The following is a 283236-nucleotide window of genomic DNA, read 5'->3' on the forward strand; positions in this document are numbered from 1 at the left end:
TTTATATGCTTATTGTCATGGCAAGATCCTGGTACGAACAAGATTTCGCCATGGCCGAGTTACTGGTTTGCACAGCATTAGACATTGATAACGTGTCCAAATTTTGATTGATATATATAAAGTTTTATAATCCAAGATCTCAGTCAAAGGATATCAGTATATTGGCAGAAATTTCCCAATCTTTTTTAACTATCTTCAATTTTTTTTGAATGAATAAAGCTATGATTAGTATCGAGCTGTTAACAAATAGAGCTATGATCTATATCTAAGAGAAGTAATAAAAATCAAATTTAATTTGCTTTGTTGATGAATACTTTGATGTTTTGATTCTTATTTATCCCCAAGAATTTTGAACATTTCAGCTTTCTCAATATTCCCCCATCTTCCACCTTCACTATAATCAAGATCTTGGTTTATTTTGCTACCGGTCGCCTGGGATTCAAGCAAGTACTGTTCTTATTATTTTTCAGTAACGTAAAAAACCAAGCAGCGTGCATGCCAAGAAGCTGAGCAATGACGTACGGCATAACCCGAAAAGAATGATCTGCTATTAAAAAAGCGGTGATGTTAAGTGTCTCGTTAAAAAAGAAAATAAAAAAAAGGAGCGGTGATGTTGCGGAGAGCCAAGGAGTATCTAAAGTAATATTAGCATCATCGATGTTTGAAAAATAAGTTATGACCAAAATTGCTGTTAACAACAAGCCTACCAACTTGGTACCAGGTTTTTCGCCTTTAAAAGCAATTGTTAATAGAGCAGAAATGATCCTACCAACATCATTTATTGAGTTTTTGTTAATCTAGCATTAATTTCTTTCTCGGCATATTTCTTGGATAGTGCCACGTGAACCTATAATTTTTTGTTGGATCAAGTCCACCGCTAAGCTGGTAGACAAGTCCAACCACCAAACAACACGTATAGAAGAACATGTATTGTACTGCTTTTTTGCTCTGTAGTTGAACTGGTCCACTGGTTTAATGTTGGACCTAATCCAACCAATAGCCACTCGATATGAATTATAGGCATCAACACCTGAGTAAATCTTTTAGGCTTAGCCTTCTTTGAAACCTTTATAGATTCTTAAATTAGAAAATAACCTCTAAATATCATTTATTAAAATCTAAACTTGTGATAGAGATTGATAAGGCTAAGAAGCATGTCAATATCACAACCAAGATATCTTAATTGTTGGTACGGTAAACTAGAGGATAGATATAGCCAATTTTTTTTTACATGTCAATCTTTAGCTCTATGGGGTAGGCAGACTTTTTAGATGCGTCTTATATTAAAATTAAAAATTTCTAGATGCTATAGAATCCATGTCCTAGGTCTATTACTAAATAATAGAAGTAATAGCTCATAAAATAATTATAAGCTCTGATGATAAAACATAAAAGAAAAAGTAATGGTAATTTAATAAATTAAATAAAGATTTCATTTAGCAAAGAGATTTAGAGTCGAAAGAAGATCCCTGTATTTGGATGATGCAATATAGTAAAGAATTTAAATACCTGCTACTACTACTATTATTATTACAACGTAATAGTCAGCATATATGACGGATCAATACTTAAATATCTGCGACTAAAAATCCTTAAATTGGCGATTCCAATTTCCAACGTAACACTGCGTCGTTGTTTTGAGACCTGGTTTCGTTCGTCCGGGGGGAGAAATTAATGGTCACCATGGACGGGAGACTGGAAAAGGACACGTCTCCCATTATAGGAAAAGACAATAAGATGTAGCCCTCTGCACCCCCTCTCATTTTCCTTTCATGAAAGGGTGGACGGCCTCTCCAGCCGATATGCGTGCAGCCGCTGGCGTCTCCGAGCCCCTCCTTTTTTTTTCTTTTTTTTTTTCTCAGTTCATGGAGCCCCCTCCTTTTGGATCTTCTCCTCCAACAAGATCACGAGCCCTCTCCCTCTGTCTGTGTCGGCCCCCCCACTAAACTTTAAAAGCGCTCAAAATTACTCATCCACAAGAGCATAAACCACACAAATAATTAGAAGTGAGAGAGAATGTCCAAACAAAACCCTCAAAACAAATCAAAGTAATCTTCAAGAAGTTGTGGTTGACATCCAACCTCCCCCAACTCAAATACTCCAAGACCCCAATCAAACCATTCTAACACATGAAAGTCCCCCACTAGCCCTCTCCCCCACCCCTCTCTTCCAGACTCTCCAGCTACCCACCCCACTTTTCGGAGAAACCAGCTTCATAACCGCACACAGGTATAATTTAGGAGAAGCTCTTCCTTAAATCCGATTCCCATGCAGTTCGTATCACAACGACCACATGACAACTATCCTTCTTGTGTGTCGGCCAGCTAAGTAGCTTGCTAGAGCTAGATTCCTGGCCTCTGTCTGTGCCTATATATCCTTCTTTTGTTCTTCTCTCTGCCTTTTCTTCTATCGGGATGCTTGCAGTCTCACCGCCGAGAGGCTCCAATGGTGAGGAGAGAGATGGGGAGGTCGGGGGATTGGCCGGCAACTTCTCCGATGACACCTTGCTGGAGGATATCAACTTTGATGACCTCTTCATGGGGTTTGATGACCGGGACACACTGCCGGACCTCGAGGTGGATCCTGCTGAGTTTTTTTCAGATGGACCTCGAGGTGGAGAGGCCTCATCGGGGATGGTTATGGCAGTGGAGTCGGCGGTGGGTTCGGATGGTGGGGGTCAAGAGAATGGATTGATGGAAGGGGAGATGAAGGTAGAGAAGGATCTGAGTCGACGAGAGGAGGTCACGAGTGCGACGACAAAGGAGGACACAGTGGCCGTGGCGGCGGAGGTCAGGTCGCCGTCATCGGAGGCCGATAGAGGCCGGAAGTCAACGGCAACGGCAACGAAGAATTCGCAAGGGAAGCGGAAAGTGAAGGTAGGCGTTGCGAAGGGGTATTGGCCGCAGTGCAACCATGGCTGAAACTCTCTCTCTCTCTCTCTCTCTCTTCCCTCTCTACTCCTCTCTCTCTCTTCCCTCTCTACTCCTCTCTCTCTCCCTCCTCTCCTCTCTAGATAATAAAAATTCACATAGATCCTGGGAGGAAGATATCACGAGAACCACGACTCCATTAGTAGATCTGATCCAATGGGAGGTGTTAGATGGTCCTTTAACGTGAAAGGAATAAATAGATATAGTTTTAGAGCAAAGGTAGTGACTGTTTCTTGCCGATTGCTTCATCCTAGGAATACTTGTTTGAGATCATCACCATCAAAAAAAAAAAACACCTACGTTTCAGGATTTTCATTTTTTCCAAGTACAAGCTATGGATCTGTGTGTTTATATTTCCTAGTATTCTTGCTTCTTATATCCAATCATAAGGTGCAAATTATAGCTAAAGAGAATGCCACTAACACATTACGAAAATTCGCATAGATCTGGGGAAGAACGGTATCACGAGAAGCATGTCTCTTTTTGTTTTTTTGTTCAGGAGAAAGGGGACTAATGGGCAGTCAGCCGCATTAGTCACCTGAAACTTTTATTAATGAAGAAGAAAAGGTTAATGGATCTTATCCTTTATGGATAATATTTTCTATCATTTTCTTAGCTTACTTTTCTACTAATCAATGGCTGACGTCTCAGGTGGACTGGACGCCGGAGTTGCATCGAAGATTTGTTCAGGCAGTGGAGCAGCTTGGAGTAGATAAAGCAGTGCCATCGAGGATTTTAGAGCTCATGGGGATCGACTGCCTCACTCGACACAACGTCGCAAGCCATCTGCAGGTACCATTCTTATTTCTCCTTTTTGCACATCTCTCATCTAAATGATCTACTCTCTTTCATCCCCCTTTTGGATGAAAGTGTCGGTACTGTTGAGAGGTCTATTTAGCTCCAGCGTCCAGTATACGCAGATATGATGAGAGAAGGGAAAACCAGCATTAATTTCTTTAAGTTATTAGGACGCAATAAAGGTTTGGTTCAGTTGAGGAATTATACTGTAAATGCTGAAGATGAATACATAAATCTGACCCCAAACATGTGAAACATGATATTCTGCTGTAGTCATGCATTTTCAGCAGTGGAGTTCTGAAATATAGTGGAAATCCAATTCGAGCTGGTTTCATGGTTAGTTTTCTAATATGAAATGTGTAAAACTTGTGTCACTGATTATTTCTCTTCGTCTTATTTGATGTTTCTAAACAAGGGAAAGGTGCTTTTCTTTTCTTCATTCTTCCTCCATTTTTCCTCACTAGTACTCCATTATAGGGCAGCACGCCATGATTGCTCGCTCGTATGACTATTCAAGCACGAGAACCAAAAATATGAAAACATAATTGGAATCTCTGCCAAGATTGGATAAATTTACTTCTTCGCTGGATTCCTTGCACATAGTGAAATTAAAAGAATTCAAACATTTCGGGAAAAAAAAAAACACAAAAGCCTTTGGTCCCATTTAGAGAAGCTTTTGGCGTGCCAAAAAATACTTTCTAGCTCTCCAAAAGTACTTTTAGATAAAATAAAAATATTTGATGAAATTTTTGGAGAGCTGTTTTAACTTTTTGAGAGAAGCTCCATTTTGGAGCTTCTTCAAAAAAGCAAAATGGAGCTTCTCCAAAAAAATACTTTTAGGAATCATTAGGAAGCTGTTTTGAGTTATAATATTTTTTTCTTTTTGGACCAAAATACTATAACTAGAGAATTTATTAGAGAGATAAATGGTCATCGGAAGGGTGAAAAATTAATTTACGCTAATACTTATAATATTTTATACCTTTAGCATTATATTATAATATAAATATAATATAATATAATAATATATTATAATACATTAATATGTTATGTTAAATAATTTAATATTATGTTATATTATCTCTGAAAGAATGAAAAATTAATTTACGCTAATAATTATAATATTTTATACCTTTATTATTGTATTATACTATAAATATAATATAATATTATATTATATCATAATATATTGATATATTATGTTAAAATTTAATATTATATTAAATTATTATGCTATAGTATATAATATTATATTACTAGATTATAATAATATTATATTACATTATATTAATATTATACTATATCATATAAGTATGTATTTATATATTATATATTTTATTATGCTCTGTTGTAAATACCATATGATGTCTTTTATGGTTATTTTATCATACTAAAAATACTTTCTCAGTTTGTTCATCAAATACATGTTAAAGTTCCACAGCATTTTAAAAATGTAATTACTAAACAGCAATCAGTTTTTTATAAAAATTTTACTTTCAAAAGTTCTATCTTCAAAAATTTTACTGTCACCCGCTCTCCCAAACGCAGTCTTTATCCTTTTCTTTCTTCCTTTTTTTTTCATTGTCTTTTAAAGGCCTAAAAAGTAAAAACTTTAGGTGAATTCACCTATCCAACTGACAATTTACTGTGCACAGAAATATAGATCTCACCGTAAGCATCTGCTCGCGAGGGAGAAAGAAGCTGCAAGCTGGAGCCAGAGACGGCAAATATATTCACCCTGCGGTGCCAGTGCAAAAAGGGACATGAACCCTTGGGTTGCCCCCACCATTGGATTCCCTCCACGTCCTCCTCCTCCTCCTCCTCCAATGCAGTCTTTTAGACCCTTACATGTTTGGGGGCACCCCACAGCAGACCCACCATTAGTGCACATGTGGCCGAGACATCTAGCCCTGCGGACTCCCACTCCGCCGTGGGCTCCTCAGCCACCTCTTCCTCCACCATCAAACCCTTCTTATTGGCACCACCATTACCATAAGGTACCTCCTCTTCTCACTCTCTCCCTCTCTCTCCCCATCTCTCTCTCTCTAAACTGTTTTTTTTTGTTGCAGGGCCCTCGAGAAGGTTGGGTACCACATACCCTAACACAAGGAACTCCTTGCTTCCCTCAGGCATTCCCAACGGTATATATTCACCTTCTCTTCATGATCATCCTATGAAATGTATGTGAAGAGGTTGGTACCTTACTTTGTGGAACAAATTAAATGCAGAGGTTTCCAGCTCCACCAGTCCCGGGTGTTCTTCCCTACCCCTTCTATAGGGCACTTCTTCCTCCCGCCACAAAGCACTCTGTTCCGCAGCTTCAGCTCGATGCTTATCCTGTAAGTTTCGTATCATTCGTCTCACTTTGAATCGGTGCTGCACAACTTATTCACTCATATATTAGTTCAAAGTTAAAACATTATGATTCAATTATTTTCTGACAACTTGTGTAGACTACCAGGTGAAATATAGAGTAATCTAGTCTTCTGGAGGGAAAAAAAAAACATCTAGTAATTTATTGGAGTCAAATAAAGGCGGTTAAAACAAGTACAGGAAGATGCTACTTATGCATGGACAGTCCGCAAGACACGTTGTCTGAGTTTGTCCAAGTCCATGTGGTTGATCAGGGTACGATAGATTCCACGCCCATCTCTGTGGAACATCAGAATAGTGGGGTTATTCTGCCTTGTCAACTTGCTACGTATCATGTAGGCCCCTCAGCTTTGGGCTAGTTGATTTCGTGAACTAAAACCAAGGTAACAGAAATAAAAATTTATGAAAAAAAGCCGAAAGATGGGCATTTGTTATAGAAGGCTCAAGAGGCGTTACCCATAAAATTAAAGATGTTCAAGAGGAAAAGAAAGGGGGGGCTAAGCAAAAAGCACTACTGATTTATACGGGTGAATGTCATGCAGGACGGTCTTTGTGAGTTGTGTTTGGTTCATGCACCAAAGATGATTTTAAGTATTAAGAATGTAAAAATTGATAGAATGGAGAATGTAGAGTCACATATTAAGAAACACGATCAGAAATTCTAACTTGTCTTAGCTGAAGTATTTGTAGATCCAACATAGAAGTAGAAAAATTGATGTCAAATATGATGAAGTACAAGTATTCAAAAATTGCAGGAAACTAGAATTGACTTCTGAGTTCACAAACAAAAAGAACCTCGTTGAGTCTTCAATTAGATGGCATGTCTATTAGAACAAGAATAAGGAAAAGGCGTTTGCAGAAGCTACTAATGCTATCGATAGGGCATTGTGTTGTATGGAATAGATACATGAACGCACCTTGATATATTCATTTTGTAATGTTTTTTGAGGAAAAATTTCATTCTATAACGTTATCCCCACAATATAGTTATTTCAATATTCTAATATAGTGCAGCTCATGCATATGTGATTTTTGATCCACTAATAATATTCGTAAACCTATCTCTTTATTCCTCATCGTTTCTCCAGTCAAAGGAAAGTATAGATGCAGCTATTGGAGATGCTTTAGCGAAGCCATGGTCGCCATTACCTCTTGGGTTGAAGCCTCCCTCATTGGAAAGCGTACTGGTGGAACTACAGAGGCAAGGTGTGTCAAAAGTACCGCCAATGTGTGGTTGATATCATGTCAACAACACCTTGGTTTCATGGCCAAGGCCAACCCATCAAGATTTCGTCGACATGTCTATCTCTAGATCTTAGAGTTAGTGGAAACTCCTTTCAATCTTTTCGTGAGTAGGCCCACTTTACTCATTTGTACTTGTGTGAGACTCTCAGGCTGCACGAAGATGGATGAAAGAACAAGCAGGCAACTCCTTACTTTTTGTAAGCCTATGCGTGTTGTACTATAATGAGAGCAATTTTATTTGCATTTAATGATTGTAGTAGGACTGTTGTTATTATGCTCGCTTAAGGATATGACTACTAACTTGAAAGAGCAGAAATTGTCCTACATTGTAACACCATAAATGATACAATAAGGATTGGGTTGTAAACTACTCTCGTCCTCTCTTTACTGTACCAGGAGAGAGTCATATATATGCATGGTGATGACAATAACGAGCTCACGAACGTGGCTACATGCATATAATGTACATTATATACAATAAAAAATATTCTTTAACACACGAGACTCATAAAATCTCTCTTCTCTCTCAAAAAAAAAAACTTGCAAATACGTGCATGTTAAACAAAAGGTGCAGAGGAATAACCTCCACCGTGTACTTCACAAGCGAAACATCAAGGAGGCCAAGACCTGTATCTGATAGGTTATCCGAGATCGTGTCTCCTTATTGGCCCAACCCCTTACGAAGCTTGACAAGCGCACTGTAAATCGATCCCACAAAACACCAGACCTCAACTGATTTGAGCCACCCGCAATTCTCATCCATAAGGACGAATTAAGGCGTCTCTGGTGTTTCTTCTGATTAAGGAGAAGCCTAGCAAGCAGAATTTTAGCTTCTTTCAAACTTTTTATCCTCATTGAAGCACTTTTTAAAATATTACCATCAAAACCCTTTTTTTTTAATAAAAAAAAACTTTTTCATTTCAGATGTCACGAAAGTACTTCCCTTGAGCAACACCAAACACACAGAGTCACATCAGTAAAATGCCGGAATTAAAGCACAGAAGCAAACAACATCAGAAGACATCAGAAATATTAAGCTAGTGATATTGCTGTAGTTAGACCTCCCACAAGCTAGCTGGACACTCATACTTGTCAAAGCTTCTATTCTCAAGGTCATTGTAAGCCACCCTTCCACGAGAATCCTACGTTACAATCTTCCCATCCCTCGGTGCTGTCGGCTCGACCTCAATCAACAACTTTAGAACCCATTTATGCATTCCCGGTTCTGACGGCTTCTCACGCAACTCAACCACCCTTTTCAACTCTATGGCTACAAAAGATACTTGGTCTTGAGAAATTGCTCCAAAAGTGTCAACTTTGATGCTGAAAGATAGTTGTCTGATATATATATATATATATATATATGACTCCAACAATGATATGCGGTTGGGTGCTCTCGCTCCTTGGTCATCTCAAGGTGAATATCGATGGCAGCATGGCAATGGATGGGAGGTCCGAAAGTATTGGATTTGTGATTAGAGACAACTTCGGTAGGTTGGTCACAGCAGAGGGGCCGTTGTACGCCAGGACTTACTGTAGTTGGGGCAGAGCTTCGGGCAGCCTGGGAGCGCATATCCTATGCGAGGCGGGTGCACCTCGAGGGGATTCATCTATAGTACTCGATTGGATCCAGAATACGGACAAGTATGGAGATGGTCATCCTTTTATTCGTAAAACTCGCAGGTTGGCTATGAAGATGAACGAGTTCCAGGCAGTACATGTCTTTTGGAAGGCGAACAGGGCAGCAGACTGGGTCGCCTCCTACGTTGCACGGCATTCCGGAGAACTTCTTTGGAAATCTATAGTAGAGTTTCTGTTCTCATTCTACTTTTTACTTTATTCTGATTTGACAGGATGTGCTCATGTTACAGCCATATAAATTGACGTTTCAAAAAAAAAAAAAAAACCAATGATATGCGGTGCGAACCAACGGACCAGAATGGGGGAATCCCTGGCATATCTCCAAGAAGAGGAACCAAGAGTAAAGAGCAATTCACATCCGACCAAAAAGCTTAGACTACATGGGAACGTCCCTTTATTTGTAGACCCCACGTAGCAGCCTCTGTATCAGCCAACATGAGACCGTAACAATCCCTCAACCTCGTGACATGCTTATCACAAATTGGCGCCCACTTGAGAGGGAGCCCAACTATGCCCAAGTCTTATCTGTTCTCGTATTCCAAAATAATACTGACATGACTGATAAGCTCGCAATACGAAGCTTAGGTTTTGATACCACCGGTCACGGACTTTGTCCAAAAATTTTAAACCATCCGGAGGACGGCCAACCCATACATGCAAACCCAAGACTTTTTGCGATGGGGCAACCGTACCATCCGGAAGGGGCTCAGAGATGAGCCGAGCTTGCGTCGATGTTCGCCAAAACTTTCTTGGGAAGCAAGTCGGAGAGTCCTGAGATTTCTTGCAGGCCGAGCAGCGTGTTTAAAGTCACCTGCTCGAGCTGTGACAACTTGGGCAGTCTATTATTAACGGCGACCCGCGGCGAACCCCAGGTCGAATCAACCCTCCATGACCGCTCAGAGAAAACAAAGAAAAATTTGCGCTTCCATCCAAGAATGGAGGAAGGCGCACATCGAAAGAGTGAGCAGCCTCCCCGAGAAAAGAAGTACCACTACTTTTTATCCACGGAGTTAGCTTTCAACATAAAGCATCTCCAGAAAACATTGACCGAGAGGGCCAGATTATGTGTAAGGCACAGGGACGAGGAAGCCCACTATCATCCTCCATAAATTCGAGACGAGCTAGGGCTGCAAATGGGTCGGGTTGGGTCGGGTCCTAGGTGACCCCGATCCGACCCGGTTGCATGTTCGGGTCCTAATTTTGGACCCAGACCCGACCCAGTTGAAAAACGGATCGGGTCGGGTCGGGTCCATACCTACCCCGATGGGTCATTCGGGTCGGGTCGGGTCCGGATCTGGTCGGGTCCGGATCGGGTTCGGGTCGGGTCCGGATCGGGTCCGGGTCCAAATTATGCGAAAGTTCAGTGCACGAGCCGTTTTCAAATCTGAATCGACCATTAGATGCAGTTCTTAGTGGAGTTCGATCTGACGCGATCAAAAACAGAGGCCCGTGGGATCAAAAACATTTTTTTTGTTTTAAGAATCAAAAAAAAAATCTAAACCAAATCTACAGGACGGTTCTGCAGGTCAGCAGCTGTCAGTCATGATGTATTTTTTTAATATTTTTGATGAAAATGGCAATAGTACAATTTGTCAAATCAAGAAAAAGTAAAAAAAAAAAAGATCGGCCGTGGCGCTTGCTTCCAACTAATGCTTAAAAAAAAGAAAAACGTCTCCTCTAATCGTTGTCATTACGTATCAAAAGTTATTGCTTATAGGAGCAGAAGATCAGCATTGGAGCTTCGTCCATCCTGCCATGGCCACTTATCCCCCTCGCTCTTGTGCCCCCATTCCGTTCAAGGTTATAGAAGAACAGGAGGGCCACCCTTCTCCACGGCGTATTGAAGATTACGATGACTTCATCTCAACTCTCCCTCTGGAGAAAGGATGGGTTCCTTCCAGAAAATACCAAGGCTTCTGGTACCCGGAGGGCTTTCTCCTGGGCGCCATGGCTATCCAGCAGCGCTTGAAGGCACAGCCGCTGCGCCGCACGGGAGAGAAAAAGGGAGGAAGGGGTCCAACAGGTGAAGGCGTGAAGCGGATGATTTATATATCATCCGTTGCGGGCTGCGGGCAAAGCACAGTAGTCAGTAGCACTGCGGGCCTGCGGCCCAATGGGCTGCATGTCTTTAAAAAATGATCCAAAAAATTGGGTCGGGTCGGGTCGGGGTGTGGGTCGAAATTGGGCAGACCCGACCCGACCCGAAAAATAGAACGGGTCCAAATTTAGGACCCGACCCGGCCCCGCGGGTCCTAAAATGCGGGTCGGGTCGGGTCTTAAGCGGGTTGGGTCGGGTCGGGTCACGGGTCGACCCAACCCATTTGCAGCCCTAAGACGAGCTGCGCTGGGACTAGGTGGTAAGCCGTTAGGAGCTCGTTCATGAACCCATGCATGAGGAACCTCAGCCTCGCTCGGAGTGTATTTACGTTACCCCAATCCGACTCTCAGGAGCATCATCAACTCGAGCCCTGGGCCCTAGAGCTCCAGGGTGAACCCGGAGGGAATAAAGAACTGAACCTGAATTTAGACCAGTTCCTCTTCACCCATGGTTGAGTCAATCTCGTACAGGTCATGACTCCCATCGAGCTCGGCTTCCTCCGATGACGAAGAAACTCGGGCTCGAGATAGGTCCACACCAAGTACAAGGGCTCTCGAGGGCGACCCCATCGCCTTGCTCACAATAAAGCAAAAGAAGACTAAAGAAGAGCCCCTCCAAGCAACCGAAAAAGGGTGAAAGCACCTAACTAGAGGTTTCAACGGAGAAAACGAGAAGAGGAAGGTCACCAAGAGGAACGCCGAAAATCTCCGAAATGCTCCAAAGGCTTCCCACAGCCGCTTCCTCTTCAACTGATGTGGCGACTCAACTCATTCAAGCTCACCTTACAAAGTACTACCAGAAGCAATGAGTCCTTGATAAGCCGCTTGGCTGATGTGTAGGACGATCAATAGTCCAGCTACTACCTTCGCCCGAGCTGAAAAGCAACTCAACCTCGGAAGTCGGGGAGCAAATGATAGAGGGCGAAATGGATCGTCCAGTCCACAACAAAAGGGCTACCCAATTTCGGCCCAACAGACACCAACACCAATCGGACGTGTCCTCGGTCTGACCCAGAATCAGCCCGACCTCGGACTCCATCGAAAGCTCCTCCGACCTTAGACATTCGCCGATCCGCCCAGGCCAAGCTCGGGGCACCTTCCTCATTCGCCGACCTGCCCCGATCAAGCCTGGGACGCTTTCTTTATTCGCCGACGTGCCCCAGCCAAGTTCGAATCGCCTTCTCTAATTATACGCCCCGACTTCCAAGCTCGAGGCGCTTCGTCGGGCATACCTCGACACCCGTCAAGCCGACCTCACCAAAAACACAATGCAACCTCTCAACGAGTTCAGCCTTACCGACGGCCGTACCCATGTGCATGCCCACACCCTACTATGTGGCATTGCAACGCCACCATGAAATACTACTCTGGCCATACCCTGCCAACGCCTTTCCGTTCCCAAGAATGGACTCCACCGTGCACCACAATCAAATCCTGGCTGCGCGCCACCCCCACTCACGATGGAAACGGGTCATGCCCTGCCATGACTGTCAACGCGTTACCATTCCCAAGAACAGGCCATACCTTGCTACCTAAGCACCCCTACCGGGACTATAAATGAAAACCAATATGTAATACCTGGGGGGACTTTTTGGCTGGATATAGTAAGCTCCACTCTAATTTGATCGTCAGAAGGTCCTCATCGGAAACACCGGTGAGGCTTTGTGCAGGTACACCGTCGGTCGTAGGAGGTAGTTCTCCCATCTTCTTTCACACTCCGGCAACTCCCCCGACTCCTCCGGCAGGCCAGATTTGAACCACAACAGGTTGGGTATATAAGTTTGGATGTAGCATTGAGGTAAAAGGGCATCAAAAATAGCTGAGTGAAAGATAATGTTGTTATGGAATCTACGGAAATCCAAATTAATAGGCGCCACATAATATCAGTAGCCAACTAATGCCCAAAGTTATTCTTTTTCTGGACTTGTATGGAAAAATAAAAGAAGACATGAAGAGAATAATTGAAGTGAGTTTGGCGACATAATTACTTGAAGTGCAAATCAAATTGATGCCCCAAGATTGATTGCAACGGCATATTCAATATTTTTTTCCTCCTTAAGTGACTTGCATTGAGAGCTTCCTTTAGGCCTTATAGCTCAGTGGCATGATTAAGATCTTCATCTGGAAAGGGATTTTGCTGCAATTTGGCAGGAACACCCACCAAGATCGCAACAGTGGCTATTTGTGGTGGTGTATCATGCTAGCCTATCATCTCTGGTGCCCATGTCTGTCTTGCATGATTGAATGTACAACTAATTCTTGATGAAAATATGATCTATCATTCTCCTGTGTGGACTGTCATCATTTATGTTGAAATTCACTGGGATTTGCAATCAATTCCAAGAATAACACCCGAGGCTCCATTTGTGAGGCACACATCCATTTTCAGAATAATCAGTAAATTTCTTATTGTAAATGGAAATCTCTGCCTGCATAGCACTTTTTCTGTTAAAATTATTTTTAAACCATTAGCAGTTTAGTGTTCTAGCTGATTTCGAGGAAAATAGGATAGCAACCTGTAGGTCGAGGATGCGGTCGCCCTCCCACTGCTGCACGCATATAAATCTTACACTTCATTCTTTGTAGGAGAAGAACCCTCGTTTTCAAGCGGGTGGTGACTCTGATGACCATGAAGATTGTTAGAGTAAGTGGCTCATATTGAGCGGTCCACTAGTATTCTAATAGAACGGAGCAAAGCAACGGAATATGCTTATCTTTGGGATAATTATATAGTATTTTATTTTATCAGAGATGCTGATAAGGATTGGAAAATTATAACTCTAGTTATTTTGAGACAGAGTGGAAATTACAGCCGTTTCACTCCCGTGAACGCAGGCACATTGCCGAATCACGTAAATCCTTGTGTTTGATGTTTTCTTTTTCTTTCTCTCTCAATTCTTCGCATTGTTCTGCATCATTGTACCCTGTGATTTGCGCAACAAAGATGATGATAGGAAACATCATCATTAATATTTATAAAAGATATCTCTTCATTTTTTTTCATTTTTACTTGTAATGATTTCCTAAGATTCTAAGGACAACTGAATTCTTTTTTTATTTTTATTAGAACCTTCAAATTTCTTAAATTTATTTGAAAGTTAAACCTGGTTTTGTACCGTGGCAGTTAATAATAAGCTAAGTTGGCTTCTAAATATGTCTTAATCAAATAAGTTGGTGCCTGCAGCCCTGAGTAAAGGTAAATCATAGTTGAGATGTATGGTGGATGGCAAGCGGCATGCATATATCATGGTGAGGATGCTCCCACAAGATAATGAAAATGCTTATTTTCTGGTGTGCTAGTTGTAAAGACCAGAAATTGGGCCCGTTCTTGGGCCCAATGAACTGAAGTCGGCAATGGATGCCGACTTCAGTCTATTCATCGTGGTCTTCCCACGATGAACCCGCCGGCCGAACGGCCAGCGAGATCTCCGCACACCCCCCCCCCCCCCCTCTTCCCTCTTCCCCTCTCTCCCTCTCCCTCTCTCTCTCTCTCTCCCTTTCTCTCTTCCCTGAGAGCCCACCCCTCAAAAAAAAAAAAAATTGGGTTTTTCCCTTCCTTCATCTTCTTCCCTCTTCTTGAGAGGATTACCGGAGCCGCCGCCGCCGCCGGAGCCGCCAACGCCGCCTGGGATTCATCCGTTGACGACCGGAGGTGAGGAAGATATTTTTTTGTCATCACTTTTTATGGATTTAAGGGGAGAAATGAGGGATATCAACCGGTTTACCTTCCCCTGTTTTTGAAGATTTTTTTTTTATGAAGTTGGCCGGCCGACGGTGGCCGGCCGGGGTCAAATCCGGCCGAAACGGGTTCGGCCGGAGGTGGGCGAACGGGGGCCGGGCTTTCCAGCCCCGGTCCCTCTCTTTCCTCCCTCTTTTTCCTCCCTTTCTTCTTCTCCTTCTTCTCTTCTTCTTCCCGTCCGGCGCCGCCTGTGAAGGTGGGATGGCCGACGGCGGCTGGCCGAGCGCCACCGCCGAGGGCCACGGTCGACCGCCGAGGGCCGACCGGAACCACCAGCCACCCCCCCCTTCTTCCTTTCTTCTTCTTCTTCTCCTTCTTCTTCCTCTTCTCCTTCTTTTTCTTCTTCTTCTTCTTCTTCCGGCTGGGTGCTTTCCTTGCATCGTTTTCCGTGCCCTGTTGTTGTCTCAAACCAGACAAATGAACTTTGGGTGTTTCCCCTTGCATCGAATTCCGTGCCTGAATTGTGAACCGGACTTGGACCGGGTTCAAACTGTGAACCGGTTTCATCTATGCCGTGAATGAGGTTTGATCCGAGTTGAATGAATGGGTTTTGTTATGGTCTGATTGAACCAGTGATCAGTAGGATGGATTGAGTTTGAGTTGAATCCGATTGGATCTGTGGGCTAGTTTGGTTTGGGCCTGAGATCTGATCTGGACCTGTAATCTGGTTTGGTTCAATTGGGCCCAATCTGTTTTGGGCCACAATTGGCTGTGGGTTTAAAGGGTTCTGATTTTGGGGTTTTGGTTTACCTATTCATAGGGTCTATGTCTGATCTTAGGGGCCCATTCTTGGATCTATGAACTTAAGGGTTTAAGAGATTAGAAATAGTTTAAATTATATTTCTTAGTTAATTAAATAATTAAAGTTTGTGTTTTAATCAGGAGTTCGTGATATCTGTGACAGAAATTTTTAAGCGAGCCCAGGTAGGTGACCTATTGCTTTAAAGTAGAATTTTAACATGTACATTGCATATGTTGATGTTATGATTTATTATTGGCATTATTGTTAGAATTAGTATTAAGCATTTAATTTCATAAACTATTAAATTATTATGAGCATTATGTGTTAGAATTAGAAATTAATATTTAATTTCATGAACTGTTATGTACTGTACTATTGGGAGTTTGTTCATGACTTGAGTTGGAAAGTTGATTTGTTGATTTTTAAAATCCGCGTGACTATAGTCTAGGCCCCGCCAATAGGATGATACGTTGGCCCTGTCGACTTGTACTGAGGAACTAGTTCCGACACCGCGACCACCGGTGATAGAATAGTGGCGGCACAGGGGTGCATTTTGCTCTTCGGAGCGGCTCAGTGGAGCGTGAGTTTGGCACCAGGGGGTGCGGCACAGTGGTGCGTTGGCTCAGTGGAGCGGCTCTTCGGAGAGTTGTATTGGCACTTCGGTGTAACCATGCCACTGGGTGATGTGGCCGTAGTTTACGGATTATCGTGTGGATTTTTGGATTCATGAGTTTAGTTGCTTTTTATATGCATGACGACATGTTATATGATGACTTTACTGCATTATGTTGCCTACTGAGCTGTTAGCTCACTCCTACTATTTACATTTTTTTTCAGGTGATGACATATAATTATGGGGATTACGGGATGGAGTGATCATGATGTATTTAGCCAGTAGTTATGGACTTTCTTTTGACTTATGTATATATATGGACATTTGAATTGAAAGTTGGAATTTATCTTTGTTTAGCTATTGATGTGGAATCTGATTTATCTGCCTTGCGTGCCTGCGGGGTCCGCCCTGCAGGTGTGCGGCGTCTGCTCGCGCCCCGGGCCCCGGGTTCGGGGCGTGACAGATTATTGGTATCAGAGCATAGGTTAAAGATCACTAGGGACATTAAAACAGAATCATAATAAATATAATAATAAATAATAATAATTAAAAAAATAAATAAAAAAATAAATAAAAAAAACTTAGGAATATAGGGACACATGTGAAGAAATGAGAGTGGGGTAGAAAATTTTATAGGTGGGTGGATCTAACACTAATGATGTGTTATTCGTAAAAAAAAAAAAAAAAAAAAAAAACTTAGGAATATAGGGACACATGTGAAGAAATGATAGTAGGGTAGAAAATCTTACAGTGGATGGATCTAACCCTGATGTTGTGTTATTTGATTCTGGTGCTACGCATTCTTTTATCTCATCTTCATATGTGCATAAGTGCGATTTACACTACTCTTTCTTAGAGAGGGAACTATGCATTAGTACTCCAGCTGGGGGTACGATGACAGTTAGTCAGATCTGCATTTCCTGTCCAGTACTAGTTGAGGGTAGAGATTTGAGAGCTAATTTGATTGTTATGAATCTGCATGACTTTGATGTAATTTTGGGTATGGATTGGTTGGCTGTATACCACGCTACCATAGACTGTTTTCTGAAGAGGGTGACCTTCCGGATCCCGGGTATTGATGAGTTCAGTTTTATGGGTGATGACTGGGGTGTCTCTTCTCAGGTAGTGTCGGCTATGCAGGGCATAAGATCTCTTAGAAAGGAGTTTCCCATCTTTATGGCCGCAATTGCAGATTCTGGACAGTCTGAACAGAGAATTGAGGATATACCAGTAGTCAGTGAGTATCCTGATGTCTTTCCTGATGATCTGCCTGGCTTACCTCCTGATAGAGATGTCGAGTTTGCTATTGATATAATCCCTGGTACTGCACCTTTGTCTAAAGCTCCTTATAGAATGGCCCCTGCTGAACTAAAGGAGCTGAAGGACCAATTACAGGAGCTATTGGATCTGGGTTTCATTCGACCTAGTGTCTCTCCTTGGGGTGCCCCAGTATTATTTGTGAGAAAGAAAGATGGTAGCATGAGACTGTGTATTGATTACCAGAAAATTAATAAAGTGACTATTAAGAATAGGTACCCTCTACCCCGGATTGATGATTTATTTGACCAGCTTCAGGGTGCTCAGGTATTTTCCAAGATTGATCTTCGATCTGGATATCATCAGCTGAGGATAAAAGAGTCTGACATAGCCAAGACTGCCTTCCGTACCAGATATGGACACTATGAGTTTCTTGTGATGCCTTTTGGTTTGACTAATGCACCAGCAGCATTTATGGACCTGATGAACAGAGTGTTTAAGCCTTTTCTGGATAAATTTGTGATAGTATTTATTGATGATATTCTGATATATTCAAGGAGTCAGGCAGAGCATGAGCATCACTTGAAGATTGCTTTGGAGACTCTGAGGCAGAATTAGTTGTATGGTAAATTAAAGAAATGTGAATTTTGGTTGGACAGGGTGATGTTTTTGGGGCATGTTATCTCTAAGGAAGGAATTATGGTTGACCCAAAGAAGATTGAAGCTGTGGTTGATTGGAGCAGACCGAGTAATGTGTCTGAGATTCGCAGCTTCCTTGGACTAGCCGGTTATTACAGAAGGTTTGTGGAGGGCTTCTCTAGTATTGCCGGACCCCTGACTCGACTCACTCGCAAAGGAGTGAAGTTTGAATGGTCGGATCAGTGTGAGAAGAGCTTCAAGGAATTGAAACACCGTCTAGTATCAGCACCTATTCTGACCCTACCAGTTACCGGTACTGATTTTACCATTTACAGTGATGCTTCCAAGAAGGATTTGGGTTGTGTGTTAATGCAAAATGGGAAGGTTATTGCTTATGCCTCCCGACAGCTTAAGCCCTATGAAGAGAATTATCCCACTCATGATCTTGAGCTTGCAGCTGTGGTTTTTGCCTTAAAGATCTGGAGACATTATCTTTATGGAGAGACTTGCCAGGTATTCACTGATCATAAAAGTCTGAAATATCTTTTCACTCAGAAGGAGCTAAACATGAGACAGAGAAGGTGGCTGGAATTACTGAAGGATTATGATTTATCTATACATTATCACCCTGGGAAGGCAAATGTGGTAGCAGATGCTCTAAGTAGAAAATCTTCAGGAAATGTTGCAGCCTTGATTACTACTCAGAGAAATATCCTGGAGGATCCGAGGAGGGCAGAAATAGAGGTATATCTGCAGGATGCTACCCTGAAGTTGGCAAACTTGCGAGTCCAGCCTACACTCATTGACAGAATTAAGGCAGCGCAAGTGGATGACTCTCGGCTTCAAAAGATCAAGAAAGATGTTGAGTCTAGATCTCAGCCTGATTTTCATATACATGAGGATGGCTCATTGAGGTTCATGGGCAGAGTTTGTGTTCCAGATGATCCTAGACTGAAGAAGGAAATTTTGGAGGAGGCTCACAGTACGGGATATACAGTGCATCCTGGTAGTACAAAAATGTATAGGGATCTGAAAGTTGTGTTCTGGTGGAACAATATGAAGAGAGAGATTGCCCAATTTGTATCTCAATGCTTAACTTGTCAGCAAGTTAAGATTGAGCATCAGAGACCAGCTGGTATGCTTCAGCCCCTACCGATCCCAGAGTGGAAGTGGAAGCATATTACTATGGATTTTGTGTCAGGGTTACCTCGTACCCTCAGAGGTAATGATTCAGTCTGGGTGATTGTAGACAGATTGACCAAATCAGCACATTTCCTAGCATTTAAGACTGGGATGACACTAGAGAGACTTGCAGAGTTGTACATTGAGCAGATCGTGCGACTGCATGGAGTTCCAGTATCTATAGTGTCTGACAGAGACTCCCGATTTGTGGCTCATTTCTGGGGCAGTTTGCACAAAGCTTTGGGAACCACTCTTAGCTTCAGTACAGCTTTTCATCCACAAACAGATGGGCAGTCTGAGAGGACCATTCAGATTCTAGAGGATATGCTGAGAGCCTGTTCTATTGACATGAGGGGTTCTTGGGATCATCATCTGTCGTTGGTAGAGTTTGCCTATAACAATAGCTACCGGGCAAGTATTCAGATGGCCCCTTATGAGGCGTTGTATGGTAGGAAGTGTAGATCACCTATCTGTTGGGATGATGTGGGGGAGAGGAAAATTCTGGGTCCAGAGATTATTCAGCAGACAGTGGAGAAGGTTCAGCTGATCAGAGAGCGACTTCGGGCAGCTCAAAGCAGACAGAAGAGTTATGCTGATATTAGGAGGCGGGATCTGAAATTCCAAATCGGAGATCATGTTTTTCTCAGAGTGTCCCCTTCTAAAGGGGTAATGCGATTTGGAGTTCGGGGTAAGCTCAGCCCGAGATATGTAGGACCATTCGAGATTCTCGAGAGAGTTGGAGCTGTTGCATATAAGCTGGCACTTCCACCTGCCTTATCGGGGGTCCATTCTGTTTTTCATGTCTCTATGTTGAGGAGGTACATTGCTGATCCCAGTCATGTGATTGAAGTGGCACCTTTGCAGCTCCGCGCAGATCTTTCTTATGTTGAGCAGCCTATCCGTATAGTGGATAGGAAGGACCAAGTTTTGAGGAGGCGCACGATTCCTTATGTAAAGGTGCAGTGGAGCAATCACAGTGAGAGAGAAGCTACTTGGGAGCTGGAGGAGGAGATGAGAGAGAAGTTTCCTGCCTTGTTCTCGGATTGAGGTATGTTTTAATTTCGATGACGAAATTTTTTTTAGTTGGTTAGAGTGTAAAGACCAGAAATTGGGCCCGTTCTTGGGCCCAATGAACTGAAGTCGGCAATGGATGCCGACTTCAGTCTATTCATCGTGGTCTTCCCACGATGAACCCGCCGGCCGAACGGCCAGCGGGATCTCCGCACACCCCCCCCCCCCCCCCCCTCTTCCCTCTTCCCCTCTCTCCCTCCCTCTCTCTCTCTCTCTCTCTCTCCCTTTCTCTCTTCCCTGAGAGCCCACCCCTCAAAAAAAAAAAAATTGGGTTTTTCCCTTCCTTCATCTTCTTCCCTCTTCTTGAGAGGATTACCGGAGCCACCGCCGCCGCTGGAGCCGCCAACGCCGCCTGGGATTCATCCGTTGACGACCGGAGGTGAGGAAGATATTTTTTTGTCATCACTTTTTATGGATTTAAGGGGAGAAATGAGGGATATCAACCGGTTTACCTTCCCCTGTTTTTGAAGATTTTTTTTTATGAAGTTGGCCGGCCGACGGTGGCCGGCCGGGGTCAAATCCGGCCGAAACGGGTTCGGCCGGAGGTGGGCGAACGGGGGCCGGGCTTCCCAGCCCCGGTCCCTCTCTTTCCTCCCTCTCTTTCCTCCCTTTCTTCTTCTCCTTCTTCTCTTCTTCTTCCCGTCCGGCGCCGCCTGTGAAGGTGGGATGGCCGACGGCGGCTGGCCGAGCGCCGCCGCCGAGGGCCACGGTCGACCGCCGAGGGCCGACCGGAACCACCAGCCACCCCCCCCCCCTCTTCCTTTCTTCTTCTTCTTCTCCTTCTTCTTCCTCTTCTCCTTCTTTTTCTTCTTCTTCTTCTTCTTCTTCTTCCGGCTGGGTGCTTTCCTTGCATCGTTTTCCGTGCCCTGTTGTTGTCTCAAACCAGACACAAATGAACTTTGGGTGTTTCCCCTTGCATCGAATTCCGTGCCTGAATTGTGAACCGGATTTGGACCGGGTTCAAACTGTGAACCGGTTTCATCTATGCCGTGAATGAGGTTTGATCCGAGTTGAATGAATGGGTTTTGTTATGGTCTGATTGAACCAGTGATCAGTAGGATGGATTGAGTTTGAGTTGAATCCGATTGGATCTGTGGGCTAGTTTGGTTTGGGCCTGAGATCTGATCTGGACCTGTAATCTGGTTTGGTTCAATTGGGCCCAATCTGTTTTGGGCCACAATTGGCTGTGGGTTTAAAGGGTTCTGATTTTGGGGTTTTGGTTTACCTATTCTTAGGGTCTATGTCTGATCTTAGGGGCCCATTCTTGGATCTATGAATTTAAGGGTTTAAGGGATTAGAAATAGTTTAAATTATATTTCTTAGTTAATAAAATAATTAAAGTTTGTGTTTTAATCAGGGGTTCGTGATATCTGTGGCAGAAATTTTTAAGCGAGCCCAGTAGGTGACCTATTGCTTTAAAGTAGAATTTTAACATGTACATTGCATATGTTGATGTTATGATTTATTATTGGCATTATTGTTAGAATTAGTATTAAGCATTTAATTTCATAAACTATTAAATTATTATGAGCATTATGTGTTAGAATTAGAAATTAATATTTAATTTCATGAACTGTTATGTACTGTACTATTGGGAGTTTGTTCATGACTTGAGTTGGAAAGTTGATTTGTTGATTTTTAAAATCCGCGTGACTATAGTCTAGGCCCCGCCAATGGGATGATACGTTGGCCCTGTCGACTTGTACTGAGGAACTAGTTCCGACACCGCGACCACCGGTGATAGAATAGTGGCGGCACAGGGGTGCATTTTGCTCTTCGGAGCGGCTCAGTGGAGCGTGAGTTTGGCACCAGGGGGTGCGGCACAGTGGTGCGTTGGCTCAGTGGAGCGGCTCTTCGGAGAGTTGTATTGGCACTTCGGTGTAACCATGCCACTGGGTGATGTGGCCGTAGTCATGCGGTTGAGTTATTTTGAGTCTCGGATCGGGTTTACGGATTATCGTGTGGATTTTTGGATTCATGAGTTTAGTTGCTTTTTATATGCATGACGACATGTTATATGATGACTTTACTGCATTATGTTGCCTACTGAGCTGTTAGCTCACTCCTACTATTTACATTTTTTTTCAGGTGATGACATATAATTATGGGGATTACGGGATGGAGTGATCATGATGTATTTAGCCAGTAGTTATGGACTTTCTTTTGACTTATGTATATATATGGACATTTGAATTGAAAGTTGGAATTTATCTTTGTTTAGCTATTGATGTGGAATCTGATTTATCTGCCTTGCGTGCCTGCGGGGTCCGCCCTGCAGGTGCGCGGCGTCTGCTCGCGCCCCGGGCCCCGGGTTCGGGGCATGACACTAGTACATCATCAATCCGGCAAATTGAAGACTTGCCATGCATCATCAGAAATTTGCACCATCCAAGTCTTCTTTCCTCCTTGCATTATAAATATCCACAAGAGTCATGATCGCTGTTTTTTTTTTTTTTTTTGGTAAAAACGGCAGTTCATATTACTCTAACTTGAGTACATCCAGCCATATCAAAAGAAAGTAAAGATAACAACGGAGTGGGACTATCAGCTGCTGAAGTTCAAAGAAACTCTCCGGAATGCCTAGCTACGTAAGAGGCGACCCAGTCAGCAGCTTTGTTCGCCTCCCGATACACATGTGTAACATGAAAATCACCCATCTCCTGAGCCAACCTCCTAGTCTCACGAATGAGTGGATGACCATCACCGAACCTATCCACACCCTGGATCCAATCGATCACCACCGAAGAATCACCCTCTAGATGCACCCGGGCGGCGCCGAGGATCCTCCTCGCATAAGATAAGCCCTCCCAAGCAGCTCTCAGCTCTGCTCCAACAATAGTAAGCCCTGGGATGCGACGACCACCGGCGGCTACCAGTCTGCCCCTCTCGTCTCTGATCACAAAACCCACACCTCCAGAGACACCATCCACCGAGCAACTACCATCAAAATTCATCTTGAAATGACCAAGGGGTGGGGGTACCCAAGAAACAAGAACGAACCTGGGCGCTCATGATCGCTGTTTGAAGAGCTCTCTTTCTGACAGGTTCCCCTAGAACTTGCCTTCTCAAACATCTATCCTACGGTATTCCGATGATGAGCATTCGTGAAGCTATCAGATTATTGTGTTTCCATATTGCGAATACCATGCCCGTTACCTCAGTCTTCTGTAATCTGAAATTTCTTTGGTTGTGTTAGGTGATCTGTGGTACCGGTATCGTCACATCTCTCATTCCTATTGAATCTGGTCTCTTCGTAATAGTTCTATAGTTTAGCTGATTATTTAAGAATGAAGACCCCTGGGGATAGTCTAGGGGAATCCATCCATGTGAGCTTTGAAATCTCTGGAAAGCCTCTCGTGTAAACCATAGCAAATTTGCAATGTCCTGGCCAAAAACTCCACTGTCAGACCAAAGAAGAACAACATATTTTCCTGCCAAAAGATGTCACAGAACGAGTCAAGGGATGACAAGCAACCTGAATTTCTCATGGCAATGTCTTTTGATGCAAGGCAATAACCAGAGCACCTCAGCTACTCAAAATGGTGTCGACCTTTTCTTAAAAAGATCAACCTCCTGACAGCCTGACATAGATAGCAACCTCCTGCCATCAGCCTTTTTGTTCCTCAAAAGTTCTGATGGGTTGAGAATCTGAGATAGCAAGACAAGCCAGTTCAGACTCAACCGTGGACATCTTCTCCATCCGTCTTAATCAATGTTGTTACTCCGACTAGACCTCTGAAATCAAATTTTTAATACCATGGCAGCTCTCCGACCACGAATTGCATATATGCACCTATCCTTGAATCGAAAGCAACACACCTTGCGTCTGATGAATTTTATACATAAAAAATTGCATGGTTTCGTGCAAAGGTTAAAATGCTTGTTTACCAAATTCATCTAAGAATCACAATCAAGGATGACCCTCTTTATAACTTCTCAAATACATGTTGGTAACAAGTAGAAATCAGACTGATGAAGATGACAAGCCGAAATTGCGATGGAGAATGCAGATGAGCCCATTTCCCAACCAAACTAGGTCTACCAGGACAACATTGGGGTTTATTCACCCACAGCTGCAGGAGCTATGCTCCACTTGCATCAGAATGGTTCAGTGAAACCATCAGTATCTCCTTAATCTGATCATTTATCTTCTTCAAGAAACCATGATATTTTGATAATTGATTCTCACACTTCGCTACCTTCTTCTTGGCAATTGCACTTCTGGAGAAGCACAGAGCAGGTCACTCGTGACTGAATTTCAGTAATCGGTGGCCATGGTGCAGTTTCATTTCAATAGTCTAAATTTTTATACATTTTCATATAAATTATGTAGCTCGAGGACCTTTTTTCTTTATTTACCAGACACTATAGTTGATGTATATGATAAACAGCATACCTATAACTAGCTTCTCTGACTCGCTTCAATAGGAACTGTAACTAAATCTCATGACTCTTTTGTGCAGAGCAGTTGAGCAGCACGTAGATCAACTTGAAGCTTGATAATATTGTTGAGTTGTGCTGTAGTACACCAAGTTTGCATGTACAATCACGAAAAGGATTTGTAGATAGGAAAAAACGCAAACACAATAACATGCAAAATGAGAACCTTTTCATATTGTTTCACCAAAACTTGAATGCTCTCCCCAAATAAACCACATATCGAAATGGATACACACAGAAATCGCTTGCGTAAAGGTTTTTAGTTTTTTACAGCATAACAGGCAATACTCATCCACAAATTACGTGTGGCAAGAAATCTCCTGAAACCTATCAGTAATTCCCGAATGTTTCAGAAGATTTTGAAATTGTTATAAATTTCAAACGATGGTTTTGGAAATTGATTAGTCAATTGACGTGAAACGTGGTTTCATCATATAGCATGCACAAAGCAACCTGGGTGTTTAAGTGACATCAAATCAATGCAATCTTGGTTAAAGCTCATCATGAATTTTGCTAGTACAATACTTGGCGTCATTTATATGCCTGAGTGAAAGATGCATCAAAATGCAGCGAAGGAATTTCAGCCTTCCAAACTGCACCAAACAAATCGATTCTAAATACGACATGGTCCTGGTTAAAGCACATAGAAAAATTCTTATATTCAGTGATACACCAATTCCCATGGACCAACAGTCCACAACAACCGTGATTAAGAAATACCAACATCGGTAGTTTGGAGCCTGGGGAGATTCCTTCATGCAAGGACCATCATTACGCTCTCTTGCTTTTATAAAATACAATATAATCTAACTACATCAGACAGCATTCATGGAAATTATAAAACACTGGGTGTTTTCATATGAGGAGTGCATTAAACTTGAACTGGTGAACCTAGAACTTTGGCCAAGAACGATGGAACAACATTTAGATGCAAAATTAACTAAGTTAATGTAATAGCATATTCTAAGCATTTAAATGAACTACTCAATAAAAGACTCTTCTAGGTGTATTCGTACCCGTACAGTATGAAACACCGGTTTTAGCAAAAAAAAAAAAAATTAAATAAAATAAAAGTTAGGATTCAAGCAAATAGAAAATAGACTATGGACACAATTATTGTTACATTGAGAAGTCACCGGAAAATGGTAAGGTGGCACATCTAGAACGTAGCAATCAAGTGTAATTAGATTTTCCATTAAAGCAAGTAAAACTATCATTAAAGCCAGCATGGATACCCAGATTTCACTCCAAATAAAAAATTAGACTGAATCTAAATTATTATCAACTTCCAAGTGTCACTAGAAACATCAAGACCACTTAATGTATTTAGAAGAGTTATACTGCATATGGCAACTCATGCCAACGGTAGAGCAGACTGAATAATAAAGATTGATGGTAACATTGTTTAACCTCAATAATCGAAAAGATCTAAAGAAGAACCAGATAAGAAACCAACGACTGTTATTAAAACTAGATTCTTTAGTCAAGTTTGGTAGATATCTGTCCGCATATTAAAAGACAGCATCTGCTGATCCATTTACAGCCCCGTCCATAATCCATACTGAAACTACTAGGAATGATAAACTATGACAACATGTTAACAAAAGGCAAAAGCATCATAACCTCCAGTGAGATTTTGTATGACTTCAACTGTTCCTAATGAGACTTTATACCTTGATATCTATGACCATAGAGACCGAATGAAACTAGCTAGAAAAAAACAGAGCTTTGAAAGCTCAAAGCCTTCTGCATCAGAAAAATTATCTGGCAAAAGATCAAACTCACTCTTCCACCACATTCACCAGTTCATACTCTACTAAAGATAAATTATTGTCCTCCTTTACCGTAAAAGTCGCTGGTTCGCTAACCTCAACACGACCCCACTTGTCAACTGCCAGCCTCATTGACCCCTTGAACATATCAATTTTTGCATTCCGCAGGATCACCGTCGTGCCAGCTTTCATCAGATCAACTGTCAATTAATATAAGCAAAGATTATTCCAGTGACAAAAGAAGATTGCATGCTTTCAAGGACTAAATCTTACATAAATGCATGAATTGATGTTGCATTCTAGATTTTTAGATGTTCTTGTTTCACCATATTATAAGTACCATAAGATAGTAATTGTAACATTATGAACTGCCAGCACCAAACCAAAGAACAATGAAACCAACCTAAACACATCTCTAATGCTTCAAACAGGAAAAATAACTCTGAATGATGCCTCATGACTTAATGGTTCTCGTAAGCAAAATTGCAGGTGGCGATTGGTCAAGTCAGGTTACACTGCCTCATTATACATGTGCCCATATACAAGCACACAGGTACATATATCTACATTCATATGGAGGTGCAGTTATAATATAAAAATAGTGTAAAGAGAGGAATGTAAACCTAGCATCGAATTTAGTACTGGTGATCAAAATTGAAAATCTAAAATATTGGGTATGATCTATAAGCATAAGACCTACTTCCCAAAAAAAATTAAAAAATGTTTTGGAGACACATAAAGTATGCATCAAATTGCCCAAAAAATAAACACACTGTGTCACCCTATTGTAACTATACATTCAGGGCAACCTAAACCCAGGCTATGGTATCCAAAAAGCGTGATCTTTTAAACAGACATTTTAGGCTTTCTCAATCACCAATATTGAATTTGTCAATGGCTGCAAAATGTGAAATCCTCATTTTAAAACTTTATATTAAAACCGCAACTTGAAGCCAACCCACTTATAATCAAGTTGAGAAGGCAGACATAAACCTGACTAGCGTATTTCATAAGAAACCCATCAATGCAGCGATAAATAAATTTAAAAGAAAAAGAACATGAATGGGCCAAGCCATTGTTGAGGTGTTCGCTTATAAGAGAGGCTTGCGGAGGCCTTTGTCATAGCCTTGCAGCGTTTACAGAATTACAGTGGCCCATGCTTAAATGCAGTAGCATCAAGCCATAAAAGCTAGTCAGGAGGATTAGGAAGGGCAGAGACGGGTTTTGTGGGTGTGTGGAAGGGGGAGCAGTGGGCTTCAACCCTGTTGGAAGAGAGAAGTGTGACGTATGCCTCCCAGACTACCGACTCTTGAACTAATTTAATGCCTCAGCTGCCCACTCTAACCATATAAATTCAGTTGGCAAAACCAACGTGATAATGAAAACCTTTATCTAAACCTGATTATTTTAGGCTCGTTAGTGTAAGTTGTTAGGTCCGGTTTAAAAAATTGCCATTCCTAGAAAAGTGCTTTCATTGACCAAGAAGTACAAGTTTTAGCAACAATTTAAATTGACAAACAACTAGCTTCAAATTTCACCTGCTCAAACAATTTGTTTTTCATATCAATGAATTGAAACTAGCTGCTTAAACTCAATTAAACATTTATTTTAGAGGCTTGAGCATATCAAAACTAAAATTGTTCGCGCGGCCATGTGCATATGTGCCTCCTGTATGTATGCAAGTGTATATATATAACATTAGAATATTCGGGATGTGAAAAAATGGGAGGTAATGTAATTTGTATAGATAATTAATATCTTAAGCATTAACAGAGTCTTTATGCAGAATAAAAAAGATTTTCATGATTGACCTTAATGAACTACGATATATTAGTGAATACCCATCACAAGTGTTCCTTGCAGTTTAACTGCTGCTTCCTGTAGCTACTTAGACACCAATGGCTGAAAGCTGTCAAATGATATGTCCAAAAAAAATATATGCAAAATCCACTTATTTGTTGTTTGCATTTCAACAGTCATGCAAGAATATCAATTTTTTTGTTTTTCCTTGTGAGAAAAGCTACAAGAACCATATCCCTCAGAAGCATATAAACAAAAGTTATCAGGAATCATGCATTGCTCATAGACATAACACAAAACAACACGAACAAGTTGCGCCATTTTACTGAGTTCACCAGAGTTAAAGCCTAAATGTAGGTGGCATTTTTTACAAGTTGTGTACATGCACGCCCATATACGAATCAAAGAAAACCAATTTATGGGGCATTTAGAAATTTTCAAATAGGGCCCAGTACTATAAATTATTAAGTTGTGACTTAAGCACTCAACCAGGACCACATACCACAGGATGAAACTAAATATCAAATTTAGCAAACTAAGAATGTTAAAAAAAACCATCTCACACCTATAGATTTATAGTAGAAGTCAATTTGTTAAGAAATTTTTATGAAGTTCTGATTGAAGAAAAGCAGAAGTACACCAGTTCATGATCTACTAAATAGTCAGACTCCACCCAAATTTCTAGATAACTTCGATCAATTAGTTTTGTTTTTTTCCTTTCCCCTCTTCCAACAATTTTTCTCCCAAAATTGTCTGACTTTCCAAATTTCCAAGAATTCAATCCTACATGGAACCAAAACTTACTCTAATCCTGCAAATAAGCAATGCTGCAGAAAGAGGCATTCTATATTTTTTTAATGTTTCCTTTTGTTTTAGAGGATCAAGATGGTCGAGCATTTATTGAAAACAACGGCATAACATCCACATCAACTCCATCCATTCGATTTTCTTCTCACTCTACGGGGCATTCCAGTAAACTCGAAAGTTTATAGGTCTCCAACGTTCGTAAGAATAACCAGATTAAAGGCAATAATGACCTTTTGATAATGCAAGGTGACACCTTTCTGCCTGCCAACGGTCATGCAGATCCCGTGTAACAAGAATACGTATTCGATCAACATCAATATAAGAACGTAGAGGGCTTTCTGTGCTGTTCCAGAAGTAGAGCTTCCCTTACGCATAAAAAGACAATAATCGAAGGAATCTCTCTATAAACCCTAAACAGAAACAAACTAAGAGATCAAATGCAAACCTAGCGGTTACACACGAGTTCTTTCCGATCTTGAGACCAAGAGACCACCTTTACGGCGTCCCATGATTCTCCGAGGCAAGATCTAAGGTTCGGATCTAAAAATCTAGATTATAAACTCCATGAAGAATATTTCAATGCAAACAATGGCTTGGAATGGGAAAAGGAAAGGAAAGGACGACAATCAAACCCTGGTCGTTGCGGGCGGTGAAGACGATGGTGCCGGTCTCGTCGCCGACGACGCATTCGGCGATCCGTGTCTGGCGGAGGTAGGCGGAGGCGGCGCGGCCCTTCTGGAGCACCGTGTTGGAGCTGATCACCTTGACCGTCAGCGTGTGACCGCCCGTCCCGGGCTTCAGCTGGTCCACCTTCGTGAACACCGGCTTCCTCATCGCCGGCTTCGCCGCCCCTCCTTCCTGCTGCTGCTGCTGCCGCCCCCCCACCGTCGCCATTCCTGCACCCTCCGAAATCCTAACCCTTAAAAATTTCCAAGAACCAAATCAAAACCCAAACCCTAACCCTCACCTGGAGAGACGAGGCAATGGATTAAATAGACGTCTCTCTCTCTCTCCCTCTCTCGCCTTTTGGGAATTTGGGACCGCATTGGGAAAGAGGAAAGGGCCAGGGCGAGCTTTGGTCCAGGACTGCGGTTACCATTCCCCTCGGAACAGTTAAAATTGAGTCGTGTCTTCACCGATGGATGGTTATGATCAATTTCTTTTCCCGATGGATCGTGCTGAGGTGAAGGAAAAGTTCTTATTTATCCTACGCCGAGGTATAACTTAATCGGTCTCGTGAATGGTTAACGGGCTGGCTGTGTTTATGTTTGGTAGTGTGAGCAGCAGTTACAAAAAGAAAAAAAAAAAAAAGAAAAAAAAAAGAAAAAGAAGAAGAAGAAGAAGAAGAAGAAGAAGGAAGGAAGGTTAACGGGCCATACTACGGAGCCCAACTACGATTCCTAACCATCCTTACGTGGCACATGGAAATTGGCAAATCTGACGATGTCAAACGGATAACTTGAGTCCCTTTCGATATTTGGTGCAAATATCCATTCAGCTCGTGCCACGTAGTTGTAGATAGCATGGGCGATGGTTTCTCATCCGGTACGTTTACGAGAGCGCTCTTGGCTTGGGTCTGGTGGGTGCGGTGCATCAATTAGAGCAATCCAGTAAATTTCGTGGTCATTGACCAGCCATTGACGACTTTTCGTGTCGGATTCCTAGTGGTGGGTCCACGTTTATAAAGTAATACTTGAGGGTTAGTAAGTCAATCTGGTCCATTAATTTATCATATCGGAGGGGGTGAGTGAATATCGAAAGATATATCAGAATGGATTTCTTTTTCCCGGTACAAGATTACAAGGGTCTTTATCAAAAGTTTTGAGAGCTTTTGTTGACCGTTGTCTAACCTTCATCATGTTTCAGTGATGGTGGTGTAATGAAAATAACAGTTAATATTTGATTTTTTAAATAAAAGATTTGCAAACTTAGTTGTAGCTTAGTGGCAGCCACAGTCTTGCTCATATGCAAAAGGTCTTTGAAAATGCCTGGCCTTCCCATGCCTTTGAAAAAAAAATATTTGACACCTTCACTGTCAATCTGATTCAACAAGCATGTGAACATTGGCCCTGATATTTGGAGAGGGGAAGGTTCATTTCTTTTAATTTCTTATCTAAGGAGAAGGAAGAGGGATACTCCGTTGCATCATTATGATGCAAGTCCAGACTCCCAGAAAAACACCATCTAATTGAATCCTAAAATTATTATTTTTTTTTGCTAAAAGCGGACGTAAGTACAACCATCTAGATCACAGAAAAGTAAAAAGTACAAAAATGGAGGAACATCTGATACGAACATCATAGGATTTATAGCTAGCCTGTTTGCAGCTATGCATTTGATTCCTCCTTAATTTTGATGATGAATATTCACAATGTAAATAGTTGATTGCCTACATGTCTCAATATCGCTAGACAAGATCATGACCATTCATCAAATACTTCTCTCACTTGAATCATAAATATGTATTGTAGGCCTATTACAATCATTAAATGCAGCAGCTTGTGAATGAATTTTATCATCGAGCAACCTCTTGATGCCATTTATGAAATTTTTACCTGGAATACTTAATTGCTATCACAATAGAGATGATGGTCCTCGTTTCTTCCTTCTAATTGCCATGCAAGAAAATCACAGATATTAATATTTGCGAGTTAGTAATGTTTTTTTTTGAAAACTAGGACTAGACAAAATTGATTTGAAAAATGAATGAGGGCAGGAATCGAATCCAATTCATTGACTACTAACCCTAATAATTTTAGGTTTTTTCACATTAATATCTTCCTAAATATCGAATTTTGCATGAACATTCTTTCAAAATTAATATTTATATGTATACCCTTGTAAAATACTTGCTTTGCTATTCTACACTTTTTTATCATTATTTTTGCATATGTACCCATAATGCCGTTTAAAAATTAATGGTTTTAAATTAAAATGACTAAAATATTCTTAATGGGTAGATGTGTAAAAAGAAACATTTACAAGCCAATCGCGATGGAGGACAAAAAAATAATTTCAAAATTCTATTCTATTTTTAGTTAAAATAAATATGATTTTTATTAACGGTGTTAGAAGAATCGTTATATTAGGACTTTTGTGCAAAAACAATGTTTTATAAGGGTATAGAAATAAATATAAACTTTAAGAGAGTATTCATGCAAAAAAAACTCATAATTTTATATAGTATCATAATCTGCAATCTCTTATTAGTAGTAATTTTTCAAATTATTTAAAAACAAACAAAATGCTTTATCATCCAATTGAGCAACGTATACACCAAGCAACCTTGCATTACATTTCCAATAAAAAATAACCATCGTCTTAAGTAGCCATTGTTATAGCATGGTGTTATAGGGCGCATTTTTCCTGACTTGTTAGGCTTTGGAATCCACGACCTATGCATCTTCGAGAACTGAAAGCGACATTCCAATACTCGGGTCTTCAAATCTTCGACTGGTAAAACAATGATCACTTATAGACAATCCCTTCTGTAGAGGATCAAGATGAGCTCCACGGTACCAAATTGACTGAAAGGGACAAATGACCCTTAAATTATGCTAGTCAGCAAAGGCGGACCAGTTCTTGACTCTTCTTCGCACGAACGGCTCAAGTCTTCCGGCCGGTAGGAGGTTCTCGCACCGAAAGGCACGTGCCTCACAAACGGACAGAGTTGCACAGCCTGGCGTGCAATTGCAGGCGCACCTTTATCTCGAATATTATATCATTAAAAAGTCATTTTATATCCTTTAAAATATTATTTCTTTAGTTATTCAGAAGTTTCCCGGAGTTGCACCCACCAGTGGGCTCCACGTCTTTGTTATTCTGGTCTCACTTTGGGTCCGACAGGAATGTTGCCTTTTCCGTTACAGAGTATGTTTTTTACAGCAAAACCTTGTCTTATTTCTACCGTCGATGCCACGTCAGCTTGCGGACACGATAAGCGGAAAACCAATGGAAACCCTATTGTTTTGCCCTCGACATCTTCAACGCTGGATTGGAAGAAAAAATCCAGAAAAAAGGTTGAAGAACTACCAGAAAAAAAAGAAAACAAAATTGGAGGAGGGGGAGGTGAGAAGAAGGAGAAACGGGGAAGGATCCCTTCTTTGGGTGAGGATTTGAGGAATCGAAATCTCTGCAATCCGATCCTTCTCCGCCTTTGTGCTTTGATATTCGGTCAATGGATTCGGATCTCTGGATTTCTCGCCTCGCCGCCGCCAAGAGGCACTACTCGCGCCAGCACCACCAGAACTCCCAATCAGGTCTCCAATTTTGCTCCCTTTCCTTCGATTTTACCTTTTGGTTTGGGAGTTCTCGTAAAAATCGCTCCTTTGGTACGGTTTCTTGTTCATGTTTCGAAAAAATCTCTTTTCTATGAGTGCTTTTGTTTTAAATAATGTAGATCGTTTCTTGCTCGATGATTTTGAGATGGAAGAGGAGGTCCGGCCGGATTTCCCGTGCCCGTACTGCTACGAGGATCACGACATCACGTCTCTGTGTGCCCATTTGGAAGACGAGCATCTTTTTGAGTCCAAAATCGCCGTGAGCATCCAATTCCTGTTCTTGTGTCATCAGATTTCCATGTTGTTCCATACTTTTTAGCTGAAAGATGCCTAAATTTGGATTGATTTGATATTAATTGTAAAAATGCAATCTTTTGGCAGGCTTATAATTAACATTTACAGGTTTTAAAATGGATGAAGGAATTCATGCTACAGCAATAACTCTTATAGTGGTTAAAAAGAACTATATAAATAAGGTGACAGAAAGGTCTAATTATGATAAAATGATAAGCGTCACAGTGCTGAAATCATGCTATTGAATGATGTGTATGTTGCGCACCTTCATGCCTTATTTTCCTTTTGTTCTCTTTATATTTTCTGTGCTGTGTGGGAGTCTAAGGTTTTGATGGTTTCGTTTCATCAAAAAGGTAGGGATAGTTAATGAGTAAAGTTGATGGTATTCTAGTTCAACTACTTCTTCCTTAATTTTTCCTATCATATCTTTGTATTTGCTTCATCGATTTGTTGGAATGGTGATTCAGTCAATGCTCCATGAATGCAGATACAAGAGTTGCGAAAATTCTATTAAAATGTTCCATTAAAGTTAGTGCTGAACTCCACTAGCCTTAGACAACCTAGATTTCATTTGTATTAAAATTTTTGCAGAAAGGTTAGGTTTAGATATTCGATCAATTTTTGTCATAAACAAAGTAAAACTTATGATTGAGCATCACTTCTTCTTAGTTGTTACGCTATACAAGAATGGACAGGATCATCTCACATGAGCAATGCATACGCCAAGTTAGGTGCATGTTAAAGATTTCACATAGGTTTTGGAGAGAGTCAAGATATCCTCGACTTCCGAAGGTCTTTGAACTTTCCAAATTATTAGCAAAGGTTTGCATCAAGTTCGCAGCATCACAGCACTCTACCAATTGGGTTTTCTGGAAGAATGGAATATCTATCATTAGATCTTGAATGATATGTCACCATTTCCAGTTTTATACGTGATCCTTCATTCAGTTAACACCCTGACTTCTTTATCATGCTTGATTCTCACTGTATCGCCGTTGGCCTGTACGAAGGACTGCTATTTTACACTTTCTCTAATTTACTTCTTCTCTGCTATTTTTCTGCTCTGCCGACTGAACTGGTTCTCTGCAAATGTTCAAAGGTCTCAACATAATATATGATGATGGTTTAGGACCATGTCTGTATTTATCTGATACCACGGCAGCATTACTTACTGAAGGAGTGTCCTGCATCTAGAAACATTATTTTGCAGCCTGTGTGTTCACTCTTGTTCGTATGTATCACATCCATAAAGAATATAAGCAAAGAAGAAACCAAAAGAGAATAAAGACAATACTCAATGTCTTGTTAAAATCATTATAGTGGCACAATATAGTAATTAACGAGAAGTAAACTAAATGGACAGTGCTTTTGTAGAAGTATTAATGAACTGAATGTTTTTGAACTGTTTCTGGCAAAATTACTAGTGATGCTAATGCCTTGTGAGTATTACCTACTCTACCTGGTGAATGTATGAACTTGAAAACAGGATAATAGGGCAGACAGGATGGTTTCTGATTGCGCCATATATAGTCCATCAACTGTTTCACTCCAATAAAGCATAATATCGAACTATATGGATTAACATAAGCTAGTACTTCATCAAGAACTTTCAATGATCTCTCGGAGTTTTGCCATGCTATCCTTGTACTTTTGTCTGCCAGGTTTTGCTTATTCCAGTCACTTTGTATATGAGGATCCAACTAAACTGTAACCAAATCAGTTGGGCAACCTGATAGAGGAATTTGCAAATCATTATTTTTAGTTAATCTTTGTACCTTTTTATACATGGTCAATGAGACTGATTGTTTAGGTAGCCCTGTAATGCCAAACAGCAATATTAATCAGAACTTTTATTTTTTCAGCCCTGCCCCATTTGCTCTGCTAAGGTTTCAAGGGACATGCTGAATCATATCACCCTGCAACATGGTCATCTGTTCAAGATATCCTTTTCCATTCACAAATTCTACTATCAATTGTCATGATCCTCCAATGCGCATATAGTGTTTTGTTAAACAGTAAGTCCAATAAACATTTTCTTTAATGAAGAATTACTTGCAGAGACGTCGAAGATTACGTAGAGTTGCTATTCCTAACAGCCAGGCACTTTCTTTGCTGGGGAGAGATCTACGAGAGGCTCACTTACAGGTGCTTTTTGGAACTGGGGGCCACTGTTCTGGCAGCACGAATGCATCGACCGCAGTTACTGATTCACTTATTTCTTCGCTTGTTTTGAATTTCCCTACTACTGAAGTAGAGGAAGCTGTAAAATCTTCTGTTCCCACTGCAGAGGATACTTATATCAAAAAAGTTACACCTTCACAAACATGGAAATCAAGGTAAAATGAGAAGTTTTTTTTTTTCTCTTACAAATGGAAGTGCTGCTCACAAAACTTCCTGATATGTCCATTTCAAAGCTTTTAACATTCTGCAGCTTGATATGTTGCCTACTTGTTAAGGACATGAGCTTTTCGAAGGAGGTGTGTCTTTTATCGATCTGTGTGTGAAAGGGGAAAATTCTTCTGCAATCTTTTTTACATAGGATTTGGTAGACAGAAAAATAAGTGTTGCTTACACTCTATTTTTGTGCCTATCAGCACTGTGAGAGTGCTTATAGCCATACAATAGCTGTTTGATAGTCTTGACCTGAATCCTTTGTATAAGTACTTTTTCTTGCACGCTCTTTGGGAATTTCTTGCTTTCTGGTGATCAACAAAATTTACTCCAGCAAGTACTCTTATCTTGAAGAATGTGTTTTTATTTTGTTCTTTTGCATATACTGAACCACTCCTTTGTTACCTATTTGTCTAGCTAGAATTTTTCCAAGTTAGAGGTACTTGGGGAGTTGCTTCTCAGTTGAATGAGCTCCAATTGTTTGACTAGTAAGGATGGCCCCCCTAGTCCGCAATTGGTCTTTTTGGTACCGTGGCAAGATCCTCTCTTGCCAAAGTTGCTTTTACCCTAGAATTCTTATACCAATTCATATAGGGTTAACGCGAGACTGAAAGCAGACCTAGCATGTTCTTAAACTTAAGTGGAGCATACCTTGACTGATGCAGCCAGCCCAATATAGATGAGATAGGGCTTCTTAGCTAATACCAAGATTATTATGAATCTTTCTGGTTGAAAAGGATAGATGCTCTGATTACTTGGTTTTCTTAGGATAATATTCATATTGTCTGTTCAAGTACTAGATCAGCGAATCACTCTTTTACATTGAAAATTTTGAATGTTGATATCTATTCAGTAATCAGCATGTCTTTTTGATGTAAAGAATAAGTAACATTGCTTCATATGCTTTTTCCTTTTTCTTTTTTCTTTTTTTTGAGTTATGCTGGTGACAGGAGTCAAACATGCGTATCAAAGTTGATGTTCCATTTTACATGTAGATTCCATTATTTTGGTATAGGCTTTTGAGCTTTAGTTAAAGGGTTTTATTACTAATGGTGAGCTAAAATAGCATCTTCAAACCAATGTATTAAAAAAACTTGGGACCTGTATGGTTAGCTTTTTCTCTCATCATAATATCAAAAATAAATTGATTTATCATGCTATAAACCAGCCAAACACATTAAAAGGTACAATCACTGATGTGAACAGGCTACAATTATTCTTTTTTAGACTGTGTTGTGTCCTGATATACATGTGATGCTATTAAAGATATAGCATATTCAGTAATTTGGATCTAGAGAAATGCTGCCTAGGGTGACAATAATTTTTACAATTTATATCATTTGCTTGCAAGTGTATCCTGTGCATGTCATGCAAATGCTAATTGTATTGAACTCTTAATCATCTTTCTGATGTTACAAGATGTAGAAAGCAGAATACTCAGGGAAATAATTATCAAATGGTGCAGTTATAACCTGTTCTGCTTATTATTTGTTCCGGTGCATAATTCTTCCTTTAGTTGGAAAAGCAATTCATTCCTCAAATCACTCAATAAAAAAATCTTTCTTTTTTTTTGTCATGCATGCGTTGAACATGGAAATAAGATTTATCTTATACATAAATACACTTGGTCTGGACTTTGACCATGTCCCTTAAACCTCCTCACAGCTCATGTTTTTGTCATAATATTAATCTTAAACCCTAGTTCTCTAATCCACGATTTTTCTTTTGGCAGTTTCGATTCTTCTCTGAGTTATGAGGAGAGGGAAAGAAGGCGGAAACAGGCAAATGCTAGGGCATTTTTTGTGCAGGACCTGCTTCTTTCAACTCTTTTCGGTGATTAATTGAAGCAGGGATGGATCGACTGTTGGCAAATGGATCATCGGTGATTCCAATTGCCTTCAAATGCATAAACTATGAACAAATGTTTCTTGGTAAATCTATTTTTATCATAGGCAGTTCTGGGGTCCCAACGGCTTAGGAGTTTCTATTGATGTTTAAGGGACAGCCCAGTTCAGCCCTTTCCTATGTTTATCTTGAGGCAGTTCCCTTTTTTTTTCTTTTTCTGAGGTTGTTATCTCAAGGCAGTGTTGGTGGAGTCTTCCATGGATGCTGCCTCATGAGATGTACCAAAGTGGATGCTCAGCGAGTAATCTGGCCATCATAAATATTGTTGGTTTTAACTTTCTGAGGGGAATCCCCTTTTTTTATTGTTGGTGTCCGCTTTTCTCTTCTTTTCTTTTCCTTTTTCCCCTTTATGTTGTGGTTTGGTGGGTGGTGGTTGGGGGCTGCTGTTGGGTGGTGGTGGTGGTTTCCTTTAGCATCTGTTCAAGCATTCTCTGCATTCTTCCTCATTTGGACCACAATTTGCTTATAGAAGTTAAGAAGAAACGATTGGGTGAGTCATCAGATGAGAAAAGCTAGATAGAAATTATGTACGGAAATAGATTTCCTGTGACTCTCTCTATTTCCAAGGATTTTTGCTATAACATTCTTCTATCTTGGGTGCTCGGATTAGAGAATTTATTTTATCTTTGGCTCTCCAGGATGATATACTCAAAAAATTTATTATTATTGTTATTGTTATTGCTATTTTTAGTATTATTACTATAATTAATGTTATTACTATTACTATTATTATTAGTGTTATTAGTACTATTACTTCTTGCTGCTATTATTATTATTTAAATTAATATAAATAAAGGGTTTTGATATTGTAACTTATCTACTCTCTTTCTACTAATGTACAAATTGGAAGAGGCTTTGAGACTGACCTCCAAAGATGAGGCTCCGGCTACTATGGATGGTGGTTTACCTAAGACATGCTCTTTATAGGCATCACAATGGAGGGGCTTTGTCTCTGCATCAAGACCCTCCCTCTATATGCATAAAATTAAAAAGAGAGAGAGAGAGAGAGAGAGCGCAATTAAATGATAGGTTAGCTGGTCAGTTATCTCGAGTTCTCCAGGGGCTCGTTTGGTTCGCGGGAAGGATTTTTCCTCCTAGGAATATGATTCCTGGGAATCATATTCCTAGGAAGAGAATACCTAGAAAAGTATTTTTGGCATGTTTGGTTAACCATTGGAAAATGACAAATTTCCAAAGTGCTTATGTTTGGTTGACCATCCACTTTCCTAGGAAAGTTATGTATAATTCCTATTATGCCCCTAATAAAAATTAGTTCTTTAATGCCTCTTTAATGCTTCTTTAATGTTGAAGGGTCTTTTTGGGAAAAGATAAAAAAGGAGTGATTCCCACCTCATGGGAAAGTAACTTTCCCATGTTTCTCATGGGAAAGACTTTCCCATGAAATGTGGGAATCATATTCCCATGGGAATACAACTTTCCCATCTCTCTCCTTTGAAAACTCCAACCAAACAAGAGGTATTTCATTACTTTTCCGTTGACCACACTTTCCCCCCTCCTTTTCCTGCGAACCAAACGAGCCCCAAATGAAAAAGGAGAGAGATTAAGAAAGCAATTAAATGATAGGTTAGCTGGTCGGTTATCTCATGTTCTCCAAATGAAAACTTTACAAACGACGAATGCTAGTCACTGACAATGCGCTGAAGTAGCTATTGCGCACTTTTTACGCATGCACGTCTCTAGTTTCAAAGAGAAAGATAATCTCCTTTCCTTAATTATCCACTTCAAAGGAAGGCTAATGTTGCCAAAACCCATATCCAAGTATAAGGTTTATCTTGTAACAAGAAACTATTTAAATTCTCAAAATCCAAACATTTTTAGCTTTTTGAAAACCTAAGCAACTCATAGACAACATGGAGTGCTAGGATGCACTCTTTAACTGCTGCAACATGGCACCACACCCTCTTCAAAATTTAGCTTCTGCCAAGTCTCAAAGCTTCCAATTATGGCCAAACTTAACGTCCACCACAATTTTTTTTTCCCCTGGAGGCTGGAAACGTGCATAAGATCACTAACATTTCTCTGATCTCTGAAAAACTGAAATGATGCAAGGGAGGGAAAAAAGACTGCTGTGAGTTGAAATCTGGGTACCCTTCACAGTGTAGATCTTTTAAGTTTCGCCCTTAAAACACCTAGATGGACCAGCTTATTCGTGCAAACTAACTTTACAGCGTCCACCTCAACAAATTACAGTTTACATTAGGAGCCTCTGTAGTTTCCAGAGGTAGATAAATGTCATTATGCCTTTAAAAATCTCTTTCCTTCTATTTTACTTCATCCAGTATATAGGTTCAGAGTCCAAAACTATGAAATGAAGAGTCTTCTATGGCAGCATATTTGTCCATAACCTGGCTAAGAGAGTGGAGGAGCCCTTCCCTGCTTCCATTGTTCTCTAACATCCGAACAGAGGAGATGTGCTCTGTTTCAGAGGAAGGCCGCTGACCTGAGAATGGGATGATTCCATCCCCGTCCCATCGTTTATCCTTCATCTTCTCTTCCTTGGTTCCTTGTACATAGCTCTCTGTACTCTACTCTCTTGTCAATCTTAATAAACTTATGGGAGGAAGTGCTTTACCTCCTCTTCCACTCAAAACAAAAAAAAGAAGAAGAGAGAGTATTACGCAGATTCACTGGCCTTGAAACGTGCACTAACAGCAAAAATAAATGAAATAAAATAGGCACATTTGGCTTCCAAGTAGATATACTTAAAAGGCTTACTGGATCAACAAATATATGAGTCACACATTAGAATCACCTCCCTCCACACTACATGAACAAACAGAAGCATAAAGTGACCAAAAGAAATAAGAGAGACTGCTTAAGTAACCCAACTTTCAGTCATTCCAGATGCCTTGAAGCAGGAGAGCTGAGAACAACACATGAGAGGGCACAAAGCCTTCTGAAAAAGAGCAAGACATGCTGATCAAATTCTTTAAGCTGCACAGACTTGCTCATATGGAACGCGGACCCTTTCTGGACCCACGATCATATCCTCCCAAAGCAGATCAGAGAGCGCAAGCGTTAGTTCTCCAACTTGTCCTGCCAAAAACAAGGAAACATTAGATCATTGAAACAGCAAGTTAGTATATTTATTAATTTCATTATATTTTGGTGACGAGCAGTTCAATATGTCAGAATAATAGTCATTACCATCTCCAATGGGGTGATCATCCCATTCAGTGATAGGTAATATGGGAAGCCCACTTCCCACATACATCATTTCAGCTGAATCTTTCGCTTCATTAATTGTTATTTCTCCGGTATTCACACTTTTAAGAAGTCCCTTCTCCACCAATTTGGGTGCCAGTGCTAGAAGCCTCTTGGCAGTGCACCCACTAAGGATCTTATCAAATGAGGGAAGAAGCAGCTCTTTGCACTTGCTTATGAATGCAACATTAACATTAGGGCCCTCTGCAATATACCCTCGCTCGTCGACCCATATCGAGGCAAAGGCACCCTTGTCTTCTGCTTCCATTTTGGAGAGAACATTGGGAAGATAGTTCACATTCTTCATGGTAGCAAACAAAGGAGGTTTCATTGGTACAGTGGATGTAATAACTTTCACGCCTTCCTTGCACTGAGAGTAGTCGTCATCAATGACTACAGCATAGAATGCAGGTCCTGGACAGCCTTCTGATGATAGCAAGAAATCTCCAGGACCTGCTGTCAACCAGTATCTGATCGAGCCCTTTTGACACTTTGATGCTGCTGTCATCTGAATAAGTATGCTCCGCAAAGTTTCACGAGGGAAAGGAGAAGTAATCTTTGCTTCTGATGCAGACCTCAAGAATCGGTCCAAATGGGTATCTAGTTCATATAAGTATCTGCAAAGGGTAAGCAAATTTAATATTCAGAAAGAAGAACATCTTTAAAACATTCTTGACCATTAGAATTTGCAAGAAAGGCTTGTATATTATTTATCAATAAAAGCCATGGGCTATTTCACCTGTCCATGAAATCCTGCTGCTTCTGTATCTTCTATAAATGATAAACCTAAATTGAATCCATGTCGTTATTGAGCAACAACTAAATGACCTAAGGGAAGAAATCCATGAATGTGAATATTTATCTCCACCAGCTATCAAGAAAGAAAGTAGTAACATTGTTTAATCATTCACTTTATGAAAGGACCTACATTCATCATGTCCTATTTCAATACATCTCGTTGAGAAGTTATATTGACCACTTATTTGTGATTTTTACTAATTTAATGACAAGAAGATTAAATAATAGTGAGAATCTGTAGGAAAGGTGTGAGGATCCCTGTGAGCATATATTTAGTCTTATATTGGTTGAAAACTAGATAGATTTTGGGTACTTATACAGACTGATCATAATATTTATGACTAGATTTAGACTCTTAGAACGAATAAACCGAATTATACACAAGTATAACTTTGTTATCATATTATCAAATATTGTGCCCAACCCATGCATCCATAAGCATAGTAGTATGCTGGGTAGATCTTGGGTATTGTAGAGAACCAAGAAATCCTGTTAAAATATTTGCAAAAGAAGAGAAAAACAAAAGAAAAAGAGAGATAGAAAAGTGATTTTACTTTTCTATTCTATTACATTTGGTACATCTCAGGAGTTATATATACCCATGTACAGACTCCATATAAGAAAAATAATATAGACTGATACAGGATCACACCAATAAAAAAAAATTCTATGGGTGATACAGGTTGTTACGTAATCGCTAAAATCACTAGCAAGATCATGCTAACAAAGAAAAATAGTATAAGTCCATACAGGAACACACTAACAAAAAAAAAAAAAAATTATGGGCCGATACAGATTGTTACGTGATTCCTAAAATTACACCAACAAATTCCAATAAGACCTTCCAGATAGCCTTTTTGTAAGATCTTCAGTTGTTATAAAAGGCATACCTAAAAGTAGTTTAATTATTGTAACTATTAGAAGTAATAAACCTGATTATACACTAGCTTAGTTATCATATTATCAAATGTTGTGCCTACCCATCCATAAGCATAGCAGTATCGAAGACTCCATGTCCTCTATGAACCATGTGATCATCAATCGGAATAACCATCGTGGCCGGATCAAGAGTAATTCCACCAAAAATGCTAGAATACATTGCAGGGTATGGTTGCTTTTCCACAGACTTCCATTTCTCTTGCAGCTTCGCCAACACCTAGCAAACAGACAACCAAGAACAACAAAGAAACAGTAACTTCTTATGGAAGATGTGATCTGCGAAAGAACAAAGAAAATCTCTGCAGTAAATCCTGGAAATCAAAATGCAATAAGAAAAGGTTCGCACATAAGCTAGCATGCCCTCCCATTTTATGCAACCAAAGGCCTCAAGGCTGAATTCCTTGGAAATGAACCCGAATATGGTTTGTTACCACCCTACAACTTACATCAAGAATGTAATTTTACACTCTGCGCATAACTAAAACCATGATTTTCTTTTTTCTTTTTTGATGAGGCAACTCGATCTAACCATCAAAGTCATCAAACAAAACCAGATTCTAATGTTTTCTTTTCCCCACCACAATCACTTCAAACTTGAGGAATATGGACAGAAGAAAAGTGATAGGCGACTACACCGAAACAAGTTAAACGAAATCAACTCAATTTTCAGAAATTTGGAGATTTCGGTTTGACCCAAGGCAGCGTGGAATTATAACAGTGCAAAAAGATTCAATTAGTTGACAAGTAGTGGGATCAAGAAGCAATCAAATGACATTCCGCAACCATGAAAACCTCACACACAAACGAACCACATATATATGAAAGCTATAGAATGTAAAGGATTGTATTTTATCAACCTCGGAACCCGACGAGTAAACCGGAAGGCGGAAATCGGCCCCCCCCTCGTCTTCCGCTGCTGCATGAAAAGACGCATAATAATTAACAACAGCTCAGCTCGTGTTCGAAGGAATGAGTCAAAGAAGAGGAGAGACAGCATGCCTGGTTTCTGGTCGGAAGAGGAGTTGGAGGAGCTGCCCATGGCGAAGACTTTAGTCGGGAGTGATGGAGAAGAAGAGACTTTGGGGCGGAGGAAAGGGGTATCGGTTTTAAGTCAAGGGAGATGGCTTCGCGTTTCACTAGTCCGGTAGTAGATGAAAGAGAATTTGACGTCAAACGTAGCACACCGTTTGTTTTGTTTGCTTGTTTGTTAGGTTCCGTTCGCTTTCGCTCTTTTTATATTTTCTCAAGTAATCTTTCAAAACCAACGTACGTTAGCGGAAAGGACGGGAAACGAGACAACCAAGCCGGCCAGACACGCTAACGAATGCTCTCTCGATATTCTGTGGGACAAAAGGCCAATAATGCATTACACGGGCATGATTGGCCCATTGATCCGGTAGTGATATCCTGCTGAGGAGGGCAGAAGAGATTAAGATTCGGAATCCTCTGTGATGCATGTTTTGCACCGCAATTGACAACCATCTTGCATATCTTGGAAATAGAGAGCATGGTTGGCATCCCAACCCTCCGAAGATGGATGATGTGGCAACGATCCAAACATTCAGAAATCCCTGCATTGTTGCAAAAGATGCACTATAGAGTATTTGGATTTGGAAGGGTTAGACCGCATCGAATAACAAATGAACAGACGACAAGATTCATCTGAGGTTTTTCATATCCAATCACTCTGAGTTGATTCACGAGAATCATCTTGAGTGGGGTGTGAAAAACTGAAGCGCTTACCAATAAGTGTATGGAAAGGAGCAAATTCAAAGCTCCCATATATACATACATATATATATATATATATATATATATATATGAAGTGGTAGACGTTTCAAGCTAGGCTTAGCTACTTGGCTTCTTGGTTCACTTGAAAGAGATAGAAGATTTTAATGCTGGTGGTGGCACCCTTGTCATATTTCCCAAAAATAACATATAAGGATCTTGTATTGTTTTAGAGGGTATTTCGAATCAATGAAATGACAAAAAATAACATATTTCTCAAAAAAATGAAACAAAGTACTAATCCTGAAGCAAAAAAAAAGTGGGTGTGTGTGTGTGGGGGGGGGGGGGGGGGGGGATGGTGATGTGGAATTCTAACATCAATGAGAGCCCCTCAAGCTATAAGCATGGCATCTTGTTTTAAATCTCTACAGCGCAACCATTTGCTCATAAGGAACAAGCACTCTCCTTGTTTCTGGGCCTGAAATTATGTCCTCCCAGAGTAGAGAAGAAATGGCTAGCGTCAGTTCTCCCACCAGTCCTGCCACAAACAGCAAAGATTTCAACTCAGTTGGCTCGATCTAACAATAATTTAATATACAGAAACAATAATTAAATTACCATCTCCAATAGGCTGCTCATCCCATTCAACAATGGGCAGTATAGGAAGCAAACTGCTCACAAACATCATTTCAGCTGAACCCTTGGCTTCTGCTACTGTGACATCTCTAGTGCTCACACTCTTCAACAGACCCTTTTCAACCAATTTGCTCGCCAGCACTAGAAGCCTCTTAGCAGTGCAACCGATAAGGATTTTATGAGACAAGGGAAGTAGGAGCTCCTTTCTCTTGCTTATGAATGCAACATTTGCATTAGGACCCTCGGCAATGTAGCCCTGGTCATCAACCCAGATGGAGGCAAAGGCACCCTTCTTTTCTGCTTCCATTTTCGAGTGAACGTTGGGGAGATAGTTCACATTTTTCATTGCAGCAAACAGAGGAGGCTTCATGGGAACGGTTGATGTTATAACTTTCACACCTTTGGTGCACTCGGAGAAGTTTTGGCTGATGACTACTGCATAGAATTGGGAATTTCGACAGCCTGATGGTGATAGCAAGAAGTCCCCAGGACCAGCACTCAGCCAGTACCTTAGTGCGCCTGCCGTGCACTTTGATGCTCCTGCAAGCTGGATAAGAATGCTTCGGAGTGTTTTGCGAGGGAAAGGGGAAGAGATCTTTGCTTTTGAGGCAGAATCCAAGAACCGAACCAGATGGGAGTCCAAATCATACAAGTATCTGGAAAGCATTTGCAGAAGATACATGCAATCATAATATTTTAAGGAACAGTCTCTCTCTCTCTCTCTCTCTCTCTCTCTCTCTCTCTCTCTCTGTGTGTGTGTGTGAGTGTGTGTGTGTGTGTGTGACAGAGAGAGAGAGAGAGGGAATTTGGACTGTGAGATCAACTCTTGCTAACTATTCATTTTGAAGTTTTCATGGCCATATGCTAGAAATTTTTTGGGTTTTTGAACGGAATGTGATATTTCGTGACTTGCAATATAATTCTAGTTCACATCATCTTAACAGATATGCAGAAGCTAATAGTAAATTTTGTTTACCATTTGATGGTTTACACAGGTGAGCGACTAAGGTTTGAGTACAGTGATTCAGCCTTCAGTTGAAGAAAAGCAGTTCAGCTTAACAAGAAACATGGAATGAACTGTACATCGTGATATCCTATGGAAGGAGGATTGGATGAATCATGAGATAATCGATATTGAGTCACTAAGGAAAAATTCAGTCAGAGGAATATAATCTGGATAGTCAGATGGTTGGGACATTAAACTAACAAGTATAGTGAAAGAAAGCAGGTTCAAATTTACATTTTGACAAAAGAATGGTAAGAAATTGATTTAACAAAAAGAAGCAGCAGCAGCAGCAGGCTGAACCCTCCCTAATTGTTTAGCATTATTCTTCCTTTAGGGTCTGTTTGGATATTCCTATATGATTGGGCTGAAAAATCTATAGGAATTAGCCTGTTGGCCCATCTAGCTTGTATTTTTTAAGAGCCTATTCAAACACGGCCCAGATCCTAGCCTTTAGGTTGCAGAAAGGTAAAAAGACCCATGGAGGTCTTGTTTTTTTTCCCACAGGACTGGAGTGAGTAGAGTTTGGTTGATACATGACCATACTTAAATGGATGGCCAATCCATGAATCCTACAGGATTTTCAGCTTTATCTCATAGGAATATCCAAATAAACCCTTATGCGGTTGGCATAAGAAATCATAGCATGAGTGTTGAATTGGAAGAACCATTTATGACACTCTAAACTTGATGTCAAACCCCCTGTACTGGAGCAAACATTTTGGAAAACTGAGATGATATTAGCCAAGATAAGGACTTGCCTGAAATCTGGAAGAACAGTTTGCAGGAAGGTTGAATGACCTAACTGACTACACAACTTCCTATGATTAAGTAGTCTGCACAATCTCATCTCATCAAGGAAAAAACCAAACATTTGGAAAGAGTCTAAGTGGGAGGAGATGGCTCTAAATATACAGATTACATGATGAATAAAAATGCCCAAATGTAGAGGCATAGGATTCTTCTGATAACATTTTCCATAACTATCTTTAGATCTATTGTACAGTGCCTAATGATTCTCTTAGATCATGCCTCACACACTCTCAAAAGAAAACATGTTTCATGCTTGTCAGTACATTAACAGAGCAGTTTATCATTTGGAGCATTCACATCCTGTGGTCTCATATTATGCACATTCCGTTAAGCTAGTGATAAACAACCAGGACATATTCCAAGAACATGGGTTCAGAAATTATTATAGCAGAATTAACTTTGGAGAATATGCTAGACTAATAGAATATTGGTAAAGTTTTTTATATTAGCCGTTACACTTACCCATTAAAAAGCATAGTAGTATCAAAAACGCCATGCCCTCTGTGAACCATGTGATCATCAATTGGAATCATCATGAGTGCAGGATCAAGAGTGATTCCATCGAAAAAGCTAGAATACATTGCTCGATATGGATGCCCTTTCTCTGGTCTTATTTTTCCTTGCAATTTCTCGACCAGCTGAAAAACCAAGAAAAGAACAAATAGCTGAAATAACACAGAAGGTATACGTGCTCACCAAGAACATGACAACTACGTATCTCTCTTTCAAAGAAGCATGTATCCCTCTTTTATCCAATTTGAATGTGATGCTACAAAAAACAGCAGGATCCAGAGCCTTGGATGCTCCCTTCTCAAACGTGATGAACTAAGTGATTTTTCGATCAAATGGAATAAAAAAAGAATTTGTATTCAAAAGATGCTTTTTTAGCACACAACAGTCAATTTTTGGAGAGCTCCATATAAAAGATTGAACATGAAGGAAAACAACTAAACATCTTTGAATTTGAGGGACCCTGTGTAATCAAGAAGTTAGTGTTCAGCAACAAGTTCAGGTATATAACGAAAGCATAGGAATCCAACAAGAAAGAAAAAAAAAAAGTTTCCAAGCGCATGGCAATTATAACTACTGAATGTGAGATCCAACATTGCTGGCCTCTAAGTTCATAGTTCTTCTAAAGCATGCCAATCATTGCGACTTTTATGTCACTGCTGATTTTTGCATATCTATCTACCTATCTATCAATATATATATATTGATATGTATGTATGTATTGATTGATTGATAGATAGAGTGAGCGAGTGAGAGACTGAGAGAGGACATTTTCCTAGTAATTTTTGTGCCAGGGCAATGCTACCAGTGGGTTGCTTTCATGTTGAAGTTCTCTTACACAGTGTACAGAAAAATGTGGCGTGGTAGACCATAAAATAGAGTCACTAGATGAACAAAAATTATTAGGATGAGCAATAGGGTCATGTCAACCTCAGATGAGGAGTAGACCGGAACGCGGAGATCAACTGTCCCTTTGTCTTCCCCTGCTCCAGAATAACAGAATGTAAGATGCTTCACTTGAGAGCCACGAGCTAGATTAACAGCATCAGAAGCAAAGTAAGAGACACAGAGGTGAGGGGAGCTTGCCTGGTTGCTGGTGAGAAATGAAGTTGGAGAAGCCATTCATAGTGGCGGCAGCAGCACAAGCTGTAAATGGGAGACAGGAAGAAGAGGAGGAGATCCTTAGCCGAGGAGGAGGTGGTAGTTGTGAAGCAAGTTTGCTGCATAGGAGGAAAGGTGGGGAAAAGAAGGGTTTGTTTACTAGGGAGAGAGACATTGCGGTGGGCTTTGGCTGGAGAGCTCTCCCCATCCACAGAGCTCTGAAGGCGACGGACGGAGTCCATGCTCGGCTGAGGATTTATTATTAACAGCATTCGCTTACACTCGGCGTGAAACTCATTTCCCCGGGCAGAAACGTGGTGGCCTTCTGCCAATTATTTTTATGCCCCCGCCCTAAGACCAACACCCACAGGTACATATCCCATGAATTGATGTATCTCATGACTAAACTGTTAAAACACTCAAATAAAGAGATGAAGCATATTTGCTAGTAATCATGTATGAAAAAATATAGTGGTGCATAAAATTTGGGATGACATTTGCTGAGAGTCAGACTAAGATTCAATAAGCATCAGAATGAATTTCCGCAGCTCTCAACTAGAACCTTAGTCACCCTCCATGAGTTTGCATTCTTACCAGTCTAAGCCTAATCCGATTTAATACATGTTTGCCCAACGATAACCAGGGCTATTATTAGGATTGGGGAGGTCAAGCCAGGCCATGCTGAAAGAAGCTTGTCATGTTTTAGGGCTCTGTGTTTACCTTAAGCAATGATCGTGTGCGAAAGCTGTATCACATTGCCTTTCACTATGTTTTAGGGCTTTCTGTTTACCTTAAGTGATGATTGCAATGGAGCCTCCATCACAGGGTAGGCGACCGTTAATGGCCGGTAACAACATTTGAGGTTGTCATGTGAGTCCTCTAAGAAGGAAGAAACAAAATGAATAGCATGGATGAAGACTGCCTGCCCTAGTGCACAAGGCAGGGATTTCTTTTACTTGGGAACATACCAAATCCAAAGTACATATAGATTACCTAAAATGTCTCATATAGCAACATGCACAACTACATTATATTTGTGAATGATTTAATGAGAGAGATCCAACACAGAGTTGCTGATCACCACTTTATTAGCCTGCTGAACAATTTTACTGAGAAAGATCCAACGAGCAGTTGCTGATCACCACCTTATTAGCCTGCTGAATCACCCCTGCTTCACTTGATCTGCTTTGCATGCCTCTGGCAGAAGGATTTCAGCCTATCAAGACCATCTTCGAGAGAAGATGGGTCTATGGCAAAAGTAATGCGGAGCCAATTTTTCATCCCTAGGGCGCTACCTGTAAGGAAACTTATGCTAGTCACTGTCAAGTAGCAACCATGGTAGCAACATTTATTAGTTCATAGTAGCCAATTCTTTCAGAAATCAACAAATCCAAGTACAATAGGTACAGATTGATATATTCTGTTGAGCAAATCAATTTTGTAATGGATAATGCAAAAGGTTTCTATATTCCTGAAAGAAAGGACAATGAGGAAAACAAATTTTAAAACAATGAATATGGATAAAAAGTTTGCTGTTGCTCTAACATCAACACAAGAGCACTAGCATCAGTCAGAAAAATGAGTGAGTTACTTTCTTTAGTTGCATAACCTAAATGAAATCTTAATCACCAACAAAGATCTTTGGCCTAATTGGATGTCTTAGTTTGCAGATCAAATTCAAGTGATATTTATGGGTAAGCACATCAATCAGCAGTTTTATAGCCTGCTGACTTTACTCCTGGGTAGATTTCAAGATGCCAATCCCATGCCAAGTTCATGCCAATCTGGCTGACAGTTGCAGAAGCCCTATGTATTGCCGATGTGGCAAATCAAAGCAGATAGGATGTTCAAGAAGTTGGTTGATATCATATATTTGTAAAAAAATTTCCCTGATTATTTTTTTTTTTTTTGAAAAGGATAGGATGGATAAAAGCCCTGACAAAGGGTGGGATAGAAGTTTAGAACCCAAGTTGCGAATTGAAAAGAATCAGAGGTCACATGCTAAACCAGCAATGCTTTGAATGACTTGACATCTACAACCACTTCTTTTACCACTGAATTATGCAATGAAATAACACAAAATGATAGCTATCACATGACAAAATGACGACTACCACATGCTACTTATCCATATAAATCATGTCATAGGAGCTCCAACTGTTGATCAACAATAAGGTGGCCACTAACAAAAGCAGCATAGCTCACCTGGTGCTATTATCACCGATTCCTCTTTGGCCAGCTTATTGCAGAGGTCAACATCATCATTGATGTCCTCCAAATGAGACAAATTCAGCTTTACCTGCAAGGAATATCATCAGCCTGCAAAACTATCTTTTTGAAGGAAATCAGCCTACAAAACTTTCAAGTACAATAACAGTGTCCTAGAATTTGCCTCACCATCACAAACATGGAGCCCTCTGGTTTATGGGGACAAGTAATGCACCCAATCTCCTTTATTTTCTCGTAGCATATGTCTGCTGTTTGCCTTAATATATCAATGATCTTATTAAAGAAATCATCCTTTGTGAACTCAAGGATATGAGGAATCGCCCCCTGATAGAGTCAAATGGTAACCCAGGTCAAATCACATAACACCAAAATCAAAGAACAAAGAAACCAAAGAAGTGGAATCATTTTCAGCAAACAGTAATCATCCTGGAACTTTTTTTTTGAAGGAAAACCATCCTGGGACTTGATGAATTCATATTGTAACTTGAACATATTGCGTATGGAGTATCATATATGATGTCAGCAGGAGAAAAATATTTGCACAGTTGATAAGAATCTTAATCATTTAACATCCAATACACCCATTATGAGAATATATAATTGGAGTTCCTCTTACCTTATATTAACAGGAAAAATTAGCCAAGAAAAGCATGTTTTGTGGGTATTGTGAAGCTGACTCAACTAGTTCACTGTCAAACTAAATCACACGAAGATGCAAAATAAATCGATACAAAATTAACCTTATTACAGCTACATACTGCATGAATGAGTAAGAAAAAATAAAACTTTTTTCTTTCCTTGCAACAGCTGCGACCTCTGGAATACCAAAACAGGAACAAGATTTTCAAACAGGTAGTGCATGTAATTGATCATTTTTTTCTCAAGTAGTGCACCAAGTCGTTGATTAGAATCGGATATGCTCAACCATTTGCATCTATTAAGAAGATGTCTGGTACTGACCTGGATAAAGGTTGCAGGATCTGATGAAATATTCAGAAAGTTCAAAATACCGTCGACAATCTGTCAGAAGAAAGAAGCATGTAAGCCTTGAAAATACTAGATAGTAAAAGAGGACAACAGAGCCTGTCAAAATTGTTAATTGTTAGAGCAACTTATTGAGCTTGTCTAGAAAACAAGGCCTTTTTTTCCTTTGGTAGGGGGAGGGAGGCGGGTGTTGAGATGCTCTGCTAGTGAGTTTAAGTATAGGTTACATTATTTCCAACATCTTTGGGTACATTGAAATGATAGATCTTACTTAGAATGAATCCATGGAGATGTCTAAAAAGCACATACACGTGATAAATACATGTGAAAAATACAAAAAGCTTGAATTTGGGTGTTATAGGTATAACTCAAGTTTATAGCCATCTAATATGAGCAATTAGTTTCCATTCCATTATTGCATTATATAATGATTGCCATCATAGGCATAACTCAAGTTTACAGCCATCTGATATGAGCAATTTGACTTTCTGTCCTCTTAAAGCACATGTAACATCCCTTTCTTATCTCCATCTTCAATACAGCACATATGCAGACATAGCAACCTTCCCAAGAACACACCATTCAATCTAGGCAAACTGGCTGGGATCCTCAATAGATATTGTTAAATCTTCCCCTTAAAAAGGTGTGAAATCTGGCCATATGGACTGCTGTAGATGGCATTTGATGTTTCCTGTTTTCAGCATTTCAGCAGAATTAATTAAAGCAGATTGCAATATTTTAGTCGACAATTCCTACATCTCCATTTCAACTCGGTTTTAAACCATGCATATATGAGTGTTTATCAATATGGATATATCACAGTTCTTAGAAACCTTATCATGACAAATCAAAAGGAGAAACAATCGGTGTCTGTCACCTACCGTTGACAAGATAGTTAGCAGAGTGTTCATTACAGAAGCACCCATGAGGAATTTGCCTCAAGTTGGTCATCAAGAGTTGCAAAGGATCACAAAGAACGGAATCTCTCTTTTTTTTAAGGATTAGTATCAAGATTTTATTTTGAATTTGACTCTTTGTGCTACATACATAAAAATATAGTCCATGTGAAATATAGTTAATGGCCATGAAAGATATATGCATGTCTAATGAATTTAATATATAAAGACCTTCAGAAGAAACTATCAGAAGAGGCTCTATCTACCAAAAGTGAGACATGCAAGAAAGGGCAACACTGTGAATCACCTTTGTTTCTTTTAGAACACCATTGGGATCACTCGTTGCAATCCAGCCAAGTCGCCAGCCAGGCACTACCCATCTCTTTGATATAGACCCTAAGGTAAGGACCGGAACAATCTCCCCGAACACTCCCATTGGCACAAAAGGATTTTTTCCAAAGGCTGAATGGTCATAAACCTCATCGGCGATAACCATTATACCAAGTTTACTAGCAGTTTCTGCAACCTGAAGAATGCAATTTAACCAAATTTTGATTTGTAAAATTTAATAAAAGAAAACCAACCAAAAAGAAATGGAAAAGACCAAGCCTTGATTGCAATTTGCTAACCTTAGCCAAATGCTGATATGTAAACACATTACCACAAGGATTACCAGGGTTAATGACAACCATAGCAACAGTATTCTCATCCGCAAGAGCTTCCACAGATTCAAGATCGACTTCCCAGCTCCTTTGTGGGACAAGGTTAAAATGCCGGACCTCTAATCCACTAAAGGCACAACGTGACTCATAAAATGGGAACCCAGGTCTTGGGAGCAAGATGTTTGCACCAGGGCGTGCAAGAACAGAGATTATGACCTCAATTGCTTGGGTGCAACCCTCGGTGAGGAAGATGTCGTCTGGAGACAGCTTGTAAGGAAGATCGCGGGACAGGTATTCAGCAATCGCACTACGATTCCATCCACAAAGTTAAAACATAAGTAATTCCTGAATATACGAGCTATATTCTCATTTCCATCCACGAAACATAGTTAAAGATGAAAAGGCATGTACATGATCTTTCTTATCCAATTATCATAAAAAGCCAAGATTTTCATCATAAATAAAGACTATATTTCCCCACCTGGATACTAACCATATAATCAATGATTTGGTAAAACGCTCTAAAAATTAAGCAAGAGAAACGATTAAAAGAGAGCGATTCACACCATCTGGCAGGAAGTACGCCGACAGTGGGACAGTAGCAGTTGTACTTGGCGGAACGGACGGCGGAGACGATGGCGTCCTCGGCGACCGGGGTGGTCCGGAAGCAGGGGAACACCGAGGGATCGCCGTGGCCGAGCGGGATGACCGGCCTCGGCCCGCCCTCCTGGATGTTGGCCATGACCCTGGTGAGGACACCGCGGATGCTCACGTTGGCGGAGCTCGCGAGGACTTCGTTGGGCCCGAACCGCCATCGCTGGCCCCCGGCTCCTCCCCCGCCGCCGTTGTCCATGAGTGCGTGAGGAAGAGCTTAGGGTTAGGGCGTTTTTACAGTGGCGGTTCAGGGCCACTGATTGGCCTCGAGCTTGGATGGAACCGAATCTTTGAATGGAACAAAAATCCAGAGCCCGTATTTGTTTCTTCGTTTGGGACGAAGGCGACGCGAGCAGGGGCCGGCGGTGGAAACGTGCTCAGCAAAGATAACGGCCGTTAGAATATCATTTCATACCTGCGTACTTTGCCAAGTTATTGTAGCATTCTTTAATGCAATGACCAGTTTCACATGACGCCGTTACGTTCCCGTTTTGTGATCCGTTTTGGTACCTATAGTAGTATTTATTTTCAAAGAGATTCAGTTCGAGTTGAACTCCAGAACCATTTTTATTTTATTAATAATATTCAAAGAGATACAGTCCGAGTTGAACTTCATGGACATCTTTGTTGAAAAACAACATTCTGAATGAGAATATAAAGATCAAAATGAAAGGGAATCCCAAAATCCCCTTTTTCTTAATAATTAACTACTCTCTTTCATGTCCTGGGGAAGGTGGGACTTATTGTCAAAAGTAGGAAAAATCTAGAGATACCAGTTGGCTTGCTAGTAATATTTAAGGCCTTTGCAAACTATATATAGACCTAAAATTATATTCTATTGTTGTCCAGATCGGAGAATTAGAGGTATTTAGGATGTATGAAAGATTTGGGCCAAAGGCATATCATTCGTGCCAAAGAAGAGTTCGCCTTTCTTTATGCAAATCTATTATTGTATCGCATACCACACAGATCTGAATGTACTCAGAGCTCTATCTTCCATCTTATGATTGAATTCTTGCTAACTGATTGAAAAAACAAAAGTAAACAAATTCTTAACTCTTCATGGATGGAAGTTTTGTTAGGCTGAATGGACCAGATCTTTTCCTTTAAAAAATTAATTAAAAATAATTAATTAGCAAGCTTAATTTAACTGGCTATGGTTATAGTAAATTAATTAAATACTAATAAGCTTTATGTTTCTATGGTATTCGGTAAATTAGAAATCTGACACCTCCACTTTTATAATTTGTCCGGTTGCCAGGAGCTAGCTGGTGCATGGAGATTTTTTTTAAGACTAGTATGTTTAATCTAGTATGTTTAATGAACTCCAGTTTAATTGATCATTGTCCTTCGACCTAGCTAATAACCCATTTATTTATAAGATAGCATTAATAAAAATCTTAGAATCTATATTTCAAAGAAGCAACAAAACCCAAGACAGAGATGAAATAGAAATTCAGGAGTTTACAGGACAAAAAACAAATAATTCCTAAAAAATTGGACGTATGCACAAAAGATCGAGTAAAAGAATTTTAATATTGTGGCTAGACTCTTGACTTCAGCAAATCGTCTAAACAGCGTCATGCGGTGGGCCGGCTGCACCGCAAAAGATCCTGGTTTCAAAGGAAGCTGGTCAACAAAACAAACTAATGAACAGTAACTTCTTCTTTTTTATTATTATTATTACAGCAGCTGCTCATACTGTGTGAGTACAACCCACGGAGTCGAGAAAAAAAAATGGTATAAGAGTAGAGGGATGGCTTCAAGGCATGTCTAAAGAATCTCTTTCGAGTGGTGAGCGGTGAAAAAAACGATCCAGTATGCAGCCTTTTTTGTCTTCCGATAGATATGAACAATCTGAAATGAGTCAAAGTCTCTCGCTATTTTGTGGATATTCTTGAGCAGTGGGTAGTCATTGCCCCTATACTCCTCATTTCGGATCCACTCGACCACCGTCGTGAAGTCTTCTTTTAGGAAGATGTTATCAGCCCTTGAATACTCGCGAAGATGATGCTCTTCTAAGCTACTCTGAGCTGCGCCCCAAATGGCAATCATATTACAAGTGTGACGCTCTCTCGCGGCAACCAATCTGGAGTTATGATCTCTGATCATAAAACTCATGCCTCTTCCGTTTCCATCTGCCAACATAGTTAAATAAAATATTACCATCAAAATTTATCTTGAGATTGCCGGGAGGCGGGCTTCAAAACCACTCAAATAAATAAAACGACTCAGTCTTACAGACGTGAGAGAAAAAGCAAACACCAAACCAAAAAAATGGAAAATTACTTTTGCATCCCTCTAAAGACCCCACTGTAACATTAGGCCCATGTTGATCCAAAAAAAAACTTCCGGTCTACCACTAAATGATTCTTTAATTCTCGATCCCTGAGTAATTGTTTTATTTACATTATAGTACCCAAAGTGCCCCCAGGTTACAGTAAGTACCCCAATGTTGTCGGAAGCGGAAAAAAAAATTGAAAAATTACTTTTGCATCCCTCTAAATACCCCACTGTAACAGAAGGTCCCCGTTGATCCAAAAAAAAAGCTTCCGGTCCATCACTATTAGTATTGTTTGATGGTTTTTAAATTTATTGTCATTATCTCTTTTTTATCCATATATAAATTATAATAACTTAGGACCTCACAAAAAAATATAATAGTTCAGATCTAATCAAATTTAATAATAAATATTACCATTATCTCTTTTATCTATATATAAATTTAATTATATATATATATATAATATAGATCAAATCATAAATACCATATAGAGGGATTGAGATCACTCATATTTTTCGGATAGTTTTTCAATTTGTTACCATTATCTCATTTTCTTTACTCTATATGCAAATTATAATAATCGGGTTCACCAAAAAGGTATAACAAATACTGCAGGAGGGATTGAAAATATTGGTATTGTTTGATGGTTTTAAATTTATTATTATTATCTTAAATTTTTATCTATATATAAATTATAAGAACGAAGACCTCACCAAAAAGATCTAATAGTTCAGATCTAATCAAATTTAATAATAAATATTACGTTCGGTCTAAAATCGATATCAAATAGGCTAGGATTGTGTTATCTTCTAGTTCACATAAATCATTTGCTAGATTTTTTCTGATACCATTTATAATAACTTTGAATCTCATATAAAAAGAACAAACAGAAGGTGCTACTTAGATTTTTGGTCCTCCATACATATCCAAGATCTAAGCAATACATAATCAATGGGAGCTAAATACACGTTTATATGGGTCTTCATATAAATATTTTCACCGGTACTCTTAAACCATGATTTTCGTGTGTAGGGGAGACATTTGCCCATAATTTTAGGCCAAATCTCCGTCGACAGCATCACTCCAGACTCGAGGGTTCGACCACTGAACCATCTCTCGGGTTATAACTTTCATCACTTTAAAGAGAGAAGAAGATTTATCAGTAATTTTATTACAATATATCTGTTGCGGGGACGACCTTCGGCCGGAGCCTCGTGCAACAGCATAGCCCACATTAAGCTAGCAGAGAAAGAGGACCGCGTTCCTCCCGAGGTATTGTCCGCTTTGGGGGTCGAGCGTACCCGGAGCCCTCCTCACGGTTTTGCCCTTCAAAAGGCGCCTCGAGAGGAAAGGGTTTCCACCCCCCATTTAAGGCACGGAACCTTTCCGCTACTAGCCGATATGGGACTAAATTCAAGGCCCCCTCCCCTCTCCACAACAATATCCTCAACGAAGCTGCTAGTTTGTTTGCTCGTAAATACTCTCGAGAATCACTATGATAATTTCCAACTGCTCGAGTACTAAAGGCACACTTCTACAAGATCTAGGTCAACCAACCAACCATGCATTCCAGTTATTTTGATAACCATGCCGCATGCGAGTGCATCCAAAACTCTCTCATGTCACCATGGCTGCTCATATATACATAGCCATGATTTGTTTTGAGGGGTAGAATTTTTTTTATAGAGACAATGCGATTCTAAGGATGATGCAATATGCAGCCCCAGTGCTCTCCCCTCCTGACTGCCACAAATGCCATTGAACCTTTGATGAGCTTAAACAACAGAATCAAACTTTTTGCAATCTAGCACCCATTTATGAAATAGAATTCAGGTCTTGTGCATCATGCATCTAAGTACTTAGTCATGTTCTGCTACAGAACAAAGAAAAGGGAGAAAAATCTGTACTCTCACCTGGCAAAATTATCACAAGTTCCTCTTTGGCCAGCTTGGAGCAAAAGTCGACATCATCATATATGTCCCCAGTCCCCTAAATAAGACATTTAGATAACATCTAATAAGAGCCAAAATATGCCTCACCATTACCAACATGGAGCCCTCAGGTTTACTTGGAGAAGTGATGCATTCAATTTCCTTCGGTTTATCATGACATAAATCTGCTGCTTGCCTCAGGATAACAATGGTTTTGTTAAAGAAGTCTTTCTTTGTGTTCTCAATGAATTGAGGTATTGCTCCCTTAGACGTTATACACAGAGAACAAAGATAAAATCTAATATATTGAAAAAATTGAGAAGATAAAAGTAACAAAGAGAAGACAGGTAACAAGTTCCACGAACAAATTCTTACATCCAAATGTGCAGTGAGCTTAAACTTAACCCTCAATAGATCAACATAGAGAAAATTATAGGCGTATCCATGATATAGGCAAATCAATCTTAGAAAAAGGGGATTGTTCCGCTGACTGAAAACAACATTTCCAAAACTAAAGAACCAGACTGTCACGCCCCGGATCCGGATCCGTGATACGGCCGTGCTATTGCCGACTACTGCCCACAATAGCACGCAGCCTCGTACATGGTCAACAGGTAGTCAAAAGCAGTCAAACTTGCATATATCAAAAGAAGGTATTACAACATACTGGTTCATATAAAGTACAGAGCTTCTACATAGTTTATATACGCAAAAGTTTATTCATATCATCCCAAAAATAAGGAAGCTCTGTTGCAAAAGAAAAATGCTTCTAGCAGCTGTCACTGGTGGTGATCTGAAAAAAAACGTAAATGAACAGGCATGAGCTACACGGCTCAGTAAGTAATCCTGCATAATCTTGTCGAATCAACTAAAAATGCTAACCATGCTTATCAGGGTTTGAGAAGCTGACATGTATGCTATCTAATAAATCATCATAATAAAATATCCATGCTGAGTAAATAAAACAGTATCCTACAATATCAAGAAATCATGTAATATGCACATGTAGGAAAAATCGTGCCACCGGCATGCCGTGGTCATGCTCTTAAATGCTACTGCGAAGTCATTCTTGGCCACTGGCGGGACCGGCTCAGTTATTAGGCGGCCACTGGCAGGGCTGGCTCAGTCATTCTCGGCCACTGGCAAGGCCGGCTCAGTTACATTGGGTCAGTAGCTCTTAAGAGTTCGTAAATAATGCTTCGTATAGGTAGTACCTCATAGATGCTACGGCGAATTCATTATTGGTCACTGGCGGGGCCTGCTCAGTTATTAGTCGGCCACTGGCGGGGCTGGCTCAGTCATTATCGGCCACTGGCAAGGCCGGCTCAGTTGCATTCGGCCCGTAGCATTAGGAGTTCTTAGGTACCCCCTTACAAGCAATATGCAGCTAGAGCAAATCATTATCATTCTTTACACTCATGCTAATAAAAATCATAATATGGAATTCAATTCATTTTGCATGTATCACAAGAGCTATGAAAACATAATATGTGCACAACTATGAATTATGTGACTGACATGTACCACTCATGTTCATATTTCATAACTCATATCTTAGCATGTAATGTAATCCCAGTATTTTGTAGGCATAACGGAATATAAAGCATATTTCATCATATCTTGTGTAACTAGAGCATGTCAGATACACATATCGTTCTTAGCCTACAGTACATGCATAACATGTTAAATTTCATGTATGATCCATAAAAGATTAGGACAGGCCACTTACATACATGATTCACAACAAGATTAAAACAAGTTACTTACCGTGATTCGCTTTCTCCCAAATTTCTCACGTCCTGGTGACGGATTCTGAGTCACCTAAAATCACATCATAATAAGCATATTATTTCCTTTTTACTTGTTTGGATCCTACCCAAACTATAGCCCAAGTCTAATGCATCTGTATTGGAACCTTAATTGGGTCCATATGGGTTAATTGGCCTGCTAATTGGTCAATAAGCTTAATCCCCAACTTAATTGGGTTTAATTTCGGGTTTAGGGTCACCGTGGTTTATTTGGGCCTGAGTTAGGATTAATCTGGGGTCAATTTGGCCCCAAATTAGTCACATTGGGCTTGAATTGGGCTTATTTCCACTAATTTGGTCTGTTAGGACCAATCCCAGCCGAATTGGGTTTGGGCCTCATTCCATTTGGGCTTAATTTTGGTTAACTTTATAGTCTGGCTTGTCCAGGCTTAGCCCAATTTGATTGGGTTCGGGTTTAGTCAAATTTGGCTAAACCCTTTTCCTTTTTCTTTTTCTTTTTCTTTTTCTTTGGGCTTAACGGGTTGCGGGTTCGGATTCGGATCCGACCCGCAAACCCGTTATCAGGGTTTTTCTCCCCCCCCTTCCAGAGGCTTCCGCCTCTTCACCTTCCTTCCCCCCCTCTCTCCTCCGTTTCCTCCTCTCTCTCTCTCGTTCTCTCCTTCAACCTCCCACCGAAGCCCATGCCTCCGGCCCTCTCCTTCTCCTCCGGCTAGATCTACGACCTCCTCCCTCTCCGTCACTCCCTCTTCTCTCCTTCGTCTCCACCGAAAGCCCTAGCCCTTTCGGCCTTTCGTCCCCACCGAACCCTCCGTCTCCTCCCTTTCTTCTCTCGCAGGCGACCGGGGAGACGAGGCTCCCCTCCGATCCACCGACCGAGGCGGAGCTTCCCCCCGGAGCACCGGCGGAGAAAGGCCGGCCCCCCCTTCCTCTTCTCCGAAGCGATGCCGGAGAAGAGGAGGAGTGCCGGGAAGTAGGGTCGCGGCTGGATCTCCTCCGGGAGATCTCCCCCTGCTCCGACCACGGTGAGGTAAGGCCGGGGTCCAAGGATGAAGCCTCTTTGGTCCGGTGAGTTCATTCTAATTTTTTTTTTCTTGGTTCTTCCTTCCGGCACCACCACCCCTTGCCGGAGAAGAGGTGGTGGTCCGGCCGGGGCTGGCGGCCCTGTGGCCGCCTCTGTTGTCGTCCCGGCCAGATCTGGCGGCCCGAGTTGCCCCCCGAACCCTAAGGTACCCGCGGCCGAGGCCGCGGTGTCCAGTTCGTCAACAGGCCGAGCCCGGTTAGGTTCGGTCCGGATGGTCGCGGCCTGTGAGTCCGGCCCGACCCAGAGTTTGTGGGTTTTTCTCCCTCTTTTGTGCCGGCCTCCTCCCCTCTATTTCACTGTTGACAGTTGACACAGAGGGGAAGAGCACCCCACAGAGGGGTTTCCTTACTTCTGTAAAACCCTAACCCAAAAAAAAACTCCTTACCTTGGTCGGTTGTAGTTGGCAGTGCTTCCTCCCTAGTAGTCCCTCCTTTCCCAGAGCTTCAGGGCTTCGGCTCTCTCTCTCGTTCAAAGTTTAGGGGGGGTCTGTGACTTGGGGTTGCCGGCAGAGGCTTAAATAATTTGTTTAGAGGATGAGACCCCCCTCTGAGAGGTCCCATCCTCTCCTTTCCTCCCTGCTCCGGGACTGGCAGCCGCCCCCCTGTCTCAGGCGCGCCGGAATCGGCTGCCAGCAGGGGGTGAGGTCACCGTCCCAGGGTTTGCATGGCTGGAGATTTCCTTCTGTGAAGTCCCATCCCCCCTACCCTCTGGCTCCGGGACTAACAGCTGCCCCTTGCTCTGCCATGGTGCCTGGCTTACCACTTGGGGCGTGAGGTGACCCTAGCCGCCTCTCCCTGCTCTGCCATGGTGCCTGGCTTACCACTTGGGGCGTGAGGTGATGTTCTGCCATGGTGCCTGGCTTACCACTTGGGGCGTGAGGTGACCCTAGCTACCTCTCCCCTGTCGGTCTTATCCTTTCGTTTCTTAACAGGAGGTGGCAACCTCTTCCTGGTTGCCATTATAATAATACTGCCCACAGTAAAAATTTGGGCCCAAACCCCTGACTGGGCCTATTTCTTATTGGGCCTAGTAGGTTGTGGGCCCGGACATTACAGCCTGGTGAATATAATGTTTCTAATCGAAGTTTTCGTAAATAAGCCAGCAACACCACTAATGAGACAGGCCACAAGTAAACCAATACAAATTGTTGATCAATATATTTGTCAACAAAAAACAAAAGCTTATATTGATCAACAAAAAACAAAAGCCATGTACTATGTGTTAGGCTGCATCATCACGAGGCTTTCTTTTAAGCAACAGATCATTTTTATTCCCCAAAGAAAGAGCACAGTACTCGGCAGAAAAGGGCATACAAACTGATTTTTTATCGACTAATCAAAGAATAGAAAGCATGCCATTTTTTAACTTCTAGTACAATCATTTTAACTTGAAAGATTAACTTCGCACACACGCACAAAAAAGATTCATTGGTTGATCTGTGTTTGCAGAAGTCAATGTCTTGATTACCACCTAGACATATTGCGTTGCAGATGAAAGCACTCATCCTTCGATCTTACTATTCCCTTTCCTAGATCCAAACTGCGGAAAGACGAATCGAGAAGAAGAAGTAGTAGAGGATAAAATCAAACAATCATAAAGACAACAATTTTACGTGGTTCACCCCAATACGGGTTACGTCCACGGAGGCCACACACACATATTCAATATTCAGCAAGGATTACAACGATCTCTCTTCTCCGTTGAAGATTGCACAACTAGAGCTTACAAGAGAGATCAAAACCATCTAGGGTTTACAAGAGAGATGAGACTCAAAAGGAATGCTCTATCGCACCTAAGGTTCACAAAATATCCCTATTTATAGGTTTCTAAAATATAAGGATACTTTCCTAACGAAACCCTAAGTCAAAAGCTCATTTTGCCACCGTTTGAATCAATCTCGTGATCAGAAGTCGACTCTTCACTTTCAGGGATCAACTTCTAATAAGTTCGAGTCGACTCGGACATCTTCAGGTCGACTCCAAGTATTAGCACCGAAAACTGGCACGCTCTGTCTTCCTGAGAGAGTCGCCTCCTTCAATCTTGGAGTGGGCTCGAGCAGACTTGCAGGAGTCGACTCCTGTAAGCAACCCAAAAAATAGCTCTCTGTTTCTTCACTGTGGCACATAGCGAGTAGACTCAAGCTTTACATGAGTCGACTCCTAAATATTAAGGGTCGACTCCATTCAACTGGCATGGATTTTTTTCATGCAAGTTTGAGCCAAAATTCAACTACAGTTATTTCGAGTTTCGAGGCACCTTTTCTCAACATATTGTGTTCTCCACATAATAAGATTCCTCTGTTATGAATGAGAAATTATCGAGTACTGGGTTATAAAAGAATAAAGAGCAAAAAGGGAGATGAAAAGCATGCCAAGCCCAAATACTAAAAAACACAAACAGTAGCTCGTTTGCACCATAAAGAAGGCTGTTGACCGAAAAAACATGTCATGTAGATAAACACATGATTGAAAGCCATTCACCAAAGAGACTGGATACTGAATGACAAAAAGAATAGGATGATGACTTATTTTTGAACAGACTATCCTATCCTCCTAATGAGAGCAGAAGTTAGATTTCTTGCAACTCTGACAGTGCCTTCTCTTGAGACACTTGGGAATCTTTGGTTGAAGGATCATAAAATATGATAGCATGGCAAGACACATTCAATATTGGCTTCCTAAACATTTTGGATACTGGTTTTCATCATGACCTTAGAACATAATTACAATTTACCCCAGATAAGGCAACAAGTTGATACCATCTGAGAATCCATTACCCAGTGAAGGGAAATTAAGACAGCTTTTCTATGTAATCTCATCTCTCTTAATGCATAAATTAAATCACAGAGAGATAATTGACTATTGCCGATGATTTTCCATTACAACTAACCACAACCACATCAAGATGCAATTTCCAGTTGAAGCTCTTGGCTCAATACAAGCATATAGGCTGTCGGAAACACAGAAAACAGTAAACAGATATTTTTCTCCTCTATCTCAAGTCAGTTGATGAGTTCCACAAAATCAACTAATGGGCTAAATTCCCACTCAGAGTAAGTTTACTCAAAACTTGATAAATCCGATTTAGGTTTTCCATGTCTTTGCTACTTTCATCAGCAATCCTTCGTCCAATTCTGCCACACATAGACACACCCACCTAGGTCCCCTTGATTTTCATTTCTTGCGCGAATAAAGACATGAATGTAGCCCAATCCAAGTGATCTACAGACAAATGTAGATATAGTATGTACTGAATATATGCATTGAGGCAGAAAAAGTCAATAAGGATTGAAGATGAGGCAAGATCTGAAATATAGAATATCTCCAAGCTATCCTCTATTATCTTGGAAGCACCAAAAAAAGATACAATTTGTAAAAGTCACAAGTCAAACAACTCATAGAAACATTGTTGCAATAATACAACAGGTAATGCTAAACTGAACAAAGGTTGTTGGATCTGGCGAGATATCAAAATAAGTCTTAAGGCACTCCACAATCTACAGTTGGAATATTCAGGACTAACAAGAATCAAACATGAAAGGCACTTGAAATGTATATGGATCTTTTCATTTTATCCCAGAACATATGGAAACAACAAGAGACTAGTGAAGGAACGAGAGGCAGTAGATGATGCAGGATAACTAGAGGGATGATATCTACAACAGAGCAAAAAAGTGCATATATATATGTCTTTTTTACAAAAGTAACTAAAATATAAAATGGATGACTAGAGCATTATTTATATTTTCTTGAACAAGAACAGTATTGCAGCATGCATCTTACTAAATATTTGTTGTGCTATTTACCACTATTTGAGTCCTTTATTATACATGTCCTTAGCTCACTTATGGGAAACCTTTTTCTGCTAAGAGGCTTTTGACCTCATGATTTCTCCAACATTATTTGAATCAAGTGCTCATATGGAATCACAAAATGAGAAGAACATAAAAGCACCCTAGTCTGTCTAAGTACATCAGTAGGATCATTTGCCGGTATCCAGTCAAGTCGCCAGCCAGGCACAACCCATTTCTTTGATATGGCCCCTAGGGTAATGACTGCAACAATTGGGCCAAATACTCCCATTGGCACAAAAGAATTAGACCCAAAAGTGAAATGTGCATAAACCTCGTCAATAATGACCATTATGCCAAGCTTCATTGCAGTATTACCAACCTGGAGAGATGTGATACAGTCAATCCCTGAAAAATATTTCTGATAGAAGTGAAAGAATGTACCACTATGTGTTCATTTGGCATTAGGCTCATCTGGGACGACTTGCCTAAGCCAGATGTTGATAGGTGAAGACATTTCCACATGGATTCCCTTGGTTGACAATAACAATAGCAATGGTATTTTTATCAGATTTGGAGGGGTCTGTGTTAGCAAGTTTGGAGATTTTAGTGACAGGATTTTAGTTTATTAGTTCCTGGGACGTGATCTTCAAGCGAGATGCGCAGTTACCGAAAATAGCCAGTGCATGTACCTAGTTTGCTCGGCAATGGGTGCTAGCCCTCATCTGTAGAAACCACACCTAGAGGATCCTCCAAGTTAGTTTTCTAATCTACTCTCTCTCTCTCTCTCTATCTATCTGGACTCCATTACATTCCCTTTTTGTCTGTCTTATAATAGCTTTGTTGTTTCCTAAGAATTGAGTTTGACTTAGCCATCGAAGGATCCTTTATATAATTATTTGTATTGTTTTAAATCGGATTCGATGTCGGAGCTACCATCTGAGCACAGCCTTCTCCATCCCTTTCGTCTCGTAGATGCGCAATGATCTTTAAGCCGACTCCTCCGACTGGGACAAAAAACAAGCCGACCTCTCTAGCAACCTTGTTAACTTGGCATCTGAGTTGGGCCGGATCTCACCGGCAACATTCTCTATGTAGTCTCAACATCAAATGCTTATGCAAAGATAATGGTATATTCCAATTGTTCTTGGCTAGAAGGGTGGCTACTCAAGTGGCTGGAGTTTTAAAATTTTCGGGTTAGAAATTATTGTGCATATGTGCATTCTGAACTAAATTTTATATATATCAATATGTAAATCTTATAAATTTATTTTTATTTGTTATCTTTTTATTTACAATACAATATATTTTACGTTACTTCAATTTGTTTCTGATCTTTATTTTCATATTAATTTGCAAATTGCCCCTCCCGAGACACCAATCCTCCTGTCTAATTAGCTTCAGGACACGACATTGGATTAACCAGATTCCGTAGAATCACTGTGGCAAGAGCACGGCAGAAATTTATCACACTCTTTTGATTGAATAATTTTAACAGAACCTGAGAAAACCTTTAGAAGGAGGATTCTGGCTTTCTGAAAATTACTCTAAAATGCCCAATTCATTCCTCTATTCCATGAACCAAATGAAGCTTCCATCTGATCCGGTTCTTGATCCAATATCTAAGCCTCAGTAGACACAAATACAGGGATCCGTCGGTGCGTGTGCACGAGCACGTGTGAATGTAAAATACAGGATATATACCTCCACTTAATTTGTAACAATTAATATCGATCTGTTGTTATAATGTCATTTTGAACCTTGCCTCGACGCATGCGAATCGGCAAACTTCAAAAGAGTTCCCTCCAGAAAGCCGCTCGCATGACGGCTCCGGGCTCGTGAGGGAGACGGCTGGCACGAGTTCATTGGAATTGGAAGGCGACGAGAACCGGCTTCTTGGAAGGATAAGCCCCCGGCGTCGTGCATGGTTTCTCCTCCTACGTCCTCTCGAACAAGACTGGACGAATTCCACAATCATTAAGTAGAACAAACGATAATACGTGTCAAGTGGCAATTAATCCATGATCTCAAAATAAAAGATGGAAGCAGGAGATGAGACAAGAGAAGAAGGTGAGCGATGGGATGTTGGCTGTTGGATGTGAGGGACAGGGACAAGACAAGACATTGTGGGCGGTTCAAATCAGATCGAATCAGGAGACTATTAAGAACAGATAATAATCCAGAGCAGCGAGAGTCGGCATCATCACCCGCCGTCCGCCGCTGTTCTCGTCAAATGATTTCATCATCACAGCCAATCCCACCTTCAGCTTTTATGGTTGTTCCTTGTGTTGTTTTGTCTCCTATTGACTGCTGCTTGTTACTGCTGCTGAAAGCCAGCAACCACATCTTCGCTTGCATTTTTTCAAAAAAAATAAAAAAATAAAAAATAATAAAGCGCAACATTTTTTTTAGTTGGTAGAGGATTAATATTTCACCATTGTTCAAAATGGCAGCCTAATACCATGTCAAAAGCAGCACAAATATTACTATTCAAAGCGTATCTTTAGGTTGTAAAAGTTATTTATAATATTTTATAATTTATTATTTTTTAATTTTATTGAATGCATTCAAAATAGATTGGTATGAATCATTAAAAAAAAACAAACAAACACATAAACGTACGTGTCTTTAGGTTTCCTCAAAAGATTAAAAAAATTATATGTTGCCTTTCTTGTTTTTTAGGTTGCCGTTGTCTTAATAGGCGATGGGAGTCGCAGTAATATCACAACTTCGAACTCACGATGCGGGCATTAATTAATTCAAGTCCTGCTCTCTTATCAAATGGTCCGTTTCATCTGGAGACAACCAAGTTAACGTGTGAGGGGCCGAGATGGTGTTTTGGTAAAGCGTGCAATGCACCGCAAAACGAGGAGAAGCGTTCGTTAGTGTGAAGTCGGCGGATGACGTTCCTCCGTGCTCATGCCAGATCTCTTCTTCTCTCGGAGCTCTCGCTTCTCCCACCCCCCCTCTCTCTTTTATTGATGGCACTACCAGGTCAACTCGTAGTGCCATCATAGAAGAAGCCGGTTTAATTAAATCACCCAGGTTTGGCTCAAAGAACCCGGTTTAGATCTTGAAATACCGGGATGAGCACCATGGCAACAATGCTGTCCACGAATCGACAGGCACGACAAAAGATTTCATGAATCGCAATCGGAAACAAGTGACAGTCACAACAAATGTTTGATCCAATTCTCTAGTCTCATGCCGCTCATCTATCTAAAGAAAACATCCTTCTTATCATTTAAACCTTTTCTTTCAGTCAACCTTTAGACCACCCACCTTTTCCTGTGTCAGAATAAACCAATGTTTCTTCTTAAGCAGTCCCTAATTGATGCATGCTTAACCTAAGCAATCCCTAGGAAGTATCTGTTTCTGATCTCCAAATAATCTAGCAAATAGTTTGAGTTTAAGCTGGGGACAAGTTTGGCTTATGAATGGCTTGCCTATTCAACAGCTCCACATGAAACATGGCTGCAATTACCTGCATGCATGCACTGTAACACCAGTAAGATCGTGTTTTGGAACCGTGCATGCCAAGCGGCGTAGGGAAATTTTTTGCTCGGCAAAGCAATCGGATTCACATTCTTTTGTCATCATTCAACAAAAGCGAGGGAAGACGAAGTTGAAAGAGGAAGATGGAGACAAAAAAAATGCATGCAGACGAGGTGTGGAAAGGGGAAGGGAGGGGGGCTGCTGCTGATTTGATGTTAAAGCTGGCCAATCCCCATCATACATCTCACAGTCTGAGCATGACATGTCAAGATCTCATCACCATCAATGCCATGATGGTGATGGACGGATAGATGCATGCAATGCAACGGAAACAAATCATATCGTGACAGCAAAAGCAGAGGAAATCCTAACTAATCCTGGTGGGTGCTTACCTCTAACATCAACTCAATCTCCACCCGATCTTTATCTATCGGAGCGATGGACGGAAGTGAACGGCTATATCTTCATTTGCAGGCATAGTTGCTTTTAAGATGCTTTTTAGGTCCCTTATTTTGATATTTAGCCGTCGCAGATGGCAACGAGAAGGACCGTGGGCAATAATTCTTCTGGTTTTGTTCCCAAATAAACGTAAAATGAATAAAAGACTCGGAAAATTTATAAGGGAGATGAGCCATGTAAGTGCTTCCACTCAAAGTGAGATTACGATTATTATATGGGAATCATAACAAATATACTTCCTCTCATATAACTATTACTTCATGCTTTCCTCATTGGAGGCACATATGGATGTGATGACTCCATCATCTCGGCAAAGATAATTTTATTAATTCCATTGCTTGTAGATGAACTCTTACTTTAAACTGATTCATTTCTGTTGTTCCTCTTCGCTAGAGTAAATATTGAACAAAATAAAGTGCTTATTATTTTGACAGTAAGCGTAGATATAGAGTTGTGGAGAGTGAAGACATGAAGATATATACATGCATCGACATGCATTGTACGTATGAAGGCTTTCACATCTTATAATGGCAAAGAAAGATACAGGAATAGTACAGTGTACATGCATCCATTTCATTTTGCACTCCTAATGCTTCGTCTCCTCGGTGCCTTGATACATGCCTAATATTATTGCACTAAATGCAAGTTTATCAACACCTATCTTCTGCAATATATGGCCGTGTGGTCATACAATGAATTCTAGTTTTCATGTTACTTTCACTGCCTCCCTTAAGTCCATGCATGAAGTTTTGCTAATTCTCCATTTGTTTTTAAGAGAAAAGGGCAGATTATGTGCAATCGAAGTCATCAAGAAGATGATTTGAGAACCAAGTATACCAGCTCCTAAAATCAGAAAACAGGATACAAGAACATGGTTACAAGGCTACCGACGACACCCTAACCCAAGTTAGATGATGAACTAGACGTTCCTCTTCTTAGTACTTCTTAACTTTTTCTAGTTGGCTCCAATAAATATTAGATACTACACTGGACGTCCCTCTAAAGATTCTATTATTTCTTTCCTACCAGATACTAGACTGCGGGTCTCACTGCCTCCCTTAGCCCAGCTATTTGTTTATAACCTGATACGTAGAAATTTTTGTTCTACAAGCTATCTCATGGTTTGGTCGAGTACAACTTTTTGTTGGTCATGCAGTACATGTCATGTGACAGTAAACTTTTCTTCTTCTTCCTTTTTTTCTTTTTGAATTCAATAGGCACTAGGTGCCTATAGGAATTTTATCCAAAAAAAAGGGATAGAGTTACAAATGAGAAAGATATTAGAATAGCTAGCAAAGTCGAGCATTTATATGATTAGATGTTGTAGAGTTGTTCATGGAATTGCATAAAATATGCAGTATTTATAATGCATGAATTGTTGTAACGGTTTCAAATTTGATATGCATTTAAGATATAAAAATCTGCATACCAAGCAAGGAATTTACAGCAAGAAAACTAGTAACTTAAAGATTCGACAGATTAAACAAGGAATATAAACTACTTATAGTCAAATAATACAAAAACTTTGGAGCAGTGCCAGTAATGCTTGAAATCTAGGCTAGGCGGTAAGAACTTTTGCTAAGACGAAGCAATGCAAATCACATATAGTTCAGATAGATTTGGATGCTGATCTGATTAAAGCACCATTGTTCTTCTTTTCTCATGTTGATGCAGCAATCTGCTAGCCCAATATTAGACACTTCCAACCAAATGTCAATTACTCGCAATGCCATCGACTTCAATTCAGAAGCTGAAATATTTGTGTGGACCTACACGAATATGTATCTAATCCCACATTGGTTATATATTAGGTACATTTAATGTTATCTTTCACCTCATCTTTTTAGCTGAGATCTTGATTTATCACAAATGGTATCAAAGCAAATCTAGCCTTTAATCTATATAGACTATGGAACACTATAGCGGATCCATTTAAGTCGACCATACGTTGACCATGATGTTTTTGATCACATTATGGTATTTCTAATTTTATTTAAATAGATTTAGATCTTCAGTATGTGAGGACACAAAGCTTATATGGAGTGTGTGTTTAGTCCCTTAATTCTCTCCGGCCATCTTCTATACTTAGTTCTCAGTAGGAAAATCCCTCTTAGTAGTTATTACACTTTTGTTTTTTTGTGACTGAGGCCCTAAAAAATTTAGCATGCTTAGATGGTTGTAAATGACCTCGCCAACATGAACTATTCACAATAGTTTACATTCATAGAGTTTGTATTGACAACAATCTAAATAAGAATGATCTCAAAATCAGATTTTTTTATGTCTTGAAACAAGTGAAATCCAGGTGTAACAATCCGATTCTTTAGATATTTTCATATTTATAGGGGATCCTTATAGCTGATGCAGAGCTATGGACTTATCCAATTTAATCAATGTAATTATGGTAGCAAATGAGAAAAAGTTGGTGGGAGATCAGAACACGGAGGAAAGTACCACCCAAATAGGTATTTTTTTTGGTCTGAGCAAGCTGCAACAATAAAACCTAGTTAAAGTTTTCATCCCCATAGCAAAAAAGCAAAAAAACCATAGGAGAGACAGGTGATTGCTAATTTTAACCATGGCAGTCATCGGACAGCCATAAATACACTGGGAGATAGAAAAAAGAATAAAGAGACATATAATATCCCTCCAGTCTGTTTTATTTTTTTTTTTAACCCCTAGCAAGAAAACAAACAGAAGAGCAAAAAAGAAGCCCAGAAAAAGAGAGAAGTGAAAGGAGTGATGTGATGGAATCTGTCGCATGATTTATTTAATCTTGTACTGTTTGTATCTGACAGATTGAGATATGAAGCAGCTTTTCCCTGACGGAAGATCACCTCAAATCCCTTCTCTCTCTCTCTTTCTCTCTCACACACCTCTTTTCTCTTAAAACTACTTTCTGCTCCCCTCCCTCTCGCTTTCTTCACTGACAGAGAAAATACCTGCACAATTTCTCACGCACGCACGCATTCGCTCTCACATCTCTCGGCCAGCCCAGCGAGCCGGCCAGCCCAACGAGCCGGCCAGCCCAGCCATGGCTATCATAAGAGCCACTGCAGCAGAGCAGAACAGAGCAGAGCATGGCAGAGGAGAGAGAAGACAGAGAGTGAGAGGGGGCTCTTTGGTTTTCTTTGGAGGGAGAGCTATCCAGGATATCATACACGGCTACCTCACCCCGGCCTCCCCCTCGCCTGACACCCCCTGATTCGTCGAATCCCAATTAATTCACAAGGTCCCCAATATAAACAGGCCCCAGAGGCCACCCAAGGGGACAGAACCCCAGCTCCTCCTTTGCTCCCCGTTTCCCCGTTCCTCTCCTTCTCTTGACTCACTCCAGTGGTTAGGAAGGGGGCCTCTTATTTTGTTTGCTACTGCGAAGCGTTTGGTCCCCTGCTCTGGTACTGCTGATGCTTCTATTCTTTGTTCTTGCTGTGTGGTTTGCATTAAAACTTGACAAGCCTCCTCTGTTGTCATCTGTTGCGTAGCGTTGTTCTTTCTGGCTCTATAGTAATTTATCCTTTGCTTCTGCTTCTGGGTTTCTAGTAGGTTGTTTAAGTTTTACGCTCGGTAACTTACTGTTTGGCTTTCGGTTTCCCCCCCGGGCTTCGAGAAAATCTTATAAGGGTCTTGCTTCTCAGTTGTTTACATTGCTGCCTTTTTTTTTCTGCGGAGGTGTTTTTCTTCCTACTCTCTCAGCATTCTTGCGAGGACTGCTTTTAAAATATTGCATATAGATTTTAAACACCACATGGAGGTAGAAGGAGAAATGGCTGCTTGGTATAATATGTAATCTTTCTTTTCTGTTGCTTCTGTTTCAGCTTTCGGACTTTCTTTTTCGACTGGGTGTCGATGGAGAGCTACGGCCACCACTTCGATAGCAGCGAAGCCCAGCTGCCCCCTGGTTTCCGGTTCCACCCCACCGATGAGGAGCTCATAACTTACTATCTCCTTAAGAAGGTCCTTGATGGCAGTTTCACCGGCCGAGCTATCGCTGAGATTGACCTGAACAAGTGCGAGCCTTGGGAGCTTCCAGGTCCCCCTCCCAACTCCCCCGTCTCCGCCGTTCTAACATCTAATCTCTTTTCTTTTCTCAAGTTTTCGTTCTTAAACTGGTCTGCAGAGAAGGCTAAGATGGGAGAGAAAGAGTGGTACTTCTTTAGTCTACGGGACCGCAAGTACCCGACGGGGCTTCGAACTAATAGGGCCACTGATGCTGGGTACTGGAAAGCTACTGGGAAGGATAGAGAGATCTACAGCTCAAGGACTGGTTCTCTGGTGGGGATGAAGAAGACTCTGGTGTTTTACAAGGGGAGGGCTCCCAAGGGGGAGAAGAGTAACTGGGTGATGCATGAATACAGGTTGGAGGGCAAGTTTGCCTATCACTTCCTCTCCAGATCCTCCAAGGTATGTGTCTGCAAGTCTGAAACAATGTAGCCTTTAGACTGTAATCTCTTCTTTCCATGTAATTGTTCTTCTACTCATCTTTTTTGTCGGTAATCAAATGTCTTGGAGTCATGATTCCTTTCTTTTCTCTTTGATACGATTTTCCTTTCTGGCACAGGATTTTCTTTTGCTTAAAAAGCAGCTTTTCTTTTGCGTGGAATTGGAATATGTGTTTGCATTACCTCCTCTCTCTCTCCCCCCCCAATCAACATGATAGCTGCTGCGATAAATTGTTATTTCATATCTATATTATTACTCTCAACATCTGTCTTCTATGTGTCATCTACAATGAGTCTACGACTCCTTGTGTTGATGTAATTTCTATAAAAACCCGCCTTATCTTTCTTCTCTTATTCGCCCTCATGTCCGCCACCTCCATGTATGGCGAGACTCTAACGATAGACTACGTAGCTCGAATATTGAAGACCATTCTATTATTAATATCAGTAATTATCGAATGAACTTGCTAAACTACAAGGCCATGTATCGTTCGATTTCATTTTATTACTCCTTGGGCTGTCTTTTTGTGAGAGCTGTGCTTCTTAAGTTGTCACGTATCTGAACACCGAATAAAAGCAGGACCCATATTGCACCTTCCTAGTTCACCAAATTCAGTCCCATCCCCAAAAAAGAAGACAGACATCGTCGTCACTTGTCAACTTATTTGATTCGATCAGAATATTCATTCTATACGAAGACACTTTCATGATTGCTATGTTCTTCCATAACAAAACACTTCTGCCATAATCATTCATCTCTAATTTCCAATTTCCGTTCTTAACATCTGAAGTTCTAGGTTTAATATATTTAAACTCTAAATTCCTTTCATGGCTCTTACTCTTGCTTCATGTCATTGCGACAAAAACACAAATTGGTATTTTAATAGAGTGAAAAGCTTGTTTTGGTCATTTAGATTGCACTGGACCGTGAAACTTATTGCCGTCTCTGAATGCATGCACGTAGGACGAGTGGGTGGTCTCGAGGGTCTTCCAGAAGAGCGGCGGCGGCAAGAAGGCCCGCGTCGGACTCACCGGACTCCACTACTCTGAATCCGCCGGCGTGTCCCCGTCCGCCTCCGTCCTCCCTCCCCTCTTCGACTCCTCGCCGTACGGCGCCGCAGCTGCCGCAGCGGGTGACCGGGAGAGCTGCTCCTACGAGAACACCGAGAGGGAGCCCGTGCCCTGCTTCTCCACCGTTGTTGCCACCGCCGCCGCCTCCAGCCTCGGCAACCACCTCCCGTCACCTCAGGCGCCGAACATGTACGGCCGGAGCGCAGCCGGTTGCGTTGCGGGGTCCGTTTTCCCGAGCCTCCGCTCGCTCCAAGATAACCTCCAGCTGCCGTTCTTCCTCTCGACGCCCGGCGGCGCTGCGGCTGCGGCTGCGGCGATGGTCTGCGACGGCGGGGCGCACCACCGGGTGGAGGAGATGGTTGGCAACGGCTGGCCGTCGGATCTGGATCGGAAGGCTGAGTTGGCCGGGAGGGCGCATCAGATGACGCTGGGCTCCACCGAGTTGGACTGCCTGTGGACCTTCTAAACTCTCTTCATATGCCGTCTTTTTGTCTGAATGACCGAAATGTCTCTTAAGGTTTTGTCGTGATGACTTATTACATATGTATCAGTATTCGGTAGTTTAGCAACTACGAGATATTAAAATTCTCTTGTGTTTCGTTTCCGTCGCTTGATTTGATGTGATGATTCGGGCCACGGATGGAAGTATATAGGGGTACGCGTAATTATTCGACACGTACCCTAAAATAGTAGTGGGACCCGGGGTTTGCACGGCTGGGGGCAGCGGCTGGTCTTGTCCTCACGCCTCGGCCGGTGGTGCTGAGGGAAGAGCTCGTAACGTCCTATCCTATCATATCAAGGGGGCTAATCGGAGCAGGGGCTCGGCTGCTGCTCGACAGCTGTGGCACTCAACCGCGTTACAGTCCCGTACTCCAAATCTACTGTTTGCTTCTTCCTCCGTTTTAGTTTTGGAATTCTTCTCACGTCCGCCTCTGAAACGGCTTTGTGGGGTCCAGTCCAGCCCGGCTTTGGTTGGGAATGGGGTCTTCGGTCCGAGTCATGATTGGGGTGTGGAAACTTCACCCGTGCCGGGACTTTTCTCCCATGGTGAGAAGAAGTGCGCTTCCTGCTTCGGAGTGCTGGTTTCTGCATTTATTATTATTAATATTATTATTGCTATACCGGATGACTTATATTAATTTAATATAAAATTATGAATATATTTAAAAAAATACAAGTTACGCGCGCTAGGCAGCCCTTCTTGGCCTGTCCCTAAAAAAATATATATATATATTTTGCAACAAAAGAGGCAATCTAGTCCTTAGTTTCATTGACCTTCTTAAAAACATATTTTGCTTTGAAGAAAATGTCTTCAAAAAAAGGTTGCGATCTCTAGCTACACCAAGATAGATTCGGATCGAAAATCGGGTTTTTTCTGGCTGCCACCATTCTAGAATTCGAGTATTTGATCATGAAGCCCAAACCATCCCTTTTTCCACCATTTAAAACACATTAATCAAAGTTGAGCTCTTAGGTGATGTACACCGTCTGAGATGCTGCATGAGTAGAAGAAGAGTTTCATGTACCTTGAGCTGTCAATGTCTGTCTAATGAATCGGCATGAGTGATCTCCATAGCCTGTACTCATGCCCTTTCCATAATGGTGTTTAAGTGCTTTCTCCAAAAATTCAAGTATTCTTAGCCAGCCTATTAGGATAAGTAACATAAATCGTTCTGATGGCTATATACTGAGTCTGTGGTATATTAGACTACCTCCTGAGTGTCTAAGTAAAGAAACTGAACGAGCATTGTGCCTTCGGTGGGATGTCAGGTTTAGTCTTGAGAATATATATATATATATGGTTGTGGTTTTATGGATAACTGTACATGTTTTTCCTTCCTCGAAGGTTTTAGAAAATGATCAAGAGGAAGCCTGGTGTCCGAAAACCTTTGAAGCCTATCCGCACGCGAGAACCATGCAACCCAAATAAAAAAAGAAAAAAAGTCTAGTCACCTGAAAAAAAGGCTTCCTCAAAAATAAAAGAAGGAATGCAACAAGGGCAGTTACAATATACTTAGAATAGAGTTAAAAATACAAAGAGGGGTGGACGGAAGGTGTAATAACCCCGTACTACATCCAAAAATACTAGCTACCCGCTAGTACGGATATTTATTTGCTCCTGCTGTCTCATCAAAGAACCTAAATCCCTACAATTTATCCATAAATACCATAAATTTAATAATAAATATTACGATTAACTTGCAGTATCTTTTTAGTTGCAAACACGATCTTATCTAGATGTTATTCGAATTTTTTATGCTATAATCAAAGATTATACCGTACATACTTGATGCAGAATTAAATATATCAGTTTTATTCGTTTGCATGTACAATGTTACACCATCAAATACATATTTTATTTGTTTACTTTTTTTTGAGAGAAGGGAGGTGGGGTCTCATATAATGAAAGTACAATCAAGGGCGCCAGAGTAGCGAAAACAAAATGGGCGAACGACTGTGAAGTCATCGATCCAACAACCTTTCACCTTGCTAATTAACTCGAGGAGCCGTGCAAATGGTCCGTCTCCAGCCGAGAATATATCCAGCGGACGATGGTATAAAAATGCATGCATTTTATTGGAAGCAAATCCTCTATGGTGTCAACAAGAAAGGCAGCTGGTGCCAAGTTTGTTGTCAGAGACTAGAAGGTTAGATTGGCGGCGGCTGGGAGTCAACGAATCTTGGAGCAAATTGTACTTGGCGTTCAAGCTAGAGCTGCATGGAAAGGCATCTTTTATGCCAGACGAGTGTTGGGGGCGGACCGTATTGTTCTTGAGAAAATTCTGCCATAGTGATCTGATGAATATAGGATCCAAGTTATGTTCTCAGTGTATGCGACTGGTCCTCAATATTTGCCGACTTCTGAGTGAGTGCGTTTTCTATCGGACTACTCATACTTACAGGAAGACAAATAGTGTAACAAACTGGATGGCATCCTTTGCAGCTCAGCATTTCGGGACAATCATTTTTTAGTTTCATTTTTATTATATATATATATATATTTTGATCTTATGAGCCATATCCATGCTCCGCTGGGCTTGGGTCGATGTTGTACCAAAAAAAAAAAAAAAAAATCCTCTGGAAGCCTGTTTGGCTCTCAATGACGGCCGATGAAGATGGAAAAAAAATGCTCGTGTCTCGCGGAATGGGTATGTTTGTCCGACATCCAACTTAACTATCCGTTTTGTCACATCTGACATTCTCCCTTCATAAATGGTTCCGGTCAAAAGTCTGCTTTCCAGACTGCTACGTACATCTGGTTTCGCCGAGTTTAGCTTTACGGAGGCAATCAAACCTGGTTGGATAATCCGGATTCCTTGGACTTTTGGTTGCATATAATTAGCAATCTGCACTTGCGCTTAAATACAAGGGAATTGTAAGAATAAAAAACAACTGTTCGGATGCCCACAATTACAACTAGCGGCTACAGTTCGATGGCAAAAGAAATCACAAAATTTATAATCCATACTATAGCTAAAGATGCAAGTGATTCCAACTATAAAGAATCTTGTAATTGAAAAATTCCTTGGAAAGGATTCTTCTTCTCTATAGTATCCTTATTGTATTATAATATTAAAATATTTTATATTATAATTAGTGTTACACCAATCATAAGAAAAAATTAATAACAATATTATTGTCTATTATGATAATAAATTAATATAGTAAACGTTATACAGTTATAGAGAAGGTGTGTAGTCCATTATTTTTTGGAGATAATCTTACTAGTTTGATTACAGGACAGCTATAATTTTTCCACGTCAAACAATCAAACAATTATAATTATGTTTGCAGTTTTTAATTATAAACAACCAAATAAGACTTCTTTTTTTACAATTGCTGGCAATTAAACTGTAGCCTGTAAATGAATTAAGAGCAGCTGAATCATGTGTAACCAAACAACTCCTAAGAACAAATCGATTCTAATTTGTTTATCCAATTTTCACCAAAGTCCAGTTTGGAAAATTATTCCTATTAAATCTAGAAAGAAAATGTGAAAGAGAGCATGACAATATTTTGCATAAAAGTAGTTTAGAAACTAGTAAATTATATCCAATAACTTGAATTATATCCATCGTCCAACCTAAATCTAATCGAATCTAAGTAGAGATTCATTCAAATATAGCCAAATATGTTTATATATATATATATATATATATATATATATATATATATATATATATATATATATATATATATACACACATATACGTGTGCATGTATATTTAAAAATAGATTAGGATCCGATCAAATGGATCTCCACTTAGATGAGGCCTGGTTAGAAAATAGAGTTTCAACATGTATTTTGTATTTAAGATGTAGCTCTCCTTCTTGGATGGATTTTTTTGGCTTTCGAATGTTGATGGACAAGACAAGAGTGACCACATTTAATCCAATTACATAAATTACACTAGATTAGGATATGTCTCGCAATATAGTCGGAGCTTTAAGAAATAGATTTCCGTCTCAAAAAGGAAATAAAATCTTATCTTTCCGGTCGACAGCTCTTGGCGCTGCTGGTTTGCACCCGGTCCAAACGCAGGATAAATTGTTGCCTTGTTGGTCGCTCCCTTGGAGTATAAAGAAGAAAACCCTCGTAACAAAAGGAGATAAAGCTAAAAAAAGAGAGAAGAAAACATAAGCCGAGATTGGATAAATGTAGACGGTCCTGAACGGAAGGGGTGGCCGCTGGCGTTCGGTTGAATGGGTAGCGCTTCCCTTGTCGTCGGCCCGCCGCCGGGCTCCCTCCGTCCTCGCAAGCCCCACCGTCGTCCCCGCCCTCGACCGCTCGTCTCCCTCTCCGGCTGCTCCTCTTCCCATCCCGACGCCTCCTCCCGCTCCAACGGTACCTCACCCCCCCTTCACTACTTTCTCTTTTTACCGTAAAAGCCGTTGTGTTATTTGGACATGAACCCCTAAAAGCTCGAAACAACCAAACCTCTTCAGTGCTTCCACTATTTTGTCGAAGATTCCTCAAGGATGAAAACAAGAGGGGAAATGGGACTTCTTTATTCAAATGAAGCCCTCAACAAAATCCCCGGCAACTCAACATTTTTTTTTGCAATTCCTCATCTGACATCCTTCATGACAGGCCAAACTGCAGTATCAGCAAGATTCTGCAGCCAGTTGGAAATCTTTTATGAAGGGTGAAATCGATAGTTACACGATTAAATACTCGGTATCTTTCGTCCGAGGATTGTGGCAGCTAATTGTATGACTGAGGACGGCTGGGCTTGCATGCATTCTTGTTCTTGTTCTGAGCAGTTAATTATCTTGAAATATTTCGCACCAAAGGATACCTGGGTGCTACTATTTTTTTTCCTTATTGTATCGATGCATCGGCTAACCACTTGTTTCTTACTGGATTAATGTGTTATTAATTCTTTCTTATGTTTCTAACGGACATTTTTCACCCTTATTGTTTCTGAGAATGTGAATGGACAGCTACTCTGCTCACTCTGTTATGCTTTGATTACTTTCTTCTATTCTTCGCCAGGCAAATTAGAAAATCTCACAACCCAAATCCAAAAAGGTTCCAATGATGTGCCTGCGGAAGGTCAACTTGAAAGCCAGGTTCGGGTGACTGGTGGTGCATATGATTTCCAAAGGGCAACAACGTCGCTCACTAACGAGCTCCTATCGTCTTCCAAAAAGGTGACTCTTGTAAGGCATGGTTTAAGCTCTTGGAATGAAGAAAGTCGGGTCCAGGTTTGTTTGCTTCTCAGCAACTTTGCTTCTTGCTTGTTAAATTACTCGGCCATGGTTTTTCTTCAAGCACTTGCGGGCTGTTTGCGTTCTCATCTGTTCTACTCTTGGTAGCTGCTATTTAGTCATCAAGCAGGCATAACTTCAAATACCTGGAATTTTTTGAGTTTTCATCGTGAAAGCGAAAGGTATAAGAAAGTATCTGCAGAACAAAGATTAAGATGGAAGATGCAACATGTTTTGATATATAACCCATGGGAGGTCTGATGAAGTTGAACCCTAGAGCATGAATCTTTCTTGCATGATATATAATTGCTAAAAAACCTAGCAGCATTTGTTCAATATATGCAAATTACTTTTGACATCAATTGATGTTCAAGTCATGGCTTTGAATTCTCCGTAATTCACCTCATGTATGTAATGTTATTGTGTCACGAGTTTGATGTTTTCATTATCTTTGCAAAGCCAACTATTGATTTTATTTTTCTTAGCAACAACATGAGTAACAATATTTTAAATTAGTTCAAGGTAGATGGAGGGAACTTTCTAATAGCATGAGACAAACTGATAAACAATGACCGAAGTAAGATTCACCATTGAGAGGTTCCTAATTCTCCTGCATGGTACACATTTATAAGTCACGAAAATTCGATGTACCTCAGCTATTGGGTTGCCTTGACTTCTAGTGTTAGTTGAGACTTATTTTCAAGTTTCAGTCACCAACCTACTCATTTCTTTTTCATTTAGGGAAGCTCAAACTTATCTATATTAACAGACACTGGAGCTAGGCAAGCTGAGAAGTGCCGGAATGCTTTGGTCAGCATAAGCTTTGACGTCTGCTTCTCTAGTCCTATCTCGCGTGCAAAGGTTTAATTGAATCCCCTATCTGGAAGCTAGTAGCTAATAGTTTATTTATGCTCATATTTTCCAATCATACAATCCATTCATTTCAGAAGTATGGGTTGGCATTATTCTTCCTTTCTCAGTCATAGGTGTTTAATACAGACAACTGCTGAAATAATATGGCATGGAAGGGAACAACCACTGGTTTTTCTTGATTCATTGAAGGAGGCGCACCTGTTCTTTCTAGAAGGAATGACAAATGGTATGAGTGCTGGCTATCTGCATGTTCTGTCTTTGGATCATACATGCATGACACTATGTAATCATGTTTGAAATTTGGAGGCAGCGGATGCTAAAAGGAAGTATCCGAAGTTATATACCACATGGAGAGAAGATCCGGCTAACTTTCATGTGGATGGCATTTATCCTATTCGAAGATTATGGGTAACAGCAAGAGAGGCTTGGAAGGAAATTTTGTCCACACCAGTAAGCACATATACTCTATGTGGGTCTTCAAGGGCCTGAATTTATTAAAGAAAATTTGGGTGTCGGTATTAATGATTGCCATTTTCTTTTGTCTTCAGGGGGAGAATGTTTTGGTAGTCACCCACAAATCCATTTTGCGGGCGCTCATTTGCACAGCTCTAGGACTTGGGCCCGAGAGGTTAGTTTCTTGATAGTTTTTTTATGGTGAAACAGGATCTTTTGTAGAGACACAGGTAAATAAATAAGTTATAGTAAAGATTTTCATTAATCCAAGGCACATTACAACCTCATTTCGTGGTACTAAAAATCTGTGGTAATAGTTTGTTGCAGATTGATGCTTTAATGAATTTCTTATGTTATTTCATCATTTCTTACTGTGCAAAATTGTTTTGGTGATGTAGGTTTCGTGCAATTGATGTGAATAATGGTGGGATTTCTATTTTTACGTTTAACAGACGAGGGGAGGCGATGCTTCAGTGCTTGAATATGACAGCCCACATGTATAGCAATCATATGTATCAATACTGAAGAGTCTGCATATCAAAGAACTTGTCTTGTTTAATAAAGTTGAGTCCTTTTCCATGTTGAGCAAATTTGATGAAGGGAAGATCCCATACAAATTTGAGAGTGCACAAAACCTGAAGTAAGATGGAAAATTTGAGTGGCTACAAGCTGTATAACTTACGAAGTTTTGGTAGCAATATCTGTTGTCGGTTGATGCGGTCGAAGTAGGGTAATCGCAGTCTAGACTTGGAAAAAAAGGCCAGCATCAAAGAAAACCAAGTGACATCTTTATGTTACCTGTAACATGAAATTCACCTGGAAGCATCTAATTTGCTGTTGTAGAGGTTTGTAGCCCTATGGCATTCAGTTGATCTGCTCATAATTTTCTTCTGAATATTACTGCCGATAGCTCAAATTAAGCATGCTTATATTCAAGATCAAATTATACCCTTTGCACCTTGAGTTGAGATAAATGAAATTTGGAAGGCGTGACCTAGTTCTAGTAATTTAAACCACCAGTCCTGTCACGTGCCATTTAGATTATCTTAGCACCAGGTTCAGTTTGATGTTTTCCGTGACATCTGGCTTGGAGCCTTCACCTAAATAGGCAATGCCTCAGAAGGTACACCAACAGCCATGTGGACATGTCATATATTTCAGTTTTTGCTGCAAGAAAAATCAGATACATAAAAGAGCTGTGCCTTCGAACCACCGTGCCCCACGGAGATCTTGACAAGCTCACTTATTAGGCTAACGAGATACTACAGGTCCTCAACAACTTACTGCTTCTTTGACATTCTTTCTGCATTTGGAGTGGATAATCCAGCAGATCATTATTCAAACACTTCCAGAGACCAATAATCTCTCGTCAATTATGCACCTCAACTTCCAATACGTCGCACAGGTTCAGGCCCCGCACATATGGGTTGTAAATCCTGTAGCCACGGGATGCAGGTTCTGCCTGCATGAATCTTAGAATATGATTAATTTTTGATGATTAATTTATTTTCGATCACAGTTAAAAAAATTTGAATTTAGTAAATTCTAATATATATATATATATATATATATATATATATATATATATATATATATATATATATATATATATAGTGTGTGTGTGTGTGTGTGTGTGTGAATTTTGATGTTATTAAAAAAGTATCGTAATTGAGTTTCTATCTCGCTACAATCGGATATATCAATATATTCTAGTTCGAGTTTTCTGCCCAAGTTCAACTCTTCAAATTAGCTAGTTGATCTAGTTCAGCCAGGCCTTCGTAGAAACTTGTCTCATGGATAACATCTTCGGAGAAACAAGATAGTAACTAGAGCTCCAATATTAGCATCTCAAACAATGAAATACAAATCTATCAATTTGTAAAAGACAGATGTACTTCCATGGCAAGAAATTCAACTTTGATCTACCATTACTTCTGTATCCCAGTCACATATCTAAAACAACTCTGACGTTTCTTTTTATTTTTTCTGCATATCTTTTATCAGTTTTGTGATTGCTCTCCTTTAAAAATCAACTCGATCCTCATTTGCATGGAAACTGAATCGGCAAAACTGGAAAAGGATGAATTACTGTTAAATCAGGAAGACCAATGGATGTAAGTATGCCGACCAACATGGGGAAACCGATTGGAAGCCATTTCCCGTGGACGCAGCGCACAGATTTTATTGCAATGTTTTTTGGCTTTCTACGGAATATTTCTTCTCTCGCATCAAAGTTTCCATCTTTTCAACATCTTCAGTTGAGTGCCTAACACCATGAGCATCATGATGAACCTCGATCACCTGATATATCTAATATATTCTAGAATATAAAATCATTTTTCCCACAATGCAACATCTGTATGAAAGTAATGGACATGATGGAAAGTCGTTCGCCAAAAGGTTTCAAAAGTTCAGGGTACGGTTGCACACCAGTCACTAGCTGGTTTGGTGGGTATGGCTGGATGTACCCTACTACAAAGAGTAGTAGTAATAGTCATCATGGCTTTAAGTAGAGACTGAAAGAAAAAAAAGGTCTATGAACACCTTTAAACTCGGTACTAAGTGGTACAAGGTTGATCTGGGGCGAATTTGCCAATCAGTCAATCCCAAAGGGAGGTCAAGTACTGAGTTCTAGCAGATATGTAGCCTAATAATTAAATCCTTGGCTAGCACTTATTAATACAGCATTATGCAACTGAATTTGCAAAAGTCACTTTTTTAAATGTCTTTGAACTTGACTAAAAGCTGCATGGTCTTTTGATGCAAGAATGGATGAAAAGGCCCTTGAGTTAACAGAAATGTGTCATGTCTCAAGCCACCATGTAAGCCATCCAACTCCCTAATTCGGTAGTAATGCGATCGCAACAAACTATAGGCATAGGATCAATTATACTCATCAAATAGCATATTTTATGTTTTGTGTTAATAACTATTATGTATACAGTTAATACGTTGGACAAAGCAACGCAAAATGTAAATAAATTTCCGGCGGGCCCTGAAGTTTTCCTCTGAGCAGTGCTACCATGATGCAGATGGATATTTATGATGAAAGTACTCTAATCATATGCCTGTTACAACATGAGAAATTGAGAGAGATTTCTTCAATTTGCTTAAAATAGCCATCGTGATCCAAAAGTAAGGGTTAGAAATGGGATGAGTCCATTGGCTTTGGGTTGGATTGCAAAAACCCTCAACCAATTTCAGATTTGAAATAATAGAGTTGTGCTCAATCCATTTATTTCTATGTACAGAATCCACCAATCCAATTATGGCTCCACTCTTTTTGTCTACCTTGAAAAGATGAAATTGAGATAGGATTAAAAAGAAAAGAGGAGTGGGGAGATAAGGTGGAAAAGTCCTTGCTCAAACCTGTTTAATTCAAGCACTTTGTGAGGCTTGGAATAATCCAAAAAAGTTTACATTGTAACACAAATAAGTTGAAATCTCGAATTTTCATAGCAAATACAAGCTGATAAGTAGATGGAAATGCTCACAGGTCAAGATTACAAAAAGAGGTCTGAAAAATAAGCACTGACGGATGTCATTTGTTCTATATGGTTCCAATGAGTCATAAATAGTTTGAAATTACCTTCATCTTGTATCCATGCGCAAGAACTATCAGTTGCTCTAGGTCTTCTAGTTGCAATGGAGAGGATGCAAGTTGCGGATATATCCTAAGAAACTTTGAATCATAATCTGGTTAGAAACAAGAACACCAGTACATACATTAAAAAGATATCCTAGAATACAGCCAGAATACCATCCTAAAAAGGCTATGACAAGACATTACATAACACCAAACCCAAGAGAGCAGTAAGTCACAAATCTGAATGCCCAGATGAAGTAGATATGGAAACTGTGAATTAACTTGCCCTGACCTATATAATATATGAGCATGTTAGAAAATATCAATTCATGGATTAGGATAAACCAACTTTACAATTCTACAAACTGGCATGTACCACAACTCACTTGATATAAGGAACCAATCCTCTAGAGAAATAAATCGCATAACCATGTGTCCATGATATACTTCACCTGGTTGGGGTCTGGTCCATCTTCAGCTTTTAAAGATGTGACAGCAGGACCGAACACTGCATCAGCAGCTCTCTACAGTTCGTATTGTAATTAAATAAGCACAAGACTGCATAGTCACATAGAGTAACCACATTGTTTGTTGAACCAAACAGTAGAAAAAGCTGAATTCTGCAAGCAATTAATTAGTAAATACTATAACTACCCCTGCAAAGCTTGTACCACACTGTCTATTATCTGTGGCTCAACAAGGGAATCATCTCCTTGAGTGTTCACAACAATGTCATAGTTTCTTTTGAGCTTTTAGAGAGCTTCATAACAGCATTCAGTTCCCGCAAATTGAACAAGGAATATTATATTTATTTAGAAAACCAGGCTTGAAACAATGACAAATCACACAAAAAACTCTTACCATTTTGGCAAGATCTGGATGTCAGTATCACATCTGCTCCAAATCCTTTCCAGCATTCTGCAATCTTTTCATCTTCTCCAGCCACAACTGGTGAACCTAGAAAGTAGAAATGCTAAGATTACATGAACCACAAAAGTACTTGTAAAAGTAGCCACTAAACAAACCTAAGAACCAAAATGAATAAGCGGTTAGTTATCTGTTCTTCTGCAGCCAAGCAAATATAACTATAAAAGATAAATTGCCATGGTGACAATACAGACCAGACTAAACACACTGTTTAGGAACTCAAGTATTTGATGAATCATATTGCATAAACTAAGCTCCAGACAGCTACATGACCAAGAACATCATTTCAAATAGAGATTCTCCGAGATAACCATAACAGTTTGAAAAATCATGTCACAGCAACACGTCCAAGTGTAGCAAGCTGTTTCATTATGTTATTAATTTACCTATTATCCCCAAACGAGAGGGGGGGAAATCAGTACGACATCATTGGCAGTGAAAGTCTAGAAATTTTCAAAATGGGGAAAGAGAATATTCTCTCACCATGAATATGGAGAAGGCTTATACAAATGTGCATAGGAAGCTGGTTTTCAAACAAAAGTGTATTGCGATAACTCTTGCATTACCATTTATTTAGCAACTGATCCCAGATGCTGGATACAACGGCTTCAGGCCCACCACTAACGCATGGCTCTATAACTAAAATCACATTAGCTTCAAGATTCAGTACCCAAGATCCCCTTCAAATGGATCAGCATGCCAAGTATCTGTGATGACACTAGTTGGTAGTTCTTGCAGTATATACCATCATTTCTCCCCAGGAAAAGATTAATGTGGAGCATATTTTTGACCTACTTATAAAAAACTGCAAAGGGGGCATTTCCTGCAGCCTACATGGAAGATAAACAATTACAGATTGACTCAGATTTGGATTGACATTCACCTCATTGTTTATCTGGAAGATAAACAATTCCCCTTTCTAGATCTTTTCTAGTATTTTCTGGATCCAAACAAAGCTTGCTTGTGGTATAAACAGATATATTACCTTCTAAGATAGATCTAAAACTGTAAAAAGATGGGTGGAAAGCAGATATGGAAGAATGGGTGGATGATAGATATTTTTATAAGGCATAAGAAGAGGAAAAGAAAGAGAAATAGAAGAAAAGAGAAAGAAAGGGGAAAGAAAGCACCAGCTGACCATTTGAGAACTATCTTCATTTCCAGTTGTTTGAGAAAAAAAAATGCATTACATAGACCCAAAACTCTAATAATGAAAAAGAACCCTAACATAACACTAAAAATCCCTGAACTATCCCGGTAAAACTATTCATGAGTACAATAAAACAGCACTGCTACAGTGCATATCAGATCTTCTGAGCCCAGCTTTTTATTAAATAAAACCTATTATGACTTGAAACATCTGGAACCACTAAATAACTAAAAGGAAACCAGTGTTGCATGCACATATATACGAGAATCAGATTTGAACACATATCCAAGTATCTAACTCAGCAAGAGGAAAAAAGAGATATATGGGGATATACATAGGATAACACACAACTTTAACTAAATTATATATTTATATATTTAAATATTATCTGTTTAAATATGTAAAGAAAATGTTAAAAATATACTGCTTGTTAGTATTTTTCATTACACACATTTCTCATTTAAACTTCCCAATTAACTTAAGAATATTAGAAAACTAATATTTTGCAAAGTTGTTTCAATACCTACAATCTCCACAAATCTCAAAAAAGAACAACTACTCATTTCTAATATCAAATAAGCAGATCAAACTCATTGTGGGAAGAGTTCAACTCTCTTCCAATCTTTAAAAGTGGTTACCAAACAATTTCATAAATATCCAAGTATCTGAAACATTACCCATCCAACTCGAATATGTATCCAACATGGACTTTTTGAGTTGGACACTAGCGTCCAGGTAACACTGAAGGAAACAAAATAATAAATGCCAAAACTGAATATACTAGCTATCCCAATGCTTAGCAGCCCTTTGATGCATCATATTTGGTTGGTTGATAACAAGGTAGACATTCTTACTTTGACAAGATGCACACTATCTGGTCTTGGTACTCCTAGCATGTCTTCTCTTGCCTACATTATTTTACATGAGACATCTATTTATTTTCCACATGTAAACAGGTTATTTGAGTAATAGAAAACACTATCTAAAATGCAACTCAACCGTGAGCAAATTTTAGACAGATTATATGCCGCTAGTAAATTTTAACTACATGGTATCGAATGAGTTAGTTATGAATGAAATTTAATTTTCAGTTCTCTCCAAGTTCATTCCTTCAATCTTATTCTCTAAATAACAAATGGAACACCCCCCCCCCCCTCCAGCTCCAACAAAAAAAAATCAAGGAATCTCTCTCTCTCTCTCTCCCCCCAAAAAAATATCCATCCATCCATCCATTTATATATACCAATCTATCTCATGCAATTCTTTTTCTTCTTCTTCCTCCTGTTCTCTTGTCAAATCTACCTACTTCTTTTTTCGCTAGATGAAATATATCTGAGACAAAAATTTAGTACTTGAACCTTTAATTTGATCTGTACATCAAGATTTAGATTTTAGATATGCAGTTATGATTCAATGGCTGCTGGTCTCTTCTGGCTGAATCTAACCTTGTTTACCTTTTCAATGGTTGTCTAGGAGGCATTAGTCATATCACAGGCTATGGGCTGCTTCAAGTATTTTACCTACCTTTGCAATGAAGAAAATCAGTTCTAAAAGATAAGTTAGACATAGACATAATATTCGGAATTAAGTATCTATGTTATGATATGAACCATGGAAATAAGTTAATCATGCATGCTACTTACCAATGTGGTCCAAAGTAGAAGCCAACTTCACTCTTTTCCATGTTCTCCATCAAAGTAACAAAAACATTGTAAGGGGAACACAACATAGTATCATTTTAATAGATAATGCATCAAAATTCTCATAAATGTTAAGAAGCACCACTTTAGAAAATAAAATTCTTGGATACTTTTGATTTAACAACTATATTACTCCAAAAAAATTGATCATAGAAAAACACATCTTTTATGCAAAACCCAACTATGATGTTATATTAAAAGAATAACACCACCTGAAGATGAGTTTGTATTCAAATGCAAATATCTTATGGATAATCCTTACTCATTTGCCAATAGGCAACCAGGAGAAAAAAAAGACTTATCACTCTTTTAATATTTAAGAACAAACAAAATGGCAGTTTGTTAAAATTTAGAGTTTCAACCTCAAAACAACTTGGTAAAAGCAACAGCTTAGAGTTGAACACATTGACATTAGAATCTCAAAACTAAATCCTCTTTTAATAGTTGGTATTCTAAATCACATAGCTAATGCATGATTTACCCAAAAATTGGTGAAGTTCATTACGTATTGGTTGGTAGTCTGGATAATGCTTATAGATCATTGCTCAGTCAACTTTCTCATGGTTTTCATATGATCCTTTCGCTCCAACAGTTTGCTAACAAGTTATAAGTATGAGCTTATAGGTTATTGTTATTGCTAATATTTTTGTTTTTATTATTACTATTATGGGTATTAGACACAAACCAGAACAAACTGATACAACATATGACCACTCTACTTCAAAGTACCAGTTAATACCCAAGGAGACTATATATCATAAACACGGTACCAGTAGCTCTGTGTAGAGCCTCCATGTTTCGGAGTCACAATCTTGGCCTCTGTCAACCCATATCAGATTGGTCATTGGCACAGATACAGACAGTGCTTATATATTTCTGAATCAAACCTATCCGAAACTCATTTATTGTCATCCCATAAGTTTAGAACACCCAATAACAGTGCTCGCAAGAATATTGAAACAGGGCAAGAATTTGATCAAGATCCCAGAGCCAAACCCATAATCTAGAAAGAAGTTTCGGATAATTAATCCACCGACATAGTTTATAATTTCTGGAACACTTCATCCACAGTTACTTAAGCTAACATCTTCTTTCTAAGGGGAAGCTTTTCCACACCTAATTCCAGGAATGACTCTAGGTCAAGAATGCTGACTTGAAAATATAAAATTTCAAGATATTGTCACCAAGAATGCAATCAAGATTTCGTGTATTCCAATCAAGAACTTACAAGACATTCTTACCAAGAAGCCAACCAGAATTCCAAAAACTTGAGAACTACAACAAAGGAGAGAAGGAAAGGAGGAGGGGATACCTGGATCATGGGATTGCCGAGGAAGAGGCGAAACGAACGGGGATGATCACCACCACCCGGCTCCGGAACTTCACCAACCGCTGCCGCGGCGACTGTGGAGCCGACCAACAGCCCTTGGCCTTGGACCATCCACGCCCTGGAGCCCGTCCCGGGTATTTCCGGCCACGACGAAGAGAACCACCACGAGGGCGGTGGGAGAGACCGAAACGAGAAGAATGGATCAAGGAAGGCATTTTATTTGAATCGTCGGGGAAGCCTGGTGCCTTCCATCGTCTCGCCTCCCTGGTTCGGGGCTCGGACGCGGCCCGGTCTCCCTAGATGCCAATTGGGTCAAGTTCACCAAGAATAGCGGCTAATTTAGGCGACCTGTCTATTTTTGCGGTACTTTCAGACCGCCTAGCTAGCAAATAGATTTCTATGAGAATTCTATGCAGCTCATCATTTCAAAAATTTTATTTGTGAGAACTACACATTTATCCCTTCTTTTTTGTACTATTTCTTTTTGATTTTATGGGTTATATCCATATCCGCTATATGTGAGTCGCTCTTGTACCAAAAAAAATAAAATTCTATAAAAATTATTACTTAGGGCATTATTTGTTAGCTATCTCTGTTAATATTTTCCAAACTTTGGAGATTTGATGGCCGAAATTTGATCATATGTAACCCACAACTTATCTCAACCAGCTAAGATGGGCTGCATCAAAATAATAATTAGAGGAACGATGCCACATCTGAGATAAAAATTTGATTCCTAGTATACAACATGACTTATGTCTTGCACCTCTGTGGAAATGTAAACTACTCCCTTAGGGCGAATAGATCATGCGCACCCAAGCATGACGTGGTTCTTAATGCCAGAACTGGATTCCCAATATAGGGAATGGTATGGTTCAATGTATGGTTATCTGCCAACTTTGATGATGTCGCAACATCATTAATATTATCACGCTTGGAATTCTGTTTCCTAAAAGAAAGCTCAGTAGCCAATCAATTTTATGTCTGCTGGTGTGCATTTCTTTGCACTTGGAGAGGCATTCCCAATTTCCCATCGTATTTCGCAAGAGAGTGGTGTTATTATTTCCATTGCATGCAATAGCTAACGACGTATAGCTTATCATATTATAATTATCATTATATTATATCTATAGTTTTGAATAATGGTGATATGACTGCCGTAAAATTGTTATAATGATTCCACCGCCTCCCATTATATTATATGATAAATAACATTAAAAATATCAGTCGTTATCTTCTGTTATTTTATGTTATAAAAGTTTGTTATAACATAAATAGCAACCGTTATTTTCACTTGTGCCTTTTTTTTGAATAAAATAATTTTCAAAATTCAGAATTTTTATCTCAAAATTTTCTCCAAACATTTTTGTACAATCCAAAAAATAATTTTACTTCATGAGACCAAAAAAATACAAAAAAGTCAGCACTATTAACTTTTTCATTACTACAGTACTATCAATTATTTTCGGTTATAACAGCATTATAATAATTATTATTATAGTAATTATTTTAACATCAAATACTTAAAATTATACTTCGAGATAAATAATGATCATTATGAGTTTATAGCTAGCCATTATAAATTATTGGCCTTGGAGGCCAGGTTAGGTGTTGCAAAGTAAAAGTTAGTTTACCAAACGGAAGCCATCCGCATGCACAAGAGCCACTTTCTCAATAGAAGAGTCAAGCACGCGGTAGGCATGGAATTGCCTGTAGGCAAGAGTCGCAAGCAAGCACCAGGAAATTAATCAGCCAAAGAAGGCCAAAAGCAACTAGAAGAAGCATGACTTGAGTTTGGATTTTAACCAGCAAATACACCACTCATCACAACACAATGGTAAGTATAGCTCCGCAGTAATTGAGCGCCAAAGACTTCGACATCACACATGACAGTAAAATATCCTATCCTATCAAAGCTCGCAAGGGTACGTTCATGGAAGAAGAGGACCGATCACAGTATGGATGGTATGGAGAAGGATGAGCAGGTAAATCACCACACCGCAGAAGGCACATATCAGAGCTCCCATGACATGGTCGCAGAACTTGGGGATCTGCCCGCAGATTGGGAGCCAGCCGGAGTGCGAATTCCCTTTCTTCCCCACCTCCGATATTGCTCCTGCCGCCGCGATGGCTGCAGTCAGCAGCATTGCAATGATCTGGAAATTCCCACCAAGTTGATGCACGTTAAGTAGTAATCACACCGGGATCAGATTAGAGAGTTACTCGAAAGCCCAGGCTTACCACATCGAGCATGACGACGAATGTCGAGAGCGAGCTCGTCGGAGGTACCAGGAGAACGAGCAGGGTGTAGCCGCAACAGATGGCATTCGCAATCACAAAGAACCTGCATGCATGCAGAAAGCTACAGGTGAGACAGCGAAAGAGCTCCATATATTTTCACAAAAAAAAAGAGCTCCATATTCGTCTCTAATTGTGGTAATGAGTGAGTGAGCGGATACTTGAAGGAAGGCGTGTACTGGAACTTGGCATCCAAGGTTAAGCCGAATACGGTGGTGGACTCGTGGCTCGTCGCCATGACGACGGCGGCGGAGAGGGTGGCGGCCGCGGCCAGGAGCCGGAGCAGGAAGACGCAGGCCCTTGAAGCCTTGGCCATTGGTAGTTTTCTGGCGAACTGGTTGATGTAGTGCTAGGGGAATAGGAAGGAGGATTGGAGTTGGTGTGGGGATTTAATAAGAAGAGGTTGATGGCGGTAGCTTTGGGGGTTTAACAAGAACAAGGGAGAGGTAGGAAAAGCAGATAGGTGAGGGGGGGAGAGCTAATAATACCGGTAAGAAGTTCTTTGTCTCGCCAAAAGGTCTCAACGGTCCCAATCTCCACCTCTATAAGATGTTCAGCTCCCAAAGGACATTTAGAACTACCCTTGCTCTAGCTTAATTTGGAACAATATTTAATTAGGGAAACTTAACGCGTGGCTCTTCTGTGACTGTGGAGGTTCTAGAGGTCGTCAATCGGTTATTTCCGGACTTCTTGAGTCCAAATACGACTAGAAGATAAAATGAAACTTGCGTAGCCGAACTTGAATCCAAAATGCAACAAGAGGAGGGGAAGGAAAGGAAAAATATGGCTCTAGAAATTTAAGGAGGTAGGGATAGTTGAACTTGTGGAGTCCAATATATACATAGAAAACCTACCAAGAGGGAAAAACCTCTCGCTGAGGAACGCTGCCTCTCCAAGTTCTCTGGTTCCTACCTCTCCGTGACCTCACTGATTAGAAAATCTAACTCTTTTCTTCCCATGTTTCACCTCCCCTTTCTTGTCGTAAAGTTCTGGGTCGATAGGACTGACCGGATGTCGGAAAGTCCCGCTTGAGGTGCTAACCTACTTGGTTCGACCATTTCATGCCATTCGGTGCAGTGGGTCATTCGACCAGGTCGGGTCCGTTAAAAAATTATTCTGATAGCTCGCTCTCCTATGATAAAATTCCTAATTTTCGATCTTAAAATTCGGGGGCAATGGCATGCCTCCATCGAATAACAAAGGAGTCCAAGCCATTGAAGTTCCTTATGGAAGCCGACAAAGTCCCCTGCCCATAGGGTGAGGGAAGAGATTGGCACCTATCACATTAGTGACGGTGACTGGAGGAACACAGAGGATGATGCCGCCATTCTTGGTATCCTCTTATAGTGCCGAGATATCAATGCGATCGGTGGCCGGAGAGACCATCCGTCCGAGCTTATCCATCAAAGCTTCTTCATGTCCTTCGTCCAATACTCCGGAGATGATAGAAGAGCCAATAGGAAAGTTACATGGAGACGAGAGCACGGAAGTGACAAGAGGTTCAGAATGAGAGGCGATACAAGTAAATTACAAAAAAATAAAATACACTTAGACTTAATAGTTCGAAATTTTTATTTTTATTTTTTAAAAATTTAGTTTTATCCAACATTTTATTCCATAAGTATTAGTCAAACCGTTTACCTTAAATAAAATTCAAATATCATATTAAAAAATTTCAAAAACAGCCAAACAACCTTAACTTAACTGACATAACAACCATATATACTCATATAAAAAACATTTGTATCCTCTTTTCCAATCAAGAGCAATTCAACTTTTTTACATAAGATAAACACACTATTAATTTAGCTAGGTATAAATATAAATTTTAAAAATTATTGGATGTAAATAAAATAAGCATCTAAAAATTTTTGTAATCTATTCAAAAGATATTAAATAAACACATCACGGTTGAGTCGCAGTTGAACCACGACCGAGCCAGACTCATGAGTCATGATGCAGCTACCAGAACGGTTTGGTCTGGGTCGTCAGGTCCAGAATATTAGTCCTAAGGATAAACTAGAGCTATCCAACATAAGCGAGGAACCTTCATGGGCCGAACCTGTGGCACAACTAGCACTCGGGCTTCCTAACGAAACTTTGACTTCTTAACTCATTGTCACTAGCTCGACTTGCTAATCCCATATGACTTATATAAAACATTGTAAAAAGAATCAAGTGATTAATCTATCAGCAGCACCCTCCAAGCACTCCATCACAACATAAGTTCCAGCAACTTTTTCACCGATCCTTCACTATGAGATACGGCACCTGAAAGCTGAAACGGATAACATATACAGGTCCCTTGCTGAAAATTTCTAAAATTAACCAAGCCTTCATTTACATGATCTAATATTGGGATCCAAAGTTGCTTATTTTCCAAAAATTAATGAGGATATGGGATTATCAGATATCATTTGCAGCCCCAACATTGCCATAGTGGAAATTGCTAAGTTAATAAGGAAACACAAGGGAAATTGCCTACCAGACTACACATTTAAGGTACCAGACTCCATCTAAACGTGCTATCTTCAGTATCCCAAATATCCAAGGTTTGCAGGATCATAGCCTCCTGCCAATCCCCCTTGCTACTTCCTCCTGCCTCAAGTTCACCACCCATGTAGAGATTTCACATTAATATGCGTGCATACATGTAACCAATCACGGTAATAGTGGATAGAAACACCTGCCATTGCTTTAAGGATCATGTAAGAGATACAGAACTCCAAAGAAGGGGTACAAGATTCCATTAATGATTTCCTGATGACAGCATCTCATGAAAACAAAGATTTAATTCAAGTGGGTACCTGTTCTACAAGAAACAGAAACAAAAAATGTAGTATGACAAGAGAAGGGTTCCCACTTATTGCAACAAGTTTACTTAATGGGTGGGGAACCCTGGATATTTACCTGTTCATGAGAGGATTCTACCGTCAGCATGATGGCAGATCCCCCACAGGAAAGAATAAATATTTTACCTCATTCCAAAACTTATATAAATCAGAAATAGAACATTGCATGCGGCTCAAGTGGAGACTATCAAAATCCACTGTTAAAAAAACTGGCAACCTTATTATCCAGAAAAAAATGGCTCATTCTGTACCCTTGGTGGCCTTGTAGGTGTTCACAAGTTGCATCTGCACATCTTGAGAGACAGGTGAGTGCTCTAGGTATTCCATGGTGAATTCACCCTTGCCCTGTGGGATCAAAGAAACAAGTAAACCAGAGTCATAAGCACGAGCACTCCAAATAACATTGATTGCAGTTTTGAGCGGGGATAGCATAAGAGGATACTATAAGGCCATATGTGTGAAAAAATTGGCACCTGCGTCATGGAGCGAAGAGTTGTTGAGTACCCAAACATATTGTTGAGTGGTACCTGAAACACAAAATTTACCCGTTAGCCAGTATTTGCTGATGCTAGAAACAAACAACATTAAAAAAAAAATCCCTTGAGACTAAGCATCAAGTGGATGCCAAAAAAAGTTAGTGATGATTTACATAAATGACAAATATACAAAAGCACAATTTGTAAGGAAAAGACAGGAATTCATAAAGCAACTTGCGTTATACATGATGGTTGCTAACATAAAAAAGTGAATATTATTTTATTCAAAAACAATATAGCATAAGTTCAGAACTTATACATTCTTTGATGCCTTGTTTGAGTGTTAAAGGATTATAAATTATAGTTTGTGCACTAAATATATGTATGTAGTGTGTACTAAATATGCCCTTTCTAGTATTGTGCTCCAGAAGTTATCCAAATATTACAAATTCTGGTTTATCCCTAATGAGAAACTGTGTTCTCTCAACAAATACCTGAAGTTTCTAGGTCAAAGCTTGGAATCCAGTTAATCATGAAAGATGTCCACCTTTAGATGCCTCAACAACCCCTACTTCTCATGTCATCATGGGCGATGGCATTGAACTCCTGTTTAGCCACTTTATGGTTGCGGACTGGTAGAAAACTGCAAGAACAAAGACATAGACTACTCTTTTTAACGTTCCATCATGAAGTCTTTCAGCACCCTCTATATCTTCCCCTAGATTCTAGCAAGCTAAAATTTCCCTGCTTCAAGCCAGTGCATTGTTCTCAAATCACTACTTCTCCTTTGTAATCCAAGCTCTCATGTATGTGATTGCACTTGTAAAAAGTATTTATTCCTACTCACTAAGGGCCTATCTAGATTGTCAGGTTAGTGTCTTTTTCTCAACCACCAACAGGTGTCTGCTTCAGCCTAGGAATCAGGCTCACTTAGGAAAAGAGTCCAAGTTAGACTCTTGCTTGGAAAAAGACGAGAAGCAATGCCCTCTATCTTATTTAAAGTGGATGTAAGGCATGCAGCAATTGGGGGATGTGACGGAGTTCCAATGAACAAGATAGTGGCATAGCAAGGCTGCAAGGGTGGGAAAAGGCATGTGGGACAGTGGGTGCAAGGACATGCAAGCACAATGGTGCACCATCGTGGTGCCCCCAGAGATTGGGGAAAGAAAAACCGAGAGAGAGAGAGAGAGAGAGAGAGAGAGAGAGAGAGAGGAAAAGAAGATAGTGGGAGAAAGAAAAGGAGATAAAAAATTGATGCTTGCTCTCATAGTTCCGAGCTCTTCTTGGTCTCTCATTGACTTCGCATAGATTTTCTAGGATCTTTCACAGTTATCCTGGATCAGGCCTCTCTCTAAGGGCAGGACCGGCCCGAGCCTTAGGCGACCGAGGCGGTCGCCTAAGGCCCCGGGCCAATGGAAGGCCCCCGGGAGGTGAAGAGAGAGAGAGAGAGAGAGAGGGTCGGTCTGACCGTGACCAAAAGGAAGCAAAGGCCCCATATCGAGTCTTCCCCCTTGATGGAAGGGAGGTGGAGAGTTTCTTGGCCTGCAGAGGGGAAATTTAGGAAGTTGGGGACGGTAGTTTTGTTTTGGATGGAGAGAGAGAGAGAGAGAGGAGGGATTTGGTTGGCTTGATACACGCCTGAAGCCACTCTTATCTTTCATCCCTTCTCTTGTTTGGTTTTGGTCTTGGTTTTCCTTCCCTCACATTACTCCTGATCCAGCTGGGCCATCAGGAAGAAAGGGGGATTGGAAATGGACTTCTTGGAGGGTGGAGATTCTTTTAATTTTCTCCTCTCGGTTTCTTCTCCCCTCTTGGGTGGTAGAGAGAGGAGGGAGGGGGTTGAATGGCTGCTGTGCTGCGATGTTGCGGTTGCTGCTTGGGTACTCACTTGAAGGGGAGATGGAGGGATGGGACTTTTATTAATTAGATGGAGTCAATTTCCCATAATGCCCCTACTTTCTCTTATAGAGATGCGGCAAATACTTTTCTTTACCTTGATCATGAAGTGCCATGGGATGACCTTTTCCTATTCCGCTCTTGCTTGACATGATAAACAATATTGCCAAGCATTATCTCAGTTATTTAATCAGTTTTATGGTCCTTTTTTTAGGATAATTACTTTTCTGTACTTCTATTCAAAAATAATATTAAATTAAAAAAATTTCTTGCCTATCTTTGTTAGATTCATGTATCTTTGTTGAAATAGTGTACTTGATAGCTATCTATTTTCATATCATTTTTTTAAATATTTTATATTTATTAAAAAAAATTATTATTAAAAAAAAGGCCTCATTCATTAGATTCGCCTTAGGCCCCCAAATGTATTGGGCCGCCCCTGTCTAAGGGGTCTCTCTGTAGATTTTTCTTGTATGGTTCTCTCAGGCAATGTGCCAAAGTTTAAAAGAGATTGAAGAAGGATCACATCCTAGTAAGATGAATCCTTTGTACAAGACCTTGTACTATTTTGTTATTTAATGGATCTTCCGTTGCCCCCATAGAGACATATGGGGCAAGGAGGGTGCAAGGACATGCAAGCACGGTGGTGCACCATCATGGTGCCATGGGAGACTGGAGAAAGAAAAGCCAAGGAAGAGAGAGAGAGAGAGAGAGAGAGAGAGAGAGAGAGAGAAGAAAGAGGGAGAAAGAAAAGGAGATAAAATAATAATGCTTGCTCTCACAATACCGATCTCTTCTTCGTCTCTCATTGACTTCTCGTAGATTTTCTAGGATCTTCTTGCACAGTTCTCCTTGATCAGGTGTCTCTGTAGATTTTTCTTGCATGGTTCTCATAGGTAATGTGGCAAAGCTTAAAAACATGGTTGGCAAAACTGTCCCAAACCGCCCGGCAATCAAAACAAGAAAACAAGACAGAGAGGAAGGAAAGAGAAAAAAAAAAAGAGAGCAGGGGAGGAAGGAAGAGGGAGAGGAAGGAAGAAAGAGGCAAGGTGACAGAGGGTCGGGGAGCCGCACAGAGGGGCGGAGGAGAGGCTCTGCCTCCGGTTCCCTATTTTGTTCAAGATAGGGAACCCCCTTTTTGTTTTCAAAATTTTAAGTGAAGTCGGCAAAGGGTTTACCGCCTTCACTTAAAATTTTTCAAAATAAAAAAAGGCCCCCTCCATGACCTCTGTTTCGAACGAAACAAGAGAACCAGCAGCGAAGCCCCTCCTCCCCTCAACACAGCTTCCGGCCCTCCACTGGCCTTCACCACCCTCCTCTCTCCCCCTTCTCTCTCTTTTCTTCTCTCCGGTTCTTCCTCTCCCCTGCGTCTTTTATTGTATCGGTACGAGCTTGGCATGGAATGGCACGGGGGGTACCAACCCGTGTTGCCAGGCAACTGATTTAGGCCCCTGTTCCGACACAGCAATCCTTGCTTAAAAGAAATTAAAGAAGGATCATATCCCAGTAAGATTAATCCTTTGTACAAGACCTTGTACTCTTTTGTTATTTAATGGATCTTTCTGTGCCCCCATAGGCATAGCTCACTTTTGTGTGAACCACACAAAAGTTATGTGCTCGATCACTTTATCATTGTCCTCCTATTAGAATGTGTATTGATCTGTGCTTGTCATTGAAGTCTGCAACAAAGGGATCTTGTGGCAGGATTTAGGGCTTACATAATCCAACAAGGATGACCGCAGATGTCGTCGATTCGGAAAGCTGTTTAGGTAAGAAGGGGTCAATGGTGGAGGCAAAAGAATATTGCAAAATGGACCATCCAAAACAAAAACCAGCAAATGGAATACAAAAACTGCATTTTTAGGGATCATGCAACTGAGGAACCCTCTGTCACAGCAATACCTTCTCTCCTTGCTGCTAACCCGTCCTCACTTCAACCCTAACATGTGGTTAACTCAATATAAAGAATATGTGACCATCTAGGCAAACCCTAACCTGCACAAATGTTGGAACTGAATCCAATCTCTAGTTAGTGAAACCTAAATCTTCTTCTAGTTGACCCCAAAACTACCTCAACAATCCGACCTCGGTAGCTTGAACGCCTTCGAACATAATTTTTGTCCCAGCTCAATGGCTAGAATACTTTCTTCAAAGTAGGTTCCCATTTGATCCATTTTGGAACATCCCCAGGTCTCTTCAGATAAGTCATTTCTTGGTCATCTGAATCTATTGGAGGCAGGGTATATCATAGTGTTCAATAGTATAAGTCTTTCATTGACGCCTATCAGCTTCAGCAGGTACCTTTCCCCTTGTACTTAAGGTCTCCTAGAGCATTTAGGTTTTTTTTTCTTTTTTTTTAATTAGTTTTTTACATTGAAAGCTGCTTCTCTTTTCCCTCTCCTTGATCATGTGCATCCAGCATGTTGTGTCTATATGCATCTTGTTGGCCTAGGTATTTATCTTCCTCTCTATTTCACCAAACTTATAGCTTGAAAATCCCATACTAGACTTCCTTGGTTTTTTCAAATAGTTACGATCTTCTTTGACCTCTTTTGATAATTAGCTTGACCCCTCAGAATTTGAAATACAGCCAATAGGATATTCTATTGCTTTATGAGTTTGATTCAAGCTACCTATTGACGGCATCATTTAAAGTACCACCATCTACCTCAGAACTTTTAAGGAAACCACGATTTCATGTGATGGATTTGCTACTTCATGCTAAATTCAAAAATATCCCCTGCCATCCTCAGCCTTCTTGTGATTTCATCATTATTTGCCTCAGTAGACTGTCAAAAGAAGTTAATGGGATATTGTTCTTATTGTTTGACATCTCTCACATAGTCAGAAAGCATATTGTTTGTTGATGTTTGGACTGTTATTGTCATCTCCAATAGCTGTTTAAAAACATGATAATTTGTCCAAGAAAAATTATTAGTAGTTTTCACTCTTGAGGGGCACTCAGCTATTTGTATGCTGATTATTCTCCATCTGGTCATGTGCATGAGTTAGAGATAATTGTTGACTGCAGATGTGGAAATGCCTGTTAATAACTTTCTACAAAAGTTAGCTGCTACTCGTTCATACCTACCCTCCTTGTTCTTCGCGTATTTGCTTCTGACTTCTTCATTGGTTCCTCTTAAAGGCTACCACCTTTCTTACCACGTCATTATACTAAACAAGAGAACTGGATTTGATCTTGCATAATGAATTCCAATGCTATTCAACTAAACTTCAGTAAAACAAGCATTAAATCTGGAAACCAAAATCATAAGGACTCACAAACGTCCTCACGTGTAGATGGGTCCTTGTTCTCTAGTTAGCACAAAGGAAATTGATAAATGATGCAACACTTCAAAAATAACCCAAAGTACTGAGCCAGTATCTCATCGAGATAAAAAAATTCAAAGAACATGACAAGTTCCAGCAGATATTAGGGTTAGTCGTCCAAATATACCAATCCTTTGCACGGTCAATCCTGAAAAATCAATCAGTCGATAGGGCAGCCAATCTATCAAGTATGCAGAACACCACCAATTCATACCACTATAACTTGTGATCCGATCCAGGAAAGGCCAGATCACCTCACAGCACTGGATTCCTTGCAGATTATTAGTACTAGCAAGGAGTCACCCATGATCCAGAAAGGTTCAGTCAAACTGCTTAAGTTTATAGCAGTACAGTTAACTGCTAAGGGAATAAAGCACAACAAGCGTTTTTTATCATATCTACAGTCAAATTGTTAATCCAACTCTGATTAGCACAACATAGGTACCTAACAATAAAGAAAAATTGCAACATGCAGTAGTATAAGAGATGCCAATGCAATATGGGAAGAATAGCGTCTCCTATATAAGTATACAAATCCAGAAACAGTTTTATTTGCAATAATTTTCCTAGTAACTTGCAATATACATTATAAGATATGAATGCAAACTTCTTTATATATAACATGTCTTTTGGAGAAAGAAAAATAGGAGGGTAATGTTCCGTATCCAGCCAGCCACTATCAATCACCAACAACAAACTACCTAATCATATATTAAAAGAAGAGGGTAATGTTCCACATACATGAGCAACAACTATGGTATCGTCACCCTCCTGGTCATTTCCGACAATCATACCTTTCCTCCTGTAATTCATATGTAAAAATATTTAGTTCCTTGTACCATCCAGCAAATTCACAACTGAATTAAATAATCGAAAATATAAAAACCAAAAATCACTCACTTATTAATGTCACCAGTAACTGTACCCTGGAACTCTGTTGGCGCTTTCAGTTCCACCTTCATCACGGGTTCCAGTATGACAGGCTTAGCAGCAGCATAACACTGTCAACAAATACATTTTAAACATGGATATGTCATAAAACCAATATTTGCCAGCTACACATCTCCAGAAATATAATGCAACTGTCACTCCAAGTTATCAAATGCAGTGCACCATAAAACTTAGTGATTACCATTGTTTAGACCACAGGAACAGGTACAACAGGTAATAACAGTTTACCTGTCTGAATGCATAAATTGCTGCTAGCTTAAAGGCAAGCTCACTGGAATCCACAGCATGTGATGCCCCGTCTGTGAGGACTACTCTAACATATTCAACAGGATGCCCTATCAATGACCCCCTGCACACAAATGATATAAACATTATATTTAGACTTAAGGAACAAAAAAGAAAAAGAAAAAAAAATAAAGAACACAAAAAGAAATCCCTCCTGTTACTTACGAGTTGCTAGCTTCTTTGAAACCTTTCTCAATTGCAGGGATAAAGTTTGAAGGGATTGCTTGCCCAATGAGCAAATTCTCAAATTCAAACTTTGTAGGTGAATCCATTGGAAGAGGTTCAATATATCTGCCAAGAAATGTAGACAAGAAAAAACTCAGAAACGTATTAATTACAGTTCTTGTCAAAGCATCCTATGACAGACTTACAGAAAGCATGGAGAACAGATTTAAGTTTAGATAAACCAGAGGAGAAACTTAGAGTGGACATGATATCCAAGTCAACAACATTCATTAAGCACAAATACATGGCATCATATCTGAATGTGCACACCAACAGTAGGCATGTCCACTCCATGCACTTGCCTCTGTTAAAATAATATTGGTTGCAAGGTTTTAAATACCATGCAAAGGGGTGTCCCAGTTTCCCAGTGGAAAACATACACCCCATACTAACACCCAGGACAGTAGGTGTCCCATCCCATCCCAATCCATTTCTTGCTCATCCCATCCTGACTGTCCCACCAGTATTTTAAAACCTTACTTGTTTCAGCCATACAAGATGAAACTGCGTAAGAGGCCACAGGTGAGAAGGGAAGAGGATCAAGGATGCAGCAATGTCAGTGAAATTTTAGAATGAGATTCTTATATATTGATTCCCAAACACTATTATGTTCACATTGTATCATAAACAAATTGGAATCAGCTATAGACAGATGCAGTTCATCCATGAATTACAGAAATGGAGGGTTGACAATCATTAACAGTACTAAAAAAGAGTTTTAGAAGAAACTAAGGCAACAAGTTGTTAAAAATAATGGTTTCTACTTTTTTTGGACATTAGTTGCCAAATTGGTTTACACATTCAGTATTAGAACCAAAAGGCTTTAGTATAATGGCATGGTTCCCTGGATAAGCTTTCACATATAAACTCATTAAAATTGTCCTATAAAATGATTGTTTTCAAACTCTCAGTACCATATAACAGAATTTTGTTGTGCCCCTAACTTCTCTGCTCTCCAATTAAAATAAAAAAGCCCTTTCTTTACGGGTCTACCTTAGCCTAATTCCATGACTGAAATATCTCAAATGTAACTGTTTTTTATTTCGAAACTCCTAAATAGCTGTCCTCACATAGGAAAGAGGCAAGGAATCACATAAATTAACCAATAGTAGAGCAAAAGGTATATTAAAACCACTAACAGATGTCTCCAAGTCCTTTGGTCCAACATTGGCAAGGTAGGATAAAAACGAGATTCAAAGAAATTGCTGCATTAAAAAAGAATAAAGGTTGCGCCAATGTCCTTCATGAAGAAGGCAAATTCAGTCTATGGTCCAGGTCAGATCTAGATTTAGCTAATTTGTTTTTAGGGTTATTTTCAGTCATTTATTTGTTACATGTAAGTTTTTAGAAGTTACAATAGTCGAGAATCATCAAACATGCACAAAGAATCAAAACAATTTTACAAAATAACAACTCCTTAGTCTATGGTGCACCTATAAAAAAAACCAGAAGATAAGCATATGAAAGCCTTGTTCTCATATCAACACAAATGAATATTCCATCACCACTGCCAGTTAAGAGTGAAGCCTTAAAAGCAAGCATTGCAAGCTAGCAGATGTCATAGGTCTGCACTCAAGTGATGGGTCAATTAAAGTATGCCTTTCAATTATTCACGTCATAACATTCTTTCACTCTGAAGGTAAAATGAATATAATAACAGGTTTACTTGAGGACAAGGGCTTTCAATTTCTTTGAAGAAGCACTAATCAGTACCATAAGTTTGGAGAAGCATTTTTTAGCCACAAGATTTTTTTAAAAATGCCAATCAACCCAAGAGTAAACCACTTTTCTAAAAGATATTGTTCATCCCAACTGATATACCTGCACTACATTTTACCATAGATGATATATTAAGGGAAAAAAAAGTTAAGCTACATGCTTTCTCTATTAAATCCAATAAAAGCGAGATATGTATCACAAGTGCAAAGTAACATACCAAAACACAACATACCCTGATTTAGATACTTAAAAAGCAGGGATTATAAGATTTAACAAAGAATGGCAGATTGCCAATACTTGTATACACTTACCCACAAACCCGTCCATATTGACCTTGACCTCCTGATTGCTTTTTATGCAAATAATCAAACGCAGCACGCTGAGTAACAGTCTCCCTAAAGTTAACACGAGGCTTTCCAACTTTTGCTTCAACCTTGGCATCAATACAGAAGCAAATGTGTTACAACCACAAATTTAAAAACTTGTTAGCAGACAACTAGTGCCTATGAGAATGATAATTAATGTGCCATTTCTGGAGTGTATTTCCCAAGGATGTCAAGACATGTATGCTAGCAATACTTGGGTTGCACTAACACATGCAAAGCCAGTGCTAGGATATGTAGATGTATCATTTCCAACTTGACCACTTGTTATATAAAAACTAATAGTATCTCATACCTTATACTCCCTTCGGATGCGTTCAACATAAATGTCCAAATGCAGCTCTCCCATCCCAGAAATAATTGTCTACAGGTGAGGTTGCAGTATGTATTCAGTGTGTATTATACTTTCTAGAACACATGGTAAGGTTTTAAAAGAGAAAAAAACACAGCTGACCTGCCCACTCTCAACATCCAAACCAACACGAAAAGTTGGATCCTCTCTCTGAAAACGATTTAAAGCTTTTGAAAACTGACAGAAGAAAAAATAGTGAAGTCATTTAGACAGACTAGTAAGCCAGTTAAAGCAAAAAATGACTATGAAATAATTACTTGTCCTCCAGAATCTTTGGATACGGGTGACACAGCCAGGGACATCACTGGCTCAGGAACATTCATAGAAGTCATAGTGTATCTGACTGACCCATCTGTGAAGGTGTCACCTGGAGAAATGTATGAAAGGGTTTATGAGAGCAAGAAAAACAGAAAGTAGCATTTGACGAAGGAAACTAGAGAAAGAAAACATCAGCCTGTTTACCCGAAGCACAATCTACACCAAAGACTGCAGCAATCTGCCCAGCATGAGCTTCTTGGATGTCCTGTGAATCGCAAAAAAAGAAAGAAGGAAAAATTACAACTTAACCTCAAGCTCTGATCCTAAGACGAGATGACCTTTTCAGCAAAAAAAAATCATAAACCTGAATAAAATAAACTAACCTCCATCTCATCAGCATGCATCCGAACTAAACGAGGAACCTGCATAGAGAAAATTTCAGATTAGAGTGAGTGCATATACAAGTAAGAGTCTCAAAGCACAAAAGAAATCTTATTCTGAGAAAGAGAGAATCAGGCGCATAGAAGTTTCAAAAAGGATCCAAACCGCAAAGCCAATACAAGAAATTGCAATATTGCTTTGGTGCACTGCAGTGTAAGGCAGAGAATTCTAATTTAGCATACTCTGTACTATATGAGACAACAAATATTGCATCTATACCAGCGCTTATTTGTTTATATGGACTACCATTACAGGCCCAAGAGAGTATAAGGAACCAAACCTGCTGCCTAAGTAGAACTTTCCTTGTTGAAAGAGCTCATAGAGCCCCTTGCCAACTAACACACCCCCTGCTTAATTAGGTTCTTCCAACAAAATTATAAGCTTACTCCCATTAATGTTACTTAGTCAAAGATGTAAGAAGTTAAACATGAAAACAGTCAGTTACTTGCTAATATACATGATAAATAATTAGATCTGAACAATGCAGAAGAACAAAATTGACAACTAGATCTAGCCAGGATTGATGTGTGTGTCCTCATTTAGGTAACATATCCATCATGAATAAAAATACAGGCTGGGAATTGTGGTGAATCTCCACATATGGAAAAAAGGGTCAGTGACTATATATAGTTATATACTATGCCAGGCTAGCTGATCTCCAAGCCTATCTTAGCTTCTTGAAAATGAACCTTATTAACACCATCTAAGAAGTGGAAGTTTAAGAAATATCACGTAATCATCAAGCCAGAAATTACAAAGTTTTCCCACATATATACGGTAAAAGATGATTGAATCAAGTCTTACTTTAATCTTCTTTCCTGTGTTCACATTGATCATAAAGTCACCCTTCCGTATAACACCTTCATAGATTCTGCCAGATTAAAAAACTAAAATAATTCCATGGTTTATTTAATAAGTTGTTGCTAATAAAGAAATATCAGCAACCAGAGTCAAAACTGAATCAATAAGAAGGTTTTTTAAACCAATAAAGTGTACCTTAAATAAGTCAACTGACCAAAACGCCCTTCTTCCAATTTGAAAGCTAAAGCAACGAATGGCCCAACCGGAGTGCCAGGTAATAAAACCTATACAAGTGAATCCAACGACAAACTTCAAACCACTTTTAACACTATTTCAAAAGAACATGAAGGGAAACATATGAAAGTACAATTTTTGCATCAATGAAAACTGACAGTACCTTCTCTTCCGAGTTGTTTTGGTCTAGGGCATAGTTTTCAACTTCGGTGGGATAGGGCAAATAGTTAAGTACTCCATCAAGAAGAGGTTGCACCCCCTACAGAGATCAAAATGCAACAGAAGATGTATATACTTAAACATCTTAACAGAAATAAATAATGCATAACTGATATCATTCTCCTCTGACCACCAAAGAATTGGCATGTACTCTATACTACAACATCACACAGGAATGCTGCAGGACAACCGAAGGAGTGGTAATCTGGTTAAAAACATTTATTTTTTGATGAAAGGTTAAAACCTTTAATCGGCTACAAATAATAGAAATCAATCACTTTGTTAATCTGTTTCAGGTATAACTTTCCCAAGGAACTAGCATAACAATTTAAAACAAACTCAAGGGTCATAAGTAAGTCATGAGCTCTACACTGAACTGTTCTAATTCCACATCAACCCACTTGGGTATTTATAATATATTGAAGCCATTAACAAAAAAAATAGCATCCCATCCAGCATCAAAATTCAATCCATACTACATTTCCTCTACCTGTTCTTTCTACAAATTTTATTAATCAAAATATAGCATCTTTATCAGGAGTTGCTGATAATATATGTTCATTAAAACACACAACAGGCTCACTAATGGTGGATGAATTATATTTCTGAAGCACGTCAAATTCTTCCCAAACATGTCTGAAGGAAATAGGTTTCAATAGAAAACAAATATTACTCTAACAAATGCAACAATTGTAATGACTATATTATTGGCTTATTTTGATTTATTAAAAGAACAAAACATATTTATTTAACTAACATCTTAGCAATGAGGAATTTACAGACAACATATTGCAGCAATAATAATAAAATATCAAAGTCCAATCTACATCTCAAATTAATGAAACCATAAGTCCATAACACAAATGTTTGTCCCTTAGCTGCCAGAATTGGGAGCAGGTACACGTGCAGATGCAGGGAGACAGTTATGTTAGAAATACTTTTAGTAAGGAAGCACTTAGGAAGTGAGTATAGCTTTCAGATTTCATGAATATTCCGAAGAGGGTGCATTATCCTAGGTGGAAGATTCTAGCTGCTAAGGTTTATCCGCAACATAAAGCATCGGAACCAATATCTCAAACTCTGCATATTTATGGAACATCGCACTCTTTAGATTCGTTCGAAAGAAACCATAAGACAGATCATAACAAATTTTGTATTGAACTACTACTCTTATGCCAATCATGTGGAAATCAACATTTTAGACAACAATTTTCAAACTCTTCACGTTTTTTGCACATGAAATTACTGCATTGCTTCTACATTTTGAACTATATTCTGACAGGGAAACCAAGGTTAACTGTAATGTGACAGAATAATGCCGTAACCAAAGAGAAGCGAGAAGCCAACTAGGGATAATCATCTGAATCAAGCTTATAAAAGCACATAATTGTGCTGAAAATAAAAAAGACAAGTCCAGGTATTGTACCCAAAAAAATGAAATAACAGACTGTAAGTTAAAAGAAACAACTAAAAGTGTTCAAGCACCTTATTTTTGAATGCACTTCCCATAAAAACAGGCACGAATTTCCGTGCTATTGTGGCCCTGCGGATTGCCATCTGATAAGAGGAACATTTAAAAAATCAATACATAAAGAAGATAGTGACAGCCAAATATCAAGATCTTTCTGCTATTTAGAATGAAAAAAACAGAAAAGCAAAAGACCTGATGATATTCAACCAAAACGATAATGGGACATCCACATAGGAGGATCATTTCAAAGCATATCTATCGTACATCTACAAGGTGTGGAAAGCTTTTAACAACCAATCACCTAAGATGCAGAACAAAGTAACAACTTTCTGTTAACATTGCACACAAATACACACACATCCATGAGCGCACATATGTATGCATGCCATGTCTGCATATATGTGTGTGCACACAAACAAACACACAGACATATACATATCACGCACACCCACAAGTGCACATGCACTACATAATAGCAATTTCTTCCCAACACTGAGGTTTCAAATTGCAGAAAAGTAGGCTTGCCACTAAATTCTTGGGTCCTTTCAGTCTTCACGATTATCATGAAGCAACCAACTTACAGATCAGCAGCCAAGTGGTAGAGTTAATAGTAGATTAGATATTCATGGCAATGTACTTTTGTCAAATACCATATTGAGATGGCTGCAAAATGTGTGGTAGTTAACAATGCTAGTCATAAATAAACCCAAGAAAAAAGGAAACATCCTCAGAGCAATATCTAGACATGACTCCATCAATATTGTATAAGGCTAATTAGAACATCAAATATAACAGCCTCGGTGAATAAGAACTAGACAAAGTCATATGAAGTCAAATGTGAAAAATAAGCAAACTGTCTAAAAAGCATATTTTTCAAGAGTACCTTGAGGTCACTGGATGATATTGGTTCATCATTAAGAAACGCTTCAGCAAGCTTATCATCCACTTCAGAAACAACTTCAATTAGTTCACGCCTCTTTTCAGTGACTAGTGCTTCCAACTTCGGAGGTATATCTTCCGTGACAACTTTCTCACTGCAAAAAATATAGCAAGAGAGAAGAAAGGAAGAGACAATTACATATGACAAAGAAATTCCATTTCACATAATTAATAATAAAAAAGTATAATGGGCGCACCCACTGGCACCGTGGAAGTAATAAGCTTTCAATTCAACAAGATCCACAAGGCCCTGAAATTCCTCTTCCAACCCGATAGGAACTTGTACAGCTGCACTGTGATGCCGAAGCTTAGATCTTGCCTGGAGAAGAAATTTCTAAATTGTAATCTACTGCTTATAAATTCGCAGCTTGATAAGAAACAAGAAACTCAATGTAGCAGGAATAGTGAATAGTAACAAAATATCAAAAGATTTGTTGTGGTTCAGTTAGTGCATTAATTATTAACCATATACTTGACTCAAGCTGCCACAAAGGATTATCGTGTAGCTCAAAATCAGGGGATGCCATTTTGTGATGAAAAGAGGCACTCATCAAAACTACTCATATATATTTTAAGATAAAACATAAGGGAAGAAGAAGAAGAACAGCAAGAGAGCATACAAGATGGGATGGAAGAAACCTAGATGAAAAATCTTGCTACCAACTATCATAATTAGTAAAAGAAAAAAATCTGCAGAGACCAGATGATCCATGCTGAAATATTTGAGATACTCTAGTATTAAATTGCTTGATCATCATTAAGAGCTGCATGGTTGTAGAATTTTATGTAAGCACCACTTGTAAGTTCCTTATCCATGGAGAACTTTCTAGCTGACATTTGATTAAAACCTTGAATGCTCGTGTAAGGTGATTGCTAAGGCAAAAGATGTTTCATACAAGTTCTAGTAATATCTGCTTAATGCCAACTATGTTTCACATGATTCACAGCAAATAATCCAAAAGAAGGACCTCCAAAGAGAATCAAAGAAAAAACATTGAGTTAATAACATAAATAGAATGCTCCAATGGTGGATGCAATGGGCAAATTTACACAATCATAGTAGACCACCAGACACCCATGACAGGCAAAATAGTATATGCAAATCTAGCCGCATTCACAATGCATGTTGTCAACTTGTTATCCCTGAAAGCCCCTAAAAATTCTATGATATGCTTCCATGTTGACATATCCTGTCCCTCTTGAACTGTTATAAGAGCTAGTAACAGTAACCAAGTGCATATTCCATCTTTACAATGTACTTCTAAGGAAAACTGGTATTATAAAAATTGAGTATACAATCAGAAAGAATATTCAACATAAGCAGAAAGCAAGGAATGTCATTACCATGGAACCAACAAAGTTCCACTGAGAAATTAAAATGCTGTGAATTGTTCAAAATGCCATAAATTGATCCATCATAGACAAAATATTGTGTATAAAGTATTTTTCCTGTGAACATTAAAAAAAAATACCTGATTAAGAACCTTCCATGGATCTGCTCCCATTCGATCTAACTTGTTAATGAATGCAAGTCTTGGAACTTCATATCTCCTCATCTGGCGATCAACAGTAATTGACTGGCTTTGTACGCCTCCAACACTACAAAGGACAAGAATAGCTCCATCAAGAACTCGAAGAGCTCTCTCAACTTCAATGGTGAAATCCACATGTCCTGGAGTGTCTATTATATTAATCTGCAATGAGATTACAATGGCTTTGTCAATAATCTATATTATTAAATTAGTGTTGAAAGATTAATAATATTTACATAATCTCATAGTTGATAGATGCATAAGCTTACAATATGGTAACTTATATTAAAAGTAACTCTTTGCATTACCCACATGGGCTTATTGAGTATACATACAAAGACAGCATTTCAAGTCCGATTACTCTAGTGAGCATATAATTTTTGAATGATAAATAGTACAAATGAATCTGGTTCAATAAGTATATATATCCATTTACATTAACAAGTACTTTATTAAATGCATTATAGGAAAGTAATGAAAAATAATAACTTACAGCATCAACCCCGAGTTGACACCAAGTTGATAAGTAAAGCTTGTTAGTTGTAATTATAATAGACACATGAATAAGTAATTTAGCAGTGCCAAGCAGCATGAAAAAGAAATGGGCTCTTTAAAGACACTGAGTTTCTTAGGGCAAAAAAAGAGGTTCAGTAAACCAAATTGCCCAACAAACCATCTCATGAAGAAAAGTTGTTCAATATCCAAGCTTACGTTATATATGACACTAAGCTTACAGATTAAAATATAAATCCAACTTCAGCATAAGTACAACATAAGGGCTCCACAGGAACCCCTCATCTACTGTCTTTGTTGTCGCCAAGATATTATTATATTCCTCTTTAGAGCCTCTTAAAAATTTAAAAGTAATGCCAGATTGAATAACATTGACGTTAAACCTAATATCCAATTTGCGAAAAAAGTTCAAGATCTTTTGAGTTCCGCCAAACAAGTGGTACAACGATATATGAAGAGCTTAGAATCCGAAATTGAAACCCTTGATAAGGAAAATGAAAATTTTTGGTAAATACCACCAACTCGAGAACTCTTTGCCATCAAAATTCACAAAACTTGTGCAGAAGGACATATAGTTCAAGGCATTAGCAGACATAGAAAAACCACAAACAGATTCAAAAATATCAACAGATTGAAAGGTATAATTCATATCCAGAAATCCAAACCAATTTTCATATCTCAGCGCCAAGGATTTCCAAGAAAAGTTCCAATCTTTAATCCAAGAATCAATACCTGGTAATCGTTCCACTTGCAGTAGGTGGCGGCGGACTGGATGGTGATTCCCTTCTCCCTCTCGAGGTCCATGGAATCCATCTTGGCGCCGACTCCGTCCTTCCCGCGGACCTCGTGGATCTCGTGGATCCTCCCCGTGTAGTAGAGGATCCTCTCGGTGAGGGTCGTCTTCCCGGAGTCGATGTGGGCCGAGATCCCGATGTTCCTCATCCTCTCCATCGCCTCCTTCCACCATGCCTCCTTCTCCTCCTTGGCCCGCGCCGCGCTCGACGTCGCCAGCCCCCGCCGGCTGCCGAGAGGGGCGCTGTCGAGGATGAGGACTGCGAGGGGGCGGAGCGGGGAGAGAGAATTCTTGTACCCCCGGCGGAGGGAGGAGAGGAGGCCGATGGCGGACGACCTCGCCATCCTCGTCTGTGATCTGAGGCTTTGGTCCGACTAAAACCCTAATCGGCTCTAAACCCCGCACATCACTCCCCTTTGTTCTGATGGACCCCAATAGGGGTTGGCTCGAATAGGGTGCTGCATGCAAAAGTAATGCCGGCAAAACAATTGTTCAAAGTTCAAACTCCAAAGTCCTGACGAACATTTTTACAGATGAACCGTTGTATAATGTTGGTATTAAAGATAAGTTCATCATGTAAAGCATATCCGCTCTAATGCTCATTTTGTCATTATTTTTTCTCAAAAAAAAGATTATCACCCCACCAATATGTATAGACAAGGTACAGACCTAAATCATTGGTAACAACCTTCCATAACTTTGGCAAGTAAGCAATTGACAACCATCTCATTTTGCTATTATTTAGCACAAAACAGCAATTTTAGATGACTCCTTTTGTACAACTTATAAAACTCTCATATGTACACTAATAATAATTGAGAGTATTACCAAGTTATATAAATAATGAAAAGTATTTCCACTAAAATAGGGTTCCCATCCTTCATGACTTTTTTAAGGCACATAATCTTGAATTTTAATGAGGGCAAAATAAAATAAAAAATCGCACATTAGAAACGGTGGACATAGCATATTTTTATTAAGGCCCCTCCAATTAGGGCTGGAATTGGATCAAGTCGGGCCAAATCACACATTGGCCCAAGCCTAGCCTGACAAATATTTTGGGCTTTAGGCTCAGCTTAAGCCAGCAATTTCTTTCCAAATCACATGCCAAGCCCAAGCCCAGCCGTAGCGTAATCGAGCCTTTCCCAAATATGCACTAAAACTTTTGTGCTTGCTATAGAGCAAAGATACGGGGAGTTAGTAGCATCTTGGCAGCATAGTCAGCAATATAGTAAAAATTAGAGTTGGTTGTATAATATCCTTCTAAATATTAGAATTTTTACGAACACTCTTCCAAAATTAATATTTGCATGTATACATTTATAAAACACTTATGTACCCACGTCATCTAATGACATTAAAAAATTAGCAGTTTAAAATTGAAATAACTAAAATATCTTTAATGGGTAGACATGCAAAAAAAAAATATTTATGAGGGTATACATGCAATTAGCAACTTTTTGAGGATATTCATTCAATTTTACATATTTCACAAGATTTTTATGCAAAAAAATCTAATTTTATTTTTGTTTATTCCAACTTGTTTAAACACTCAAATTAGTTTAGTACATGCTCCTCAATATTTTCTATAAAAATATTGCTTGGAAAAAAGATAGATTCGATGACTAGATAACAAAGAGAGTTATGAAAGTTCTTCCACTAATCATAAGATTATTTTACTTTATTCTTATTCATTTATAACAACCATCGTATCTTACTTTATCAAAAACTAGCTTTAATATTTATTGTTATAGATATATATATATATAAGGGCGTATCAAAATATAGAAAAGGATTAGAATTTCTTAAAAACACACTGTAGATTGTAATGCTCGAGCTTCCTTGCTATTACTATACTCATGGATCGAAGAACAATATTAATTATCCATGAGCAAAATTAATGAAAAAACTTGCTAACAACTTCCGCAGCTATGTGGTAGAAAGTTATCCCTTATATTGTGTATCTTGAGCCATTTTCCTTTAGAGCTTCGATTTCTTAAAAAAAGAAAAGATCTTGTATATAAGATTCATCTTGTCGCAGCAATTTTAAATCAGCTACGAACTTATACATGAAAATTTTTTCAGTCTTAAAAGATAAATATTACAAATCTCGTATACTAAGAAATAAATACTGCAAATCTTTTATAATATTTTTTTAAAATAATCCATAAAGCTAAAGGTAGAATCTGACTATCATCGTATAAAAAAGGATAAAATGAAGGGAGAAGGGAGAGAGGAATGCCTACTGTTGCTGGAAATTGGACCCGGGGGCGGCCGCGAACCGAGGAGGAGGAGCTCCGGCGAACATTGGCGGGCGGCGATCCGTCGGCGAGCGGCGTCCTCTATGGGGGGCCTGCAAAAAGCCGGTGGCCGGGCTTTTCCGGCGCCGGCCCTCCGATGCCTAAGTCAGAGGGGGGCTTAATTTTGGAGAAGGAGAGGGATTGTATTTCCAAGTCCGAAGCCTCCCTTGGGAGGAAGAAGCCTCCCCCCTTTTTAGAGGGAGAAGCTGAAGGGTTTTAGCATGTTATAATGCGCAGCGGAAGTTAGGAATTTTAAAAATTTCTTGATAAAGTTCCTTAACATAAAACCCTTATAAGCCAAGATCACCTTAATGGAAGCAATCAAATAATATAATATAAATGCAGAAATAGAAGAATACCTCTAACGCTAATCCAATATGCAGAATTTCCACTAGGTGCCCAAGTGTTCACCCTCCAACGTTGATCCACACGAAAACTTGATTTAAGTCTTAAGCTCCAAAGACTTTGATCCTTAATGCAGAATTCTTAAAGAACTCTAATGGCTTGCTTTCCTTTCTTTCTTTTTTTCTTTAACCTTCTAAAATCACTTCTAATCCTTTTGTCCTAAAGAAGACCACCTTGTCTTGGCTTAGGACACACTAGAAGCAATGCTAGAAAGAAAGAAACTAATGTAAGAAAGAAAGAAGAGAGGAGTGGGGTGGAGTTGGAATTATGAAACCCATGGAGTGCTAGCCTATTTATAATAGGTGTAGGGATGCATCTCCAAGGGATGCATCCCATCCACACATCCTTTCATGAAAGGACATCATCTAAGGGCCATATCAAATAAGAGGAGGTGCAGATCAAGTGAAGAGGTGTATCAAATGATATGTCCTTTCATGTGGTGCCATATTTTGACCAAGTCAACATCACATGCTAATCACATGTCCATCATGCCTCACCTCTTGATCTTTCATGATGATGATCCAAGGGCTCCAATGCAAGGCGCCATTTACTTGACCCATTATGTCTTCATCCAATGGTGGGATTAAGATCCAATGGTCAATTATGATAGCCATCCTCTAACCCAATCCAATTGGGTTAAACCAACTCTCCATTATGTCTTCATCCAACGGTAGATCAAGATCTAACGGTCTAGATTGAATGATTTATTAAATCTAATCCAATTAGACTCAAACCAAGCCAATTAGGTGCCAACTCTTGGCTAACCCATATTAGAAGATGATCTAATCAAATTAGATCAATTAAGAATCAGATTCGAATCCAATTCGAATCAAGAGCTAAGGGTTTGCAACACCTGCTAGGATGTCTATCTTGCAAACATGATCTAATCCAATTAGACCCTTAATAAGTTTTCTTGTGTGTGACCCATTGGGTTCCATACTTAGCCAGCAATAGGTGTGAGTGCAAGTTGACCCAACTTGATTAGAACTCTTCTAATCGATTTAAGTCCAAACTGCGCGAACCCAAACTTAACAATTAGAATCCTTTCTAATTGGTGATCGAATTAAACTCTTTAATTCGATCAAACCTATAAGACAAGATTGACGTCTAGCAACGTGTCATGTCTACCCGGAAGATATGAAATTTGGTGGAAATACCAAAAATACCCTTCAGTGGCAAGTTACCATGCAATTTAATCCTTTAATCAAACTGCATCCCAAATATGTATATGAGTATGAATATATGTCAAACTCAATTTCATATTCATATTTTTCTCAATCTTTTAATGATAATTCAAATAATGAAACATTAGAAACTCTTTCTAATTTTCATTCTGCTTTGATCAAAGGCTTCCTGAATTATCATATGATTAGAATAAATAGGATGCTATCTTCTCTTACTAGAAGTGATTAATTCCTTGTTGACCTACTCATAATCTTCGTACACAATTCACCATATCCAGAAGACCTCGTACATAACTTATTGTCATGAATGAGTGTAAACCAAAATATGGGTTCATGTGCACAAGATACCATGGTGATCTCAGGTCATAGGATCAGTTGCACAACTCCCACTAAGAGAATCATCTTTTGACATGTAAGTAAGACTTCATAAGATTTCTCTTTGTAGGTCAATTCAGTGAACTCATTCCTCTAATGAGCACCCACATCTTTATATTAGTGTCTCCACACAAATGATTGTGAGATCAATCATCCTCTGCATCGAGCATACATAAGACATGCCAGTCTTTCCGGTAATCATTGATCCCCGACTCAATGTACCAATGACTGGGAATATTTAAGATTAGGATTTTAGGATTTTAAGTCTCACTAGTATGATCTCATCATAGTCTTAAAACCATTAACCTAATCTAAGGAGTTTATCATAAATATAATCAACAGCATATGATAAAACATAACGCCTTTATTCATATTTAAATGTCATGTACATGATTTGGACAAATCAAAAGAAAAAACCTTTCGCAATACATATTGCGATTGGCTTGTAGGGCATCTACTCTTTCAGAAGCTCCCCTTTTATAGGGAGAGTGGCAGGATTACCTGTGATGTGACTGGGCGAATTAATGGGTTACCGTCACGATTGGACGTGGGCGTGGAAGTAATGAGTTGCCGTGGATGGCCCGTTCCCATCATGGGAGGAGGTTGCGTGCAGCAAGAGCTTGCTTGTGGCGTGCAGTGCAGTACATTCTTGGGAATGGTGAGGTGTTCACAGTCGTAGCAGGGTATGGTCCCTGATTGATATGTCGTGGCGTGGCCGGCAAGTAAAGCATGGTGCGGTAAGGCTGCTGCAGGGCATGGCCGCAGCATATAGACGACGAGGTCGGCCTTCTGAGGTCAGCTCGGCCTTCTGTGCTCGGCCTTCTGAGCTCGGCAGCCTTCTGTGCTCGGCCTTCTGAGCTCGACAGCCTTCTGAGCTCGGCAGCTTTCTAGTCTCGGCCTGCGGAGCTCGGCCTTCTGAGCTCGGCAGCCTTCTGGTCTCGGCAGCCTTCTGTGCTCGGCAGCCTGGATGAGCTCGGCCTGGATGAGCTCGGCAGCCTGGATGAGCTCAGCCTGGCTTTCTGAGCTCGGCTCGGCCTGCATGAGCTCGGTCTTCGGAGCTCGGCAGCATCGATGAGCTCGGCAGCCTTCTGAACTCGGCTTGCATGATGAGCTCGGCTCAGTCTTCTGAGCTCGGTCGGCCTTCTGAGCTCGGCCTGCTATGCTCGGCCTTCTGTGCTCGGCCTTCTAGTATCGGCCTGCTGTGCTCGGCCTGCTGTGCTCGGCCTTCTGTGCTCGGCCTTCTGGTCTCGGCCTGCTATGCTCGGCCTTCTGTGCTCGGCCTTCTGGTCTCGGCCTGCTGTGCTCGGCTCGGCCTATGAGCTCGAGCACTTAGATGAGCTCGAGAGCGGAAGAGCCCGAGCACTTGGATGAGCTCGAGAGCGGAAGAGCCCGGGCACTTAGATGAGCCTGCATAAGCTCGGCCTGGATGAGCTCGATCTTGCTGACGGATTTGGGTGCTATAATTGCATTTGTGGGGTGGTCCATTTTTCCACCAACACTACCCCCAGACTTCCGAGTTCGAGCTGCTTTTTGGCTCGGACGAAGGAAGTAGTCCAGTCGTCGATCATCCTGTAATATAGCCAAATATGTATAGAGATGTACGTGCCAAGTAGGGTGTACCTCTCATGCAGTTGGAGTTAAAGTGCTCCAGGTTGACTCAGCGGCCTTCTTTGGCCTTGTCTGTTGGCGATCAAGCCGAAATCGAGCCGAGCTGGATTAGTCGATGGAGATCGAGCCGAGCTCGATTAGTCGATGGAGATCGAGCCGAGCTCGATTAGTCGATGGAGATCGAGCCGAGCTCGATAGTCGATGGAGATCGAGCCGAGCTCGATTAGTCGATGGAGATCGAGCCGAGCTCGATTAGTCGATGGAGATCGAGCCGAGCTCGATAGTCGATGGAGATCGAGCCGAGCACGATAGTTGATGTGGCATGACGTTAATCCTTTAACTGGGGGATCCGAGCTTGGTCGGGAATCGATCTTGGAGACATACGGGAGATGGACTTCATTCGTTGGCGATCGTGCGCCCTTATTCGGAGCGGGGCGACGTTGGAGATAGAGATACCCTTGGGTCGTTTTTTGGATTCTCCGACCTGAAAATAGATAAAATATTGAAATTATTTGAAGCCAAAGTGGTGTCCTGTACCTTTTAGAGATATTTTGATGGCTCCCGAGCTCCAAAGTCCCTCAAAACTTGGCTCAGCACCGGCCTTCTTTGGCTCGATTTTTTGGGAGGTGTTCTGCGCTCGGGCTTCTGAGCTCGACGGCCTGCTGAGCTTGGCCTTCTGTGCTCGGCGGCCTTCTGAGCTCGGCATTCTGACCTCGGCAGCCTGCATGAGCTCGGCCTGGATGAGCTCGGCGGCCTTCTGAGCTTAGCAGCCTGCACGAGCTCGGTCTTCTGAGCTCGGTCTGCATGAGCTCGGCCTGTATGAGCTCGGCGGGGGCTTCTGTGATGGCGACGCTCTGAAGGGGAGCAACGTCGCGGGCGCTATCCTAAGGACTTACGCCCGTGAGGAGGGAGTACATGCTGGTTTCTTGCTTGCTGCCGGAAGACAGGAGACTTGGAAAGACAATGGGATTTAATGGGGCTGTACCCTTTGTCACAGAGGCTTACAATCCCATTTTAAAGCTCCATAACTCTTCTTCTCCAGACCTCAGCTTTTATTTCTCTTTCTCCCCAACTCGTTGACGTGAGACTTAGACTACTACTTCTCACTGGTTGCCCCTACATACGTCGTTGCAGCGGGAGCCATGCCTGATTCGAGATGGCTCGGGAGTCGGGAGAAAGTTTCTTCCTCTGCTTAACATGATCCCGTGGAGGCGGCACAGGAGGGACCTCCACTTGTTGCAGGCTTTGGGCTGCAATGGCTAGCGCTTGGACTTGCTGCACTAGCGCATCGAAGTGCTCGAGTTGGACTTGTGGAACTTGATCTACCGGAGATCTTAGTGGTGAATTCTGGACTGAGCGTTTGGGACTTGGAGCATGATGCTGAGAGGCGTTAAAGACTCCTCTGTTCCTTAGTTTCATGGCCGCAACTCGGGCTCTTCCTCTAGCGCCAACTGTTGCTGGAAATTAGACCCGGGGGCGGCCGCGAACCGAGGAGGAGGAACTCCGGCGAACATTGGCGGGCGGCGATCCGTCGGCGAGCGGCGTCCTCCATGGGGGGCCTGTAAAAAGCCGGTGGCCGGGCTTTTCCGGCGCCGGCCCTCCGATGCCTAAGTCAGAGGGGGGCTTAATTTTGGAGAAGGAGAGGGACTGTATTTCCAAGTCCGAAGCCTCCCTTGGGAGGAAGAAGCCTCCCCCTTTTTAGAGGGAGAAGCTCCCCTTTTATAGGGAGAGTGGCAGGGTTACCTGTGATGTGACTGGGCGAATTAATGGGTTACCGTCACGATTGGACGTGGGCGTGGAAGTAATGAGTTGCCGTGGATGGCCCGTTCCCATCATGGGAGGAGGTTGCGTGCAGCAAGAGCTTGCTTGTGGCGTGCAGTGCAGTACATTCTTGGAAATGGTGAGGTGTTCACAGTCGTAGCAGGGTATGGTCCCCGATTGATATGTCGTGGCGTGGCCGGCAAGTAAAGCATGGTGCGGTAAGGCTGCTGCAGGGCATGGCCGCAGCATATAGACGACGAGGTCGGCCTTCTGTGCTCGGCCTTCTGAGCTCGGCAGCTTTCTAGTCTCGGCCTGCGGAGCTCGGCCTTCTGAGCTCGGCTCGGCCTGCATGAGCTCGGTCTTCGGAGCTCGGCAGCCTTCTGAGCTCGGCTTGCATGATGAGCTCGACTCAGTCTTCTGAGCTCGGCTCGGCCTTCTGAGCTCGGCCTGCTATGCTCGGCCTTCTGTGCTCGGCCTTCTGGTCTCTGCCTGCTGTGCTCGGCCTTCTGTGCTCGGCCTTCTGGTCTCGGCCTGCTGTGCTCGGCCTTCTGTGCTCAGTCTTCTGTGCTCGGCCTTCTGGTCTCGGCCTGCTGTGCTCGGCTCGGCCTATGAGCTCGGCTCAGCCTATGAGCTCGAGCACTTGGATGAGCTCGAGAGCGGAAGAGCCCGATCACTTGGATGAGCTCGAGAGCGGAAGAGCCCGGGCACTTAGATGAGCCTGCATAAGTTCGGCCTGAATGAGCTCGATCTTGCTGACGGATTTGGGTGCTATAATTGCATTTGTGGGGTGGTCCATTTTTCCACCAACACCTACAGTGGAGAAGAAAGTCGAGAAAACAGTTTTGATTTTAGATAGAAAAGTAAAAGAGAGGGATCGAGGGATGATGTTAGTTCCAGCGAGACTCATTAACCTGTTACCTGCTTCAGAAATAAAAAAATAATAATTTTATAATTTTAATTAATTTTAGTTTAAATAAATATAATTTTGGCTAATTGCGTCAACTGAATCATTATGTCAAAAATATTCATACATAAATAGTGTTTTGTAAGAGCATGCACACAAATATTAATTTTAAAAAATATTCATGCAAATTTCAATATTTAGAAAAAGTATTACGCAAAAATCTAAGAACTTTTTTACATATATACCCTCGTGAATATATAAAATTTTATAAATACCTCTGCCAAATTGCTATTTATATGTATACCCCTATAAATATTTATTTTTGCATATTTATTTATTAAGAATATTTCAATCATTTTAATTTTAAACCGCTAGCTTCTTAATAATATTAGATGGGATATGTACATTGCGAAAGAAAAGAAATAAGAAGGATATACACACAAGAAGTATTTTATGAGGATATACATATAAATAGCAATTTTGGAAGAATATTCATGCAAATTTCAATATTACGAGGATATGTATGTAAAAAATCCTAAAAACTATCTGAAATAAAACAAGGGAAGTACTCACAACAATTGACAATTAGAGCTGCAGCGAGCTGGCCGAATCAGCCGAGTATCAGCATCCATACAAACAAAATTGTGGTGTTTCCAACTATTATGCCGCACAAAAATCAGTCATTTTTCCTTCTTACCCTAAGGATGGTGGTTAGAATCGATGGGTACAATTCCCAAGCGTACAAGTTACAAAATGATGGACAGGACCAGCTCGGTTGCTTGAATAGTCTCATGAACACGTATATTGCCGATTTGATTAGATGCAATTGTTGTGCCTCTCTTTTCGCGTGATTGACCTCCCCATTCTGAGGCGCCGAGTTGTGAGCGCATCAAGCAAGACATCCAAGGCATTCTCCACTGCCTCAGCCTGTTTATCCAATCCATACACACTGAGCTCAGGACGTAGGTGCAGTTCTGAGAGAAGACCAGCAGCAGCTGCTGCTGTACAGGTATGATCCCATGATGGTTGGGGCCTGTTTTTATGGGTTTCAAAAAGGATCGATCAGAAGATAAGAGAACATGAATGCTGAAGAATAATTGTACGGAGTAAGAAGAATAAATGGTGCGCTCCTCACCGTAGCTTATGCATCGCGGAAGCACCCAGGGTTGATAGAGAAATACAAGGTGGATCTTCATCTTCCCATAATGATATCCATCGGTCCTGCAAACAAACCACTTAGTTTCTATAGAAATAAGTTCAATGAAGCTATGCAAGCAGTTCCTCCCGTTCACACCCCCCCCCCCCAACACACACACACACAAAAATATCATAGAGTTTATATCCATACGACAATCCACTAATAGCCCTGCTACATTCTTGTTGGTCCAGTTCTTATCAAAAGTAAGCTTTTGATTAAATGCCTGCAGACAAGCAAAATTTTTAGTAAAAATTATGCGATCCACAAATTGTGACTTAAATGACCAGCTATTCGTCCATCACCCACAAGTCAGCAGAAGACAGTATCCATGAGGTGGTCATAGTTGGAAAAAAAGGGCTCTTCCCATTTACTAATTCAATAATTTGTCTACTGTTGAATACACAATCGCTAAACCAGATCAGTGATTGTCATAAAAAAGATTCCTAGAAGCACCACGAACACCAGAAGTATGTGGGCATAAAATAGAATCCAATAGCAGAAGCAATAGCCTGGTATGGACAAAAATTGGCCACCCCACCCTACAAAAGAACAAAGGGGGAGAAACACCCAAACTGGATCAGTCATAAAAAAATTGTCCATTATAACTGAAAACAAAGTTCTAGGAAGTCCACGAGCCACTTGAGGAACTAGAATGAGGAAGTCAGAGAAATGGTAGGACGGAAGTATCAAAGTGGTGATTGATCTTAATATGCTTTGTCCCCTTGTAAATAATAAAACCATTAGCAATCTTAATCACAAATACTCTGTCATAACAAATAAGAGTTATAAATGCAACATGTCTGGTAGGAGAAAAAGCAGTGGAACCAGAAAAAAATCTCTCTGGCACTACTGGGCCTCAATAGTAGTGTCGAAATGAACTATATTTCTAACATTTCCAGACAGTATAATTTTCTAGGAAGACTCAAAAGCCAAATACTGAACCATTAATCAATAGAACCACCAGCCAGCCAATGTCAGGAGTAGCTTGAAGCTAAAACATACAGGTAGAAGAGAAGAAAAATGAAGAAATAACACTCTTGTGGAGGTATCTAGAAATGTGAAAAATGAAGCCAAATCGAACAGAGCAAGTAGCGCTAACAACATGATCTAATCGACGCAGGTTTAGAAGGCAAGACAGGAAAGAAGCTTTAGACAATCCTCAATTAGTAATATTAAAAACACAGGTAACAATCAAGTATTCACAACTGATCTGATTAAAAGGTGTGCATCTTTGTTGCAACAAGTCCATCGACAAGACAAGCACAAGAACTACAATGCAATGAAGAGGGCCAGGGTCTTTTATCACAAAATGATGCTATGGATGACAGAGGAAGATTGTGGAAGCACGATCATTAACTATGATCATATCATCAACATGAAGCACAAACTGTAAGGTGACAAGAAGAGCATTAATAGAGAATTGAAAGAGCTCAAAACATGCTAAAAGTGCCCAGTTGAGAGCATAGATAACGCAACAGAGGGAACAAAAATTACAAGGTTAACGCAGACGAACAAGCAACAACTATATGTAGATCTCCTAAGAGAGGATACCATCAAGGAATGCATTCATCATGTCCTCCTAATACAATGGCAAATCACAATGCTTTGGCAAAAGGTTTTACCATAATCAAGGCTTCAGGTGCCAATGCCGGTTGGTGCACCAGCATATGTTACACCTGCCCGAAATAAAAAGAAATTAAAAAAAATAAATTGAAAATATTGAAAAAAAGAACTAAGCAGTACACTGCAAACTATGTCAAGCGCTGGTACTGGCCCAGCATGCATGGTTATAAGCAAATACTGAGACTTAAGAGAATACAATTTAATGACTAGCCAATCAAATTGATCATAAGACAGCAAGTCATTTGTTCAAGGCAATGAGGAGTGAAGGACTATCTAGGTGAGATGAGAAAGGTGTTTAAGGTGATGCAATAGATGAATGGCACAAGAAGCTCTCAGGAGGAAGATATAATATAGTCGAGATGCCTAAAGATGACAAGAGTAGATATGAATGATGGAGGTGTACAAACTGAACAGACCTTAATAACAAGGCAGTATCAGAAGAAGGCTAAGGTTCTCAAGATAGGCCACAAAAGCAAGAGATAGGAGTACAGGAAATATTTCTTAGAGAAATAAAACACCCTTTTACTACACATTGAACCAAGAACTGCTTCCAAGTAGCAAATATCTTTATGGAACAATGCCAAAGGCAACTATCTACAACCATGGAACAGGGAAAATATCTAGTCATAGTGAATAGTTAGATATCACTTGACAAAACTTAATTCCTATAGACAAGTAGATCCTTCAATCATAGACAGGCCAATGAATTCTAGCTGAAAATCTGGTGAGGTTGCAGTAGCTGATAATGATTTGGGTGCTAATTGCAAAGAATTCCTGGTACCAGTTTGACCCAATGGATTGTTGATAGCTTAGTCGATCGTCACAAAAGGTCTACAAAAATCTCCTGTTGAGACCAATAAGCCAAGCCCAGCTTGCATAACACAAAATTTGAGGAGCAACAATTGGTCCATTGAATGGCTGCACCCATGCAAAAGAATCCACTAACTGGTGGCAAGGTGACTAACATCAATAACAATGGGCTATGGCCCTCAAATGGATTATGCATACTACAAGAGAAAGTACATCCACATATGTACACAAGTATCACCAGCAAATTTCATAAGAACTAAAAGACTGATTTATGACTATTAAAATGAAACAATTCTGTATTTCTGTTTGTCAAAGAAGATATTCAGCCAACATCTTGGAATGCTGTTCTACAAAAATGTGGGAATTTACATTAGCTGATCCAATCCACATAGATATTCTTGAGAATCCTACATGAGTGTACAAAAAAAAAAAAAAGATCCTACATGACTAAAAGTTGTGGCTACCAATTACAATGTTAATGATTTTAATCATAAAAAATTTCAAACTCGATAAATACTAACTGAACTGTTCATATAGAAAACCCACAGACCAGGACAGTTGCAAAGGAAAATGCAGAACAAGGCACTGCTTCATAGTTGAAAGACAATGCACAGGTGTCCAGAATCTGTGCCTGGATCTGAAGCCTATTCGTCAAACAGATAGGATTGAGTTTATGGATTCATAGTTAAGCATTAACATGCTTCACAGTTGATTTCTTGTAGAGAAATAATACTTCTCCAGGACTAAAACCTATTGCATCCAATAAGACTTCTGATTCAGTGTAACCACATGTTCTGTTCTCTAACACAACATTCAGCATTGTGTCTATTGTCATCCAACGACTGCATCCTCAGATTCTATGTTCATGTGATTTCATGATGCATATTTCTATATATTGGCTACTGATAAAGAATAGTACAATATGCCCATGAGCATGATCTTGGCAACATGTGGACTTCACTAAATCATCCTGAATCAAACATGCTCAGTGCCCTTCCCTAAATAAAAGGTGATTAAAGGGTCTTCACTCTTTCAGAATCCCGAAAAGAGCAAGTTCCATGCAAATAATATGGCACACTTAAGGATATACCCGACCACTTATTGGCAAGAATGGTAAAAAACCGAGTATGAACATTGGTCAGAGGCTGGCTAGCTAAGCATAATATTTATTTGACATATAGTGAGCTTTACTTTGAACTAATATTTTTAGAGACTTGATAGCAAAAAAACTATCTATACGGTGTCACTTAGATGCTCCATATACCATTGTCCAGTAGCTTCTCTTCATTCCAAGTAACAGTCAAACAACTCTAACATCACAAAATTTAAAGCTTTCCAACATAAGCTATGCATAATTGTTTTTACGCATCTGAAAAACCTTTAAGAAAAATAATAATAAAGGTGATTTGGAAACAAAAATCTTGATCAGGATGTACCTTTAAACGTCTGTACATTGCAGCTGAATTGCTCCACGTACCATCAATCAAAACAAAGTTTAAAGGCTTTTCCTCGAGAACCTGTAAAATGTGGTTAACAATTTATCACAGAATCAAAACAATATGGTTGAGCAGTATCCCTTATAAAGGCACAGAAAATTAACAACTCCAGGCATTCCAATGCTTGCACATAGCAAGCAAATTTCGATTAAAATGAATACCAACATGCAAGGCACATACATGGACAGTAGTCACTACAGAATATAGAGTAATGTGCAACCTTTCCTCTTCTGGAGTTTACACTTGTCCAGTTTATTAGCATACCAAAAAAATTGACTTCAGGCCTGTGACAAAATTAAGATCACTTTATCTATGTATATCTCTTGCCTAATTTTAACAGTTCACAACAAAATGAGACCTTAAAATTCTTCACTAGGTACAAGTTTATCATGATATTTTTTTTTGTGCTGCATCATAAAAAGTTCTCTTAAAGAACAAACTGAAATCATATTCTTCAAAGCCACATGACACTTCTAATTAGTACTTTGCCATTGTGTCATTTTTTTCCCTTGAAAAGGAATAGAATTTCAAGATTCTGAGTTTAGATGATTTGGGTTGTTAAAAATGAAAGTTTTTGTATCCCGGTTCACTAGAATCCACAATTTAGATAACTTTACTAAGGAAAAAAAAACCCTAAACAACTGATTGGAGAATATGTGCAACTCCCCTTTCATGGGCCCACAGCAGGGGAATCAGTTAATCTACTATGTCTTATTCTGTTTCATTTTGTTAGCAATGGCAGGAGATGAGAATATGTTGGGCAATGATTTTCCTAATCATGGATTGCCGAACCAACCCAAACTGGGCGGTTCAGCCCGTACCAAACTATAATGAAGCCGGCCTAGGATGGTTCGGTCTCTCGGGTTGGTTTGGCTCTAGTTTATAATAAAAACCCTCCTGATTGCACCTCTATTTGGTTCGACCTTGGTTTATAATAAAAACTCTCCCGGTTGCGCCTCTATTCGGCTTCGAAAGCCCTCCCGAATCTTGAGTTTCGTTCATTCACTTGCTCACGAGGGTTCCATGCTCATCTCGCCCTCATCGGCCGCCGTTGTCACTCCCAAGTAAGTGTCACCGTCTCCTCCTCTCTCCCCCTCCCCTCCCCTCCCCCCCCTCCCTCCCTTCCTCCCTCCCTCCCTCTTGGTTAGGGTTTCTCTCTCTCCTCTCTCCTCTCTCCTCTCTCTTCACTCTCTCTCCCTCCTCCATGGTGGCCCTCCTCCCCAGATTCCAGCACATCCCCTCTCTCTCCCCCCTCCCTCCCTCTCTTTTCTTCTCTCTCCTCCCTCTCCCTCTCTCCTTTTTCTTCCTCTCTCTTTCTCCCTCTCCCCCTCCCTTTTCCTATTTTCGGTACACCCATACAGTACCAAACCAATCGCCAGCCGATACAACCTCCGATACCAGCTCAACTAACCTTATTCCTGATTCTTTCTAGAAAGACATGATTAAGTCATATCCAATAATTTTGTTGCAATAACAATGTGTCATCTATAAATATATAGATTAACTATTCATAGCTTTTCTGGCATAAGAATATTTGTTAACACGGAATTGCATGAAAGTAGAAGAATAGCAATGCCTATGCTCGTAAACAATTTTTACATATAAATTCATAAAATTGAACATATGATAGGACCTTCAACAAGGACAACATACGGAAAATACCACTTTTTGATCTTTGAGGCCTGTAGATGGCCCTTCAAAGAAGATATCCTGAGCTGACTTGGGAGATAAACTCTTATTGGGATAGAGAAACCACACCATGTTTTTTCCTGAAACAGAAGGAAATTTCATATTGATCTGAGGCCATAACAGCTTTTAAAAAAGCATAAATAAACTACACAAGATTGGGAAACAACTGCAAATGATGAACTCATAGTCATTCTAATTATCCTGATAATCGTTAGTTCATAAAGTTGCTACAATGGGCATTTGAACATGAATGTAAAATAAAATAAACTTTATCCACTTAGATACCGATAAAACTTACATATTTGGGTAACTTATAAAATGCACTAAGGAATGTAGCATTTCAAAAGGAGAAAAAAAGAAAAGAAAAAAAAAAGACATGTCTAATGCATTCAGATAGGTAGGTGCATTACTGAATGAAGCTTCCACAAAGTCATATTCATTGTTAGCTTGATATAAACCACTCAAGTAACAATGCTATGAGAAATATTAGGTCTATAAGTCTATTATATCAAGCCACATATTTTCATAATGGTCCTCCAACTTATAAAAGGCATTTGACCTTTTATGCAATATTGAGAACTAGATGCATAAAGGTCAGCGTGAAGAGTTCTGCATGATCTGTTAAATGCAGCTTTTCGAAGTTGAACAAAATGAAGAAAAAAATGATTTCAACTATTCACGCACTGCATCATAAATACTGCTAAAAGATTGTATACATTAATTTTCTACACAGATTGTGTTAATAAAGAGTCTATGGACGGGAAGATCAACATGAAGAGTCAAGTTGCAGATATCACCAGAATGCAACTATTTAATTGTTAAATTGCTACTAGCCATGAAACACCTAACTAGCTCAGATTTCTACCACCTTCACAACTGGTTCTTGTCCATCAGGAATTCATACATTTCAAAATTGATAGAAGCAAATGCATGTGCAAACCTGAATACCTGAATGCCTGAATGCATCCCACATGATTTCTTCATGTTCATGGATGCCAAAAAGGCACAGAGTTGCAGCTTGACTTCCAAATGTTTGCCACAACAACTTTCCAGTGTTATTTTGGCGTAAAAAGTCCTGCAAGAATGAGGGCATATATAGGATGATATTACCATAAGGAAAATGAAAGGATATATTAGAAACCAATGCAGGTAACAGGTAATAAGAGACAGACCTTTGGATGCATATAGAGCCAAAACTTTATACCACACCACAAAGAGCACGGAACAAGTTTCGAACACATGCAATCTTCCATGGGAAGCCAACACTGCAATATGATGATTAGCAAGCAGAAGAAGAAAAATCTTCAGAACCACCAAACACCTTCTCAAACAATACAAGCAGTAGAAATAAAATCTTACCTAAAGACAAACACATGGCCAAATTGCAAAAGATGACAAAGAAGACAGAAAAATCTTATTATATCGTGTACAAGGCATAGTTAGATATAGTTGAAGTATATGAATTGAGACGATTCATTGACTAGGCCCTTCATAACTGGCAACTGCCCTCAGTTACAGATTTAAATTAGAATTCCCTAGCTGATATTAAGTTGAGATCCAGTAATAAAGAATTTGCAAATAATGAAGTGGAACCCAAAGGGGAACAAAGTTCTCTTATAGAACATAATAAAGGTACTACCTGATATTAGTAAAAAAAAAAAAGGATTTTATTTCAATTAGTCAATAAAACTATATTCGCACATTAAGATGCAATGGATAACTTTTAGTACCTCATTAATACATATTAAAAAAAAATGACTGTCAAACTCATAAGACAGTTTTTTTAACACTACTTGCAAATACTCAGGATAATGTGATCCATATGTCCAGTTGGCTACAGAAAAAGTCCTATTAGAGAGGCTTGCCTGAGCTGCTCATGAACAGCTCGGTTCTTTTCCAGCCCTGCCATCAGGGCCCAAACTGTAAGGCAATGTACTTATTAATGTTAAGCAGGAAAACATCAAAGTAAACATGGGTAAGCTGGTACATTAAATTTGTGAGGAAAGACAGACAAAAAAGTAAATTGTCAAGACCGTAACAAACTAACAATACAAATTCTGCAATGAAGAAAGAAAAAATTGCATGCAACCATACCTTCTGGCAAAGGTATCCTCTACTTCCAAGCAAACGACAGGCTATTTGTCTAGCAGAAAAGAATTGGAGCTTCTTTTCAGAATCACTAAGAGAGTTATAGAGTGCTCTATGTTTTATATCCTCCTGAACCTTGAAGCTGCCCTACAAAAGCCAACACAAAAAAGAAATGCAACAATTTGTAGCTCTAAATCACACTAATTTGAACAAGTGTGTAACATCAAATTGACTGCCAGTAATTAGCAGATAACAGAATGATGTCTAAGCATAACTAATACATATTGCAAAGTAATCTAGTATCCGATAAATTTCCACTTAAAGTCATAAAGGATCATTTTCTTCAAATATAACATGGAGTATGAGGTTCCGAACATGAATGGAATCATCCAATTTAAAAATAAAAGTAACCAATGTGCTGAACAGATTCAATGTAATTACAACAGATATTTAATCAAAATGTACACCACTAAATAGGTTGAAGAACCAATTTCCATTAATACAGATGTGCAGTAGGTGCCCCTATACCAATACTAAAAGAATTATATGTAAGTAGCACGAAGCAACCTAGATACCTAATAAGCAGGAACTTAAACATCACAAAAGTTTTTGTCTATAACACATAAAACAACACCATCTACATTGATAACTGTAAACATAAACAACTGCTCACTAATGATGGCATGACTCCAAAAGCAACAGTTACCATTGCAAGAAAATGAAAAGCTAGAAGCAGCCATCTCATAATTATAATCATAACTTCCAGCCTTTTCCCAACTATTTAGGGTTGGCTTTATGTATCCTCATTTACCAGAAATTCCTATCTAGGGCCACCTCTGATATTTTTCCAAGTTTCTTTACATCCTTCCTCGCAGCCTCCATCAATATTAATTTAGATCTTCCTCTACTTTTCTTCCAACCTTCAACACAAATTAAAGTACCTCTTCTTATGGGAGCCTCCTCGGATCTTCGTTGTATATGTCCATGCCGTCTCCATTGTTTTTTCGCCATTTTATCCTTAGTTTATGCAAATCTCGCAAGTCCTTTAATATATTCATTTTTTAATCCATCCTTCCTAGTTTTACCATCCATCTTAGCATTCTCATTTCAGCCATACTTAACTTCTTTTCATGTATTCCTTTATTGCTCAGCACTTATGACCATATAACATTGTAAGTTTTACTATCGTTCTATAAAATTTTTCCTTAAGTCTTCAAAGTATGTGCTTATCATAATATTCCAGATACACCTCTCCACTTCATCCAAGCAGCTCTAATTCTATTATATATATCTTCATCATCTTTCCATTATTTTATATAACAAGATCCTAAATAACGAAATCAATCACTCTATGGTATCTTTTGTCCATCAATCCTAATTGACGTCTTCATTTCCATTCTTATTAAATTTGCATTCCAATATCTTTGTTTTGTTTTACTAACTTTTAAGCCTTTATAAAGTTTTTCTCCATAACTGCAATTTAGTATTTAATCAATCAATACTATGTTATCCACAAATACATCGTATGTCATAAGGGCTATCAACCTATCATCAACCCTCCACCTTTCTCATCCAGGCTTGGAAGCGGCAAAGGCAGTGTTTGGAAGCAACTTTCTTTTGAAAAAAAAAAGAAAACACTAGATAATGGTTTTCATTTTACTCCTTATTTTTTCCTTTTTTTCCCCTTTTAATTATAAAACCTTAGATAACTTCTCCTTGATCAAACCTAAAACTACTGAGAATTCTGGGCAGCATGCAGTGATCAAGCAACATGTGAACATATATCCGTCGACCAACTGGCAAACTGATGTCTACCAATCATGCAAGCACAAAGAGACAAAAAGAAAACAATTTTCTCTTTTTTTTGTTTTTTGAATGGAACGAAAAGAAGGCAATTCCAAAAGAAACTCTAATTACAATCACTTTGTTTCTGGGCAATACCAAGAACTCAAATTGCTACCATTCTCTCTATTTCATACAATACCCATTAACTAAATCTCTCTTATAGGACAACATAATTGAAGAAAATGACCCCACAATAAGTCTCAGTTAATCAGGGCAAGATCAACAAATCCTCTGAATTAAAAGAAAAAAGGTTCTTGAAACTTATTTATCAAAACGAATAAAATCAAATAAAATAAAATCAAATAAAAAGACATGCAATAAAGTGTCGGAAAGGAGATGGATCATGCCAGGAACTCAAACTGCTACCGGTCATCTCTATTGCGTGCAAAACCCATTAACTAATTCTCTCTGATAGAACACTAAGGCAAGAAAATATCACATCATAAGTTTCACTTAATCCCACAAGAATTTTTTTTTAAAAGAATAACATGAAGATTGGATTTTAAAACTTGTTTAGTGAAAAGAACGCACACAAGAATAGGAACAGAGGAGATGGAGACCGCTACCAGTTTTCCTCATCTAATGCCCGTTAACTAATTCTCTCTGATAAACCAACTGTCAAGAAAACAACCCACAATATGTTTCAATTAATCCGAAAAGAAATCAGAAATAAATGGATTTTCACCTTATTTAGCGAAAAATAACAAATAAAAGATTAGGATCGGTGTTTCATACAATACCCACTCTCTGATAAAATGACTTGAATCAAGAAATTTTGACCCGTTTCCATCAATCCGAAAAAAATCAAGAGAAAGATTGGTTCTTTAAACTTACTCAGCAAAACTAACAGAACAAGGAATAGGAAAAGAGGGGAGGAGGGCGGCGTAATCACCTGGAGCTTCCCTCCAAGACCGCCGAAGCTCATGCTGCTGTTGGTCTCTTGCTCCAAGGCCCTGAAGCCCCAGATGATTTCCGCCACCATGGCGGGGACGGAGGAGGAGGTGCCCCAGCCCTGCCATTCCTCAAGGCTCACTCCCTTGGCCCACTCCGCCACAGAGGAGGACTCGCGAGCGGTGCTGGCGCGCGAGGCCACCCAGGTCTTCTTGGCGGGCATGGTGGGAGGGGAGGAAGCCAAGAAGCATCGAGTCGCCGGCACGGCGCAGGCAGGACGGACGTGGATTGGCATTGTTAAATTGAGAAATTGGAGAGAGGGGGGGTGCGTGGGGGGCATTCTTGGAATGCAATTGGGGACGGTTTGGGCCCTCGGAATTGCTTTCTTGGAATCCAATGTCCATGACAAACATTTGGGTAGTTCTATATACACCCCCCCTATTGCTCAGGACACCCCCCAAAAACCAAAAAAAAATACCCAAACTAACCTTTAGTGTAATTACCATATTGCCCTTGAAATTTTCTCATACACCCCCCTTCCTCCTCCTCCGTTTCGTTTTGAAAAGAAAAAAAAAAAAACACCCCTCAAACCCCCCCTTAAACCCCTCCTCCCCCGTTCCCCCTTCTCCCTCTCGTCGCCGGCATTCTCCCGATCTCCGACCACCTCGCCGGCTTCTCCCGGAACCACCTCGCCGGCTTCTCCCGAATTTTTTTTTTTCACGGTTCGTGCTCCGTTCGGCACTGGATCGCCGAACAAAAGGCTTCTGTTCGGCTGAACAGTGCCGAACAGAAGCCTTCTGTTCGGCAACCCTCAACCGAACAGATCTGTTCGGCTGCACAGTGCCGAACAGAAGGCTTCTGTCCGGCACTGTTCAGCCGAACAGAAGCCTTTTGTTCGGCGATCCAGTGCCGAACGGAGCACGAACCGTGAAAAAAAAAAAATTCGGAAGAAGCCGGCGAGGTGGTTCCGGGAGAAGCCGGCGAGGTGGTCGGAGATCGGGAGAATGCCGGCGACGAGAGGGAGAAGGGGGAACGGGGGGGTTTTGGGCGTTGGCGAGGTGTTTTGGAGGGGAAGAGCGGGGTGGGGGGGGGTTTGGGGGGTGTAGAGAGCAATTTAGGTGAGGGGGTGGGGAGGGTGGGGGGTAATTTAGGAATTTTTAATTTTTTAGGGGTGTCCTTAGCAAATGGGGGGGTGTAGAGAGTATTTAATTTTTTTTTAATTTTTGGGGGGTGTCCTGAGCAATAGGGGGGGTGTATATAGAACCACCCCAAACATTTTCGTTCCTCTTATAAATATTAGCAAAAACCCTCTTTATTTTTTTCAGCGACTCCTAAATGATTTATCATGCATAATTTGTGCTATTCTAATATATCCAGCATCCATGTTACATATATATATATATATATATATATATATATATATATATATACACACACACACACACATATATAAACTGTATATTTCATGTGATTGTTAGGACTATGATAAAGAAAGTTTTGAATGCAACTTTGCCATTGGAGTTCTCCTTATTTTTTTTTCATCCTATATTTTTGGACCTTTTTTAATTTCTCAGATCTTTGTTGCACTTGACATTGAAGTAAAATTTTAGTGTCATGCCACGACTTTTTAGTTGGGCAAGAGTTCAATTCGGTTGGAGTTATTTTTTGAAAAATGCACTACAAAGAAAGAAAGTCTTCCTTCATGGAAAGAGAATTAGGCCCCATTTGGCAGAGCTTTTGGTGAGCCAGAAAGCACTTTCTAACTCTCCCAAAGTATTTTTGGATGAAATAAGAATGTTTAGTAAAAAAAACGAAAAGTTGTTTTAGCTTTGCTAGGAAGCTAAAATAGCTTTTTGGGAGAAGCTTGTGCTGTTAGCATGTGTCGGAAAGTTGTTTTGATTTATAATTTTTTTCGACCAAAATACCCATTATAAAATATTATAATTATAAAAATTAATTTTCTAAAAATATTAATATATAATGATACTAATTATAATATTTTATATCTTTATTATTGTATTATACTATAAAATATAATATTATATTACATTATATCATATTTTATGTTATATAATATCAAATTATGTTATATTATGATGCTATTGTATACGCAATTTATATTACTATATTATAGTAATATTATATTATATATTTATGTATTAATACATACTATATTTTATTATGTTTTGTTGTATAATACTATGCAATGTTCTTTATGGTCCGATACCAAAATTAAAATTTCATATATTAAAATTTTATAATATTTTAGAAATATAATTAACAAATGATAAATAATTTTTTATAAATGCTATACCTCAAAAGGCTCTACTTTTGATAGCTCCAAAACGGAGCTTTATATTGATGAAAAAAATAAGGTACATGTGCCACGATTATACGTCCATCTTATCATAAGTGGACTTGCTACCGTCCGTAGGGTGCCATTTCTTTGCTGGGGCCTGGGATGCTGTAATAAAAAAGTCCCCACCCCTTGAAGAGGCGCGCTGCTTTGTATGAATCGAGCGCCAAAATCACATAGAAAACTCGAAATCAGGCGGGATTGCAGTGCTTTGGTAATCAAAATCACGTCTTGAAGGATGCGTGAAAGGAAACCGCGAGGTTCTCCCACTTCCTGTTCTCTCAACCCTCCATGTTGTTTTTGCATTCACAACATCTACCCTTTATCATCACCCAACATTTAGCCAGTTTCATTATATTGTTGAGATAGGTGACTAAGCTGGGAGGTTAGAGTTGTGTATGTTAATTTCTTCCTGAGTTACCGAGGTCCAGTCAGCGTAGAGCTGTTTTCTTCGCAGGTTCCATGGCAGAAAAGGCTTCAAACCAGAACACCCTGTTATTCTGGGCATCCATGGCAGGAGATTTTTTTTTTCCTTAGGGAGTGCTATAGTCTCCAGTCGTTCTATATGCCTCGGTATTCATTGGGTAGCTAGTTATGGGAGTTTAACCGTGTTTTTTTTTTTTTTGGTATATCAGCGGCTCACACACGACGAATGTGAATGCGGCCAATAAAATCAAAAAATAAAATACTGTATAAGGACATTGGCACAGATCCGCAGTTCGCCCAGGTGAAACCTTAAGAATGCCGAGCCGCAAAGAAAGTAACTCAGTTTGCAGCACGGTTTGCCTCTTGGTAGACGTGCGTAGTCAGGTGGGAGTCGCACTTCTCCAGTAATCTGCGAATGTCATAGAGCAGCAGCCGATTCTCGATTGAGCACCCCCGACCCTGGATTCATTCAATTATCATGGCCGAATCCCTTCGAGGAGGAGGCGGTCCTCACCCAGTATCCACTTGCATGAGAGTTTAACCGTGATCAAAATGATATCCCACACACGTCTTCTAAGTGCTCGACGGATTCTCCTTGATTGCTGGACAGTGGGCGTGAGTTTGGCCCACTAATAATATCTTTTTTGGCCAAGTTGTCAATTGTTAGAATCTTGTTATTGCAACACAGCCAGTTGAACAACTTCACTTTTTCAGGAATTTTTAGCTTCCATATGAGAGTTTCAAACAGCTTCCATATGAGAGTTTCAAACAGTGATGCGACTCCTCCATGCGCAAGGAAAGAATAGCGACTCCATGCGCAAGAAAACAGTGATGCGACTCCTCCATGTTAAACAGTGATCCTGTTTAACATGCCAGCTACCAAAATGAAAAGCATTGATGAGAGCGGATTACCTTGTTTAAGGCCCTTCCAACTTTGAAACCATTTCCCAAGTTTCCCATTGTTGAGGAGGGGGGAAGTTGTGGTGCAGTAGAGTTGATATCCATTTTGATCCGAAGCTCCTTACCTTCATAAGATGCAGGAGGAAATCCCATGAAATGCTGTCGAAGGATTTTTCGAAGTCAATCTTGCATAGAGTGCCTTTGGACCTTGTTCTCTTACAGTAAGAGATAATTTCAGAGGCCGTTATGTAGCTTTCTACTATAGATCTGTTCTTTGTAAGGGTAGACTATGAAGAGGAGACTAGAGCGTTGATTACCGTGCTCAGTCGAAGAGAGAGGGCTTTAGATATGATTTTAACAATGCCATTCTCCAAGTTTATAGGTCTATCGTCTCGAACTACTGAACTGTTTGATTTTTTGGGGATAAGAGTGATCAAAGTGTAGCTTAACCTGAAAATGTCAGTTTCAGAGTTTTGTAAGGCTATGAAAACTCGGATTATTTCATTCTTAATGGTGTCCTGGTATCGTTGATAGAAGAGGATGGGAACTCCTCTGGTTCGGTTGACTTGTTCTTAGCAAGGCAAAAACAAAGGCTATAAAGTCGACGTGTCGCACTTAGGAGCTTGGTCTCGGAGCATTTGAATCTGTCGCTCTAACTCTTCAAATTTTTGTGTTGAACCTGAGTGGGGGTATCGTAGCCTGTGGTCGACGAAGCCTCTCCGGCTCTTGGTCGATACTACAGGCGGTCCGACATGGGGCAAACCCCGCCTCCGAAAGTCGCTTCCGTGATCGGGACATCAGGCTTCGGTGCCGGCTCTTAGGGTGGCAGCAGCGCGATGAGCTCTCTTGGCTTGGAGACCGAGCTTGATAGGAGTTTCGACGATGGCGGGGCTCCCTTTCGTCCATCATGCGTTGCCTTGCAGGAGAACAACGCCGCGGGTGGCGTCTCGTGGACTCACACCCGCGAAGAGGGGGTGCAGATTGGACCTTGCCTCACTGCAGGCCTTGGACGGCCACGATCAGTGTCTGGACCTACTGAAGAAACAGATCAAATTGCTCTGGCTGGACCTAAGGGGCCTGGTCTGCTGGTGCAGGTGCTGCAAGAGGTGGATTTTGAAGGGAGCGGCCGGGTGGTGATACCCAGCTGCTCAATGCATTCGGAGCTCCATGACTCCTTAGCCTTATGATCACGGCTCATGCCCTTCCTCTAGCGCTAAATGTTGTGGTTCAAATTTGGCCCGAGGGTGACCACGCCGGAGGAGTCGAGGGAGTTGCTGGAGAGTAGAGGAAGAGGATGAGAGCCACCTCCCGCAATTGACGGTGTACCTGCACAAAGCCTCACCGGTGTTTTCAGTAAGGGCCCTCTAACGATCAAGTTAGGGTGGTGCTCAGTTAGTTAAGCCAAAAGTCCCTTAGGCATTACCTGATGGGGCTATTTCTAGTCCTTGTGGAGATGTCCAGGTAGCGGTGGTATGGCCCATCCTCATCATGAGAGGATGGCGTGCAGCTATAATTTGCCGGTGGCATGCAGTGTAGTCCGTTCTTGGCGACGATAAAGCGTTGATAGTCGTAGTAGGGTATGATTAGGGTAACATGGCGCTGTCCTTGACTGTCGTAGGCCAGCAAGTAAAGCATGGCGTGGTGGCGTCGCAATATACGGCCATGTAGGAGGGCATGGGCGCGTACATGGGTGCGGTCGTTGGTTAGGCCGAGCTTGTCGAAAGGTCGCATCATGCATTTAGCAAAGTCGGCTTATCGAGTGCTGAGGCTAGCCTAACATTCCGAATTTTGAGGTGTGCTCGGCAGAACGCCCCGAGCTCAAACGTCGAGGCGTTTTATTATAGAGGGTGCCTCGAGCTCAGCTGGGGCGCGTCGGCGAATAAGAAAGGCGCCCCGAGCTTGGTCGGACAAGTCGGCGATCGTATAGGGCGCCCCGAGCTTAGTCGGGACGAGTCAGTGAACGTAAAAGGCGCCCCGAGCTTGGTCGGAGCGAGTCGGCGAATATCCCTGAGGTCGAAAGAGTTTTCGGCGGAGTCCGAAGTGAGGCTAGTTCTGAGCCGGACCGAGTTTCCGTCTGATTGGCGTTAGTTTCTCTTAGACCGAAATTGGGTGGCCCTTTTGTTATGGGCAGGATGATCTATTTCGCCCCCATTAGTATGTTTTGAGAATGACAAGTAATGACCTAATTTCTATTTTTTAAAATTAATTAATTATTATTTTTTAAAAAATAAAAGTAAAAAAAAATTACTTCTAGTGAATTTTTATCCTCTTCTCTCAACCCCTCAGTTTTATCACCCCAACCCAGCTACACCGTCTTTCCAAGCATCTTTTCATCTACTAAGCTATTTCTCGTCCTCGGCCGCATCACAGGCTCCATCCCCATTTTTTTCTCTCTCAACCACCTCATCACCCAACATTTAGCTCTCATCCTCAGCCACAGCTTTATCTCCCCTTCCTCTCTCGCGTTGTCGGCCATATTGCCACTTTTATTGAAAAAAAAAAATAAATCAAACATACTTTTTATTATCAAAATTTTAAAAATATTATTTTTATTTTGATATTTTTTTAGAAAATAACAATGTAAAATGCAGCCTAAACATATGTTTGTCAAGGGTCACCAAGTTAAATCAACTTGTAATTTCTTTTTTTTTTTTAAAGTAAAACCAAAGCTTATCTCGACGCTAGAGATATTGTTACATCCATTTATCTAAACTTGCACCAATTCTTCGAGTGCGGGCAGATGAGATGACGAATGCCAGCTGTTATTATACATCTGTTCCCGTCGCCACATGCATGAACACCAACCTCGCAGGTGATAACGGGTGCAAGGGAGGCCATCCCGCATTCGTTTTCCCATTTTATCTCCAAAAAAAAAACACAAAATAAAAATCAAATAAGAAAACTTACCGACCGGCTTGGAAACCGGCTAGAAGATTCCCTCACCCTTTCCCACCTCTCCCCTGCATACCCGCTCCCACCGCGCCCCCCCCCCTCTCTCTCTCTCTCCAAATCCTCCGCTCGAATGGCGGCGATATCCCTTCCGCCGCCCTCGAGCGCCGCCGCCTCCTCCCTCGGCCGTGCCCGCCCCTTCCCTTCCCGCCTCGCCCTGCCCCTCCTCATCTTTGGGCCCCGCCGCCTCCAGCTCCGCCTCGCCGTCTCGTATCGCCTCTACTCCTCTAAGCCCTCCTCCGGCGCCAACGGATCCCTCGATAACCCCTCCTCCTCCGACGGTGGCGATGAGCTCCACCACGCCCTCCCCCTGCCGCCGCGCTTCGGGAAGGGTGCGCCGGTTTTCGTCGCACTCCCCGTCGACGCCGTCGGGGCGACGGGGCGGATGGCCCGGCGGAAGACGATGGGAGCGTCGTTCATGGCCCTCGCGGCCGCCGGCGTGGAGGGGATAGCGGTGGAGTGCTGGTGGGGAATCGTGGAGAGGGAGGCCCCCGGGGTGTACGATTGGGGCGGGTACCTGGAATTGGTGTCCCTGGCGCGCCGTTACGGCCTCAAGGTGCGGGCGATCATGGCATTCCACCAGTGCGGGACGGGCCCCGGTGATCCTAGCTGGTTTGTTCCATGGGATCTTTTAGCTAAATAAATTCTGGATCTAACCTTCCTTGCATTTATTTACACCCCCCGGCCCCGCTTTCTAAATTTTTGTCCGAGAATCGAAATCTCGTGTAGTATCTCTGTAATTGGAAATGGGTATGCTTAGGACGATTATATTTATTTTCTAGTGATGTTGATTTGTTATGTACTCTGTTTATCGTAAACTAGTATTAGATACATGTGCATATGATGCTGTAAATTTAATGTATGAGCTCGTAATGATTATATAAAAGAAATTGCAGGTATCTTGATGATAATATTACTCATAGTTAGTTTGGAACACAATACTTGAACCATACAACTATCGACCAAATTCTTTGAAAAGCATGCTTGTGAACATCTTCTCTCCTCGCTCCCCTCTGAAAGCTCAGGCATAGAGGTCGTATTTTATAAATTGTCTGCATTATGCATGCTTTGTTGTATTAGTAGAAAAAAGGAAAGAAACGGGAAAAATGACATGCTGGAAGGATTTCGATAGGCTGAGTTTTGTTTCATAGCTACTACAGAAAGATATCACAAATCTACATAAATGCATGTTCAGATTTGCAAATCCTTGTCTCATCTAAATGATTACAAGATTAAAAGGAAGAATCAAGCTACATAAAGATATATAAATGCATGTTCAGATTTACACGTCCTTATCTAAATGGTTGCAAAGGATCAAAAGGAAGGATCAAGCTAAAACAGCTTTTTTGGACAAACTTGTATAAACATAAACATAAACAACATGTTGGATGATATGGGTGCAGTGGATTTAGGGTTTTGCTGCATTATCAATTACCATTCAAGTCTGAGTCTTAAAAGTGCAAGTGCCTTTTCTCACTAGTTTTGTCCAAGCCTTCTTTCATTTCCTTTTTCTGCTTACCATAAATATAAATTGGGCCGGCCATCCTATCATTTCTGAATTGCATTTCTTACATGCCCATTTCAGGCAATTTACTCTGTTACTAGTGTCATCCAACTACTTTTGATGGGAAGGAGCTTGGATAAGATGATAATAGTGTACCTAATCCTAATTTCTCTTAGAGCACTCAATCTATTTCTGCTCCTTGTAACTATGAATCCATCACTTTGGTTTTGACTTTGAGTGGATATAACCATCTATGGGGTCCCATGTCTTTTCTACTTTGTATATAAATACTCTCAAGCACACCCTCTATGCATATGCATATATTGTTCTTTCTTTAAAAGAGAGAAAAGGACATGTGCATAGGCTAAAAGTGGGAGATGTATTTATCAAGCAGTATAAAAAATCAAAATCTTTAATCATATAAGGGATTATAGTTAAGTAAAATTGCAAGAAAATGAGAAAGAAAACATGACACATTCTTTGCTTGTATAAAACAATGGAAGCATCATAATCTATTTCATATCTATTCTAGTTTCCATATTTTTATTTATCTAGTAATATATTCAGGTGACTGATGTCTTTTCTTCATGGAATAAAAAACAAGAAGAGGTAAAGTTACCTTATGCAGTGGATGGTGTTTTAATTGGCGGTCCACTCGCCATATCCAAGAATCCAAAAACTAGAGTGACTTTGGGTTCATCTGTGGAGGGATGAGCGGGCAAGGGCGAAGCCAGAATTGATTCCTAGGAGGCGGAAGTTAGTTAGGAGATATATTAAGCACATGTCCCAACATGTATTGAGAAAAAACTGTGATATTGTTATAATAGTGAACAAAAATTTAAAATTTAATGTCATTATATTTTCCATTTCCTCTCCATTTTTATAATACCATTTTCCATCAAAATGCTCTTTTGTTCTATGATATTTGGTTATAGAATTGGAAATCCTAAATATGCAAGAAAACACATGATAAAAAGAATATGCATTGAAGATACTATTCAATTGACAATAAAGAAAATATATATTATATTTTAAATGTACATGCTCAAGCTATGCACATTACTTTCTTTAAAAATGATATTGTTGGAGATGCCTATAGCTTTTTCTTATGAAATCTTGGAGTGGACAAAGCTAGAAGTGAGTTTAAGTAGGTAGATGATCCATCATGGGTGATCCAAGAGTATGATATAAACAGAGAGCATTTAAAACAAAATGAAGCTGAAGAAAGAGACAATTGTTCAAATTCAATACTAGGTCGAGAGGTATGAGATGGTAAGGTTCCATTTTGACCTGGGTTTCATAGGTTTGAAACATGGAAATATCTTCTCTGCATGCAAAAGTAAGGTTGTATTTATTTGACCTCCCTCGGACCTCACAATGGCGAGATCCTCATGTACTGGGATGCCTTTTCTTTTCATAGATATAGAATAGGGAAAAAAGACTTCCAAGATTCATAGGCTCCTCTCATGCAAGGTATATGGAGAGAGATTGTTTTTTCTTTTTTGATTGTGGTATCTCAGCCCCCCATAATTATCTCACATCCTCCATAACTAGAGTTGTAATGGACGTCTATGAATGGAAACAATTCAAGTTGCCATGATTACAATATGTGAGGGTGGTTAGATAGGTCTCCTATCAATCACAACTTCCTACATTGAAAGAGATGCAGCTTACTATAGGGTAATAAGGTAAATAGTCATAAAATGTGCATTGAGCATATTAACATGTTTCTCTTATTTATGTATGGGAGAGATAATAGTTCGAAAATTTCTTCAAGAATCTGCGGCAAAAAAAAAAAAAGAGTGGTACTATCAGTAAGAGTAGAATATGGGATATACTAATAGCACATAATCAATGCAGTGAACCTAGAGAGCACTCTCAGGGACTAACTAACTGATCGAGAAAAAAGAATGCATTTACATTTTCATTTCTTCATCTTTTATAATCCCCCTCCTCCTTGAGTACATATAAGAAGACATGCACATAAATTAACATAGGCACTTATTTCACTGTTCTAAAAGAACCAGTATTCACAGCCCAGTGTTTTTTTCTTGCATAATGTAAAATGTCCAGATGGCTTGTATGTCTCTATTTCAAAAAAATTTCTAAAATAGGATTCTTACCATAAAACATGTCATGAGGGATTTTGCAAAATTAAATGTTGATCTTGTTTTCCTACTTAAAATATAACCTTTATCTCTCTTTCACATTACCATACAAGTACAGCCACTTATTCGCTATCTTCATAGGCTTGTTAGCATAGTTTTTTAAAAGAATGTCCTCGTTTGTGCCAAGAAATACCATAGTATCATGCATAAAATGTGTAGACATCCATGCCAAACTTATGATATTTATGCACGGCACCTCGATTTTTTTTTGCCGCATTAAAGGATACCTCTTCCACAATGGGTGCTCGAGGAAATGGATAAAGAGCCAAATTTGGCTTACTCTGACAAGTTTGGAAGAAGGAGTAAGGAGTACATCTCGTTGGGATGCGATGTCCTTCCTGTTCTCAAGGGACGATCTCCTATCCAAGCTTATTCAGATTTTATGAGGAGCTTCAGAGATACTTTTAGGGAATTCCTTGGAGTTATAGTAACAGTAAGATTCTTTTCCTTGAGTATGTGCACTTGTGTCCATTTTTGGTGACATATTATCACTTTAAGTTGCCTTTCTGCTTTTTGCAGGAAATTCAGGTAGGTATGGGTCCTGCAGGGGAACTAAGGTATCCTTCTTGTCCCACTGAGAAACTTATGCGACCAGGCGCTGCACCTGAGCTTGGAGAATTTCAGTGTTATGATAAGGTTGATTAGCAGATCCAGTTGGTCTAAAGCTTGTGCTTCATTTTGCTATTTACATGCACCAGACTACATTCTTTCTTTTACCCCTTAGATTATGGGTCTCTGATCTAGTTTCTAATTTCTTCCTTGACAGTATATGCTAGCCTCGCTGAATGCTTGCGCACGAAATGTTGGGATGTGCGGGTGGGGAAATGGTGGTGCACTTGGTGCTAGTAATTTGTTGCAGAACTTAGAAGATACAGCTTTCTTTAGGAGTGATGGTTCTTGGAACACACCCTTTGGGCAATTTTTTCTTGAATGGTACTCTGGAATGCTTCTTCTTCATGGAGAAAGGTTATGCACGGTGACAAATGGAATTTTCGGGGGTACTGGTGCGAAGATCTCTGGAAAAGTTGCAGGAATACACTGGCACTATGGTACAAGCTCACATCCATCCGAACTGACTGCTGGTTATTACAATACCTTTATTAGAGATGGCTACCTTCCAATTGCCCGCATGTTTGGTAGGTATAGAATGACTTTGTGTTGTACATGTTTTGATATGCGAGATTCAGAGGAACGAAGCACCCCAAAGAGCAGTCCAGAAGGATTTCTCAGACAGCTTGTATATGCTGCTAGAATGTGTAACCTACCACTTCTGGGTGAAAATTCTGTGACTAGGTTGGATGATACCTCACTCAATCAGGTCATAAAAAGCGCCAGGCTTTATTCTAGTGGTGCTTACGAGGCTTCCTTATCTTTTAACTATGTTAGAATGAACAGAAACTTATTTGACTCTCATAACTGGAATCGCTTTACTAAGTTTGTGAGGAAGATGTCAGATTTTCGAACATTTCGGGCCAAACTAGATATCAGAGGTGGTGAATCATGTCTAATATCAGGAGCTGAGGAAGTTGGACGTGCTTTGGCATATCACTGAAAAGCTTCTCGCTCTTTGTGCATCATGCCCTGTTTTATTTTTTACCGGTGTTGAGCACATTCATAATGCCGTTAGATGCAGAGAATTTAAGCAGCAGGTGGCCTTTTTTAGTTGCCAAAAGAAAAGGTTGTCTATGATTTGTTACATAGGCTTCCGGCTGTCTCATGTATATACCCATTTGATCCATTTTAGAGGTTGCTGTATTTTTGTTTAATCCTTGTTTTTAACTGTATCCTGAATTGGGTATTCAAATTGATGAATAATCTTTCCACGTGAAACTTCTTTGAATCGTATCACTATCTTCTCAAAATATTTTTCGTTATTGTGCTGAGTTATCTAGCGCATTGTACTTGTTAAAAAGGTGGTCTAGTTAAATCTTCTGCTTAATCATGAAGCAGATAGACTGATGATTATGTTCATGGTTACGGTTTCAATTGACTTGAAAAAATATATGCTCTATTTCTGATGGCATTTCTTAGAATTACAGCAAGTTTAGTGTGGACATCAGCACTAGTTATCATCAGTTGTTTGTATATTTATGACACTATTAAAAGAAAAGGCAAGAAACGTTTTGAACTGTAATGTATTTATTTTCTCTATTCTGCATCAAGAACATGCATGTCCTTCCATGGGCCCAAACGTGGTTTCATTGGAATTTCATTCTGGCCAGTTAAATCTGCTGGCTATACAGAGTCCAGTTAGCTGGAAGAGATGCAGGTTTTGCAAATGCTTATGGGTAAAGCTAGTTCTCTGCTTGTGTGTGGACATGCTTTTTCACTCTTGATCCGAGTGCAGGCCATGAAACTCATGCATGCATGATGCATTTGCATATGTACGTGTACTTGCATGTGAATAAATAAAAAATTCAAGCTTGCATGCCAATGTAAACCATTCGTCTGATCGTAGTCCTTTACTCTTTTAACTAAAAAATATTAAAACCTATTAAACATTACAATCTGAATATCTGCTTCTATTTTGGTTTTGGATCTAAATTGGCAGCCAGCTTAATTCCTTGGGCCCATCCCTTAAGCATGACCTGAAGAGGGGGAGCCCCGGAAGAAATCCTTCACAGAGTGACTCCACGGTCCCTGCTCTGCAGTCTATGCATGTATCATCATCGAAGGCCAAGGCCCCAAGGCACACAAGTCAACTCTTATCATTCCAATCCTTGCAGCCTTATTGTGCACAGAATGATATAGATTTTGATATATATTGCCCTTTTTTTAATGAGTTCTCCTGTTTTTTGTTTTTTCTTTTGGGGGATGAAGCAGGGAGAGATGGTCATGTAGATGCTCGTGAGTGCACTGGGTTGACCATCAGGGTTTAACCGTCTTATTATGTACTACTCTACTACCAAAATTGGCACGAGTATACTTACTTTTATGTTAGGTTTGGTTAGCGAGTGGAATCGGAAAGGGTTGAAATAGGGATCGGAATAGTCATATTCCTCGGTAAATTTAGTTCGTGATTAGAATTGGAATTAGAATGCTAAAGGAGATTAGGGTTTGGGTTTGGGTTTGGAGTATTGGGGCATTTCTATTTCCTCAAGAATCGGTATGGAAATGACACTCCACCAACCTAACAACTAGAATATAAGTCGCTCCTTCTCATTCCTATTCTAAAGTCCAACTCTCTCCAACCAAACATGCATTTAGTATCATCAAGATTTTTTATAAAATCCAAGAGAATGTTGAACTTATCGATGTCATGAAATGCTATAGCAGCCATTGCCCATATTATAGCAGTAACAACAATATTAAATAACTTGTCGAACCAATATTTGAATAGCAAAACTTCTTTATTGGCTTGAAAAGTAACTTTTCGCTAGCTCATCCTTTTTGATGCATATATTGAAATCGACGATATCCTTCAATACTCCTTGGCATTGACTTCATGATCATTATATCAAGATTTCGAGCATCCAGCTTATCCCAACAAATGTCAAGTTGCCAGTTGTAATCATTGCTTAATAAAGCATCGATTATTACCTACAAACTATGAAATCAGCAATAAAAATTTGGCTACATTCGCATACCTCCATTTGAGCTTCAAGTATCTGCATATAACAACTTAAGCTTTGGAATAGCTTCATTTTTTTTTTTGATGTAAAAGGAGGGTATGAAGCCACCAAGGTGGTAGCCTAATGGTAATGGGCGGAATTTCTATCCTCATGTTCCCAAGTTCGAGTCGCTGCGGCGTTGATTAAAATAGGGCTTCAGCCACTGCTTGGACATGAGGCATAGGAATGCTTTTTGGATCTCTAGTAGCCAGGATGGTGCCAAGTGTGACATACTCACACATGGGACTCGAGCCAAAGCCCAAAGGGGTAGTTGAGCCAGGCCCACGGGTGGGGAGGGTATGAGTAAAACCGGTCGGGGTGCCCAACACACAGCCATTTCTGCCCGCATCGAACATTCTCCTGGTAGGGCGGGGGCCCAGTGGGGCTGCTACACGGAGATGGGTTTGTCCCTTTCTCCCTCCTTCCTCTTTTTTCCTAACTAAAAAAAAAAAAAAGAGGGTATGAAAACCCACCCAGGATTTATTTATAGAGAAGTTATTTACAATATTAACGTGAAAGTAAAGGTGATTGTTCTACATGTAAGTTGGGTCTACCCTTAGAAAAGATAGGTTTTGAACCCCTCCTCGTGGTGAGGAAGTGAGCGGACCACGTGACAATATTTGCGAAGTTAGCCTGGAGACCAAAATATGAACGAAAATGTTAAGTGATGTTTTGCCATCGCCACTGTCGCGTGTTCCAAGCTCTATTTTTTACGAAGGTCTTCGATAAACTTTCTTAATGCTGTCTCCCATTTTCCTTTGTATACTGATGTCGAGCTTTTAAACAGTGTTAGGCCTTTCTCTAAAGCCTTGCGAGTCGAGTAAGCTTCGAATCTGAAAATTCTTCCGTTTCTGTCTTTCCATAGAACAGCAATCCCAAGCCTTCTTCGTTATATTCTTTGGAAGCTGCTGTCGCCATACAGTCCATAACTCCTCCAGAGTTTGAGGTAAGGTTGGGATTTGCATTTTCTGTACTACCAGATGCCAAATTTCCTTTGAGAATCAGCGTGTGAGGAATAGGTGTGTTGCCGTTTCCTTTTCTTCACAGCATAATGGACAACAAGGTGGAGCATTTAATCTTCTTTTCTTTAAATTATCTGCAGTCTGAATTTTGTTCTGTAAGGTTAACTAGTGAAAAATCTTTGCCTTTTTCGGAATTGGGAGCTTCCACAGGATTCTAGCAATTGCTGAAATAACTCCACCACGGCTCAGAAATTTGTAGCACTTGGGTACTGTGAAAGTATAGTGGTTTTCCTATTTCCAAGTGATTGTGTCCTTTCTTGTGCTAAGTCCAATGTTGTTCATCCATTGATGCAGTTCCCTTAACTGATGTACTAAAAACTTTATGGAAAACTATGGCACAACATGAATCATCTATACCAAATATATCTTCTTGTTGCTTAATCTCTGAAACTACTTTAAAAATAGGCAGCTTTTTAAACACATAGTTGACTAAATCTATATATGAAATATCCGAATATTGGATAACTTCAGTATAAGACTCTTCTGCATGATTTAACTTCTTAATATAAATTTTTATGGCTGGATGAATCATAGTATCTTTTGACTCTTTTGAAGTAATTTTAGAATTAACAATTTCTTCAATTATGATCTTTTTTGAACTTGATGTCACATTCATGTGATCAAGCTCTACTTGCTCTATATTTTCTTCTGGACTTGATTGATCTTTGAGCTGATCAAACTTTTCATGCTCCGAGTCTTCTAAATTTGATCCAATTTCTAATTGATCAAGCTCCCCTGTTTTAAATCTTCATCTTTAAATCAATTTTGTTTTTCTTCCAAATTTTTAAGGGAAGCCAAGAACCAAAATTCACTAATTAGGTAATTTTTATTTGTAATGTTTCATCTTGTTAGAACTTGAGTGGATGACCATAAAAATATCCTATGCTTTCTTCGACTCTTGTATATATTGAATATGGAAATAATTTTTTATACCAAGTAAAACTTAAATAATTCACATAATCATCCTAGATTTCATATTCTACTTTCTTCTTGCAACCTCATCAATAAAAGCATCAGTTGACATTATTTTTGACTCATCCAAGATATTTTAAAAATCTTGTCTTATCAAATAAGACACGGCAGTAGCCTTCCAAAGTGGATAATAGATGTTGTTTAACTTACGGCGGAAAGTAGTTATAGCAAAAGTGGCTATATTGATGTTGGTGAGGTCAGACATGTAGAACTTATTGAGAGAGATGATAGTAGCATCATGACGGTTCACTTATCGAATCATCAAATAAGAATCTACATACTTGCACCGTCACACAACGAATTACTGGGTGCTTTTCAAAATACTACCTAAGGTATATCTACTGTGTCGGCTTAAGATCTAGAATATAGACAAAAAAAAGCAAATAATAGACTAGATGCGCGAAAAAAATAGAGAGAATTTTTTTTTTTGAGAGAACAAAATTTTTAATCAAAAAAAAAAAGTGCAAAACTTCTCTCCTCTACTAGAATGTTACTAAATTATCTCTCTCTTACTCCACCATCTGGATGCCTCACCTCCCTCTCTCTCTTTTTCGACACCCCACCCAGAAGAGACACTAAAAGTCCGTCACATGGATGGGATGTTTGATTCCTATCTAAATTTAAAAACTAATTTTCATTAAAATAATAAACTATTCTAACTAGTATTAAAATAAAAATAAAAATAAATTATAAATTTTTTTTTTAGGATAAACAATTTACTTCCACCATCAAGCGGGCGCGGGCGCGATTTGAGTCGTATGCTGAATCTGTGTCCATCGCTAGTGGGTCTATCCGTCTCCAAAATGCCAACCAATTAACCTCTGACACGCACGCGACATTTGTGGGGCCCACAGGGCAGAAGTACTCGAGAACCCCATAAATCCGGCAATATCAAGAGAAAATCTTCGACTTTTCAGATGTCAGGACGCTTCATCACGGCAGAAGGTGTTCCCTCCTTCACTAAATAATGCTCTACTGCTTCATCGCGGCAGGACGCTTGTATTCCCATTCTTTCAGACCTTTTCGTCCATCATCAAAAAAGTTGTGATGGAAGCTGTTACAGATTTTTTTTTTTTTTCAGAATTCGTAGAATGCCGCCAGCCTGGAAGGCAACCTCGAGAGCTAAGGGATCTTGACCTAGCAGCCTTTGTAATAAATATTATGTATAAACTTGAGAAAAAAATCTTGATGCTAAGAATGAAAAAGGCCGCTGCTCAATTTGGTGTCCGCTGAGCATGACGTCATTATTTTCTCACCCAAGATGACCAGCCGAAAAATATTATTTGGGTTCCTTGATCTGTATAAGTACCTAAGATTTACCTAGCAAATAACCAATGTGGGACTAAATACATGCCCACACGAGTCCTTACATACTATCCTTATTTAAGTCATGACGTCCTCGTCAGGCTAAATGTTCAAATCCATTCAAATCAAATAACAAACACCACGATCGGCCTGTGGTCAGTCCCAATGGATTCGTGCTGCAGTGTCTTCTAGTCCACATAGGCTGTGGGCCGGATCGGCTCTGATACCATTCGTAACAACTCATGACCTCATCCAACATGGCTAGCCAAAAGGTATTATTTGGGTTCTTTAATCTTGTATGAGTATCCAAGATCTACTCAACAAATAACCAATGTGGGACTAAACACATGTCCGCACGAATCTTTACAGCATTAAAGAAGCAAGCCTTTATATTGATAATACTCATCAATAGAGATGGGCACTGGGCCGGGCCGCCCACGGCCCGGCACGGCACGGCACGAAGCGGGCCGTGCCTGGCACGGCCCGCCAGCTACAGTGCCGGGCCGTGCCTGGCACGGCCCCTTTGAGAGGGCCGTGCTGGGCTAGAGGGTCCTGGCCAGCGGGCCGTGCCTGGCACGGCCCGCTTCGGGCCTGGGCCGGCACGGCCCGGTCTAGGCCCGCGGGCCAAGCACGGCACGGCCCGCGGGCCAGCACGGCACGGCCCATAAGGGCCTGGGCCGGGCTGGCACGCGGGCCTGGCACGGTCCGGGCCTGGGCCCGGCTCGGCCCGATAAAAATTAATGCTTCATAATTTTTTTTAATAAATTAATAAATATTGAACACTAAGAATTTATGATTTATGAATATAAAGCCACCTTAATGGTGGGGGGTTTGGCATAGACCCCTACCAGTTTATTAATTTAAATCAAAATGGTACATGAAGGGAGGTTTGGACCTTGGTCTGACCTCTAGAATACAATAAGAAACTAAGAAAGGGCCGAGGTTTGGACCTTGGTCTGACCTCCAGAATACAATAAAAATGTACAATTATAAAAAATTAAGAAATCTTACTAATCATCAGTGATTCAGTGAATCAGTATTCACTCTTCAGTCTTCAGTCTTCAGTCTTCAGTAGTGTTTGTATCATCATCATCAGAGGATGTTGTATTATGTCCACCTTTATCTTGAAGTCTTGCCTCAGCATCCAGCCAATCCTTGAAGCAGAGAAGCATCTCCACCGTTTCGCCCGTCATCCTACTTCTCTTTTCGTCAAGAACACGCCGACCTGCACTAAAAGCGGATTCCGATGCTACCGTGGACATCGGCACAGCTAAAATATCGCGTGCAATTGCAGACATAACAGGATATTGATTTCTAACACTCTTCCACCAAGATAATACATCTAGATTCTCTATTTGATTTTCATCATATGCAGAATGAAGATCATTTCGTAAATAAAATTCTAGTTCACTACTTAAAGATGAAGAAGATGAAGAGGAACTTGAAGCATGTGTGTGTCTTCTCTGTGCAATGAATGAAAAAATAGATGACGAACGAGAACTACTAGAAGGAGAAATAGATGTTTGTATTTGTGTTCTAGATCCACGAATTTTTTCATCATATATAGCATAAATATCATAAAGAAGTTTTTTTACCTCATCTTTAGCAGATTCAACATCTTGATTCATATTTTCAGAGTATGCATCAAGTAAAATTAGCACGCCATTTAATTTAACTCTAGGATCAAATACAGCAGCTAAGTTATGCATAGGACATATCCTGTCCCAATACTCATTCCATTTAGATTCCATTAGGTCAATAATAGGCATTAAAACATCATCATATCTATGTTCTGCAAATTTTTGACTAATTATATATGCTTGTTGTAAAAATGAACATGAAGTAGGGTAATAAATACCAGAAAGAACATTGGTAGCATTATAAAAACTAAGCAAAAAATCTTCCAAAATTTTTCCTTTATTCCAATCAGTTTCAGTCAATGTAAATCCTAATCCACGATCATTAATATATGCACTTAATAAATTTTTATATGGGTATGCATCATGTATCATGCTATATGTGGAGTTCCAACGAGTAATTACATCAAGTTTAAATTTTTTAAAACGTTTACCATGATTTATGCATAATTCCTTAAATTCTTGAAGTCTTGATCTAGAAGCATGAATAAAAGAAACTGCATTTCTAATTTTTGAAATCACATCTTGAATCATGCCCATGCCAGCTTGAACAGAAAGATTTAAAATATGACATGCACATCTAATATGCAGTAAATTTCCATCTAATATGGGATGCTATGAGTCTTTTAATAATACAACAGCAGAATTATTATTAGATGCATTATCAAAAGTAATAGACATAATTTTATCATTAATATTATATGAACATGCAGTTTGATAAATTATATTTGAAATTTGTTGCCCAGAATGTGGAAAATCAAAAGCACGAAAAGCAAGAATACATTTATTTAATTGCCAATCATTATCAATATAATGAGCAGTAATGGCAATAAAACAATTACTACCTACAGATGCTGACCAAATATCAGAAGTTAATGAAATTTTTACATTTAAAGTAGAAAGTGTTTCAATTAAATTTTGTTTCATTGCTAAAAAATTGGTCATAGCTACTCTTCTAAATGTACGCCTACTAGTTCTTTTGTAAGCAGGTTGTAGGTTTAATTGAACATATTCTTCAAAATTAAAAGATTCACATAAACTAAAAGGTAATTCATCCTTAACTATCCATTTTACAAGTGCTTTTCTTTGATTTTCATGATTATATGCAAAATTACCTACAAGTAATCCCCCTTGTATATTAAGGGTACTTTGAGTTTGAGCATGAGAATCATGCATCCTATGACTCTCTTGATGTCTTTTTAAATGCCCTGTTCCCCCACTACTACTACAACTATAAAGTTTGGCACATTTTTTACATTTAGCTTTCCAGACTCCCTCAACCATAACTCTATCAAATTCATTCCATACAGTACTAGTCCTCTTACGAGAAGAGGTTTGACCTTCACTCGGTTCACCAGTTCTAGAGGAACTAGGAACAGGGGGTTGGGGATTAGTTTCTTCTCCCTCAGAAACAGGAATGCCAAACTGACTTTCCTCAAAAGATGACATATCTATGATTAATTCAAAAAATAAAAACTAACCGCAAGGAGGAATTGAGTAGAGGGTCGGAGGGCAGAGGCAGAGCCGAGATTCCGAGCTTCCTCTTGTGCTCTCAACAGAAGCGACCTTCTCTTCTCAACAGGAACCTCCTCTTGTGTAGCACTTGAACAAACTAAAAATTAAATTGCTAGAAGAGCACTTTAGAAGAGAGAAATAATAGCAGTAGAGAAGGAGAGAATGAGAGGTTTGGTATGGTGAGAATGAGGGAGGAATGGGCTATTTATAGAAGCCCAAAATTTTTTTTCCCAAAATACCCCTCAATTCAGCCGTTATTGGATTGTTGGGAGGGGTAAAAGGGTCATTTTCACGAAAATAGCCGTTGGAAACGGCTATTTTCCTCCCCCCTCTTCAGATGGGCCGTGCCTGGAGCCGTTACGGGCCGTGCCAGGCACGGCCCGTCTGGAGACGTTGCGGGCCGTGCCAGGCACGGCCCGTCTGCGCCCGTTACGGGCCGTGCCTGGCACGGCCCGTGGCGTGCCGTGCCCGGCCCGGCCCACCAATAGAGGAGCTTGGGGCCGGGCCGGGCTGGCCTTCCGTGCTGGACGGGCCGTGCCAGGCACGGCCCGTTTAGTCTTTGGGCCCGGGGGGCCTGGGCCGGGCCGGCCCGGCACGGCCCGTTGCCCACCTCTACTCACCAATGAGGGGTTCGGGTTGTAAAGAATGATCACACCCTACACAGTTATCAAAGCATTTCAAATTCTTCCATTCATTTGTTTGTGCATATTTCAAAGTGGCTAGGATTCATGCGAAAGAAGGTGAATCATTTTATTGTGCAAAAGTGACAACCTCTGTACGTCGCAGAAAGAGCATACGATCATAGGATATAATAGCTTTTTGTATTGGTTATTCTCAATCATTTTAACTTCATCTCTGTTATATAAGTTGGATTGAAGGACGCGTCTCCAACCTGAGCTTCTGTATACTCATCAGTGGATGCCCTCCAACTTCCTCCTCAACTAATTGGATTAAGACAAGGCTGCCCACTTTCTCCTTTCTTATCAATCCTCTACTCAGATTTGTTGAATATTCCGTACTTATCTCAAGTTGGCAGATGATTTGCTTATAGCAGCCGGCCCTTCGGTTTCCAACGCTATTACCTCGAAGCATGTTGTGATTTGTGCAGAATGTAAATGTTGACAAATCCCATATCTACTTTAGCCCAAGTACTGACAAAGAACCGTACGAGAACTGAACAAAGAATCAGAGGGTTTCCATCAAACAGGAGAAATGGAATTGTTGTGGAGGGGGAGGGGGCTTGGAATTTAGTCCCATATCGGCTAGTAGCGGAAAGGTTCTGTGCCTTAAATGGAGGATGGAAATCCTTTCCTCTCGAGGGTCCTTTTGTGGGACAAAACCGCGAGGGCACCAGTCTCCCCCATCTGCGCTGGACGCGCGGGCCGGAGCGCCCAAAGCGGACAATACCTCGGGAGGAAAGCAGTCCTCTTTCTCTGCTAGCTTAATGTGGGCTAACTGTTGCGTGAGGTTCCGGCCAAAGCGTCCATCCCCACAACAGATGGCGCTAGAAGGAGGGCCCGCCTCCTCTCTCCATTGACTACCCCTCAGGTTGCCTGGGGGGCTGGTAAAGCCGGGTTAAACCGGCAAAGGACCTTCCCGCTGGGGGGCTATGTTGTGGAGAAGGAGGGGGCCTTGAATTTAGTCCCACATCGGCTAGTAGTGGAAAGGTTCTGTGCCTTAAATGGGGGTGGAAATCTTTTCCTTTCGAGAGTCCTTTTGTGAGACAAAACCGTGAGGGCACCAGTCTCTCCCCGTCTGCGCGTCCGCGTTCGTCCCCGCAACAGGAATTATTTAGGAGATCCTCTTTCCGGCTGCAGGCTTAAATGGAAGCATTTGTCCATGCGGGCTGGCCATTTAATCTTGCTTCAATCTGTGTTAATGTCCACTCCCACTTATTTATTTGCCACTTGTCACATACCATCAGCAGCTACTGACAAGTTGGAAAGAATATTAAGAAGCTATCTTGGGATACTGGTTGCTAGGAGTTTACAGTGACCTCAAAGGCGAATCTTTTTTAAGAATCTAATCTAATCCAGTTGTACGGTGACGAACAAGAGATTCTTTCCTTACTGCTAATGGTGTTTTCTTACTTAGTGTCGTCGCCGTTTTGTGTTTCATCTTTATTCTGCCATGCTCGATTTGATGAGTATTATATATATATATATATATTGGTTCCCAAGACTTGCTGCTAACGCGTAATGGAAGAATTTATGCTTATAATTGAAGAATGCAATTTGTATGTTAATCATCAACTTTAATTATTCATTAGTTAATATTTACCACCAAAAATTCATCAAGAAGAAGCATTAAATCTTTTATATACGGGTAACATATTAATTTATTCATTCATATGAAATGTGTAATAAATAATCAAGGATAGAAGTTAACGATGTCTCATGCATTCAAAGAAAGTTCTTGTTGTATGACTGCATGGTTGTCCCCGATTGGAAAATAAAAAAAAAAAAAAAGAAAAAAAGCCAACAAAACATTTATCACATCCACGCACCTAATGAGACATGCTGAGCCTGCACACAAAAGTAGAAAAGAGATGGTATAAGACTGTAAACTAAATAACCATCCCAAGAAGCAAATGGCAACTAATTGGGTCATCCTTTCGCCCATCAATTGTGCCAATGCTATCGGGAGAACATTGCCGACCAAATTTTTCCTTTAAAAAAAAGGCGAGCAAAGCGGTGAATAAAAAAAAAAAGAAAAATATGGTGGTGGTGGTGATAGTCGGATATACGTAGGATTTGTATCTTTCACATGAAGGACATATTGATTCGCCTTCTTTTGCAGAAATCTACTGTTTGATTGTATGAGATTGCTTTGGGATCTACGCAATTGAATGATTGTAGAATTTCAAGATGCTTTGATATTTGTGCAAGATGAGATCCAACTGTCGATGCTGCGGAAGAAGATCCACCGTTCTTTCGTGCCAAAGATGCAAACCGAACCCGTCAGATGTGGAGGGCATAAGGCAAGCTGGCTCGAGTCAATGCACTGCACTGTTTAATTTCCATGGCCCAAACCTGTACGGGTTATGTCTTGGTCCTCTTGGACAAAATAAAGGCATCCCCAAGCGACTCGAGTGAACAAAGTGCTCGTGCCCTCGAAATTTCTAATACCAAATAGCCCCCACCTGGGACTCTCATCAGCGACATATCCAACCCTGCCGATTACCGCAAAACAATCTCCATTCAACGCCAGCAGCCGCAGCGGCGAAGAAACGAAGAGCAAAACCCCAGCGAACGAGCGAACGAACGAACGACGTCTGAACTGGACAAAGACTGAAGTGAAGCAAAACCCTAGCGATCTAAACAGAGAAAAAGGGAAAATGGAGAGATCGCGGTCGAAGAGGAGCTACCATTACGACCCGGACTCCAACTCCCAAAGTCCTCCCCACCGCTCCAAGCCCCGCTACGACGGCGGCCACCACCGCCGGGGCAACCACCACCGCCGGGGTGGAGACCGCCGCGCCCCGCCACCTCCCCCTCCCCCTCCCCCGCCACCGGCGACGGGGGCGGCGGCGGCGCTGCCCTCCTCCTCCTCTGCCTCCTCCCCCAAGATCCAGGAAGGCGCGGCGCCACCCAGCGCGGTCACCACCTTTTTCCGCATTCTGTGCCCCGACTCGAAGGTCGGCGGTGTGATCGGCAAGTCCGGGAGCATCATCAAGACTTTCCGGCAGGAGACTGGCGCGTGGATCAACGTCCATCCGCTGGTCCCCGGCGACGACGAGCGGATCATCGAGACGGCGGACAACCGCCGCCGGGAGCCCGACGGCCGACCCCCGCAGTACTCCCCCGCCCAGGAGGCCCTGGTGCTGATTCACGAGCGGATCGTGGATGCGGAGTTCGAGTATAGCGGCGGCGGGGACGAGGAGGACGAGTATAGCGGTGGCGGCAGTGGTGGAGGCGGAGGAGGGTGGGGCGGTGGAGGAGGAGAGAGGCGAAGGGATAGGGCGCGGGTAACGACGAGGCTGGTGGTGCCGAGGACACACGTCGGGTGCTTGCTGGGGAGGGGAGGGAAGATCATTGAGCAGATGAGGATCGAGACCAAGACCCACATCCGAATCTTGCCGCGGGATCAGTACACTCCTCAGTGCGTCTCGACTTCGGAGGAAGTCGTTCAGGTAGCACTAATGCCTTCCATTGCTGCGATCGTTCTCAATTATTTGCTTGTTTCTTGCTGCGAGCCAGTTTCAATGCTTTGCGTGCTCGGAAAAAGTGGATGCTGAAGTTTCCGTAACAGAGTGAGCTTAAAGTTGAGAAATTTGGACATGTTCAGTCCATAGAGTAAGATACAGATTTCTGAACATGATCAATTATAATCATTGCATCATGGGCCCATTCAAAAGACATTGGATCACATGAATGTTGATTGATTAGCATACAAGCAGGTGAAAAAAAAAAATCTTTTGAACAGGTGATGCTAGTTGAAATAGAGGAATCTTAGAAAGATTTTGATGCATCTTATGGATTTACTGGTGAGGAGTATTGCTCTTACTGTTTAGCCTCCACATCCACCAAAATTCATTCCCCTCTTAATTAAACATGCTTAATAGTCACAAGGTGATTCAATACATGTTTGCACATAATTTCTACAGATTCTTGCTGAACTTTGAGATACTATTTTTGGGGTCTTCATTCATTCATTTTATTTTTGTCCTTTCACAATTTCTTTCAAAAATTAAACAATTTTTTTTTCCTGGATACTATTTTGAATTTAATTTTGTGCTCCTATATTTCTGAGGTAGTGAATTGATGCAACTATGTTGTGGTGGAAGACTACGGTGGAGGTGCACTTGGTGAGGTGGAGATTCAAGACCAATGTCCAATCTGTTTTATGGATAATCAAGTTTGGCGGAGTCATATGTAGCGGAAGTGCTATTCAAGTATTAGCCCTTTATATGGTGTGCTGCATGTACGCTTGTTCATTGCAGAGTGGTTAAGTAATTGTCTTTTATCAATAGCTAATACGTTGGTTTCTCTAGGTCGCTTGCCAATACTATTCACGAATGCTTTGATACTATATGAGGTTTTGGGATGGCGCTGAAGTACATTTAAAAGGAAAACTCATATTTGCTTGCTTAGATGGGATTTAATTGAGAACATGTTGTAGATTAGTGATTTCTACTGTTCCTGGTATGGCCAACCCTTCTGATCCCAGCAACTAGTTTAGAGACTCTCTCTGTGCATGTATGCTTTCTTGATTGATAACATGCTTCTTTGACTGTCCAAAAACAGATTGTGGAAATTTGTTAGTAAGGCCCTTTCACATTTTTCTTTTTGTATATTTTGGTGCTAACCTAGCTCATATGTAATAGTTCTCTGAAATTCACCTTTGTATATTGTTACACTTTCTCCATAGGTTGTTGGAGAAGGCAATTGTGTGAAGAAAGCTGTTGCAATCATCTCATCTCGTTTAAAGGAGAGCTTGCATCGTGATCGTGGAGCTTTTCGTGGGCGATTACATTCACCAGACCATTACATTCCCCCTGATGATGAGTTCGCCAACAGTACACAACATCCGTTGGCGGTGGAAGAATCTGACTTGGGACCACGATCTACTGTGGGTCAAAATAGAGCTAGAATCAATTCATATAGTTCAGACCCATCTGGCTATGCATTTGATTCTGATGGAAATACTCTGAATGATCACTCACAGTCATTATCCTATGAGGACCTTGTGTTTCGAATTCTTTGCCCCAATGATAAAGTTGAGAGTGTTATGGGAGCACCAAATGGAATTATTGAAATGCTCCGAGCTGATATAGGTGTGGATGTGCAGGTTCCTGATCCTGTACCAGGTTCTGATGAAAGAATCATTATCATCACTTCTGAAGAGGTAGTAGTTTATGGCATCTTTCTTTAATTTTTACTAATTGTCTCGTTCATAGTATCAGCTAAAATCACATTATAATATGATGCTTAATATTATGCTAGGTTATGTCATTTCAAGGTTTGTAATGTTCTATCTTGGCAAACAAGATAAGTTAGGTTTTCTTGTGTTGCATAGGGTGGTCATATATCAAATTGATGGAAAGTCACTTTCTTCATGATAAAAAATTATAATGAGGCCTATGTCAAGAACATCAGTCAATTATTTATGCCAACCGACTATCTTTGTCTGTTTAAGGCAAAACCAGTTCTTTCTGGTGCTTTTGTTAAAATATTTTTCTTTTACAAATTTTTCTATCTTCTGTGGCAGGCATGATATGCTTTATAGTGTTATGTGCATCACAAGGATTATGAGGTCTACTACTTTGATGTGGATTTTGGTATTGTTTTATGAGGAATGAAGTCAAATATTACATAAGGATATATCTAAATTAATTATAAACTGTTTTTGACTTACAGATTCTTGTGAATTTACTTTTTTACCCAAGATTCCCGACCCAAACCCCAAACCTGAAGTGGGTCTGGTTCAAGTCTTTAACTACCCCAAGGTTTGATCAACTTCACTTAAAGTTCTAGAGAAAGTAGCTCGGTATATGACATGTTTAGTGCAGTTCACTTGCCTTATTCTAATGTCACTCTGTAATTATCAGCTGAACTTGAAGTTCTGAGTGAACATTCTGCCCTTATCTTCATTTTTTTTTGTTTGGAATTTTATTTGCCAGTTATTGGGAAAATTGAAGATTCCTTTTCACTATCCTTTCATTTCATCTCTTAGCAAAAACTTAGCCTTATTGTTTGGATGAAAAAAATTTCATGCATTTGTGCTCCCACACAATTTTTGGGATATATTTAGCTTTAAAATCTGTGCTCACCAAGTATGCTACTCTTACTTAAACAACAATTCTGCATGGGCTATCGAGACAGAACTAGATGATGAACTACTCTGATAATAAAATCCATGTGATGCCTTTCCTGACATATTATTAAACTTTAGCTTCCTTTCATGGTACATAAATTTTCAGATATTTATCCTTCAGTTTATGTGGATCATAAATAATTAAATTGGTTATTCCATAGTAGTATTGAGCATGTTTGTGTTTGTGCAATAGGGTCCGGATGATGATCTTTTTCCAGCTCAGGAAGCTTTGTTGCATATTCAGACTCACATTGTAGACCTCGGTCCTGACAAGGACAACATCATAACAACAAGGCTTCTCGTTCCAGACACTGAAATTGCATGTTTGGAGGGGAAGGATGGATCATTATCCGATATACAAAAAATGACTAATGCCAATGTACAGATCTTACCCAAAGAGGATCTTCCACCCTGTGCATTGGAGGCTGATGAACTTGTACAGGTTTGTGCCCAATGGCCTTGAAGAAGCATGCTTGCTGTTGGCTGAGATATATATGGAAACTGAATTTAATTACATCTTTGGTCTTCAGATGTCCAGTGCTAGTGCTAATTTAAATTCTGGTATGATGTATATAACACTGATGAGTACTTATACCTACAGATTGTTGGGGAGATCAGAGCAGCTCGGAATGCTCTAGTCTATGTTACTGCAAAGTTGCGGAGTTATTTGTATCGTGACACCTCTGCACCAAAGGATATGCTTCCACCATCTATTGCTGCCCCAAGCCATGTTGGTAGCATTGCTGGGCATGAATCTGGCTCTCCTATTAAAGCTTCAACCCGTGAAGCTTATCCAGGAAGTGATCCTCCCATTGCAATCTATCAAAACATGCATACTGCAACAACTGCATGGCAACCAAAGGTAACATTATGATATTCATGCAACAAGTCTTGACTCGTCATTGCTTTTCTATTTTGCTCACAACCATACAATATGCAACAAATTTGAAAAGCAATCCATGTGGATGCATGTATATGTGTATGTATGCATGGAGAAACATTCGATGTATATTTTGTCATTTAAAATGCTTCTTTTGACCTTTTCTTTGTGCAGACTTTTCTTGTTCATGATCACAGAGAACGAATCAGTTATTAAATTAGATGGTTGTGAACTAAACTCCTTAGCTGTAACTTGTAAGATATATTTCCTAATGCAAATACTTTTTGCACTCCTGTAGCCTGGTTTATTGTTTACCGCTAAAACCCACTAAAACTCCTTATAGTCCAAAATGCTGCGCAATTAGTTGAAAATATGAAATATGAGAAATAACAAAAAGAAACACTGATTGTTTCATGCAATAAATAATAATACTTCCTAGTTTGCAACTATTTTGATTATGTGCTAAGATGGTCAAGCATTGATGCTACTTTGCCCATCTGCAAACTCAAAATATTGAGCTACCATTGCATTTTTCCGTTGAAACTCTTGTCCACTATGTTTCCTCTAATTTAATCTACTATGCCCTGCGTGACCATTTACACTCTCTTAGCCTTATGGATTTTCTTATGAAAAGCTTCCTATCTTCAAGAATTAGTTTCTTATTATTTCCTGGGGTCCTACTGGTAGTGCATATATACCAGTTGTATTAATTATATCTTATACTTTACGCTGATGTACATTTTTCTCTAACACAAATGCAAGTCGTGAAATCTGATGGTTTCCTAGATATGTGTGAAAGAACACCAGTAAGTAGTGAGTTATTTCCTTTGTGGTCCAAAATATATTTTGTGGTAAGGAAGGGCACTCTTCAATTTTCCACTTCTGAATTTGTAGCCATGGAGTTCTAGACAGTTGTTCTTTTTGTTTCTCTGTTATTAAATACTTATTAGTCATTCTAAATAAATGTACAATATTTGATGCTAGGACACTGGAGGATGTGCAAGTGGATCGTTTGAGCAGGAAGAGAGCAATGTTAATGATGAAGGGAGGCAGAGTGGTGTGAAAAGGTAACTATAGCCTAATTTGTTTGTTTGCATTTTGAGATTTTCTTTGTTTGCATGCTGGCTCATATTTTTGTTTCGCCATTAGACTCAATGTACCACTAATCACCAGAAGCACACTGGAAGTTATAATACCGAGACAGGCAGTTCCAAGCCTAATATTGAGATCAGGAAGCAAGCTTGCTCAGATCAGTGAGGTGATATTAGTATAGTGTTTTCTTACTGAAAAGTATAATGAGATTATGTGGCCCTTAAATTCTTCTTTGGAATATCATTCAATTGATACAGATGTCTGGAGCGACTGTCACCCTTATTGAAGATAGATCTGAATTGGCTGAAAAGGTTGTTCAAATATCAGGAAGTCCAGAGCAGGCTGAGAGAGCCCAGAGCCTGCTCCAGGGATTTATACTAAGTAGTAAGCTCTCTCCCCCTCTCTCTGTGTGCGTGCGCGCACGTGCGCATGCATGCGTGTCTCATTCATGTGTGTGCCATTTCATCTATATTACTTGACAGCTCCTTTGATTGTCACACTTTTCAAACGTATTTCCTAGCATCATGAATATAACCTCTCTTTTTATTTTTGAAAATCAGCACAAGATGACATTCCTTCGAGCTAATCCAAAGTACTGCTATGCTGAAGCTCACTCCCTGCAGAGCAACAATACCTTTTTTTGGTGCTTCTCACTTGTTGTTTTCTGGACCCTTTACTGAAAGAATGAATGGAAAGTTTTCCAAGACTTGTAAAAAGGTAATGTGGGGCTTTATTATGGTTTAAAGACTTTGAGGATTGGTTTCTCTGGCTACATTAAATGCAAACCATGCAAGTTTACACATGTATCTATGCCTCACCATATTTACGATTTCTCAAAAATTTAGTTCCTTGCATGTTCCCTGCCTTTCCAAGCTTGAGATCAAGTTAGACTCTGACAAATATGTCTCAACTCCAATTTCTTTTACTAGATAATCACAATCACAGCTGTTCTTTGTGTAGTATTCCTATGCTTGTATTCCTTTTACTGCAGTAGCCTCAGAGATGTGGATCATGATTTATCCTTTAGAGCAGTTACTATTATTTTTACAATTGTTGGATATATGAGTGCTAAACTAATCAAAACAACCATCGACTGAAACACTAATTGCAGCTATGATGGAGTCACATGCTCAGTTTGTTCAAAGTGTAATATACAATTCTTTGACAGGCTCTTCCATTAAGTAGCAGGCAAAGAACTTTTAGATAACATCTAAAACTGAATCTACTTGCTCATTTTCGTTATCAATGTTTTGTCGGGCAAGTGAAATGAAATGTTGTTTTTGCGATCAATTAATCTGTGGAAACAAGTTCTCTATTCCAAGAGTAGGTTAATTATTTTGATGGATTGATCTTATTATGTGATTCTCCTAGGTCATATTTTAAAAAAATGGAAGTTCTAGTTGATAATGTTTTCTTGCTTCTATGAAGGCTAACTTTTGTTGCACTATAGAATGATGCTGAGCTTGAAATAAATTTTGAAGCTTGAGTTGGCTTGGCAGTTTTTGATGAGCATGACTGTTTGTGGTTAATCTTTTGAGAAAATAACTGGATGGCTTCCAAAGTTTCAATGTCCATTGATAAAGTTGTTGACCTAATATTCAATAGAATTATAATAAATTGGTCACCATAGTATGGAGGATACAGTGTTCAAACCTATAAAAATTGATAGAAGATATCTATATGGAATATCTCTCTTGAACTCCTATTGGGTTGCATACAGGAAGATTGCTAGGTAAGAAGTTGAGTGTGAGATATTCAGTGTTTCTCCAATCTATAACCTTAATAAGTACATGAGGTAAAGATATTGGCCATGTTTTGTGATGGTGGTGAACTAAGTGATTGCCAATCTGTGTATTTTGTTCATTTGTGAATGAATGGTTTGTTGGCAATTTGGACAAAATTCTGGTTACTGCAGAAGATTCAGTTTGGCAACGAGCACCTCAAAATTCATATGAAGCATAGTTGAAGCCAAATAACCTTAGTAGTAGTGATAACAATGTTACCAATGGTCAGCATAAGCAGTAGATGGCAAATAATACCTTGACACTCCAAGAGATGAAGGTTTTCATATTTAACCAACAGTAGATGATGATCACTGAGCGAATGATGATTTGTAACATTACCTGAAGCATTCAACATCAAAAGAATTTCATCTTTAAAATGAGGAGGTAGAATGAAGAAATGATGCACCCATTGTTGTCAAAGATGCTTCAGGCGCTCGCCTAGGTGCTTGAGAAAGATGATTTGAAACCCTGGAGTATCTCAACAATACCTAGGCATGGTAGGTTTAGTCCTGTCTCGCTTCACCTATTCTTTTATAGCTCCATCAGGTTTATTTTGATGTTGATTTTGGTATATTGGAACCCTTGTAAATAAAGGGCTACTCTAGGATTACCAATCATAAAAGTCTATGAATATCTACTTGCAGTAGCACTTCCAGGAAAGTGCTCTTCTAAAAGATCTTTAGCGAAAGCAAAAGCAGAAGGAACTATAAGAGAATATCTGTTGGAAAATAAAGAGATGGATGACTGATTAAGATGGTCTGCTCTATCCATTTGAGCTTAGAAACCACCAAAATGAGGAGGTGGGGAGTGGGCTTGGATACTAAGTTGAGGACTTAAAAATGAGAAAGTAGAGACTAAAAAGGGGGGAATATCAAACAGCAAGTCTGATGGAAGATGTGTTCTTGCAGTTGATCTGCTATTTGTAGGGGAGCTTGAAACAAAAATCTTTGTGGAGGTGTCTTGTGATAACCTTTGCTATATTTTCTGTTTTTTTCTCTCTAACTTTTTGCATTAGAATGCATCATCCACCAATTTCTGGTTTCCTTCCCTTTTTGTCTCCAGGTACTGGCTGCATCCTTCGCCAATTGCATCATCTCATCTCTCCAGGTACCGCTTGTGACATTCAAGCGACTTTCATCATTTAGATGCATCAAATGGATGAATACAACTGTACCATTTCATCAGGTTTTGTAGAGAAAACCTTAGGCGTGCTTCATATTAGACATTGCTCAGGTCATCAATTACATTCTTTATGTCGACCTCCAGATGAGCGTCAAAATATATCACTTGCCTTTAGATCATCATAGCAAGTGCAAAAGTTGACCTGCTAGTTTTAGCTTCATATATGTCTATGAGGTGAGTCAATCGGTAGACATTCTCCATGTTCAGCAAACACCCTCACAAGATCAAACACAAGGAAATATTCTCTTTAAATATGTGTACACCTATTAATAGGACATTTTTGAAGCATCCTTCTTATTAGACATTTCTCGGGACATCAATTACATGTTTCATGTCGACCTCTGGATGAGTGTTAAAATATCAGTTGCCTCCACATCATCATACCAAGCGCATAAGTTGGCCCGCTAGTTTAACTTCGTATATCTCTTTAAGGTGAATCGATCTGTGAATGGTCTCCATGTTCAGCTATCATCATCATAGATCGAACACAAGGAAATATCCTCTTTAAATATATGCAATACACGTAGTAATAGTACTTCTATTATGCACTTAATATCTGAATAAAGCTCATACCTGGAGAAGGTTCCTCATTTGTGATGGTGACAAAAATTAATGTCTACAGTATTATATTAAGAAATCCTTGAATTTTTCACATACTTTGATTGAATAAATGCTTCTTGCTACCAACGTGTACACAAAATATTCTGTAATTGATGAATGCCATGAGAAATCATTAATTATTTGACAGCTCTTCCTTAAGCATTTGGTTGAAATATTTTCTTGTTGGTATTGCATCCCGATTCATTTTATCTGCATAGCTGACATGTATATAGTCATTTTTTAATTGTCTTTCTTGTCTTGTATGTAGTCATTTGATGAATTTTCTTCTTTTTTCTGAGTTTCTTTATCTCAGTTTAATGAAAACCTTCATTGTGTAGTTGCATGTTAACAGGAATAAGGGGCAAAGGATCCCACCAAGAAAGAAAAATCCAGTTATTAGGGTGGCAATCATAATTACAATTTTTTCATGACTGTTAGAAACTTCTCAAATTATTTACGTATCTCCAAAATATTTTCGGATACTAAACTATTCCTGAATGACTCGATAATTTATAAATAATCAGTTTTTTTTCTTTTTCTGTTTTGCCAGATTGTGCCCTTGAACTCACGAGGGGCTGGCTGCCCAAAATCTATGTGGGCCCTTTTTTTTTATCTAGGCCAAATCAACCCCAAACAACAATGGCTTTCATGCATTGGACGCTCCAAATATGACTACGGAGAACGGTGTTTCATAAGAATCAGAGTTGAACCAATTGATGTTACTCATTTCATGCATTGATGTGTAACAAAAAGGTGCCCTGACTTAAAAAGGCGCATATAAACCATCAGTTCTCTGGCTGGCCACATCAGTAGGCAGTGACATGTTAGTTTGGTGCTTCACGTAGTATTTTATGCGCAGCAGATTGGAGCTCCTAACAGGTCACGTGTTTTGGAATCCTAAGTTGGGAGATGTATTTTTATCAATTTGTCATGTATCAGATCTTGAATTGATTAAGCTGCTTCAAATCATGGCTCATTGTGGGGAGTTTCTTGCTGTATTGTTTGCTTTTTCAGCCTGATCTACATTGCATAGTGGAGCGAAAGCACCTCCTTCGGATGAGATTTAACAATATCTTAACAAAGAGAAAACATTACAAGGGCCAGTTTAGTTTGCTTTAGTGAGCATTTGCGTCAATATTCGTGCATGTTCGGTGTTTCGTTGGTTTCCATGTGTTTGTGGTAATGGCCGATGGAGTGGGCAAGGGCAAGGCAGTGCGCGGCTCGTCCGCCAAAGGGAGTAGGGGACTGATGACACGGGGCAAGAGGAAGGGAGGCCTCTGGGTGGTGGTGGGGTGGTTGCTAGTTATGGACCCATGGGCTTCCAACTTCGTTCCGGAGCTGGACACAGTGAAAATGATAGTGGTGTGGATTTGGAGGTTGAAGCTCTCAGTGGAGTACTGGGAGAGGGAAACCATTCTGTAGATCACCGCCATTGCCGGCTGGCCGCTGGTTGTCGATGGCATTATGGAGCAGGATGATGGGGTTTGCAAGGGTTAAAGTGGCCATCGACGCTATTGTGCCGTTGTTGTCCGAAATTCAGATCAAAGGTATATCCAAGGTCTCGTGGCAACACTTTATGTATAAAAATGTCTCCAACTTTTCCTATGGGTGTGGATGAATTGGACATGCCGAAGTTGCCTACAAGTACTCGACGCCGGAGTTGGAGGGGAGTGTGTAAATCAAACGCGGTTCCTGGTTCCCATGGTGGTAGAGACAAGTGGAGACTCGGGGTCGGGGGGAGGCGGTGAGCTGGACTCTAGTTCTGATAAGATGCCCCAGAGGCTGATCTTTGGCTCTTAGTTGGCGGTAATAAAGATTCAACCACCACGAGATGTGAAGGGGACACCGCGACAAAGAAAGACGACTGAGTCAACCTTGGAATCGTCATCCTCATGGCCACGCTTCCCCCAATTGTTCGAGCTCCCCTGGCTTGCTTTCGAACTCGGACGGGTGGTAGAAGCCAGCGAAGGTGGCGCGACAACGATTACCTCCGAAGGACCGGTCGGCCGACGAGGGTGCCGACCCAAGAATTGGTTCTAGGGCGACTTAGGGAAGTCGCCAAGCCAGGTCGAGCTTTGATCCATTGAATGAGCTAGTCGAGTCGGCTGATGAATTGGGCAGAGCTGGGCCAGGCACTGTGCAAGCTGGCCCGGAGATAGCGATGGTGGACGCAGGCTTGGACCACTCGAACAAGAGGCACAGGAGCCCAGCGACAGGGTCAGCTGAAGTGGGCCTATGCAAGGTGGACTCGGGCCGGCCTGATGGCGCGAATAGGATTGCCCAAACGGATGGGCCCAACGAGCCCAAGATGTCCGAGTCGGAAGTTGGGAACGGATGAGGCCTGGTGACCCTCGGTTCTTTTTAGACACCGCCGGATGCTCCTCCCCAGTGCCGGCATCTACCCCAACGACGATGGCTTCGGCGACCCTCGGTTCTTTTTAGACACCGCTGGAGGGTTCGCCTTCTCCTATCTCCAAGGCTGCTCGGGCCTTTTCTAGTGGCGGTGGCCAGGTAGAACCTGATTCGGTGGCGCTGACGCTTCGATCGGTGACAGAGGCAGCGGTGTTGGCAGTTGAGGAAGCTTCTAATGGTGGCAGCGGGCTGACATGTGGGCAACCGGACTAGCTCCTATCCATTACGATGGGGGATCACCAAGCAGCAGTAAGGAGGTTGCGGCACTGCTGGTGGGAAATGTGGGAAGGGGGCGATAGAAGTGGGTTGGCCTACCAAGAAGAGCAAGGGAGTGGGACTTCGTGCGGCAAGGACCAGGGTCCTTCCTTCTTGCATGTTGAAAAATGAAGATTCTGGTATGGAATTGTAGGGGAGCAGGCAAGCCCTCCTTCACTACATCGTTTAGGAAATTAGTTCAGGTGCATAGCCTGAATATTTATTTCTTGTGTGAGACGCGGCTCTATGGAGATAGCCTCCGCCGAGTACGTCATTTTTCTACTACTTAGAAATCCTATGCAATTGAATCTCGAGGTCTGTCGGGAGGCATTATTGTTTTTAAAAGCGGAGTGTTACCACTATGTTTTACAACTGCCCCCAGCAAATTATAATGGTAATTTTGGAACCCAATGAAATCCCTTCGATTATGTTGGGAGTGTATGCTAGTACTAATTATAGGGTGAGGAGGCCCTCTCAGGAGAGGTGACTAACCTTGTCACACAGGAGATCCCAACCTTGGTTGCCGGTCATTTCAACTACATCTAGGGGCCCATAGAAAAGAGAGAAGGCTAGGCCTATACTGACAAGTTAGAAAGAAAGAAGTTCCGTGACTTTCTAGTGGAGAGTGGGTTGGTGGATCTTGGATTCTTGGAACCAAGGTTCTCATGGTGCAACAACCATATAGGTCGTGCCAAAGTGTGGAAGAGAATTGATAGGGTTGTTGCGTCAGCCTGCTGGGTTCTACATTTTTCCATCTATCAGGTTTGTCACCTTCTCCAGATTACTTCGAATTGCTGTCCTCTTTTGATTAACACTATTTCTACCTCCTGCCATCACAGACCCTTCCAGTTTGAGAAGATGTAGCTTTCATACCCCCAATTCTAGGACATTGTCCCGGGGGGGGGGGGGGGGGGGGGGGGGTGCACGTGGGGGACTCTGGTGCTAGGGGATGCCATGTAGAAGGTCACTTGCAAGTTGGAGCTACGAAGGCTACGAAGATGGAACCGAGAGGTGGTAGGCAACATCTTCAGACGCTTGGATGAGGTGGAAGCTTCCATTGTTGATATTTAGGGGAAGGAGGATAGGAGCGGCGAGCTATTAGAGGCCGAACTTGTTGATCTTCGTTAGAAGCTGGCTACGCATCACTCTCTTTTGTGGCGGTAGAAGGTCTTTTGGCTGCAAAAATTCGGAGTCTAATAGATTAGGAAAGGGAATAGGAACACTCATTTCTTCTACCGATCGACCATCATCAGGAGACAGAGGAACATGATCCAGTCCTTAAGGGATGAGATTGGGCAAAAAGTGGAGGGGGAGAGTAGGATAAGATAGATTCTATTTGACTTCTTCAGATGCAGGTGGACATAGGACAGTAATCTATGGATGGTTCCCTACTTTCCGCCACCGAATATCGGAGTTGGAATGATGGTGAATGCGAGACTCGTTGAGCCGGTCTTAGAGAGTGAGGTGCAGGGTGCACTTTGAGCCTTGGTAGAGAACAAATCTTCGAGATCGGACAACTTTTCCCTGGTCTTCTTTAGGAGATATTAGTTTATTATTTGGAAGGAGGTAGTGGAGGCAGTCCAACTGTTCTTTAGCAAGGCTTTGATATCGGATGTCTGTAAGAAAACCTGCATTACTTTCATCCTGAAGCACCAGAAAGCGATGGAGCCCAGCTACTTCGGACTGATCAGTTTTTTCACTATGCTTTATAAGGTAGTGGAAAAGATTATGTTGAACAGAATGAAGCCGTTGTCTAAAGATATTGGCCAAAATGATATTAAATATTGATAGACTATTTATTTTCTTTTTTCTTCCGCTATCTAACAATGGAGTTTTAAGCACTTAATCTGTCTTAAATGTGTTGGCATTGTTCAGCCAGGATACTTGGCATGGTCATTTGAATTTGGCTTTAGCTTTAAGAATCTATAGTAGATCCGACATCAATATCAATCTCTTTATTCCATTAATTAGTGATCTTAGCTGCCCAAACGCTTCCTCATCTCACATGCAGGTATATTGCCAGCGACCTTGGTGTTTATCTTTTAACGGATATTAGCCCAAATAGTGTTCAATCTGTTCCTTGGCTTCGAGCAATTGCCGTCCCTTTTTTTTTTTCAGGTTTCCACGCTGAACCGTTTGTTCTAGCTCAATGAGAAACAGCCGCTTTTGGTATCGGCCACCGAAAGAGCTAGGTTTGTGTCTCATTTACGTATCAAACTCCACGAGCAATGCATACAGTCGTAAGTGGTGGACTGGTCTCACTCAATATGGATAGCTCTCGGACTGAGGATCCTGCTCTATGTTGAGTCAATGGTCAAAAAAAAAACACGAGTGTTTTCTATGTTCAATGTTTCAGTTTGCGGCAATAGCATTCTAGTTTGAATATAGGCGTAGACCATCACACCGTTTTAAAAGAAGAGATCTATATGGCTCATGGTTGAAATTCTTTTTGTTTTGAAGAAGCCACACCAAGAGCGGCGTTCAGCAACAAACAACGTGGAAAAAAAAAAGTTTGTTTTGAAGAAAAGCACACAAAGACAGGCGGCCAACAACGTAGGATGCGAGGAAAATTAGAAATCTTCCACTCAAGATTGCTCGTAGCCTCTCCTGTCTGTATCCACCAAAATCCGAAGGGCTAAAAGACGATGGGTAGTATCTCGGTTTTTCTTTTCCGGAGCCGCAAGATAAAAAGATTTCCTTCTAGAATCTCGGAACAGATATCGTGTGAGATTTCCCTCAGGAAGAAGCTCTACGGTCAACGCGCTCTCCTAATAATACTTCTCTTAGCGAGCATGACAAATTAGTGGTTATGATTGAAAAAAGCAGACTCGTTCTCCAAGGTTCTCCAAGTTCTTTTAACAACAGAGCCTCTCAATAACTACAGATCTTTCCAAATCAAAAAAAGGGAGAAAAATATTTATCTTTAACCTTTTCCCGTGATAGATTCGACAATGTTTATAAGATTTGCAGAAGCAGTCGCCAAAATCATGGCCTTTAAATTTTGTCTGATGATGATATTATTGGTATGCGTGTTGTGACGATTGAGATGTTCCGCTAAAAAACTTCGACACCGGGGCTCACGCTATAGAGAATTCAAACCTGGATGCTTATCCAACTCCCGCATTGTTAACCGTTATGCATTTAATTCAAAATTTCTTCTAGTTAAAGTTTTAAAAATTAAATATTTAAATTCTTTGAAAAGTCTCCGTGGGGTCAGAAACCCAAGAAACAAATTCTGGCACCGTTCTCCTTTTGATCACCTCGCAGCGCTACAAACTTCCATTACAGACACTAACATGGACCATGCACTAACCGGCTCCAACTGCTGTTGGAACTAATTGCATGCATTTAGAGTCCGGCACATTGATTTGATGTAGATTCTTTGCTTCTTCTATCTCATGATTGACATCAACTGCTAATAAATTAATTGACTGATTCCCGAGAAGAGCGACAAGACCACCTGTTATTGTTTCTTTAATTTTTATTATTACTATTTGATGTACATTAGAGCTGATCATATCTCACCAACTCGATCGTCCAATTAGAATTCACTACGGCACTGGCGTCCGGTTGGCCAGGAGCTGCTATCTAGCAATGCCCAAAAGCGCGTAGATAGGTTCAAACTTTGAAAGCTCACCGTAGCCGGTGACATTCTAGCCGAGATCCCAAGCAATCACCAGAATTCTCTTGACTTCATAGGTAGGGCGTAATTTGCGTACGAGACATTTGTGCCTGATATTCGAGGCATGCGGTGGCTAGCCATTCTTGGCCGACCCACGTGCCTGAATTCCATTACAATACGTATTCTTCTTCGCATGTACAACCAACTTTTAGGATATTTTTGAGATAAGTGCTCGGATGCCCTATAGGTTGTTAGGAATCTCCTTCTAGTTTATGAACATCGTTCTGACTTAAGCAACGAAGAGTCTTTTGCTGGACACACTCCGGCAAGAGAAATTTTTCGTTTTTACTGTTTCATATCAGAGCGTGGCCATCAATCCAAAATCTTGGCAGCGGCCATCTGCCACCGGTTTCTATTGACCTCAACTAGAGCAGCCGATCGCCAAGTCAACCAGCATCGTTGCACCGTTCATCCTGCGCCTAAAACATGTTGGTTTCCATGGCAATACTATTATTGGAGTAATTTTTTTAATTGGGCTGTCAAAAAGGTCCAACGATCACTGGGTTTCCCACCTTTCCCCACACTTGCTTGGGCACTCACATCAGCGGAGAAAGTGGTTGCTTTCCCACGTAAGATAGTGGAATTCAGAGGCAAATCCTTGTTTTTTCCGGAACCCAGTTGAGCCCGGCTATCCATTTCAATGTTCGCCCCTCATCATCCCAAGGAGAATGGATGAGCCGAAATGCACATAATCCCAAAAGATGATGCAATGCAACGCAACATGCTGCCCTGCATCCAAGCCTAATGACATGTTGGGTCCACAGAAAACTCCAGGAGCATCAAAAACTTTTGACGACACCCTCATATATATAACTTTGTGATGTATGTACATACGTTAATTTTGATCGAATAATTTTTGAATAAAAGATAAATACGACCAAAATAGCAACATCACGCTGTTAGTATCACTCGCGATCAGCACTCTTTCGTGGGTGAGCAAGGGCTTGACACGTGTTGACACGTGGCCGTTGAATTTTAGGTCGCCCAGCTGTCCAAGTTTCAAATCTTTTTCCTGAATTCTAGTCGACACGTATCTAGTTGGCCGGGATTTCATGGGGTAGTAACTCTCACATGTAACTACTTTTTTTTTTTTTTTTCTTCCTTTTCTTTTCTTCCAAGATAATGGCAGAAATGGCACCGTAACCATAACAACGTAGGACCCACACGTCTATATGGGTCCTCACATATTCTCTTCATTCAAGTTCCAACGTTACTAAAGATTCAAATCCATTCAAATCTATTCACAAACATCACGATCGGCTTGTAGTCAGCCTCATTGGATCTGTACTGCAGTGTCATCTAGTTCACATAGATTATAGCTTGGGTCCGTTTTGATACCATTTGTAACAACCCAAGATCTCATTCAAAATAACTAGCCGGAAGATACTATTTAAGTTTTTTGATCTTGTATAAATATTTAAGATCTATCCAGTAAATAATCGATATGAAACTAAATACACGTGAGTCCTCGTAGTAACCACCATGAGACAGAGTTGGTAGGCGGCAGGAAGCTTTCTTGTACTATGGTTCGGCCACTTCGGTCCGAGTCGGTTCACAGTTCAAAATAAATCCAGTGTGGGAGCAATCACGGACTGAAAAATGGAATAGGGTGGTCGGCACTTGGGTTTTGAACTTCTTGAAGGAAGTGCCATTGTCCTGACCCTCTTCCTCTTTTTCTTAACTCCGCCGCCCCTCCAAGTGTTCAATTCTATCTACATCCAGCCACTTAAATATCACAAGGCAAATTAAATTAACCCGACTTCAAAACCCCGGAAAAGGAAGTTGGATAAAATGACAGAGGCCAGGCTACATCCTCTATATAAACTGGCGCCCCACCCCTTCCCCTAAAGCTATCTTCTTCACTCAGCTGAGATTAGTAGCCATGGTTTCGCTGGAAGTCATCCGGACCGCGGTCGGGATTCTTGGTGTGTCGAGTTGACTTTTTTTTTTTTTTTGATATAACAGTAGCCTGTTTCGTTTTCTGTTCAACTAGATGATGTTAAATATTCTTAGATGGTTTCCTGCTTGACTTCCCATCTTAAACCTCCACAATGATATAAGAGACCTTCGATGCGTTCATGTGTGTTGATTTATGTCCTTTTCATTTGTATCGACACTGTTTTTGGTTTCATCTCTTTACAAAAGTGAATGTCATGATGCCTTGCCCTCTAAAAATAAGCAAACAACATCTGTTTCCATTCGTTTCGGATTTAATCTAGTGACGCAGCTTGTTCTTTGTCGCACCATTTCGATGTATAAACTATCTATTGCTTTCTAAATAATTTGAAACTGATAGTTTTATCCTTTTTCTTACCCTTTTTTTTTTTTCTGTGTGCGCTGATGCAGGAAATGCAATTGCACTAGGGTTGTTCTTGTCCCCAGTGTAAGCATCGCTCTTTTTGGAAGTTGACACACTTGATAATTAGTCTTCAATATATACATGTGAGAAGTTTTTTATTGCAAGATTGATTTGGATTTCTGTCGTTGGATCACAGGCCAACTTTCATGAGAATACGGAAGAAGGGTTCGGTGGAGGAATTCTCTCCATTCCCTTACCTAGCCACCCTCCTCAACTGCATGATGTGGGTGGTGTATGGGCTGCCCATGGTGCACCCCCATAGCATCCTGGTCATAACCATTAATGGGTCAGGAGTTATCATAGAGCTCTCCTTCGTGCTCCTCTTCCTCCTCTACTCCCAGGGGAGCAAGAGATTCGTGGTGCTTGCGATGTTGTTCGGTGAGATCGCCTTCGTCGGCATCGTCACCCTGCTCGTTCTGATACTTGCCCACACATATGAGCGTCGCTCCTTGATCGTCGGCGTTGTCTGCGTCTTCTTGTGTGCCATGATGTATGCTTCTCCCTTGTCCGTCATGGTATGTGCATGCCCAAGACCAGCTCTCTTATTATATATGCTTGTCCTCGTAACCACCATCACCATGGCCGTTATGATATTATGATATGTTTCTATGTGATGAAAATAACATGCCAGTTTGATATGATGCCTTGCATGCTCGCATCAAGAATAACTTGTCATCATGAATGCTACGTGTCCATGTGCATGTATGGAAAGCTTGGATGAGTTGGCATACATGCAGATCTTGGAATGTGGCGAGTGCTATGTGGGGGATGATGTATGTATGTGCATTTACATGGCTCTCGATTCTGGTTGGCAGAAAATGGTGATAAAGACAAGGAGCGTGGAGTTCATGCCTCTCTTTCTCTCACTAGCTTCTTTCTTCAACGGCACTTGCTGGACTGCCTATGCTCTCATCCGTTTCGACCCATACATCACTGTAAGACTCTCTCTCTCTCTCTCTCTCTCTCTCTCTCCATACGTCACTGTAAGACTCTCTCTCTCTCTCTCTCTCTCTCTCTCTCTCTCTCTCTCGGGGTCCAATCTTCCACGACAAATTTGGAGCGGCCTACGTGTCAATGGAGCTTAAATGCTACGAGTAAAGTCATTAAGGAAGTTACGAATAAGGTCATTAATAAAGTTGAAACGGGTCATGCCAGGTCTTGCATGGCATCATGAGTTTGTTTTGATGCAGCATTGATGTCAGGGTCAATTTGCATTTGGATTTATTCTAGTTCCACTCAGGCCCAAATCGTGTCGTCTCTCAGCTCGGAATTATACCATGCATCCGCCAGAGCAAACATCCTTCGCCTTGTTAGAGGTTTTGAGACAGATTAATATTCTTGATGGTGTGGATATTAATTCCATCTCCAAGACTGAGGTGAACTAGCTTTGTTGCACCTTCGAAAGAACCATTCTTATCTTAGAGTGCTGATACATCGTGCCCAGTCCCATCCCTGAACCATTTTTCTGTTTGGCGATGGGAACTGGCTCGATATTTCTTATATATCTTGAAGTTGAAGATCAGAATATTTCTGTAATCAAAATATATGGTACATTTTCGCTAGCTTCTGTAACTCCAGCCTACATCTCTCTTGGATTCATTTCCGACTTACAGAAATCAAGCAAGTATCAAAATTGAATGAGTTTTCCTATAATTTAAGATATAAGAAATGATATATAAGAGCTAATGCATTCTGATGAATCTCGCCCGTCTTGAAGTTGAACTCGTTTGCTCGGCAGATTCCAAACGCCCTCGGAGTAATATTTGCGGTGGCACAACTGGTATTGCACGTCATGTACCGCAAGTCGACCAAGGAACAGCTGGAGGCGAAGAAGAAGGCCGCGGCCGCTGAGATGGGATTGGCCGAGGTGGTGGTGGTGAAGGGAGAGACGAACAAGATCGGCAATGCACCTCCTAATGGCCACTAATAAGGTGAAGTGCGTGAGATGCCATGAGAGCTCCACGCCACTCTAATGGTATAAAACCCTTCCCGAAGGGCTTAGGGATTTCTCCGTTGCCTTTCAATATGTCAATTGCAGGTATCATGTTGAGTTGGTATCCATGTCTGGGACTCTTGCAAGATTTCATGATTTCATGTATGTTCTCCATCTATCATCAAGAAAATTGTTTGCTCTTTGTTTTCCAGCCAACCAACCATAGCAAGAGGTTTGGTTTACATCTAGTTTAGGTCGATCGGGTTCTCTCGGGTCTTGGCCTGCGAGTCAGTCTTCATCCAACCAAGCTGGATAACCGAATCCAAATCTGATTGTCATCAAATGGATGTGATGTGTCCGCATCTGCCATCGAGAAAATAAGAATGATGTACATTTGGGTAATACACACATGATAATTATCATCGATATAAAAAATGTTCCCTTTTTTTTTTTGTTGCTTAAGCGGGTGATTCATACCACTCGGGTACGAACACACCCAACATAATTAGAGAACAAAATATCACAGAGTGCTCTAGGCAACTCTCCCTCCTTAGTCCATGGCATACTCCTAGAGTGGCTAGTTGCGTAAGCAGCCACCCAATTCGTGGCTTTATTGGCCTCTTTAAACAAATATTTGGCCTGGAAAGCCTCCCTATCCCTACCCATAGCCCATATGTTTCGAATCAGGGAGTGGCTCGCCCCAGTTCCGCTTGGCCCCCCCTAGATCCATTCTATTACTGTGGCCGAGTCTCCCTCCATCATAATGGAGCTGGCCTGCAGGACATTTCGTGCATATCAAAGACTGACCCATGCGGCTTGCAGTTCAGCACCAGGGATCGAGATATCAGATAGCTGACAACTGCTGGTCGCCACTACTCTTGACCTAGAGTCCCTGATGACAAAATCCGCACCCCCACTGCTCCCTCCGTCGAAAACAGATCCGTTGAAATTAACTTTGAGGAAGCTCAAGGGTGGGGTTCCCAGGTGAAGAACATCACACGTGGCGCTATCTGAGCTAAGTGGGAGTCGCAGATGTCCGGAGCTATCAAAAGCCCTCCTGTAGAGGTACCGTGACTGAGCGCCGTTGCCTGTACCCGAGCCCGTTCCACCGCAAACCTCGAGGATGAACTGTGTTCATAAAAAATCCAAGCATTTCTAGCCAGTCAGATCTGGTAAGTAGTGCAGGTGGCTCCAGTGGCCACGTGGCACTGCTGAAGATTGCCTGACCAATGCCGGATAACATGAACGAACTGATTTCTTTGACTCCAAGCCCCTTGTGGGAGCCCTGAAAGCCACCATGTTCTCTTTGCCCACGCACATTGGAACAACATGTGGTCTACCGCCTCGTCGTCCCCACACATCAGACACTGAGAGGTATCCTCGCCCCACATCTGCTTAGTATACTACTTTCGTCGGAAGGTGGTCCAGACCACCAATAAAAATGTTCTTGGCCAAAACTATTCTTCAAACACAATAGCTTACTATTATGAGCTTGTCTACAATAAAGTTGGCAATGAGCCATCAGCAACTATTTGCAAAAAAATTCACAAGTCAGGCCATCGAATATCTGAAATATGATGGTGATGAAGGCGCTGTGATGAGTTTAGGTCTGAATTAGAGAAAATCTGGACACATAGTTACCACACCATAAAAGAAGACGAGAAATATGCACTTCAATTTCAGAGGAAACATATATCGCATAAGTTCATATTCTATAGAGGTAATCTATCCGGATCCCCTTTCATTCGAGGTTAAGCTAAAAAGATGTATCTTGCAATAGTTTGCAAATTCATCGATCGCAAGCTATCGTATGGAAAGTTGTGCTATGTACAATACGAAGTCAACACGGTTAGGATCGGCCCATATTATTTCATGCTGCTTTTAAATAGCATGCAAGCTTGAAAGAAAATGTAATAGCCAGTTGATGTGTAACAATTAGAATAATCAATGCAATCCGCATCTAAACTAAATATGCAAATCTCAAACTTCACTATGCATTATGCTCATCCCCCGCAACTAAAATTTTCAATTTCCAGCTCCCTTTACACCTCAACTCTACTCCATTTTATAAACCATGCTGATGTTTATAATTTATACTCACTTGCAGAGTAGAATATATCTTAGCAGCTGCACTGTTCCTCTATCCGGGAGCAAGTCTTGGACTCAAAGTCCTTAGGACATGTTTCCCAAATGTATGACTGATCAAAATTCTAATTTGTTGGTACTCTCAAAAGAAGTACGGAGAGAGAGAGAGAGTGTGTGTGTTGGAGAAAAGGGAAGGTGCCAAACTAGTTTCTTGTTATTTTCTGGGGATCCAACTACTCTCAATCAGTTGGATCCAGGAGGGGCTGAGGGGTGAGGGTATAGACTATCTCTTGGTTCGGAATATAGGGGTGATGTGCTGGGTTGGGGTGGCCGTCCAAACCAAACATATATTCAGAGAAGCCAATGGAGCGGCCGATTGGGTGGCTGCCTTTGCGGCTCATCATTCAGGGTACACCCTTTGGATGGAGGAGGGGGAGCTGCCACTGGCACTCCGTGAGTTAGTGTTTTTTGACTTTATTGAGTGTACTCGTACACGTATTGTATGAAACCCGTTTTTAGCGCGAAAAAAAAAAAACAACTACTCTCTCAAGAGAATTAGGGCAGGGTTAACATGAAAACGGGCCGGGCCGGCCCGTTAGGCCCAGTAATACAATTAAGGCCAACACCCCTGGAGTTCTAGTCATTTAACACGGGCTGGATTAGCGTCTAGCGAGCTTGAGATATCCTCCTTGCTTTCGCGAAGGAAACCCCCTGACGCCGGACTCGAGCTCCCGCGAAATACGATGGCCGCTTCTCTCCTCCATCTCCCCTCCCCTGCACTCTCGCTACGGAGGTACGCTTTTATAATTCTTTCTTCCAGGGTTTTCACATCTATCTAGCCTGCTCACGATCTGTTCGATGGCCGGGGGGCTGACGAATAGCTGTGTACCGCACACTGCTAACAATCTGTTTGTTGAAACGTCGACTTGATAACAATACGCCAATCTCTTGTGCAAACTATGGTGACAGTGTTGCAGTTTTTCCAAGAAAATTTGAGTTCAATTCCGACGTCATTGCGAGGCCTGGATTGCTGTGCTTTTCTACGAAAGGGTTCTTGAAGCTACGCTATGCTCTTGAAGAAGATTATCTTTCCTGCGGTCTCGAGAATTTACCGAGGTGGGAAATGTAGCTACTTTGAAATTTGTTCTACATGGATGTCACGCACAAATAAATATATTGTGGCGGCCTTTGCATATTAGAAGCACAAGCTTCCTGATTTCTTGTAATATGCTTGTTATTTTTACAAGAAAAAAAGGGGATTATCAAATGAAATAGCATCCCCCACCCCCTGATTTAACTTTTAGATCGAGGATTTCTACTTAAATAACCATCTACTCATTAAAACAAATCTTTGCTCGAAAGAGAAGTTCTTGGTAAGTCAGGAGTTCATTTAAGGGTTTCTCTAATTCTAGAGATATTATAGTTAGTTAGTTTTTTAATGAATCATTTAAAATTTATCTATGTTGATTCATTATTGCCTTCATTTGTCCTATGTGATGTAACAGTTCCATTCACATATATTTTGAATTGGGGACTAACAAGTACTCCGCAAATTAATTGTTAGCAGTTCAAAGATGCTTGAGAGGAAAAATGTTAACATGGATGATATGGAGGACTTTGAGAGACAGATTCAAGATTTCTTTATTGAAGTCAGAACGAAGCTTGAAATGGGAAATAAAGAGGATGCCATAGACTTACTTCAAGCGAATTATGAAGTAGTGAAGGTGCAGATCGACGATGGTGCTAAAGGCATAGAGCAAGCTGCTATTCTAGATGTTATAGCTTTGGGATACATAGGTGTCGGCAACCTTAAGTTTGTTGAGCATCTACTTGATATGGTAATTTTATTGACTCTGGATTGTGTATGGTTCAAAGCTGTTCTTCATAAGCAGTTTGAGATAGATTCTCTTATGAAGAAACTAAAAAGTATAAAAGCATGCAGATTAACAACTCACACTTGTAATGCATGTGATTTGCATATGACTACGCATACATATACCTAATAATTTGAGAGGGAGAGAACTCAAAGTGTCATATATGTCAGGCTCTAAAATTTTCTAGGATAGCTATGATGCATTAGTTTTTCATATATCTTAAAACATACCAAACATTATAATTTGTACACTGGAAAAGCCATCTCTTCAAAACCAGCATAATTCATTTAAACATCATTTTATTACTTGGATTTTGAAGATTTCTGTCATTCCAAATATACTCTATTTGATGGTATTTCTTATTTTTTATGCAATGCTGATATATTTCTACGTGTTTTTGTGATTAACAGTTGAATGACATAGTGGGTGCTCTGCATGATGGCTGCCCACTAGTGGATTCAATACTAATACATATGGGAAGTATGTTCACAGCTTTGGGGAAGTTTGAGGATGCTATTCTCGTATACCAAAGAGGCCTCAAAATTCTTGAGAGAGAGTTTGGTAAGTACAGATTTTGTAACTGTTTCGGTAACATATTGCACAGTGATTTTCAGCATATGATAGTTTATATATTTGCAGTGGAGCATGAGGTGCTTTTACGGTCTTAGTTGCTAGTGTAGAAATATAGGTACCATTTTGGTTGTGATTTAACCATAGGAGATCCTACTAAATATGTCCCAAGAAGTTTGTGTGCTGAACAGCTAGCAATATATATCGGCCAATCAGGACAATTGTTTTGAATTTATAGCCCAGTTTCTAAGGATATGCTATTTGTTTAACTATGTTATATGGAGATTTCTATGTTGTTTATGTATTTGGACACAGTGACAAGATTTAAGAATCTTTGAATCTCACACAATAAAATTTGGCACCAATAGCTATATGGAATGAGAAAATAACAAGTGAGGAACACTACTATGAGGCCTGCTGGAAATATAATATTAAGCCTTTGAATTCAGTATATTTTGTTCAACTGTTAAAATCCATCCCTTAGAATTTTGCAGGAAATCCAAGAGTATATAGAACTTTGGGACTGATCTAACAAGACTATATTCACTTCACCATAACATGAATTAGGAGATAAATGAATAAATGATTTTCATTAGAAGTTCAACAATTCAATCAAGTTTAACACAATTTAACAATTATTTCATAGAAATTGCTACAAGCATTCTATATCTCCACTCTACTCCTCCATCAATGCAGCTGCTGCCACTTAGACCTATGCCAACACATTATAATTACTCATAAAGGAAGCTTGGAATGAGGATATGCAGCAGGTCGTTGACTGTAATGGTGGAGAAGGTTGAATGGATCAGTGAAAGACAGGAGGTGGTGGATGAAATGGAGGGAAGAGCAGGTCTGGTGCTGACTTGGAGGTGGTGGAGATGAAGAGGAGAAAAAAAAAGTAAAGGGCGACAGTGATTGTCAAGGAATGAAAATAGCTATGTCAACACTATGAGAATAAAGAAGGACAATAATGATAGATAGGAATATAAAAAATGGTTTTGGGGCTCATGGCATCCAAATGGTAGTATTCTTTTTTTTTTCATGGTTATTTTTGGGGGAATTTGGGAAGCAGGGTTGGGGAAGGGGCTGCGGCTGCAGGGATGGTAGATAAAGGTCAGGTTGCACATTTATAACATATCAGTTCATGCTGAGTTGGATGTCTTGATGCATGATTTTGGAAACAAAGGCAAATAGTTTTGGCACGTACATTATGACATGTAAAACTAAATTATCATAATCCTTTCATGTGTCTACTTTCTAGAACTCAGTGGTTAAATTGATTAAAGCAAGATTTGTTGTACCAATCAATACCGTACCGTACCGGTATGCAGTCTTGTACCGCACTGACACTTGGGATACCATGCTGTCTCACTGTATCGCATACCGACACTGTAATAGGATGGTACTAGGACGGGATCCGGTACCGAGACGGTGAACCTTGGATTGAAGTATGCATGCAACATAGTTTCCCAAAAAGCAAGCGCCATAGACATGCCATAGTTAATTGCCTTCCCATCTAGTTTGTTGCATTATTTCTTCCAAATTTTTTCAATAATTTTACATAATACAAGTCATATAAAGAGTTATATTCATTATAATTCATTATATTTGTGCATGTTTATAAGATATGGTGTTGATTTAGGCTGACTATCTCTTGTTGTGTAACATAAAATACCAAGCGTTAAGGATGATGCTTACAGATCAAGCCATTCATTTAAATTTGTTATTTTCATTTCTTTGTTAAAAAGAGTGTCTAATACAGCAAAATTTTGTAGGAAAGAACAGTCCTTTTCTCATAACACCACTTATGGGAATGGCAAAAGTCTTAAGGTTAATTGGAAGGGTCACTAAAGCCATAACAATTTATCACCGGGCTGTTTATATTTCGGAGAAGAACAGAGGAGCAGAAAGTGAGGAGCTTGTGATACCTTTATTTGCCCTTGGCAATCTTTTCATCAGCGAAGGAAAGGCAACAGATGCTGAAACATGCTTTAGCAGGTAATATAATCTGTCAGCATATTTTCAGACCATTAACAAGCTTCAAATTGATGTACTGGGCTAATTTTGTGAAAGGTATAATATGTTTTTATTTGGGTTCCATTAATCACAAATGAGTATAATCACAAACGAGTATTAATATATGCTTTACATATATCATTTCCTTTTAGTCTACAATTTTTGCTTCTATTGATTGTTTTTACAATCTTCTAGTGTCATTCTCCATTGATAGGTCTTCGAATATTTTTCTTTTGCAGTTCTTACTGCAAGCCACTCTTTTTGGCTGCCCGGTTACAAAAAATGTTGTTCTCCATTGCAAAACTATCAATGCTGATACACCTAATTATTTGTAGTCCTACTTTTATTATGATATGTTTGGTCCTCTGATAGGTCGTCTATGAGCTTGCTTTAACTCAGTCAAGCACCTAAGCCAGCTCCATCATCAACTATGACTCCATAGCGTGCAAAGAGAATTTATGAAAAGAATCTCTTCTAGATAAATAGAGTATCATTATAATTTGTCAGTTCTCACTTTAGTACTTAAGCACATTGCAGTTTTTTTTTTTAAAAAAAAATCTCTTTACATTTGCAATTCTTCTCTCATTGATTAGCCAAATAATATCTTCACATAGCATACACCATAGCAACTTCAATAAATCAGCAGGAAGACATTCATGATGGTGAGAGTAAATATTGGATTTGCTTATGGATGGTGCTCAGGTGGGCTAGGGCCTAAAATTAACATCTAAAGAGTGAGTATATGCAGATTTATTGTGAGCATGCACAAAAGTTTTGCAATGACAATCAGTATTCGTGCTTATGTTTTTGGCAGCTTGACTGGAAAATACAAATGGATAAATATAGATGATTGTTTCTAGAAACTTAAGTTTAGTGGATGATGCAAACATGTGCTTTGAAAGAAAAAAAAGAACGAAAAAAAATGCTAACAGATGCTTCTTATGTTGAAAGATATGGCCTTGGATAAGAATGGGTGTAAAAACATTTTCTGTGGAGATGGTAGATCAACGCATTATTGTAGCTGGGGTCTTTAGTATGTATTACAATTGAAAAGCATTTTGATTGTGAAAAATTTGAAGTTCATGATTAGTTGTACCCCCATTGACAGACACTATGCATGGGGCATTTGTCACAGTTTGTAGCTTTAGATAATCAATTTATCATGTTCTCCACTTGTCAGATGGAGAATCAATAATGATTCACCTAATAAGTCGGTCCTCTTTTAGACCCTTTCAAGGCTGAAGAAGGAAGTCCAAGGAACTTTCCTACATTGTGAAGCATGGTTTCCTGCCACAAAAATCTCACACTGTAGAGCAAGGGCTGGCAGAATATTTTCCTCCTAAAATTTCTATACAAGCAAGTGGCTTCCAGTTGAGAGATCCCTAATTTTGGCTACCTGTAGTAGCAAGTAATAATTCTGAATTTATACATCTTTCTGGTTTGAGCGGATAATTAGAAGTCACTGCTCTTTGTACATTCATCATATCAATTTCTTTGTCATGCACTTCATTCTGTGCTTTTTTAGAATTTAGAAGTGATCTTTTTTTTTTTACTCTTCTATTTTCAAGGATTTTATGCATATATAAAAAAGTATATGGAGAAAATGATGGAAGGACTGGAATGGCTATGTGTTCTTTGGCACATGCTCTTTGTGCAAAAGGTAACTTCTGCCATGCTCTGTGCCGCAACAGTAGGCAAATTTAGAACTTTTCTTTACAGTCAACAGAATCTTCTATATGAGGAATTTTAGGAAGAATTATTTTTGACAGCTTCTGCTACATATTGCCTAAGAACTCTTAATTTTACAGGAAGCGTGCAGGAAGCTATTCATATGTATAAAAGAGGTCTTCAAGTTGTAAGGGATTCTAAGTTAATGAATTTAGATGATGATATTCTAGAAAAAATGAGGATTGATTTGGCAGAGTTGCTCCATGTTACTGGAAGGTAAATTTTACAGCTCCATGTTACATCAGATTAAGTGCAGTATGTAGGAAATCAATGACAGTATAGTTATTAATAGAATATAATCCTGTCAATGTATTCTATACTCTATTACAGCATATGCCTGGATAGTTTTTATTTACGAATTTCTACAGGAATAATTTGTTTTTTTATGATGCTGTTCATTGATTTGTCCTGTATGCATTTGGCCTGAAGTGCCCTTGTTTTACATATTTGTTTTCAGATATAATGTGTTTTCTGGTCAGTTTTGTGAATCCATCGTTGAAGCATCTCAACTTGTTTTAAATTCCTGAACATAAACTCATGAATTGAAGGGGCAGGCTGAATAATTAAATTTTAAAAAAAGAGATCAGGAGGCTTCTTGCATGTCTCATGTTTAATTTGTTTCCTTCTCCGCATATCTCATGATTTTGGAACAACTGATCATAATTATAACTGCCAAGGGTTATGAAAAGATTTATGAATGTGTTAGCATGTTTCATAATTAACACATAATTTGCAGAGATGTTGGTTTTACTTTAGGAGATTTAGATATCAAGAAAGTTCTGTGTTATTATATGCATTTATGTACTCACGTAAAGCAAACTTCGTCTAAAGAAATGAATACGGCTTATGCGTTATTGCTTGGACGTTGGACTGTCTTGTAGCACAAATTTAAAATTTCTCCGTGATTTAGTTGCTTTGGGAAAAATAATTAGTATTGAAAAATAAATCATGTTTTCGAGAATAATGAAAAATTCTAGTGATGGCCAGTAAGGTCATTAGCAACTGAAAGAGGAGACCAAACAATTTTGTTATATTGTAAACTTAAGCCTTGTCAACTCAAAGTCTGACTAGAAATCTGAATTATGATATTATTTCAAAGGACTATAAAAATGTTAGGAACAGGTTTATGCAGATGCAGATACATCGGATCTGCTGCAGATTCCAGTGAAGAATAGCACCAGAGCAGATTCTTGAAAGTGTCTTACCCCATTCCACCTAGCTCCTCTTTATCTGCAAAGTAATCAGCCTTGACCATATAAATAAAGCTAAACATCATGTTTTTCTCCTGATTTTTCTTGCACAGTTTGTCAGAAAAAAAAAACTAAAAGAAGAGACTGAACAATCTGCAGGTTGGCTGGTGCTATCCCTTTTTTCCTCACTTAGTTGATTCCGGTAAGCCGGTAAGGGACCCTATAGGATTTCTTATCCACACGAGATCAAAGTAGCAAAGCAAAACTAAAACTAGAAGAACAAAATAAACCAGAAGCAAATTTAAACTAATAACTAGAAGCTAAAGCAACTAAATAGGGCCCAGAGATTATGAACTAAACCTAAGCTAAGGATACCTGGAAGGCCTCCCATCTCCTCTTCCTGTTGGACCTTCAGTCTTGCACCTCCGGTCTTCGCATGGTCTCAACAGAGGAATTCTGGCCTCTCACCAAAGCCTCCTCCCAAATCATAACCTCGTACCACAGGGTCTCAAGTAGTTTCTCACCACTCAAGAATTTGAGAAGAATCTCAAGAGAAAATATTACTAATGCTCTGATGATTGATTTGAGTGCATGGGGGGGAGGGCTATTTATAGGTTGAAGTCCATTTACATCAAAGAAAACTTATGGGAGCCTCCTGGAACTTGACTAGAAATCAGGAACTAAAGTCCTAAGTCATCTCAACAAAGAAAACTCGATAAAAGAGAGCTTCTAGAACAATTTTTCTTCTGATAATGAGAAGGTTGCTGTCGGAAGACTTTGGATGACAATCTGTCGACTATCTGATACCTTCTAATGGCAAACAGCCTACCATCGATCTTCTGTTCTTCATCTTCGACTCGGGCTTGGCTTCTGAATTTGGTGATAAGTGCTCCATCCAATGGTTTCAGATGGCATGGATGTCTGTGCTTGTGTTGTAGCCCTTCTGGTAGCCTTCTAGAAGAAAACCTTCCGATGGTGATATGGGTGCCATCCAATTCTTCCGACGGTGAGATGTCCACTGTCAGTTCATATTGACGGCCTATAGGCTTCCGTCGGATCATTCTAGGCATGCCTAGGTCTGGTATGACTCTGAGGGTCAGGAGTTGCTGTCTTGAGTGCTTCATGTGCCTTTCGTTTGCATTGCTAGTGTTCTAAAAATCACTAATATAATTGAAAAGGATCATTTTGTTTTGTATGGCAAACAATGGACCCAATTACATGAACAGAACTTGCCCAAGGTACACAGTTAACTTATTTAAGGCCTGATAGGTTACTTTGATGATTGATTCTGCAAAATGATGACAGGCAGACCCATCCCTACATTTATGTTAGGAATCAAAGAATTGAGCTAAGTTAGCGATCATTCATTGGAGGTACTAAAAAATGCACAAGGCAACAGAATAGTGGATGGAGCAAGGTGCATTAGCAACCTGATTGACCACACAGTTAAATGTTGACAACTTATTTTTTTAACCACTTTGGTTTAACCCTTTAACATATTCAGATATTTGAATTGTCTGTATTTTACAATCAGATAGCTTGGATCTACATCAGTTACAAGCTCAACATGTTTTGGAGTTTCTCCCCCAATCAAAAAATTTAACATGCATAATGCCAATCTCTCTCCCCCATTTTTCTTGTTTGAAAATTGTACAGATCATGCAAGATTCTGTGGTCAAAGGTTTGGTCTTCTGAACAAAATTATAGTGGAAAAACTCTTTTGTACGTTAAATTCTTTAGATCAGCATTATATTTTGGAATTACACGTTAGCAAAATGTTCGCATCTTCAGTACATGTTGAGTAGTAATTTCATGCTGTTTCCAATTCAATTTTAGTGTTATCTGTGCTTGACATTAAGGTGGTCGAGCTTTTTAAACATTTCTAGGTTTGCTTGGTTTTGTCTTTCCTCAGGGAACAGGAGGGCAGAGAGCTACTTGAGGAATGTTTGCTGATCACTGAAAGGTACAAAGGGATCGAGCATCCTAGTTCAGTGATTCACCTACTGAATCTTGCAACCTCACATTCTCGTTCAAAAAATTTTGTTGAGGCAGAGCGCTTGCTAAGGACATGTTTGCATATCATGTCAAAAACAGTGGGCCCAAATGATCTGTCCATCACTGCCCCAATGTTACACCTGGCAGTTGCATTATACCATTTAAAACGAGATGAAGAAGCTGAAAGTCTTGCTATTGAAGCGTTGCACATCCGTGAAAATGCATATGGAAAAGAATCTCTTCCAGTAGGTTTGTTTCATTTATACTTGATAACTGGAAAACTTAATGAAGAAACTTTTAGGGTCTACTTGTTCGCAGAGTAATGAGCACAATCTCATTCATGCCATATAACTGAAAATCCTCCATGACTCCCTTATTTTGATGCCTAATGGAGAAGCAATACATTTTGCAACTTAGACTATCTGCTAGTGGGAAATGATTGATATGCTGTTATACAGAATATATTGCAAATTTAAAAATGTATTTTTTTTGTTTCTCTCATAAAAAAATGCCTTGAGAGTCGGAATAGATATTTTTCTGAATAAAAGAGGAAGTAGCTGTCTGTGTACATTTCCATTAGAAGGGAAGCGCCATGATTTAGCATATCTAATCTTAATCATTCTGACATTAAAATCAAGGAATCACTTGCATTTGCTTGTGCTGATGCTGTGAATAGAACCTTTCGCCAGTAAATTTGGAAGTGAAAGTATATCTGTTTTCAACACCAAAATATAGCTTCTGTTGTTGAATTAGATAAGTACCTGAAAAGCCAGGACTACCAGAAATTTTTACATGAGTTTTTGAGTCCTTGTTCTTCATAAAGATGTGTTACTTGATCAAATTGTAAGTAAATGATCACTGCAGATTGCCTTTTTTTCCCGAAGATGCATTTCTAAGGAAGTTGGAAAAAGAAAAGGTCAATGACATAAATATTTTTTAGAATAGTGCATGGAAAAAAGCTATTTCAAGTTTGCTACAAGTTGCACTGTAGAACTTACAACTGACAATGCAGAGATGTCCAGCCATTTTGGCCTATTTAGCATGATGCCAAAATGGCATCTGGATAGCACATAATCAAAATTATGGACCCATATCAGCCTGATCGGTAGTAGTTAAAATCAGTACTTCCTGGTGATTTATGCTCATTATGCATTTCTTCATCAACAGGTGAAGCCCTTGATTGCCTAGTTTCAATTCAGACAAGATTAGGGAGGGATGACAGTGACATATTGGCCATTTTGAAAAGAATTTTGAGCATGCAGGAGAAAGAGATGGGTTATGAAAATGAAGAGGTGATAACGACCCTTAAAAAGGTTGTCTACTATCTGGATAAAATGGGGAAAAAAGAAGAGAAGTTGCATCTTCAGAGGAGACTGTCCTTGCTCTGCGCCAAATACAAGCATAAGGTTCCTGTTTGAGAGGTGTGCTACAATGGTATCATGATTTATTAAAGCTTTCCTATTTGCAGAAGTCTGTAACTAAACCAACATTTTGTTGCAGATCGCCGAGGTTTGGATTCTTAAATACTGGATATGGTCTTTAAGAGCTAGAAGAGTAACCTGCTCATGCCTATGCCACAACGTTTGACATGCTGATTGGACATCAGGTCCAGGTTCTATGCAGGTCTGTGAAGCAGCTGCTATATAGAATATAGTAGCCGGCCATGCAACAACCCTCTTGACATAATAGTGCTATATCAGTGATGGTCCAAACTACAGATCATTAGTTAAACTGGGAACTCCATCATCATGGATATGGGTTCTTGAGTTCCATAGACATTGTTGAGCCATATAAGCCAGGTGATTGCTTCTTTCTTTGTGGAATGCAGGCCTTTGTGACCTCAACCGAAATTTCACGCATAAGTTGTCCATGTATTTATCTTGTAAATGTCAGTCTTGAGTAATATCATTCTGTTCAGCTTTCATAGGATATGTTGATTTCTGTGCACTCGAGTGCAGTATCTCATCTCGTTGCCATCCTGAGAATAAATGCTTTGCATGCATAGAAAGATGATGTTCAATGTGAGGGGCCAGACAACCCTCTTGCATCATCCTACTACAGGGAGGAAAACAAAGGACCATCCGAAGAGCTCGGAACAGCTGGATATAAAGCATTTGATGAAATGTTTGAGTCTCCCAAAGCTACAATACCAAAATTATACTTATGGAAAAGGAAGAGATTGTTTATCTGATGGTACAGCTTTTGTTTGGGCATAAGTAAAGGAACCGAAGATCATCATTTGATATCAAGGTAATATCTTCGCATCGGAAAAAAAGACATCAAGGCTTATCACCTCAGAAACAAAGCGTGAACTGTCCTCATTTCTCATATTTCCTTTACCTGCAACTGAACATTACGCCTGATACAAGAATGTTGCTGCATCTAAAACTTTAATTAGATGCGCCGTCCATGACTGATGAACAATGTCAGCTAAAAAGAAAAAAAAATTGTAAGCCATGATCCAGAAAAAGAGCTAGTTTCACATTTGTTGCCTCTTCAAATTTTAATATTACCAAATACCAAGAGAAATTTAAAAATTAGATCAAGGCCCTGAAGCAGTGAACAGAGGCCATGACACTCAAACACTTGGTATTAGCTAAACAAGAGGACTTAGAATTTTTAATTACCACTGTTAATTTTCCCTTTTTCATGTGTACTACTTAAGCGCCCACAATGACAAGTACATTAGTTAATTTTTTGTCCTTGGAAATCGACATAAATTTGGATCGAGGCTCAAATACCAAGGTTCAGTTTTAGTCTCGACTTTGGATTACCTAATCTGGGTTTCAGCAATTTTGGTAAGTAGTTTTGTCTTCGACTTCTTCAATTTGACCAAACGTAATTAAAAAATCAAAAAATTAAAACATAAGGAAAATTAGGAATAAAAGAGTATAGCAAGTTAAGGAAAAAATTAAACATCATTTTACATTTTGTTATATTGTTTGGGGGCTTTGGTTCTATAGTTTCATGTTTTCATCTTGAAACAATACGATAATTTATTGCTTTCTAAAAGGCAAAAAATCATGTCATTTTTCAAATTGCTTAAGCATTAAATATCCTGTTATTATTTGAGGACAATCAGAATATCACATCCATGAGAACCATAATGTTTACAAGGTTCAAGATCTGAGATAAGCCAATTAATGTCCTAAGATCTGTATGTCTAAATTTATTTGAATGCAACACTGCAATTCTCAAAACTAAAAATATTTAAATTTAATTTTGAGAAAATGCTGGACGAAGCTTGAAGAAATGAAGAATAACAAAAAGAAAATGATGAGTTGCCCATATATTCAATAAACTTGGCCTCTTAAGGTTTGCCCAAAGGTCTTCTAATCTTGGATCCCTTACAGGTGAAACAGAAGAGAAACATTTTGCCTTCCACTTTGGAGTTCAGCCAAATCTGCAAACCATGAAGAGACCTCTCTCCAATGTAAAATTTATATAAGAGCTAGAATGACAGTTTAAAAAAATATTATTAGAAGTTTGATTATGTGCTGGAATTTCTTCCAACATTCCTCAGTTATACATTCTTGCTCTTCTCCTTAACCATTCTCTCTTCTTATCAATCTAATTACCTCTTCACTATTAAAATTCTAAATATTCTCATCACCACTAGATAGATCTGAATTTAAGGATACTTTAGCATTGATGCAAAAAATCACACTTAAGGAAAAAGAATAGAAGGAAAAAAGATAGATTAACAAAACAACAACAATAAGAATAGCATAGGAACCAAATAAAAGGGTTTCTTAAATTATCTGAAACTCTAAATCATTATTTTACTTCTTGCTTCTCTATTAAAGTCATAATGATCCTAATTTCAACTATTGGATCTTGGTCAGAGATAAATAGGTATGAATTTGAGCATCCTTTTGTATTGATATAGAAATTTATATTCAAGGAAAAATAACAAGCAAAGAAGATAGAGAAATAAAAATAAAAAAATAACATAAAAATCAAAGAGTTTCTAAAATTAGTTGAAACTCCAAGAGCATTTACTATAATCTTTTTGTCAAATTAACCAGCATTGAACCAAATAGCTCCCTCCATGTTCCGGCAAAATAGAAGATTTACATGACCAAATTTTCCATCTGTTAAACCCCAAGACTTCATTAATCAAGGAAAAATGGAACTGATTGAGCTATAATTATTCCTATTACTTCGACAATGAATTGCTTCTAAATGAAACTAACTAGAGCTGCATTGGTATTCATGCGATAAAAGTCTTAACATGCCATTAGTAGATAACCAACAAATAATGAATGCAAATCAAGAAATAGTAAAATTAATAGAAATAATTGTAAGACTCTTCATTAAATGTATAAAGCCTGTGATCTATTTCTCCCTCCGTCTTATATGTCCACAATAAGAAAACTCGAGCCTTGAATTTTGGTTCAATCTTGTTACAAGGATATGGACATACAATCCAAATGCAAACATCAACACGACATGCATAAGCCATGACACAGACTTAGTGACAACTAAAGGTTCACTATAAATTTCTAAATGTTAAACTTACGCTGCCAACTAACAAACTTAACCCCTAACATAGTAGGAAATATATTTAATCTAGAATACAGATCCATGGTAATATGGGTTCCTTGAAAATTATTCTTTACATCAACTATAGCAATTTTCTAAGTAGTCATTTTCATAGATACGATGTCTACTCTCAACTCTCTCCCTACATGTGTCATATCTTACTACTCCAAGAAAAACACCATTTGTCTTCACAAATCACCAAAACAGTTACTGAAACAAAATTAAATTGACCTCATCCAAACGAGTAAAATGCCGAAACTCAGGGTTTCATACCCTCCTGTGCCAGTCTTAAGAACGTGTGCTAACTACAGAAGGTTTCTCGCACAACAGATTATTAAGTGCCATAACAAATCAAATCTTTGGTGGAATCCACAAGTAATATCCAATCCTCCAACCCTCCATCCTTTTTCTAACACTTTGTATCCAAATACTCATAAGCAAAGATCATTTGCCTTATTCACACTTCACCAAAATTATTTCCAGATTACTCATCAAGACTATATCTACTATTTTAATGGCATAAGGTTTGTGACCGGACTCTTTCCTTTGTGATCCAAATATCCTTCCATAGCCAGACTTTTAGACCCCAATATTATCATAAGATTAAGAAAAAATCCATGCCACATTTAAATTGCTACCATTGTATCAGGTATTTTCTTTTTTGTCAGCCTCCCTCTTTGCTAATCCCTGTCAAACTAGAAAATAAAAGGAGGTCTAAAAAAATCACTTCAGTTAATGCTTTCTTAGAGGGAAAAACATGCGCATTGGACATGCCAAACAGTAACCTATATAACGCCCAACCTCCTAGATAGGCCTTCCAACACAATTATGATATACTGCAGTCATGTTTGGGAACTCATATAATAGATAGAAATTGCGCAATAATACAAATGAGATCCATTTTCCCATTAGGGTAATTAGATTTCGAAGTGAACCTACCTAGGATAAGATCCACTCAAACATTATGTTCATGTAGCAACATCAAAAACACCAGCAATCAAAACACACACACACACAAAAAAAAAGGCATACAATTCCTGGAAAGGGGGGAAAAGGAAAAGCAAAAACAAGTTCACCAATGTCAACTAGTGTGGACAACAAAATCATGACAAACTATAGCCTATATCCACCAGAACACTTAATAAGTGCAGGTAAGTAGAATTTTCTAGGACAAGAAATAATAGTGGATCACAAAACACACATGCCCCAAATTTAAGCACCAAAATAAACAGCCACAGGGGGGAAATTCATGGTGTTTCTTTCTACTTACAACTGTGGCATACTGTAAAATATGTATTAATCACATCCATCACAACCAGCAAATTGATTCATGAAGCTGTACATTGTATAATATGGCAGTCGATCAAACAATCATTTAATAAACCTCCGTTTGCCATAAGTATAACAGTAGAAAGACTCATGACTCAGAATCTCAGATAAAGAAAACAATGTCACATTTTTTGTAGGGAAATTAAAAATTCACGATTCACAATTTTTCATCTATCTGATTACCTAAAATCACATCATATCGTCAATTTCTCCTTGCATGGTCCACTCCAGCACTTAATCCAAGCAAGCCATTCAATTCACTCGAACATTAATCACATAAAGGTGAAATTTTTAATACTAATAAAGAGCTATTATTTCATTCACTTTAGATGACAGCAAAATAAAGTATAAACCCTAAGAACTCCAGCGATCATTGTCACAAGTAACACCGAACCAAGAATTACAACATAGCAAGCATACCCGAACTCGGTACCACCATCGTCATCTTCTTGATACTACCTCAGGCTTTTACCTATTAAAAGCAAGACAAGATCTCACAGAACAGAAACAGAAGGACGGAAGGAGAAAAAGGACAAGATCGAAGAAGAGCCATCTATTTTAGATCTTGTCAATGTCCTCGTCCTCAAACTCGATGTAGTCGTCGCCAGCGCCCTCGTCCTCCTCGTCGAGCCCGCCAGCGATGCCCTCGTTGAGACGAGTGTTCTCGGGGAGCTCGCCGTAGGCCTTCAAGAGCCGCGCCTCGTCGGGCATGTACTTGAGGATGACGTCGGCCTTGTCGTCCTGGTAGTCGCGGAGGCCGACGAGGACGATGTCGCCGGCGGCGATCCAGACCTTTTTGTGCATCTTGCCGCGGATGTGGCAGAGGCGCTTCGTGCCGTCGATGCACATGGCCTCGCAGCGTCCGTTTCCGAGCATCCGGAGGACCTGGGCGTACTCCTGGCCGTCCTCCTTAAAGATCAGCTCCCGCTTCTCGTCGTCGGCCTCGTTCTTCCCCCGCTTCCGGTTCTTGCCTCCCTTCCCCTTGTTCTTCGGCATCTCGGTCGGCGGCGGCTCGCCGGAACCCTAACCCCAACTCCCGATATCCCACGAGGTTTCTTGCGGCTCTCTCTCGGAGAGAGCGGAGGGAGGGATGGATGGTTGCGTTGGAGTTACGACGGCCCGGGGTTGGACCGTTTTCAGTATAAATTTGTATATATCATCATTATTATTCGATTCCTATGCGAAGAAGGAATTGTATGCGAGTCTTAACTAGTGAACAAGGAATTGTATGCGAGTCGTAAAGGTAAGGGCATTTATAAACCTACACGTGTCGGTCGAATCAGAGGAGGCTCCCAGTCCAAGAAGAGGCAGAGTGGGCCTCATGGCCCATTAACAAATGAAGAGTGTTTGGGGTCGCCGGCAGAACTAACGTGGGCTGGGCTAACATGTCCTACAGCCTGGCCCACTCTTCAATTTGGGCTGAGTTGGGGTGGTAGAGCTGAACTTGGGCTGGCATCGCGTTGGAATATGTCAACCCTGGCTGCATGCAGCTTGAAGGCTGGAGCAAGCTGGACTAATCTAGAATTTGGTAATTTTGTATGATAGATTTTGAAATTCCAACAGGATCCTGAAGTGTATATATATATATATATATGGATTTCAATCATGCTTGAACTAGCCTGATTCAAACTAAATTGTGTTTGGATTGGAAATTTTTGAGGATTTGGTTTGAGCGAGCGCATTATTTTTCGTTTAGATTGGGATTGGATTAGTAAGATTTCCCATTATGGCCGGTTAAGATATACAGTAGCAATTTGTTCATGAGGTTAGTAAAACTAATTAAAACTAATAGAAAGCATATATGAAATGCCAAGATGATGTCTACATTGTCACCTGCAGTCCCTAAAATTTTCACCTATTTTTTAACCTTGTGGTGAGGTTATGACTGATCAAATTTCTCTGTCGAAACACAATAATTCACACAGCCCATGAATTGAAATTGTACATATATAAGCCTCATTCCATAAATATAGGGCAAGTTTTACTATCAGGTTGAAATGCATCAAGTTCAAGAAAGTTTCACGATCAGCTGTCAACATGCTTCAGCCCTGGGTTGTCTGAAATTCATAGTGAGGACTACTTTACTGCCATGAACCTGGAAAGGCCATGGCAAATTGAAATGCCAGCTTACAATTGTATAATTTGTCCTTTTTTCCACATGACTTGAGAGCAACTTTGAGTAAGGCTAAGGAGACTAAGAATATTCCTGTAAGGACCTTTGCAGGCGTGTGTTTAGTTCCATATCATCTGTACAATGGATAGATCTGTATACTTATGCACGATCAAAAAAACTCAAATAATGCCTTTCGGCTACTTTTTTTCCGATAAGGTCCTTATGAACCTGTTTCTCTTACTCTCTTTTTTTTTCTCTAATGTCGTGCTCCATTTGCATGTCAGCTTTTTTCATAACATGGAAACTTAAAACACCCGATCCTTTATGGTGAATAAAAGTTGGGTCTACCCCATCCTTCTCCCAAATCAGAGTTAAAAAAGGATCAGGCTGTGATCGACCAATCCTATAAATTATGCCTATTCATCGAGAAAAGGTTGGGCAAAAAGAAAAGAGGATGAAGAATGATGCAAGTAACCTCATTCATTTCTTAATCATATTATACAAGATAAGGAGCCCCATGATGCCATCCATCATCCATGTAATGTTGCATTCAAACTTCATTCTTTTATATCAGAATTATCCACGTGTTTACTTGTCTGTCGTTCCTGTTTCCTTTTTTCTTCCGACAGAATTAGTGCATTAATTTCTGAAGGTTAGGCATCATACTCATTAGTCAACAGTAGCAGTAAGCAAGCACGTTTTAATATCTAAGACCCATAGCCCAACACTCACCATCTTCTCCTCTATAGCAATTAGCCAACGTTCCCTTTCATTTCTTCATCAGTCTTTGCTACCGGCTTCTCACTTTTTGTTGGTTGGAACTTAAAAGCTTTTTAATTCAACAGTTTCTGAAAGAAAGCCAATAAGGACTTGCTGACTTGGTGGTTTGGACCCTGATCTTTATTGAGTTGGTGATTTACATTTTTATTTTATTTTTAAGGGAGGTTGCCCGCTCATTTTTATTGAAAAGAAAGGAGTTTACATGAGATGTCCAGAGTAAAAGAAGAAGAAAAGGTTACAAAAAAGATTGAATGTACAGTAGTCAGAGGAGTGAAAGAGTGCAGCTTTACAAAAATCTGGGTAAGGATCTGATTGTATTTCATCATCTATCAAAGCTTAGTAGTTGTTTATGATTGCACAGCACTGACCAGTCCTTTGGAAGAGAGACCAATACTTGCCATTGAGGATTCTAATGAAGCTTTGCTGAGGAAGATCCTGGCATTCCTTTCCTGCCATTGAGGATTCAACCCATCTGTGATGTTTTAAAGCAAAATTGGATCTCACTCAATGTCTATTCCTGTCCGATTTTGATCTGAAAACTGCTTATTTGTCTAGATATCAGAATCTAAATCCAGTCCTACTATTGATGCTAATCCTGCTGGCCTATATCTGAATCTCAGTAGCAATAATTGCTTGCTAAAGTTCTGAAGGATCAAAAGGAGGGGAAGAAGGGAGGGCCTGGCCATCAGTTTGCTGGAGCCGGTCGGTCGTGACTCGTGTATGAATCCATCTAAAATTAGGCAAATCATGGGCCATAATGTGTTTTTGTGTTAGAGCCTGGTTGCGTCTGATAAATTCGATGTCTATGGCAGATGCTAGGTTGCTTGCACTCTATGCTTCACTAATTCAGTGAATATAGCACCAGTATCTACCATTTTATTTTAAACTATGCAAGTCTACTTTCAGCAGACTCAAAAGATGGCAGCTGCCAGCTGATCGAAAGAGGCTCCAATAGCAGCACAAATCTAGATGGTTTTTTAGAAAGGGTACGCAACTTTACCTTGTTGAGAGGCTGTTTTCATATTTCGAATCTATGACCTCTAGGTAATTAGGAAGCAACCTTAAGCATTAAGCCAAGGCTCATCCTCTTAGCAACTTTCCAATGACACTGACATCATATCAGACCACGAGTACAAGAATTTGTAAATTGTAGAGGGATGCTGTGGAAAACTTTCCTGAATTACATGCTCTCCAGCCAATTTTATCAGGTAAGGAAGAACGTTGAGTGCCTGCTAATACCCGCTGCAGCTCAAGCCACTCAAAAGCAGGTTGGCTACTGATGGGAGATGGAGTATTAATATTCCAGCATTTTCTTCTAGCACTCCAGAGGATTAGCAACAGTAACATTCTTTTTCTCTTTTGTTCTTCTTTGTCTCCCATGTTGTGTCAACAAACATGGGTGGTGATTCATTTGGATCCTTATTCTTCTCCTTTCAGTCGCGTGTTTTCTTCCAGATTATAAATGGAACCAGCAGATTGCATCAACCAAATATGAACCAATTTTTCACAAAATCTACCAAACTTTGGATAAGCTTTGTGAAAATTCTTCGAGATTATGTGGTGCAAACTGGAAACGCCTATGTTGTAGAAGAAAAGCCAGTTCATCTAGAATAGGTTGTACTGGAAAAATTTGCCAATTTACCATAACCTGCGATAGATACCTGCTTCTCCACTGAGAACAGTATCATCCCTTCAAAGAATGACTTATTCACAAATCGACAAACTTCAACCGACGTACAACTAAATCCTACGTAACTCCATTGTCTTGATTTGGATTGAAGATTATACTATGAACGACTGACAGAGGGGAAGTAGTAAGCACACCAAGCGACGCATGAAAGCAAATATTACTAAATCAACATCTATGAGACAGCTTTTTTTTCTTTGGCAGGAACAAACGTGGACTAAGAGATTAGACAGCCCACCTAACTAGTAGTTCCTTCCAAAATAGACTCTAGACAAAAAGAACAATGACAAAAGCTATCGAGGGCTTAAGACTTACAACAAGAACAATGACAAAAGCTATGCAGTTACTAATGGAGATTTCCATCACAATTTAACCTTTTAGTGGAGGACTCGACACAGTAAGGTCACTTTTAGACCGAAGAAGAGTCATTAATCTTTCAAAAGCTAATCTGCGTGCGGGAAAAACACATAACCTAGACCAAATCATGGAGGCAGCACTAGTTAGATGGAGATTGAGGGCTTGAAGGCCTCCAAGGTCAAAGATCTTTACTTGCTAGGCTTAGAATGAATACTTAACAATATTTTGTGAGACCAGGCGCAAAAGAGCCACCCTTTTAGGCTTTTCCCAGCTCCAAGCTAACCTTTTTCTTCATGAGTCCCGTTGCCCTCCCTTTCCAAACCAAAGAAGTCAAATATCGTACGCTGAATGACACAAGTTGGGAACATTCAAAAGGCCTTGATATTCCATTCAGCAAGTTTTGTAGAACGTTATTAAACTAACTGAAAATGAAGAAACCTTAAATCTTGCCTTGAAAGACGATCACTAGTGACATGATTAAGACTAGAGATGCATTCATAAGGGGTCTAAGATGCGGATTTTTTGATGTAGGAGTCCCCTATTTGAGAATCCCAAGACTTTTTTTTTTCATTTCAACTTTTAAAAAAAAATCAGAATTTGTACTGCTCTTGTGTAGTCAGTCACACCTGTCCATCTGCTAGAAAAGAATCCATTTAAGTCTGATGCAAGATCTAAAGATTATAGACATTTCCATGCACAAGGGATGCATTACCAAACTAGATAACTTTTAAGATATTGGCATTTCTCTATGCCTTCCACCAGGCAAACCAAGCGTTCTGCAATTTGACATCATTAAAAAGAGATGCACCAATGTTCCTTCAAATAAAAGTAATAAAAAAATGTGCCATGAAGTTCTTTAAACTTGATATTCATTGTTGATCTATTTTCTACCAATTCAAATATTTGGGATCGAATGATTGATTAAAATAGTATTAGAGCACAGGTCATTAAAGATCTCCTAAACATCAGTTATTTGTCTAATTATCCCTATCATTTCTCATCTTGATTCTTGTCTGTAATCTTCTTTCGAGAAAATGTGATGGTAGAACCCCACCTTTATTAGATCAGAGAAAAGAAAACAATTTACACTGTGTATAACTTTGAGTGTAACAAAGAAAAACTCTCAGGTCTTTTCCCTGAACATAGGTGACCCGAACTGGTGAATAATTTATATACTGCCTTTGCAATAGCCCTGGCCAAAGTTTGCTTTCCATGAAAAATGAGACTATTGCTTACCTTCCAGACCTCTAAACACTAGGATTCTTCTTTTCCTCATCAAGGTCCAAGTGGATAGGTGAGAGCTACGGCCTCTCTTGATACTCATCCTATTCCTCAATTCCTCCCCTACAGGCTTTACAAACCTACAACTAAGAAAAGTTGGTCCATTATTTCTAGCTTTCATATATGCAAAGTATGGAAAGTAGTTGTAGAAATATTCTCCTTGTGATAGGATAGCATCTCTTGTCCCTGCCTTTCAAAATCTGCCTAGATTTGATGATATCAGCCTTATTTGATCATATCTTGAAGGTTTATTTTCTTAATCTATATTGGCTTTCCAAACTGACATAGGTCCAGGCCTAGTATCGAACCCTTTTTCTCTTCCTGTCAATTTTAGATGCAGATCAAGTCAAATACATTTTAGCTAGATTTATGATTTTTCAGCATGATTTTGTATGTCTTCTTGATTCTTGATTCACTCTGTGCGTATGTTTCAAACGGCATATAGCTAGCTAACATGATCGCCCAACAAAAGACCTCCATGACGAATTGCCAAGCATGTTACATTATGCAAGAAAATTAATTGCATCCAAAATTCTCCAATAATACTACTCCTAACTGGATCCTATTTAGTCCGATCTAATTCCCATTTTTTATGCAATCCAAATATATAAAAAAATACTACTAAAACCCCACTTAGATTTTTTTTTTTTTGTTTGATACACCGGCTACTCACCCTACTCTAGTATAGGTGTAGCCAACCAAGTCAAAAGCAAGAATTTTTTTTTTCACTACACACATAATAAGACTTAAATCAAGATAGACTTACTTAACCTGATCCACTTGCAATCATAATTTTAACCCGATCCACTTGTAATTATAATTTTTTCTACTCTAACATTTTTTTTCTATAGGAAAATGCCAAAGTCAGAGGGCATTGAAAATTGGGAATCCAAGCTGAGATTCGCTACAATGTAGGCATTGTTTGGGCACCTAACGCCCCGCCTCATATTGAAATAACCGGCACGAGCTCAACATCAACTCATCATCGTTGACGATTTGTAGCCTCCAAACCCAAATTTTCCTCCCTATTTTAAGACATTATTGCATCCATCCAAGCCTGGTAGATAAAAATTTTATAAAGGGTAGGTTGTTGTCACCTCAGCGCGAGTCCCATATGATCTCGGAATTTCCAATATATTCCGGGGAAAAAGTCTTCGTTCCACCTTGACGCAGGCGATCCAAGAGAGAGCCATATCTATGACGACTTTGGCAGCGATTCCAAAACCACGTGGGAAATTTTCTAGCAAACGTCTCGGTTACAAAGTAAGAGGCTTCGCCTTAGCTACTTGGGATGTGACTCATGAATATGTTACGTATTAAATCATTAAACCTATATAATGCTGCAAAAATTTTATGGTCATGCAGAAGATAAAAATATATAGAATCTAGTTTTTCAATATAAATAACAGTAGCAATTCTTTAGGATACAGAATGCTTCGCACGGAGATTTTAAGGTAAAAGATTTCATAATTTTTTCTTAGAAAAACATGAATCCATATGTGCACTGTATATAAATACATATAATTTATTGAATAAATATGCATAGAAGCACAACGAATGCCGTGATATGTGTGTGTCCAAATGCATTTACTCGTTCATTGCATACATTCATGCATCAGTATTCGTCTTTATAAATAGTAGAAAATGATGTGCCTAAGAGCATTCATGGCCTTGCTATTTAAGATAGAAAGAAGCCTAGCTAACAAGTTCATGTAAAAGTATGCATGGTGCTGCTACTTCATCTATATGGTACGAGGGATGTACTGAGTATCTGATTTCTGTACTAGATGTGGATACTATATCAGAATAGGTATAGAATCCAGCATCAAGACGACGAACGCTGCTGTGCACCATGAGTTATCCCGTCAGAAGGTCATATCTATCCCGTCGGAAGGTCATATCTGCCTTAGCTATTTTTAGTCTTATCTTAGTCACCTGACTAATAGCCGGCTAGATAAACTGCAAATCCAGGAGTTTGGAGTTTGTTATGTGGGACCTACATTGCGTCTCCATAGGGCCTACCATGGTGCCCTACGTCTCTCCCCTAACTCTGTCCCGGAGCGGCGCCCTCGCGTACGTGACTCGTTCACATCTATCGTCTCCAACTTCAAAATCCTGAGCCTAGAAATTTTTGGCTCCCCACGTCGACATCTCATGACGACAACCTCTCCCTACTCTCCACTTATTTTATATCAATCCAAGCACTGCTAAGGCACCAATTCACTCGCTAAGTGCGTCTCCCAAGGACCGGCCGAGACTTCCGTGCATGGATTCCATGGTTCGGGCTCGCCCTCATGAGCTGCCATGCGCTGCTTGCCGGACGCTTCACCGGAAGTGCAGTTACGGATGCATGTTGGCTCCGTACTTCCCAGCCGACGAGCCCGAGAAATTTGCGAGTGTCCATAAGGTGTTTGGAGCTAGCAATGTGATCAAAATGCTGCAAGTGAGTGATCTTCCTATATATCAATCCGTTCTTGTTTTTTCTTTTTCGTTAACTATTCAAGTATCAGTTGTCCAACATAGCGAGTGTCCACAAGTTCTCTTTGATTTTCTATCTAAATTCTAAGATTATGGACATCAAAAAGAACTTGAAATCGCCTCTCCTATTGTCTCTAATACGCAGTTCGCATCCTTGGAGATTTTATTTCCAAGCTTGATATGAGTGTATGATGCAACGTTCAGCTACTCTACTTAGTTTTAGTTGTCCACCGGCGAGCTTGGCTAATCTTTTTCAGCTATTTGTTTCTCGGTTTGGCTTCTATTTCCTCCTCTCTACGGAACTCATATTCCACCAAAACATTGGAGAGACAGTAGTTGACAAGTCTCATCACCTCGTAACCCCTACGTAACTTAATGGATGACTTACCACAAGAACTGTAGCTTAGTACTCTGATTTTTGGGCCCGTCAATCTATATTGCGCATAGCTAGCTTTCACTTGCTTGTACATGTGGTTTTACTGAAAGTTTGGCACATTACCTAGGCTAACTGATGGCAATTCCTCGACTTTTGAAGGATAATAACCCGGCCCTTCTTTATTCGAGTTGAAAAGGAAATTGTCGATCCGAAAAAAATTATAGTCATATACTTCTAATCTTGTGGTCGTATTAGATGTCCTAGCTATGTATCTATTCTGTCATTAAAAACAAACTCCAGAGTGTTGCTTGAAGCTCTGCTCAGAGGTTCATCCTTCTCCACACCATGTGCATTCTCATGCGATATGTTCGACAACTGATATTTGTATATCTCAAAAGAAAGCTTATGCATATTACTTAGAACATTTGCTAGGTCATTGAAATGAATCGCCTAAATAAACAAACAATTCTAGTATATAGGTGTATAAAGAAACGAAACGAATTTCAAATTATTTCAGACAGGTCCTTGGTTCAAAATTTTAAATTTGGTAGGACCATTTTCAAAATGAAGCTGACAAAAGGAAGCATCAATTTTCTGAAAATGTCATCAAAGATAAAGTATACAGCAATACATGTCTAAGACTTGTGATGTGCCACAACTTTCATGGATCAGATGGTGGAGGATGGAAGGCGAGAGGATGCTGTAAAAAGCATGGTATATGAAGCTTATTCAAGGCTTCGAGACCCTGTCTATGGCTGCACCGCCGCCATCTCCTACTTGCAGAAGCGCATGGAAGATCTTAAGGGGCAGCTGAAAACAACCACAGAGCAATTCCTCGAGTCGCAAGAACAAAGAGATCAACTATTGAGAATTCTCATGGATGCTCCCTGCCTAAAGCAAACCTATCTTCCTGCTAGCAGCGTGGCGCACGACGGCGGTGGCAGTTTCATGTTCGACAACATGATCCATGACGGCCATTACTAGATTTTCATGCATAACTGCCAGCTGATATAAAAATCTGTGGTTCAGTCTTAATCACTCCATGTTGCATCAAGTTAGAGAAGATTTACATAATATTTAGTCAGGTACAAGGATATTATGTCCCAAGCAGAGGCAGCATAATCCAGGAAGTAAGCTAGATGTTATGAAAGTCCCATGGATCAACCTTAATAACTCCATGGTGCATTAAGTGAGAGAGGATTAGATATAAATCAAGTTAGACGCAAGGATATCTGAAGCAAACGAAGCAGTAGTCAAGAAACACAGATGTGAACTTCCTTTTCAAACTCTCAAAAGAGAAGAACAGTTCAAAAGCATCTAATTTCATGAAACGGCCGTTGACTGTTCACATAATAGCAATAATAGTGATCTTGTTATTGTTATTTTTTGGGTGGTGGTAGGTGGACTGATGGAGAGAGGGGTGGACTGGTCTAACTACCTGAACCCCATGGAGTTACCCGGTTCTTCACAACCAACCTACATTTTTTTTGTTGTGAATAATGAGTGATAAAAATCTGGGAAACAAAACAAAAGACGAGAGAGAACAGAGAGTACCTCAAGGTCCTGAACCAAGGCAATGGGTCCTTTCAACTGTCCTTAGCATTTAGCTTTACAGTTCCTAGGCACCATGGCCGCCCCCACCACCACAGTAATTCACATGCCATTCATGTTCTGTCAGGCAAAAGGATTCGAATATACTCATGCGCTTCGCAGAGTTGAATATTTCAAAAAGGATTTGCCTTAGTTATTCAATGTACATGCAGAGTGAAACAACCCTCAAAAGCAGCAATGAGGAAAACTCAAGCTTCATCATAAGAATCTATAAGTGATCGTTAATGCCGAACCACACGAGTCTTATGTGACCTTTCCTGGTGTTAGGACATAAGCCATAAATTGAGCTCACTTGAAAAACTTAAAAAACAAAAAGCAAGAAAATAAGAGCAGGCTACAGGCCATTAGATTAGGAATCAAGGGTCTCTGGGCTCATCCATATATTTTTCTTTCATTTTTAACGATAATGATTCAGAAATACATACTTTATATCCATCATAAAAACCTGCAGAACAGCGCACTTTCATCGCATGCAACGATATGATCATATATAGACCATATGCAGCCATCAAACAATGATTTGAAGCTGACTTACCTAATCCCATGAATATTGTACAACATAAAGCAGGCTCACAGAACAAGAATCCACATTTTACAAGTTGAGCAAGAAAGCTATGTTGCTCATCCTCCTGAACTCTCACATGAGCTTCCAAGGCTAGGAAGAATGCCGTTAACTGACAGCCTAATCACACGCCCACCTGAAAGTCTTGAAATTTCCATGCACTCTTCAAGGTCAGCATTACAGGCCAGCATCACCCACTCATGATCATCGTCCAGATACCTTATATCAAATGTGCCAATTTCCAGCTTCAGTCTCTTGGCTATTTCATTTTTCAATACCATGATACCGGCAGTGCATCCCAACCGAAACCTTAAAATATCTTCCTTGTAGCTCACCTTTACGGTCGCAGTCCTCAAATCTTGTATCGTCCTCAGTTCCGCTGGATTGCTGGCAGGGCCTAAGGTGTGTTCGTCACGACAATCATCCATTGTAGAAGTACAGAGATCTTTCAAATCTTTGGAGCTACCTGAATCTTTAATAAGAATTTCACCAAGTGAAGGTTGTGGCTCCACTGCAATAGCATCAGATATTGAACAACCTCCAAACCGATTCAGATCTTGAGCAGGCTGTCTAGTGAATCCTAATGGATCACTAACATTTTCGCCTATTTCCTTGATGGAAGAAGCAAAGTGTTTACCCGTATGGGTTTCATTCATTGGGTTTCCCTGACATGAACCTTCAGAAATAGGGGGATTCATGCTCCCTTCAGCCGAAGAGTTTCCTGATTTTGAAGAATGGGAGGGCTTACCAGGTCCAAGCTGAATACCGGTACAATCATGAACAGAATCCTGTTGAGCTATGAACTTTTTGCAATGGTCCTCATCATCTGCTGATTTATGCATCAGTGATCCCTTCTCTCTTTCGCCATGAGGATCAAGAACTTTGACACCCTTGCTCTGTTTGGAGTTATCTAGTTTGGTGGGCCAAGAGATGGAATCAACAGAGACAGGAAGTGAACCAGTTAGCGAGGTCAGATCAAATCCGCCTGGCCCATGAACAGACTCTATTACTCCTTTCAATTTGGAAAGAGAGCGGTTGACCTTACTGATCTTGCGAGATGGCCATCTGGAGATTCCATGTTGCCTGCAGATACGTTTCATGGTTGTAGGACAAACTGTGAAACCATAAAATAACTATTTTCAGATAGATGAAGCTCCACAATGACATATATAAAATGCAAAATACATGATTATGTATTTTGAGACGAGCTGCAAGATGCAACAAGCAAAGGTAGGATTTTCAAAAAACTAGCATTACGCACATGCAATGCATGTGATCTTGCATAAACAGTTGATGAGCATTGGGATTCTATAGACTCACTTTTGTATGTTAAGAAAATTAAAAATTTGAAAAAAGTTGAATCTCGTGGTGGAGTCGAAGTCCCTGAGAATTCCAGTTACACAAGTAAGAAGATAAACAAGCGGAGGCCAATTGTACATCATGAATTGCACTGAGAAAACAGAGAAGAACGAAAAAATAATGATGACTATATCTTAAAGGTGCATTGCTTCATTGACATCATCTATTTAAGATCCATAAATATTGCTAACCAAGAGCTTATAGGCAAGACTGCAGGCATCAGTTATGCACTTAAGCTTACCTCCAAGGCTCTTTGCAGCGTCTTTCAGGCTCCCAGCAAAATACTGTCGGAGAACCTCTAGACTGATTGTTTTCTCAGCTTTACCTCGTCTCCTTTCAAGTGGCTTATTGTTTTTATTGACCAATGAAGAACTGGGAGTTCCAGTACTGTTTGAATCAACAACAATCTTGCTATTCTTTCCATCATTAGCATCTGTTAGAAAATGCTGCTCTGACAACTCAGGCATTGAAAGTTTCTCTTTCTGCATCTCATTAAGGGCCTCGACAAGATTCCATTCAGGAAAAGCATGAAGACGATTCTCACAACTTCGAATATAGATTGGTTTAGGTTCCGATTTTTGATTCCTGATTTCAAGCATGTCAATAACTTCAAGGGACGATCCTCCTTGTAGTTCAACATCAGTGATAACTTTTAGGCTACGCAAACATTTTTCCATCATAGTTCTCATTGACTGCAACAATGCCAGTTGTTCACCAGTATCCTTGCAGTCAGGTGGCAGGAAGAACTCTAATATGTAATCATCATTGCCAGTCCGAGTACTCTGTAAGCATAGAGCAAAACAGCAGGCCAATCCAAACATTCGAGCATAGTGGACTAGGGGATAGTCAATTTTGGAGAACTGAGTAATATCTTTAGAGAAACACGACCTCCGTGATGCGAATGCCCTGCCAGCGACACCTTGTCCCTTTTGAAGATGATGTTCCGTGCATGCCTCCCTGAATCCCCACATGTGAGCATCAATGACATGAAATGCTGCATCAGTCGTTGACATGCAGACCTGTCCCATGCAACCGCCATCAAAGCTGGAACAACTCTTTTTCGAACCACCACCATGTGCAAGAATGCTACGATGTCTGCACGGAACCCATGTCTGGGCCAAAGGCAATTTATGTGCTTCACAGACCATGGTGAGGGTTTCCAATATTTCAGCCAGAGCAGCTTGACGTCCCTCATTGCATATCTGGTTCAGGAAAGAGAGATTAACATGTACTTAAGAAGAAATCAAATGAAATAATTTAGTCTACTGCTGCAACAATTTATGACCCACCTGAACATTTGGATGGTCAAGAATTTCAGAACTTTTTAGATTTACTGCCTGCATAGAACTAAAAATATGTTACTGAAAGGAGAGTCAAAGGAAAAGAAAACAACATAATCAGACATCCTTCAAAGAATATTCCACTTTAGTGAACAGGCCACCAATGAGGTCACAACATGACCCATCTTTCTTTTTAAGTCAAGAATGTTTATGCCTTGTCATAGAGACACCCAGGTAACATTTTGAAATTGGTACCATTTATCTGAATTCCTGAAAAGTTCGTAACTATCCTCAACATTAAAAAATGCCCTTCATTTTCTTGCTGACTTCAAAAATAATATAGAACTTTGTTAAATTATAAATTACATAGTCAAATTTAAAACACTACTTTGCTAAGCACCTAAGTAATTTTAAATATGTGATTGTTTTTTAATTAATGTGATTATGGAAATTACTGTAAGCTGATTTCAGTTATAACAGAGACAGCACTCTTCTCTCGCTCCCCGTCCCCGCCCTGCATCAAGAAGCAAAAAAAAAAGTTCTACACTCGACATCTGCCTGTCCTTTTTAAAACTACATGCTTTGTCAAGAAAAGCTTTTAGCAAACTCTCCCCAATAACTCTCATTTGGATAGTCTATGGTCTTCTTCACTTATTTCAGTTCCTTCATGCAAATTCTTTCATTTTCTGAGCCTCCTTAGACCTTTGCTGGGCATATGGATGCACCAAAAAAATCAATTTTTTCACCATTTCATCCATAAGTTCTATGCCCTATGCACTTCGCTAATCCATAAGATGAAGCCACAAAACCTCTTCTTTTATATTCCCCGCCCACTCCTACCTTGCATGCACCCAAACTCATAATCAGCCTTTTAATGCAGCCAACAACCCATATACCAGAGCATATTATAGACTCAAAACAGCAAGCAGAAAGAAAAATTCCATATAGATATTCTTGTCCGAGGAAAACATATCTCATCTAAGCACAACTCATAATCTAGTAACATCAAACATGACAACTCCTTTTTGGATCCTTGTAAGTTGTCTGTGGTCTCACAAAATTTTGTTGTTTTCCAAACAAATTAGATTTTATAGCTCCCCCCTCCCACCTCACATGCACACAAACTCATGATCAGCCTTTTAATGCAGACAACAGCCCATGTATCAAAGTGTATTATAGACTCAAAACAGTAAACAGAAAGAAAAATTCTAGGTAGATAATCTGTTTGAGGAAAAACATATTTCTCATCTGAGCACATCTCATAATCTAGTAACCTAAAACATGATGACTCCTCTTTGGACCCTTGTAACTTGTAAGTTGTTCTGCAGTCTCACAAAATTTACCAATGAAAACATTGCATTTTTTCCCCAAACATATTAGATTTCCTCAAGTTGCAATATAATAAACTTAACATATAGAACTTGATGTAAAAACTCATAAATTACCATCCTTTTTGTTTTTAAGAAACTAAAAGTAGCTACTGCTCTTAATAGACACCATCAAACCTAAGAGAGATGATCATTTTTACAGCAGAATTAGTAATGGAATGCAGTGACATAATCGTTTCATAAGCTCAATAAAAACAAATTGAAACACCAAAGTCAGATGATCAGGTAAAAAAACGATTCCCAACCTCAAGAGCTTTGCAGACTTTATCGACCTCGCCAGCATAATTGATCTTTTGTGATGTCATTATGAGTTCGACCACACCAATACAAGACTGATCGTAAGGTTCAAAAACTGGCAGAGCCAAAGTGCCCCGAACATTATAATGAAGGGCATGACTAAGCCGTGGATACTCCTTTGTGCTATAAAACTGAACATCAGGTGTCCACTCTGGCACTTTCTGCCTAAAGACCCGGCCTGGGAGTCCCAGATCTCCATCCTGATCTCCATCAACTGAGAACATGTAAGTCACAGACACAGTCCGATAGTGAAGAAGTCCAACACTATGAGGATCAAGAACAAAGGGCTGCCCCGAGGTTGTGAGGACATATCGATTTCCATTCTTCACAGGTGCCCAAACCTGAACCAGCAAATGCTGATTGGTTGAGTCTTTAAGGTATCGAAGCGCCTGTGACATCCTCGCCTTGAACATGCATGAGCCATTAGAATTCTCTTCCTCCGATGACAACTGACGCTGCCTTGTGTTATTGTTGGCTCCACTGCTAATGTTTCCATTAGTTGCACCAGAATTACCTGGATATCAGAATACAAGGTCAAGATGTTATAATTATTCATAGAATTATCAGAGCATACTAACATGGTCACTATTAGAATTACCTAATAATACCTAGCATGTAGAAGTTTCAAAAAATTATCTCTAAGGTACAGACTGAAGCATAAATAATTGCGACGTAACCATGACTTCAGGACGATTGCAACTACAATTGTGACACTGTTTAACTGTTACTGCACTGCAGCGTCTTCATGCAAAAATATAGTGAAAATTCTGTATGGCAGATCGAAGTGAAGCTAAATCATTTTCATAGTACGCATAATTCATAATCAAGAAAAAAAAAGTACTCGCAATTCTATTGATTCCATCAAATTTCATAAATTTCCCCAAAAAAAGATTTTTTTTACTCAGATTAAGAAGAAAACCAAAAAATACTATAAAAATAACACTCAGCAATAGCAAAACAATCACAAAAAAAAGATCCCGATCAAAAAGAAGCAAGCATAATGCTACCAACCCCAGAAAGTTCCTTAATTTCCAAAAAAGTAAGTCGTTTCATGTGTTTTTTGAAAAACTTTTTTGAAAAACTCGACAGCAAAGAATCTAATAATACGGGCAACAAAGACTATCCAAAACAAATCTCCACGAAAAGAACCCAGAAAACATCCCAGGAAACAAGGCACGAATCCAAGGAACAACAGAGTTAAAAGTCAAAACCGAACAGCTGGTGAGGGAGCTCACAGGTGACGAATCTGGGGCCCTCCAAGAGCGAATTCAAGGCATCGAAACCTCTGTCTTCGAAAAGCCAGAGAGGAGAAGGAGGCGACGGGAAGGGGAACTGGAGAAGGCTCTGAGGCGAGGACGACGAGAGAAGAGAAGGGGACGGAGGGCCGGTGATGAGCGCGATGGGATCGAACGGCCAGGAGGCGGGGTCGAGATCAAGGTCCAAATCGAGGTCCATGAGCTCCCGCCCGGCAGCGGAGGGCCTCTCGTCCTCGTCTTCGGCTGCCGACGTCGGAAGGAGAGACAGCGAGCACACGAGATGGAGGTCGGTGATTCCATCTGGAATCGGCCCGACCACTTGAACAAGTGGACACACGTTGTGAACAGAATAAGATAATGGACGACGAAAGCCAGCCCGCCGCAGCGACCATCACCGTCCGATCCGTAGACCTCAAACTCTGATGCGACGGTGATTTGATGTTTTGATTCCAAAGGTACTGATAGCCCACGGGGTCATCGTACGCTACGGTTAAAAATCCAACATGTGTTCTGTGGTGGAGGTGAGCCTCACGTGTCATGTTGTGGTGTTTTGTAATCTGGATGTCGCTGTTGAGGGTATGACAGCTGATTTTCCCGGGCTGGGAATATCATATACTGGTGATGTTATCCGGATACCGCCTACTGGCTATCGAGTGAAGAGAAACGTCGCCGGCATCGTCACCAGGATCACCGCCTCGCCGCGTCGCAACGCAGCGGAAGCTGTTGTCGCCTGGATGTGGTGACCAGGCGGCGACCTTTTGGAATATAATATTTGAGAAAGGGGCGGGAGAACATCGAAAGTAACCGTTGGAAACGAGCTGTTTGTCTCAGCCAGCGTGAACAGTGAAGGGGGAAAGGAGAAGGGGCTCGGTAGAGGTTCGCGAGAATTTTTTTTTCACTAATTTTTTTTAAAAATAGTTTATAAAAATATAATATTTAAAAAAATAATTTTGATATATTTGAATGATCATGAAAAAGTGGTACGTTACATAGTGACTAATATTTGGTTGGGCATTTACTTTCTTGAGAAAATTATATGAAGTACCGATTATACTCTTAATTAAAAAAAATCTTACCTATATATTTTTTTATGACTTAAGGTTATTTTTGAAAAAAAAAGCTCCAATTCACAATGTGAAAAAATAGTTTTTTTTCATATCTTTCATTAATTTCTTTTCTATAAAATACGAAAATCTTATTTTTATGAAAATACTATTTTTTATCTTTTTTAAAAACACTAACTATTTTTTTTTTTTTTTTCATTGACTACACTTTTTATTCTATATTCTCTCCAAACCAAACCAAGCCTAAAATAGCACATTATTGACGAAGCATGGCTGCAGGAATCTTTCTTGTGTGGTTTGTTAACGACAGTGACTCTGTATTAAGTTAATAAATAAAAGACGTCCAAAGACATATCAACTTGCTGAATAAGAATCCAACCAAGGAGAGGTTGACCATTGTTCAGCATTGCTTTTCCCAATATACCTATTCTACGGTGTCTTTACCTCATGACTTTGGAAAAATACTTTTGCATCGCAGACTGCTGCAGAACAACTATTTTATTAGATTTTAGATTTAAACTGAAGAGTTGCATATCTTTCAAGAAGAAAAGATATCTTTGCACCAATTCAGACTCTATAAATATAGAGCTTTGTGGCTCAAAAAGGGCCCTTCTTCCTTCCTCCTCAGAATCTTTATTATTTCTTCTAGTTCTTAAACAGTATTTTGAAGAGTTTTGAGATTTTTTTTCAAAATTGTTATCTGCAAAATTTTATAAAATTTTGTTATATTCTGAAAATCATTTGCCTGGAATCTATTAGCAAATTTATTATTTAAATGGGAGCAAATATTTTTTCAATTTTTTTTCTCTATTCAAACCTTTTTCTCAATGGCAACTTAGGTTGGCAAGTTGTGTGTGTGTGTATATGAAACTGATGGTGCAAGGTGAAACTTAGGCTGGCAAGTTGCATTAAATATATATGTACTTTTTCACCAGATGTTTGACATGTTGTGTTTGGCTCGTGAAATAATCATTTCTTCTTCTCTTTTAATATGTGAGACGCTGCTAGAACCCTTATGTGAAGTATTGGCTTGCTTAAGCATCTTGTTGTTTGGCCGAATAATTTAGGTTAAGAGAATCTACATCTTAAGCTTACGGGTAGCCAACATGAAGATGGGCTCGAACTCCTGCTGCCAAGTTGATTGATAACTATTTAGATATTTGTTTTTTTGAGCAATTTGGATAATTCTTAGCCTTGAAAGGTGAAGACATTTAAGATTCGGATGATTCAAGGAGCATGTTCTAGTTGTTGATCTTACATAAATGAAAATGGTTAGTTGTAATAGTGAATTCGCTAATTATTTGCTAATATAGACCAGGTAACCAATAGAGATCAAAAACCTAGGAGCAAAGACATGTGGGTCCTATTTCAAGAGTTCGTAGTATAAACTTTTTTTGATAAGAATTTAGTTATCTTGTAAAAATAAAGTTGTGTCATTTTGTAGTGTTTAAAATTCATGTTTTATTGGTCCCAAGTTTCTCATCTTGGTTTTGCATATTGGAGCATCTATATGAAATTTTCACCTTTGTTAAATGGGCAGACATGAACCAATATATCCCAAAATATGGAAAATATGATACGAATGTTCCTTTTATGATTTTGAATAAACTAGAAATGGACAAGTGCAATGCACATTAAATTAATAAATTCAAAAATTCAAAAAAATGAGAAATAAAAGAGATAAAATATATAGATTATATAAAAGTATCAACATTTTCGCTTACTTTTAATTTAAAAAGAATCCAAACTATTAGGGTTGTAGAAAGCTTTTATCAACATTTTCGCTTACTTTTAATTTAAAAAGAATCCAATCTATTAGGGTTGTAGAAAGCTGTGGGATGCTCGGAAGAAACATGTAGATGGGGGGGGGGGGGGGGGGGGACTTTATTATCTAATAAAGATGCACATGGTTAACTTTTCATAGGTATTTTTGAAGAGAGGAACTAAGACCATTTCAGACACAAAATTTGACAGACAAATCCATTATTTAGTAATATAGTATATATATTTTATTGATTAGATAATAAAATACAAAGTTGCAATTAACATTGACTTTATTAATATCTGTCAACATTAAGATATGCAAGATCTCATGTTTGATCAATATCTTGAAATATCTCGACTCTTTCTATGAATTCCTAGATTATCATCTCAATCAAAACAAACTAAGATCCCAATTCTCTATTCTCGACCGTGCACCATCAAAATTATCGTGGTCTCATCTTACAAAAACGTTGGTGAGTGTCCTAAGTCCTAACATGGTTTATGTTTTTTTTACAAAAATCTAGCTAGCTTAGTAGTTTCACATGACTTGACCAAGTTGCCTGAATTAATCCTTTCAGCCAAGTAATTACAAGTAGAATGAAAGTAATTAGAACATTAAAAAGTGGATGCGTAGAAAAATAAAGAAATCTCATGGTGAAAGACCAAAATGGATCTCAGGGTGAAAGTAATTGATGATATTTTTGTAATGAGCTTATATAAACTGTAGCCAGAAGATTTATTATACGTGACCCTAAAGTTTAGAAGTGAATATGTAATAAGCTAGCCAGGTAGGTACCAAGCATGCTGGGGGACTTTTAAGGTAATTTTTGTTAAAAAATATCTTTCAAGAAAAAATTAACTTATTTTGGGTTCAAGTTGACTTTTATTTTTTTTTAATAAAAATGGTACATTTATCTTGACTTTAGGGTTGACTTTTAATTTAGTTTAAGCACGTGCTTTCTTCCTTCTTATTCTTGCTATCTTTCTTTCTTTTTCTTTTCATTTTTCTTTTTGAATTAGGCAGGGAAAATTTGGTCAAAATTAGTTGGAGGTTAGGATGGGTCCCATGTCGCTAGCATATAACTTCCAATCTTAACCATCTCAACAGATCGATAACTCATTTTATGGATGTACATGATATTCTATAGAAACTATTCAATTTTACTAGGTGAAAAAAATAGGAGCTCCTAGTCTATTCCACCAAATAAATTCAAAACATTGTTTCTTAAAATTGGAGGGACTAAATTAGACTAAACCATGTAGCAAGCACTTCAAATAAATGCATTTTAGATTGTGACAAAGTCATATATATTGTGGGATGTTTTTATGTTATGTAATGAATTACAACATCCAAATAGTTGCAAATTGAAAATTGTCATACTGCTTTTCCTCAATATACAAGTTTTAAAATGGTGAACTAGTGTCTCTAAACATTTATTTTTCTTTACAAAAATACTGGGGGAGAGAATAGAAACAAGATACAACAAAAGAGAAAAGAGAACTTCATATATGAGAGAAAACTAGGAGTTTTCTGTTCTTTGAATCAATCATGTTTTCAAAAAGAAAGAGAGTTTGTATATTAGGAAAGAAACTTATTCTCTAGTATTTTTCTCTGCTATTAAAAATTTATTTAGGATTGTTTACCATGAGTTTTTGTCTCTCACCAAATCAATTAAAAGCAAATGGAGATTGGCACTTGGAGATAAAACATTTTCATAGAATTTCAATTCCTCCTTTTTATAATTTTTATTAAATCAATTAAATTTATTATTAAAAATTGAAAGATTTTATTAATAATTTTAAATTTTTTGTTCAAAGTGTTAGTTTAGTGGCCATACCCCTTCGCTAATCCTGAGTGATGTTGACCTTATGTTTCTTCTTACATTTTAAAAAAAAAAAATGTCATTGTAGAGCCGGCAAAACTAACTTGATTGAATCTTTTAAGGGTACATTTAGTTATAGTGAGTTGGGACGATGGTAGTCTTATTTTTATTAGAATTCTAATAGAAATAAAAATACCCTAATTCTCTGAAACTCAATCTATTTTGTTTACTATTTTAATTTTATTTATGATTTCAACCCCGAACCAAGTACACCTTAATTGAATTCAATGTAACCCACAACCACAACGAGAAACCAAGCTCGATTGCTCATATCACTCAACCAGCTCCACCTGCAATAGATTCGACGAATCACGCTCCAGGAGAAAGCAACTCGATTCCACTCTTCTCTCGCATACGACGGACATCGTCCGCCGCCTCCTCTTCCAGCACAAACTCCGACGGGCAGCGCCTTCGGACGCGTACGATCTCTCTATTCCTCCCTCCAAAGAAACCCTAATTCCTTTCTGCCATCTCTCGCTGTTTTCCTTCCTTGCCCGGGTCGCGTGGGATCAGGGAACCCAAATATCGGTGGATCTCTCTCTCTCCGATTCAATTGGGGCTGATCCAGTCTCAAGGAAGATTGCCTTTTATATTGTTATTATTGTTATGCTTAACTTTTGATGGAAATGCTAAAGGGGGAAGAGAGGGATGAATTTATGATGTAATCTAGTGGGAGATGCTTTTATTTCCGTCTTTTTCTAAAAAAGTTAAATTTATGAAATCTCAATATTTAATCAAAGAATGAACCAGGTGCTTGTTGAAATGTCTCAGAACAACGTGGTTTTTTTGTTTTACTTTATTTGTTTGTCTGATTTAATCCATTATTCAGGTTTGCCTGGAATAGAATGGGATGGAATACTATTATTTTTTTTTGAAGGGTAAGAATACTATGAAGATATTTTGTATGGGAAAAGGAGCTTCTTTTCTGTGTCAAAATTCATGCGTGTGTATTAAAGTGAACATTTCTTCTCGTTTTATTGGTCCTGGAACATTTTTGAGATTCAAATATAGAATTTTGAGTTTGATTCATTGCAAACGATTTCGCTAGTTTCAAAATTAGTTATCAAAATTTTTTGTTGGTCGACATCCCCCGGCCCCTGAGAGAAACCACAAAAAAAGAAAAAGAAGAAAAAGAAGATTGTGCTTATACTCGGCAAATCAAATGCATAAACATGTTGATTTCAGAGAGATACATTTATTTTTCAGATAATTTGTGGAAGGAGATTCAAGAAGCAAGGAAACTGCAGGCGAAGGATGGATGGAATGCCCAACATAAAGAAATGGATAATAGTCTATCCTGTCTATATAAACTCAAAAAAGACGATTGCCGAAGGCCGCCGTGTCAGTGCTGAAAAAGCATGCGAGAACCCCACCTGTATTGAGATCGGCGATTGTTGCAGCTATCTCAAGCTTCCCTTTGCCATTGAGGTCTCTCAGTCTCCCACCTCCTTTTGTATCCTTCTATCTCTAGTTATCTTGCATTTGAAAATCATTGTTAGTTTATTTATATCTAGTTATGTTAACAATGCTTGCAGTTGGATAAGGCATACCCCCGAGACTTCATGCAGAGAGGAAGGGTGAGGGTGCTGCTGAAAAGGGAGGATGGGTCCCTGTATAATCCTGCCATTGGCACCCGTAAGGATTTGAGAATCTTTGTTTCCTAACAATTATTCTTAAGAAGGATAATTTTATTTATTTTTAGTAAGACACAGGACCATATAGCTGTGGTTCTATTTCTTACCTAACTAATCCTATTTTGCGGTACTCAAGTTTATATTGTGCAATAATTCTTATGAAACTGACATCGAACTGGTTCTTATGTGGGCATCATGGAGGATCATAGTTCCATTTGAGTATTATTAAAGTTACAAGGAAAATGTAACTGCTTTAGAAGGTCTTTGGCAAGGCTTAAGGCATGAAAGTAATATCAACTTTGAAGACTCCTGTAAGCCATTTGTCATTGACATTGATTACCATAACCGATCGCTTGATGTTGGGAAACACATATTTACAGTCGATGTGCACATCAATGGATTGGGTATGGACGCTCCAAATATCAAATAACTTTTGGTACCAATGTCAGATTTCTCACTTAGGACCCTGGAGATGGGTGATCAACTATTTCTTTGTTAAAAAAAAAAAATCATGGGCTACATCGGTGATTTCTAACAAAATCAAAATAACTATGGACCTTGACTCTGTGTATATTCCTCAAGTCATTTGTTCCTTATTTGGCAGATAACAGAGTGCTAAAATTTCTCATGCCCTTATGTTATATAGATCGTAGAGGGCATCAGTCTGATCCCTTGAAGATAGTACATGCAATCACTTTGAAAATATATTATATTGCATCATTTTTGCTTGGGCTCAATCTTCTCTACTTGCAAAGTCTTTTTCCACCACTAGGGTTTGAATGCTGGAACCTCTCCCAGGTGGAGAGGGATGCTAACCAAGAGAAGGCTGGTTGGCTGCCCAATGGAAAGTCATGCATGCAAATTTTTCTGCAATTCTGGAACCACACTAATGCTGAAGTTACCACTGCATTCAAAAGGGTGGGACACTTTTTTCACCTGTTGTGCGTGTTATAGATAGGAAGCATAGGTTGGAAGATATTTTCTTCTTCAATCTTTGCCAACAAAATTGCCGCAGATGTAGAATTCTTAACAATTACTGAGGTGATGCATTTGATGGATGTTAAACACTTAGGATATCGACACTGATACTGTTGATGTTTCACAGGAAAGCAGCTGATGCTCCAAATTGCAGAGTTGGTTCCCAAACATCATGGTAGAACGAAGAAACAGGAGGCTACGAGTACATCAAATGCAGGGCCTTCAAAATCTGGAAAGGGTGGAAAGAAGAAAAAATGAAAATATACCAAGGCAATGTGCGAGAAATGCCTTTTACCAGATCACTTTTTTCAAAAGTCTTACATGCTAATGGTATTCTCTTTTGGGAAATGTCACAATACCCATCACAATCGGTTAGTGCAGTACTGTTTTCAACTTCAGAGTCTTCAATTTGGTTGCTCATCTTTCCAAGACTCCCAATTTTCTCGTTTCAAACTTGAAACCATAATTTGGCCTGGATCTTGATATATTCTGGTGGAACATGACTTAAGTGGCATCGAATGGAGCAGATGATGTAGCTTTTTATCATTCTCTATACTGTTAATGGGTATGGATTTGCGAATGGAATGGTTCTCTACCTGCAAACTAGCCTTCCATATTTCAAGTCTGGCCATGCACATTATGTAACGAGGTAATCCTACATCGAATATGTAACTTTGCTGGTTGGTACAATTGAATAGACCTCTGTGGAGCCTGAGTCTGTTCATTTAAGAATGTGTGCTGTGACCACAGAATATGGAAGGCTCTGTGGAGCTTGAGTCTGTTCATTTTAGTAGCTCTTTGGGGCTGTTTGGTTGCCTGTATTGGTTTGAACAGTAGCTCTTTGGGGCTGTTTGGTTGCCTGTATTGGTTTGAACAGTAGCTCTTAGGGGCTGTTTGGTTGCCTGTATTGGTTTGAACAGTAGCTCTTAGGGGCTGTTTGTTTGCCTGTATCTGAGCCTCAGATGCTGCATTCTAATTGCAGGCAGATGGATGCAGGTGCTTGCCTGCAGCTGGGCTAGATGTAGGCAACCCAGATGCATTCTAAGAACTGCTGCATCGAGCGATGCAGTCAAAAATGGGTGGCATCCCCGAATGTAGATTCTAGATGTAGCCAGAGGCTACGATCACCTACCATTTTCTCTAATAATCATAAAATATTAATATTACTATGATTATAATTGTAAAATGTTATCATAATATTAACATAATTCATACTATAATAGTTTCTTATTTGATAATAATAATTGGTGTCCATAATATCATATAGTAGTATATATTATATATAATTATAATATAATGATATAATGTCATTATAGCATGAAAATATGTAAATATAGTAATTATTACAATAACATAATAATAATTATTAAAGAAAGATAATAAGATAATTTTATGAGTTGCTATAATATTGTATTATAATATTCATTACATTATGTATTAGATAGTATGCTACATTATATTATTTTATATATATATATATATATAATCTTATACTACATTGAATATACTATATTGTATATGTTATATTATATATTATTTATAATATAAGAAAATATTGTACTATATGATATTATGTTGTATGATTGTTATATTATATTATATTACATTAAGTTATGCTACATTATTATTTTGTTATATTATTTAATTATAATATATTATATTATAGGATAAAAAATATTATTATTATGTTATGCTATATTATAGTATACTATTATGTCATATAAAATAATATACTAGATTGCGTTATATTATATTATATTTTATAATTATATATAATGTAATATTTTAATTATATTATATTATGATTATAATATACTATATAATATATTATGTTGTAATAAAAATATTGTAATGCATTATATAACGTGAGTGGATGTAACCTTACCATGTAATTGCAAGGTAATCATACCCTTTCTAGATTAAGCAACTAAACATAGCAATGGCAAATACAGTTTTCAAACGCAGTTAAGCCAAATAGATACTTGCAAATGTAAAATAACATTTCTAGCTGCAGCTGTACGTAGAACTTTACGAGATCATACAGCCCCTTGCTTTGTTTTGCCCTTTCATGCAGTAATATTTATTTGATTTGTTCTCTATTTCCTTGCATGCCTATATATGTTAGGAATGCTTTCTTTGGAACTATAAGCTGTAAGGACCACACTGCAAACAAGTTTGACATATCACTAGGCTCCGGCCAAAATATTAGAAGCTGCCGTGCTCTGGTCCTCATACTTTTGTGGTGGAGTTTTCTTGGAAATCTGTGTCCCCAACCATTATCACTGCCGTGCTCTAGTTGAACTAAAATGTAATCCACTCTGGGCATAGTACAATGGCAGTATTGGGTACTCGAAATTAGGTTTCTCGATGCTTAGTTAAGATAATGACTTTGCCATATGATCCAATCATCCAAGTCTATGCTAGGTTAAGCTGTCTAATGCTAGGTCCGGTAAATTAGCAACTTGTTCACGGGCTAGCTCAAGTTCAGCTTGCTCGGAAGATGATCCAATCTAGAGCTAGATTTAGCTTACTCGGGCTCAGCTTGACTTAGCTCGAAATATAAATCTAGAAATAAGCTATATATACTATATATCATTTTACCTATTATCATTTATATAAATAAATTTCTATAATTATTTATTATAAAATAATATAAGTTGGATAAATATATTTTTTAAAAAATATAGATATAATGTTAAACATTTACTAGATCTCTTAAACGAGCTTTTTGTGAGCAACTTGAACTTGGCTCAAGATCAAATAAGCTAGCTCAAGCCAAGCGTAGCTCGGCTGCTTACACCCCTATCTAAGACCCAAGCACCAATTGAATGTAAAAGAGGACATCAAGAATCAGCTGTCTGACGTTCAAGTCGAGGGATCCAGCCCAATCTCAACCCACTTGACCAAACCAGACCCCAGGCCTGATCTAGTTTCGGGCCGCGGCCTAGTGGGCTTAAAACAAATATTTTCTCGATATCTTTCACTATATACTATAGTAACTTTTTAATTTTTTCTTTTCCCCCAATTCGCTTCCGATCCCTTCCCAGACCCAATCAGACCGGCTACTCTTCTTTGTCGGCCACTCATCCGTTTCTCTCCCACAACCGCCGGGCCGCCGCTGCCGTGGCGGCAACCTTCGGACCCCTGCCGCTCGCCGGCGATACTGCTGGACCACCGGGCCTGGGGTGCGCCTCCACCTCCCCCTCTCGAAGAAGAAGAGAAAGAAACGCCGCTGTGAAACCCTAGATCTCAGAATTCTCCGCGTTTCGTCCTCGATCGTTGCCCGCAAAATCTCAGTTCTCTGATCCGATTCCAAACGCCGAATCTCGTCATGGTAATGCAAGAAGACAGTCGCGATTTCTTTTGTTATCTTTCTTTCTTTTCGATAGAGATACTTTTAACTCTTCAAATGAAGGAGTTTTATGCCCTTTTTTTGGGTGAATCTTTCAGTCGGCGCTGTTTAATTTCCATTCGTTCCTGACGGTGGTACTGTTTGTGATCTGCACCTGTACCTACATCAAGATGCAGTTCCCCACCATTCTTGAACAGAGGACCGGGTAATTTTGATATATTCTCTTATTTTAACGTCAGATTTAGTCCAAAATTGCAAGCCTTATGGTTCACCCTAAAATCGCAAGAAGATCGACCCGATACTTGTCAAAATCGGTTCAATTAGAAAGGTGTATGCTCGATTTTAATTATCTTGCTGCGTTTTTACATATTGTCAAAATTACTTTTCCGAATGTAAGGGATGATTCAAAAGTTTCCTTTTGGATTAATAGGACCGCTTCTTAAACAATGCAGAGTGAGACGATGAATCTAGCTAACATATAGCATGATTTCAATGTGCACAATCTATAGAGTAGTTATCAGGATGCCTTCTTGCCACAATCTATAGAGAATGTTTTGTTATCATAACTTTTTTGAGTCAAATTATGAGAGATTTTTTGCCTTTACGTGGCTTTCTATGGACCAGATTTTGAATCCCAACTCTTTACTGCTTTTTGTGATTGTCGTTCTTTACTGAAAGAGGCCTATCTTGCTCCCATTTCCATGGATCAGTCTCTTGAATGCCGTTGAGAATTCTGTTTTTGTGTTAAGTAATATCTGGGACACACACCCTACCATTCTTTTAAATTCTTCAGCTTGCTCGATCAATTGAAGAGAGGGGTTTGACCAGAAAATTGTTACCTGCCATTTCTTAGTAATACGACATGGCATGCATTCTGATTAACTGATACAACATTCTGATTAGATTATGTTTCTCTATGAAATTAATGTATTAGGCAGGCTTTTGCATGAAGGTCTCTGATTAGATTCTACATTTCAGGCTAAACATTTATTCTCATGCCAAAGTTTGAATATCTCTTTTGTTATTTGCTGAGTGCAGTTGAACTGCACCTGATCACATTTAATCATGCCCGGAAGAACTCTTGTGGGTTCTGTGTGTAGTGAACCTGGCATAGGAGCCTTGTGGGCTATTATATATTACTGGCCATCTATGTCTAAGCCTTTTCCGAAGTGCAATTAAACTGCACCAAGCACATTTAATTATGCCCCAAACCATGTTTGTGTTTTCGGATAATGGCTGAACCATGTTTATATTTCCTTCAATTTGTTTGGTTGATACTCAGAAGCCATGAAATCCTTTAGTCCCATTTACAAAAGAACAAAATACATTTACAAAGGAACCATGTTTACACTTCCCTTATTCATGGAAACAAGCTCTGGGATACTTCTGTTTAGGACTGCTGTTCTTGTGCACGCACTGCCTTATGTGTCATTAGGAAGGCGCATTGTGGAAAGTAAGATGTGGGCTCATGTGCACATTGTGGAAAGTAAGATGGGGGCTCATGTGCAAAATGTCTAGTACTTATTCTCATGGTGTGGTAATCGATGGTTGAGATCATTTAATCAACTAATCAGATGGTCTGGCTTTCCAATCAGGGCTCCATGCAGATACTGGAAGAGTCCGAAATTTGAACCAAGATATGTCCTCACAAAGGTCTTGGGGATCAAAAAGGGATAAGTTGTCCTTATAACTTAGAAATAAGTTGGTGTTGTAAAAGTTAGCCACCTAAGCACTCAAGTGGTTGCTTTGTGGGTTGATAGTGCCTAACCATTCAACCAGTAGGTAAATTGCTGCTTAAATGGCTAACCAGTGTGTAGACGTTTAACAGTACTTTTTTATATGTTTAGCAGTGGTTTATGCAGGCCTTTAGGTGCTTTTATCAGGTGGTCCTAGGGGGTACAGGAGGACCAGTTGCTCTTGTTTGTGGAAACATATTTCATGTTCTATGCCTTATTTAGTGGATCATTGGATGAAACAGGGAAATCAGATTCCATCTTTTCTTGATTTAGATTAAAATTCATTTTATCGTTCAAACAGTGCCATGACCATAATGCCTTATCCTGTCTATTATGGAAAATTTAAAATTCTTTTGTGAAGTTCAATTTCTTATTAACTTTTGCTTATGGCAGGTTTCGTGGCTTCTTCTGGAAGGCAGCTAGAATAGGTATGACTGGTTCCTAATATTTTAGAATTTTGTAATGGGTGAATCTTTCTTTCTTGCTATTTTTATATATTGCAACCTGATATGTATATAAATATGCATATCACAGACATATATTTTTCACCAAACATTAATATTTTGAACTCTGCTAAAAAATGAATTTTTGGACTGAAAGCAATTCTTGCATAGTTGGGCTTTGTGGCTGTCCCCATTTTGGGAAGACTAGACTTAAATGGTGTTGTTTATACTAAACACAATGACTGTAGAAAGTGTTTCAGAAGCTCCTTTTGAATGATGACGAAAGCATGTAGACATGATAGAGATACCTTCTACATGATGGATGGAAGTTGTTACTTTTTAGAAATGATCTGGGGAAGTCCGAAGTGACCCATATACATTTATATGTATCCCCTATTTTGATGTAGTTCAGGTAATGTTTTTCTAAATATGGTTGAATAATGTTTTTACAAAATAAAGGAAAGCATCATCAATTTTCGGATCTAACAAGATTGCCTTAGGAACAGTATTATCAAACAATATTGTGCCAACATGCATGCTGGATTGGTATGAGGGATTTTCACGATACCAACACATGCTGGATCATTCGAAGTATACATGACTAATATCTTTGAAAAGAAATGGTGAGAAATGGCACTCAATAGAAAAAAGACAGGTGGCCCACCACAAATTGCCATAGGTAATGCACTGTGTGTAACTTACTGAGGGAGAATCTGCTTCACCAAAGTGAAACCCATATAAGACTAAGATATCTGAAAAAATGTGTTGGAAGTCATTTTTTTAAAAAAAATTGTGATTGTTTGATTTGCCAATAGCATTGAAGTGGAGTATATATGCGTCCTTGCAGTGGTGGGGGACAGCATTTCAAAAGGAAAGAACAATTATAAGCAGAGATGGATAAACATCCACTCTCTCTCTCTCTCTCTCTCTGTGTTCAAAGAATGTACAGAATTCAACAATTCTACAGGGTTGTTAGGATGCCCAGCTATCCTATCCCTCTGGATCAGCTAGAAAAGAATAGTTTTAAAGGAAATTGGTTGCATTATAGAGGCAACTGATCCAACAATCTTGCCAGCTTGCGATACTAAAGAATACATCCTAATTTGAACTGTGTATCCCTATTATGGGTGTGTTAGATCAGGAAAAGGAGTGGAAGATCCTTAAAATGCTTAAATTTGGGAAGGGAGTACAAATATGCACCCTTGATGCTAGTGATCGGTTCTCATCCTTCGGTTCTCATCCTTCTGCCAAGTTAATGATTAATTGTTCTGATACCTCTTATTTTTTTTCTTGGTTAAGTGCTAAGTGGTTGTGGGATTTTCTCATTGACTGGAAAATCCATGTCGTTACCAATTTTTAATGTCAACATCAATATGATGTAGTTATTTAAGAAAGATAGGTTGATTTGAATATGAGAACTAATATTTGTCAGTTTCAGTTTAGGATGTTGCCCACAAATGCATTGTCAAATTCTTAGTCACAGATCAATACCAACACTAACAATATTTTAGATGCCTTTTCGGAACTGCATGAAAATTTACCATTACATTAACAATTAATTTATTCCAACCCCAAGTTAATTTATAGGCCTCTTTGCACAATGCTTTCCACTGGGAACTGTTGTCTGAGTCATGTATTTTCCTTATTTACACCATCATCTCTACACTTTGTTGAAAATTTATTTGCATACATAACATGAAAATCTCCCCTTTTCTAATCCAGGTGAACGCTTAAGCCCATGGGTGGCCTTGGGGTGCTTTGCGATGGGCATATCCATAATTATTTTCTGAGAGTTGGAGAAGGGTTTTTTTTAGCTGACTTTATATTCCGGAGTTGACAGCCAGTTTCTTTTACGCACTGAACATTGTATTACTCCAGGTTTACACAAACCTGGGTCAAAGATGAACATAGTGGTGGTCTTTCATTTATTTATCATTGGGTTTGCAATGGTGGATCTGTCGATATCTGTTTTATGCTTCCTCTGGTTAATGCAAACCTTTTTGTTGGGTCGATCTTGGTGAAGAAAGCTTGCATCATCTCCATCCAAAGATTTCAAAGCTACCATCTACACTAGTGTGAAGAGACTACTCTTCCTTCAGTCCAAGCCTTGCAGCATGAATTAGTCTGCCTGCAGAATCTTGTGCCACGTCTCTTTTGTATCATCAAGCTATTTTGAAACTTAGCATAAAATTTCTTGAGTTGCTCTGAGTTATAGAGTACTGGACAGTAGGTCTTAAACTAACAGGAGCCTTCGTTAGCCAAGGCAAAATACCATTTCGTTGCAGTTTCTTCTAAATTCAAGTGCTCGATACTCTTTTTTTTTTGTTATGATTAATTTAAACGGGCCAATGTAGGCAGCCTTCCCATATATTGCGTGGGTAGGTAGGCAAAATAACTCGTATTCCATTGCATGAGGTTAAATACAAAGAGTGCTTGCGTCGGAAAAAGAAAAAAAAAAAAAGAGGGCCCTTTTGCGTCCGACTTTGGGGACAAGTTTATCAAGTTGAAAAACCGTACTCTGGTCCTCTTAAGAGTTTTGTTGAGCATGTGTATTAGCTTTGATGGTCCTTACAACTCATCAACTTGCAAGATTGGGGGGAGGCTGAAGACTTCAATCATCAGATTTCCATACGATCCGGTGCTTGTATTGGATAGAAATGAAACGATGCTTTTGTTGGTGTCGGCTCAAGTTGCTTTTGTTTGGTTGGCTAAAGTTTGTTGTTTTCCACGCATCCAAAATCTAATCTGATCCCCCGGCCGGCTACGTCATTATTGATGGCCCCAGCCTCCCCTGCGTAGACCCCTTGTCTTAAGATGGTCCCTCTTTCACATAAATTAAAGCATGAAAAACGTACCAAGTACAAGAACTAGAACTGTTCCTAATTCAGAGGTCTGTTCCTCCACAAGCTCTTTCTTCTGCACTGGAATGAATTTCAGACGGCGTTTCGGAGATTATGGTTTATAATTTGTGGCCAGTCAAATTTTCTGATAAAATTTATTCATATTTATATTCATTTTTATTTTACAAATATAACTATAAATACAGATATTAATTAGATACAAAAATTTATACTCACATTTGTTTTAAATGGATACAAACATAAATTAGATATTGAAAGTGTGTAATTAAAGTATGCACATACATATGGATGTAGTTAGCAAAATTGCAGGTATCCCACAAGCCTCCATTTCCCTTGCCGCTTATTCTTTATTTTTCTCTTGGAAATCAGTTTTTTGTGTTCATTTCTATATAATTCTTGAGCAGGGGAAAAAAAGAATTAAGGAAAGAAAAATATAGAGAGATTTTAGGGGAGAAGATTAAAAAGAACATCTACAGCTGGATGCTCCGTTGTGTTTCATGTAAATACTAGTTAGGCAATAAATGTGAATTCAACTGGGAAAAAAAAAACAAAACTATTTGGTGCACAATTTATTGCTATTTGAAAACTGTTCTTCACAAATAACATCTTCTCTTGTCCAACGAAAACAAACATACAACAAGATTATAAATAAACATAGCAATTAAAAAGAGAAAAACTAAAAAGACCAAAAGCATAGGAAAGGATCTTGATAATTTGTTTGCCTTCCTTGCTTCCCTTTCAGTTCAGCATTCTTAATATTCATTCAAGTAAGCATACAATGACTCATCATTCCTTGATCTGCGCCTAGTGAGCAAGGCCTTGAGGAGGCCTCTACTCTTCTTTGAATTTTGATCGGTCTCTTTATGACCGTTTGTTTCAGCATGCAAGTGCATTGGTGATGATTTCCGAGTTTCCGAAGGATACTGCACATAAAAGAATTTCGATATGTCATAATTCTACCAAATTCCATAATTATTACTGAAGTCTCTAGCAGGAACTTTTGATGACATAGGTGAAGCAGTATCATGACTCAAATCTTCTATTTTCAATTTACCGAGCTATGGATTCCATCAATGACTTAATGTACACATGAACTCGGTGTCTGTCCATTGGTTACAACTCCTATTTTTTTCCATATAAACATATTTACTTTTCCAATCTAGACAAACAGCTTTAAACCTTTCTACTCAATTCTATTGGAAACATAACAAAACTCTAAATAAATTTATGACATACCCAATGCCCAATATTTGATGAGTTAGCAGCATTTGATCTACTCGAGAGTGATTTTGTACGTGCAGATGGATTTGAATTTGAAGGTGGCGAGACTGCTCTTTTCTCTGCATGCAAAGAACAGGAAAATTGATAGATTTAAAATAAAAAATCCAGCTGATTATAGAAAAGAATTAATACAAAATCTTCCTAAATCAGTACCTTTAAAGGAGAATTTCCCAATCTCTAGGGAAGGTGATGGCGGACGTGCTTTTTGAAAAGGTGATAAGGAGCGTGCTCGTTGGAAAGGGGAAGAGGAAGCAGAAGGCGAAGGGGAACGCAGTCTCCTGCATAATAAATACATCCAGTAAACTAGGCTTTCCCATTTGCGAACAGATCATTGACCAAATCAGACACACATCAGACAATTGCCTGAAAGATACTGTTTACCTGAACGAGGGTTTTCTTCCCCTAATTGTTGATTGAACCACTGGAAGAGATAACAATATGGGATGAATATTGTTTCTAAATATGTTACAGTATTTCCTCAACTGCATGCATGATATCAAGTCATAAAGGTGGCGTTACCAGTCTGAAACTGCTGTGATTCCTTCGGTGGGTCTAATTCTTGGTACTTCGGTATAGCATGTCTTCCAGATTCAAGAATAGTTTCACCTACTGAAAAGAGAATGCAAGAGATTTCAGCAATGATTACTTGGGAGGCATTGGATAGTTGTGTAAGGAGATGGTAAAGACATCACTAGGTTCGGCAACTTGCCTGGTAAAATGTAATGTTTGTGATACTTTGGAGCTTGGATCACAAGAGACTGTTGAGACCGGCCTTCTTGATCGATGTACTCTTGACAAGTTCGAAGTCTCTGAAATTGGCACAGAGAGAGTTTGCAGTCTGTAAGTATCCATGAGCGCTGCTATCTCGCTCAAAATGACGATTCGAGTAATACCTGTTCGATGCAAGAAACCCGAAACTCTGTTCCAGAAACCTCACCAACTTTTTCATTGAGAAGATCATTAACCTTGTACGAGACAGAGCCCAAATGATCCACTGTATTAACGAGGGCCTCAAGGGCATAATCTTTCAAGGTGTTCATAGCTCTGCATTAGACCGACCATGAGAATTTCAGATCAAGACAGAAAACAAAGCGTGCTGGTATCATCCAGCTAGATGAAATTGAAGGAGAGGAGGCAGATCTAAGATAAAACATACGTCCGTTTCTGGTCATCATTGCTGCAAGATAACTCAAAATATTCTGCTGCTGAGTACAATTGCGATCGCAGATTCTTCAGGTCCTGAAAACCAAGAGATTGTTGCATTGCAATTACCATTTTATGTGAATTCAAGTCATTTAGAGCAGTGTAGGGAATGTCATCAAGTCTTCGCGACATCTGTAACCTTAACTAACAAGCCTTTTCTATATGAGGTTGTTGGCAATGCAGGTCAAGGTATGAACCATTGAAGTCGAAGAACATTCCCTATGAAGGTCTCAACCTGACATCAACCTTTTGAGTCTTGCTGAATCAATAACAAAGGAAGACTTTGCAAAAGAAGAGCCTATCAATACACATCAAGGACTATGGAGCCTATACCAAACCTGCCTTACTGTTTTTGCAAGATAAGGTCGAGCAATTAGGGCATATTCCTGATACTTGGATAGAACATAGGCAAGGAGGGAAAAGGCAGGACTTCTTTAATCTCTAGGGCACAGTTCAGAAGCCACAGAACCAAATGGCAAGGCAATCCACCGATCTACTCGAAATGCTAAGGATATTCCGAAAACAATGCAAATTTCTCAAAGTTGGGTATGGACTAGTTATCATAATGAATTAATAAGATTATACATATCATATGGCACATAAAGAGGCTATAAATTGGTGAATTAATCAGATGTACCCCACTTCATAATTTTTTTTTCTTTTGGTGAGGATATATAAGGTTTTCCCCCCCTTTTGGAGTAATGAACATGTATGAAAATTTGATATAAAACTACAGAGAAAGTGCAGGCAATGATTGAAAAAGCTCAAAAGGTACAGACAATTTGATCCTGAAGGAGAAAAATTGTGTATGTGTGTGCGTGTGTGGGAGAGAGAGAGAGAGAGAGGAACATTGTGAAAACATTTCCTAGCTCTCTGAAATTAAGAATATAGACTTCTTCAATGAACTAGAAATGAACTTGGAAGAGAAAAAAAACTACAGTGTCTGTATCAGCAAATAGTTAGGAATCCTGACCATAGATGATACAGAAAAATATATGATAATGCGCTACTTTATTTTTATTTTATTATTTCAAAATTCAATATCTCAAGAATAACACCTGATTGATTACCAGTGGAGAATTAGAATTTTCCCAGCAGTTGTAAGAACAGAGGAAAGAACTCTACTCCTAAGTAATAAAAAGAACAAGCGAGTATAAGAGGAGACATTATCGGAAGTGAAGAAGAAGCAAGTGTGGGTATTCATACCTTGAGGCTGTGGGAGAAGAGCAGGCTCTGTTTCATGGAGATCTCATCATATGCCGGTGCTTCCTCCTGATGGGCAGAGAAGGAAGAAGGAGATGGAGATATGGTCTCCATGGACGGAAAGAAGAAGGACTAAAGGCCTTCAGTATGCACTCTTCCTGCAGCCACAACCACAACCAACCCACTTCGCAGTCCTTAAACCATCTTAAATGCAGTGAGAAGCAGGTAACATCAAAGACTAACCAATCTATCCCGTTATGATCCTCAGGAAAAACCAATCTATCCTACTATTCTTTTTAGAACATAATTGCCATTTGGAGCAACCCAAGAAAGAATAATGGGGACACAGACCTTGTCATGGCCTTGTTATGATGTCTCAAAACCAATACCTGAAGTCCAGGTTCTATTCACAAGTGATAGAAATAAGTAGCCAATAAGGTGGTGGGGAGAAGCTCAGAAGCTTGATACCTTTTACAGCTGCCCTAGAAATACTTTTCAGGAAAGATGAAGAGCTGATTTTGTGGTCATCACAGTGCTGCCTTTTGGGCAGTCCACAGAAAGGCTAATGAGGAAGACAGAACAAGGGGAAAGAGACAAGGTGGGGAGAGGCCCTTTGTCTCCTATTTATGGGGCTCCCCCACCCCAAAAACCCGCCCAAGTTTCAAGAGCAGCGACCACACTGCTCCTGTACTAGCTGATAATTTTATTTTTTGGCCGTAACGAAGCATGGCAAGTAGGATGCCACTTCGCTGTTAGAGTAGTAGCAACAAGAGAAGTTGTTTGCTGGCTTTGGTATTTTTTTAATCAATTTAAGTTTTACTCAGAAAAGCAGGATTAATTTTATCCTCACTCCCTTGTCCTTCGTTCCACAATCCATTCTTCTGTTCCGTGTTCATGTTTCTATGCGTTGATGGAAATGTTTTGGTTTATTGTTGAAGTTAAAGAAGTTGTTATGGAAATCAAAGAATTAATGACTAATCTTGATTAAAGATTAATTGAAAATAATGAGCAGGTTATAGCAGCTCGGCTGCTGAGCAACTCCAGAATTCATTATCCTAGTAGATTCAAAGACCAGGAATATATGATACAATTGTTGATGTATTGGCTAAGCTGGTTGCTTTCTATGCTCAACTTCCACTGCTCTAGTTTATGACAGTAGGTTCTATTTAGCTCTCTAGTTTTTTTTTTTTTTTTTTTTTTTTTTTTTTTTTTTTTTTTTTTTTTTTTTTTTTGCAGTTGTATCAAGGGCCTATGTTTGAATTTCACCATGTTATTAGAATCAATTTATTTAATTATTGATGAGTTATTTCATTTCCTTTCTATCATTTGTCCTCAATCTCTTGATATGGCTCTTTCATCAAAAAAATAGACTTAAAATGAAAGAATCTAAATCCTTGTTGCATCCTGCTTTTTCTTTCCCTCTCTTTTTTAACTTTATTTTACATCAGTAGCTAATAGTATTAATAGGCTAGTTTAGCCCAATCTTGGAACACGTCAAAATAGTGATTTTTTGGAGCTTCGATTTACTGCTCATCTTTACTCTTGTTTTAAAACTCCTTAGTTCGTAGGTGCGAAGTAGATATCTCTCTCCCTCTAAATGTTCTGTTAGGTAGACGCGATGGTGACGGATTTTTATGGCCTTTTACTCTTCTTATCATCGTTGATGTGAACGGTGCAGCGATGATGCGTTTAGTCAGCGGCCGCACGATCCGGTGGGCCTCGCTTGATTCCTTCAATCAAGCCGATCATGCGGGCAACGACCGTTTGTGGTTGATGACTACTTGCTATCTGGCCACATAATGGAGAAGTCTCTCTCTTTTTTCATCATCTTCTAGAGCTTGATGTTTTAAACTATAGTAGCAACTTTTTATTCAAGGGAGGAAGATTCATGGCACAGGAGAGGTGGATGACTATCACCCGCTGCTTAGGGATATTCAGATGATGGTTGATGGTGGGATGGTTTTGTAGGCTAAGCATGTGTATAGAGAGGCCAACTAGGCAGCAGATTGGGTAGCCTCTTATGTGGTCAACCATTTTGAAGATACTCTTTGGATGGAGGAGAGGAGATTACTCGGTGTGTTTCGGAACTTGTTATTTTTCGACTTTTTTAGGTGTATTCGTACTTGCACTGTATGACTTGATGTCATCCATCGCTCGTTGTAAACTAACACCATAATCCTGCTGTAATGCCATTTTTAATGTTGTCATGCTCCAATCTTCCCACCAACCTGAATTGGCAATGGTATAATCCAGCTTAAACTAGGATGACATTTCTGTGTCTTTTTTTTTTTAAGCTTCAGGTGCACCAACTTATATTAGCTGACTAAAGATGATTATTGTATTCCCACTAAAATCCCCAGAGTTTGTGGAGAATAGCAAGCTAAGAATGATAAAAACTTCATTCACAAAACATATGGAGACACCACAAAAGAACGCCAAGAATTTTATAAAACACAATCATGTTACACTCAAGCTCACACGATTAGTTTTCTTCATAACAATTTTCAGGAAGATTTATGGTTCGGGCAATAATGAGCCATGAATGTATAGATATGATGCAGTACTTGGGCTAATAACAAGTTGCCTTGGTACGCTATTCCCTACATGGGTTGGGCCAGTTCATTGTTGGGCCTCCAAATACTAGTTGCTGGGTTGGTGGGGTGAGGCTGTGAGGCCATCCGTCCGACTTAGCCTGTTAAGGGAGTGATTGCACATAGCCCAATGAAGGGTGAAAAATTGTATTGGACGTGAAGATGTATTTGCTTAAAGAAATTTAATTTAATAAACGTCTTATTATAAAAGAAATATCCTGGATGTCACTGTCTTAAAACTCAAAAAGAGTACGTGGAAATCTCATTCTATCTAAACCTTGGTTCAGCTCATCACAAGCTAAAAGCCCATGCACCCGAAAGATTTCAAGCAACACAATTTAATTCAAATTATTCCGCTTTTCCGACGTTGCATGGCCTTTTTGATCGGCCACGCCAATCAGCTGGGTTCGAGAGGGTCCGAGCAGTGATGCAGGGGTTTCACCTCTGCTCCGAGATATTTAGATAATGGTGAGAGAGCGAGTGTATATATTCCGTAAGGCCAATAGTGGATGGCTGCATATATAGCGAACCACTCAGGAGGCAATTTATAGGATGGGGAGGAAGAGTTGCTAGAGGTATTTCAGAACCTATTATTTGCTGATTCTATTGGATGTATTTGTATTTGTGATGTATGAACTGTTTCAGCAAAAAAAAGAGAAAATCTCCAGCCGCAAGCCCACAACCAAATTATCTTGGCCTCTTTTGAAATTGTGCCTTACAAGTTCCCAACCAAAACTTAGAGCCCCTTCACATCGTTTTTTATGCGAGTTGATAAATTTTGATCGCCACCACCTCCATTTTTATGCACATTTGCGTATCTTTGTGAGTGGAAACGGAGGAGCAAGACACTTCCTCCAAATTTATTAACTGAAGAAAATAAAACTATTTGCAAATAGAGGTGAGGGTTGGAAGCCGCGAAGGCGGATAAGAGGGCAACAGAGAGAAGTACAATTTAGTTAAGGAGGAGACAGCATTAGTGAAGAGACGATGGACAAGAGCCTCTTTCTATGACCTTTTAAAGATGATTTGTTGGTAACTTTGGAGGATTTTGCACCGAAAAGTTCCTTTTTGAGGGAGATATTGCAGCTTCCTTTAGATTCGTTTGATACGCAAAAAAGAGAGTAAATATGATCAACATAAAAATAAAAAATATTTCATATTTAATTATATATATAATAATTTTAATTAGATTTTCATATTTTGAAAAAAAAAATCATGAGATATACAAAAGCCTAAGATATTTTTTTTACCAAAAATACCATTATGCTTTTATTAATGGATATTTTATATATTTTTTCAAAAAAAAAAGAATACACAATCAAACATAAATTATTTTGAAATATATCTATTTTTTATAGTAAATTAAATATGCAAAAATTATTTTCCAAACACCAAATATCCAAAACAAATCCACAAAACAAGTACTAAATCTGTCAGCGCAAAAAGATTTCGGTAATCGTGCAACAAAGGAAGCATCCCGTACGGACTGCCCCACGCTTTTTTTCCGCAACCTGCAGCTTATTTTTCAGAGCCAACCGGATTAAAACTCTCGCTTTCTTCGGTTTTGCACCCTTCCGGATAGAATTGTAGGAAGGATAAAAGAGAGTGCTCCCGGTTGTCTCAGTTCAGAGACGGAAAGAGGTTCCAGATTTTTACCTACCATCTCAATTCACGCCAGGCCCCATTGCGATACGACTGATATTTTTCTTGTACACTTGACGATACGATGACTAAAACCTACATAAAGAGTCATCATCATCTCACTTTAATTTATTGTGGGAAGATGAGAACAACGATATAAGCAAGCTGATCAAGTCTCCATCTGGTAACATACAGATGCATTCCAGGATTGGGGCAAAGAACCGGAATAGCAACATTGAAGAAAACCAAAACAAACATTACACTTGTGAAGGACAATTACACAAGACTATAGGTACAAGGAGAGTTCGCGCATATAGCAGAAAATCTAAAGCCCAATTCCTTTAACCTACCTCCTACTTACTAGAATAAACTAAGCAATCATCATTAGCTTAATATCTGTAACCAGTCTCCAACAATCTGTTGAAGGCTCTGAAAAAAACCGAGCTGCAAAAAAGCATAAAAGGAATTATTCAAGTTAATAATTCCCACCCACAATGAAGACAGCCACAGCATGTAACGAGAGGTTTGGGGGGCCAACCTTTTTCCAGTACTTCTACTCTCTTGATCATTCAGCTTTGGGTTCCTTTTGAATAAACGCAGCATCAACCCTGGTATCAGCTTCTTCGGCGTCAGCAGATGGACCAGAAAACTTGCTCTTGGGCTTCATCTTCCTCACCTCTTCACTTGTATAGATGAACATCTTTCTCACCATCTTGCAAAACAACCTGCACAAAGTCGCATCGGTCGTTATAGAATCATAAACCCACACCAGTATCGATCGAAGGTAAATTCCCTGGGGAACAAAAAGAGAAGAGTTTCGTTGTAATTTACGGCCAAGGATCATCGCCCACTAGCATCATATCACCCTCATCATCAGTGAAGACAATTTCCCATTTGTTCCGCTGGCGAAGCTCTCCTTCGATCTCAAACATCTGCTCTAGCTCTGTTATCAGATCACTGTAGCCTTCTAGATTCATTAGATCCACAGCTCGGCCCACCGCCATGCCTTGCATGTGAACCTATTTATAAAACACAAAAGTTTCAGAATGAAAATGACAAGTTTTCTCCATGCTTAACTCATAACTTTGGGAGTGTTTTCTCTACCTTTGTGCGACTTCTGGTCGAACCATGATGCTTACTCTGGATCTCCTTTGGACTGGAATCAAGGCCTCGTTTCTGCTCTCTAGAAGCCTTCGAAAGCCCGGATTGCTGGTCTGATACATCCACTGATGCAGGTGCCTTAGAAGGAGGACCCTCAATGGGGGGAGCAGATATGGTGAAAGCAGGTGCAGTAATTGCCTTCTCAGAAATGGTTGTGCTTTTGGAATGATTCATTAAATCAATCCCGAACAACCGGCAACTACTGCTACCAACCTCAGGTTTCTTCCATTCTTCGACACCATTACCCAACTTCAATGTTGTCTCCTCCAACGTAGAACCAGGGATAACAGGCCATGAAGTGACCTTGGTCTCATCATTCATGTCCTGAAATAGCTTCAGAGAAACATCTGTCAGTGAAGATAGGGGGCTCATAACCGGCGAACGCAAGTCCTTCAGCCAACCATCCGGTACTATGGTGTCGCAAGAGCCTGGACCATTTTGAACACCATTTCCCCCCTTGATTTCCTTCTGCATGCATGGCCAGACAACTTGAGTTTCACTGCTGTTGGCATCAACACTACTTAATGCAGCCAAATCATGACAACGGGACGTTCCTGAATACCAGAATGGCGATGTGGGTTCTACAAGAAAGAAACAAGGGGTGTGATAAACCAAAGAAGAAAAATTGAAAGCATTAAATTTACATTGTAAACAGAGATAATTAAAAAGGACAGGGAGGGCTTCACCTTGTTGACCAAGAACTGGGTGATCCACTACGTCCATGGGTAGCCTAGGCCTTTTGTTCTTGAACAACACTGGTTGCAGAGCATTTAAAGCAGGAGCAGGGGCATTAAAAGGTTCGATTTCCCATGGAGAAACCCTATCTGGCCGCAGAATACTTGTTGCTTCATCCCATTGAACCTAAAGCACAAACACATCAGGAAAAACAAAAAACAGCAAGCACAGAAGAAATTGGCGTATGCAGCACAATCTAAGTTCACCAACCTTCAGACATCTCCACTTAGAATCTGCCCACTGAGAAGATACACCTTCTACTCCAACTACGGTCCCAGTAAACCTGCCAGATAAGAATGGCGGATATAATCATAACACACCCCATTTCTTTCCTGCTCAGTTTTTGCCAACGGTTACTTAGAAAAAAAAAATCCATTAAAGGGATATAATTTGGTCAAAAAAAAAAAGCCAACCATTTCTCAGGACCATCTTCACCCTCAAATCTCATTCTGCATCTCATCCCAACTGTGAATCCGTTCTTAACAGCTTCCAAGTATTTGTTAACGCCCACGATGAACTGACTTGTTCTGATAACATAGATGCAGGGCACAAGTTTGCGCACATAATCACATCAGCTCACAAAAGGGAAAACAAAAAAGAGACAATTGGAGCAAACAGGCCTCCTAGTGGCAAACTGAAGGAGCATTCCCAACCTTGGTTTGCAGCAGACGATGAACAGACTGCCAGTTGAAATAGCATGCGATGCAGTTGCAAGCACTCCAAGATGCATACTCTGGCTCGATATCACTGATGTTGGAATCATGCTTTGCTGCTCCGCGAGGCGCCTTACTCCCACACGCAATTCTCCAGTCTCCCCTCTGTAGAAACGCATCCAATATCTGAGGGCTTGGCATACGGCACTTGATACCACAGGTGTGGTGAAAAAGAAGAGGCAGAATTCTTTCTTTCAAGGACCCTTACCTCAGGAAAACAAATGCATCCCCGGCGACCAATCTTTTAGATGTGACAAAGGTACTCCATCCGGTGGTAAGCAAGTGTCTCCGTGGTTGACCTGCTCCATTAATGTTAGGTAAATGAACAGAAACAGAAGACAAGAAACTCCAAATCTTTGGTAACAACAGAAATAGCCCAGACTTCCTGAATCTGAGAATATCTCGATAGCAGTTCTTTTCATGAATTCAAAACGAAGCCTAGGAAACTTCGACAAATACCTCTAAAGATATGTTTGAACCGCCACTCAAAACCATGGAGATCCTTAGCAACCAGCTCCTGTGTTGGGGTTGGCTGCGACATGTCCTGAAGAGAGAAGGAAACACGGCAACCCGCTTAACCTACCACACCTAAATATCCGAAAATTCCGAACTGGATAACTAAAGCAGAGAGGGAAGATGGAGCTAACCAATGGAGGAAGGCACTCGGTGGCGTGTCTTCGAAGAACGGAGAACCCGCCATGGGTGCTCGTGTCAGAGGCCGTTAGACTCTTACAGAAGGAATGGACCGTTGGCCTTCGCCGCTCTGGAAGAGATAGATCAAGGCTTGTAGGCTCGCTTTCCTATTAAAACCAAAGCCAAAAAAAAATGAAGGATTTTTAACCTTCAAAAGTATACAACAAACAGGGCATACATGTCCAAATTTGATAATCTAAATAACCAATAGAAAAAAAAAACATAAAATTCAATGGGTTCTTACATCTGGCTCTGGATGCAAAGTAATTTGAACATAGACTTCATCTGTTTCAGACTCAGCCTGTAATGCATTAAAAATCAAAATTCCATCATGCTGTACATCCTTTGGAAGTAAAAACAAAAGGGGCAGATTCAAACGATCCTCCATAACTACATTCTTTTTTTCGAAAAATATAAACACTTACTCTAAGTTGAACGTTAACGACACGGCAAAGAATCTTGGAAGGAAGATTGAAGCGGGGAATTTGCTGATCTAATTCCTGATTGGTAGACGCCTCCAACTATATTTTCACAAGAAAAACAATTAAAACACTATTTTTTATTCAAGAACTGAGAAAAGATGATCTATATACAGTGAGTTCCCACTCATTTTGAAAATATACAGGTAAAACGTTCGCACCTGCTCCATGTGACCTTGGGGGAAGTAGAAGACCCTCTCGTTCTCACGCGGCACCTCGACCAGCGGCCCCGCGCACAACCTCCATAGCTCCTCGGTTAGATCCTGCCCTCCCAATCCTATCAGAAATCCCGCAATCGAAAACCCAATCAGAACAAAGAACAAGAAACAAACAAAGACACAGAAAGAATCCGGAAATCGCCAAGAAACGCCGAAAGAGGCCATCTTTCCGTCTCACCTGCCTCCATCCTCGCGCTCTCCTGCACGACCGGCCCGTACACCACGGAACCAAGTCCCGTTCTACCTCCTCTTTCTCAGTCTCCTCTCCTCAGCAACGGCAGCACGGCTACGACCAAGCGCTGAGAAATAACCGATATCGGGATCCCGAATCCTCTGTTGCGCTCTTCTAGCTTCTTACCCCATTGAAGACCCGGCGTCGCAGTCGGGCGCCTGGGTCGAAGAACGGCGGAGTTATTAAAACGCCTTAAATCCTCTCCACCACCTCCTCTATTTTGGAAATAAAGAAGAAGGTAACCTCAACCCTCCACTCCCTTCCCTCTGCCTTCCACAACGCCCAATCTCTCTCTCTCTCTCTCCCCCTCCCCTTCCCCTCCTGCTCTTTTAGAAAGAAAACCGCTCTTTTAGAAAGAAAACCGCTCCATCTCCCTCTCTCCAAGTCGCTATTCGTAGCAGCAAGTGGTATCCCCAAAATGTCCCGGCCTCGCACCGAGCAATAAGGAGCACAGAGCCGCCGTAGGCGATCCTTATGACGCTCCGTCCCGCGGTGCGCTTAGCTTACACTCACCACAAGTTTAACGTACGGTCACGGGACTCTCGCGCCGCGCTGCCTCCTGACGTCCCTCTGATAACGGCGGCGCGCCACCCGCGGGCGGCGCCTCGTGGGTCCCGTCCACATCGGTAACGGAAGACGTTAATATCAGCTGACGCCGCCGGCTCCCGTGTCGGCCACGCGGCAGGCAGTCCAAGTGGCTCGCCCCAGCAACCCCGGCCTTTGCAATTATTCACGCTTCTGCCATTGCGCGTGGGGCTGGGGTACACGTGGGGAAATCCGGGACGGCCGGGCGGTGGTCCCCGCAGGATGAGCGGGGAGGCTGGAGGAGACTGTCGTACACGTCAGCGGAATGGGAGGCCACTGTATCCATTGTCCGGTTCCGGGGATCCGTCCTCATCCGGCACCCCACGCGAATCTTGAAGCACCAATGAGCCAAAATATTTTGGGGATACCGTAGATTGCCGGGTCCCAAGCCATCCGTGGGAAGCCCCAATCATTACTGTACGTGCAGAGATCGGACGGCGAACAGGGGGAGCAGGGGTCCACGGGAGACGGCTTCCAGGGGACTGTGCCCAAGTAGTTCTTTTTTCTTTTTTTTCTCATCAGATTGGAATTTGATGGACGGCAGTTGGCAGCGTCCTCTTGTCCTGCACGGGATTCGGCCGACTGGAATGATGGAATGAACCAACGAATGGAAGCCTAATCTAATCTCCTAAACTAAAACTGCCTCTCTAACAACTGACAAACCCGGTTCACCCAACCAATGGAAGCTTGAATGAGCCATGGATTTATATTAGAGAAATGCTACGGTAACTCGGAAAAATCACTCAGGGCGCCTCGCTTTGCTTCGTTGTAAGGGCGCATCTCACGAGGCCAATTCAAAAGCGAGCAACGAGAGGAAAAGACCACGGCAGGGACTGACTTCTTTATGCCGAGTTGATCACTCTCCTTTATATTTCGTTACGACATATGATGGAGACGCCTTGAATGGTAGCAAAAGGAGTGGCGTTAACTCATTGTTGTGTCCGTCCGACCCCAGGAAAGAGATTTGAAGAGATTAAAGGACTTGTCTGCATGAGACGAGTGGGAGAGAGTGCTCGTGTTAGGCGAAAATCCATCACTTCCACTGGACTCGTGGAAGTGGTTGGGAGAGTGGACAAATCTAGCTCCACTCCTACCTGCTGGATTCAACTGGATTCTGTGGAGGAAAAGTTGGAAGAGAAGTAGCAGAATTCAAGACAAGATCTTGTGTTTTGACCGTGACCTTGCTTGTGTCTCGAGACAAGCTCCACTCGGGAATTCTAATTGACCCAACCCGACAAAGAATGAACACTTATTGGCAGCCTCATCTGGAAATTGCAACAAAACAGACCAGACACTGCGAGTCGACACAAGCTAGAATAATTCCACCGTATTCAACAAAATAAAAGGTATGGAGATGGGTTTAACCAACTAGTTCTGGAACAACAAATCCCATGAAATAAGAAACTAATGTAAAGGGATAAAAAACAGGTGTTTTGTATTAAATGCGGCCCTAATTATCTTTTGAAAACAAAAAAATGTTTCTAGGGAAAGATGTTTTAAGCGGTCAAATTTTGTTTTGACCTTTTGAGTCCATGACAAATGCTCTGAATCATGGTTCCCATCTTCAATTTTCAATTTTGTAATGATGTACTCAGTTTTACTCTCTTTAAATAGGCTCAAAAAAAGCATATCCAATAGAAAGAATTTGGCTTCTTGCAACCCTCATATCTCATAGTTAAGCATCAGTCACATGGTGGACCAACCCATTTAGCTTTAACATTTGTGATCTTGATATTGTAATATGGAACAAATGATTAGCAACACAAAAACCATGTGGTTATCTTTATTGAGTTAATTGTATGTTCTAATATATTTAATGACATCGGCTTGCATATATATAAAGTAAAATGTTGTTGATATTTCATAACAAATACGATGTAATTGGTAGCATGTTGATGGATCATAAACACTAAATGGATGGCAAATTGAGGATAATCATAAGGGATTTTGTGTAATGTAGAATATACTAGCAATGTTTAAAATTCCATGTTTGTCAATGCCATCCTTCGTCATCCATTGACTCTTCAAATGCATTATGTGGCAAGTAGGTTGACCGCCTCTAGGGTATATCAATAAATAACCATTGTTATATATGTCATTTGTCTTCCACATTCTCAATCTAGGTATGTCTACCAAATTATAACTACTATAACCACTATTAATGACCGATAACTATATTTGGTAATTCAACCATCATAACGGCAACATTGCCTTATCCAAATCTAGTCTAGCATTGGCAAACTACCTAAAGACGACAACTCCCTTGACCGAAGGATTATCTTTTGCCGATGAAAATGAGAACCTAGAAAACTATCATAATAGGATTGACAAGGCCAACCAGTCTCAAATTCAACATCGTCTCTAGAGACCCTTGAAATTTCTTTTGGTTGATTATTATGAGAATCTTGGGATTTGCTTAGGGGTGGCAAAATATGATCCGACCCGTGTTCGACCCGCTATAAAGAGGTTCGGGTTTGGCCTAAATAGGTTCGGATCATAAACAGCTTGACCTGTTTAGCCTGTTTATTAATTGAGTCGGATACGGGTTTTAAATGTCTGACCTGTTTAACCCGTTTATAATTTGATACACACAGTTTTTTTTTTTTTTTTGCTAGGACCACATACCACAGTTCCTCTTTCGTTTCCCCATTTTCCCCTTCCTCTCTACCTGAAGCTCCATGGTGGAAGATCTCCACCCCCTCTGAGCCCCACCTCCGCCGCAAGCAGTGGAAGATCTCCTCCTTCTTAGTTGGCGATCACCCCCGCCACTCTCTGCCATCCAAGGACCCCTGGAAGCCGCCCTCCAAGATCCGTCCCCTCACCATCCTCGACCCCGACGACCCACGCAATGCCCCCGAACGCCGCCGATCTGAAATCGAGCGGCAGGGAGGACGCCGGAGACGAAGGGTACCAGAAGTTTGATGGCCATCGAGAGGGGGAATCCGAGATCACGAGGGCAGCGACGGGGGCTAGGGTTTGGGTTTCGGGCCCTTCCCTCTCTCCGTTCTCCTTCTTCGGCCCTCAAGACTCCGAGCCCACCCTAGCAGCTTAAGGTTACGGTTCCGGCGGCGGCGATGAGAAGATATGAGTTCTGCAGCTCCTCAAGGTATGCTTTCTCTACCTTTGTTAGGTTTTCATTCTCCTCCTTCGATTTAGGTCGTCAGATCCATCGAATCTCTCAGAGCCCGGCCCTTAGAAGGAGGGGGAGGAGGAGAGATGCTGAAAGTCGGGCCCTCCGCCGGAGTCGTCGTCGTCGAGCTCAAGGTACCGCTGCCAGAGATCATAGTCTTTTTCCATGGGGAGTGGGGTTTGCGGAAGGATGGGAGAAAGAGATGAGAGGGATTTGAATAGGTGGTGGAGAACGAGATGAGAGCCCTAAAGTTTTTTTTTTATTAAACAGGTTAAACGGGTCGAATCGGATTATCCATTTATTAAACATGACAGGTTCAGGTTATAATTTTCTTACCTGTTTAATAAATAGGTCAGGTTCAGATTTATGATTTTCTGACCCGACCTGCATCTGACCCGATCCGTTTATATCTGATCTGACCCGATTGCCACTCTTAGATTTGCCTCAATGGTCATAGTAATTAAAAACTTTGGTTTTGATTCTTGAATGGTACATCTCTAAATTTTGGACACAAACAAATAAAATGTGTCCTTTTTTGAGAGAGATCAAGATACCAATGCAAGGCCTTCACTGTCAATTGGCTCTCACAGGCTTAAGACTTTTGTATAATTCAGTATGCAAAGGACAATTTTTCTATGGCAACTTAATTTTCTTTCATCCATTCCACTATATGCATTTTGAGTGAGGATCACCGTAGCCTGCATTATCATATTTTAACAAATGATGGATGCCATCAAAATGCCTATTTGGTTTCAATCTTGTGATATCTTAAGAACAACACTCATTTGTAAATGGGAGTAAACGCTAAAGGGAGCCAAAGAGAAGGATGGAGTAAAATCTCAAGCAAGAAAATTTGTTTTATTAGTTATGTGGTGCATTCACGACTATTTAAAATTTATTTAGTTTGGAGAAAAAAGGATTTTTCATCATCAGAATATTTTTTTTTGAAAAGTTGATACCTAGATATATGATGCTTTTATATGTTTGGTTGACCACAAAAAAAAATGACACATTTCATAATGGGTTATATTTGGTTGAACATTTATTTTTCTTAAAAAATTATGTAAAATAAATATTATGCTCTTAATAAAGAAAAAAATGTTACCTCATTTAATTTAAAAGCTCAAAGATATTTTTGAAAAAAAATCTCAATTTTTAGCTGAGGTGAAAAGTAGGAACATCTTGGATCTAGAATTGAAAGATTTGAACCAAAATTTTCAGATGGATGGAATAAGATTATATTTTTTTATATCTATTTTTTTTATAAAATACGAAAATCTTATTTTCACAAAAATACTATTTTTTATCTTTTTTCTTTTTAAAAAATTTATATATATATATATATATATATATTTCTGCGAACCACCATGGAAATCTTCAACAACTCACAGAACGGCAAAAGTTATATGGCCACGAGTGGACCAGTGACACGTCCTAGGCTTAGGTAGAGATTTGTAGGATGTGACAGATCACTTGGTCTGAGGACACGAACTATATGATACATGTATCACATCAGATGGATGACCTGTCCAATGGATTGGCCTCTTGGAAAACCTAGCAAACAACCATCGATGCCTTTAATAGATGAAGCTCCTGGCCGTGAACAGATATCCATTCACAAAGAGGAAATATGAACCAATTAAGAACAAAAATAAATAAACAAATCTTAGCTAGATTCGCCTGTCCATTCTCTCTCTAAAAATGAGAGAGAAAGTCTCGAATCACTATTAAAAAAAATTGGCATCGTAGAAGAAATGATTTTGTTTCGGAGGCAAAGATAAAAAAGGATTGTCAGATTCTAACAAAAGACACCAAAAGAGAGAAATTTTACGTATATTATTCATGCGACATGAACGGCTACAATATCAGTCAAGAATAGAAAATATATATTATACAGAATCAAATTTCACTTAATATGACATAATTAAATTTCACATAATATGCATTAAAAATAAAAAAAAATATTATACAAAATCAAATTTTACATAATATAGAATATAAAATATATATTGTACAGAATCAAATCAAAACCCATATAATATTTATAAGACATCCATCCAAGCATCCAAGTGCATACCTCAAAGAGTTTAGCCAAATTGGCCAAATATCGAGCCAGCTCGGCAAGCTTCAAAGTAACAAGCGACCAGCTTGAGGCCGTCGACTTAATTAACTTCTCTTATGGCTACCGCATTATTCTCCCCTAGTTGTTTGTTTTCTTCCATGTATCTTTGAGAATTATTCCCCATTCCCTGCGCGTTCTAAAGTGGAACGGCCAGGAAAAAGCGACCAGGGGCGTGCCTGCCCGATCGAGTTGGGCTAGTTAGATCGGCAAATTGGCATCCATCTGATAATCTAATACACAGAGATGCCGGTGTATGCACCCACCAACTTTTGTTATACTTAAATGGTCTGCGAGTTGATAGGTGATATATGAGATATTTTAAGATAGAAGTCTCACGCCACCACGCGGAGAGCAAGCCAGTTGGGTTGGAGCCCTCCTAATTTGGTTCTATTCTTTCGAGTGTGAAGCAGGCAAGCAGCCCCACCCCCCACCAACCCTAGCCCTTGCACCCATCCCTACTAGCTTTTCCACCCACCAACTCCCTCCTAAGCTACTTTCGAGGTCGTGGTCCCTTGACCAAAACATGCAACTCGTGCCACGGGAAGCCAACCCTGGATGGTTTGGAGTCTCGAAATCCACCGTGGAATTTCTTGCACACTTTCTTTGCCCGCCGAGGCAGATGGTCAGAAGATAAGGTCGTATTAATGTTTGAGTGGCCTTATAGACTTATTTTATATATATATATATATATATATATATATATATATATATATATATATATATATATATATATATATATATATATATATATATAATTTTTTAAATAAAATTAATTTGTGAATATATAATTTATTGCGGCAAGCAGAAAGAATAACTAAATAAGAAAAAAAATAAGAGCATGAAATATTTATATGATTTGATCTATTAAGAGCATGAACTAAATACAAAAATTTCACTATAGAATTTGGAAGATTGCAGGATATAAGATTCCCTCACAACTCCTAGCGGCTAATACAACAAATTTTTTGGTGCACTTGATTATACTTTTATTTTAAAATTATAATATATATATATATATATAAAATAAAATAAGTTGATTTGGACTCAAAGTGAAGTCTACAATAATCACGTTAGTTTGTCCGGCGATGCAGGATGGCAATTAGTAGATTAGTCCGGCCCGCAAGAGCTCCACCGTGCACCCTCGTCTAATTAATTATGCAGTCGAAACAAAATAAGCATAGCCGTCAGGGGTGATCGTTTTTTGCTTCACTTTTTTTGCTGCAGAATTTTTTTTTTTTTGACCTTGTCAGAGCCCATAAACTCAAAACATACTCAACCTGATTCATTATATTGAATTGTTGTAATGGCCAAAGCGGCCCAAATCTAAACCATTCAATTGTACTTTTAAGTGCAACGGGTGATAGTGTAGATAAAGCAGTTTATATTAATTATGTTAAACCTAGGTCTTGCTCTCGGGATTGGTTGATTAATATTAAAGGGAGTAATTGGGTTATATTTGTATTTTTGCACCCGGTTCTGCTTGCCGGCCGGGTTTGGCCATGGTCCAACAGACCAAACGACCTTGGCTTAGGCCAGAAATAGAAGGAATGAAGGATAAGGGAGGCAACCGTCATCTTCGAGTGAGCTCTCTTTTTCGGTGCCCTTTAATCAAGGAGAGCAAACGACCCAGGGTACCTCGCCAACGTCAAATAAGTACGCGGATTCTCCAAAGCGAATCTTTACCCTATTTCAACTCAGGAACAGCACAAATTCAGATCCGAAATCTTTTATATATATATATATATTTCTTATTTTAATGGCTAATAGGTGGCAGGAGATCCTCGGAGTAATGGTTTTGAATCCGAAAACCTCGTAATTAAAATATTGAGGCAGCCACACGAGCGAAGGGTCCTTCTCTGAATGGAATCATGGTCCCTCTTGGGCGCCATGCATGGACTCTGAACTCCCCCACCAAATTGTTGGCTCCCTCGGTCCTCAATTACGCTTCCGCGCTCCTCCACACAAGACTCTCGTCGAAGAAACCATGGACTTGCGGCCCCACACATCACGAGTGCTCGTGCTCTGCTATTTCTCCACGTCCGTTTTCTTTCCATATTTAGGCTCCGGAGTCGTGCCGCCATGACGTTGAAACTGTAAGCTAAGTCTGCTCGAGAAGTCTCTTGCTGATTATATATTTATGCTGTAAGTATATAATCTAATGTTTTTTAGCCTCACATGAAACAATTTTTCTCAAGGTGCCAATTTCAACCCGGATGCCACGTCATCTGGGTTGCATTGTGGAGTCACATTGACTTTGTTGTTCCGCTTTTTTTTAATGGACTAGTGCTGTACTAAGCCCTGGCTTCGGTCTTACAAAATAAATAAATAAATAAAAAGTTAAAAAAGAAGAAGCAAAGAAGCCCAGTGACGCTGGAATTGAACGAGCATTCCATATTTTCCCTTAAAAGAATAATGAAAAACAGAAGTAATGGTGAGCTCCGCATGGGGACCAGCCTCACTCCCTTGTCAGTGACATGTCACCTCTTGTCGTACTGTTCTTCTGCGCAAGATAGCTGAGCAACCACTAGAGCGAGAGAAGAAAAAAAATCATGATGGAGTCTGGTCCATGTAAAACGCTTGCAGCAAGCGTACAGCGCACCTTATTGCCTCTGTTACTATTGTCTTTTAGGGGAGCTGGTGGCGCAATGTAAGGTTTATATATATATATATATATATATATATCGGATCAAGGATAACGGTCCAAAAACCAATATATCTTAAAATTTTAAAAATTAAAAAAATAATATAAAAATAATTTTATAATTATTTTAAAAAATAATACTAAAATAACGAGCAATATAGAATCTGATCCAACCTGCTACCATATCCATCTTTCGATATATATGAATAATCTGAAAAGTCATAGCAGCGGATGTCTACAATCTATTTTATATTGGCTCTGAATACATTCGATTACAATAACAGAATCTTCTTCGAGATGAATACAGCCTGCTTTTAAGATTAAAGCTGATTTTATTTCACTTTCTCATTAGATGGAAATAAGAAATAGCGAAAGCAACGATGCTTTCCTGGAAGTTGCCATAACCATTTCTCTTTTGGACCGGCCAGTTGCCCCACTTCCTTTAAATTTGAGTTATTTACAAGTTCACTAAGAAATGTAACTTGAAAAAAAGTTGAACTCGAAAAAAAAATTTACTCATGAAAAGTTAGTTAGCGACGCGCACTTGATTGTACCAAAGAGAGAAGCCATCCAATCTTGGAGCTCCCAGCGATTTCTAGCTAAAGAATTCAAGAGTTGGTTGCCGGGATTCGCAATTGGCCAAAGCATGGTACTTAATTGTCTTGGGAGGCAACCTGTGCAATACTCAATAGTCGCTGCATAATCTTCCTAGGTGTTTAAAGAGGCAAGGAAGAACTCACTCCGAAATCTCTTTAAGATCAAGTAATCTTTAATTATAATGGATCAAGAGCGAGTGCAGTTCATGGTAAGTGCAGTGTGGTGTGTTCGGTGATGCAAGAGGGGTTGGTAAGTCAAAGGGGAGGATTGGTGGCTAATTAATCTGAGGTCAACAGAACACCTTAACATCATTACGTTGGCATCTAAAGGCAATGCTGCAACTAATGGCATCCAACAACCTAAATTTGGTGTCAGTTATTGGTAGTTTGGGAACATCTTGTTGCAAACCGATTCGCAAACATTGTAATGTAGGCTGTAAGGTTGGCGGGATCTGTTCATCATGTTGTGAATTGATCGATAATTTGGGCTCTGCTCTTGCTAGCCGCACTATTCTAAATGGATAGATGGACATTTCGGACATTACTAGGCTTACCTTGTAGAAAAGCTTCATTCACTTTTTCTATATAGGATTCTTTGTCACAGTGGCATTATAGTTATTATGGATAGGAAAGATCATTATTACAAAAGAGTAGTACATGAGGTTAGTAAAATTAGAGTTTGCATGAGAAGCAATCTTTGTAAATAATGGATAATATAGGATGAGGCTAATTTGGTGCTCGCATGAATTCCACAACCATCATTCCTCATCAAGTTTGTAGGACCTTATTTTGATGGCCCTCCAAGTTGGTTGGTTCTATGCAAATCAGTCCTGGTGTTAAAATTCAAAGACAGACCGAATGCTCGAATGAGATTGTGAATAATTATGTCAAATATCTTTCTATCTACACCTAATAAATTTTAAACACATCTAACAGAATGAAAGCCCATCTGATAATCCACGTCTTATTGGTACAGAGAAAAGCAACAACACAAAAGAGGAGTTCATTAATCAATTCCATGGCATATTTGTCCCTCCATGGAGACTCAGACAAAATTAGGACAAGTGAAGTGAAACTGAAATCGATTAGAAAACTAAGTCCTTAGCAATCATATTAGAAATATCTGCATGAGAACTGCAGAAAATGTGGGCACCTTGGTCCATGCATGTTTATTGAGCATTTTTTTTTAAAAAAAAACCAATACAAGTTTTTTTTTAAAAAAACAACAAAAACATCAGTATGGAGAAGAATAAATGATGATGATACAAGTAGCAGCTAGTGATGTCTGAGAAAGGCTGAAAATAGGGAAGATGTGCCCAGATTTAGGAGCAAAGAGATGATGACACTAAGTATAAGATTGACACTGGATAAAAAACCAAAATGGGGGCAATGTGATGAGGCCAGAATATAGATGTGATAGATTATGAAATGGCGAGCTGGTAAAGGTGGCCCCACCTAAATTAGTTCCTTAATTTTCTTGAGGAGGTGCTGGGTGGATCTTCATTATATCAATCCAAATGGAATAGCATCTTTAGGCCTCGTTACCATAAAAAAAAAAGGGATAACAAGTTGCTCTATGTCCTTCACAAAGATCACCATATATATATCCCTATAAAACCAAAAGAATTTGAAACCAGATTCAGGATGACAGCTACTATTGTTTTCCACCCACCTAAACCAGAATATGAGGATAATATTTGATATTCATTCAATAAAATAATGAAGGTCAAGATAATTAAAAAAAATTAGAGCAAATTGAGTGAGAGACAGCACAATTAGATGCCCGCATCTAATATACGTGGATGGGGAGGAGCAGCAAGCTTGATGTTTAATTGTTTTATAATCCTCAAAGCTGGGAATAGAATTTTTATCTTCGAAGATAATTTAACCAATCGAGCAGTGCGTCCTTATCCTACTTCTACTGCCGAGTCTTCGTGTAGGCACGCTACTTCTTTTTTTTTTTGTGTGTGTGTGTTAATTGCACCTCCCTTCCCTGTGCTTGCAACACTCAAATCAATCAAATCAAATCAATCAATCAATCAATCAAACAATCAGTATGCAGCTATCCATCTCCTTGGTCGCAAGGCGCACGTGACAGTGCCATGTGAGCTTTTCCCATCCACACCTTCCCATCACCCTATCTAAAGTAGGTAGTATAGAGCATATTGGACTATATTGATTCGATACTGACAATCAATATAAATAGCGTATCGATAGTTAGAATGCCCAAAAAATTTCATATTATATTATATTAATACTACTACTACTGGGGTACCAATATAGGGTCCGAGATAGCGAAGAATCTTGCTTGATACTTTTAGATAAATACCCTTTCTCCAACATGGAGTACCTTGATAGGCAAAAAAAGAAAGAAAGAAAGAAAGAAAAAATGAGAGAGTAAATTGCATCTACCAATAAAAATGTAGATTTTTTTAAAAAAAACTGAAACACTTCAATAAAAAAAAGAAAACCGAAACACTTTCTATTTATGAAATGCACTTAAACTATGTAGTCAATCAAATTAACTTTAAAAATTAAAATAAGTTGCGCTTCTCAACCCTTCTGCAGATTACTAAGTCTCAAGAAATGTCATGTGTATCTGCATTTAATAATTAAATTAAACTAGAGATCCCCTTGCATGGTGCCATATACATATGCTTGAACAGTTGATTTAAACTCGCATATCCTTTTCCTCTAAGCAATATTATGACAAACAACATCTTGAAAAATCTTCCCACAAATCTTTATCTGTGCCATGAAAATTTTACCCATACAAGCGCTCTCCGAGACATGCATGTTCCACATCCATTCGTAATGGGAATCATTCAGCCTAATATAGCTAATTTGCCGATGCAATTAGGTGTTTATCCCATGTTTTATATTCCAATAAGTTATATACATAAACTGAATCTTTTTTTTTTTTTTGTTATTTTGGTAGCTTAACAATCATAGTTAGCTAACTGATATTCAAAAGATCTCTGCTACAAAGAAGAAAAGTAACAATCTTTAGATCACAATTTGTGGATTCCATTCACTAAAATGTTCGACATTCCAATGAGGTTAATCTAGCAACTCCTGATTAGTCGACTCATTTTTAGGTTTGGGGAGAAACACCATCCACTCCTTTTAATTACGGAGCATTGTTATTTGCTAGACCATCTAAGATGGCTTAAGATGACAACAACATGGCCCCATAGGCATGCAACCGGCGCGAGGGAGCAGCCATATGGCCTCACTGGCTCACAAAACTAAATTTCTTTTAGACCAAATCCTTTCCATGTTGCTTTGCAGGATATCATGGAATCTAGGAGAATTATCCTACATTCCTTTGGAATATTTTAGCATAAACGAGTTAGACCTAGTGACCACACCCCCCCACACACACGCACACACAGAGTCTAGACCCTTTATCGAGTCATGCATTTATTTAATGCATTAGATGGTTGGCATTTGGTGGCAAAAGCTAGTTTATTTGGTAGCTCGGCACCATTTGATACCAAACAGTTTGGTCTGAACTTATAAGAGCTTCCTTTGTCGACCTAACATCCTAACCTAATTGTGTACTGCGGCCCACAGTTGGAGATCCAAACTCTCCCCACCCTAACCTCTCCACTCGATCCACCTTCTTCCCACCTTCCTTCGGTGCCACCTCCTCAACAGTATCTTCTTCGTGGGTCCCGTGCAACTTCCAAAGAGGGATTTAAACCGACATGCAAACTCATCTGAAGGCAATCATTGCTCGCTTGGAGCTTAAAAGCCTCCGAAGAAGTGATTTATGTCCACGCACCCAAATCAACTCAATTGCCGAAGCATTGGTCGGCTATGAGATGGAGCATTAGAGCCAAATGCTCTCTCTCTCTCTCTCTTAGTGGGATCTTGGTCCCCTCGGGCCACGCACCAATTCTGGCCTCTTTCGACCTAATAATGCTCGGCCTCGCTCTTGCCATTGGGTGCGTGTGCGCGTGTTGACATGAAATTGGTCCAAGCCACTAAAGCTAGTCCGGACCGAGCTCGGTAGGACCGGCACGCGTCCGAATATTTTTTTAGGGAAGTAGGATTTGGATCAAAGGCAGTGCGTACTTGAATCTATATCTTGTGAGCTGTTCTTGTTTCTTGGGGCCAGTCCAAATGGGTCGAGTGAATATTCTAGGTATATAATAAAGAAAATTTTATAGAGTTCTTTAGATGACAAATACGTACGGGTAATATATATACAATGCGTTTGATGAGGCAGCACTATGGATACAATGTGTATATGGCTAGTTCGAAGCAGGCTCGCATGGTGGCATCAAGGTTTTTCTCTAGATATTTTTAGAATTTTCTTCAGGATGCTAAAATAAATTGGGGCATCGAAAACAAGGAAATACATTTCCTGCATGATGACAATTAGATTACCGCTATAATTTATTTTAAGGGAAGCTCCTGTACATTTTTCCTAGAGTATAATTCATACAAGTTATTTCTAATTTTTTCTGTCTAAACAAACTTGCAGAGGTTACCAAGAATTGATTTGTTTTCGTTTGCGCCTGCTCATTTCAATTCTTTTCTATATTGCTCCAGCTTTTATCGTGGAATATTTCTGTATAAAAAGGTAAGAGTGCATGTAGGTCAAATTGGTTTAGGTTCGAGATTAAATCTAGAACATAATGGATCTAATGGAGTTCTTGATTTCTGAAATTGGAACCAAATCTATTAATGTTGGAACCTAATTCAACCTAACATAATCAAGATTCACTCTGTTCAGGCTGATTCCAAGGTTATCCAAAATTTTAAAATAAGCAAGTAAATTATTAACTTTATATTTAAGAACAATATAATGCCTCAAGCCCCAACAAATATAAAAATAAAATATCATAAAAGATGTTTGATAAAAATAAAAAAATAAAACCCAATAGAAAAGAAACTAATAATTTATATAGAATAGAAACGTATAAAGTTATACAAAATATCTACTAAAAATTATAATTCATAGATAATGGTAAATTCTATATCTATTAACCTAACCAGAAATTTATTTTATACAACCGAAAAAGTCAGTAAAGAAGCTAAAGAGATAAATAAGGGGGAAAGAACTATTGATCACACTAAGATTATTCAAATATTTAAACAACTACGAGATAATATTTAATCAAACCTATCCATCTAAAATACAAAGAGTAAAAGCTAATGAGAAACGGCAATGAAAAAAAATCTCTAATGATACAAGCTCCAATCCAATAAATAGTGCATGTGCGCATGGATTGGGTTAGTCCAGGTCCGGATCGGCTAACCCCGTAATCCAGACTTGGCTTGATCGATGGGGTTATGAACCAAGCCACTGCGATCTAAAACCTAAACCAAATCAACCCAACAAGTTTGGTTCTGTCTAGTTTTTCAGGGCTATCGAAAGTCGAAACCTATATGCATGACTAATAAAAGGTGTATATCCAGTCCTAAGTGCAAGTATTAGTATGTTATTTGGGTCTAACGTATAAATTTCTTTTGCCCTTAGTGGTCCTCAGAAAACCAGGATTTACAGCCTTTCCGGGGAACTTTGGGGAGAGATAGGGCATAAATGCTGGACGTCGGTTGGCCGCTTGGATTTTGCCATAAAAGCGGAGTCATCCAATGTTGAGGCTCTTATCGTTCAACTCGTGCACCAGTCCCGGCCAAATCTAGCGACCAACGTCTCTTTCCACTCATCGAGGGGGGTGGGGCCCAGATCTTTTCTCCGGCGGGTTCACGGATGAACGGTGAGCCAAGCAACATGCATGCGTGGCTCCTACATTTTTTAAATCCTAAGTTTACTTCTGCCTGCTTATGTGTAAACATGCCCTTAAACATCATTTGATTCACTTCCCGAGAACCCCCACCCCCGGCTACTTTAAGGTAAATTCTGATGGCCGTCTATCAACTAGTGGAGGAGGTATGAGTATTGCCTTTGTGATGAGGGACCACGAGTCTAGATTGATTGCGGCGGAAGGACAGTGAACTTTCGAGTCATCTACTCTGGGGGCGAAACTCAGAGCCGCATAGAAGGGTATTTCCTATGCGAGGCGAGTTCTGGAGGCTCGGTGCATCATCCTGAAAGAGGACTCAGTGCCAGTGGTCGATTGGATTCTATAGGAGGGGTTGGGGATTTTTGACCATCCGTTTTTTAAAGGATGTCCGACGGCTCCTGCGAGGAGTGTAACATTTTTCAAGCTGTGCATGTGTTTAGGGAGGCGAACAGAGCTGCTGACTGGATCGCCTCCTTTACTGCTCACCATTCTGAAGAGACCTTCTAGTCTTGATGCGTCCCTATCCCTCCAACGTTGTGGAGTATTTTGTCTTTTGATTTAGTTGGCCATGCCCACACGAGATTAGTGTGAGCTGCCAGTGTACTAAAAAAAAAGGGGAAATTAATCACCCACCCTCTTTTAGACCACGCTATAACAAAAAGTCCCCGTTGACCGGTCTTAAAATTTTTCGTCCATTATCTCTATTAAGTTTAATTCCCGGTCCTTCAGCCCCTTTTGTTTTTTCAAAAAATACCGAAAATGCCCCTACCCCTTTTGATCTCCCATTCCCAGAAGAAGAAGAAGAAACAGGGGCAGCCGCCACCGACCACGGCCCATCCCCGCCCGAGCTCCCTCCCGTGGCTGCCACCGGCGCCGTCTCGCTTCCTACCGAGCCCCATCCCGCGGCTCCGCCACCTCCCGTGCCCCTTCCCCTCCTAATCTTTCGATCTCAGCAGAAAAAGAAGAAGAAGAAGGCCCGGCCGCCCCCGACCATGGCGCGCCTCCGCCCGAGCTCCCTCCTGCGGCCGCGGCCGGCCCCTGCTCGCCCCCTCCCTAGCCCCCTCCTGCGGCCTCGCCCCCTCCCACGGCCCCCGCCCGAGCTCCCTCCCGCGGCCGCCGTCGGCCCCGGCTCGCCGTCGACGGCGGCCCCGCCCCCTCCAACGGCCGCCACGGCCCGGCCCCCTCCGGCGCCGCCGGCTCGCAGGAGGAGAAGAAAGAAGAAAGAAGAAGAAGGGAAGAAGAGAAGAAAAAGAAAAAAAAAAGAAAAGGAAAGAAAAAGAAAGAAAAAAAAGAAAAAAAAATAAATAATTAAATAAATGCATAAATAAATAAATCAATAAATATAAATAAACAAATAAATCAAATAAATAAATAAATAATATATTCTAATAAAATAAAATAATTATAAATAAATAAATAAATAAATAAAAAGGAAGAAAAGGAAAGAAAAAGAAAAAAGAAGAAAAGGAAAGGAAAAGAAAAAAGAAAAGAAGAAAAAAAAAGAAAAGAAAAGAAAAAAAAACAGAAGAAAAGGAAAGAAAAAGAAGAGAGGGAAAGAAAAAGAAAAAAAAGGAAAGAAAAAGAAGAAAAGGAAAGAAGAAGAAAAAAAAGAAAGAAAAAGAAGAAAAAGAAAGAAAAGAAAAAAAAAGAAAAGAAAAAGGAAGAAAATGAAAGAAAAAGAAGAAAAAGGAAAGAAAGAAGAAAAAGAAAAGAAAAAGAAGAAAAGGATTATTTCTACAAAAAGCAAAAAACTCAGTTAAGTTCAGCATTCTGCTCTGTGCACACAATTTATTGTTTACTACACACAGATATGTGTCATTTGCACACACTTATTGTTGTAAGCCTAGAGCATGGCACAAACTCAGTTAACCTGGAAACATACTTAATTAACGTTGGCACACACTAAATTTACCCCCGAACATACTTAATTAACGTTGGCACATACTAAATTTACCCCCGAACACAGTTTTGTGCTTTTTGCACACAGTTTTCTGCTTTTTGCACACAGTTAATCGACTACTGCACACAGATATGTGCCATGTGCACACAGTTAAGTTAAGCATTCTGCTCTGTGCACACAATTACCCGAACACAGTTTTATGCTTTTTGCACAGTTTTCTGCTTTTTGCACACAGTTTATCGATTACTGCACACAGATATGTGCCATGTGCACACAGTTAAGTTCAGCATTCTGCTCTGTGCACACAATTTATTGTTTACTGCACACAGATATGTGTCATTTGCACACACTTATTGTTGTAAGCCTAGAGCATGGCACAAACTCAATTAACCTGGAAACATACATAATTAACGTTGGCACACACTAAATTTACCCCCGAACACAGTTTTGTGCTTTTTGCACACAGTTTTCTGCTTTTTGCACACAGTTAATCGACTACTGCACACAGATATGTGCCATGTGCACACAGTTAAGTTAAGCATTCTGCTCTGTGCACACAATTACCCGAACACAGTTTTATGCTTTTTGCACAGTTTTCTGCTTTTTGCACACAGTTTATCGATTACTGCACACAGATATGTGCCATGTGCACACAGTTAAGTTCAGCATTCTGCTCTGTGCACACAATTTATTGTTTACTGCACACAGATATGTGTCATTTGCACACACTTATTGTTGTAAGCCTAGAGCATGGCACAAACTCAATTAACCTGGAAACATACTTAATTAACGTTGGCACACACTAAATTTACCCCCGAACACAGTTTTGTGCTTTTTGCACACAGTTTTCTGCTTTTTGCACACAGTTAATCGACTACTGCACACAGATATGTGCCATGTGCACACAGTTAAGTTAAGCATTCTGCTCCATGCACACAATTTTCCGAACACAGTTTTATGCTTTTTGCACACAGTTTTCTGCTTTTTGCACACAGTTTATCGATTACTGCACACAGATATGTGCCATGTGCACACAGTTAAGTTCAGCATTCTGCTCTGTGCACACAATTTATTGTTTACTGCACACAGATATGTGTCATTTGCACACACTTATTGTTGTAAGCCTAGAGCATGGCACAAACTCAATTAACCTGGAAACATACTTAATTAACGTTGGCACACACTAAATTTACCCCCGAACACAGTTTTGTGCTTTTTGCACACAGTTTTCTGCTTTTTGCACACAGTTAATCGACTACTGCACACAGATATGTGCCATGTGCACACAGTTAAGTTAAGCATTCTGCTCCATGCACACAATTTCCCGAACACAGTTTTATGCTTTTTGCACACAGTTTTCTGCTTTTTGCACACAGTTTATCGATTACTGCACACAGATATGTGCCATGTGCACACAGTTAAGTTCAGCATTCTGCTCTGTGCACACAATTTATTGTTTACTGCACACAGATATGTGTCATTTGCACACACTTATTGTTGTAAGCCTAGAGCATGTAACCTGGAAACATACTTAATTAACGTTGGCACACACTAAATTTACCCCCGAACACAGTTTTGTGCTTTTTGCACACAGTTTTCTGCTTTTTGCACACAGTTAATCGACAATTTTTTTTCTTTTCTTTTCTTTTTTTCTTTTTTCCTTTTCTTCTTTTTCTTTTCTTTTTTTCTTTTTCTTTCCTTTTTCCTCTTTTTCTTTCCTTTTTCTTCTTTTTTTCTTTTTCTTTTCTTCTTTTTTTCTTTTATTTTTCTTTTTCTTTCCTTCTCTACACACAATTAAGTCTTCTGTGCACACACTTAAATCTTCTCTCAACACAGTTAAGTATTCTATACATCACACAGTTAAGTTAAATATTCTCTATACACAATTAAGTCTTATATGCACACATTTAAATTTTCTCTGCACACAGTTAAGTGTTCTACGCATCACACAGTTAAGTGTGTGCAGAGAAGACTTAATTGTGTACAGAGAACACTTAACTGTGTGATGCACACAGTTAAATGTTCTCTGTACACAATTAAGTATTCTCTGCACATACATGAATCTTCTTTTTCTTTCCTTTTCTTCTATTTTTTTTCTTTTCTTTTCTTTTCTTTTTTCTTTTTTTCTTTTTTCTTTTTCTTTTTCTTTCCTTCTCTTCTTTTTCTTTCCTTTTTCTTCTTCTTTTTTTCTTTTCTTTTTTTCTTTTTTTCCTTTTCTTCTTTTTCTTTTCTTTTTCTTCTTTTTCTTTCCTTTCTTTCCTTTTCTTCCTTTTTCTTTTCTTTTTTTCTTTTTTTCCTTTTCTTCTTTTTCTTTCCTTTTTTTCTTCTTCTTTCCTTTTCTTCTTTTTCTTTCCTTTTTTCTTTTTCTTTCCCTCTCTTCTTTCTCTTTCCTTTTTTCCCTTCTTTTTCTTTTTTTTTCTCTTCTTCCTTTCTTCTTCTTTCTTCTCCTCCCGCAGGCCGGTGCCACCGGAGGCCGGAGGAGAGGGCCCGGCCATGGCGGCCGCAGAAGGGGGCCGCAGGAGAGGGCCCGGCCGTGGCGGCTTTATTTATTTATTTATAATTATTTTATTTTATTATAGAATATATTATTTATTTATTTATTTATTTATTTATTTATTTATTTTATTTGTTCATTTATATTTATTGATTTATTTATTTATGCATTTATTTAATTATTTATTTTTTTTCTTTTTTTTCCTTCTTTTTCTTTCCTTTTCCTTTTTTTTTTCTTTTTCTTCTCTTCTTCCCTTCTTCTTCTTTCTTCTTTCTTCTCCTCCTGCGAGCCGGCGGCGCCGGAGGGGGCCGGGCCGTGGCGGCCGTTGGAGGGGGCGGGGCCGCCGTCGACGGCGAGCCGGGGCCGACGGCGGCCGCGGGAGGGAGCTCGGGCGGGGGCGTGGGAGGGAGCTCGGACGGGGGCGGGCCATGGGAGGGGGCTCGGGAGGGAAGAGGCCGCGAGAGGGGGCGAGCAGGGGCCGGCGACGGCTGCAGGAGGGAGCTCGGGCAGAGGCGAGCTGTGGTCGGCGGCGGCCGGGCCTTCTTCTTCTTCTTTTTCTTCTGAGAACGGGAGATTAGGAAGGGAAGGGGCACGGGAGGTGGCGGGGCTGCGGGATGGGGCTCGGTAGGGAGCGAGACGGCGCCGGTGGCGACCGCGGGAGGGAGCTCGGGCGGGGACGGGCCGTGGTCGGTGGCGGCTGCCCCTGTTTCTTCTTCTTCTTTTGGGAATGGGAGATCAAAAGGGGCAGGGGCATTTTAATATTCTTAGGGGGCGTTTTCGTCTCATAATAAAGTATTGAAATATGGCTGGACTGATCGTTAAACAACCAGTCAACAGGGATTAAACGTTAAAGACCGGTCAATAAATGTACCGGTGATTAATTTCCCCAAAAAAAAAAGCATTTGATTTGTCCAAGGACCGCTTAAGACTTGAGAAGAGGAAAGAAAATCCCAAGTCACTGCTAACATGCAAGAGATTTCTAAATTATGGGAGTAATGTTCTGGGACTTTCGTTGTGCGCACGCGAACAATTTTCTTACGATGCAGCAAGGGGGTGATTGAGCAGCTCACGAGATTTGTTGCCAGGGTTGGTTAATTACTAAACTGCTAAATTTCAACAATCTAGTTTGTAGTAGAAGATCTCTTGTCTAGAACTTCTAGACAAAAAAAATATATATATACTTATCTTATTCTGTTATCAGATTTTTCTTTTTTTTTTTTTTTTTTTGAAAGAATGAAGGGAGATTCATCTGCGCTATAACCATTCATACTTCAAATTCTTGAAGCTGCATCATTTTTAAGACTCGAAAATAGAATCTTTAGTTGCTTGGTAAAGAAGTATGACCATCAAAGCAGATGCAGTTCGCATTTCCTTGTCAAAGATATCTTTGTTGTCCATCAGTGCTATCACATTTTTTAATCACGAGCAAGTAGTGAATTATTATGCATGAATTGAAGGCAAATAACAAACATAAATGCCACGTAATTTTTTTTTTTAAAAAAAAGAAAACATACTTCTGGGCTAAGTATTTATCATCTTATTTCATATTCACTGTACGAAAAATTTGAGGTTTGACTCCAATATTTCATGCCACCAACCTATATCCTGTACTCAATGGGGTTGGAGTTAGAGACCCTATCCCAGATTTGTAATTGCAATAGGGCCAGCATGATTCAATCCTACATTGTCCTTCATGCTCCAACTTGGGATAAATTAACTATGTAATTAAGTAGTCATTGTGTAGTTGACATTCAACACAAACCAAGTGATAATAATCATCAAATGTGCCGAAAGTTATAATCAATATTTCGCGAGATTTTTTTTTTTTTTGGTCGAGAGATAATTTATCCTTCATATGTTGAAATAATCAAAGAAGTAGATTCTTGTGTGGTGCGCATGCTCATGAACAGTGTACGAAGCACTTTGAGCTCATGCGGCCCATCATCATGGGTTTAATAAGAGGACCAATCAGCTTGTGGAGAGAACTTGTAATTATAGGTTGAAACTCCTAATGGGGCATATAAGCCACATGAGTCTACTACTAGCATTTGAATCTATCACCATTAAAAAATGGCTGAAGCATTCTGGATTGCTGTACTTGTACGTCGGCGACGAAAGATCCATCTGGACACCACACTCCCCTGTTGCTTTGTGCTTTAGCATAAAGTGAGTTCATAATTTTCTATTAGGGAAAAGCCTTCTTCCTTCCATACTCGTTTTATGATCCTTCTCTAATTTGGCTTATAGAGCCGCTTAACATTACATGTCTCGAAAGGTCATCGTTAACAGGCATGACCAAAGAAGAGAAGGAGATGCGGCAAATTGATTTGTGCAATCCATGTCGCAGCATCTTACAGCTATCACTAGCTATATTTGCATCGACATTTATCTTGGTGAAGCACCTAACACTAGCGGTAGTATAGAAATAGTCCAGATGTAGGGAATATTGTGGGGAGAGCAATATGCGCATAATGTCTTAGGTCTCCCCTAAACATATTCCTTTGCCTAATTAACCTCAAAATTAAATGAGTTAAACCGGTGAAAACCAACTTAAAATGAATATCGAATCATGAATTGTTAATGTTGCAGTATATTTCAATAGTGATATCCCGCCCCGACTTGAACCTAGATTTCATTTAGAACCTTCGATTGTATCGTTATTCTCATTTCTGTTTCAACCTTTGTTTATACCTCCACCTTGACATTAGACCTAGTTCATATTCTAGTTCTAGTCATGGTCTTTACTAGTTATAATAGACCATCACTATAGATGATAACAGAGTATATCTAAATCAATCCAAAAAAAATCTATGTTCTCTGATTGTTATCATTAAGAATAACAAGGGAAGAATTGCTAGTTATTCCAAAGAAATGATGTGAGAATTATTCGGGTCAAACGACATGGTAAGCACCTCTCCCATGCGTTTGAACCCAAAATCTCCTCCAATCAGAGCGGTGCAACCACCAGGCCACGGTCCATTTAAAATCTAGTTGATTTATAGTTCAAAGCCCAACAGTAAATCAAAAGCTAATTTGAAGTATATACTCCATGGTTATTGATCCTGCGTCAAGCCAAATCCAATTGCTATGCCGAGATTTTAAGTTTCACCGGTTCCTGCAGTCAAACAATCTCAAAATCCCAAGTTCAATTGACATGAGCTGAGTCTTAGACCTTATTAAGAGGAGAAACCAAAATGTGGAGTGAAGTCATCGTCAATGTTCTACTCTCTGACTTCGAGCTCAACTTTAATTAGATCGAATTGAAGCTTAACTTTGATTTCGATGTAAATTATGATTCAAAATGACTTAGATTGCAAAATTCGTCTTAGCCACAGCTACTTTATAGATCATGGTATGAGCACAAATTTTTGTATGATGGGCAACCCTTATCTCCAGTTTTAACTTCTTGATTAGTATTTTTATTGCCCAGAAGAGCGATCTCGGCCGTTAAATTAGAAATGGGGGCCACCATGTCCATCATGTTCATTAGATATGACTGTCCATCAAGTTAGGAGCCATCAAGTGCTTAAGAAAAAAGAAGAGGAAGAAAAAAAAAAGAAGAAGCAAGTCTAGCCTTTCGACTGTGCCCCGTATATCAAATCAAGGGAGAGGTTTTCACTGTTTGGGCCACAGCTGGGCCGGGCCAATCCAACTGGCTAAAGTCTATCAATTCCTCCATGGACATGGATCACGCCTGTATATCCTGCTGAAAGTTTTTAGGGAGGGAGTCAATGATGTACTTTAGACTTTTTCTTAAAAGCTATATATTAGGCTTAACACTCCCCTCACGTATTGCTTGGATCACGCCCATGAAGACAAAAATTGAAAAATTGAAGCCAAATAATTAAATAAATATTAGGTTTGAAGGAATTTGTCCAATAATACTATGTTAAACTATTGACTTGCAGTGGTTAATTAAGACACTTGCTACGTGCCAATGCTATGCTTCTCATTGAAAAAGAAAAAGGAGGGGGCAAAAAAGAAAAGATGATTAGAAAAGAATTGCTCAACAATTTTATTCAGGATTGAGAGATGAAACACACTAATGTCAGTTCATATTAATGGGGAAATACAGGACATGCAGAACGAGCAACAAGCTCAAAATGCTCATCAAAATATATTTTGATCTGATAAGCGTTCTGCAACCGGCATTAGAGAAGAACTGGAAACATCTCGTAGATGGGACCAGAAGAAACAGCTCCTCTTGGTGCTTACGGCATGAAGGGAGCAAAAACAACCACAGAATTATGACCCCCGAAACCAAACGAATTAGAGATGGCTGCCAAAAAAGAAGCAGAAGGTTAGAATGATCCGTAGAGAGAGTAAACTTGCACAGGAATATCCGAATTCATGCAGGGGCGCACAGAAGTCGATGAATGGAAGCTAGAAACACATTGGTTTGTGAGCAAACAGCACTTATATGCCAAGATGCATCATTTTAGGAACATATACTGAGGTGCAAACTTACCGACATTAACTTCATGCTTCTTCTTTACGTTGGGGACGGTGTCAATGGTGACATCAGGCTCCAAGTTCTACATCAAACAAAGACAGAGGCATCAAGCAATGTTATATCATAATTAACATATCAAGCAATATCATAATTAGTAACAACTGGAAGGAACAGCCTATGGCAATTGGTGAGAATTTTTGATATGAAGCTTGTACATTTTGGTTGATAGTTGGATGCAGCCAGCCTGTTGTGATAGCTTTGATGGTTGCAATTGCTTCTAGTCCACCAGCAGCTCCAAGGCAATGCCCAATCATCGACTGCAGTAGCACGAGATACAGGTAGAGCCTCGAAGTCATAATTACATAAGTCAATGTAAAAATCTAATGAACTATTGAGCTAATATTATACGCAAGTCAAGGATGAGAATTTAATCGCTTTTCATTGCTATGTGATCCTTTCATTTAATATAGTTTGATGTGATAAGACAATAAAAGGAAGGATGTGGAGTATATGAGAACAAAGCAGTAAAAAGCTGAAGTATTTCACACTAAAATTGATAGCCTCCCCCAGATCTGTACTATGATAATTACTAAAATAAAGAATGCAGCAATAATTTTGGGCATATTATTTATGGAGACTATTTTAGGAATATAAAGATGGCAAATAATCTATCCCATATTCCAGATGGACTTGCATAACTTCTAATGCAGGCTTGCAGCTTGAATCTATCCTACAAATTTGTACATGAGCAGTGGAGGCTTGCCTTTGTTCCATTCATTTTCATTTCAGATGTGTCTTTGAAAACCTTCTTGATGGCATTTACTTCTGCTAAATCTCCAGCAAGTGTTGATGTTGCATGAGCATTGACATAATTCACCTGAAGTATTTTGTTGTTTGCATATCCATCAGAATTTGAAAAGATAATAAGATGTCGTCCAGAATTAACTGATTGATCATGAAAGCAGTGCTAGAAGATGATATCTGCAAAATGGTCGCATATGGTTGTTTAGAGTATGATGACCTCCTCAGTGGAGACTCCTGCATCTTCCAAGCTCTTGACAATGCAAGAAGAGACCCCAAGTCCATCGGAACGAGGATCGGTCATGTGATGCGCATCGCAGGTTATGGCGCCTCCAAGATACTCTGCAACTATAGTCGCGCCCCTCTTTCTTGCATGCTCCAAACTCTCCATAATCTGTCATGAAAATTAAAGTAATTAAGGTCACCGTTGCACATAAATGGTCGGTTTAGGGCAGCTTGTGCACGCAGCGGAGCAATCTGTACACATCTCAAAAATATACATAAAGTAGCCAAAATGATTTGAAGTGCTGAGAGCATATCCCTAGCGTATCAGCGGGTACTAATTCTCTGGAAATTTGTACTAGATTTATGAAACAATCGACCAATTTGTTTCTGCTTATCGAACAAGCTAGAGTAGTGGCATTATCACTACTTGCACATTTCAGCATACTTAACTGCGTAAAAGCTTAAATTATCAAGTTCCCTCCATTCTTGACTTTCCCAAATGCTAAGTTCTGACAAACAATCAGTTTTATCTTTTCAAATATATATAAGATGCAGCCCTCCTATGATGGAAGAATTCCATACATCCAACTGCAAAGGCTAAGATACACTCAGACTTGGGAGATTTTAAATAAATATCTGATACTAAGCATTCTGTGTGTATGATAAGGTCCACCATTAGATAGCCATGCATCATACCTGAAAATTCATGTGGTGTCATGTGAAAGGCTAGATGTTAGAAAACAAAGAAACATGAACTAACAATCATCTCGTAGATATGAATGCTGCTAAATAAATGTGAGACGGATGATCGAAATAATCTTCAGCAACTTTATTCCCTCCTTGAGAATAGGATTTGGGAAATGGAGCTATCAAAAAACAAAAAAATATAAGAGGATGGACTTACGAGGACGCCAGATCCCTCCCCCATGACGAAACCATCTCGGCTTCTGTCCCAAGGCCTGGAAGCTTTCTCTGGCTCGTCATTTCTTTGTGACAGTGCCCTGCATGCGATGAATCCGCCAACTCCAGTAGGCAGGATGGCAGCCTCTGTTCCTCCAACAACCATGATGTCGGCTTCACCTCTCCTTATGTGATTGGCAGCAGCATAAAAGCAGTAGTTTGCAGTCGCACATGCCGTGGAAATGGAGTAGTTCGGTCCCATCAAACCTGTGTCTATAGCCAACAACGCCGATCCCATGTTCGTGATGGAGTAAGGAATGAAGAAAGGAGTGATTTTATTGTAACCCTTTTGGATCAGAGCCTCAACTCCTTTGCTGAAAGCCGTTAAACCACCCATGCCTGACCCTACCAGCACTCCAATTCTCGACCTGTCCATCTGCATGCAACATGAAAGGGGGCAAGAGGCTGTGAATCGAATACGATTTATTTTTTTTCACAACTTCTTTCGGAGGATTCGCCATCTTTACATGCAAGAAGTGAGAGAAAAGACACTGCTGCCAAACTTAAAAGTGGTAATTTTCTCATCCAGACTTCTTACATTCCAGAGTCCAGACTCTAGTTATGATTCAGCCTGGGAAATGCGGATCTTTCTGTCGCATGTAAAAGGTAAATAATTTCTTATCTTTAATGGATGACTTATCTAATTTCTTAGAAATTCTACAAAGGAGTAGTCTGTCAGAGGATTGCGCGACACAAAAACGAAAAAGAAAAAAACGACTGCGCAAACATAATCATTTTTGCGTCAGCACTACTACTGAGCTTTACCTTGTCTTTGTGGAAATATCAACTAAAAGAAAGAGAGAGAGAGAGAGAGAGAGAGAGAGCATTTGATTCGTCTCCAAATTTAGTTTTTCAACAGGATTCTACTCACAGATTGCAGGACTTCTGGTCCAAGGTTAGCATCGTCAAGAGCTCTTTTGCCAGCAACTAGGCAATATCTCCAGCAGTCATCGAGCCGGCGATCGTTCTTCCCATCAATGTAGCCTTTCGAGGAGAAGTCTCGGATCTGTCCACCAAATCGTACAGAGTAAGAAGAAGCATCAAATCGGTCGATCAGGCTGATCCCGCTCTGTCCTTCCAAGAGCTTGCTGTAAAACGTATCAGCGTCGCTCCCAAACACCGATACTAGGCCCATCCCAGTCACCACTATCCTTTTCTTGGGATCCTTCTCTCGCGTTGGAGCGGCAACGGTCGGGGAAGCCACTGCTCTTATCCTTCGAGATTTAAGAGCTTGGGAGAGATAAGAAAATAAAAATTCCGCAATCAAAAATCAAACAAACGATTCAAGGCTAATTGCATTAGCTTTTGAAATGCAGAAAAGAAAAAACCATCAAAAACCACAAGCGAAACAAGAGGTTTCTGCCATCGATCGTTACTATAACTGTGGGCAAGTTGGTTATCGACTCCATTCGATTGCAAGGATATCAGATGCTTCCATGAGATAGTTTATAAGCTTAGAAGCATCTTCCGACCAATCCATATAAAACATTCTATATCAAGACCCTGAAAGAAGAGGGAGAGTGGGAAGGACTCACATGGCGGAAAAGGAGAGGACCCATTTGGCTTCCTCACAGCACAGGAAGCCATCTGCTTGCTCCCCAACAAAGGCCTTAGGCCACTATACTGCTTGAGAGGAGAGGAGGCTTCGCCCATCACCCCCAACTCTTTTCCCCCGACCACCATACTAGCACTCGCGGCCATTTCTTGTCCTCGCTCTGTTTCTCTCTCTGGAGTCTGGAGAGGTGTGGAGAGGGGGAGAGAGCAGGATATAAGCGAGAGAGAGGAGAAGAGAAGAGAAGGGGATGGAGTTTTCAAGGAGACTCCATTGTTTTGAACTTCCAACTTCGGCTTTGGAGACTCCGCTGCCTCGCCAGCCAACAAAGAGGAGCACGAAATAGTTTCCAACGTTCTGGAAGTCGGCAACGATTTCCACGACACGGTTGCCTTGCCTTCCCTTTTCTCTTGGAAATGAAGGCACGTATCAGCTTTTTATACGTTCAAAATTGCTGTTGTGTGTTATAATAGGAAGGGCAGCAGCTTCTCTCGGTCCGCTCTTTCCCTCGCCTTAACCGTTTTCTTCCGAACAACTACCCACCGTCGTCATGTTTTCCTTTCCCCCACCTATTTCCAGCGTTAAATGTGTGAAAAATTTTAGGGGAATCCTTCACACAAATTAATAATAACATAGACTATATATGGGAGCTAGTCCCCATTTCTTGTTCATGTCTCAGAAGTTAGATTCAAAGAGAGGCTGGTCTGAGGTTCGACCGATTGGATTTGGTTTGAAATAATGGGTGGGGAGTGTTTTGGGACAAGGAAATTTAGCCATCGAAGTATCTAAGTAAACATTGAGCTTGGTGTGAAACACGAAACAGATTGGCAGCATTTTTAGAGCAATGAAGCTAGACATTAAGTATCAATTAAAACGCCAGCCTGCTGGCCCCATTTTATGTCTGCAATTAAATGAGCTGGCGACTGCTGCTGTGTCACTCGAGATTGGAGAGTGTCCAAGATTTCGTTTGAATGGCAAAAGTTACATTAATCCAAGCCAAATAAGATTATCTTGATGAAATTTGAAATGTTTCAACCAAGCCAAATCAAAGAAGGTCATGAATCAAAATAATGCATAACTTCGCATATCTAAGAATAAATGCCAATAGCATTAGAGTTTTCTCATATCGTCATCTAAAGCACCAGCATGGCACATCGTGGTAAGGGATGATGCCTAAGCAATTGATGGCTGAAGAGAATAACACTGGCTGAATCTTATGGATGAAGTTGGCTCGAATCCAACGATCGTCAAACTTTGAACGAAGCTAGTTCAGTGTTCAATTATACTAAAAATAAGACACTTCCATCATGCATAATACTAAATGTTCGTCTTGTTTGGACCTTCTCATAAAGTTTGAATTTCACTTCTGCTGCTGCACAAGGATAGAATACTCTTTATATATATATATATATATATAAAGAGAGAGGCAAAACCACCCTGCCTTTATTAGAAAATGAGAGTTTACAGAAACTATTTATTAAAAAAATGCAAGAAAGAAAAACACAAAAAAATAATAAAAATCTTTTACAAAGAATAGTGGTCTGTAAATAGACCTATTAAACTATTCAACAAGCTGAACAATCTCATAAATGATTTAAATAATCTCTGTATTTTCAATGCGCAACTGTATAAGCTTTGTATCATGATGTGATAGAATACTCAGAATAATCTATTCTGATATTTAAAAGAATATTTTGAAAATGATTATGGAAGGGTGGGGATAAGAACAAATAACTAGGATGGAATTATGGAAATTCAGGTTTGCAGAAGATGATGCATGGGACAAATCTTATACCATTGGGAGAGTGTGATTCTTTTGAATTCAATATCATCTTGTAATACCCATTTATGTTTAATTATGTCACTCCTTATAGGTGAAAAGTTTGATGTATGAGAGCAACCTTCCATGGAGGGTGAGATCTCTTTAGCAACTTTCCGTAATTTTATCTCATCAAATAGCGGTTGGTTACGGGGCTTTTTTCATATGTTCAAGTATGCTCACTTTGGTACTTCTCCTAAGAGTTAATGTGATATACCACGATGGTTGATGGTGTTGCTGCCAGGCTAACACTGTAGACCCGAGTGATATTTTGTGCGTAAGAAAGAGTGTATTTCTTATGTAATTTATCGTATAGTATTAAAAAATTGGCCAACATTGCGGTGGCATTGTCCAAGTAGAAGGGTAAGCTGGTTTCCTAGAACCAAGAAGAAAATTGAAGGGCTAACCTTTGCAGAAATCATTGGTGCCTTTGTTTCTTTATGATTCATATAATGTTGTTTACCCACTTGCCAGATTAAAATCTCTGGAATCTGTTTGTTAATTTGAAACAAAAGGATCTTCCTGTGAATATTTAAAAGCACAATGATATAACTTTTCAAAGCTCAAATCAGAATCCAAACATCTTCAGTAGAATTAGGAACATTACTGCCTCCTGGCTAACAACTGATGGAGTTCCAAGTTGATCTAATTTCTTTCTTAGTTTATCACCTTCTTCTGATGGTAGTTGTTGCTGGAAATTGGACCCGGGGGCAGTCTTTGGTCGAGGAGAGGGAGCGGCGATGAGTTCTCACGGCGGGGCGGCGGTCCGTCGGCGAACGGCGTCCTCCGTCTAGGGCGGTCGGAGAGAAAGGGCGGCGGGTCCTCGTGGCGAAGCGGCGATCCGTCAGTTGGCGGCGTCCTCCGTCCGGGTGCCTGCACACGAACCGGTGGCCGGGTTTTCCGGCGCCGGCCCTCCGACGCTCAAGCCAGGGAGGGGGCAAATAGTGTAGAAAGGGAGATAAATAATGTCTGTAGAGTGTATCCATCTTCCAACCCCCTCCTGAGAGGCCAAGGCTCCCTTTTATAGGCGGGGGTTGGTTTACCTGCGATGTAACAGGGCGAGGCCGTAGTACGGCTCGGCATGTTGTTCAGGTCGGCGCATGGTCAGGCGAATCATTGCCCTGATGTCGGCGGTGAGGGCGTCGTATAACCCGAACTAGCACGCTGTCAGACGAATTATTGCATTGGTGTCGGAGGTATGGCCGAGATCGGAGACTTATCATAGTTGACTAGACTCTGCTGGGCTGATTTGCCGTGGAGAGCTGAGAGTCCGTAGATGACAGGAGCCATGCGCATTTATGGTGGAGTAAGCTGGAGACCCGCATTTATTGTGGAGTAAGCCGGAGATCCGCATTTATTGTGGAGTAAGCTGGAGGTCCGCATTTATTGTGGAGTAAGCCGGAGGTCCGCATTTATTGTGGAGTAAGCCGGAGATCCGCATTTATTGTGGAGTAAGCCGGAGAGTTACAGCGACCATGCGCAATAAATGCCAGAGGGGCGTCAGGGTATGGTCCTCGGCCAGACCTCTGAGGCGCACGGCCGTAGTAGGTGGCTGACAAGAGTAGACCTCGAACATCGGGGTTTTTCTTAGGCCGGAGGTCTCGAGGTCGGGCGTTCCGAAGTCGGACGCCGACTTCGGCCGTCCGGGGTCGGAAGTTGTACGGCTTCTTAGGGGCATTTATGTCATTTGGGAAAAAATCTTATCCCCCCCAACAGTAGTATTGCATCTAAAACTTTTATTGGGTTCAAGGTTTGAACCTGTGAAAAAACCTAGATATACTTGAAATGGCCCTTTACAAAAGAATGCACTCAATGTTTGGGAACCCTCGTTCCCGATGTTTCCTGAAACAAACTCTGAGCCATACCCACCAAGCCCAGCTTAAGACCGCTAGAACTTCCCAACATTTCAAAGCCATAAGAAACAAGAATTTTCGAAGAAACTAGCATGTAGGCACCTGCAAGGGAGGAGACGCACAGGGCAAGAGATAAGAGTGCAATCTATTCAGATTTCAAATCAAAGGGTCCAATCCATAGGACTCAAATTATAGAAAAAAGAATAAGTACAGTCTGTTTCCATGTTTTATGAAAGATGTCCATTTGTTTGGAAAAGAGAGTGAGGGAGACATAGCGCATCTGGTAATTAATGCAGCGTAGAAAGTTGGGGAATTAATATATTAGGATAGGCAGCATAATAAATCCTCAAAAATTACAATCTGTGGGCACCACCAGCATCAGATGTTCGGAGTTCACCATTAGTAGCTAGTGCTTATAACCTGGTTTTATAATATGATAGCTAAAGCTTTGTCGTTTTCTATCCTCTGAAATTATCGAAGCCATCTTCCTTTTGCTAGCTATGCCTACCACTAATAAAGCAAAAGGGCTGGATATTCCAAATGCAACCATATGGAAACCATACGAGTTCGAAACATTTATTTTAGCATCCCAATCTCAGTGCAAAATTTATATTAGAACGCTCTAAAGATCTTGAACTTGAATATGTGGCTTATCAAAAATTACAACAAGTTTTGGTGTCAGCTTTATGACCTCGCTTTCATATTCTAGATCTGTTCTCCAAAATTGTTAGCGTATATGATTATTTCTCATTTTTAACATCCAAGTCGTGCCGCTAAAGGCCTGTTTGGTTTGGCATAAGTGGGCCGAGCGGGAGCCCACTTCACTGATGTTCCTTCAGGTCCTCCTGGGCTGAATCCACTTTGTGCCTTTTATCTCTTCAATGAGACCAGGAGGAATTCAGTTCAGCTCCACTTTGGAGCCAAACAAACATCTTAAGTGGGCTCCCCTGGTCCTAATTGAGTTCAGATGCCTAATTAGAGCAACCAACCAGGCCCAATTACATGTATATATACAAAATATATAATAGTTATAAAGTAGTCTTCTATAACACACACACACACACACACACACACACACACATATAGTTATAAAGTAGTCTTCTGTAATGCTCATTGAATGCTCCCTTTCGATGTATTTTGCACGACATTCTACTGTAGCAATTACTGTGGCTTAGAATTGATATCAAAGCCATGTGTTCCTTCATGTAGGGGAGGTAATATACCACCAGGCTGTATTAGCAATATGAAACAAATCGAGTGAGGAAAACACCGCAGGTATCTTATTAGAGGACATATTTTGAGTTTCTCAGAATAGATCAGTTACCGGCTTGAATAAGACAATTGCATTAGGGCTACTATTTCATATTCACTCAATGATGTCATCCTTCATTTGACTGGATATTATATATTATACCTTAAGAAAATAACCTCAGAAGATACTTTATGGTAGAGTTTCATGATTGCAGCACAACATAACCTCAAGTTGCAGCAGCTGCAGTCTTAACAATTTGGAATATGGTGGGTATTAGCATAATTATTAAGCAATCTGAGAACAGAAATTTGAAGAATATTTCAGGAATTCGTTGATTATAAATCATTTATTAAGTTGAAAAAGTTTGTTTTCCTAATACACAAGTTTCTGGCATAAAGCATGCAGAACAGCAATTTTTGCTGACCTTACTGGACATTAGCGGAAACTTTGGTTCCAATATAGACTTAAGTCTGTTCCTTCAGATATGAATGGATCAAATTTAATAAAAACAGAGGCTGTTCGAACCGAGAGAGCAGCCAAAGCAATGAGAAATTTCTATGGCTACAATATCCTAAAAGGCTTCCAATGTTGCGACAATAGGATAAACCAACTTTCTAATGCCATTTCTTCTTGTTCCTCTTCTTGTTCTTTTTGCATGGATGGACGTCCATCCATAACAATAAACAATGGAAAAGATGCATCATAAGCATTTCATATCTTATGCGTTTGCGTAACCTAATATGGCCATTGAAATCTTTAAAATACCCAAGAAAACAAGTCACCTTTATGCAGTTATTATTGCAAATATACATCATAAACCTGTTTGAAGTAATAAGAGAGAGACCTCCATATATGAAACAGCATCAACAATAGATACGAGGTCCAGCAATATCTCCAGATTTTATAACATGTCCGATCTAAAACAACTGAAGATGATAGACATGATTTTCTCAAATCATACGTGCCCTAAATCTTTTCCCTACTGTATTTAAGAAACAGGTGCAGCACGTACATTCTGTCTCATGAAAGCACATATAGTTTCAGATTTAACAATCATAAAATAATTTGCACATACCTGATACCTGTCTCATGCATGTACACCAAATTCAATATAATGAGTTATGGTCTCCCTTCTTATACCACTATCGTGTTTTAACATCATTTTGATGCCACTCCTGGACTTCTCCTCTGAATTAATTGAACTTTCTGAATGGAGCTAGAACACTTAATTCTCTTCTGTTTGTGATCATTAAATGAATCCAACCCTGTTCACTTCGACATGGAAGGAGGCCAAAATGCTCATGGAAGTATTACCCATTGGAAAAGGACACAAGCTGACAAGAAGTGAAGCAACGGATCTAAAAGCATAAAATAAGATACTGATTTCCCAGGTTACTATAAATGCAGATGGTTACTGAAAATTCTATGCCAATCTATAGATGACAAGTACTGCAGAATCACTATCACGAGAAGCCAATGATGTGAAATCTGGAGTGAAGAAAAAATTAATTACAGAAGAGCTTCCCAAAGATCTAAACTGCTCATCAATCAATATTGATTTCCCAAGTAAGTTAGCCATTCTCCTCTGAAGAAGATAGAATTTTAATTGTCTGCTAAAATCAAAATATTTCACAACATTATTTAATATTGCATGATCGACAATCACGGATAAATATTTATGCTCAACATGAGAAAGAACAACTTGCTGATATCAGATTCACATGACAATAAAACAACCCAATGTTTTTAGCCCCCCTTAGTTCTTCTGGTTGCATGCTCACAGATAAATATATCTCCCCTCGCTTAAAAGCCATTATAGTCAATCGCATGACATTATACTCAACATGAGAAAGAACAATTTGCCGATATCAGATTCACATGACAATAAAACAACCCAATGTTTTTAGCACAAGCATTCCCCCTTCGTTCTTTTGGTTGATTGCATGTTGTATGCCCACATGTATGCTACAATAACCAAAAGCCTAACATGGATAAATTCATCAAAACCCAGGCAGATGAGAAACTAGCAATACACACTCTTCAAGAATCTATAATTTACATAAAAAACTCTAACCGATCACACCAATCACATTCTCAGATTGCATCAATTAATTAGCAAATCACCACCATGACTTGCAGAAGCAGAACCTTGTAAAACAAATCTTGGCAGATTCACAAATATATGTATACATGCACAAACCACGTAATGCAATCCAAAGGGGGAGAAAATTTAAGGATTTGCTGAATGCCATTCAAGCTCACATCACCAAAATTCAGTGCCGCAATAAGGAGATTCGGTTTAATCAGTTACCTCCCTCCTCGTACACCGTGGAAATTTCGAGCATGGAAGCTTGAGATGAAAGCCTTTCTCAGCTGCCAATGCAGTGGAAGCCCCTGCACACCGATAGCCAAATTCCAAACAGTAGACTACAGAGTGCCAGATCGATGAGGACTACTGTCCGAACGTGCTGCCCCCAAAACCCCTGGACCGTTTTCGTTCTTGGATCGGCATCTGCCGCCGATATCTCTATCCTGCTCTCAGCCTCGGAATCAAAAGAACCGATGCGGCTGATGCTATCCTCCTCGGTGGTCGCATTGCTCTTCTTCTTCTTCTTCCTTGTTTCCTTCCGCGTCTCTTGCTCGCTCTCCGATCCGCCGGCCGCCGGTGGAGGGGGATCCGCCGGCGGCGGCTGCGGAGGCGGAGGCTTGTCCGCTTGGAAGGAGAGCGGGAGCACGAGGCGGCGGAGCTCCGGGAGGAGCTCCCTCTGGAGGCAGAGGGGGGAGGGGCGATCATGGGCGCCGCCAATGGCAATGGCGGAGGAGGCGAAGAAGGCGTCGCGGAGGCGGCGGAGGAACAGGAGGACCTGAGGCTTGCCGAGGGACTCGCCGGCGATGGCAAAGAAGATGAGGGGGTCCTCCATGAGAAAGGCGTAGATCCGGCCGCCGGCGGTATGGGAGTAGAGGCGGTGGAAGCGAGGGGCGGCCGCCAGGCACTGGGCGGCGAGATCGCCGGCAGCGGCGGAGCTGATCTCTGCAAGCACCGTAGGGCCCTTGGCGACGCAAGCGTAGAGGATGATGGGGTTGTCGTTGGGATCGGAAATCATCCGATTGGAGAGCCGCAAGAAGTTGCCGATTCCGGTCAGTATATTCTCAAACCTTATCTTAGCAAAAGAAGAAAAAAAAAATAGCGACGGAGAATGATAATCTTCCTAGCAAAGAAGACGTTGCGGGAGAGAGGCGTTAAGATCTTCCATTTTGATGAGTAATGATCGCTGAACTTTGTTATTTGTTCTTTTTTTTAAAAAAAAAAATCAGATACATCCCTCATTGGGCTATTTACGTTTAGATCCAGCTGCCAATCTCGTTACAAAACATCTTTCACGTAAGGTTAGCCTAATAACTAAACTAGTCAAATCACAGAAATACTCTTCCCACTAACTTTGAAGAAACTTATTTTGAGATCTACATAGATAAATGAATAACAAAGAAGGGAGCTCTTTCAGATCTATGGAGACAGATGTTTGGTAAAAGATAAAGTATCTCAAGATCTATATAGGTAGGTAGATGATAGAGGACGGAGCGCTTTAAAATATGTGCAGCAGATGGATGATAGAGAATGGAGCGCTTTGAGATCTGTGCAACAGATGGATGATAGAGGATGAAGCGCTTTGAGATATGTGCAGGTGGATGGATAATAGGGAGATTGAGTGTTTTACGATCTATGTAGGCATGGTATGATAAAGGATGAAGCACTTTGAGATTTGTGCAAGTGAACGAATGGCGGAGGATAAAATGTTTAGAGATATCTATAGACAAATAAATGATAGAAGACGGAGCACTTTGGAATCTAATGCAAACAGATAAATGACAAAGCATGGTATACTTTGCAATTTGTGCAGGCGAATGGATGATAGAGAATGGAGTGTTTTGGATTTGTGCAAATAGGCGATGGAGAATGAACCGCTTTGAGATATGTGCAAGTGAATGAATAATAAAGAATGGAGTGTTTTATGATATGTGTAGATGGATGGATGATAGAGGATAGAGCACTTTAAGATCTATACATATGGATGAATGACAGAGAATAAAGAGCATTGAGATATGCGCAAATAGATATACGATATAAGATAGAGTACTTTGAGATCTATACAAGTGGATGAATGATAGAGAACATAGTGCTTTAAGACCCATGTAAATAGATGAATGAGAGAGCATGGAGCGTTTTGAGATCTGTGTAGATGGATGGATGATTGGGGATGAAAGCTTTAAGATCTATATAAGCGGATGAATGATAAAGGATAGGGGTGTTTTAAGATTTGTACAAGCAAACAATTGATAGAGGATGGAATGCTTTGAGATTTATGCAAGCAAATAGTTGACATATGGAATGATTCTATGCAGGTATGAATGATAAAGGGTGAAGCACTTTGAGATATGTGCACATGAATGGATGACATGATGGAGCGCTTTAAAATCTACGCAGGCAATTGAATGAGAAAGGATGGGGCACTTTAATATCTGTGTAACTGAATGAATCATAGAGGATAGAATGCTTTGATATCGCATGAAAGCCACGATCCCAGCCTCTTTGAATCAAAATATTTTAAGCTTTTTCTTGCTCCATTAACGGTTTAAGGATCCAGATAGACGACTGGGCCATATTGCAATGAAAATAAAATTTTGATGGCTAATTGAAACCTTTTAAACTTTTAGGATCTAAATATAACTGATCCAAACTTGAAGTGGTGTCTTTGTAGTAATTTTTTAATTTGTTTGTTTATTAGTAAATAGAGCTATTCAGGCCCTTGCATTGCAGGTGAGCAAGTGTAATTCCTGTGAGGATGCCCTTGTCCGAATAATATTTTTTTATATTATTTATATAATTGGATAAATATGCTATCATGGTTAATCAATAAGCTGTTCATGTTTCTTTCCATGAGAAAAGAAGAAAGGAAAGCCCAAGCAAGCTGGATGTATTTAGCAACATATCGATGTAATGTATTTATGAAAAATACTTTCCGAGCCTCAGAGAGGTGAAGATGGTGGGACATTATAACCAACAGCAAGGCATCACCACACTGGTATAAAAAATCACTCGCTGTTCATCACATGCAAGTTTTTTTTCCCCTTTCGAAGAAAATTGTAAGTACGTTGATGTAAGGAATAAAAAAGTTCATGGATATATCGTCGAAAGAATTAAGGAGCGAATTCGAGTTAAGGTAATATAGCCCACTTAAGCTCCCACCAAAGCACCCTCTTTATGTCCTAATCTACATATTTGTGCAATTATTGCTACTCGATGAGCCCCATACTATGTGGGTGGCGTCTCAATTAACATGGCATAGAACCTATAATATACGGACGGATGTGGTTGGCAAACTATATAGCCGGTTCGATCCTAAGGTACAAAGGATTTGAATAAGTCAAATATGGTAAGAGATCTAGTAATATCAAGTTGGCACCCTGATCACTAGAATTGGATCCGACGCCCATTCGAGTTTCAAATAAGAGCACCAGATCCACTTCCAAGAAAATATCGGGCTGCCAATACACATTACTGGAAAAAATATTGGACACCTGGTCCTCGGTCAGGCCTTCTCTCTTTTTGATTCCGAACATAAGCCGAGGAGGATGACCTTGGCCCTGACCGAGCAGCTGTCTAGCCGAAGTGAGTGACCTTGGCCTTGGTTGAGGAGCTGATTAGCTGAGAAGCCACCAACCGAAGAGAACAATCAGCACGTGCTGATAAGAACTAATAATCCTAACAACCGACAATTCTAGCGGCCTGCAGTCGCAGTAGCACTATGGCTTGTGCCCCATCAGCGTTGTCCACCGCTTACGTGAATTGGCACCCACGCCTCGACCCTTCTATCGGTTGTTGTAGGGTCGTTACCTGACCATCATTGTACGCCAAGTCAGGCCAATAACGACAAAATGGGGACAGGCCAATAACGACAAAATGGGGACAGGCCAATAACGACAAAATGGGGACAGGCTAGAGGACCTCAGGTATGTATGTAATATTACTCATGGAGTCTACACTCTGCTGTCCTTCCACACTGCTCCCCCTCGATTCTGACTTAGGCATGAAGGATTCCCATTAGAAACTCTTCGGCAAGCGGACTTTTTGCAGGCCACGAAAGGAGGAGATCCACCCTCTGCACCTCAGCCAACCTACTCAGCTCGTCTCCAGCCAACCTCAGCGTTATCCGAGCTGCGTTCCGACCTTAGCCCAGTTTCGGCAGCAATACACATAATTCTGTATTAACCTAATTTAGGATTAGGGTCGAGGTATTCATCAAATCTCCAATAAGACCTGAAGTATCTAAATCAAAAGACATCAAGACCCATATTCTTTATTAACCTTAGCCTCATTCATTTCATTTATTAACCATTTCTTTCCAGGCACACAGTACTTAGACTCGAGAGGACATAATATAAGAAAACATACTGAACAATAAATATATGAAGTCGCACAAATTGGGTAGAATTCTTGGTGACAGATCCAGATGCCAGATCAAGCCAGCCTCACCCCTGCCTCCTCCTCCTTGAAGCATATATAACCGTCGCGATAGCAGAAGCAGCTGCAAAAGATGATAACCAAACCACAGTCGGCCGATTCCTCACGAAGAAGCTCTTCATCCTCTCATCGTGATACTGCAAAACCTCACCAATCTGTTTATCCAGGGCTATATATACAGAAGGATAAGATGCAGACCGATCAATCCTCTTCATCAAATCAAGAACTTCTTGCAAATTCTTCCACCGGCCTCTGATGAGACCAAATTTCTTCATCACTTGAACGTCGCTGAGATCGCCAACCAATTCAGTGGTAAACTGCAGATACCGAGTCATCGGCTTCTGTTGCTTTTCAGGCCAGCATTCCCATCCCAGGAGATTCGTAACAACTGTCTCCAACTTGAAGTCATACACCAATGCCGGCATTTGCAACTTTGGCCTAGAGAATAGGACATCGATGGTAGCCTCCGATGTAGCTTCAAGCCGCACGCCAGACCGTTTCAGCTGTCGAGCACTGGGACTTCGCCGCACTTGCCCGGTTGTCGCTCCATTGGTCTTGTCCCCTTTCAAGCTGAAATGCAGGCACTGCAAGAGATATTCCGGTTTTCCCTTCTCGAGCACATCTCCAATATTTCTGGGTTCCTTGCGGTGGAATGGGGAATAATACCAGCAGAATTGATTGATAATGTCGTGGAGCGCTATTTTCTTGAAGCTTAGCTTGTAACCAAACGTTTGTTGCTGAGGGGTTTCTACGGCCTTTATTGCATCCTCCACATTGTTCACAATATCTTTGATAAGTTCAAGAGGAAGCTGGTTTTCGATCTTAATAATGTCTTTCACTATTATTTGGCTCTCCGACGGCGTGAGGTTATAATAACTAACTGCTTCCTCTCGATTGCCGTTATCCAAGTGTTTTTTTAGCTCTGCAAGGAATCCCACCACCAGAAAAATCCCGTCCATCACTTGTGCATCATCTTCAACGGTTATGCTAGTTCGATCAGTACTTCCTGCAGTTCTTAGAAGTAAAAATTCAGACACTGTCGACTATATATCCAGAGGAAATACTAGTGCAGTCTTGTGCCTGCCGTGTCATATAGAGGGTAAATTGAATATTTGACAACCAGCATGAATTTATTGGTTGGTTCACGTCCACCGACTCAGCAGTGGACTAGTCTAACTACAAAACAAACGCATGAATTTAAACAAAGAAGAAAGAGAAGAAGAAGAAAAAAAAAAAAAAAGAGTTGGAAGGGTGTTTGTACGTGTTGCTCCTCGATTAGACTGGTCTACCAGCATGGTAGTGGACCTGATCCAACTAAAAATTTCTTTGTGTTTATGATTAATATAACTTGTTAGAATAAGAGAGATTGTGAGATTGTTTTCTTGATTTATTTAGTTGTCTAAGATCATGATTGCTTCTAATGAGCTCCTCGTCCAAGGTAGAGGGGAACAAACAAAAATCCTTCCAGGATTGACTTTGCTCTCTTAAAAATGCCTAGAGTTCAAATACCAATAGCTAACATTCTCACCATATAAATAAATAAATAAATAGTTTATACCGTCCAGCGACAACACCAACCAGCCCATATACCGTCCCAATTCCTGACCGCCACATCAGCCTAATGACCTAAGTGTGGATCCGCCTAGTGGTAGCAATACTCAAACTTAAATCCAACATAGGGAGGAGTAATCTAGATAGATGCATTTTTTAGCCCCTGATTATTCTCACCATCAAGCTTGAATAGGAAACAGGAATTCACTTTGGGTGGTTTTTAATTTGAAGAACTTCAATACGAGGTTGATAAATTGGGAATTAAGAAGGAAATTGAAGTTTCATATAGTTGAGGTTTGGTCCAAACAAAATATGAACATCTACTTTGCAGGCAACGATTAAAACACAATGGAAAGAATTAGATTATTTTTTCTGGCAATACCACAATTAGATTATTCACAATATATGAAAACTATTATATATAAATACATCTGTATGCACCTTGGTAGATATATGTGTATATACATGCATATATATATATATGTGTGTGTGTGTGTGTGTGTGTGTGTGTGTGTGTGTATTGGGTTTAGTTTGGACCATAGCCGGACCATCCCATCCCGAACCTTATCTTGGAGGCCCAAACTGCTCGATATTCACATAAGTCCATATAAATGCAGATGACCCTACTTTATTTCAAGGGCATAATTTGTAATATCACAATATATGTTGGACATTGGGCATTAAGCTGTTTGAAGATATCAATCCGCACCTAAACTTGTTGAACAATCGATCCAACCTAACCTATCGGCCGCCAACAAAAACTCTACCTCGGTTAGCAGGGATTCTCTTGCTGTACTCGAAACAACAACGACGATGAGCTTGTCAATGATTTGAATCTCTTAGCACTATTATTAACATTTATTTTGAATTTCTATCCTATTTTCTGTATATTTGGACAAGCAAGTTCAATTGAACAATGGAATGAATATCGCTACTGGAATTCAAACTTGAATTATCAACATCATGCATTCTAAGCTTCGTTCTGTTCATGCTGAAGAATGACCACACAAATGACTCCATAATTTCACCAAACCAATGCCTTCCAATAACACGCTCAAGGGCAGGGCTCAGGCCGATAATATCATCCTTGCCCGGCCCATACCTGCCTTGTTGGCAATAAATTGGATGAACATGGGAGAATAAAAAAATATGACTCTTGGAAGCAGCATTGCAGCAAGTCTATTGGGCAGGCTGGTGGAGTGGCTAGCAAAATAACTCTTTGTTTGGGTTCAAACGAGAGAGCCTTATTATGCTACTTGTTTCGCATGGGCTAGCAAAATTCACCCAGTCTGACAACAAAGACCTGACGTAGCCCAAAAGGAGCAAACAGACCCAGCAAAAAGGAGGACAATAAAATGCCTCGGTCCAGCAGGACGAGCTACGTCAATCTTAGAAACAATTTCTTCTAAACACTAATTGATCTTGGAGAAAGATCAAAAGCTTAAGTGTATACAAGATATCAAGAATAGCTCGTAACACTGCAGCCAAAATCAATGTGACTGGATCGCATAGATTAACAAACTTAGCATACATAATATGCATGCATGAATTTATGTATGTTTTCGTGTGGATGTGGGGAGCCTATAGTAGTAGTACCTTTGGTTTTTGCTTCAGATGCGGCCTTATTGATGCGAGACACGCATTCCTTGGTTATATTTTCCAACAGCTCTTGGGCCTTACCCTTTACGGGCTCCCCATCTTTGGTCTCCTCTTTTACGTGCTCCCCTGTGATGCAATGGTAAACAATTGCGGCTTTCAACGGCAAGCATTTCTTCCAATTGGTGCTTTCTCCGGCTTTCTGATAGGTGGCGAAGTGGATGGTTGTCGGCTCAAATTCATCGAACTTGGCCATTTTCATGCACTTGTAAGCTAAGGACTGCCGAAGCTGTTCGAGGCCCGAGTTTGGGTATCTCGACATTGCGCAGAGGAATTTGCAATGTCTTCTGGGACTCGGACGAGTTGGTTTGGTGACGAGAGGGCAACCACGAGCCAGCGCTATATATAGAGAGGAGATAATGGGATGCGTCTTACTCGCGCTAAGCTCTCCATATTCCTTGCTTTTTGATGGGCTGGAATGAGCATGAGAATAGGACGGGGAAAGGTATTGCCTGACCCTCTGTTTGCTGGCCCATCAAGGAAACAAGGTTCCTAAACAATGGGACTAACCAACTAAGGCCCGTTTGGCGGAGCTATTAGCAGTAGAGCTTTCGGAAGTATAGCTTTTTGAAGTAAAGCTTTTATAAAAAGCTATTTTCGGAAGTAACTACATTTCTAAAGTGCTGTAAGACTTTAATATATGTTTGATAAACAAACTGAGAAATTACTTTGGGTATGACAAAATGACCATAAAGAATATTACATAGTATTATACAACAAAGCATAATAAAATATAATATATATTAATACATAAATATATAATATAGTATAATATTACTATAATGTAATATAATATTATTATAATATTATAATATAATATCGTATACTATAGCATAATAATATAACATAATTTGATATTATATAACATAATATATCAATGTATTATAATATAATGTAATATAATATCATATTTATAGTATAATACAACAATAAAGGTTATAAAATATTATAATTATTATCATTATATATTAATATTATCATTTTTTGTAATTATTATATTTTATCATGGGTATTTTAGTTCAAAAAAAATTTATAACTCAAAACAGCTTTCCGACAGGGCCTAAAAGTGTTTTTTCGGACAAGCTCCAAAATGGAGCTTCTTCCAAAAAGCTGTTTTAGCTTTCTGGCAAAGCTAATACAACTTTCTGATTTTTTTACCAAACACTCCTATTCTATCTAAAAATGCTTTGGAGAGCCAGAAAGTGTGCTCTCCATATTTCTTGCTTTTTGATGGGCTGGAATGAGCATGAGACTAGGACAGGGGAAGGTATTGTCTGGCCCTCCATTTGTTGGCCAATCAAGGAAACAAGGTTCCTAAACGATGAAACTAAGGCCCCGTTTGGCAGAGTTGTTAACAGTAGAGCTTTCGGAAGTAGAGTTTTTTGAAATAGAACTTTTATAAAAAGCTATTTACTATTTAGTAATTACATTTCTAAAGTGCTGTAAGACTTTAATATGTGTTTAGTAAACGAATTGAGAAAGTACTTTTGGTACGACAAAATGACCCTAAAGGATATTGCAAAGTATTATACAGTAAAGCATAATAAAATAAAATATGTATTAATACATAAATACATAATATAGTATAAAATTACTATAATATAAAATAATATTATTATAATATTGTAATATAATATCGTATACTATAGCATAATAATATAACATAATTTGATATTATATAACATAATATATCAATGTATTATAATATAATGTAATATAATATCATATTTATAGTATAATACAATAATAAAGGTTACAAAATATTATAATTATTATCATTATATATTAATATTATCATTTTTTGTAATTATTATATTTTATCATGGGTATTTTGGTTCAAAAAAAATTTATAACTCAAAACAGCTTTCCGACGGGGCTTAAAAGTGTTTTTTCGGATAAGCTCCAAAATGGAGCTTCTTCTAAAAAGCTGTTTTAGCTTTCTGGCAAAGCTAACACAACTTACTGATTTTTTTACCAAATACCCATATTCTATCTAAAAATGCTTTGGAGGGCCAGAAAGTGTGCTCTCCATATTCCTTGCTTTTTGATGGGCTGGAATGAGCATGAGACTAGGACTGGGGAAGGTATTGTCTGGCCCTCCATTTGTTGGCCAATCAAGGAAACAAGGTTCCTAAACAATGAAACTAAGGCCCCGTTTGGCAGAGCTATTAACAGTAGAGCTTTCGGAAGTAGAGTTTTTTGAAATAGAGCTTTTATAAAAAGCTATTTGCTATTTGGTAATTACATTTCTAAAGTGTTGTAAGACTTTAATATGTGTTTGGTAAACGAACTGAGAAAGTACTTTTGGTACGACAAAATGACTATAAAGGATATTACAAAGTATTATACAATAGAGCATAATAAAATAAAATATGTATTAATACATAAATATATAATATAGTACAAAATTACTATAATATAATATAATATTATTATAATATTGTAATATAATATCGTATACTATAGCATAACAATATAACATAATTTGATATTATATAACATAATATATCAATGTATTATAATATAATGTAATATAATATCATATTTATAGTATAATACAATAATAAAGGTTATAAAATATTATCATTATTATCATTATATATTAATATTATCATTTTTTGTAATTATTATATTTTATTATGGGTATTTTGGTTCAAAAAAAATTTATAACTCAAAACAGCTTTCCGACGGACCCTAAAAGTGTTTTTTCAGACAAGTTCCAAAATGGAGCTTCTTCCAAAAAGCTGTTTTAACTTTCTGGCAAAGCTAACACAATTTTCTGATTTTTTTAGCAAACATCCTTATTCTATCTAAAAATGCTTTGGAGGGCCAGCTCTCCATATTCCTTGCTTTTTGATGGGCTAGAATGAGCAAGAGACTAGGACAGGGGAAGGTTATTGTCTGGCCCTCCATTTGTTGGCCAATCAATGAAACATGGTTCCTAAACAATGGGACTAAGTATCGTAGTCCACCCACAACTGTGGTTTTATTCCATTCCTAGACATGTTCGGTTCCTTGCATCCAATTAACACAGCAAAGCAATCACCAGGTGCACAATCCAAATATTCCTGAGGAAGCATGAGCGTAGCGGGAGAATTAATTAGTTGCATAATCGTGGACAAGAAGGAATTCTACCACAGTCTGAATTGGACTCAACTTGGGACAGCTTGTGCTTTCTATTGCACCATTCAGGTAATCATGGACAAGAAGCCACCTCGAAAATAATAAGTTCAGGGATAAACATCTACTCGAACGCAGAAACCTGCTCGAGGGGCCGAAGCCATCTCGAGACTTAGAAATCCATCCGAGGGACCGAAGCCACCTCGGAAATAATAAGTTCGGGGATAGACATCTACCCGAACGTAGAAACCTGCTCAAGGGGCCGAAGCCACCTCGAGACTTAGAAATCCATCTGAGGGGCCGAAGCCACCTCGGAAATAATAAGTTCGGGGATAGACATCTACCCGAACGCAGAAATCTGCTCGAGGGGCCGAAGCTACCTCGAGACTTAGAAATCCACCTAAGGGGCCGAAGCCACCTCGGGAATAATAAGTTCGGGGATAGACATCTACCCGAACGAAGAAACCTGCTCG

At 39.8% G+C, this 283236-nt stretch overlaps 24 protein-coding genes and 1 pseudogene across 42 annotated transcripts; 11 read left to right on the top strand and 14 right to left on the bottom strand.

Annotated features, from left to right (window-relative positions):
- Positions 1–1772: 1772 nt before the first annotated feature.
- LOC103702471 (putative transcription factor GLK1) lies at positions 1773–7713 on the top strand. The gene is made up of 6 exons (XM_008784916.6): positions 1773–2876; positions 3582–3722; positions 5384–5725; positions 5798–5869; positions 5957–6067; positions 7190–7713. The coding sequence occupies exons 1-6, from the start codon at positions 2415–2417 to the stop codon at positions 7337–7339; spliced, it is 1278 nt and encodes a 425-aa protein (XP_008783138.3). The 5' UTR covers positions 1773–2414; the 3' UTR covers positions 7340–7713.
- An 18498-nt stretch (positions 7714–26211) lies between these two features.
- LOC103702472 (uncharacterized protein At4g28440-like) lies at positions 26212–30481 on the bottom strand. The gene is made up of 2 exons (XM_008784917.6): positions 29779–30481; positions 26212–26739 (listed from the first exon to the last, which is right to left on the bottom strand). Exons 1-2 carry the CDS (start codon positions 30038–30040, stop codon positions 26549–26551), a joined length of 453 nt encoding a protein of 150 aa, XP_008783139.2. The 5' UTR covers positions 30041–30481; the 3' UTR covers positions 26212–26548.
- Positions 30482–33073: 2592 nt separating this feature from the next.
- On the top strand, positions 33074–38318 carry LOC103702473 (protein DEHYDRATION-INDUCED 19 homolog 4-like). Of its 2 annotated transcripts, XM_008784918.6 has the most exons (5): positions 33074–33405; positions 33546–33685; positions 35583–35660; positions 35773–36056; positions 37844–38318. In XM_008784918.6, the coding sequence occupies exons 1-5, from the start codon at positions 33324–33326 to the stop codon at positions 37950–37952; spliced, it is 693 nt and encodes a 230-aa protein (XP_008783140.1). In that variant the 5' UTR covers positions 33074–33323; the 3' UTR covers positions 37953–38318. The 2 variants fall into 2 exon arrangements, with proteins under 2 accessions (XP_008783140.1, XP_026658545.1); XM_026802744.4 differs by lacking the exon at positions 35583–35660 and having other exon boundaries at positions 33112–33405; positions 35779–36056.
- A 2399-nt stretch (positions 38319–40717) lies between these two features.
- Positions 40718–44156, bottom strand: LOC103702576 (D-amino-acid transaminase, chloroplastic-like). The gene is made up of 5 exons (XM_017841676.5): positions 43978–44156; positions 43836–43894; positions 43020–43195; positions 41185–41858; positions 40718–41073 (listed from the first exon to the last, which is right to left on the bottom strand). The coding sequence occupies exons 1-5, from the start codon at positions 44015–44017 to the stop codon at positions 40967–40969; spliced, it is 1056 nt and encodes a 351-aa protein (XP_017697165.3). The 5' UTR covers positions 44018–44156; the 3' UTR covers positions 40718–40966.
- Positions 44157–44899: 743 nt separating this feature from the next.
- On the bottom strand, positions 44900–49175 carry LOC103702577 (D-amino-acid transaminase, chloroplastic-like). 2 transcript variants are annotated; one of them, XM_026802745.4, is made up of 6 exons: positions 48930–49175; positions 48755–48814; positions 48599–48651; positions 47621–47796; positions 45325–45998; positions 44900–45244 (listed from the first exon to the last, which is right to left on the bottom strand). In XM_026802745.4, the coding sequence occupies exons 1-6, from the start codon at positions 49039–49041 to the stop codon at positions 45132–45134; spliced, it is 1188 nt and encodes a 395-aa protein (XP_026658546.4). In that variant the 5' UTR covers positions 49042–49175; the 3' UTR covers positions 44900–45131. The 2 variants fall into 2 exon arrangements, with proteins under 2 accessions (XP_026658546.4, XP_008783290.6); XM_008785068.6 differs by having other exon boundaries at positions 48755–49104.
- A 502-nt stretch (positions 49176–49677) lies between these two features.
- LOC103702474 (nicotianamine aminotransferase 1-like) lies at positions 49678–54689 on the bottom strand. Its single transcript, XM_008784919.5, has 7 exons — positions 54107–54689; positions 53508–53847; positions 53186–53404; positions 51959–52018; positions 51167–51322; positions 50975–51068; positions 49678–50064 (listed from the first exon to the last, which is right to left on the bottom strand). The coding sequence occupies exons 1-7, from the start codon at positions 54391–54393 to the stop codon at positions 49943–49945; spliced, it is 1278 nt and encodes a 425-aa protein (XP_008783141.1). The 5' UTR covers positions 54394–54689; the 3' UTR covers positions 49678–49942.
- A 17149-nt stretch (positions 54690–71838) lies between these two features.
- Positions 71839–75120, top strand: LOC103702475 (protein CUP-SHAPED COTYLEDON 2). Of its 3 annotated transcripts, none has more exons than XM_088722223.2 (4): positions 71839–72675; positions 72822–73036; positions 73124–73407; positions 74410–75120. In XM_088722223.2, exons 2-4 carry the CDS (start codon positions 72853–72855, stop codon positions 74980–74982), a joined length of 1041 nt encoding a protein of 346 aa, XP_088578349.2. In that variant the 5' UTR covers positions 71839–72675; positions 72822–72852; the 3' UTR covers positions 74983–75120. The 3 variants fall into 3 exon arrangements, with proteins under 3 accessions (XP_088578349.2, XP_008783143.3, XP_088578348.2); XM_088722222.2 differs by having other exon boundaries at positions 71845–72401; XM_008784921.5 differs by having other exon boundaries at positions 71839–73036.
- A 3934-nt stretch (positions 75121–79054) lies between these two features.
- On the top strand, positions 79055–82133 carry LOC103702476 (putative 2-carboxy-D-arabinitol-1-phosphatase). Its single transcript, XM_008784922.6, has 7 exons — positions 79055–79362; positions 80014–80225; positions 80970–81089; positions 81228–81327; positions 81412–81551; positions 81650–81729; positions 81953–82133. Exons 1-7 carry the CDS (start codon positions 79221–79223, stop codon positions 82077–82079), a joined length of 921 nt encoding a protein of 306 aa, XP_008783144.3. The 5' UTR covers positions 79055–79220; the 3' UTR covers positions 82080–82133.
- Positions 82134–92020: 9887 nt separating this feature from the next.
- On the bottom strand, positions 92021–93005 carry LOC103702479 (CASP-like protein 1C1). The gene is made up of 3 exons (XM_008784923.6): positions 92707–93005; positions 92489–92591; positions 92021–92403 (listed from the first exon to the last, which is right to left on the bottom strand). The coding sequence occupies exons 1-3, from the start codon at positions 92859–92861 to the stop codon at positions 92179–92181; spliced, it is 483 nt and encodes a 160-aa protein (XP_008783145.3). The 5' UTR covers positions 92862–93005; the 3' UTR covers positions 92021–92178.
- A 2314-nt stretch (positions 93006–95319) lies between these two features.
- Positions 95320–112711, bottom strand: LOC103702480 (elongation factor G, mitochondrial). The gene is made up of 20 exons (XM_008784924.6): positions 112155–112711; positions 110850–111071; positions 109575–109696; positions 109322–109472; positions 108453–108524; positions 106912–107007; positions 106710–106798; positions 106518–106584; positions 105656–105694; positions 105477–105537; positions 105272–105381; positions 105117–105191; positions 104958–105026; positions 104591–104712; positions 102501–102626; positions 102279–102399; positions 102000–102100; positions 101841–101901; positions 95871–95924; positions 95320–95742 (listed from the first exon to the last, which is right to left on the bottom strand). Exons 1-20 carry the CDS (start codon positions 112557–112559, stop codon positions 95638–95640), a joined length of 2268 nt encoding a protein of 755 aa, XP_008783146.2. The 5' UTR covers positions 112560–112711; the 3' UTR covers positions 95320–95637.
- An 8509-nt stretch (positions 112712–121220) lies between these two features.
- Positions 121221–132784, bottom strand: LOC103702481 (DTW domain-containing protein). Of its 5 annotated transcripts, none has more exons than XR_015987294.2 (8): positions 132394–132774; positions 129663–129803; positions 128741–128833; positions 128517–128643; positions 127542–127648; positions 125820–125900; positions 121888–123626; positions 121221–121785 (listed from the first exon to the last, which is right to left on the bottom strand). XR_015987294.2 is itself a non-coding variant. In XM_008784927.6 (8 exons), the coding sequence occupies exons 1-8, from the start codon at positions 132730–132732 to the stop codon at positions 121569–121571; spliced, it is 1191 nt and encodes a 396-aa protein (XP_008783149.3). In that variant the 5' UTR covers positions 132733–132784; the 3' UTR covers positions 121221–121568. The 5 variants fall into 5 exon arrangements, 4 of the variants coding, with proteins under 4 accessions (XP_008783149.3, XP_008783148.3, XP_088578351.1 ...); XM_008784927.6 differs by having other exon boundaries at positions 121888–121973; positions 132394–132784; XM_008784926.6 differs by having other exon boundaries at positions 121888–121973; positions 127533–127648; positions 132394–132765.
- Positions 132785–138882: 6098 nt separating this feature from the next.
- On the top strand, positions 138883–144557 carry LOC103702482 (beta-amylase 1, chloroplastic-like). The gene is made up of 4 exons (XM_008784928.5): positions 138883–139635; positions 142918–143128; positions 143215–143331; positions 143462–144557. Exons 1-4 carry the CDS (start codon positions 139097–139099, stop codon positions 144245–144247), a joined length of 1653 nt encoding a protein of 550 aa, XP_008783150.3. The 5' UTR covers positions 138883–139096; the 3' UTR covers positions 144248–144557.
- Positions 144558–155844: 11287 nt separating this feature from the next.
- Positions 155845–166087, top strand: RCF3 (RNA-binding KH domain-containing protein). Its single transcript, XM_008784929.5, has 9 exons — positions 155845–156889; positions 158128–158604; positions 159767–160015; positions 160175–160435; positions 161438–161520; positions 161603–161711; positions 161803–161929; positions 162106–162262; positions 165662–166087. Exons 1-8 carry the CDS (start codon positions 156095–156097, stop codon positions 162129–162131), a joined length of 2127 nt encoding a protein of 708 aa, XP_008783151.2. The 5' UTR covers positions 155845–156094; the 3' UTR covers positions 162132–162262; positions 165662–166087.
- Positions 166088–173067: 6980 nt separating this feature from the next.
- Positions 173068–176175, top strand: LOC103702484 (bidirectional sugar transporter SWEET4-like). 3 transcript variants are annotated; one of them, XM_008784931.5, is made up of 5 exons: positions 173068–173385; positions 173807–173843; positions 173956–174334; positions 174635–174754; positions 175558–176175. In XM_008784931.5, the coding sequence occupies exons 1-5, from the start codon at positions 173343–173345 to the stop codon at positions 175744–175746; spliced, it is 768 nt and encodes a 255-aa protein (XP_008783153.4). In that variant the 5' UTR covers positions 173068–173342; the 3' UTR covers positions 175747–176175. The 3 variants fall into 3 exon arrangements, with proteins under 3 accessions (XP_008783153.4, XP_088578354.2, XP_088578355.2); XM_088722228.2 differs by lacking the exon at positions 175558–176175 and adding an exon at positions 174975–175530; XM_088722229.2 differs by lacking the exon at positions 175558–176175 and adding an exon at positions 175010–175530.
- Positions 176176–178473: 2298 nt separating this feature from the next.
- On the top strand, positions 178474–189139 carry LOC103702485 (Tetratricopeptide repeat (TPR)-like superfamily protein). The gene is made up of 10 exons (XM_008784932.6): positions 178474–178630; positions 178807–178953; positions 179405–179675; positions 180122–180272; positions 182057–182279; positions 183866–183957; positions 184106–184241; positions 187128–187459; positions 188378–188631; positions 188711–189139. The coding sequence occupies exons 1-9, from the start codon at positions 178581–178583 to the stop codon at positions 188626–188628; spliced, it is 1653 nt and encodes a 550-aa protein (XP_008783154.5). The 5' UTR covers positions 178474–178580; the 3' UTR covers positions 188629–188631; positions 188711–189139.
- A 4228-nt stretch (positions 189140–193367) lies between these two features.
- On the bottom strand, positions 193368–194268 carry LOC103702486 (eukaryotic translation initiation factor 1A pseudogene; annotated as a pseudogene). The gene has a single exon (XR_015987295.2). The product of XR_015987295.2 is annotated as a eukaryotic translation initiation factor 1A pseudogene (transcript).
- Positions 194269–202828: 8560 nt separating this feature from the next.
- LOC103702578 (LOB domain-containing protein 11-like) lies at positions 202829–203140 on the top strand. The gene has a single exon (XM_089923556.1). The coding sequence runs from the start codon at positions 202829–202831 to the stop codon at positions 203138–203140; it is 312 nt and encodes a 103-aa protein (XP_089779682.1).
- A 976-nt stretch (positions 203141–204116) lies between these two features.
- LOC103702487 (protein NLP3-like) lies at positions 204117–210316 on the bottom strand. 4 transcript variants are annotated; one of them, XM_088722231.2, is made up of 7 exons: positions 209889–210238; positions 208602–209167; positions 206978–207025; positions 205930–206890; positions 205650–205712; positions 205375–205443; positions 204117–205239 (listed from the first exon to the last, which is right to left on the bottom strand). In XM_088722231.2, exons 1-7 carry the CDS (start codon positions 210106–210108, stop codon positions 204389–204391), a joined length of 2778 nt encoding a protein of 925 aa, XP_088578357.2. In that variant the 5' UTR covers positions 210109–210238; the 3' UTR covers positions 204117–204388. The 4 variants fall into 4 exon arrangements, with proteins under 4 accessions (XP_088578357.2, XP_008783158.4, XP_088578356.2 ...); XM_008784936.5 differs by lacking the exon at positions 205650–205712; XM_088722230.2 differs by having other exon boundaries at positions 204117–205443.
- A 4526-nt stretch (positions 210317–214842) lies between these two features.
- LOC103702488 (signal recognition particle 19 kDa protein) lies at positions 214843–218108 on the top strand. Of its 2 annotated transcripts, none has more exons than XM_089930855.1 (4): positions 214843–215148; positions 215827–216048; positions 216156–216255; positions 217360–217717. In XM_089930855.1, the coding sequence occupies exons 2-4, from the start codon at positions 215875–215877 to the stop codon at positions 217488–217490; spliced, it is 405 nt and encodes a 134-aa protein (XP_089786981.1). In that variant the 5' UTR covers positions 214843–215148; positions 215827–215874; the 3' UTR covers positions 217491–217717. The 2 variants fall into 2 exon arrangements, with proteins under 2 accessions (XP_089786981.1, XP_008783159.1); XM_008784937.6 differs by having other exon boundaries at positions 214886–215039; positions 217360–218108.
- A 2147-nt stretch (positions 218109–220255) lies between these two features.
- On the top strand, positions 220256–224693 carry LOC103702489 (uncharacterized). Its single transcript, XM_008784938.5, has 4 exons — positions 220256–220566; positions 220683–220789; positions 222714–222748; positions 224486–224693. The coding sequence occupies exons 1-4, from the start codon at positions 220564–220566 to the stop codon at positions 224551–224553; spliced, it is 213 nt and encodes a 70-aa protein (XP_008783160.1). The 5' UTR covers positions 220256–220563; the 3' UTR covers positions 224554–224693.
- A 1469-nt stretch (positions 224694–226162) lies between these two features.
- Positions 226163–230054, bottom strand: LOC103702490 (putative protein ABIL3). 4 transcript variants are annotated; one of them, XM_008784939.6, is made up of 10 exons: positions 229663–229906; positions 229315–229469; positions 228062–228144; positions 227799–227949; positions 227615–227714; positions 227425–227514; positions 227287–227326; positions 227059–227183; positions 226861–226964; positions 226163–226547 (listed from the first exon to the last, which is right to left on the bottom strand). In XM_008784939.6, the coding sequence occupies exons 2-10, from the start codon at positions 229423–229425 to the stop codon at positions 226377–226379; spliced, it is 975 nt and encodes a 324-aa protein (XP_008783161.4). In that variant the 5' UTR covers positions 229426–229469; positions 229663–229906; the 3' UTR covers positions 226163–226376. The 4 variants fall into 4 exon arrangements, with proteins under 4 accessions (XP_008783161.4, XP_038984967.3, XP_038984966.3 ...); XM_039129039.3 differs by having other exon boundaries at positions 229701–229826; XM_039129038.3 differs by lacking the exon at positions 229663–229906 and adding an exon at positions 229555–229607.
- A 3697-nt stretch (positions 230055–233751) lies between these two features.
- LOC103702491 (auxin response factor 11-like) lies at positions 233752–238224 on the bottom strand. Its single transcript, XM_008784944.6, has 15 exons — positions 237721–238224; positions 237486–237601; positions 237271–237366; positions 237090–237146; positions 236800–236952; positions 236612–236696; positions 236361–236451; positions 236093–236257; positions 235853–235966; positions 235650–235722; positions 235391–235565; positions 234648–235285; positions 234375–234562; positions 234082–234268; positions 233752–233987 (listed from the first exon to the last, which is right to left on the bottom strand). Exons 1-14 carry the CDS (start codon positions 237728–237730, stop codon positions 234109–234111), a joined length of 2121 nt encoding a protein of 706 aa, XP_008783166.2. The 5' UTR covers positions 237731–238224; the 3' UTR covers positions 233752–233987; positions 234082–234108.
- Positions 238225–260992: 22768 nt separating this feature from the next.
- LOC103702492 (3-oxoacyl-[acyl-carrier-protein] synthase I, chloroplastic-like) lies at positions 260993–265386 on the bottom strand. The gene is made up of 8 exons (XM_008784945.5): positions 264976–265386; positions 264312–264670; positions 263385–263816; positions 262476–262649; positions 262218–262331; positions 261670–261771; positions 261470–261536; positions 260993–261280 (listed from the first exon to the last, which is right to left on the bottom strand). Exons 1-8 carry the CDS (start codon positions 265139–265141, stop codon positions 261213–261215), a joined length of 1482 nt encoding a protein of 493 aa, XP_008783167.1. The 5' UTR covers positions 265142–265386; the 3' UTR covers positions 260993–261212.
- A 6544-nt stretch (positions 265387–271930) lies between these two features.
- LOC103702493 (phytolongin Phyl2.2) lies at positions 271931–273160 on the bottom strand. Its single transcript, XM_008784946.5, has one exon. The coding sequence runs from the start codon at positions 273018–273020 to the stop codon at positions 272286–272288; it is 735 nt and encodes a 244-aa protein (XP_008783168.4). The 5' UTR covers positions 273021–273160; the 3' UTR covers positions 271931–272285.
- Positions 273161–276271: 3111 nt separating this feature from the next.
- On the bottom strand, positions 276272–279975 carry LOC103699485 (uncharacterized). The gene is made up of 2 exons (XM_039129040.3): positions 279584–279975; positions 276272–277442 (listed from the first exon to the last, which is right to left on the bottom strand). The coding sequence occupies exons 1-2, from the start codon at positions 279903–279905 to the stop codon at positions 276445–276447; spliced, it is 1320 nt and encodes a 439-aa protein (XP_038984968.1). The 5' UTR covers positions 279906–279975; the 3' UTR covers positions 276272–276444.
- Positions 279976–283236: the final 3261 nt, after the last annotated feature.

The sequence above is a fragment of the Phoenix dactylifera genome, chromosome 5, assembly GCF_051530095.1.
Source record: "Phoenix dactylifera cultivar Ajwa chromosome 5, Ajwa_hap1_PhDact_Kaust_v1.1, whole genome shotgun sequence".
Classification (NCBI taxonomy): Eukaryota; Viridiplantae; Streptophyta; class Magnoliopsida; order Arecales; family Arecaceae; genus Phoenix; species Phoenix dactylifera.

Bases quoted from the DNA above. Each gene is read 5' to 3' on its own strand.
- LOC103702471 (XM_008784916.6), top strand. From the start codon at position 2,415: ATGCTTGCAGTCTCACCGCCGAGAGGCTCCAATGGTGAGGAGAGAGAT. The intron at 5,726-5,797 runs GTACCTCCTCTT...TTTTTGTTGCAG, and splicing joins GGCACCACCATTACCATAAG to GGCCCTCGAGAAGGTTGGGT. The intron at 5,870-5,956 runs GTATATATTCAC...AATTAAATGCAG, and splicing joins TCCCTCAGGCATTCCCAACG to AGGTTTCCAGCTCCACCAGT.
- LOC103702472 (XM_008784917.6), bottom strand. From the start codon at position 30,040: ATGGCGACGGTGGGGGGGCGGCAGCAGCAGCAGCAGGAAGGAGGGGCG. The intron at 26,740-29,778 runs GTTTGATTGTCG...ATTAATTGACAG, and splicing joins CACCGCCCGCAACGACCAGG to TTGATCTGATGAAAGCTGGC.
- LOC103702473 (XM_008784918.6), top strand. From the start codon at position 33,324: ATGGATTCGGATCTCTGGATTTCTCGCCTCGCCGCCGCCAAGAGGCAC. The intron at 33,406-33,545 runs GTCTCCAATTTT...TAAATAATGTAG, and splicing joins CCACCAGAACTCCCAATCAG to ATCGTTTCTTGCTCGATGAT. The intron at 36,057-37,843 runs GTAAAATGAGAA...TTCTTTTGGCAG, and splicing joins TCACAAACATGGAAATCAAG to TTTCGATTCTTCTCTGAGTT.
- LOC103702576 (XM_017841676.5), bottom strand. From the start codon at position 44,017: ATGGGCAGCTCCTCCAACTCCTCTTCCGACCAGAAACCAG. The intron at 43,196-43,835 runs GTTGATAAAATA...TCTGTTTGCTAG, and splicing joins TTTACTCGTCGGGTTCCGAG to GTGTTGGCGAAGCTGCAAGA. The intron at 41,859-43,019 runs GTAGGCACAACA...TACCCTTTGCAG, and splicing joins ACTGCTATGCTTATGGATGG to ATACTTATATGAACTAGATA.
- LOC103702577 (XM_008785068.6), bottom strand. From the start codon at position 48,977: ATGGGGAGAGCTCTCCAGCCAAAGCCCACCGCAATGTCTCTCTCCCTA. The intron at 48,652-48,754 runs GCAAGCTCCCCT...ATTCTGGAGCAG, and splicing joins CATTTCTCACCAGCAACCAG to GGGAAGACAAAGGGACAGTT. The intron at 45,245-45,324 runs GTAATTTAATTA...TGTTTGTGGCAG, and splicing joins TGAGCAGCCTATTGGAGATG to GACTGGTGGGAGAACTGACG.
- LOC103702474 (XM_008784919.5), bottom strand. From the start codon at position 54,393: ATGGACAACGGCGGCGGGGGAGGAGCCGGGGGCCAGCGATGGCGGTTC. The intron at 52,019-53,185 runs GTGATTCACAGT...TTCTTCTGACAG, and splicing joins GTGTTCTAAAAGAAACAAAG to ATTGTCGACGGTATTTTGAA. The intron at 51,323-51,958 runs GTCAGTACCAGA...TGACTCTATCAG, and splicing joins ATCCTGCAACCTTTATCCAG to GGGGCGATTCCTCATATCCT.
- LOC103702475 (XM_008784921.5), top strand. From the start codon at position 72,853: ATGGAGAGCTACGGCCACCACTTCGATAGCAGCGAAGCCCAGCTGCCC. The intron at 73,037-73,123 runs GTCCCCCTCCCA...ACTGGTCTGCAG, and splicing joins CGAGCCTTGGGAGCTTCCAG to AGAAGGCTAAGATGGGAGAG. The intron at 73,408-74,409 runs GTATGTGTCTGC...GCATGCACGTAG, and splicing joins TCCTCTCCAGATCCTCCAAG to GACGAGTGGGTGGTCTCGAG.
- LOC103702476 (XM_008784922.6), top strand. From the start codon at position 79,221: ATGGGTAGCGCTTCCCTTGTCGTCGGCCCGCCGCCGGGCTCCCTCCGT. The intron at 79,363-80,013 runs GTACCTCACCCC...ATTCTTCGCCAG, and splicing joins CGCCTCCTCCCGCTCCAACG to GCAAATTAGAAAATCTCACA. The intron at 81,090-81,227 runs GTTTAATTGAAT...TGTTTAATACAG, and splicing joins GTCCTATCTCGCGTGCAAAG to ACAACTGCTGAAATAATATG.
- LOC103702479 (XM_008784923.6), bottom strand. From the start codon at position 92,861: ATGGCCAAGGCTTCAAGGGCCTGCGTCTTCCTGCTCCGGCTCCTGGCC. The intron at 92,592-92,706 runs GTATCCGCTCAC...GCATGCATGCAG, and splicing joins CAGTACACGCCTTCCTTCAA to GTTCTTTGTGATTGCGAATG. The intron at 92,404-92,488 runs GTAAGCCTGGGC...GGGAATTTCCAG, and splicing joins TCGTCGTCATGCTCGATGTG to ATCATTGCAATGCTGCTGAC.
- LOC103702480 (XM_008784924.6), bottom strand. From the start codon at position 112,559: ATGGCGAGGTCGTCCGCCATCGGCCTCCTCTCCTCCCTCCGCCGGGGG. The intron at 109,473-109,574 runs GTGCGCCCATTA...TATTTTTTGCAG, and splicing joins TACTTCCACGGTGCCAGTGG to TGAGAAAGTTGTCACGGAAG. The intron at 105,027-105,116 runs GTCAGCTGTGTT...CCTCACCTGTAG, and splicing joins TGGATGTTGAGAGTGGGCAG to ACAATTATTTCTGGGATGGG.
- LOC103702481 (XM_008784926.6), bottom strand. From the start codon at position 132,732: ATGCCCCCCACGCACCCCCCCTCTCTCCAATTTCTCAATTTAACAATG. The intron at 128,834-129,662 runs GTATGGTTGCAT...ATCATATTGCAG, and splicing joins GAGGATACCTTTGCCAGAAG to TGTTGGCTTCCCATGGAAGA. The intron at 128,644-128,740 runs GTCTGTCTCTTA...TCATTCTTGCAG, and splicing joins GGCTCTATATGCATCCAAAG to GACTTTTTACGCCAAAATAA.
- LOC103702482 (XM_008784928.5), top strand. From the start codon at position 139,097: ATGGCGGCGATATCCCTTCCGCCGCCCTCGAGCGCCGCCGCCTCCTCC. The intron at 143,129-143,214 runs GTAAGATTCTTT...TGCTTTTTGCAG, and splicing joins TCCTTGGAGTTATAGTAACA to GAAATTCAGGTAGGTATGGG. The intron at 143,332-143,461 runs GTTGATTAGCAG...CTTCCTTGACAG, and splicing joins AATTTCAGTGTTATGATAAG to TATATGCTAGCCTCGCTGAA.
- RCF3 (XM_008784929.5), top strand. From the start codon at position 156,095: ATGGAGAGATCGCGGTCGAAGAGGAGCTACCATTACGACCCGGACTCC. The intron at 156,890-158,127 runs GTAGCACTAATG...CTTTCTCCATAG, and splicing joins CTTCGGAGGAAGTCGTTCAG to GTTGTTGGAGAAGGCAATTG. The intron at 161,930-162,105 runs GTAAGCTCTCTC...TTTGAAAATCAG, and splicing joins CCAGGGATTTATACTAAGTA to CACAAGATGACATTCCTTCG.
- LOC103702484 (XM_008784931.5), top strand. From the start codon at position 173,343: ATGGTTTCGCTGGAAGTCATCCGGACCGCGGTCGGGATTCTTG. The intron at 173,844-173,955 runs GTAAGCATCGCT...GTTGGATCACAG, and splicing joins GGGTTGTTCTTGTCCCCAGT to GCCAACTTTCATGAGAATAC. The intron at 174,755-175,557 runs GTAAGACTCTCT...TTTGCTCGGCAG, and splicing joins GTTTCGACCCATACATCACT to ATTCCAAACGCCCTCGGAGT.
- LOC103702485 (XM_008784932.6), top strand. From the start codon at position 178,581: ATGGCCGCTTCTCTCCTCCATCTCCCCTCCCCTGCACTCTCGCTACGG. The intron at 178,954-179,404 runs GTGGGAAATGTA...AATTGTTAGCAG, and splicing joins GGTCTCGAGAATTTACCGAG to TTCAAAGATGCTTGAGAGGA. The intron at 184,242-187,127 runs GTAAATTTTACA...GTCTTTCCTCAG, and splicing joins TTGCTCCATGTTACTGGAAG to GGAACAGGAGGGCAGAGAGC.
- LOC103702578 (XM_089923556.1), top strand. From the start codon at position 202,829: ATGGTGGAGGATGGAAGGCGAGAGGATGCTGTAAAAAGCATGGTATAT.
- LOC103702487 (XM_088722230.2), bottom strand. From the start codon at position 210,108: ATGGACCTCGATTTGGACCTTGATCTCGACCCCGCCTCCTGGCCGTTC. The intron at 207,026-208,601 runs GTTGGGAATCGT...AGTTCTATGCAG, and splicing joins AAGTCTGCAAAGCTCTTGAG to GCAGTAAATCTAAAAAGTTC. The intron at 205,713-205,929 runs GTAAGCTTAAGT...TGGAATTCTCAG, and splicing joins CGCTGCAAAGAGCCTTGGAG to GGACTTCGACTCCACCACGA.
- LOC103702488 (XM_089930855.1), top strand. From the start codon at position 215,875: ATGGATGGAATGCCCAACATAAAGAAATGGATAATAGTCTATCCTGTC. The intron at 216,049-216,155 runs GTCTCTCAGTCT...CAATGCTTGCAG, and splicing joins AGCTTCCCTTTGCCATTGAG to TTGGATAAGGCATACCCCCG. The intron at 216,256-217,359 runs GTAAGGATTTGA...GATGTTTCACAG, and splicing joins TAATCCTGCCATTGGCACCC to GAAAGCAGCTGATGCTCCAA.
- LOC103702489 (XM_008784938.5), top strand. The intron at 220,790-222,713 runs GTAATTTTGATA...TGCTTATGGCAG, and splicing joins ATTCTTGAACAGAGGACCGG to GTTTCGTGGCTTCTTCTGGA. The intron at 222,749-224,485 runs GTATGACTGGTT...TTTCTAATCCAG, and splicing joins CTGGAAGGCAGCTAGAATAG to GTGAACGCTTAAGCCCATGG.
- LOC103702490 (XM_088722233.2), bottom strand. From the start codon at position 229,425: ATGGAGACCATATCTCCATCTCCTTCTTCCTTCTCTGCCCATCAGGAG. The intron at 227,950-228,061 runs GTATGTTTTATC...GGTCTAATGCAG, and splicing joins AATGATGACCAGAAACGGAC to AGCTATGAACACCTTGAAAG. The intron at 227,184-227,286 runs GTAAACAGTATC...TTTATTATGCAG, and splicing joins GGAAGAAAACCCTCGTTCAG to GAGACTGCGTTCCCCTTCGC.
- LOC103702491 (XM_008784944.6), bottom strand. The intron at 235,286-235,390 runs GTGAAGCCCTCC...TCTTTCTTGTAG, and splicing joins CCCAGTTCTTGGTCAACAAG to AACCCACATCGCCATTCTGG. The intron at 234,269-234,374 runs GTAAATTACAAC...GACTTTGTGCAG, and splicing joins GTGGGCGATGATCCTTGGCC to GTTGTTTTGCAAGATGGTGA.
- LOC103702492 (XM_008784945.5), bottom strand. From the start codon at position 265,141: ATGGCCGCGAGTGCTAGTATGGTGGTCGGGGGAAAAGAGTTGGGGGTG. The intron at 263,817-264,311 runs GTGAGTAGAATC...TGTTGCATGCAG, and splicing joins GACCAGAAGTCCTGCAATCT to ATGGACAGGTCGAGAATTGG. The intron at 261,281-261,469 runs GTAAGTTTGCAC...CTTTTTTGGCAG, and splicing joins GAAGCATGAAGTTAATGTCG to CCATCTCTAATTCGTTTGGT.
- LOC103702493 (XM_008784946.5), bottom strand. From the start codon at position 273,020: ATGATTTCCGATCCCAACGACAACCCCATCATCCTCTACGCTTGCGTC.
- LOC103699485 (XM_039129040.3), bottom strand. From the start codon at position 279,905: ATGTCGAGATACCCAAACTCGGGCCTCGAACAGCTTCGGCAGTCCTTA. The intron at 277,443-279,583 runs GTACTACTACTA...TAAGAACTGCAG, and splicing joins ATCTGAAGCAAAAACCAAAG to GAAGTACTGATCGAACTAGC.